The following is a 288358-nucleotide window of genomic DNA, read 5'->3' as shown; positions in this document are numbered from 1 at the left end:
ACATAGGTATTAAATATGGATTTTTGTCATAGAGAAGATTTTGTAAATTTCACCCCAAAGGCAAGGGAAATAAAGATAAAAATAAATAAATTAGACTATATCAAACTAAAAAGCTTCTGCATAGCAAAAGAAATAGTCAACAAAACAAAAAGGCAACCAACTGAATGGGAGAAGATATTTGTAAACAACAGCTCTGACAAGCAGTTAATATAAAAAATATAAAGAAATCATATGACTCAACACAAAACAAACAGTCCAATTTAAAAGAGGGCAGAGGATCTGAACAGACACTGCTTCCAAGAAGACATATAAATGGCCAACAGATATATGATAAGATACTAAACTTCAACAGATATTATAAAAATGCAAATCAAAAGGCAACTTATTTTTTATTAAATTGATTTGGGTGACAATGGTTAATAAAATCATATCAGTTTTACATACACATTTCTATGATTCAGGATCTGTTTATTGCATTGTGTGCTCACCACCAAAGTTGTTTCATCTTCCGTCACCATATATTTGACCCTCTTTACCCTTTATTACCTCCCACCCCCTACCTCTGTTAACCATCATACTGTTATCTGTGTCTATGACTTTGCATTTTATATCACACATATAAGTGAAATCATATGGTTCTTAACTATTTCTGATTGGCTGATTTCACTTAGCATAATATTTTCAAAGTCCATCCATGTTGTCACAAATGGCAGCATTTTATACATTTTTGTGTGTGAGTACTCTTCCATAGTATTTATGTACGACATCTTCTTTATTCAATACTCTATTGAAGGACATTTTGGTTGTTTCCATGTCTTGGCCACTGTGAATAATGCTGTAATGTACAGGGGGTGCATATATCTTTGCAAATAAATGTATTAGAGTTTTTTTGAGTAGATGTCCAGAAGAGGAATTGCTAGGTCAAATGTTAACTTTATTTTGAGGAACTGCCATACTGTTTTCCATAATGTAAGCTGTACCAGTTTACATTTTCACCAGCAGTGAATGAAGGTTCCTTTTTTTCCACAACCTCTCCAACACTTATTATGACCTGTCGTGTTGATAACTATTATGTCAAGTGTGGGGTGGTATCTCATTGTAATTTTTGATTTTCATTTCCCTAAAAGCTAGTAAAGTTGAGCATCTTTTCCTATATCTGTTTGCCATTTGTATGTATTTTTGGGAGAAGTGTCTGTTCAGGTCCTCTGCTTATTTTTTAATTGGATTGCTTGTTTGTTTTGTGTTCAGTTGTATAAGTTTTTATATGTTTTTGATATTAACCCCTTGGGGCAGTTGTTTGCAAGTATCATCTTCTATTCAGTTGGTTGTCTTTTTGTTTGGTTGGTGGTTTCTTTTACAGTAAAAAAGCTTTTTAGTTTGATATAGTCCTAGTCATTTATTTTTGCCTTTATTTCCCTTGCCTTTGGGGTCAAATACATAAATACGTTTTCTAAGACTAAGGTTCATAAGTTTAGTAACTATGTTTTCTTCTATGTAATTTGTTGTTTCAGATCATATATTTAGACATTTGGTTTATTTTGAATTAAATTTTGTACATGAAGATAAACTGTAAACTAGTTTTATTTATTTTTTTTTTTGCATGTGACTTTGCAGCACCACTTATTGACGAGGCTTTCTTTACTCTATGGTGTGCTTTTGGCACGTTTGTAAAAAAATATTTGGCCATATACACATGGGTTTATTTCTGGGCACTCAATTCTGTTACATTGGTCTGTGTGCATGTTTTTCTGCCAAACCATGCTATTTTGGTTATCATACTTCTGTAGTATAATTTTAAATCAGGTAGTGTGGATACCTTTGGCTTATTTCCTTTTTCTCAGGATTTCTTTGGCTATTCGGGGTCTCTTGTGGTTCCCTACAAACCTCATGATTTTGTTGTTCTATTTCTTTAAAAAATGTCTTATAATGAATCTTAAGAAAAAGAAAAAAATGAATTAACTTTTTTGTAATTGCAAGCAAAATAATAAAATACCTTGAAATAAACTTAACAGTTGATGTGAAAGACCTATATACTAAAAACTACAAAGGTGCCCAGTTGGTGTGGCTCAGTGGTTGAGCATCGACCTATGAACCAGGAAGTTATGTTTGATTCCCGGTCAGGGCACATACCCAGGTTACAGGCTCAATCCCCAGTGTGGGGTGTGCAGGAGGCAGCCGATCAATGATTCTCTCTCATCATTGATATTTCTCTCTTCCTCTCTGAAATCAATAAAAAAAAAAATCCAACACCGTTTCTTGATGAAAACTCTCAACAAGGTGGGAATAGATGGCTCATACCTCAACATAATAAAAGCTATATATGATAAACCCACAGCAAACATCATACTCAATGGACAAAAACTAAAAACATTTCCCCTAAGAACAGGAACAAGACAGGGATGCCCACTCTCACCACTCCTGTTTGACATAGTACTGGAAGTATTAGCCATTGCAATTAGACAAGAAGAAGAAATAAAAGGCATCCAAATTGGAAAAGAACAAGTAAAGCTGTCTTTATTTGCAGACGACATGATATTGTACATAAAAAATCCGAAAGACTCCGTCAAAAAACTAATAGACTTAATAAATGAATTCGGCAATGTAGCAGGATACAAAATTAACGCCAAGAAATCTATGGCCTTTCTATACACCAATAGTGAACTTATAGACAGAGAGACTAAAAAGGCAATCCCATTTACCATCGCACCAAAAAAATTAAGATACCTAGGAATAAACTTAACTAAGGAGGTAAAAGACCTATACACGGAAAACTACAGGACACTGAAAAAAGAGATAGAGGAAGACATAAACAGATGGAAGAACATACCATGTTCATGGATTGGTAGAATCAACATCATTAAAATGTCCATACTACCCAAAGCAATCTATAGATTCAATGCACTCCCCATTAAAATACCAACGGCATATTTCACAGACCTTGAAAGAACTCTCCAAAAATTTATCTGGAATAAAAAAAGACCCCGAATAGCCACAGCAATCCTGAGAAAGAAGAATAAAGTAGGAGGGATCTCAATACCAGATTTCAAGCTGTATTACAAAGCCACTGTTCTCAAAACAGCCTGGTACTGGCACAAGAACAGACATATAGATCAATGGAACAGAATAGAGAATCCAGATATTGACCCAAACCACTGTGCTCAATTAATATTTGACAAAGGAGGCATGAACATACAATGGAATAAAGACAGTCTCTTCAATAAATGGTGTTGGGAAAATTGGGCAGATACATGCAAAAAAATGAAGCTTGATCACCAACTTACGCCATACACAAAAAAAAACTCAAAATGGATACAGGACTTAAACATAAGACGGGAAACCATAAAAATACTAGAGCAATCCACAGGCAGCAAAATCTCAGACATATGCCAAAAGAAATTCTTCACTGACACTGCCCCTAGTGCAATGGAAGCTAAAGAGAAAATTAACAAATGGGACTACATCAAAATAAAAAGCTTTTTCACAGCAAAAGAAACCATCAACAAAACAACAAGAAGGCCCACTGCATGGGAGAACATATTTGCAAATGGCATCACTGATAAAGGTTTAATTTCCAACATCTACAGGCAGCTTATACAACTTAATAAAAGGAAGATAAATGATCCAATAAAAAAATGGGCAACAGACCTAAATAGAATCTTTTCAAAAGAAGACAGAAGAAAGGCCAAGAGACACATGAAAACATGCTCAACGTCACTAATTATCCGAGAGATGCAAATCAAAACAACAATGCGGTACCATCTCACACCTGTCAGAATGGCTATCATCAACAAATCAACAAACGACAAGTGTTGGTGAGGATGCGGAGAAAAAGGAACCCTCGTGCACTGCTGGTGGGAATGCAGACTGGTGCAGCCACTGTGGAGAACAGTATGTAGTTTCCTCAAAAAACTGAAAATGGAACTCCCATTTGACCCAGTAATCCCACTCCTGGGAATATATCCGAAGAAACTAGAAACACCAATCAGAAAGGATATATGCACCCCTATGTTCATAGCAGCACAATTCACCATAGCTAAGATTTGGAAACAGCCTAGGTGCCCGTCAGCAGATGACTGGATCAGAAAACTGTGGTACATCTACACAATGGAATACTATGCTGCCATAAAAAAGAAGGAATTCTCATCATTTGCAGCAACCTGGGAGGAATTGGAGAACATTATGTTAAGTGAAATAAGTCAGTCAATGAAAGAAAAATACCACATGATCTCACTCATTTATGGATAATAAAGAACATTATAAACTTGAACAAAAAGACAGATACAGAGACAGTAAACCATCAAACAGACTGTCAAATTACAAGGGGAAGGTTAGGGAGAGGTGGGGGAGATAAGAGATCAATCAAAGGACTTGTATGCATGCATATAAGCATAACCAATGGATGCAAAACTCTGGGGGGTGGGGGCATATATGGGAGTGGGGTGTGGGGGGGGGAATGGTACGATATGTACTCATATAATACCTTATTTAAAAAATTGGGGGAAAAAAAATAAAAATAAATAAATAAATAAATAAAAGGAGAAACCAAGATGGCGGCATAGGTTAAACACCTAACCTACAGCCGGGCACAACAATTTCAAAAACACAACTAAAAATCAAAACGGACATCATCCAGAACCACAGGAAAGCTGGCTGACTGAAATGCCCACAATTAGAAGGAAAGAGAGGACCACAAGGAAAATCAGGGAAGCCGTAAAAGCTTGAGGTATGGAGACACGGGCGGAGACACGAGCCCGCGCGCATGCGGGGAAGACGGAGCCGGAGAGGAAGGGGCGGCTGACGGCCTGGCTGGCGTTCTCTGGCGGGAAGGAGATAAAAGTGCCAGATTGTGCTGAACCACAGCTCCGACTGCACTGAACCCCAGTTCCAGACGAAACCCTGGGAAGCCGGGCTCATGCTGGGGGAGTCTGGGCTGTGGGGTGGAGACACGGAGGAGTTGCACCAGAGCCGCGCATGGGAATGTGCGCAGAGGAGGGACTGTTGTCTGTGCCGCTGGATTGCCCTAGCGGGAGGGAGACAAGGGCTCCGGACTGTGCTGAACCCCCAGTTCCAACTGCACTGAACCCCAGTTCCGGGAAAGACCCGGGGAAGCCAGGCTCATACTGGGGAAAGCTGGGCTGTGGGGCAGAGGTGCAGAGTGGTGGCGAAGAGCAGAGCACCGGAGGCGCGCAGGGGATTGTGCGCGGAGGATGGGCTGCTGACTGTGCCGCTGAGTCGCCCTGGAGGGAAGGAGACAAAAGCGCCAGACTGCGGTGAGCCCCAAATCTGACTACACGGAAACCCAGTTCCGGGCGAAAATCTGGGAATCCAGATTCATTGGGGGAGAGACTAGACTGTTTGGCAGCGCGCGAAACTCCAGGGCGCTTTTCTCTCAGAGGTGTTTGCTGGGAGTACAGAGAGACACAGGAACCTCATAGGGCGGGGCTGACGGGAAGCCAAGGCGGTAGGCTCCGCCCTGTAACTCCGCCCCATCCAAGCTGAACACAGAGGCTTTTACAATTTTGCAAGTCTAGTTGAATGGGGCTGTCTCCCGGCATAGACACAGCTGATCCTCACAGCCAATTGGGCCGGAGGTCACATCCTCCCAGTGTACCAACAACAATCAAGGCTTAACAACACCAAGACTTTGCACTCAGCCCACAAAGGGGGGTATCAAGAGCGACCACCTAGGGAGACTGGGGAAGCTGAGCGATAGGGAGGCAGCCAAAAGTGGAAGACACCGAAACAGGTCACGAATATAAGGGATGCTGTAATTCATGCTGAGGGGCCACAGGCAGTAGCTGACCTACACTCCATTGGAGACCCAGAAACGAAGGCATCTAGTGGTCGGTGTGAGATGACACCAGATTTCAACCACTCCCATAAGGGACACATTCAAGAGGCAGACGCAGTGAGCGCCAAAGCCTTACTGCACCAAGACCCGGCAAATAAACGTGTCTCCCGCACAGCAACTCTTCCTTTATAGACACAGAGGGTCCACACGACCAATTGGCCTGGAGGACAATTCCTCCCAGTGACACCAACAACAATCAAGACTTAACTATACAAACAAGGACCAAGATGGAGGCATAGGGCAGAAGCCTGATTGCTGCCTACCACAACAATCTTGAGACTACGACGGGAGAGCAGAGCAGACACCATCCAGAACCACTGGAGGGCTGACTGAGCAGATGCTCTACAACTATAATAAAAGAGAGGGGTACGCGGGATGAAGCTGATGCCGGTGACCCAAAGACCACACTTTAAAAACTACGGCTCAGGCGACACAATGGCGGCCTGGATCGTGCTCGGCGCAGTTCCCCCAGCGGTCTCCGGCTGAGGGGAAGGCTTCACTCGCTGCTGAGCACGGACAGACGAGCCCCTGGGAGACATGGGGTGGGAGACTACGCGCTTGCTGACCTCCGAGTCCTTCAAGAATCTCAACGCCCCGGAAGCGGCCAGGTGCGCACGCTCGGCGACCGGCCACCACTGCAGACCCAAGGGCCGACGCAGCCACCCCGGACCAGCCCGCCGCCGCGCACCGGGCACACCGGAGCTTCGCCGAGCCCGCCGCCCAACGAGTTCTGCGGTGGCTGCCCTGGAACTCTGAGAAAATGGCCGAAGGAAATGCTGAGAGGGAATTGACCAACAGGAATTGGGATCAAGAAGATGAAACCCCGCTGGGTCCCGGATCTGGGTGAAGCCGCGTGCCCCTGGGTCCGGGTGAGGCTGGGAACTGGGTCAGGGTGAGGCTGGGCCCCGGGTCCGGGTGAGGCCACGTGTCCCTGGGTCTGGGCGAGGCCATACGCCCCTGGGTCCAGGTGAGGCTGAATCCTGGGTCTGGGCGAGGCCGTGGGCCCCTGGATCCGTGTGAGCCTGGGTCCCGGGTCCGGGTGAGGCCGTGGGCCCCTGGATCCGGGTGAGCCTGGCCCCGGGTCCGGGTGAGGCCGTGGGCACCTGGATCCGGGTGAGCCTGGGCCCCGGGTCCGGGTGAGGCCGTGGGCCCCTGGATCCGGGTGAGCCTGGCCCCGGGTCCGGGTGAGGCCGTGGGCCCCTGGATCCGGGTGAGCCTGGCCCCGGGTCCGGGTGAGGCCGTGGGCCCCTGGATCCGGGTGAGCCTGGCTCCCGGGTCCGGGTGGGGCCGTGGGCCCCTGGATCCGGGTGAGCCTGGGTCCCGGGTCCGGGTGAGGCCGTGGGCCCCTGGATCCGGGTGAGCCTGGGTCCCAGGTCCGGGTGAGGCCGTGGGCCCCTGGATCCGGGTGAGGCCACGCGACCCTGGGTCTGGGAGAGGCCACGCGCCCCTGGGTCTGGGAGAGGCCACGCGCCCCTGGGTCCGGATGAAGCTGAATCCTGGGTCTGGGCGAGGCCGTGTGCCCCTAGATCCGGGTGAGGCTGGATCCCGGGTCCGGGTGAGGCCGTGGGCCCCTGGATCCGGGTGAAGCCGTGCCCCTGGATCCGGCCGAGACCAAACCAGAGGGAGTCGGACCTGCATTACCACCATTTGTCTACCATCCAGAGCTGAGGGGTCAGTGCCGACATGTACTCATAAGGAACTGGTGGACATTGATATTGGGTCTCAAAAGAACTGTTGGACCAGAAAGAAACTCACTACAGACTGATTCATTTGCCTGTCAGCATAACTATTATTGCTCATCTCACATTCAGTTCATATAAGTATATCTCTAGTGACACATGATTTCGCTCATCTAGGGGAAATGATGAACAACATAGACTGATGAACAAAAACAGAACCAGAAACAAGGAGGCATCGATCGGACTATCGGGCCTCAGAGGGAGGGTAGGGGAGGGTGGGGGGAGGGGGGAGAGATCAACCAAAGGTCTTGTGTGCATGCATATGAGCCTAACCAATGCTTAAGTTCAACAGAGGGTTGGGGCATCCATGGGGAGGGGTGTGGGATGGGAATGGGGGGATGAGGACAAATATGTGACACCTTAATCAATAAAGAAATTAAAAAAATAAATAAATAATAAATAAATAAATAAATAAATTAAAAAAAAAACCACTACAAAACATTTTTGAAAGAGGTTGAAAAAGACATAACATGGAAAGATATTTTGTGTGCATGGATTGAAAGAATAAGTACACTTAAAAATGGCCGCCAAAACCGGTTTGGCTCAGTGGATAGAGCGTCGGTCTGCGGACTGAAAGGTCCCAGGTTCGATTCCGGTCCAGGGCATGTACCTTGATTGTAGGCACATCCCCGGTGCGGGGTGTGCAGGAGGCAGCTGATGGATGTTTCTCTCTCATTGATGTTTCTAACTCTCTATCCTTCTCCCTTCCTCTCTGTAAAAAAAAAAAAAAAAAAAAAATGGCCACCTTCCGCCGAAACTGGTTTGGCTCAGTGGATAGAGCATCGGCCTGCGGACTGAAAGGTCCCAGGTTCGATTCCGGTCAAGGGCATGTACCTTGGATGTGGGCACATCCCCAGTAGGGGGTGTGCAAGAGGCAGCTGATCGATGTTTCTCTCTCATCGATGTTTCTAATTCTCTATCCCTCTCTCTTCCTCTCTGTAAAAAATCCAAAAAAAAAAAAGGCCATATTACCCAAAGCAATATACAGATTTAAGGCAATCCCCATCAAAATCCCAATGTCATTTTTACTAGTATACAATTTAATTTTGATGTCAATTCTGTGACTTTGTTGATCTCCCATATTCTTAGAATTTTTTTTGTATTCCTTAGGATTTTGTATGTAAAAAGTTATGTCAATTAAAGATAGGGACAGCTTTGTTTCTCCCTTTCTGATCTAGATGCCTTGCTATAGTGTACTCACTAGAATTTTTAGGGCTTTGTTGGGCAAGTAGTAAAGACAACTTTGCTTCGTTCCGTTTTTACAGGGTAAACTTTCAGTCCTTCACCATTTGGTATGAAATTACTGTAGATTTTTCCACGTGTTTTTTATTAAGCTGAGGAAGTTCACTTCTATTCATAGTTAAAATTTTGTGTTCATATCATAAAAGTGTTGAATTTTATCAATGTTTATGTATATTCTGTTAACATGGTAGATAGACTATCTTTATTCTTAAAATATTATTATTTTTTACATTTAATTTTATTGTTTAAAGTATTACAAATAGTAGTACATATATCTCCTTTTGTTCCCCCATTGACCTTCCCCCAGCCTCCCCTACCCCCTGTCACATGCCCTCATCCCACCCCCACCACCCCCCAGTGTCTTGTGTCCATGGTTGTGCTTATATGCATGCATACAAGTCCTTCGGTTGATCGCTTTCCCTCCCTCCCCAACACTCCCCAGCCTTCCCGCTGTAATTTGACAGTCCGTTCGGTGCTTTACTGCCTCTGTATCTATCTTTTTGTTCATCCGGTTATAATGTTCTTCATTTTTCATAAATGAGTGAGATCATGTGGTTTTTTTGTGTTTTTTTTCATTGCCTGGCTTATTTCATTTAGCATAATGCTCTCCAGGTCCATCCATGCTGCTGCAAATGGTAAGAATTCCTTCTTTTTTATAGCAGCGTAGTATTCCACTGTGTAGATGTACCATAGTTTTCTGATCCAGTCATCTGCTGACGGGCATTGAGGCTGTTTCCAAATCTTAGCTATGGTGAATTGTGCTGCTATGAACATAGGGGTGCATATATCCTTTCTGAGTGGCGTTTCTGTTTTCTTGCGATATATTCCTAGAAGTGGGATCACTGGGTCAAATGGGAGTTCCATTTTTAGTTTTTTGAGGAAACTCCATACTGTTCTCCACAGTGGCTGCACCAGTCTGCATTCCCACAGCAGCGCACGAGGGTTCCTTTTTCTCTGCATCCTCGCCAGCACTTGTCGTTTGTTGATTTGTTGATGATAGCCATTCTGACAGGTGTGAGATGGTACCTCATTGATGTTTTGATTTGCATCTATCAGATAATTAGTGACTTTGAGAATGTTTTCATATATCTCTTGGCCTTCCTTCTGTCTTCTTTTGAAAAGTATCTATTTAGGTCCGTTGCCCATTTTTTGATTGGATCATTTCTCTTCCTATTATTAAGTTGTATGAGTTCCCTGTAAATGTTGGAGATTAAACCTTTATCGGTGATAACATTTGCAAATATGTTCTCCCATACAGTGGGCTTTCTTGTTGTTTTGTTGATGGTTTCTTTTGCTGTGCAAAAGCTTTTTATTTTGATGTAGTCCCATTTGTTTATTTTCTCCTTAGTTTCCATTGCCCTAGGAGTGGTATTGGTGAAGAAATTGCTTCGGCATATGTCTGAGATTTTGCTGCCTGTGGATTCCTCTAGTATTTTTATGGTTTCCTGTCTTATGTTTAAGTCCTTTATCCATTTTGAGTTTATTTTTGTCTATGGTGTAAGTTGGTGGTCTAGTTTCATTTTTTTGCATGTATCTGTCCAATTTTCCCAACACCATTTATTGAAGAGACTGTCTTGACTCCATTGTATGTTCATGCCTCTTTTGTCAAATATATCTGGGTTCTCTATTCTATTCCATTGGTCAATATGTCTGTTCTTATGCCAGTACCAGGCTGTTTTGAGAACAGTGGCTTTGTAATACAGCTTGATATCTGGTATTGAGATCCCACCTACGTTGTTCTTCTTTCTCAGGATTGCTGCAGCTATTCGGGGTCTTTTTTTATTCCAGATGAATTTTTGGAAAGTTCGTTCTAGGTCTGTGAAATATGCCATTGGTATTTTAATGGGGAGTGCATTGAATCTATAGATTGCTTAGGGTAGTATGGACATTTTAATGATGTTGATTCTACCAATCCATGAACATGGTATGTTCTTCCATCTATTTATGTCTTCCTCTATCTCTTTTTTCAGTATCCTGTAGTTTTCTGTGTATAGGTCTTTTACCTCCTTAGTTAAGTTTATTCCTAGGTATCTTAATTTTTTTGGTGCGATGGTAAATGGGATTGCTTTTTTAGTCTCTCTTTCTTTAAGTTCACTGTTGGTGTATAGAAATGCCATAGATTTCTTGGCATTAATTTTGTATCCTGCTACATTGCCGAATTCATTTATTAAGTCTAATAATTTTTTGATGGAGTCTTTAGGGTTTTCTATATACAGTATCATGTCATCTGTGAATAAGGACAGTTTTACTTCTTCTTTTCTCATTTGGATGCCTTTTATTTCTTCTTTTGTCTGATCGTAATGGCTAATACTTCCAATACTATGTTGAACAGGAGTTCCTGTTCTTAGGGGAAATGGAGGAAATGGACATATTCCTAGAAAAATACAACCTTCCAAAACTCAATCAGGAAGATTCTAAAAATCTTAATATGCCAATAACTATGGAAGAAATTGAAGCAGTCATCAAAAATCTCCCAGCAAACAAAAGCCCAGGGCCAAAAGGCTTCACAGGGGAGTTTTACCAAACATTTAAGGAAGAACTAAACCTTATCCTCCTCAGACTAATCCAAAAAATTCAGGAAGGAACACTTCCAAGCTCATTCTATGAAGCCAGCATCACTCTAACACCAAAACCAGATAAAGACAACACATTGAAAGAGAATTACAGGCCAATATCCCTCATGAACAAAGATGCCAAAATCCTCAACAAAATTCTAGCAAATCAGATCCAGCAGTATATCAGAAAGATCATACACCATGACCAAGTAGGATTTATCCCGGGGCTGCAAGGATGGTAAAATATCCGCAAATCAATAAACGTGATACATCACATAAACAAATTGAGAGATTAAAATGACATAGTCATATCAATTGATGCAAAAAAAGCATTTGGCAAAATCCAACACCCTTTCTTGATAAAAACTCTCAGCAAAGTGGGAATAGAAGGATCATACCCCAACATAATAAATACCCCATATATGACAAACCCACAGGCAACATCATACTCAATGGGCAAAAATCTATTGGTAATTAAATATTCTGGGTTTTTTATGGAAATTTTAAATGTTTATGCTTTATACTTATTATTACCTTTAAACATATTTATTATTGCTTATTTAAGTACTTTCATAATGGAAACTTTAGAATCTTTGTCAGATAACCCTGATATCTCTGGTATTTTTTTTTACATTATTATATTTTTCATTTAGATTGAGGGCTTTCTGTTTCTTGGCATAATGAGCAATATTTATTTGAAACTTGGACATTTTTCCTCTTTCTCTTTTATTTGCAGGCAAAAAAAACCCCAAAAACAAACAACCAAAAACAAACAAACAAACAAACAAACAAACACCAGGCACCTGTCAGCCAGTTAAAGGCGAATAGCATGGCTGCCAGTCTTAAATCACAGGTGACAGGCTTTGGGGAATGGCTAATTCAATCCCTCCTCTTTGAGAATATTGGGCTGGTTCTGAACCCAATTTCTTCTTTCTCTATCAGTGTGCCGTCCTGCCAGAAATTGTGTAGAAGGTGGAAACAGAGTCCCTAGAGTCCTGACTTTGGTCAGCTGACCTGATGGCTATGGGAACCCCTTCCCAATTAAGCGTGAGTGGACAGCTTCCCCACGTGGCTGGTACCTCCACCCCCAGACCCTGCAGGCCTAGACTTCTTCATCTCTCTCTTTAGGAATTACTGGGGGGAAATATGGTGTCCAGATTTTACGCAGGCTGATAGGCACACCCTTCCCTCATTGCCCATGGTGTCCCATAAGTTTTGTTATTTCCACCCAGGAACAGAGAGAACTGGTCCATTGGTTTCCTGTCCCTCTGGGAGGCCATGGCCAGATGCATGCCAGCAGGCCCAGCCTATCTTGTTCAGGCCCTCCAACATTTTCTCTTTTGTTCCTCTTGGGCCATCCCTGGGGCTTATTTTAACTTCCTTCTGCAGTCTGACACCACTCTAACAGAATTTCAAATCTCCTTTTTAGCTTTCTTTGATACTGGAGGGAGAAGGTTCCTTATTATTGACTAGAGGCCCAGTGCACAAAATTCATGCACTAGTAGGGTCCTTAGCAGCTGCTGGCCGGGTACTCCCTTCCTTCCCCTGGCCGGCCCCGCCCCCTGGTTGAACTCCTGGACAACTCCCAGTTGAGGGGATAATTTGCATACTATGCTTTTATTATATAGGATGATTGTGCAAGTTCTCCCTCCAGTAGGCCTTATTGGAGAGGAGGGGGTACCTCATTACCACCTTGATTGGTTAAAAACCTGGCTCAGTTTTCTCTGGTACTATCCCAGCAGAGAGTTAGACTACTTTGTTATTACCTGTTGCAGTAGAACTATAATCTCCACGCGCCCTTTGCTGGCATGGCTGATATGGCTCACAGTTGTTTATGGTGTTTAGATGAAACAGAATAGATATTATTTAAAAGATTTCTGTCTTTGTAAGATACCACTTTCCTAGCTTTTTGGATAGAGAAAGCAGGATTTTTTTTTTCAAAGAGCATTTTTGTCTGTGCTTGTTTGTGTTTCTGAGTTACAAGCTTCTTCAGGACCAAATCCATAACAAAAAATGCAGAAAGAAAATTCAGGTATATACAAGCAAGAGGACACACTTCTATATAGACACATTTGCAAATAACTATAAAAGAAAATTCAAGTAACTCATCACCTTATCATTTTTTGGATTGGAAATTTCATTAATTTACTTATTCTCTCCCCCTTTCAGAGACGTTTTATGCTTGCTTTATATATACAATAGCCAAGGATTTTAGTTGCGTAACAGGGAATAAAAACTTCATACTACTCTGACTAACCATGAAATAGAATTAGAATAAAATGTATTAACGAACTTATACAAAGGACTTACATACTAATACCCTTATGAGCATACTATAGGCACCAGCAGTTTCAGTTTGTACAAGAAACGGCATTGACCACAAGATTTTGGCCTACACAGATTGCTTAACCACAGGAATGTGGCTAACTCTGACCAGTTCCCGTGTGCTGACATTAAAGATTCATATCAGGATCAACAAGGACACTGCAGCCCTGCCACCTGGTCTCTTTGTTCCTCTTTCTTTCTCCCTCCCTTTAAAACCCCTGCATGAACTGAGACATTAAGATGGTCTTTGGGACCAGAGTCCACTATCTTCTCAGGCTGCTGGCACTGGAATAAATCCTTTTTCCTTACAACAGCACCTGCCTCTTGAGTATGGGCTTTCAAAGTGGCAAGCAGCTGGATCTGGGTTTGGTATCAGAATTTGGCGTGCAATCCAGAAGCTCTCAGCTACTTGTGGCAGCCTGACACTGTGCCAGGGACTACACAGGGACTTCCCAGAAGCTGTGGAGAGTTTTTTTGTTTTTTTAATCTCAGGAACTCTTCCTGTTCTCGCTCTCACAGCATCAGCAACCTATAAGGGATTTGCTGGTGAAAGTAAATGGTCTTTGGGAGAGTCGATTAGCTCTAAGACGGAATAACTGGTATGCACCGAAAGTCCTCTGTCATCGCTGCCTGGGCTTTCATGCTATCTGGACTCAGTAATGAGTCAGTTCCAGTATTGTGTCAGGGGATAGAGCTCTAGGACTTTAATCCAGGTTTTTCCATGGGAGGATTTTGGTTTTGATTTGAGAGCTCCCGTCTGTCTGAAATGCATCTTTGGTTACAGTTGTTCTTTGCTTGCTTTCTTATATTTTGGGGACTTGGTTTGATTGTTGCTGTTTTGTGTTACCAGGAATCCGCTGCCTCTGTCGTTTTGGCTTTGTGGCATTTGGACCTTGTAAAGGTCATTCATGGTATCGACTGGTATTGAGGTAAGATTCTAAGGCTAGGATTCAGTCCCTCCTTCCAGCAGATTTGATTTGTGATTACTTGTTTCTTTGAACTTAGTTTTTGTATTTTGAACTTTGTTTCTGTTTTAAAAGGGGTGACTCAGTATCTGTTGCACCGGAGTGTCCATTAGGTCATATTCTAGCTGACTGTTCAACTTACAGCTATAAGCCAATTAGAATTGTTTTTGCCTAAGGTCTAGTAGATGGGATAAGATCTCTTACGTGCAAACTTTCATGTTGTTATATCATAAGTATTCTACTCAGAAAGGATATAAATTGATGATTTAAAATGGTGGAAAAGATCTCACTCCCCTCCCAGAAAGTAAAATTCAGAAAGAAAAAAGATGAGAAAACAAGTCTTTTAAAACACTCTAAACCCTCCTTTTGGGGGTCCAGCAGCTGCTACAGTTCTGAGAACAATGGGGGGATTAATGCCATAGCCAAACCCCGTACAGGCTGTGGGAGTATCAGGGGCAACTGTCCTCCACCCCAATGTGAAGGAAAGAAGCAGCATTTTAAAAAAAACACTCAAATGGCTACCCTGGCCTGGTGGCTCAGTTCATTGGAACATTGTCCTGTGCACCAAAAAGCTTGCAGGTTTGATTCCCAGTCAGGATCCGATCCCCCAGGAGGCAACGAATTAATGTTTCTCTCACATTGATGTTTCTCTGTCTTTCTCTCACCCTTCCTCTCTCTCTAAAATCAATGAACATATTTTTGGGTGAGTATAAAAAGAATTGACTGATATTGCCCAATCCTGATATCTCCCTCTCATTTTCTCCAGCCTTCTTAAAAGTTGACAAGGACACTAGGTAATTAAACAACTCAGTTTTGAGCACACTATAGGAATGCAATAATCACCAATAATCCAAATTGGTGATTGAAGTTTAATTGATGTATTTTATGTTTTAATATTTATTGTTGAGAGTATTACTAATGTCTCTCCCTGTTTCCCCCATTGTCCCATGCACCCGGGTCCCACCCCACCCTAGGTCTTCACCACCCTATGGTCTGTGTTCATGGGCAATGCATATACACATAAATTCTTTGGTTAATCTCTTCCTGCTGCCCCCCTTGAGTCCCTTCCACCCTGCCCTCTGAGATGCCTCAGTCCGTTCCATGTTTCCATGCCTCTGGTTCTATTTTATTCATCAGTTTATTGTGTTCATTAGATTCCACATATAAGTGAGATCATGTGATATTTGTTTTTCTCTAACTGGATTATTTCATTTAGCTTAATCATCTCCAGGTCTCTCCCTCCATGCTGTCCCAAAGGGTAATAGATCTTTCTTTTTCACAGCTGCATAGTATTCCATTGTGTAAATGTACCTCGAATATTTTACCCAATCATCTACTGATGGGCATTGGGCTGTTTCTAAATCTTAGCTATTGTAAATAATGCTGTTATTAACATATGGGGTACATTTATACTTTCTGATAGGTGTTTCAGGCTTCTTAGCATATATTCCTTAAAGTCAGATCACTGGGTCAAAAGGCAGTTTCATTTTTAATTTTTTGAGGAAACTGCACTATTTTCCATAGAGGCTGTACCAATCTGCATTCCCACCGACAGTATATTAGGGCTCCTTTTTCTCCACATCCACGCCAGCACTTGTTGTTCGTTGATTTATTGATAGTAGCCATTCTGGCAGCTGAGAGGTGGTACCTCATTATCATTTTAATTTGCATCTATCTGTTGATTAGTGACATTGAGCATTTTTTCATATGACTCTTGGCCATTTATTTGTCCTCTTTGGAGAAATTCTACTTGGATTCTCTGCCCATTTTTTAAAAAATATATATATTTTATTAATTTTTTTCAGAGAGGAAGGGAGAAGAATAGAGAGTTGGAAACATCAATGAGAGAGAAACATCGATCAGCTGCCTCCTGCACACTCCCTACTGGGTATGTGCCCGCAACCAAGGTACATGCCCTTGACCAGAGTTGAACCTGGGACCCTTGAGTCTGCAGGCCGACGATCTATCCATTGAGCCAAACTGGTAAGGGCATCTGCCCATTTTTTATTGGATTGTTTGTCTTCCTTTTGTTGAGTTGTATGAGTACTTTGTATATTTTGAATATTAACCCCTTATCAGATATATCATTGGCGAATATGTTCTCCCATACAGTGGGTTCCCTTTTCATTTGATGCTGTTTTCTTTTGCTGTGCAGAAATTTTTGGTTTAATGTAGTCTCAGTTGTTTATTTTTTTATTGTTTTTCTTGTCTGAGGAGATAAATGCAAAAAATATTGCTTTATTGCCTATGTTTTCTTTTAGGATTTTTATGGTTTTTGAGTCTTACATGTAAATCTTTAACTTATTTTGAGTTTATTCTTACATATGGTGTAATAAAGTGGTCTAGTTTTATTTTTTAAATATATGTCCAATTTCCCAACATCATTTATTGAATAGAACGTCTTTACACTATTGTATGTTCTTGCCTCCTTTGTCATATATTAATTGACAACATAGGCATGGGTTTATTTCTGTGCTCTCTATTCTGTTCCACTAATCTATGTGTCTGTTTTTATGCCAGTACCATGCTGTTTAAATTACTATAGCCTTGTAATATCCTATCTAATAAAGAGGGAATATGCTAATTGACCCTCATGCTGTCGCAAAGATGGTGGTGCCCACAGCCAATAAGAAGGGAATATGCTAATTGACTGTCCTGCCCTCAAAGATGGTGGCGCCCACAGCCACTAGATGGCGGCACCCAGTCCCCTCAGCCCCGTTTGGGAGTGGGCCCGGCCACTCCACACGCCTGCCTCTGGAGTCCCCCAGTCTCCTCAGCCCCCTAGCCACCAAGGGCCGGCCCAAGACTCAGGCAAGCTTTGGATGGTGGCTGCCCAGCCACCCAGGGCCAGTCCAAGGCACAGGCAAGCTTCAGATGGCTGCTGCCCAGCCACCCAGGGCCGCCTGAGGCTCAGGTAACCAGGGCCGGCCAAGGTTTGCTCTGCCGGCAGTGGCAGCAGCAGAGGTGTGACGGGGCATCGCCTTCCCCTGATCTCTGGGTCGCCTCCCGCCCCTGAGGGCTCCGGACTGTGAGAGGGGGCAGGCCGGGCTGAGAGACCCCGCTCCAGTGCATGAATTTTCATGCACCGGGCCTCTAGTAGTTTGATATAAGATAGCATGACCCTTCCTATTTTGTTCTTCTTTCTTAAGATTGCTGTGGCCATTTGGGGTCTTTTGTGGTTCCATAGTAATTTTTGGATTTTTTGTTATAGTACAATGAAAAATGTCATTGGTATTTTGATAGAAATGGCATTGAAACTATAGATTGCTTTGTAGTATGGACATTTTAATGATGGTAATTTGTCCTAACCATTAGCACTGCATAGGATTGCATTTATTTGTATCTTCTTTAATTTTTTCCTTCACTGTTTTATAATATTCTGAGTGCAGGTCTTTGACCTCCTTGGTTTAAATTTATTTGTGTGTGTGTGTGTGTGTGTGTGTGTGTGTGTGTGTGTTTGAAAAAATTGTAAATGGGAGGGTTTTTTTTATTTTGTTTTTGCCAAAACAAGTTTCCTTTTCTGACAGTTCATTATCGGTGTATAAAAATGCAACCAAATTTCTGAATATTTATTCAGTATCTTGCTACTTTACTGAATCTATTTATCAGTTTCAGTAGTTCTTTGGTGAAATCTTTAGAGTTCTTTATATTCAGTATTATGTCATCATAAAGACAATTTTACCTTTTCCTTTCCAATTTGGATGCCTTTTATTTCTTCTTCTTCTCTGATAACCGTGTCTAGGACTTCCAGTACTATGTTGGATAAGGGTAATAAGAGTAAACGTCCTTGTCTTAAGGGAAACACCTTTACTTTTTCCCCATTGATTATGATGTTAACTGTGTTTTTGTCATGTATGGCCTTTATTATGTTACTAGAGACCCAGTGCATGATTTAATCATGCACCTGGTGCACCAGCTGGCTGGCTGTCCGCTGGTGCACCAGGCCTTCCAAAAGCCTCCGGCGCGGCGGAGGCTTTCGAAATGCCTTGTGCCGGAGCAGACAGACAGCCAGCTCCCCCGCTTTGGCTTTTGATCGCGGGGGAGCTGGCTGTCTATCTGCTGGTGCACCAGGCCTTCCGAAAGCCTCCGGCGCGGCCATGGCACAGACGCTGGCCCAATCAGCTACCCCGGCCACCCTGAGTCCCACCCCCTGCGCCTCCTGCTGGCCCAATCGTGGGCGTAGCGGAGTGATGGTAATTTACATATTACCATTTTATTATGTAGGAAGGTATGTTTCCACTATTGCTTAAAGTTTTTATCATAAATGGATGCAGGGTTTTATCAAATGGTTTTTCTGCATCTATTTATATGATCATATGATTTTTGTTCTTCATTTTGTTTATGTGCTGTATTACATTAACTAATTTATGGATATTGGACCAACCTTGCATCCCAGAAATAAATCCCACTTAATCATGGTGTATAATTTTTAAAATTTATTGCTGGATTCAGTTTGCTAATATTTTGTTGAAAATTTTTCTTCTATATTTATCTGTGATATTGGCCTATAATATTATTTCTATATAGTGTATTTATGAGGTTTTGAAATCAGGATAATGTTTGCTTTACAAAATTAGCTTGGTAGCCTAGCCTTCTCTTGATATTTTTGGAAGTTTCAGAAGAATAGGTGTTAATTCTTCTTTGAATGTTTGCTATAATTTACCTGTGAAGCCATTCAGTTCAGGAACTTTGTATGTTGGGAGTTATTATTATTATTATTATTATTATTATTATTTTAATATATTTTATTGATTTTTTACAGAGAGGAAGAGAGAGGGATAGAGAGTTAGAAACATCGATGAGAGAGAAACATCCATCAGCTGCCTCTTGCACACCCCCTACTGGTATGTGCCCACAACCAAGGCACACGCCCTTGACCGGAATCGAACCCGGGACCCTTGAGTCCGCAGGCCGACGTTCTATCCACTGAGCCAAACCGGTTTCGGCTATTATTATTATTATTATTACTGCTTTGATTTTATCGGTTGTAATTGTTTGAACTGTTCAGATTTTGTTTCTTCTTGACTCAATCTTGGAAGATTATATATTTATAGGAATTTGTCTATTTCTTCCAGATTGTCCAATTAAAAAGCATATAGTTGTTAATAATAATTTCTTATAATCCTTTGTATTTCTGTAGTGTCAGTTGTTACTCTTCTTTTATTTCTGATTTTATTTATGTGGTCCCTTTTGTTTTCATTATAAATCTGGTTAAAGGTTTATAATCCTTGTTTTTCTTTTTAAAGAACCAGCTCTTGGTTTTATTGATAGTTTATATTTTTTAGTCTATTTTATTTGATTCCACTCCAATCTTTATTATTTCCTTCCTTCCACTCACTTTGGACTTTGTTGTTCATTTTTTAGTTCCTTTAGGTCTAAGTTTAGATTATTTATTGAGATTTTTCTTGTTTCTTGAGGTAGACCTATATAAGGGATCTCCCCTCCAACTTGCTGCCGGTGAGGTTCAACCCCAGTGCCACAGTGCCATCTGTTATACAAGTGCTTTGGGTCCACTATTTGTGGGGCTCACTGGATTTTGCTTTGATGTTGTTAAATCTAGTCCCTTGTCGTGTCTATCTTGGGCCTTCTGGGAGCTTCTCTAGTGCAGGTGAATGTAAGTCACTGTTCCTTTCTGGCCCTGAGCAACCTGATTGAAGTCCAAGAGGTTGAAGTCCCTAGTAGTGGTTGGGGACTTCTTAAACTAGAGGCTGGGTCTGCCTTGAGTCTCACATCTTGATTTTCCCTGTTCTTAGCTCTACTCCCTTCCCCCATGGAGCTGGTCCTGCCGGTGTCAGCTGCAGGCACTTGGGGTCCTGCTTGCTTTTGCCTTGCTGCGAGTTCTGGAGTAGTGCTTGTGGTGGGGGAGTGGGGGTACATATGAGGTCCCACTGGTGTTTGCCTCCCTGTGCAATCTGGGGCAATGTCTGTGGCGGGACCCTGATGCTGTTTCTAATTAGATCAGGCAAAGACTCAAAGCCTCTAGAACCCGCCTCTGCCTGCAGACTGATTGGATTCAGTCTTGAGTAGCCTCAAGCAATCGTCCACAGGTGGGGTGAGAGGTTTTCCAACAGGGTGGGGCTATTGCTTCTGCCTGGAGGCTAATTGTTAATCTGAGCCTCTTAATGGGCCTCAGAAACTCCTCACTGTGGTGCAAGTGGTTTTCCAATAGGGTGGGTCAACTGTTTTTCCTACAGGCAAAAACAGCCTGGATAGCAAAGGTCTGCCTGAGAGAGATGAGCTCTGCAGCATGAGGGAATGACTCAGCACAGAAAACCAGGGTGTCTGCCTTCTGAGTTCCAACCCCAGAGCCCCCAATCCTGGCTTCTGCTTACACAGCTCCAGTCCACTCTGCCTTCCTCTACTAAAGGCCAAGGTGAATGGCTGCACTTGAAATTTTGTGCTCTGGCCCTTTAAGTGGGTGCCTGCATTTCCAGATGTCTCTCCCTGGGGGTTCCAGCTTGGGAATTAGATCCCAGAGTTCTCAGTGGGAACTCCCTACAGCTGAGATTCGCTCCAGAACTTCAGCTGCTGTCTGTGGGAGCCCGGCCAGTCCTTTTGTGCCTCCACCCTCCCTATCAGTCTCTATTCGGTCTCCACTTTATTTCCTTAGGTATCAGGGTTCTCTGCAGCTAGTCTTCAGTTGATTATTCAAGATGGTTTTTTGTGTTTTAGTTGTAATTCCAATTTGGTCCTGGGAGCGTGTCTGTGTAGCATCCACTTCAAAAAGTTCATTCTTAATGTGTATCTAGGATACTTCTATAGTATGCATCTTAATTTACCATAACCTATTTCAGATTATTACTAATTTTATTTGGGTAAATTGTAGAAACTGTTCTATGATAGTTTCAATTTCCCCTCCTTTAAACTATTATTGTCCTCTTATATCTATATATGCAATAAACCCCTAAATATAGTGTTATAATTATTGTTTTATGCAATCATGTCTTTTAAATTAAGAGAAGGAAAAACATACTTATATAATTTTTCTATTTACCCACTTATTTTTATTTTTCAGTAATATTTCTTTATGTGGATTCCTTTTACCAACTGGTGTCGTTTCTTCTCAGCTCTAAGGACTTCCTTATTATATTGGATAAGACAAGTCACTACCAACAAATTTTACCAGAGAATATCTTTATTTTCCCTTCATTTTTGAAACATAGTTTTTGTTGGATATAGAATTCTCACCAATACATTTTTTTCAGCAGTTTGACAATATCATTACATTGTATTCTCGTGTCCTTTTTTCTGACAAGTATTTAGCATTAATCATGTTGTTGTTTCCCTACACATAAGTCATTTTCCTTGAGTTTCCAATATTTTATCATTGTTTATGTCTTTCAATTGCTTGATTTTAATGTGTCCAGGTGAATATCTCTTTATATTTATTCCACTTAGGATTCACTGAGCTTTCCTAGTTCAGGAAATTAATGTTTCCAGTTTTTATTTCTTCAAATATTCTTTTGTACTCCTTCCTCTTTCCACCCCCTTCTCAGACTTCCATTATGTGTACGTTGGTTTGCTTAACGATGTCCCACAGATCTTGAGGCTCTAATAATTTTTAAAAATTCAATCTCTGTTCTTCAGCCTGGATAATCTCTATTTTTTGGTTGTTTTTAGTCCTCATCCGAGGACACATCGAATAGTTGCCTCCTGAACCCACCCCGACTAGGGCCAGGGGTGTAACCTGCAAACCAGGTATGTGCCTGAGACTCTTCAGAGTGCAGGCCCACACTCTAACCACTGACCCACCCCAGCCAGGCCCTGGATAATCTGTATTGATTTATCTTCAAGTTCAGATTCTTTGTCAGCTAAATCTGCTGTTGTGCATCCCTTGTGAATTTTACATTTCAATTACTGTATTTTACAACTGCAGAATTTTTATTTAGCTCTTATTGAAAATATTTCTTTATTCAGATTGTTTATTTTTCAAACTAATTGTTGTAAACTTTCCTTAATGTTTTGAAATTATTTTCTTCCCTTTTTAAATAGCTGCTTTGAAGTCTTCATCTGCTAAGTCAACCAGCTAGACCCATTCAGATTCCGATTGCTTTATTTTCTTGAATAAAATTGTGAGAGCATGCAGCAGGAGCCCTACACGAGCTCTAGTGCTCTGAGTTGTTCTAAGTCCATGTATTCTTCTAAATTCTCCTATCTGACTACGCCAGGGCTGGTTCCTGCTTGAACCCTGCCCACTGTACTAACTTGGGAACTTAGTCCAAGTTCCTCCTTTATCCTCTGCTCACTAGTAACAGGTGTTGGGTCCAAGCCCCTCTGCCTGGGGATGGACCTCCTAGGACGCCGGGTCTTAGACGGAGAAGCCATGAGAGGTTGTGGGTGTATAAGAATGAGTCTTTATTGCTGAAGCCAGTGGCCATATAGCCATCAGATAAGAACATTCCTCACAGCAAAGTCCATACAGGCAGTCAGCCGGACAGCAGCTGGTGAGCATATATCTTTCCCATAAAGCATCAGTCTCTGTACCCACAGCTATTGTCTGAGCAGCCACTCGCTGCCTCCTAGACTCACCACCTCACATCGTAGCGGTACCTGAGCTGTCCAGCTCAGCAGCTTCTCCTGTCTCTCCTGCCCAGCTGCTCCCTCCAGCAGACTTCTTCACTCACTCCATCCTAGCTGCTCTCACTATACTCCAGCAGACTTCTCACTCCAGCCAACTAGCTGGTCAGTAACCTACTTTTATGCCATTTAGACAAAGAAGGCTTCATGCCAACAGTGACACCAATCATATTGGCTACTGAAGGGCACAGTGTACCGTGTGTCCTTGCACCCGCTCATGGTATCTTGGCCTGATTGGGATTCCCAGGCTCAGAGTCCTTGAACATCCCGTGTAGGCACATGCCCAGAGCGGCCTTTGACCATTCTGGTGTATTGATAACAAGGCCTCTGTGCTCCCACCGGCCTTGACTATCCGGGGACCTGGCATGGTTCCCACAACAATTTAAACTTTTCTTTGCATGTCTCCTAAGTTTTAGTAAAAAACTAGGCATTTAAAATACATTTCAGCAACTCTGGGTTCTTTTCTCCCCTCGGGTGGTGGTGATTTCATAATTTGCTTGCACTAAATCTGATTCTCATTAGTATATGACTACTACTGATAGCTCCAATGTTGTTTACATTTTTAAGCCTTGCTTTGCTGGGGTTACCCTTGTGTTTGCATCAGTCAGTGATCAGTCAATACTTGGTCAAAAGTTGTGTTTAAACAGCTTGAGCCAGTAAGCTTCCAGTCTTTAACAATGGACCTGTATGTGGGCAGCGTAGGGCATTCAAATCCTGCTCTTTTCCCTGCCACTGTACACCTCCTCTGCACATGCAGGCAATCACAAGTGATGTGTGAAGAACTTACCAAGCTCCTCTGTGGAAATCTCATTTCCTGTGTTTTCCTATTAAATTCTGACTAATCTGCTGGCCTGTTGCTTGCCCCATCTAGTACTGCAACTCCAGGCTCACTGAGCCTGCACTCAAGTAAGCAGAGCAACTGCTGAATTTTAGGACTTAGCTCCCTAGATGACTGACTGCACTGCAGTGGCAGGAATGACACTAACTTTTATTGTTCTAACCTGAGGTTCAGTAGATTATGACTAAATTCTTCTCTGTTTGCTGTATGCCTTTGGAAAATTTCCAATGGTTGCTTTTGAGAATTTTTTTCCAGTTTTATCATTGTTTTTTTGAGGAAAAAGTCTTCTTTCTTCTAGTCAACTACAAATGTTATTTCTGTGTTTGCTACTATTTGCAGGGGGTGGGGTGAGGTGGTGTGTGTGTGTCTATCCTTTGCTTTTACTTTTTTTCTTTTTCAGAAACATTTTGTGGATAAACTTTCAGGGTGCTTGCTGATACAAAGTCATCATTCTGTCTTTGCACTTGACTAGCAAATGAGTTATTTTTAGGATTATAAACTCAAATTCCTGAACTCACCCGACTATCACCACCACCATCACCACCAAAAACATTGCTTTCTTAAATCAAGAGTTGCAATAAGATTGATGCCCATCTGATTTAAAAAAAAACCAAAAAAACAAAAAAACAAAACAAAACAAAACTAAACTGTGACTCCCTCTAGAATCTTTTAAAACGTTCTCTTTCCAGAGACATAGAAGCATGGAACAGACTGTCGAATCTTAGAGGGGAGATGGGGGAGGGAAGAGATCAACCAAAGAATTTGTATGCATGTGTGTGTAACCCATGGAAATAGACAATGGGGTGAAGGCCTGTGGTGGGGGTGGGGGTAGGCTAGAAGAGGTCAATGGCGGGGGAGGGGAGGGGAGAAACATGTGTAATACTTTCAACACTAAAGATTTAAAAAACCTTTCTCTTTATCATTGTTCATATCTAGGTGTCCAGCTGGGGACTTTTATAAATCTTAATGAGCCCTCCTCTATGATTTTTTAATCTTAATTTGGACTTGTTGGTCTTATACATTGAGTTCTGCTTGACCTTCCACTTCACTAATTTGATCTTACCCTGGGACCATTATGTTACTTAACAACTTATAATATTAAATTGTACCAGTCATGTTTTTACTTTCCAGAAATTCTCACCAGTTTGTTTTATTTTCATGAATTATATAGTGTTCGTTAATGCTTTTATTAAATATACATGTAAGAGCATATATGTGTATACTGTTAAAAATACTACTCAATGTTTTACACCTATTCAGCTTAACAAATGAAATATTAACAATATTTTGTTTTCTGTGTACCACTTATCCCAGAAGTTATCACTATCCTAAATTCTATTTCATTTGTTTTTCCTCTTAATGTTTACTGCAAATATATTTGTAAATATTTTGTTTAGATTTGCGTATTTTTGAACATTATAAAATGGAATGATACTGTATATAATCTTCATTAGCTTTAACTCAGTATTGAGGAGTTTCAACCATGTTTATGTGTCTAGGTGTAGAAATATACTACAACTAATTGATGGGCATTTGTAGTTTCCTGTTTTGCTATTTAAACAATATAATTGCAAGCATATTGTTAACATGTCTTTTAAAAATATATGCAAGATATATAACTAGAATTATAATTGGTTAGTGGCATTTTCATTTGCCAGAATAATACTTTAATTTCCAAAATGGTTATACCAATGTATACCCAGCAACCATGCATGATTTCCAATTATTCTATTTCCATGCACACAGGTTATAGCCAGACTTATTGTTAATCTGATGTGTAATAGTATCACATGGAGGTTTTAATTTGCATTTCATTGTTTACTAGTGAATTTGAATATGTTCATAAATTTGATAATTTTTTAATAAAAAATTTCCTTGAATTTTAAGTGTTTTAATGTTCTTAATGCTAGCCTGGTGGCATTTTATATGTGTGGCATATATCATCTGCTGTCTGACTTGTCTTCTCACTCTCTTAATGGTGTCTTTTATTGATTAAAATTATTTTAAATTTTTTAAGTTTTCCATTTCTTCCCTTATGACTTGAATTTTTTGCCTTAAGTAATTATTTCCTACCCCTAGGTCATATAACTATTGTTTTGTCCTAAAATTTTTAAAATTTTGTTCATTTAAAAATTTTTAATCCATCAGGAATTTATTTTTTGCATGAGGCTAAGAATCTATTTCTTCCATATGATCAATGATACCAGCAACTTTGCTTAAAAGTCCAACCCTTCCCCAGTGATCTATACTGCCAAGTCTGTCAGACCAAGTTGCCATTTATGCATGAGCCTGTTCATAGTTGGTTGAGAGCTTTATTGAAATTGCATTTATGAATGTAATATTCTCTTCAAAGAACCAATATTCTCCATTGCTCTTTTGATTTCCATATTATACCTTTATTTTCTACTAGAGGCCCAGTGCATGAAATTTGTGCATTTGGTGGGGGGGGATTGTCCCTCAACCCAGCCTGCACCCTCTTGCAGTCTGGGAGCCCTCAGGGGATGTCCGACTGATGGCTTAGGCTCACTTCCCGTGGGGAGTGGGCCTAAACTGTCAGTTGGACATCCTTAGCTCTGCCACAGAGGCAGGAGAGGCTCCCACCACCAGTGCTGTGCTTGCTAGCCGTGAACCCAGCCTCTGGCTGAGCAGCGCTCTCCCCTGTGGGAGTACACTGACCACCAGGGGGCAGCTCCTGTGTTGAGCATCTGCCCCCGGTGGTCAGTGTGTGTCATAGTGATGGGTCATTCCACCGTCGGGCTATAAACCGGCTCTCCGACATCCCCCGAGGAGTCCTGGATTGCGAGAGGGTGCAGGCCAGGCCGAGGGACCACACTGGTGCATGATTGGGGCCAGCGAGGGACATAGGAGGTTGGCCAGCCGGGGAGAGACTGTAGGAGGGCACCAGTGCATGTCCAGCCTGTCTCGCTCAGTCCCGATCAGCTGGACCCCAGCAGCAAGCTTACCTACCGTTTGGAGCATCTGCCCACTGGTGGTCAGTGCACGTCATAGCGACTGGTCGACTGTCTGCCCCCTGGTGGTCAGTGCATGTCACAGCGAGCGGTTGAACAGCCTTAGAATATCTTAGCATATTACACTTTGATTGGTTAAACGGACGACTGGACACTTAGCATATTGGGCTCTTATTATATAGGACATGGTTGATTTCTGCTTATTCATTTTTTTATTTTTAGATTTACTTTGTTCTTTTTCTAACTTCTTCTGATGGATATTGAGATAATTGATTTTAAGCATTTATCATTTTATTATATTCATTTTGGCTGTAAATTTCCTATGAACATTAACTGCATTCCCCAAGTTTAGATACATATGTTCATAACGACTCAGTTAAAAATATTTCTAATTTCTTTTCTTTGACACATGGGTTATTTAATAGTATACTGTTTAATTTCCAAATACTTTAGGATGTTTCAGTTACCCATATCTTTTGTTACTGAGTTCTACCTTGGTTTTATTGTGTATCTTCTATCCATTGCTGAGATTTGATTTGTGGTTCAGCATATCAATTCTGGTAAACGTTCCAACTTACTTGAAATATATGTGTATCCTGTAGTTGTTGATAATGTTCTATATATGTCAATTATGTCAACTTTTTTTTTCAAATCTTCTATAACCTTATCTTTAAATTCTGTTTCTTCCCTCACTAGAGGAAGTCTGTTAAAATATCCAAATACAATATGATTAGGGATTTTTTCCTTTCTCCTCCTATGTATTTTTTTTTCCAATGACAGAATTTTATTTGTAAAAGCTCCATTTTTGGCACATAGATAGTTTTATGAATCATTTCATTTATAATATAGAGAAGAAATGTAGTAGAGTGATTATGAGCACTAGCTTTGTAACCAAATATTCTAAGATTTAGATTCTAGATCTGTAGGGAGCAGTTATAGGGTTAAGCCTTGGATTGACCGGCTGGCAAAGCCGCAAACAAGTCTCAGCTTAGAGGGCACAGCCCTCGTAGCATAATTAAGCTTGATCTTGTGATGCTCCCTAGATCTTTCCTGGGTAGCTAATGGGCTGTGGGAGGTGCAGCAAGTGTTGCCAAAACAAGTGAAACTTACAAGAACATTGTAAATTACCTTGTTTACCTCTGACTATAAAATAAAGGCTCAGCTTGCAGACAGGATCTGTTCTGTGGTCTCAGCCAGGCACAGAAGATCCACCTAGACCCAGCTTATTCTCTTTGTCTGTCTTTTCTTCATCCTTCGCCGGCCCTCCCTCAGGCTCGCCGAACCCTTGGCTGTGCTGGCAAGGGACATAGATCTACTACCCTTTAAGCTTTATAACCCTTGATAAACCATGGAAACTTATAGTTCCAGTTTCCTCAATTGCACAAGGTAATTAAAAATTCTGGGTCCATAGAGTTATAATGAAGATTTAATCAGATGATAGATGGAAAGCATTTAAACAATACTAGCAAATGCTGGCCACTATCATTAAAAAAGGCTTCTATTCTTATATATACACTGAGTGGCCAGATTATTATGATCTCTGAACGCATAATAATCTGGCCACTCAGTGTGTGTGTGTGTGTGTGTGTGTGTGTGTGTGTGTGTGTGTGTGTATGTATACTAGAGGCCTGGTGCATGAATTTGTGCATGGGTGGGGTCCAGCCAGCCTGGCCAGGGGGTGGGGACATGGTCGAACTCCTGGTCGAGGGGACAATTTGCATATTAGCCTTTTATTATATAGGATATAGACTGAGTGGCCAGATTATTATGCGCTCAGAGATCATAATAATCTGGCCACTCAGTGTATATCCTATATAATAAAAGGCTAATATGCAAATTGTCCCCTCAACTGGGAGCTCGACCGAGAGTTTGACCAGGGGGTGGGGCCGGTGGCGGCAGCAGGCGGCTGGGGAGAGGGAAGCACTTCCCCCAGTTGGTGGCAATGGTGGCGGCAGCCACTTGGGACCCTACCTGTGCACAAATTTCATGCACTGGGCCTCTAGTGTGTATGTATGTATGTGTATATATATACTAGAGGCCCGGTACATGAAATTCGTGCACGGGGGTGTGTGTCCCTCAGCCCAGCCTGCACCCTCTCCAATCTGGGACCCCTCGAGGGATGTCCGACAGCCTGTTTGATGCCTCTCACAATCCACAACTGTTGGCTCCCAACTGCTCGCCTGCCTGCCTTCCTGATTGCCCCTAACCGCTTCTGTCTGCCAGCCTGATCACACCCTAACCACTCCCCTGCCAGCCTGTTTGATGCCTAACTGCTCCCCTGCCAGCCTGATTGCCCCTAACTGCCCTCCCCTGCAGGCCTGGTCACCCCTAACTGCCCTCCCCTGCAGGCCTGGTCGCCCCCAACTGCCCTCCCCTGAAGGCTTGATCACCCTCAACTGCCCTCCCTTGCAGGCCTGGACCCTCCCCACTGCCCTCCCCTGCTGGCCATCTTGTGGTAGCCATCTTGTGTCCACATGGGGGCAGCCATCTTTGATCGTATGGGGGCAGCCATCTTGTGTGTTGGAGTGATGGTCAATTTGCATATTACGCTTTTATTAGATAGGATACACACACACATATATTGTGCAATAATATATATGTGTGTGTGTGTGTATATATATATATATATACACACACACACACATATATATATATATATATATATATATATATATATATACACACACACACACATATATATTATTGCACAATGGCTTTCTCTCACAGAATATTCACTTGTGGTTTTCTTATGTCGTTTTCTTTTTTTATACATTAACCCTTTGCACTCACTTGCTTTTTTCTCGATTCCTTTATTCTACTCGGGATTTAATTTTTTAAATACCCCAGATTTTACAAAGCGCAGCAGTAGAATAAAAAACTGGAGTTTCTTTTCATACAAACTTATTTATTTGGATTTTTTTATATTTCAAATTATTGATACATTTAAAGAGTAATTGTAATCTCGACATCCGAGTGCAAAAGGTTAAAGTTAGTAAAATGCATAAAACCTTAAGTCTTTCACACACATATACATATAGATACTAGTGGCCCGGTGCACGAATTAGTGCATGGGTAGGGTCCCTCCTGGCCAATCGGGGCCATCTCGCCAGTCCTGATCCAGGCCGATTGGGCCAGTCAGCCGGGGGGAGGGACTGTGAGAGGTTGGCCGGCCGCAGGAGGTTGGCTGTGGGAGTGCACTGACTACCAAGGGGCAGCTCCTGCATTGAGCGTCTGCCCCCTGGTGGTCATTGCGTGTCATAGTTACCAGCCGTCTGGTCATAATGGTCACTTAGGCTTTTATATATAGGTATCTGTGAAACCATTACTCAAATCAGCATGTAGAAGCATTCTATCACCCAGAAAATATCATATCCCTTTTCCGTTAACTAACATCCTGAAGTGTCACCATATTAGTTTTGCTTGTTGAACTTGATATAATGGAACCATACAGTATGCCTTCCTGCATTAGCTTATTTTCAACACACACACACACACACACATATATATACTTATAAATATCTGTAATAATGTTGAACACTTGTTCATATGATTGGCCATTTGGATATCTCATTTTGTGGTGTGCCTGTTAACTATATACACTGAGTGGCCAGATTATGATGATCTCTGAACACATAATAATCTGGCCACTCAGTGTGTGTGTGTGTGTGTGTGATGTGATATATATATATATTAGAGGCCTGGTGCATGAATTTGTGCATGGGTGGGGTCCAGCCAGCCTGGCCAGGGGGAGGGGACATGGGCAGTTGGCTGGCCTGCCTGCTGGTCGAACTCCTGGTCGAGGGGACAATTTGCATATTAGCCTTTTATTATATAGGATATATACTGAGTGGCCAGATTATTATGTGTTCAGAGATCATAATAATCTGGCCACTCAGTGTATTTTTCCTCTATTTAAAAGAAGTTTAGTTGAATTTTTCTTACTGGCTTGTGGGTTTTTTATTTTATTTTTATTTGGACCAGTTGTCAGTCACATGTATTGCAAATATATTTTCCCAGTCTGTGGCTTGCCTTTTCATTATTTTAAAATCAATTAAAAACAAAAACAAGACAAAACAAAACAAAAAAATCTGCAGGCTCAGGTTCTTTACCTTCTTATTTACAGTATTGCTGTTGTGGGATCTGATGTTAATCATACTTTTTCTTTCACAGGTGCCCTGCTCTTTTTCTCTGTTAGTTTTCAGAATTCATCTTTGCCTTTGTTTTAAATCTCACTAATAATGTGTCCAGGCTTGGAATTTTCCTTATCAATTCTGATACTCATTATTTCTTCAAAGGTTTCTATTTTTACTTTCCCCTTCCTTTGGGGACGTTAGTAGATATTGCTACTTCTATTTCCATTCTCTAAACTCAGGTGCTGTGTGTACCAGTTCCAGTGGCCTTAGGCAATGTCAAGTTTCTGGCCCACTGTAGACAGGAGGGGTTGGGCTGGATGACCTTTGGCAGGGTTCTGGAATGAAATGGCAGCTCCAGTATCCAAGAGTCAATATCTGCATGGGAGCCATGTCCCAGAGCTGAACACAAAAAGATAGATGGTGGTCAGGGGCCTTGTATAATGACTGGTGTCTCTTCCTTCAGAAAAATACTATAGGAGCCTACCAGGTTGGCAAGAAGTCTCCACAGTCTCCATGAAGGCGTTTAGAATTGATGCCCCGACCAAAGATGCTTTCTATAACTACAGTATTCAGATCCTGAATTGCACAGAGCTTGCCAAGAAGTGGCTGTATCAAGAGATGGCCAAGGTGAGTGAGAGGCTTGGAATGTGGGAAACAATCAAATGCTTATACTCCAGACAGGATAATGAGTTTACTTATCCCATGAACTCTGTCCTCTATGACCGTCTTGCCTGGAGGTAAGCAGGAGATCTCCGGTGGGTGGAGAGCCAACCAGCTAGGGGGACTAGACAAGGGATCAGGTGCTGGGAGAGGTATTCTGTTCCAAAGCTAAATGTTAATTCTCCACATGCACAGGTGAGCCAAGAGGTCCTCAGTGAATGTTCAGATGTTCACAGCTGCAAACCACTGCAGGTTCCTCACCTCCAGAGAGCACTTTGTTGCTCCTTATAAAAAGCATCTGTCACCCCAAAGGAAAAGCCTTGGCTTAGATTCCAGCACATGGTGACTTTACAAAAGAGCTTCTGTCAAAGGAGACAACAGTGTGGAACTTCCAGGGCTGCTGCACAGTTCAAGTCACTTCAATGCCCCCTTGTCAGGAACTATCACTATACCCTCAGCTTTTTCTGACACCTACGTAGAAACCTGAGGCTCAGTCAGCCCTATCCAAGTCTGCCACCACCCTTGCATCCCCATGTTTGCTCCTCATTTCCAGGATCCAAGAAGATTCATATATTCACAGAATTACCTCTCAGCCTTGGTGTAGTCTCAGGGTTCAAAAGAAGAAAAAAAGCCGAGAAGAAATCCCACTTGGCCTGGCTCAGAGCCAATGGATTCCGAGTGGCAGGCCTTCACAGCAGTACTGAAAGGAACAATCACTGAGCTGCTGCCCACTGGCACCACTGCAGAACTGACTGAAGTCCAGAGGGAGGAGCGGGGCTCAGATAGGAACTTCCCTGACTTACTGTTCCAGATTTAGGAGTGGAGGGAAAACATATTATTTGCTGATTTGCTGGAGCTTGTGCTGGATCAAGAGAGGCGGGACCAGCACCCCCGGGACTGATCTATACAAGAAGCCACTGCCTTTCCTCAGGCTGCGTGCTTCTCCAGCATTGAACCCAGCCATAACAGACAAGACCTTTGCAGAACCAAGCCTCCTGATGCTACTGGCGGCAGGAGCTCTGGGCTGCTTTCTCTCTTCAGCAGTATTCATTTTGTCTTAGATACCCATGATTTAGGAAATCAAGATTCAGAATGGGTCTGCTATAACAGACTGAATGCTGGGCTGGAACTCAGGAGTCCCAGGTTCTAGTTCCAGCTATGTGACTTTGGGCAAATCCCTTTATTGCATTGGGCCTGGTGCATTGGAAAAATTTAAAGGCTTGCTGAGCTTCAACACTCTGGTGCCCAAGACTGGCCTCTGGAGGCATAGCCAACAGCTGGAGGCAGAGAATCTGGGCTTCACTGGGACCTTCCAACTCCCTTCCAGCTCAAGACACTGCCATCTCCCTCTGTGGGGGAGTATGGGGTCTTGCTACCTTAATCCTTCTGCGGCTTCCTTTCTTTCTTTCCATCCTTCTGTTCATGAAGACCTCCAGGTCATTCATAGATTGGCAGAGAACCTAAATTGGTTGGTTTACAGAGCCAGAACCTTTGTCTGGAGAGAAATGGGTTTTCTGATAAAAATTTTTGCCGGAGAACCCTTGACCAGAAATCAGGATGGCGTTTCTACCCCCTCTGACTCCCAAGGGCACCAGAGACAGTTCCATGGATAAGAGGAAGTGCTGACAAGCTCCTGGAACCTCTCTCTCCTCACGTGTACCTTACTGCCTCCCTTCAGAAACGGCCTTGGGCTCTGGGCTGTGAAGATCTGCTTTCTGCTGGTGTGTCAGAAGCTAAGTCACTGCTGTGGCCCAGGCCAGGAAGCCATGCTTGCCTCACTGGCCAGAGTGCTCTGGTGGGTTGCACCACAGGCCTCCCCAGCACAGGTTCCCTGAGCATCTCAAGCCTGTGCATATTGCTGACAAATTATAACAAATACATGCCAGGGCCTTCCCTCCCCACAACAGGTTTAATAAAACTTAGAAACGGCCGGTGAAAGAGAGAGACTTGAACTAGTGACTCCAGCCTTTTAAACTCAGTTGGACAGAGTCCCTGTTGCTGGCAGAGGACTTCCATGCCACAGGCCTAGAGTGAAGCTCTTCCTAAGGACTGCCCAAGTGGGGTGGGGACTGCATGCTTCCCAAGTACCCCCTGCAAAGGAGCTCCGTGCACCTCCTTTCCCAGCACTGTGAGAAGGCATGTACTCTCCATTTTGTGCAAAATGCCTACTTGCCAACATTTAAGAACTTTGAGTTTATGCCCAATCGGTGTGGTTCAGTGGTTGAACATCAACCCATGAACCAGGAGGCCATGGTTCGATTCCTGGTCAGGGCACATGCCGGGTTATGAGCTCAATTTCCTGTGTGGGGCGTGCAGGAGGCAGCTGATCAATGATTCTCTTTCATCATTGATGTTTCTATCTCTCTATCCCTCTCTGAAATTAACAACAACAACAACAAAATATATATATATATATATATATATATATATATATATATATATATATATATATATATATCATACCTAATAAAATGGTAATATGCAAATTACCATCACTCCGCTACGCCCACGATTGGGCGGGCTGGAGGCGCGGGGGGGTGGGACTCGGGGTGGCTGGGGTGGTGATTGGGCCAGCAGGACGCTGAGCTCGGAGCTCAGCGTCTGCGCCAGGGCTGTGCTGCAGCACAGACAGGCCTCTGGGGCAGCGAGCCGGGCGTTTGTGGCGCAGGCGGGCGGCGTGGCTCCCAGGGGAGGAGTCTGGCGGCAGTTGGGCCGCAGGAGCGCGCAGCAGTGTCCCGGTGTCCGCAGAGGACGCGGGTTTCCAACAAGGCAGAGGAGGCAGGCGGCGGCCCCAGCATTCCTGGGTGGGAGGCGAAGGCAAGACCCCGGCCTGGGCTCCGGCCGCAGGAGGACCATGCCCCCGCCCCACCTCGCCCTAGGGGCCCAGGGACTTCGGAGCTGCCGGCCACACCGGGTCCCGACCAGCGGACAGACAGCCTACACGTGCATGATTAAATCATGCACTGGGCCTCTAATATATATATATAAAACTTTGCGTTTCATTGGAAACTTATTTCCAAAGTCACAATATTTGTGAACTTTTACCCTGTGAAGATTAGCTACCAAAACCCTGGCAGAATGTTCAGGCCAACCCTACTATGCCAGGTCAGGTCTCAGCATTCCCAATCTACTCCTTGCCTTTTCTTTCATCAAGCAGACTGCAACTTATACTTGGAGGAAAAGGAGTGAGCCTTCTCCTCCCATCTCGAGGCAACATCTACAGTGGTCTTTTTGGGGGGAACCCCAAGCCACCCTAGAACTAGACCAAAGCTTGAAACCTGCCAGTGTGTTGGGACCCAGTACATACAGCAAGTAACAGCAGAAGGAAGCCTGGAGAAATGCAAAGGCCTGTTAGTGCCACCTAAGGATACCTTTTGTCCCCACTTCAAAACTAGAGGGCAATCCTTGCAAAGAAAACAGAAGAAAAGCCCAGGTGGGAACAAGCATATGTTGTCATGTACCAAGCAATGCTGTTGTCCAGCCATCACCTGAGAGGGATCAACGACAGGGCTCATAACCCCACGGCCCTGCAGTGGGAGCCTGCTCCTCAGCTTTCAAGGCCTTCTCACAGGTTGAGGACAGGAGAGACGAGCCATCACTAAAGGGTGGTTCTTAGGTTCATGCTGTCATCCAGTAAAGGCTGGTTCTGAGGAAAAACATGACTAGAAGACTAAACACAAACTGTGCCATTTTATATTCTTTTTTGTTAAGTGGTTCCTGGTACATGTTTTAAGTATATTTTGCTTCTAGTCTGAATGAATGACACATACACAGCTTTCAAGCTATTTCTTGGGAAAGGTGTGGTCTAGTAGAAATGGCCGTCCATGCCCAAAACAGGTCCCCGCAGGCTCATGCCACAGAGGCAGCAGCACGAGCCCCAGTTTCCATTCTGAAGTCTCCTAATCTAATAGCGTATCCTCTAATTCCAGGTCTCAGCAACTCCATTCTCTCTCTATCCATCTCCATCTCCATCTCCATTTAGAACCTGGGATGATCATGTTAGGCAGCAGTGCTCACAGATCAAGCCTAGAAGAGGCTTCCCCAGGCTAAGAGAAAGACCTTCAGGTGAAGACTGGGAAGAAAGTTCGACTTAAAATAACCCCAAGTCCAACACCTTCTGGAAAAGGTGAGTTGTCCAGCAACAGGCTGTGGCCTGGGGGCTGGCGGCAACAGTGACCACCGTCCCTCCCTCTTCTTCAGGATGTCCGGTCCAAAGGGTGGGCACAGATGTATGCTCGCCTCTCTAGGACCTGCTGGGACACTTTCTTGATCTGTTCATCTAGATTTTCTGGAGAATCTGGAAGGGAAAGGAGACAGCGGTTGATCTTTCTGCATTGTGACAATAGGAATATTGCTGGAACAGTTTTCCTAACAGCTTGTGGGTATCCCCACTACTCCTCCAAACCCCCAGGAAGTGATTCTGGGCTGTACATATAGACTTTACTCTGAATAACAAAGGGCTCATCTTGTTAATCCCTAAAAACTCTAGATCCTGTGGGAGAAGGCACTTGCTCAATAAAAGACCCTTTGCGATGCAAGCCTATTATTGCAGGAGAAGCCATCTCCTCATCTTCACAGCACATTAACAGTCAGGTCAGCACTGAACAGCACCCCGAGCCAGAACCTACACAGAATTATGTGCCCCTCTCCACAATCTCTTAGCAACAGGGCTGGGCTCCGTTGGGACACATGATGTGAAGCCTTGAGGCCAGCAGGACTGTAACGGTCAGAGGAGAATTTAAGCTATACATTCTAAGGCATGGCCACAGGAGCATTCCAGACTGAGCCGACTGAGCAGATGGTCTAGGACAGCATCCCGGGACATCGGTGAGAGGGGGGGCTTCCTCTCCACTGCAGTGTTGGAATGAAAAGGCGGGGAACTGTCTCCTTCCTCTGTGAACCTTCACTGTGCAGGTGCTGCAGGGCCCGCACCAGGGCTCTGGCAGGGCTGGCACCTGCAGATCCGTGCTCCTGCCTCGCTGCCGGTGCAGGTCCTACTCAGCCCTCACTCACGGCAGAAGTTTGTGAGTAGCCGCAGGCCATGGGAGCCTGACAGGGTCCAGAAAAAGCTCACCATCAGCAGTTGCCTACAAGCAGACCCTTTCCTTCCTCCCCCAAGCAACCCTACTCACACTTGTCCAGCTGAGATAAGGTGAAGAGATTCTGGCAATAAGCTTCTGTGCAGAAGATGTTGGCCAACAGAACCTGCCAGAACCGAGGTCAGAGAGAACCTTGAGATCTCTGGGCCACAGGGCTCCCCCTCCCTGGTGAATGACCTCTAAACTTCAAAGAACCCTGGGCAGCTTGGCGGGGGTCAAGAAGCCTGGCTCAGAAGTCACACAACCTTAGGTACTAATTCCAGCCCAAAGCCAAACTAGCTCTGTCCCAAGAGCAAATTACTCAACATCTCTGAGCTTCAGTTTCCTCTGCTGTGAGAGACATCACAATTCCTGTGGCCACTGGCTATGTGAGTCTACGCACATGAAGACCAAACCCATAGCAGGCGCTCAGTGACCCTCCCGCAGGGTGAGGAGGACAGAAAGGTGAGGGCACTGGGTTTAGGACTCCATCACTCACCCACCCTTTCCTCTCAGGTGGGAAAATGAAAGGGAGTGGCCTTGTGTCCTGAGCAGACATGGAGCCTCCCTCCCACTGGAGCTTCAGTACTCACCACAGCCACACTCAGCAAACCCACCAGCCTCCAGGTCAACTGCTGCACGGACCCTGCACTTGACTCTCACTCTCTGGGACTACAACTGGGGTGCCAAGCCCCTTGACTTGCCCAGCCCTCCCACTTAAGACTGCTAAACTGGGCCATGCCACTCAATGATCCCATCCCCCAGCCACCGGCCGCAGTTACACGCAGCAGGACAAAACTACCTGTGTGTGGGCGAGCAGAGCAGGGCAGGGCAGGGCAGGCTCACCTCATGGTCATGGTTCCGGAGTCCTGCTCGCATGGAGCGGCTGGCCCGAGACAGCACAGCTGTCATGCCATACAGGTTGATGAGGATGTTGGCCACCCGCTTCAAGACCATCTGCTCCTCCACGATGGTCTGCGAACAGAGCCCGGGGTGGAGGCCTGTTACCTGCGATCCCATCGCCCACAGGTGCTCCCTGGGCACACTTCCCATCTCGGAACCGCATTTATGCCTCGGGATTGTGAGAAGTTGGCTCACGGTAGCTGCCTGTTTTCCTTTCCCTCTGTCTAGATTTGGGCAAGGGTAAAGGTAAGACCAAGTCCCAGGAACCTGGCTGAGACCAGAGCCAGGGCTTAATTAACACATCTTCAGCCGCAGAGCCTCCCAGATCAGGTCGTGAGATTGAGGCCCTGCTGAGGCTTCCCCCACAAATGCGGGAGCCTCTCTTCATCTGGAGGGGGCTCCCCAGCAAGGCACCCACCCCACACCCCTGCCTCCCCATCCCACCCCTCCATGGTGAGTAGATTTCCTCCTGGGCTTGGTTCTAAAGGTGGACACTTGGTAAAACATTATCTCATAGGTGCTGGCCCCATTTCCCTGACCCCAAAGTTGGAGGGCCTGCCACTCCCGGGTCTGGCAGCGGCCTGACTACCTTGCCAAAGCGGAGCAGCAACGTCTCCACAGTGCGCCCAAAGTAATACACGTTCTCCTCGAGCTTGTTGGCACTGTCCTGGAGGCCAGAGGAAAGGACTCGGCTCAGCACCTCCTCCCCGTGTGCCATCCTGTCCCACTGGCATGGCAGGGGCTCCAGGGCCCAGGCCTGGCTAACATGTGACAGGGTGGAGACGGGACATCAGCTGTCCCTCAGACTGGTCCTCCCCACCACCCCTGGCCACATCCCTTCTGGGAGAAAGGTATCGGACAGGCTATACCCGCTGGGCTCACTCACCGCAACACTGGGGTGCACAACTCCAAGATCCCCTGTCAGTCCCAGGTCCACGGTTCGGCCCAAGGAGTCCCGAAGCCTCCGGCCCACGGTCTCCAGGACAGTGGTCACATTGCCCCGTTTAAGCTCGCTGCAGAAAGCCCCTGCCCCATGACCTGAGGCCCTGCTGTTCTTCCCACTGCCCAGCAACAAAACCCCCACCAACAGGTACCCCAGAGCTCTAGGGCACCCATTCCTTCTCCCTGACTATGCAAAGCCATAAAGTGCCAACCCAGGCCCAATATGACCTTCCCCTAGTCTGGGCATGCTGGGCACCTGGCTGCAGGCTGAGCCCGGCCAGCCTGTCCGAGAGCAGCCAGTCTCCTCTGAGGTGGAGCCATTCTCGTGCTCCCGCCACAGGAGTTGAGCCACCCCAGCTTCCAGGTCATTCTTTTCCTGTAAGTATTCTGCAATATGCTTTGGGCAACCCGTTCTTGGGCCCCAGCCGTGATTTCTAATTGCCCTGGCCTCAGGATGGGGATTGAGAGGAGCAAGAGGGCGAGAACAAGGGAGGGAGAAAAGAAACAAATGTTCTTGTGTTGGCCTTGGAGCCTGGCATCTGTTTAAGGGGCACCTCTCATTCCCAGATCCTGAAAACAAAAGTCCCTGCAGCACGGGAAACAGGAACAGCCCAGGGAGTGAGCCCATGGGCAGGGCAGTGAGGGCTTCCCTGAGCAGCTGGCTCCTCCTGCCACCCTCAAACCATGGCCGAGCTCTGGTCTGGCTTCCAAGGCCAAACACTCACTGACCAAGGCTCCTGCCCACCTTCCCTCTCTCCAGGCAGCCAGTGAATGGGCTCAGCTCTTCAAGGCTATACTGCTCGTCCCCTCTTGTTTTCCCAGGTGGGACCCACGGAGCAGAGTGGGAATGGCACCTACTTGATCCTTGCTGTCAGGATGCGTCCAGCGTGCTGCAGGCCTGTCAGGGCGATGTACATCCGGAGAATCTCATTGGTTCCCTGTGGTCAGCAGTGTAGAGGTCAAAGCTGCCCATGGAAGTTAGCCCAGCATCCTGCATGTGCGACTAGGTGACTGTGCTACTGCCCGCTCGCTCACAGCGTGGAGGCTATTCAAGAAGGGCTATGAGCTTTGTAGTTTCCCCTGCCCTGAGTGAAGAACCGAGGTCCGGTATGACCTGGCTGCTTGTCTCCTTTCCATTCCCTCCTCACCTGCTCCATCACCTGCCCAGCCCACCAAGCAGGACTGGCAATACTCCCACAAAGGCTTACTTATTACTCCACTCACTTAGAGCGGGCAGGTAAGCTCCTGTCTGGGCCTACTCAGGATGCTCTACTCCCCTGTGGTTGGTCCACAGAGCCCTCCCCTATGCCTGGTCAAAGTCCTTTCTGCCCTCAAGTGCAACTGCTTCATAAGACTTCAGTCCCTCAGGAGAGACGCACCTCTTTCTCTCACTCCCTGGTATCCTGGTTTCCTCCTGGGTCAGTCAGTCCACACAATCAAGACCACTAGCACCCCAAAGATGGGGTGTGTCTGAGGTGTCTCTCTGTCCCCAACCCCCGATTTCTTCCCCACCCAGGACCCTCCCAGCACCTTTAGGCTTGTGAATTCATGGGGGACAGCAATTAGAGAGCAAGAACTGCCGGGCTGGAAAAGCCCTCAGAGATGACCCTCCTAAGCTCCCTCAATATACTGAGAAGAAAACCCAGACCCAGACAGAGCTTTCACGGCCTTCCTATGAGGAGATCTCTGCTTGTCCCACCACAGCTGGCAAAAGTGACTTGGAAAGACCTGCGGCGGTTTGCCAGGAGGTGGTAGGCTCAACAGAAGGCCCTTGGAAGTGAGACCTTGGGTGGAATGCTTGGCCTCTCAGTCTGCAGAACAGGGTCTAGACAGGGTTGTGAGGACGGTTAAATGAGAGAACGCAGAAGCCAGCCTGGGCCCAGAACCAGGAGGCTCAGGGGGTCCATGGCAGAATGAGGTGGATCTGGTATCAGGGCACGCACCTCAAAGATGAGCAGGATGCGGGTGTCACGCAGCATGCGCTCGTATGGGTAGTCCCTCATGTAGCCTGAGCCCCCGAGGATCTGCAGCGCCTCACTCACGCACTGCCAGGCACCCTCTGAGCTGAACACCTGCCACAGAGCCGGGAGAAGGTCAGTGCCAAATCCCTTGCAAAAGGAGGGCCTCAGAACAGGGGCAGAGTGGCTGGGGATGGACTGGGAGGCTCAACAGAGAACTGGGCTTTGAGATGAGACCGAGCGAGGCAGGAGCTCCGATTGCCACAGTCTCACTGGATGAACTCTGGCCAATCCTTTGTCTTCCTTGACCACACAGTAGCTAAGGAGCTTTCCTCAGCTCCCCTCAGGCTGTGCTGGGATTACCTTCACCATGGCAGCCTCGATGGAGCAGTCAGGAAACCCTGGTTGGTCCAGCATCCCTGCAGTGAGGTAGGCCATGCTTTCCATTACATAAGCCTTCTGAGCCATCAAGGCAAACTTTTCCTGGAGTGTTAAAAAAAAATCAAGAAGCATTTTACATGTGCTGAGAATCAAATCTGCCAACCAGCAGAGAAGGTAATTAAGTCCAAAGCCTCACACTATACAAGAGAACGGAGCCTGAGCATTCACAAAAGGGTGTCACATTCCTGGCCTGGTGTAAGACCTTTTCCCTGGCTCCTCCACCGACCATCAGCCTCCCTTCGCTCCACAGACTCAGGTCATTCACCTCACCTATCAAATACCCCGTCACTCAAGGCCCTTCACAAGACAGCCTTAACTTACCTCTCCAGCCACTTCTGCACATACTCTATGCCCCAGCAGGCAAAGCAGAGCTTCTTGCTTTTCCAAACACACCAGATACTCTCCCCGCTCTAGCACTATGGTCCTGGCCTAGCATCCCTCCTTTGGATTCTGCTTTGAAATCCTACTTGCCTTTCAGGGTCATTTTTATATACCAATTCCTCCGTAAAGTCCCTCCCACAGTAGTGGTCTCTAAAAGTGGATAAAATCGCCCTAGCTGGTTTTGTTCAGTGAATAGAGCGTTGGTCTGCGGACTGAAGGGTCCTGGTTTGATTCCAGTCAAAGGCACATGCCCGGGTTGCTGGCTCAATCCCCAGTAGGGGGCGTGCAGGAGGCAGCCGATCAATGATTCTCTCTCATCATTGATGCTTCTCTCTCTCCCTCTCTCTTCCTCTCTGAAATCAATAAAAATACCTATTTTTTAAAAAGTGTCACATTAAATAAAGCCTGTCCTCTTCCCCAGTCACTTACAGAAGTCACCAGTAAGACAGTGAAAGACACACTTAATGCTCACACAGTGAAATCCATACAGGGCCACTTGTACAACCTTTAGTACCTGAATTAATCCAAATTCACTGAGGCTCCTGTTGAACTGCTTCCTCGTGCAGGCATATTCTGCAGTCATTTCTGAAGGAGAACAGCGTGTTTAGAAGAACCATTTTCTGGGTGTCCTACGATAATTTCCTAAGGCTGTCGTCACCACCTTCCAGCCCTCCGGCAGAAGCTATGTGAAACCGTCTGCTGAGACCAAGCCCCTGGAAGACAGAGCCCTGCTTTCCAGCGCAGCCAGGCCGGAGGAGGGACGTCCATGCGCAGCGGTGCCCACAGCACACAGGACAGACGTGAAGCACGATGTGAAGTCAGACATAGGTCTGAGTCTGGTACTTTTTCTTACCAGCTGGTAGCCCAAGACAAGTGACTTCACCTCCCTGAACAATACCACCGCCCTCACAGAGTTGGGAAGGCTGCACGGTGCAGGGGGAAGGCGCCCGCACCAAGGCGTGCCCCCATAAACGCCCTCGGCAGAAGTAGGGCTGGCTCACACCTTCACAGCTGTTCATCCCCAAAGCAGGAAGGCTGTCTGTTTTGAAAACTTGGGCCTATGGCTTCAAAGTGCGCAGATGTGAACGCAAGCTGCGTCATGGTCCCAGCTGCGAAGGCACCCAACTGAAGAGGGAGCATCCCACCCAGTCAGCAGCCCCGCCCCTACAGTCGTATGATCCAATCACAACTGCTTCTCACGGTGGGCTCCGACGGTAAACAGGCACCCACATTCACACATTTCCGGGACTTAGGATATCATCGTTCTACATGCTTTGGGAAGAGGCTGGCTGTGAGCACCCCCACAAAGCTCTTGTACTGAAGGATTTCCAGATGGGAAAGAAATCCAGAGGGCTTCAGGGTCTTGGGAGCAGCTCAGCAGAGTGAGACAAGCCCTGAGCTTGGAGTTTGACAGGATCAGCTTTTAGGCCCAGGAACATGGCCTTGGGCAAAAGCCTTACCCTCTCTGAGCATCAGTCTCCTCATCTATAAAAGAAAGCTAAGAACCCAAAGCAAAGCCTTCCCATCCCACCTTGCCCTGAACTCTGAGGAACTTCATAAGCACTCAGTGTATGCAGCCCCTGGGTATCTCCCACCATCCGTAGCCGGTGCCCCCTGCATTTCCCACAAAACTAATATAGTAATTATGTTCCATGCCCAACAAAAACCCTATAGGGCTATTTTAAGTTTACTGGCAAAGGAAAATCCAGAATTCAGGCATCCTAACAGAAAAAAACAAAGGGAAGATAGAGAAGCTGAGAGATCTGGGTTCCAAACCTGATCCCACTCCACACCCACTGTGGAAAGAGTCACCTACAAAACGGGGATCTTGGGAGAATCAGGGCTAATGTTTAGTGTCTGGTTCGCACTTGGATGCTCACTAAGCAGCTCTGCTCCTAGTGGTCAGAGCAGTTACCCCGTTTCCTCTCCGACAAAATGCCCACTCCCTCCTCCTATCCTTTCTGAGCAGGTAAAACGGAGGCGTGCTGGAACATGGCCACTCACTCTTTGGGGACAGACCGAGTACATCCTTTGGTCTAAACCACAGCCCAGGTCCTAAGCCTGAGTGAGACCGTGTGCCCGGTGTTCTGGCTCAGCACGTCTGCTGTGAGCACAGCAGAGCTTCCAGGCTGGAGTGGAGGCAGCGGGGGCCAGGCGGTACCGCAAAGGTTCCTGTCCCTGACTTACCTACCGATTAATTTCTTGAGCATCCCGGCCACGGCGCTGCCCATGCTGAACCGCCCGCTGTTGAGGATGTTCATGGCCACCTGCAGAGAAAGCGTGGGCTCACTGTGGATCCCACTCCCTCAGAGCCCTGCTCGCCCACATTGTGCTGGGAACAGCCCAAGAGCTGGAGGACTGAAGGTGACAGACCACAACAGTGCTTGTCTATCTGTACCAGAAGGTTTGAAAACAAAGGTAAGTCCCTAAAGAACTCTGTGCCAGCACTTGGGCTGAGTTAACGATCTTGCCAATGCTCACTGAGCAGGGAGAGAGCACAGTCCCAACACTTCAAAACAAGGTCACACCATTACTGCTGTGGCTCTCACAAACAACCTGAGTCACCTCCTCAAAAAGGAACTGAATAACCTCATTCCCAAAGAACACGTGAATCCTTAGTCCCCGGGGAAAGGAGTGGTAACTAAGACTTACTGGGTACATGCTGCAAGCTACTTACACCTTACCAACACTACTTCAGCATCAGGGTTCTCACTGACAGACGAAGACCTTGAGGTTCAGAGAGGTGAGGTGCTTCTCCCAAGGCCACACAGCAAACATCTGCCTGCATGTAGGCCTATGCTCTCTCCACTGAACCAGCCCCTTCACTGCCACGACATGCTCCTCCCCCACCAAATTCCTACAATGATGACATACTTCTTAAGGAGCTTTGTCAGTTTCTCTCCTCTTTACCAATTTTAACTTCCTACCTGATGCAGATGATGAGTGGCTTGTGATGAGGGGCAGCCACACATTTGTGTGCACACACTGCTTCCTAAGTACTAGTCTATCTAGACTCATGGTGGTGTCCCCTTACCGACTAACAGGGCGCAGAGGCAAACAGCTGACTAGGCAACAGGTGGCCAGTGGTATAATGGAGTAAAGGGGGTACACAAGTCCAGTGGGAGTGGGTGGGTATGTTTCCTTTGGTGGAGGAAGAGGGTATGTTGGGTAGCAAATGTTCCCACCCAAGAGATTCCTCAGCTGGGTCTACCTGGCCATCCCAGGGAGAAAGGGCATCCCAAGTCCAGCATCGAAAGGCAGGGCTGGGGCCTGGGGGCAGAAAGGTATCTGTGAACTAACTCTATAGTTTTCCTAAAAGCTCAACTGAAAATGCAATACTGCTTTTTATTGATGGCTTTGCATTATAAAACAGGCAAATCAATTTGCATTTATGTTTACTTGTTAAATCAATGGTAGAATCCTGCAAAACAGATTCTGTGGGACCGGAGAGACTGGACACAACTGCTCCAGCTACTGGGAAGTACAAGTGTTGGTTCTAAACACAACCCAAGGCAGGTGGAAAATATGGAGGGCAAGGCCAAACCCTGCTCTGGATGGGGAAGGGAGCTGGCTTAAGTCACATCATAGTGTTACATTCAGGTCCTGCCCTGCCTCTTTGGGGGGGGGGGGGGCGGGTAGGGAGGAGAGGGGGGCGCCTCTAACTCTAACTTCAGACTTGATGTCTCAGAATGTGGGAGGACACTGACCAGGATAGGAAGAGGGAAGAGGAAATCCCATCTGTATTTCCTCTTCCCTCTTCTTAAGTGGGCTTTCAAAAGCTAGCTCATAGTTTTATGAACAAAATTTACTTCATAGCCCCTTCATGCTTAATTCTTAACTTCACTTAAAACAACAAAACAAAAATAAAAGGAGAAAATAATTTGACATTAGGTCTCATTTCCTGTGGATTAAAGACCTGATGGGTTTAGCCACATCTGAAAAGGGGCTCACGAACTCGAAGACTGATCTTCCTACTTAACCTCAGTCCTCTCCTCCTGCCTCAGCACTTGCACTTTATCACCTTCTCTACTGCAAAATAACTCCCTTCTATAATCCCCATAAGTACAGTCTAAATCTGTTTTCCCAGATGCAACCCATTCTTTCAACAGCCTCTGTCAGTTAACTGCCTCTGTGCCCTAAGCAGTCTGACTACTGATAAAACCTGAAGGCACTAGAAGAAGCTCTTACTTTTATCTCTCACTAGTAGCCCCTTGCAGGAAGATTCCTGCAATAGGGCTTCCTGCTGCGCTCTCCCCCGCCCCGCCTGCTTGCCTCCCTTCTCCGCCGGCCCTGTCTGCTTGCTTCTCCGCAGCTTCGCTCCCTTCTGCAGCACTGGGCTTCTTCCTACGCTGTCTTGATATGCAAATTAACTACCATCTTGGTTGGGTTCATTTGCATACTCGCCCTGATTGGCTGGTGGGCGTGGCTTAGGCGTAGTGAAGGTGCGGTCAATTTGCATATTACTCTTTTATTAGGTAGGATCAGCCACTCAACTGTCACCTGGCTTTTGGTCATTTTGTGATCTCTGGAATCACTGAGGTGTGTCACCCTTTTTAGTAATTAGGCTGACTGGAAAATAATCCCACTAAATTAATAAAGGGATTTATAAATCTATTTTTCTTTGCATATTAAAACAACAAAAACTTTTACCTAACACAGTGGGAAAAATGTAATGCAGTGTCAGGAATGTCTAGGGGCAGGGACAGCCTCCACGCTGAAGGGTAGACATTGGTCCAACTTCCCAGCAGGTAATTTGGCAACAAGGATCAAGAATTTAAAAACACTCACGCCTTCTGACCCAGTAACTTCACTAGTGGTGTTTAAACTCATGAAAGAACTAGAAAAGTATGCAAAGCCCTAGCTGGTTTGGCTCCGTGGATAGAGCGTTGGCCTGCGGACTGAAGGCTCCCGGGTTCAATTCCGGCCAAAGGCACATGCCTGGGTTGCGGGCTCGATCCCCAGTATGGGGCGTGCAGGAGGCAGCCAATCAATGATTCTCTCTCATCACTGATGTTTCTATCTCTCTCTCCCTCTCCCTTCCTCTCTGAAATCAATAAAAATAAATTTTAAAAAAGAATCCTTAAAAAGAAAGAAAGAAAAGTATGCAAAGATATATACAAAGATATATGCCACGCAATGTGGTTCTGAGTAGAAAAGAAGTGAAAACACTATTAAATTCCCATTCCTGAGAACCTGGTAACATTCAACTTGGCATCACTACATGAAGCAATACTATTCAGTGTTAAACACTTACAGCAATATACATTTACTGGCATAAAAAGATTATTATGTGGATCCCAAAGCAGAAAGATTCATTTGATGTGAACCCTAAGAAGGAATTTATCCACTGAAATGGATTCCCCATAGTTAACCAAGGGCCCACGTTTTATAAGTAAGAGCCTAGCAGGCATTTGCTGACAGGGGCTCATCCTGTACTCTATACCTCGAAGAACCTCAGACTGAACCCCTGCAGGGAAACCCTGGTTTGATCTTTACCAAGGGACTGAAGTCTGCCCTCTGCACATTCTACGCCTCCTGTATATGAAACAGACCTAATTTTACAGGTCTGAGAGCCTGGGTGACAACTTTTGCTATAACAGGGCCTCCCCTTCGTCTCAGTGGAACACAATTTAGGCTGCTCCTTGAATCTGTGTCTCCTGGGCTGCAGCTCAAGTAAATGCTTTTAATTCTTTTTTATAGTCTAAAATTAATTTTGGTTTACATTGGGATTATTGATAAATGAAAAAATGCAGACTACAGTTCACATTCACACCAGATTTAAGGGACGAAGGGTCTTTATAAAAATCTAGAAAGATAAGCACAAAAATGTGAACACTGAATGCCAATTCTCTTGGGGACAGGTTTCAGAATTCATTTTTCCTCTTTATCTATATTCTCTAATTTGCAGATCTTCTGGGTGACCAACAAGCCTATCACGGCACACAGACTGCTGCTCGACGTTTGTCTTTCCCCCTCCAGCACCCTCTGTTCCGCATTCACCGAGCAGCATCCTGTCAGGAGCACTGGCTGATGGCACTTATCTGATTCTCAAGACATGGGGAGGAAGGTATTGTTTTGTTCTCTGCTTCACAGCCAAGGGGGTAGGGGATCTCACCAGGGTAAAGATAGTTACCTAGGTGATTCAGTAAATTAGGACAGGGCAACCACCACAACAAAAAAGAACATTTAAAAGCAGGCAATGGATTTAAAAAGACGTTTTTCCAAAAATTGCAAATAAACACATGAAAAGATGCAGTATTAGTCATTAGGGAAATGCAAATCAAACCACAATGAGATATGATGTCACACACTAAGATGGCTATAATTTTAAAAATGGACAATAACCAGTGTTGATGAGGATGTGCAGAAATTAGAACCCTCATACATTGATGACAGGAATGTAAAGTGGTGCAGCCACTGTGGAAAATAGCTGGGTAGTTCCTCAAAAAGTTAAATGTACAGTCACCATATGACCCAGAAATTTCACTTTTAGGTAAATACCCAAAAGAACTGAAAACATATTGTTCACACAAAAACTTGTACACGAATGTTCATAGCAGCATTATTGATAATGGCCAAGAGGTGGAAACAATAAGAAGGTCCATCAGCTGATAAATGAATAAACAAAATGTGGTCTATCCACACATGGAATATTACCCAGCCTCTGAAAGGAATAACAAACGCTACCACTTGGGTAAACTTTGAAAACGTAATACTACATGAAAGAAGCCAAACACAAAAGGCCACATATTTATAACATTTATATGACATGTTCAAAATAGGCCAATCCATAAAAACAGAAATTAATAGTGATTGCCAAGGGACGGGGAACTGGAAATGGGAGGGATGGCATTTTTTTCTGGGGTGATGGAAACGTTCTGGAATTAAACCTTGGTGATGGTTGCACAAAACATAGTGAATATACTGAAAACAACCAATGTGTACCATAGAAAACAGTGAATATTAAGTTATATGAATTATCTGTCAATAAAAGTATATTAATAAATTTGACTCAAAAACAAAACCTCTTGGGGCTTCAGGCCCCAGGGCTGGTCACTGGAGAAGCACAGGTTCTGCTTTATCGTGCGAGCTGGAGCGGAGTCCTGTCCCTGCTCGAGGCAAACAACGCCTCACAGGTTAACGGAGAGACTTGGTTCTCACCACACCTCCTCTTCTGGGAGGCATTTCCCGCTCCCACTTCGCTGATTTCCCAAAGGAGAACCACACACGGTCACCCGGCCAGCACAGGCTGGCCTGCTCCACGCAGGGAGGGTACAGAGAGCGAGGGCCAACAACACCATGAACCGCACAGCAGTCACAGGAGCTGCTGCCGGCAACTCACCTTAAACCCACCTCCAACTTCTCCTAGAACGTTTTCAATGGGCACCTTGGTGTTTTCAAAATGGACTTCACAGGCTGAAACACACAAAATTAAAGACTTTAGATGGAAACTACTCTGCACTTACCCACAGGCGTGAAATTCATCCACTCATCCATTCATTCTACATCTAGGACGGGACAGGACAGAAAGACCAGGTTTCTGTCCGCGTGGAGCTCACACTTCCGTTAGGGAGATAAACTATAAACAATATATTACACCATTGTGTTAAGTGAGATAGAGAAACTACATACAGCATTGTAACAGAAATGAAGTTGGAGGGGCATGGGTATACCATTTTTACTAAGGGTTTATGTTAGACTTTTCTAAGGTGAAGTTTGAAGGATGAGAAAGACACAGAACAGAAAAGCTAGGCCCATTGCAAATGGGAGCATCGGTCCCATTCACTCTGCTTTAATGCAGCCAAACCCTGCACTGTGGCTCTGTGGAAGGAGCAGATTTGCCTTTCTCTACCCACAATGCCCGGTTTGGCCATGTGACTTGCTGTGGCCAGGGGCATGGAGCTAACCGACATGAGCAGAGAGGCCTTCAATGTGCTGATCCAGTCTGGCTTGACTGCTTGGGCTCTCACGACCTGCTGTGAGAACTCACTCCAGCGTGTTTAAGAGAACCAAGGGCACACCTGAACCCAGCCCACAGCCCCTGGTAACTGTGGGAGAAACAAACGCCAGTCCGGGTGGTTTCTCAGGCGGGTCACTGCAGGGATGGATGACTAGCAGACCTTACAGTGAACATGCACCTGGCGTTGGGAAGTGGAGGTCAAAGTGATGCAAACAATCAGGTAAGCATGGCAGGGGTGAGGGAAGAGGAGGGGAAAGAAGACACAGTCTTCTCCACTGTGTTCTCTGGAATAGTGTGCTTCTGAATGTTATGTTATAAAGAAATGGCTCCTGGCAACTAATGCCGGAGAAAAGGGAGGCTCAGGACAGGGAAGACCTGGCTCAAGTAGCCAAGCAGCAGCCAAACCAGTGTGGGCAACCAGGTCTGCTAGCCTATTCTATGATTACAGCTGTGTTCAAACAGCCTAGCTGTACAATACAATGGAATGCTCATCTCTCTGGCCACTGGTCTCATGTATGGCTTAAGCACATGGCCCTTCTCCTAAGAGCTCTCATTCCTTCACAGGCTGCTGGGTGTGGGGGGGACCCTTTTCCCCTCTCTGACATCATCTTGTGCCCCTCAACCCCCTCCCCTCACAGGCCACTGCATAATCCCAGTGGGCACTACCTACCCAGACCGCAGTACGGACAGGGCCCCCACAGCAGTGTATAGTGGCAGCCCTGCTCTTTCTTCCCACCCTGGTCCCTCTGGCCACTTTTCCCCACTAGCACACTGAGCTCTCTCTTAGCTCAGGGTCTCTGCGCCTGCTGCTTCCTCTGCTGCATCACCCAATAGGCGGCACCAGTCACAGTGGGTGATATCAGTACCAGCACTAACTAACAGTTTCAGCTTCCATGTGCACTCAGCATTGTACGTACATCATAATGCTCCTCATGTCACCTCCACAGGTAGGTTCTATTATCATCCTCCCCCCTTTTTAAAAAATATTATTGATTTCAAAGAGGAAGGGAGAGAGTGATAGAAACATCGATGAGAGAGAATCATTCATTGGCTGCCTCCTGCATGCCCTATTGGCAATCGAGCCCGCAACCTGGGCATGTGCCCTTGACCAGAATGGAACCCAGGACCCTTCCGTCTGCAGGCAGATGCTCTATTCATGGAGCCAAACCAGCTAGGGCACCCCTGTTTTTAGATGAGGAAACAGAAGAAAAGCAAACTAGCTTGTTCGAGGTCACACAGCTTCTGTGTTAGAGCTCGGGCCCTCTGACACCCCTCCTCCCCCGAGGCCAAGCAAATGTCATGGCAAATACCACCATTCAGAACACAGGGTTCCCAAGGACAGGGTGGCAAACAGAAGTGGGTCTGCAGGTGCCAGGGCGGTATGCACTCTCCGCAGCACAGACTCTCCGTGATCTGAAGTAGGAGTCCCACGACGTGGAGTCCTATGAGGACACCATTGCATCTCTGGGCAGCCCAAGGGCCACTCACAAGACCCAGCCTCAAGTAAATCGAGTGCTATCCAGGGGCTACACACAGGTGTGGGCAGGTAGAAAGGGAAGTGAGAGAAGGAGGGAAAATGGGGTTTCCTGTAATGGAGTATTAACCTAGGATACCACTGCCCTTCTCTGTATCCACTGCGCCTCCCTCCCAGGCTGAGAGCTCCACAGGCTGTGCCTGTTCACTAGCCTTAGCATCGCCGATGCTCAGTGCATGGGAAGGCGCAGTCACTGTGGCATGCTTTTTTATATAAATACTAGTTGCCCGTTTGCACGAAGATTCGTGCAATAGACCTTCATTCACCTGGCTGCCTGCACCAGTTTTCTGCCGGCACCACGGACCCAGGCCTTGGCTGTGGCCACCGCCTTCTGCCTTTTTCAGGGTCGGGGCTTGGCCCCGGGCGGTGGCCTTGGGCTCTGCGGCACCCAGCGTCCCTGCTACCGATCACAGGAGCCGACCCCCAGTGGTTTCCTGCGATCGGTGCAGGCTCCCCGCTGGTGCCCAAGGCCCGGAAAGCCTCGGCCCCTGGGACCCCCGGGAGGGGCGGGAGGGGCCCGGCCACGCCCCCCCGGGTGGCCGATCGCCCCCGGGGACCCCCGGGAGGGGCGGGAGGGGCAGGGCCACGCCCTCCCAGGTGGACGATCAACCCCGGGACCCCCGGGAGGGGCGGGAGGGGCCCGGACACGCCCCCCTAGGTGGCCGATCGCCCCAGGCACCCCCTGGGAGCTGTGGCATGGGCCCGGCCACGCCCCCCCCGGGGTGCCGATGGACCCGGTCACGACCCCCGGGGTGCCGATGGGCCCGGCCACGTCCCCCGGGGTGCCGATCGCCCCAGGCACCCCTGGGAGCAGCGGCATGGGCCCGGCCACGCCCCCCGGGTGCCGATGGGCCCGGCCACGCCCCCCGGGGTGCCAATCGCCCCAGGCACCCCGGCGAGTGGCGGCATGGGCCCGGCCACTTGGCACCGCCATCTTGAACTTCTCAACGGCAGATATGCCACCCGGAGTCCCGCCCCCAGCCTCCTGCCGGCCCAATCGTGGGCATAGTGGAGGTGCGGTCAATTTGCATGTTTCTCTATTATAAGGTAAGATAGTTGGTATCAGTATTATATAGACATTATTGTGATTCGACATTTTTTACATTACAATGTAATCACCACACTAATTCTTGTAATAATTTGTGCAAAATTATCACATTATTGACTATATTTCCTTTCCCCATTTCACTCATCCTCCCACCCTCTCCCTTCTGGTAACACACCTTTGGCCTCTGTTTCTATGAGTCTATTTTTGTTTTGTTTGTTCATTTGTTTTATTTTTTTAGATTTCACATATAAAGGAAATCATTTGGTATTTGTCTTTCTCTGCCTCACTTATTTCACTTAGCATAATACCTTCTAGATCAATCCATGTTGTTGCAAATGGCAATATTTCATTCTTTTTATTGCTGTGTAATTTTCCATACATATATATACACCATGTCTTTACCTATTCATCTATCGATGGACACTTAGGTTGCTTCCGTATTTTGGCTATTGTAAGTAATGCTGCAACACATATTGTAGTGCATATATAGTCATTCTTTTCAGAACAAGAACAAATATTCCTAAAATTTATATGGAACAACACAAAACCCCCAAAAATCAAAGCAATCTTGAGTAAGAAGAATGAAGTTGCTGGTATCACGCTCCCTGATCTCAAACTACACTGCAAAGCTGTAATAATCAAAACAGCACGGTTCTGGCAAAAAAAAGCAGACACATAGATCAGTGGAACAGAAATAAACGCTCACTTATATAGTCTATGACAAAAGAGGTAAAACATATACAATGGAGTAACAACTAATATAACCAATATAATATTGTATACCAACTATATTTATATTAAAAAGAATGCCACAGTGACTGTGCACCTTTCCATGCGTTGAGCATCAGTAATGTTAAGGCTAGTAAATAAGTGGTATTGGAAAAACTGGACACTCTCTCACACCATATACAACAATAAACTCAAGCCCTAGCCGGTGTTGCTCAGTGGATAGAACGTTGGCCTGCCCACCAGAAGACTGTGGGTTTGATCCCTGGTTAAGGGCATGACCTGGTTTGCAGTTTCAATCCCTGGTCCTGGTCAGGAGGCAATCAATTGATGTGTCTCCCTCACATCGATGTTTCTTGCACTCTTTCTCTTTCCCCCTCCCTCCATCCCTTCCATTCTCTCTAAAAATCAATGGGAAAAATATACTCAGGTGAGGATTAAACAAAAACAAACAAACTCAAAATGGTTAAAGACTAAATCTCCTATAATAAAGCATAGGAAACAAACTATTTGACATCAGTCTGAGTAGTATCTTTTTGGATACAACCTCTCAAGCAAAGGAAACAAAAGCAAAAGCAAACAAATGGGACTATATCAAACTAATAAGCTCCTGTACAGCAAAGGAGACCTTCAACAAAACAAAAAGACAATCTACTGAATGGGGAAATATAATTGCAAATGATAAGGGGTTGATATCCAAAATATGTAAGAAACTCATAAAAGTCAATCAAAAAATAAAAAATCTGATTGAAAAATAGGCAAAGAAAATAAAAAGTTATTTCTCTAATGAGAACATACAGAAAAAAGATGCTCAACGTCACTAATCACCAAAGAGATGCCAATCGAAGCCACAATGCGAAATCACCTCACACCAGTCAGAATGGCTATTATAAAAAGTCAACAAATAACAAGTGTCGGTGAGGATGTGGAGAACAGGAAACCCTTGAACTCTGTTGGTGGGGTGTAGCCCCTATGGAAAACAATACGGCGATTCCTCAAAACTAAAAATAGGTATACCATACAACCCCGCAATTATACTTCTGGATATTTGTTGGAAGAAAACAAGAGCACTAATTCGAACAGATATATGCACCCCTATGTTCACAGCAGCATTATTTACAACTAGAGGCCCAGTGCACGAAATTCGTGCACAGAGGGGGGGGTGTCCCTCAGCCCAGCCTGCACCCTCTCCAATCTGGGACATCCCTTTCACAATCCAGGACTGCTGGCTCCCAACTGCTTGCCTGCCTGCCTTCCTGATTGCCCCTAACCACTTCTGCCTGCTAGCCTGATCACCTGCTAACCACTCCGCTGCCAGCCTGATTGATGCCTAACTGCTCCCCTGCCAGCCTGTTTGCCCCCAACTTCCCTCCTCTGCCGGCCTGGTCACCCCTAACTGCCCTCCCCTGCAGGGTTGATCACCTCCAACTGCCCTCCCTTGCAGGCCTGGTCCCTCTCAACTGCCCTCCCTTGCAAGCCTGGTCCCTCCCAACTGCCCTCCCCTTGTGGTGGCCATCTTGTGTCCACATGGGGGCAGGATCTTTGACCACATGGGGGCAGCCATATTGTGTGTTGGAGTGATGGTCAATCTGCATATTACTCTTTTATTAGATAGGATAGCTATCATGGCATTCTTAATTTGATGTTGCTAAAATACTTAAGTACAATCAAAACTACTTAAATCTTATTTTATCTCGACACTTGGATGGAGACACACACACACACACGCGCGCGCGCGCGCACGCACACACACACACACACACACACACACACACACACACAACTTACTGTTTGAGCCACGGATGCCTAACTTATCCTCAGGCTTCCCATTAGTGACTCCACCAAAGTCTCTCTCTACTATAAATGCTGTCATTTTGTCTTTTACTGAGCCATTGGAATCAACAACATTGGTCTTAGCAAACACGGTAAAAATACTGGCAAGTCCTCCATTGGTGATCCAGACCTGAAGGAAAAAAGCAAAAGAACTTTGGAGAAAAACAAACTATCATGAGCCACCTGTAAGCCCCATCTTTGCCACAAGATACACCAGCTGCCATTGAACTTCAGGCTAGACTGTAAAGCCCTGGGGAACTCAGTCTCTCTAGAGCAAGGATTTTGCCAAGAGACACAAGTGGCCATGGGTGTGAGTGTGTGTGTTGGGCGGGAGGGTGTAGAAGAATGGTGCTAAGCCAATGGCACTAAAATAGTCCAAGCTCTAGCACTGAACAAATGGGTTTCCTCAAGAAAGGGGAATAGGGACAGAAAGGAGCAAGGAAACAGGGTGGAAGAAACAGGAGAGGAAGGGAGAGGTAAGTATAGAGACTTCTCAACACAATGTATGGAACCTATTTGGATCTTAATTCAAGCAAATGGTTTGAAAAATAAAAAGGTAATCACAGAAATAGTCATAGAAATTTTAATGATAACTAGATAGCACGAAATTATAAATTTTTAAAATTGTGATAATGGTATTATAATTAAAAAAAAAATTCCTGCCTTTTAGCTGAAACAGTATGGATGCAATCCAGAGGTGGCAATGCTGACAGAGAAACAGGACTGGCTAAGAAGAAATAATTGCTGAAGATGGTGAGGGTACATGAAGTTCACTGTACTGAACTTAAAAAACAGACAACCAACAGTAGACCAGGGAGTTAGTTGGTTCTATGGAAGCATGCAGACTGTGGAGCCAGACTCCTTGGCTCCGATCCTGGCTCTGCCACTAAGCACAGGATGTCTGATGAACCTCGTTGAGCCCCAGTTTCTTCTTCCAAAAAAAGAAAGTAGCATCCACCCAAGAAGTGATGGTCAAAAGATTATGTGAAGGCCCTTTGCAGTCCCTGGTGTGTGGAAAGTGGTGAGTGGCAGTGAAGGTTGTGACTGAGACCCCGGTGAAGCCATGGAGCTGTACCTTGGAGCCATTCAAGATATAGTGTTTCTGATCTTCACTTAGAGAGGCTCTAGTCCGGATGGAGGCGGCATCGCTCCCACTGTAGGGACAGAAACAGGCTGTTAAGGAAAGTAATGCTGGAAATCAGTAAGAATGGTTTGGAAGGCCCCAAAATAAAGGTTTTTACTTTAATACAGGAGTTGGCAAATTTTTAAAATACAGGGCCAGATTATAAATATATTTAGCTTTTCAGGCTACAGGATACCTGCCCCAACTCCTCAATTCTGCAACTGTGGCATAAAGGTAGCCACAGACAATTTGTAAACGAGCAGACATGTTCCAGTAACTCTTTGTTTACAAGGGCATGTACCTGGGTTGCAGGTTCGATACCCGGCCCTAGTCAGGAGGCAACCAATAGATGTGTCTGCCTCACATCAATGTTTCACTCTCTCTCTTATCCTCTCTCCTCCTCCCTCATTCCTTCCCCCTCTAAAATTCAATGGAAAAAATAGCCTTGGATGAGGCTTTACAAGAAAAACATGTGGCCAACTCCTATTTTATCACTTCAGATAAGAAAGTAGCAGTGAAAAATAGTGGGCTTAGGTTTAAACATGAAAATGTGTGCTAAAAAATAGACTCATCTAAACTCCTATGAAGATGAGTTCTGGGCACTCAGGTGGAGGGAAGCAAGATGAAGTTCAGTCCAAGTAGACCTGCCATCACAAGTCCTGGGTCCTATGCCAGCCTTGTTAGATCCTAGCTGTATGACCTTGGGCTTATCATAAACCTCACTGAACCTCAGTTCCTAATCTGTAAAACAGGGACATTACCACCCACCCTCCATACTCTGACAGTTGCTATGAAGCCTTGAACGCAGGTGTTGCAAACCACAAAATAATTATTTAATAGGTGCTGTTAGATATGTTAGCTCACTTATAACTCTCACTGGGAGAGAAAAATAAAGGCACGAGAACTGGCAAGAAAAGTTACTGCGTTGACTCTTGGAAAAATACAGAGAAAGAAGAATAAAAGTCACCATCTATTCAGCAAAAACTACAGCCCCCGTCCCAGTGCACCCTGGAAGATGCTGTTCCAGGGCAGCTCATGCCAAGCAGACCTGGCTGGCTCCGTCAGGCAGAAGGCGGCAATGTGTTCTCCTGATGCCAGTTTGGGCAGATATTTGGCCTTCTGCTCTTCACTACCGGCCAAGATGATCCCCTAAACAAGACACACAGGCTGATTTCAGCTTTGGAGAGAGAAGACTGAAATACGCTGTAGAATATGGCTTGGGGAGGTAATCCTTACTGCATGCAAAAGGAAACGCCGAGTCAGAGCTGGCAGCCTCAGGTAAAAAGTGGGAAACCAGACTGCAAAGGACCTCCCCTAAAGTGCACACTCCAGAGGGGCCTGGGCCTGGAGGCCCAGCGGAGCTTTGGGGTCAGATTCCGGGAATTTCATTATAGCCCTGGTGTCCTGGCTGGGTGATCTTGGGTAAGGGATGTCCCCTCTCTGAGCGCCCATCTCCTCACCCACACACAGGGGATAATTCTACCCACTGGAGGGGTGGTTTGGATAAAAGAATGTGAAGAGGTGGGAAGGCTAGAGCCGTACCTAAGAAGATGCTCAGTCACTGTCAGAACTGTCCCACCCCCTTCTGGAGCTGAGTGGGCATGTCCACTCTTCCCACCGAGAGACTGCACATAGCAACACGCTCGCAGAGTGAGGGAGCCAAACACGCTGTGCACTCAGCTCACTGTGGTGTCTACATTGAGCAAAACCACCCAAGTAATTGGATTGCTGATAGAGTGGTGTGACCCTGGACCTGCCATAAAATGTTCTGAGCCCAGTGGGGTGAGGAAGACCAACAGCAGGGAGGACCTGCCCAGGCCCCAAGTGAGTGCTCAAGAGCTCAGAGGGGGAGGCTCACATCCAGGCTGAGGTGAAGACAGGCTCCGCGGAGGTAGCAGCATCACAACTGGACCGCCAAAGGGCAGGACAAAGGCACTGGGACAGGAGGAAGATTCAAAGGAAAGGAACAGTACAAAGAGCCACTGCTTGTGCAGTACTGAGCACTATCCAGCAGGGCTGAGAGTGGGTGTGCACAATGAAGCACTGCAGGGCGAGGAAGCAGGTGCAGGCTGGGCCCTCCTCCCAGACCCTGAGACAGCAAGCACGATTCACTTCCTGAAGGTCTTCTAGAGTCACAGAAAGCATCCCCAGATACTTGACCTTGAGGCCGATGGCCTGGTGTGCTGCCAGGGTCACAGCGATTGACGCATCCAGGCTGACAATCTCCCCCAGCCTCGCATACATGGTGTTGGAGAGGCCCAGGCCACCTAGAGGAGAAACAGACCAGTTTTACTTATGGTCCCGCCCTAAATCCCTCCCATTAAAGGCAAATGGCTTTACTGGTCTTTTCTGATTATAAAAGAACTAGAGGCCCGGTGCATGAAAATTCATGCATTAGAGGGGGTCCCTCAGCCCCGCCTGGCCCCTCTCACAGTCCAGGAGCCCTCAGGGGCAGGAGGCGACCCGGCAATCAGGGAAAGGCGATACCACCCTCAGCTGGCCCTGGTTACCTGAGCCTCGGGCAGCCACTAGGCGGCTGGGCAGCCACCATCCAAGGCTCACCTGCACCTTGGGCGTCGGCTGGGCAGCCGCCATCTGAGGCTTGCCTGCGCCTCGGGCCAGCCCTGGGTGGCTGGGGGGCTGAGGGTGGGTCCGGCCACACCGTGCACCTGCTGCCCCCTGGCTGGGCTGAGGGGACTGGGTGCCACCATCTTTGTGATGGTGTGACAGTCAATTTGCATATTCCCTCTTTATTAGATAGGATGGCATATCACCATTTTTAAAAAAATCACAATACAGAAAGGTGCAAAGAAAACAAAAGTCACCCATAAACATCACTCAACATTTTTGTGTATAGACCTTTTCTAGGCATATGAGCATATATAGATTTATTTTTAACATAGAAGAATAATCTATAATACAAAAATATAAAAATACCAGAGGCCTGGTGCATAAAAATTCATGCACTGGCAGAGGGGACCCCTCAGCCCGGCCTGCCCCCTCTCACAGTCTGGGAGCCCTCAGGGGCGGGAGGCGACCTGGTGATCAGGGGAAGGCGACGCCCCATCACACCTCTGCTGCTGCCACTGCCGGCAGTGCAAGCCTCAGCCGGCCCTGGTTACCTGAGCCTCAGGTGGCCCTGGGTGGCTGGGCAGCCGCCATCTGAGGCTTTCCTGCACCCTGGGCCGGCTCTGGGCGGCTGGGGGGCTGAGGGGACTGGGGAACTCCGGAGGCAGGCACGCGGAACAGCTGGACCTGCCTGGGGGTGAGCCTGGCCATGCCATGTGCTTGCCACTCCGGCAGGGCTGAGGGGACTGGGCGCTGCCATCTTGGGGCTGTGGGCGCCGCCATCTTTGAGGGTGTGGCAGTCAATTAGCATATTCCCTCCTTAGTGGCTGTGGGCACTGCCATCTTTGTGAGGGTGTGGTGGTCAATTAGCATATTCCCTCTTTATTAGATAGGATCCTAACATTATGTCATTTAATATGTTGTGAATATCTCCTGTCAGATATAGATCTTTGTGAATGAAAGAGCTTTCCAGCACCTCATTCCAGGGTCCAGTGGACTCCAGGACAGAGATTATTCTGCGTGGTAACATTAACATTTTAGGATGAATCATTCTTTGTTGCGGAGACTGTCCTGTGCACTGTAGGATGTTTAGCAGCTTTCTTGGCCTCCACTCACTAGATGCCAGAAGTCCCCTCCCCACAGTTTTGACAACCAAAAATTCTCTAGACATTGTCCAGTGACTCCTGAGGGACAAAATCACCTAGTTGGGACTCATTATTCTGCAGTAAAAAGACAAAGATTAAAGAAACAAAAACAAAAACTTCACTGAACTTACATATTTTGCATTTCATCTTCAACTTCCACAGGTGGCTGGGTGACCATATGTGCATCTTACAAATGATGAACTGAGGCCTAAGGTCATGTGGCCAAAATGTAGGAGGGCTGGGGCGCTGTCACTGGAGCTACCATTCACATACGAAGGGAGGGCTGAGTCCCTGCAGAGATGTGGGCTGGCCCTGCCTGGTGTGTAGCCCATGGGTTCAATGGTGGCACCAGAAAGGCCAGGGCTCTGCAGTATCACTTTCCCCCTTTCCACTTGTTTCAATCAAAACACTTTTACTTACTTCATACTAGAGGCCCGGTGCACGAAATTCGTGCACGGGGGGAGGGGTCAGCAGGGGGCGGGGAGAGGGGTGTCCCTCAACCCGGCCTGCACCCTCTCCAATCTGGGACCCCTCGGGGGATGTCCAAACCAGCAGTCGGACATCCCTTTCACAATCCAGAACCACTGTCTCCTAACCACTCATCTGCCTGCCTGCCTGATTGCCCCTAACTGCTTCTGCCTGCCTACCTGATTGCCCCTAATGGCTTCTGCCTGCCAGCCTGATCGCCCCCTAACCGCTCCCCTGCCGGCCTGATTGACACCGCCTAATTGCTCCCCTGCTAGCCTGATTGCCCCCCACTGACCTCCCCTGCCGGCCTGATCGCCCCCAACTGCCTTCCCCTGCTGGCCCAATCACCACCAACTGACCTCCCCTGCCGGCCCGATCACCCCCAACTGCCCTCCCCTACAGGCCTGGTTACCCCCAACTGCCCTCCCCTGCCGGCCCGGTTGCCCCCCACTGCCCTACCCTGCCGGCCCAATCACCCCCAACTTCCCTCCCCTGCCAGCCCGATTGCCCCAACAGCCCTACCTGCCAGTTCGATCGCCCCCAACTGCTCTCCCCTGCTGGCCTGATCGCCCCCAACCGCCCTCCCCTGCAGGCCTGATTGCCCACAACTGCCCTCCTCTGCCGTGACCCGCTTCCTCCGCTGGGACCCGCCTCCTCCACGCGAGGTGGTGGAGATACTGGGACCAGCCTCCTCTGCGCCACAGAGAGCTGTGGGACCCCCAGGCCTCACTGCGCGGAGCAGCCACCGGGCCCCGCCTCCGCTGTGCATGCAGCCATCTTGTGATGGCCATCTTGTGGCAGCCTTTTTGTGATGATGTCGCACGAGGGCGTGACGCCACCTAGGCTTTTATTATATAGGATACTGAGGGAATTAGTTTTGTTAGTTAAAGAAATAAATTCCAATGCTCCTCCCACCCCCAGAAAGTTATCACTAAAGTAATGGGAATAGCAAGGAGGGGTGAGGGGGTGTCTCCTTTACTTACCATATTCTTCTGGGACTTGCATCCCAAAAAGCCCCAGGCTCTTCAGTTTCTCCAATGTTTCTGTTGGGATTTTTCCCTCCTGGTCAATTTTTCGAGAGTCCACTGCCAAGAAGAAATATCTTGATTAAACAAAATATAAGTGACATTTATAAAAATAAACAGAACAATTTTTTGTATAGTATACAACCCCAGTTTCAAAAACTTTAAAACTGGAAATTATCTAGTCATGGTCATTTAGCATGCTTTCAATTTTACCTAATTATAACAGAAAGAACTGTATTTTGAAAAATTACCAATACCAGGTTATATTGTTTCTTAATCTGGGTGCTATTCACATGGCAATGGCTGCACAACATTGTAAATATACTTAATACCACTGAATTGTATACTTAACAAGGATTAAAATGTAAGTTTTATGTTATGCATATTTTACCACAATAGAAAAAAAAGAATAGCAAGGTATTTAAGGTTTATGATGAATGCAGAAATAAAATGTATGAAACAGCACTTGGGCCGGGAAAGCGAAAATGTTGTAATGCTCTTACACAAGACATGAAGTGGTATACTGGTAATATTGGTAAGACATGTACTATAAACTCTAAAGCAACCACTGAAAAACAAAAGGTATTACTAATAAACCAACAAAAGAGATAAGGTGGAATAAAAAACACTCTATTAATACAAAAGAAGGCAGAAAAAAAAAAAAGAAAAAGGGGAACAAAGAAGAGATGGGACAAATAAAAGAATAGCTAGAAGATAGAGTTAAACCCAACTATATCAATAATAATCTATACTAATAAAAAGGTAATATGCTAATTAAACCGGACATCCTTCCGGACATCCTTCCACACAAAGCCACAGTGGCAGGGGTCAAGGCAGAGGCGGTTAGGGGCGATCAAGCCAGCAGGGGAGAGCAGTTAGGGGTGATCAGGCCAGCAGGGGAGAGCACGTAGGGGTGATCAGGCAGGCAGGCAGGCAGAGTGGTTAGGGGCGATCAGGCAGGCAGGCAGGCAGAGTGGTTAGGGGCGATCAGGCAGGCAGGCAGGTGAGGGGTTAGGAGCCGGGGTCCTGGATTGGAGAGGGTGCAGGCCTGCCTGAGGGACACCCCCCTCCATGCACAAATTTTGTGCACCAGGCTTCTAGTATTAAAGTAATCATATATCAAAGATCAATGAAAAGGCACAGATTGTCAGACTGGATTTTAAAAGACAACATTCAGCTATGTTGCCCTGTAACAGATCCACTTTATTATTTTTATTGTATACCTTTATTTCTAAATAATATCAAATTTAAAGAAAAGTTGCAAAAATAGTATAGTTTCTGTATACACTTGACCCAACTTCTCCTAACACAACCTTATAGAACCACAGTAAAATTACCAAAATTAGGACACTGACATTCATACACTATTATTTAGTAAATTACAGAATTAATTTAAGTTTCATCAGTTTTTCTATTAATGTCTTTTTCTGTTCCAGGATCCAATCCAGGATCCCACACTGTATTTAGTTGTTATGTCTCTTTAGAATCCTTTGGTCTGTGGTGGTTCTTCTTCAGTCTTTTCTTGTCTTTTATGACTTTGACATTTAAAGCACTATTCCTTTGTAGAAATTTGAGTTTGCCTGTTTTCCAATGATTAGATCAATGTTATGTGTTTTGGGGAAGAAGACCACAGAGGTGATGTGCCCTTCTCAGTGTATTGTATCAGAGGGTATGAGATATCACTAAGTCTTATAACTGGTGATACTAACTTGATCACCTGTTTAAGGTGGTGCCTGCCAAAATTCTCTACATATAAAGTTACTCTCCCATCCAGCCAGCATGGCTCAGTGGCTGAGCATTGACCTATGAACCAGGAGTCACAGTTCGATTCCCGGTAAAGGGCATATGCTGGGGTTGTGGGCTCAATCCCCAGTGTGGGGTGTGCAGGAGGGAGCCAATCAATGATTCTCTCTCATCACTAACTCTCCCGCTCCCTTGCTCTCTAAAATCATAAAAATATATATTAAAAAAATAAAGTTATTCTCCCTTTGTAATTAATAAGTATCACAGGGAGGCCAGCCATTTTGACTCAGTGGTTGAGCATCAACCTATGAACTAGGAGGTCACAATTCAATTCCCGGTCAGGGCACATACCCAGGTTGTGGGCTTCGTCCCCAGTGGGGGGCATTTAGGAGTCAGCCAATCAATGATTCTCATCATTGATGTTTCTATTTCTATCTCTCTCTCCCTCTCCCTTACCTTCTGAAATCAATAAAAGTATATTTAATTAATGTCACAGGGTAACTACTTTGCAATTATATAAATAAACTATCTCTCCTCAAACTTTCACCCATTCGTGTTTTACTAAAGTGTGTGCTTCATGGTAATTTTGTTGTTGTTGTTGTTGTTAATCCTCACCCAAGCATATTTTTCCATTGATTTACAGAGAGAGTAGAAGGGAGGGGGAGAGACAAAGAGAGAGAAACATCGATGTGAGAGAGACACCACTGACTGGTTGCCTCCTGCACAGACCTGAACTGAGGCATGTGCCCTTAACCATAATCAAACCCAGGACCCGTTAGTCCGAGGGCCAATACTCTAGCCACTGAGCCAAACCGGCTAGGGCATTATGGTAATTTTGTATTCCAAAATTCCAGCTATGTTTATTAAGTAAGGAAGAAACCCACTTTGCATATAAAAACACATTATCAGTCAAGAAGATGAAAAAAGACATATCATGCTAATACTAATCCAAAGACAGCTGTAGTTGCCATATTAACATCAGACAAAGCAGATTTTTAAGCAAAGACTATTACCAGAGATAAGGCAGGTCATAATTATAAAGTGATCAACTCATCATCCTATATAATAAAGAGCTAACATGCAAATGATCGTCACGCCCTCATGCCGTCACCTGTAATGGCTCAGACACTCAACACGGGGGAGAGAGGCCCTGCGGTCCTGGGTGCCAGTGGCTGCGCCTGCGCCTGTGGCCCGGCCCAGGAGAGGGACAATTCGCACGCCCCACGGTCCCCACGGTCCTGGGTGCCAGCGGCTGCGCCTGCAGCCCGGGATAGGGATAAGCCGCCCGCCCTGTGGTCCTGGGTGCCAGCGGCTGCACCTGCGCCTGCGGCCCAGGAGAGGGACAAGCTGCCCGCCCTGAAGTCCCAGATGCCAGCGCCTGCAGCCCGGCCCAGGAGAGGGACAAGCTGCATGCCCCGCAGTCCCGGGCACCAGCGGCTGGGTCTGCGGCCCGGGAGAGGGACAAGCCACCTGCCCCGCTGTCATGGGCGCCTGCGGCTGCGGCCTGAGTAAAGCCACCTGCCCACGGTCCCCTGCAGCTGTGGCTGGCCTGGGTTCTGGGTGCCTGCGGCCGGCCAGAGGAGGGAATCCTGGGTCCTGGGTATGGGGTGAGGCAGAGGCAGTTAGTGGCAATCAGGCCAGCAGGGGAGCAATTAGGGGCAATCAGGCAGGCAGGCAGGCAAGTGGTTAAAAGCCAGCAGTCCCAGATTGCGAGAGGCAGTCAGACATCCCCCGAGGGGTCCCGGATTAGAGAGAGTGCAGGCCGGGCTGAGGGATACCCACTCCCGTGCATGAATTTCATGTACTGGGCTTCTAGTAAGGATATAACAATCCTGACTCTGTACATACCTAAAAACAGAGCTTAAACATACATGAAGAAAAAACTGATAAAAATAAAAAAATAGACAATTGTACTTGGAAGTTTCAACATCCTTCTCTCAATAACTAATAGAAAAAGTAGATAAAAATGTGTAAGGATGCATTAGATTTGAATAAAACTATTAACCAATTTGTCCTAATTGACATTTATAGAATACTAGAAGCCTGGTGCATGAAATTCGTGAATGGGGGTGTGTGTCCCTCAGCCCAGCCTGCACCCTCTCCAATCTGGGACATCCCTCTCACAATCCAGGACTGCTGGCTCCCAACTGCTCGCCTGCCTGCCTTCCTGATTGCCCCTAACCGCTTCTGCCTACCAGCCTGATCACCCCCTAACCACTCCCCTGCCAGCCTGATTGATGTCTAACTGCTCCCCTGCCAGCCTGATTGCCCCCAACTGCCCTCCCCTGCAGGCCTGGACACCCTTAACTGCCCTTCCCTGCAGGCCCGGTCGCCCCCAACTTCCCTCTTCTGCCAGCCTGGTCACCCCTAACTGCCCTCCTCAGCAGGCTTGATCGCCCCCAACTGCCTTCCCTTGCAGGCCTGGTCCCTCCCAACTGCCCTCCCCTGCTGGCCATCTTGTGGCGGCCATCTTGTTTCCACATAGGGGCAGTCATCTTTGACTACATGGGGGCAGCCATCTTGTGTGTTGGAGTGATGGTCACTTTGCATATTACTTTTATTAGATAGGAGGATAGAGGCCTGGTGCACAGGTGGGGGCCAGCTGGTTTGCCCTGAAGGGTGTCCCGGATCAGGGTGGGGGTTCCCTTGGGGCATTGGGCGGCCTGGGCAAGGGGCCTGTGGTGGTTTGCAGGCTGGCCACGCCCCCCGGCGACCCAAGTGGAGGCCCTGGTATCTGGGATTAATATTTATCTTCTATAATTGAAACTTTGTAGCCTTCAGCGGAGGCCTGGGCCGCCCAGGAACTTGGCTTCCTCCATCGCTGGGAAAACCCAAGCCTCCTGTTTGCTTCGTGGCTGCAGCCATTTTTGTTGGGATTTATTTATCTTCTATAATTGAAACTTTGTAGCTGTGAGTGGAGGCCAAAGCAGGCCAGGAGGCCAAAGCAGGCCAAGCTTGGCTTCCTCCATTGCCGGGGGCAACCCTAGCCTCCTGCTCTCTCCAGCTCCGTGGATGCCACCATTTTTGTTGGGATTTATTTATCTTCTATAATTGAAACTTTGTATCCTTGAGTGGAGTCCACAGCCGGCCAAGGTGTGCTGGAAGCTTGGCTTCCTCCATTGCCGGGGAAACCCAAGCCTCCTGCTCGCTCTGTGGCTGCAGCCATCTTGGTTGGGTTAATTTGCATGCACGCTCCTGATTGGCTAGTGGTCATGGCTTGTGGGTGTAGCGGAGGTACAGTCAATTTGCATATTACTCTTTTATTAGATAGGTTAGCCAAACAACAGAATATTCATTGTTTTCAGGAACACATGGAAGAACATTTAAAAAATAGGCCATATTGTGAGCCATAAAACAACTCAAAAATTTTAAGAGGATTCAAATTATATAAAGTATGTTTCCTGATCACAATGGAATACTTTTTAGAAATTAAAAATGGGGATATTACTACAGATCCTACAGACTTTAAAAGGATAACAATGTAAGGGAAGTTATAAACACCAATAAAACCAACTTTGTTAAATGGATAAATTCCTTAAAAGACACAAACTATCAAAGTTCACAGAGGAAATCGATAACCTGAATAGTCCTGTATCTATCAAAGAAATTGAATTAGTTAAAACTTTCCCTCTAAGAAAATCCCAGGCTCAAATGGCTTCACTGTTGAATTCTGCCTAACAGTCAAGGAAAATAGAATACCAACTTTACAGAAAAGTCTTTAAAGAAACTTAAAGAGAAAGAAACACTTCCCAATTCATTCTATGAGGCCAGCATTAGCCTGACAAAAATATCAGAGAAAATTAAACTATGGACAAATATCCCTCAGAAAAACAAATACAAAAATTCTTAAAATTTCAGCAAACTGAATCCAACAAACAAAAAAAGATAATGTATCAAAACTAAGGGGGAACAATCTTAGGAATGTAAGAGTGGTTCAACAGTCAAAAACAATCAATGTAATTTGTCATGCCAACAAAATAAAGAAGAAAAAACACAAGTATCTCAAGAGATGCAGAAAAAGCAATGGGCAAAATTTGATATAATTTATGATGAAAACTCTCAGCAAACTAGATATAAAAGGAAACTACCTTAATCTAATAAACAGCATATACAAGAAAAGTACAGCTAACATCATAATTAAAGGTGAAAGACTGAATGTCTAAAATCAGGAACAAGGAAAGAAAGTCTGCTCTTACCACTCCCATTCAACATCATACTAGAGGTTTTAGGCACTGCAGTAAGACAGAGAAAGCAAAGGGAAACTGGATTGGAAAGCAGGAAATAAAACTGTCGCTATCACCAACAATACAACTGTCTATGTAGAAAATCTGGGACCTACCAAAAGAGCTCCTAGAACTAATAAATGAGTTTAATAAGGTTGCAGGATACAAGATCAATACACAAAAACCAACTGCATTCACTGAAGAGGGTATATAAAGAGAGCAACAAACACATGAAAAAATGTTCAACATAATTAGCCATTAGGGAAATGAAAATTTAAATCACATCTATCAAACACATGAAAAAATGTTCAACATAATTAGCCATTAGGGAAATGAAAATTTAAATCACATCTATCAGAATGGCTAAAATAAAATAAAAAATGTAAGTACAATGACAACACCAATTCTTGGCAACAGGCACAGAAACTAGATAACTTACATATACACTGTTGGTGGAAATATAAAGTAGTACAGTCATCTATACTAATAAAAGAGTATGATGCAAATTGACCATACCTTTGCGACACCCACCAGTCAATCAGGAGTGAGTATGCAAATTAACCCAACAAAGATGGTAAGTTAATTTGCATACACAGGCGCCGAGCAGCCAGGCGGAATGCCATGGCGACAACACAGGCGTTCTGCACCGCCCCAGCCGCTCCGGGCCTATGGGCAGCGTGGGAAGGCAGAAAGGTGGCTCCGGCTGGAGCGAAGGTGATGCCGGCAGCCAGGGGAAGGAAGGCCCATTCTTGCATGAATCTTCGTGCACCGGGCCTCTAGTTTTGAAAATAATTTGTCTCTCAAAGAAACTAAATACAAATACCTTAGGACCCAGCAATTGCACTATTGGGCATTTATTCCAGAGAAATAAAAACATGTCCACACAAAAAATTGCACACAAATATACATAGCAGGTGTTTTTTGTTGTGTTGATTTTTTAAATCCTCACCCGAGGATATTTTTTCCATTGATTTTCAGAGTTGGAAGGGAGGGCACAGAGGGAAGAAAGAGAGAGAAGCATCAACATGAGAGAGACACATTGACTGGTTGCCTCCCACATGCATCATGCAGAGACCGGGGATTGAGGCCATAACCGAGGTACATAACCTTGACCAGGAATTCAACCTGCAACCCTTCAGTGCATGGGCCTACACTCTAACCACTGAGCAAAACCGGCCAGGGCTACACAGCAGTTTTATTCATAAGAGCCCTCAAAGTGAAAACAACCTAGACATACTTCAACAGTAAGCAAAATGGTAATCCACAGGTAATCCACAGAGTATTATTGAGCAATGAAAAGGAATAAACCATTGGGGCAATTTGTAGGAGAATTATGCTGAGTAAAAAAAAAGCTAATTCCAAAAGTTTACATATTGTATGGGTCCATTAATATAACATTCTTAATGCCGAAACCGGTTTGGCTCAGTGGATAGAGCGTCAGCCTGCGGACTGAAAGGTCCTAGGTTCGATTCCGGTCAAGGGCATGTATCTTGGTTGCGGGCATATCCCCAGTAGGGGATGTGCAGGAGGCAGCTGATTGATGTTTCTCTATCATCGATGTTTCTAACTCTCTATCCCTCTCTCTTCCTCTCTGTAAAAAAATCAATAAAATATATATTTTTTAAAAATATATATAACACGCCGAAACCGGTTTGGCTCAGTGGATAGAGCCTTGGTCTGCGGACTGAAAGGTCCCAGGTTCGATTCTGGTCAAGGGCATGTACATTGGTTGCGGGCACATTCCCAGTAGGGGGTGTGCAGGAGGCAGCTGGTCAATGTTTCTCTCTTATCAATGTTTCTAGCTCTCTATCCCTCTCCCTTCCTCTCTGTAAAAAATCAATAAAATATATTTAAAAAATAAAAAAATATATAACATTCTTACAATAACAAAATTATAAAAATGAAGACAATATTAGTAATTGCCAGAGGGTGGGGGAAAGGAGGGCAAGAAAGCTATGGCTATAAAAGAACAGCATGAGGGATCCTTGTGATATAACTGCTTTCTGCACCATGACTGCGGTGGTAGTCACATGAATGTACATATGATAAAACTGGGTAAGTACACACACACACACACACACACACACACAAATATAAATTAGCACATTTAAAACTGGTAAAATCTGAATAAGATGGTATTATATAAATTTCCTGGTTGTGATACTGGTTATGTAAGATACATTAATATAAAGTTATGCATTAGGGAAACATATTGGGTGAAGGGTATAATTATTCTCTGAATTATTTCATACAATTCCATGTGAATCTATAATTATCTCAACATAAAGTTATTTTTAAAATATATTTGTATTGATTTCAAAGAAGGGAGAGGGAGAGATACAAACAACAATGATGAGAATCATTGATCAGCTGCCTCCTACATGTCCCCCGCTGGGGATCCAGCCTGCAACCCGGGCATGTGCCCTGACTGGGAATTGGACTGTGACCTCCTGGTTCATAGGTCGACATTCAACCACTGAGCAACTCTGGCCGGGCTCAACATAAAGTTTTTAAAAGCAAATAAATGTTAACATGTTACATATATTAAACTTAATGGGAATAACCCTGAAGTTACTAAGAAAGCCCCAACAAAACACCCACATTTGCTGAAGTCCAACTAAATTGATCTTCATCAAAAACTGTAACACAATGTGTGACATTTTTCTTTCATTTTATTTATACTTCTTAAAAGTCCTTTAATAAATGTGAATTTCTTTTTTTTTTTTTTTTGCTTAGTCTCTTCACCTTTTTCACCTAAAACACCAAGCCCCATCCCTCTGACAGCTGTCAGTCTGTTTTCTGTGTCTATGAATCTGTTTCTATTTTGTTTGTTAGCCAAAACAAGTAAAAAAACAAAAACTGGGGGCCAGTACGGGGGAAGGGAGATAAGAGAAGGCAATGGGGGGATACATGGCAATAGAAGAATACTTCACTTGGGGTAGTGAACACACAGTAAAATATACAGATACCTATGTAATTTTATAACCAATGTGGAAAAAAAGGCCACTAACATGGATAATGCCCAATTTTAGAAATGATAATATTCCTGGGGAGGATAAACACCTGAAGATCATCTATTTAATAAAAGTTATTTTAGCAATTGTGGTTTAGAAAATATTCCTAAGCCCATTTTCACCTGTCTTTATCAGTCTGTGGATATAAATGCAGTCAAAGAAATAAATGTGAATTTCCTTTGCTAATGAACAAATATAAATTCTTTTTTGTTGTTGTTAATTCTCACCTGATTTTTTACTACTGCTTTTCAGACAGAGTAGAAGAGAGAGAAGGAGGGGAAAAGAGAGAGAAACACTGATGTGAGAGAAACACATCAGCTGGTTGCTTCCCACACCCACCCTGACTGGGGGCGAGGAGCGAAACCAAAACGGAGGTGCTCAGGCCAAGGCTCTAACCACTGGAACACACGGGCCAGAGCAACAAAGGTAGATTCCAAAGAAAAATTCCAAAAGGGACTAAATGCTCCAATCAAAACACACAGGGTGCCCTAGCTGGTTTGGCTCAGTGGATAGAGCATCGGCCTGTGAACTGAAGGGTTGTGGGTTCGATTCCGGTCAAGGGCACATGCCTAGGTTGTGGGCTCAGTCCCCAGTAGGGGGCGTGCAGAAGGCTGCCAATCACCGATTCTTATCACTGATGTTTCTATCTCTCTCTCCCTCTCCCTTCCTCTCTGAAGTCAATAAAAACATATAAAACAAACAAACCCCCCCACAAACAAACCAACAAACAAAGGCTATCATAAGAAACAAAGCAGACACTACATAATGACACAGGGATGGATCCAACACAATGTAACCTTGTAAACATGTGGATTCAAGATAGGAGCACCTAACTATAAAACCCACACTTGGTGAAATGTCAGGGAGAGATCGACCACAACACTGTCCAACCACAGTAGAGGCTTACTGGCTTCACAGGACAGATCTTCCAGACAAAAATGTCGACAGGAACACAGCAGCCTCAAATGGTGCATGAGATTAGATGGATTTAGTAGATATTTACAGAACATTTCATCCAAAGCAGCACAATATACATTCTTCTCAAGTTGCACATGGGGTATTCTCAAAGATAAAGCATATGATAGGACAAAATAAATCGCTACAAGTTCAAGAAGACTGAAATCCTATCCAGCATCTTCTCAAATCACAATAGGACCAAACTGGAAATACAACTAAAATACAGAAAATCCGTGCTGAAATCAACTGGAGACTAGCTGGAGGTCCGGCTTCTCCGGGCGCCCCAGGAGCTGACCCGGCCGCAGACGTCCAGGCCGGCCGGCCCGCAGTCTGACCCGCAGTGTCCGCGGTGCGGCGCGAGCCCGGCCCTGGTCCCCTCCGCCGCCATGGGCTGCACGCTGAGCGCCGAGGACAAGGCGGCGTGGAGCGGAGCACGATGATGGCCCGCAACTTGCGTGAGGACGGCAGAAAGCGGCGAAAGGGAAGCCGCTGCCCCGCGGTGCCGGGGAATCTGGGGAAGCTCCACTGTGAACATGAAGTGGTTCATGAGGACGGCTATTGGGAGGGAGAGTGCAGGCACAACCCAGCCCGGTGCCGCCACCACACAGCCGCGGCCGGCTAAGGGGACGGGGAGCGGCCGAGCAGGTGCTGCCTCGCTGGCAGTGCGGGGGAAGGAGCCCCGACCCAGAGCCGCAGGAGCGGTCAGGCGGCTACGGGAGGTGGTGGGCGCAGGCTTGCTTCTGCAGATCCCGGGAGTACCAGCTCACGGACTCTGCCTCAGATCACCTAGATGATTTGGAAAGAATACCCAAACCAACCACAGTCCAACTCAGCAAGAGGCCCTGCGGACAAGAGTGAAGACCCAGGCACGGTGGAAAGCCTGTACTTCGGGATGTTTGATGCGGGCGGCCACAGCTCAGAGCGAAAAGAGGACTCCCTGTTCGGAAGGAGTGACGGCAACCCTCTGTGCGGCCCTCGGTGACTATGACCCGGGCCTGGCTGAGGACGAGGAGATGAACCGAATGCATGAAACTCTTTACAGCATTTGTGACAACAAATGGTTTACATCCTCTTCCTCAACAAGAAAGATCTTTTTGAGGAAAAAATAAAGAGGAGTCCGTTAACTCTCTGCTGCCCAGAATACACGGGTTCCACCACATACGCAGAGGCAGCTGTTACATCCAGGGCCGGTCTGACGACACCAGAGACCTACACCCACTTCACCTGCGCCACCGACACCGAGAACGTGCAGTTTGTGTTCGACGCCGTCACCGACGTCATCATCAAGCACAAGCTGAAGGAGTGTGGGCTTCACTGAAGCGAGGGGCCGTGAACAAAAGTTATCACATGTGGAGTGCTGAGACCAGACCTCTCCTGCTGTCTCACTGCGCAGCAGCGAGCATGACCGGGACCAGGGATGGCGGCAGCATGCAGAACTCCAGCGCTCTTGAGCACAACCTTCTGAATTCGGGACTCTTAACTGACACGAGATGCTCAAGTCACACATGGAATTGGACAGCCGTAAAGTAAGAATCAAGACATCACTTGGATTTCAAAATCTCAAATGTTAGGGCAGGTGTGAAGTCGAGGTGCTGCATTGCAGAACTTCAATATGTAGCTTCTTTTTTTCCTTGTTAACAGACCATCAGTAGTTTATTTTTTAAGGTGTATTTTATTTTTTCCCATCAAGAATACAAAATTTTATTTCATTATTTGCAAAAGAATCTTTATTAAAACACACACAGTCTTAACTATGCACAAGATATGAGCAGATCATCTTGGAAATATTCCTCTTAGTAGGAACTCTTTTTTAACTCTTGGTATGGTCAGAATATAATATTTCTGTACTTGTGTAATTCTTCAGTTATTGGGACTATAATTATGGCTTTTTTGGATGAAACGTGTGTTACTATTCTGTTGAAAGTACCATAATGATTTCTAAATGGTAATTACAGTGGAGAGTTCTGTCTAGCTCTCTTTTTTTTTAAAGCTTAGGGTTGAGGGTTAACCGGGTTTATGCTGATTACCAAATTACTAAATAAATGCTTCTGTAGTATGATAATGTTAACTTCTTGGATATAGACATACCCAGGGCAACTGCCAATCAAATGCAAATTGCTAAATTTTTAACAGAACCAGTGACTTTGCTGCTACGTCCCTACTAAATTGACCGTCTGATCCTTGCTTGTCTGTCTCAGTCAGAGGGAGTTTTGTAAACGATGCCCCTTGTTTTTCATCTCCTGTGGCCTTTTTTTCGGTTGGGAAACATCTAAAGTGTATTAACAGTGCATGCTTTTACTTTGTAAACGTGGTGCCAAAGCCATTTGCCATTGTTTTTATTGAAGCAATGTTAATTGTAAAAATCCTTAGTCAGGACGTTCTTTTGCTGAAACCATTGCATTTGGGGGCGTTTTCCACGTTGTGTGTACAGATTTTAATCCGTTATAGTGGCAGCAGTATTAAAATGATGAGTAAAGAGTAAAAAAAAAAAAAAAAAAAAAAAAAAAGACTAGCTGGAGAGAACCCTGATAACTAAGGATAGAGACCAGCAGGAAGTGTGAAGATGTGAAAGGGGTGGCTGGGCTCCCAAAGACAGCAGCTGAAGGTCCAGGGGGATATCTCAGCTGCAGAGTTCCCACTGAGAACTCTGGGGTCTAAACCCCAAGCTGGGCTCCCCAGTCCAGAGCACCAGAACTGAGAAAGGTGCCCACATTAACACCTGCTGTGAAAAGCAGCAGGGTTGCTGTCTGCCAGCCAGAGATGGATAGAAATGCAGGTGCCCTCTTAAAGGGCCAAGGCACAAAGTTTCAAGTGCAGCCACTCCCTTGGGCTCCAGCAGAGGGAGGGCAGAGTGGACTGGAGCTGTGAGGAGAGTCTAGGCTTGGGGACTGGGGGTGGAGCTCGGTGGGCAGCCACCATGGCTTCCTGGGCTGAGTGATTTCCTCATGCTGCAGAGCACATCCTTCTGCTATATACCTTTTACCCCGGCTGTTTTGACCTGGGGAAAAGGCAGTCGCCACACCCTGCTGGAAGAACTCTCGACCCACTCTGTGGTCCATATAGGCTAAGGCCAATCAAATTCAGGCAGTGGTGGATCTCTGGAGGCTTTGGGTCTTTGCCTGATCTCCTTCTGAACCTGGACTAGAAAAAGCAGATCCTAATGAATCTTGGCTTTTCCAAAGGCATCGAGCCCCAGCAGAGGGAGCCACAAGTTGTGAATTGCTGATAGCCCCAAACAGTATACTCAGAAACAGCGTCTGACATTATCCTATACTAAAGATTGGGAATTGTAGCAGATCTACCTAATCCATGAACACAAACACAAAAAGGCAGGCAAAATGGGGAGACAAGCAAACAACATCCCAAATGAAAGAACAAAAGAATTCTCCAGAAGAAGAGATAAATGAAATGAAGATAAAAAATTTATCTGATATAGAGTTCAGAGTAATGATGGTAAAGATGCTCGACGGCATGAGAAAAGACATGAAAAAAGAACAGTCGGAAATAAAGAATGACATAGCACAAATAAAGAAAACAGTGGAAAGGCCCTAGCCAGTTTGGCTCAGTGCATAAAGCACTGGCCTGTGGACTATAGGGTCCCGGGTTCGATTCTGGTCAAGGACACATGCCCAGGTTGCATGCTTAATCCCCAGTGGTGGTGGTGGGGGTGGGGGGTGGGGCGGCGTGCAGGAGGCAGCCAACCAAGGATTCTCTCTCATCATTGATGTTACTATCTCTCCCTCTCCCTCTCTGAAATCAATAAAAATTCATTAAAAAATACACATCAGATTAGGAGAAGCTGAGGATCAGATCAGTGAATTAGAAGACAGGTTAGAAAAAAATCACTCACTAAGAAAACCAAAAACAACAACAAAAACAATTAAAAAAACAGGAGGATAGTTTAAGGGAGGTGTGGGACAACATAAAATGTATAACAATCCTATAGGATAAAGAGGCAATATGCAAATTGACCATCACTCCAATACACAAATGGCCGCCCCCAGGTGGACACAAGATGGCCTCCACAAGATGGCCAGCAGGGTAGGGCAGTTGGGAGGGACCAGGCCTGCAAGGGAGGGCAGTTGTGGGCAATCACGCCAGCAGGGGAGGGCAGTTGGGAAGGACCAGGCCTGCAAGGGAGGGCAGTTAGGGGGCAACCAGGCCTGCAGGGGAGGGCAGTTGGGGGGGACCAGGCCAGCAGGGGGGGGGGGGCAGTTGGGGGAGACCAGGCCTGCAGGGGAGGGCAATTTGGGGCAACCAGGCCGGCAGCGGAGGGCAGTTGGGGGCAACCAGGCCTGCAGGGGAGGGCAGTTGGGGGTGACCAGGCCTGCAGGGAAGGACAGTTGGGGGTGACCAGACCAGCAGGGGAGGGTAGTTAGGGGTGACCAGGCTGGCAGGGGAGGGCAGTTAGGGGTGACCAGGCCGGCAGGGGAGGGAAGTTAGGGGTGATCAGGCTGGCAAGGGAGGGAAGTTAGGGGTGACAGGTCCAGCAGGAGAGGGCAGTTGGGGGTGACCAGGCCTGCAGGGGAGGGCAGTTGGGGGCAATCGGGCCAGCAGGGGAGCAGTTAGGCATCTATCAGGCTGGCAGGGGAGTGGTTAGGGGGTGATCAAGCTGGCAGGCAGGCAAGCAGTTGGGAGCCAGCAGTCCTAGATTGTGAGAGAGATGTCCGACTGCCCGTTTAGGCCCGACCATCGGGCCTAAACGGGCAGTTGGACATCCTTTGAGGGGTCCCAGATTGGAGAGGGTGCAGGCTGGGCTGAGGGACACCCCCCCCATGCACGAATTTTGTGCACCGGGCCTCTAGTATTCACATAATAGGTTTCCAAGAAGGGGAATCAAGTGAGCAAGGGATAGAGAACAAGTTTGAAGAAACAATGGCAATAAACTTCCCTAACCTGGTAAAGGAAAAAGTCACCCAAGTTCAGGAGGTACAGAGAGTCCCAAGCAAGAAGAACCCAAACAGGCGCACACCTAGACACATCATAATTAAAATTACAAAAATTAAAGACAAAGAATCTTAAAGGCAGCAAGAGAAAAGCAATGTGTTGCCTACAAAGGAGCTCCCATAAAGCTGTCATCTGATTTCTCATCAGAAACTCTTCAGGCCAGAAGGGAATGGCATGAAACACTCAAGGTAATGAAAAGCAAGGATCTGAAACCAAGATTACTATATCCAGCAAGGCTATCATTCAAAATAGACAGTCAAATAAAGAGCTTCCCAGACAAACAAAGGCTAAAGGAGTTTATCACAACCAAGCCATCATTACAAGAAATGCTAAAGGGAATGCTGTAATGAGAAGAAAAAATAGGGAAACATAGGCATATAGAATTAAAAGGGCATAAATAAGTATCCTATATAATAAAAAGCTAATGCCCTAACCGGTTTGGCTCAGTGGATAGAGCGTCAGCCTGCAGACTCAAGGGTCCCAGGTTCGATTCCGGTCAAGGGCATGTACCTTGGTTGTGGGTACATCCCCAGTAGGGGGTGTGCAAGAGGCAGCTGATCGATGTTTCTCTCTCATCGATGTTTCTAACTCTCTATCCCTCTCCCTTCCTCTCTGTAAAAAATCAATAAAATATTAAAATAATAATAATAATAATAATAATAATAATAATAATAAAAGGCTAATATGCAAATAGACCGAACTGCGGAACCGAAACAACTGAACAAACGGTCGCTATGACGTGCGCTGACCACCAGGGGGCGTGTGAGGAACATAGCAGGCATTGACCTTGGCGGGATGGTGGAGCAGGTGAGCAGGGTTGCCAGACCAAGGCGGGGCACTGGTCACTGTCACTGGGGCGAGCCTCTGGTGGTTACTAAAAATTCTTTGCTCCCACGCCCTGCAATCCTGCTTGGCACTTGCACCTGCTGCTGGTGCCAGCCCCACTCGCACCTGCAGCCGGTGCCAGAGCAGCCACTCGCACCCGCTGCCGGTGCCCAGCACCAGTCCTGATCACTTGGTGCCATCAGCAGGTGCAAGCAGCGGCTGCCGGCCCCAATCGCCCCTGAGGGCTTCTCCACCTCCCCCTGCTCCTGAGGGGCGATCGGGGCAGCAGCCGTCGCTCACACCTGCTGACAGCACTGGCTCTGCTTGCATCCGCTGCTGGCGCCAGCCTCAATCGCTCAGCGCTGCTCAGCAGGTGCAAGCGGGGCCAGCACTGTCAGTGTGTGGGAGAAGCGGCAGTGGGAACGGGGCTGCTAGCAGACAGGGGACCACAGCAGAAGGGGCCAGGTGGGGGCATGGAGGATGGGCCAAGACCTGCCCCTGTGCCTACCGCAGCCTCACGGCCCACAGTTCCTTTCAAGGTGCACGAATTTGTACACTGGGCCCCCAGTCTATCAATAATAACCTTAAATGTAAGTGGATTAAATGTTCCAATCAAAAGGCATAGGGTTAGCAGAATGGATACAAAACCATGACCCAATTATATGCTATCTACAACCCCCCCCCCCAACACACACACACAAATAAAACACCACATCTTCTATTCAATTCATATGTTGACAGGCACTTAAGTTGTTTCCACGTCTTAGTTATTATGCAATAAACACAGAGTGCACATACCTCTTTGATATCCTGCTTTCATTTCCTTTGGGTATAAATGCAAGAGTGGAATTGCTGGATCTTATGGTATTTCTTTTTTTTAAATATATTTTTATTGATTTCAGAGAGAAAGGCAGAGGAGGAGAGAAAGAGAGATAGAAACATCAATGATGAGAGAGAATCATTGATCAGCTGCATCCTGCATGCCCTCCACTGAGCCCACAACCCAGGCATATGCCCTGACTAAGAACTGAGCTACGACCTCCTGGTTCATAGGTCGATGCTAAACCATTGAGCCATGCCGGCTGGACAGTATTTCTATTAAAATTTTTTCAGGAACCTCCATACTGTTTTCCACAGTGGCTGCACCAATTATGTTCCCAACAATTGTGTACAAGGCTTCCTTTTTCTCCATATCCTTTCCAACACTTGTTATCTTCTGTCTTCTTGATGATACTCGCCATTCTAACAGATGTGTTGTTGTTTTATGTTTTATTTTTGTTTTTTTGTTTTTTGTTTTTGTTGTGGTGTTTTTTGTTGTTTTATTTTTTGCATTTTCCTGATTTATAATGAGTTCTTTATACATTTTGGATATTCACCCCTTACTGATATATTTTCACCCATTCTGTAACTTGCCATATCATTTTGCTAACTGTTTCCTTTGCTGTGCAGAAGCATTTATACAGAGCATTTAAGTTTGGTATAGCTCCATGTGCTGGGTTTTGTTTTCTTAAAGATTTTGGTTGTATTTTGTTGTTTTTAATTGTTGTGAGCTATGCCAAGGATCAACCTGAGGTATAAATTTAAAATTTTCTCATATCTTTTCTAAGACTGTGTCTTTCCCTGGGAATGTGAGCTGATCTCCTAATATCCCCCATATATGTGGTTGCTTTTGAATGTCCTAGTCTTCAATCTAGCTCCCAAAAGTGGCGGGGGGGGGGGGGGGGGGGAGGAGGGGAGAGACCTGGGATTGAACCCAAAACCTAGTTATGTGCCTGGGCCAGGAATCGAACCTGAAACCTTTTTTGTTTCAGGGACAATGCTCTGACCAACCTAACCACCCAGCCAGGGCACGAGGAGCATTCTCTTAAATACACTGGAAATTATTTCAGCTGTTGGGCATGGGCTCGCAACAATGGGGTGGGTGCAAAGACAATGGCCTCTGTCTATACCTCTGTAATCAGAAGTAGCAATCAGAGCACAGATGCCCAATATTTGATGGACAAGGTCCTTTCTGGTTACTCTGGCTCCCACAAGCTATGTAGAAGCTGTTGCAGGAATAAGTTCACAGCTGCCTGCCTCATGGCTGGTGCAGGGGTTGAGTAGCTGCTACTATGCTCAGAGCTAAAAATCTATCCAAGTTAATTGCAAGTTACTTTCCACACCTTCCCCTGAAGTTGAAAGCCTTCAATAAAATCCAGAGCTACAAAAATCTGTCTGTTACATCACACAGATTCTATCGGTGCAACTGTTGCCTAGGTGAAAAGACAGATTTCTGGTGCACCCTACTCCACTATCTTCCATGAACCCTCTGGTCAGTTGATTTCCTTTTTTTTTTTTAACTACAGAGGGCTTCTAGGAAAGCATTGTCCTCAGAGTGATCCAGGTTTGCTTTATTTATTTACTTATTTGTTTAATTACTAGAGGCCCAGTGCACAAATTCATGCACAGGTGGGGTCCGGCTGGCCCGGTCCCAATCAGGGCGGATCGGGGCTGGGCCAGTCGGGAGGAGGAGATGATGGGAGGTTGACCGGCCGGCCTACCAGGGTCAGAGCCCGATCAGTGCCTCTGATCAGGGCCAGGCTGGCTGGGGGAAGGGGCTGTAGGCAATTGGCCAGCAGGCCCTGCCCCCGATTGGGGTTGGGCGGCTGATTGGGGGCAGGGCCGGCCATGGGGAGGGGCTGTGGGCCGGCTGGCCCCGCCCTCAAATGGGGTAGGTGGGGGGTGCCGATTGGGGGCCAGTGGCTTGGGGGAGGGGCCATGGGTGGTTGGCTGGCCAGCTCTGCCCCTGATCAGGGGTGGGGCCAGCTAGGGGAGGGGCTTTGGGCTGGTCAGGATGATGGGGGCCCATCAGGGGCGTAGCCTGCTGGGGGAAGGGCTGCAGATTGGCCAGCCAGCCACAACCCCTATTGAGGTGGGGTAGTGATCAGGGGTGGGGCTGGCCAGGGGGAGGGGCTGCAGCCAATCAAGGTGCTGGGGCCCATCGGGGGCATGGCTGGCCAGGGGGAGGGGCTGCAAGAGGGTGGCCATCCAGCCACACCCCCTATTGAGGTGGGGTGGTGATCAGGGGCAGGCCTGGCCAGTGGGAGGGGTTGCGGCTGATCAGGGTGGTGGGGGCCCATCAGGAGTGTGGCCAGCCAGGGGGCGGGGCTTCAGGAGGTTTGCCAGGTAGCCCCGCCCCCTATTGGGGTGGGGGGGATGCGATCAGGGGTGGGCCGGCTGGGGGAGAAAGGGAGGTGGCATTTGGCTGGCAGACCCTGCTCTTGATCGGGGTGGGAGAGTCTGATCAGGGGCGGGCCGGCAGGGGGAAGGGGCCATCAGCCCCACACCCTGATTGGGCCGGTTCGCTGGTCACAGTGGGCATCATAGCGACTGGTTGTTAGGTCGTTATGGCTGTTACGGTAGCTGCCTTTTTATATATATAGACTAGTGGCCTGGTGCATGGATTCATGCACATCGAAAGGAAGTTAATTAGAAGAAATATTTTAATATCAGCCATTCGCCCTTTCTCAGAACTGTCAACCAAATTCACAATCAACGACAGATGGAAACACACGCATGCGATTGGTGCCAGCGAGAGCTTTATATGTATCACGCATGTGCAAGTCAACTTAGCCTTTTACAGAAATAGAATAAACTTGTTTAATTAGACCTGCTTTCTGATGCAGTTAAACTTTTTCCAGCCCAGTGAAGCACCCCAACTTCTCTTTAAGGTAATTGTCAGCAACACAGCAGGAAATATCAACATAAGCATATTATTATTGTACATCATGCAGCGAGAACAAAGGGTAAAACGTTTAACTGCAGCAGTGTTTGACAATATTCTGCGCAGTGAGAAAACCTGAAGTCATTTTCAAGGCCCACCATTTCTTATTTCTTTTCAGTTGGGTCAAGTATCTAAACTTTATAAATCTCCGTTTTCCAGCCAATGAAAAGAAAATAGGATTCCACAGAGTCTCCTATCTACCTACTGCAGGACTTCTGTGAGGATCAAGTGAGATGAGGCACGGGAAAATGCTTCACAGACGTTTGCACCTGGCTATAAAGCAAGTCATGTTCCTGAGCTGAAGAAACTCCAAGGAGGCTAGTCGCTAGGGAGAGGAAGCTGGGCCTTGCTATGTGACGTCATTACCTGGTGCCCACAGCGACTGTTGCTGGGCTGGGCGCCACATGGGGTCTCGGCAGCGTCAGCTGCGATTTGATGGGCTGTCGCTCTGGAGGCAGGGCCTGCATCCCACTTGGGGGAATCCGAGTGTTGGTTTGTGGGCGCCAGGTCCGTTGTGCAAATGGCCAGTGCATGTCACGGCAGCTCCTGCACTGAGAGTCTGCCTCATGGTGGTCAGTGCGCATCATAGTGACTGGTCAGAGTGACACTTAACATATTAGCCTTTTATATATAATCACTCTTCATTATTAAAAGTATTACATATGTCCCCTTTTCCCTGCCAATGACCACTTCCAACACGCCCCGCCCCTGGCCTTCAGTACTCCATTTCCTGTGTCCATGGTTATGCATATACGCATACAAGGCCTTTGGTTGATTACATCCCTCCAACGCCCCCTTGCTGCCTTCCCTCTGAGATTCCGCACTCTGTTCCATGCTTCCAAGTCTCTAGATCCATTCCGTTTATGTTTATTTTGTTACTTAGATTGCACATATGAGTGCGAACATGTGATACTTGTCTTTCTCTGACTGACTTAATTCACTTTAGCATGATACTTTTCAGGTCTCTCATACTGTCTCAAAGGGTAAGTGACTCTTCTTTTTTACTACTTGCATAGTATTGTATGGTATAAATGTACCACAGCTTTTTTATCCACTCATCTACTGATGGGCACTTGGGCTGTTTCCAGGTCTTCGCTATTGTAAATTGTGCTGGTCTGAACATAGGGGTGCATACATTCTTTCTGATTGGTGCTTCAGGTTTCTTAGGATATATTCCTAGAATGGGGATCACTGGGTCAAATGGCAGTTCCATTGTTAATTTTTGAGGAAACTCCATACTGTTTTCCATAATGGCTGCACCAGACTGCATTTCCATCAGCAGTGCACAAGGGTTCCCTTTGCTCAACATCCTCACCAGCACCTGTCTTTTGTTGGTTTGTTGATAGTAGCCATTCTGACAGGTATGAAGTGATACCTCATTGTTATTTTAATTTGCATTTCTCTGATGATCAGTGACTTTGAGCATTTTTTCATATGTCTCTTGGTCATCTGTATATCCTCTTTGGAAAAGTGTCTACTTAGGTCCTTTACCCATTTTTTAATTGGATTGTTTGTCTTCTTTTTAATTTGTATGCGATCCTTATACATTTTGGATATTAACCCCTTATCAGATGTATTATTGCCAAATAAATTCTCCCATACAGTGGGTTCCCTTCTCATTTTGTTGATGGATTCTTTTGCTATGCAGAAGCTTTTTATTTTCATACTAGAGGCCCAGTGCACGAAATTCGTGCATGGGTGTGTGTATGTCCCACAACCCAGCCTGCACCCTCTCCCATCTGGGACATCCCTCTCACAATCCAGGACTGCTGGCTCCCAACTGATCACCTGCCTGCCTGCCTGATTGCCCCTAACATCTTCTGCCGGCCAGCCTAATCATGCCCTAATCACTCCCCTGCCAGCCTGATCAACACCTAACCGCTTCCCTGCTGGTCCGATTGCCCCTAACTGCCCTGCTCTGCCGACCTGGTCGCCCCTAACTGCCCTCCCCTGCAGGCATGGACCCCCCAACTGCCCTCCCCTGCAGGCCTTGTCCCTGCCAACTGCCCTCCCCTGCAGGCCTGGTCACCCCCAACTGCCCTCCCCTGCAGGCCTGGTCGCCCCCAACTGCTCTCACCTGCTGGCCCAGTCACCCCTAACTGCCCTCCCCTGCTGGCCTGATCGCCCACAACTGCCCTCCCCTGTTGGCAATCTTGTGGCGGCCATTTTGTGTCCACATGGGGGCAGCTATCTTTGACCACATGGGGGCGGCCATCTTGTGTGTTGGCGAGATGGTCAATTTGCATATTACCTCTTTATTGTATAAGGTTAGAGGCCTGGTGCATGAAATCCGTTCACTGGGGTGGGGTCCATCAGCCTGTCCTGAGCCCTCTTGCAGTCTGAGATCTTTCGGGGATGTCTGCCTGTCAGTTTAGACCCAATCAATGGGTTGACAAAACCCAACACCCATTGACTTTTCTATGTCTATTGATAACATCATATGACTTTTGTCTTTCCATTTTTTTATGCGATGTGTCACATTTGTTAATTTAGGACTATTGTACCAGCCTTGCATCCCTGGAATAAATCCCACTTGGGGATGATATATGATCTAATATATTGCTGGATCTGACTTGCTAATATTTTGTTGAGGATTTTAGCATCTATGTTCATCAGGGACACTGGCCTGTATTTCTCTTTCTTTGTGGTTTCTTTACCTGGTTTTGGAATTGGGGTAATGCTGGCTTCATAGGAAGTGTTCCTTCCTCTTCGATTTTTTGGAATATTTTGAGGAGTATAGGTGTTAGCTCTTCTTTAAATGTTTGGTAAAACTCCCTTGTGAAGCCGTCTGGACATGGGCTTTTGTTTGCCAAGAGTTTTTTATTACTGCTTTTATTTCATCAGTTGTTATGGCTATATTCAAGTTTTCTGATTTTCCTGATTCAATTTGGGGAGATTGTATTTTTCTAGGAATTTGTCCATTTCATCCACATTGTCCACCTTCTTGGCATATAGTTGTTCATAGTATTCTCTTACAATCCTTTATATTTCTTTGGTGTCAGTGGTTACTTCACCACTTTTGTTTCTGATTTTATTTATGTGGGTCCTATTCTCTTTGTTTCTTGATGAGTCTGGCTAATGGCTCATCAATTTTGTTTATGCTTTCAAAGAACCAGCTCTTTGTTTCACTGATTTTATTTTTTTTTTAGTCTTTATGTTATTTATTTTTGCTCTAATCTCTATCATTTCCTTCCTTCTATTTACTCTGGGCTTTTCTTGTTGTTCTATTTCTAGTTCTTTAAGTTGTAGGGTTAAAAAGCTTATTGTTGTTTTTTGACGTATGCATATAGTCCTATGAAATTCCCTCTCAGGACTGCTTTTGCTGTGTCCCAGAGATTTGGGGTTGTTGTGTGTTCATTTTAATTTCTTTCCACAAAGTGTTTGATTTATTTCTTAATCTCAATGGAAACCCTTTCATTGTTTAATATGCTATTTAGCCTCCATGTGTGTGAATGTTTTTGGCATTTTTACTGTAGTTGATTTCTAATTTCATTCAACTGTGATTTGAAAAAAATGCTGATATAATTTCAACCTTTTTGAACTTGTAGAGACTTGTTTTGTGTCCTAACATGTGGTCTATCTTTGTGAACAATCCATGTGCACTTGAGAAGAATGTACATTCTGCTGCGTTGGGGTTAAATATTCTATAAATGTCAATTAAATCCATCTGATCCGGTGTGTCCTTTAAAGTCACGGTTTCCTTCTTATGCTTTTGTCAGGAAGCTCTATCCAGTGAAGTCAGGAGGGTGTTAAACTCCCTTACTATGACTGTATTGTTGTCAAATCTGTTAAAGTACTCTAGAAGTTGTTTTATATATTTAAGTGTTCCTATATTGGGTACCAAGGTTATATCCTCTTGTTGGATTGATCCCTTTAGTATTATGTAAAGGCCTTTGTTGTCTCTTGTAATGATCTGCATTTTTTAAAATTTTATTTTATTGATTTTTTACAGAGAGGAAGGGAGAGGGATAGAGAGCTAGAAACATCAATGAGAGAGAAACATCGATCAGCTGCCTCCTGCACACTCCCTACTGGGTATGTGCCCACAACCAAGGTACATGCCCTTGACCGGAATTGAACCTGGGACCCTTGAGTCTGCAGGCTGACGCTCTATCCACTGAGCCAAACTGGTTAGGGCATGATCTGCATTTTAAGGTCTATTTTTGTCAATATGAGTATTAATACTCCAACTTTTTCTTCTATTCCATTTGTATAGAAACTTTTTTTTTTCCCATCCCTTCACTCTCATCCTATGTGTGTCTTTAATTCTGAGGTGGGTCTCTTGTACACAGCATATAGTTGGGTCATGTTTTTCTATCCATTCAGCTACCCTATGCATTTTTTTTTTTACCCTATGCTTTTTCATGGGAGCATTTAATCCATTTACATTCAGCGTTGTTATTGATAGGTACTTATTTATTGCCATTTTAATTCTGTATTTCTAGGTTTCTCTCTCTGGTTGCAGTCCCTTTAGCATTTCTTATAAGGCAGGCTTGTTCGTGATGTACTCTTTAGTTTTTTTGTTTGTTTGTTTGTTTTTGTTTTTGCCCAGGAAGCTCTTTATTTGACTATTTTGAATGGCAGCCTTGCTGGATATAGTAATCTTGCTTTCAGATCCTTGCTTTCCAGTATTCCATGCCATTCCCTTCTGGGCTGTAGAGTTTCTAAAAAAAATCAGGTGTCAGCCTTATGGGAGGTCCTTTTTAGGTAACAGTTTGCTTTTCTCCTGCTGCCTTTAAGATTCTTTGTCTTTAACTTTAGACAATTTAATTATGATGTGTCTGGACGTGGGCCTGTTTCAGTTCTTCTTGCTTGGGACTCTCTGTGCCTCCTGAACTTGTGTGACTTTTTCCTTCACCAGGTTAGGAAAGCTTTCTGCCATTATTTCCTCAAACACATTCTGTATCATTTTCTCCCTTGCTGCCTTTTCTAGCACACCTGATTTGAATATTGTTGTTTCACGTTGTCCCACAGCTCCCTTAATCTGTCCCCCTGTTTTTTAATTGTTTTTTTCTTTTTGGATCTCTGATTGAGTGACTTTTTCCAACCCTGTCTTCTAATTCACTGATCTGATCCTCAGCTTTCCCCAATCTGCTATGTATTCCTTCGAATGTGTTCTTTATTTGTGCTATGTCATTCTTTACTTCTGTTTTCAGTTACTATATCTTTTCTCATGCTGCTGAGCATCTTTACCATCATTACTCTGAATTTTGTTTCAGGTACTTTCTTATCTCCACTTCATTTATGTCTTCTTTTGGAGAACTCTGTTGTTTTTACATTTGGGGGTTGTTTGTCCTCATCTTGGCTGCCTATTTGGGTTAGCGACTATGTATTAGGTAGATCTGCTATGCCTCTCAACCTCTAGTTCAGGACAATATCAAATACTGTTTCTGCGTTATTAGTTCTGGCAAAAACTCAAAGCCTCTAGAGTCCACCTTTGCCTAGAGACCAATAAGATTACCACTTGAATTTCCCTCAGGCAATCATCCACAGGTGTGGCAAGTTTTCTTCAACAGGGTGGGGCAGTTGCTTCTGCCCAGAGGCTAATTTTAAGTTTTAGTCTCTTAAATGGCCTCAGGAACTCCACACCCTGGGGCAAGGTGTTTTACAATAGGGTGGGCCCACTGTCTTCCCCCAGGCAAGGCCTCCTGTAGAGCAAATGTTTGTGTGGGAAAGATGTCCTCCACTGGGTGAGGGAATGACTCAGCACAGGAAACTGGGGGTGTCTACCTTCTGAGCTCTAACCCGAGTCCCCAGTCCTGGCTTCTGCTCACACAGCTCCAGTCCATTCTGCCCTCCCTCTGCTGGAACATAAGGTGGGTGGCTGCATAGGAAATTTTGTGCATTGGCCCTTTAAGAGGGTGCCTGAATTTTTAGCTGTCACTTCCTGGTAGACAGCAGTCCCGCTACTTTTCACACCCAGATGTTATGTGGGTACCCTTCTCAGTTCTGGTGCTCTCTGCTGGGGGGCCCAACTTGGGGATTTGATACCAGAGTTCTCAGTGGCAACCCCTGACAGCAGAGATATCTCTCTGGAACTTCAGCTGCTGACTGTGATCACCCGGCCAGCCCTTTCGTGCCTCTGCCCTTCCTATCAGTCTCTATGCGGTCTCCGCTTTTGGTCCACGGGTATTAGGCTTCTCTCCAGCAAGTCTTCTGTTGATTATTCAGAAAGTTTTTCTGTATTTTAGTTGTCATTCCTGTTTGTTCCTGGAAGAATGTCTATGCAGCATCCACTTACTCCACCATCATTTTTTTTAATGTATTTTTATTGATTTCAGAGAGGAAGGGAGAGGGAGAGAGAGAGAAACATCAATGAGAGAGAATCATTGATTGGCTGCCTCCTGCACGCCCCCTACTGGGGATCGAGCCCACAACCCAGGCATGTGCCCTTGGCTGGAATCAAACCTGGGACCCTTCAGTCTGCAGGGCAATGCTCTATCCACTGAGCCAAACCAGCTAGGGCATGCGCCATCATTTTTAATCTCTCTGGTCAGTTGATTTTTTATAAAAGTACCAAGTCAATTAAATAGGAAAAGGACAATCTTTTGAATAAATGTTCCTGAAACAACTGGCTAGTCATATGCAGAAAAATCATCCTCAAACTACCTCACAGGATACACAAAATTAACTGGGAATGGATCAAAAATCTAAAAGTTAAAAATAAAAAATTTAAACCTTCTAAAAGAAAATACAGACAAAAAATCATCAGGATGAAAAACTAAGATGTAATTAAAAAATGGTGGCCAAATAGGCAGATGTGTCCTTCACCTCTTCCCAGAGCCAAAGTGGTAAAGCAACTAAATCAGAGAATATCCACCTTGAATTAACAAATTAGACACAGCTGAGGAAACAATTTACAATAAGGAAGGACAGAGGAAGCCTGGAGAATGGTGAACGGGGATCAATGCTGGAGAAGGCCAACAGTCCAGTGGAAGAGGAAGCTGCTTTGCACCAAAGCCGAGTCCCTTGGCGAAAGGTGTATCATTCAACTGTGGAAAGGAAAAGCCACAGGGCTGTGCACGGCCAGGGAATCTGGGCCTAAGACCACAGCCACGAAAGGCTGAGGCAGCCTGAGCAGCGCGGTGTCAGGAGAGAAACCTGCATTTTTGTGGTTCTTTTCTTTTCTTTTGTCTTTGCTTTTATTCACTAAAACCAGAACAGAGAACTTTTCAATTGTAAACAATCACTCAAGGCTTCGGCACAGGATGAGAGGCACAGACTTGAGGTGCCTGAGGAAATGCTGGGGAGGGAAGCAGGGCAAGGAGGCTTGGCCAGGACTCAGGATTTGGGACATTTTTAAAGCTTCCAAACCTAAGTGGCCATTTTTCCCCTGAAAAGCTAGCCCCTCTCAGTAGTCTCAAGGCAGGTAATACAGCCTGCCACACCCTGCCTGCATTTAGAGCCCTACAGAGGAAACAAAGGCAGAGGCAAAGTTTATGGGTCTGAATAGGCCCGAAGAGCCCTGAGGGACTGGATTGGAAGAGGTCCACCCTGCTATTCTGGGAACAAGACTGATAAAAACTTCAGGTTGCCAGCCAACCCCACTGGTCTCCTCCATACAAGGATCTCTGAATAAACAAGACCAGAGAAATATTTTGGGACACTCACAGAGGAGTACCTCTGGGTCAGGGAAAAAACATCCATCTGATTCCCAGAAAGCCAAACAGAACCACATCCTCCTAAAGCCCTGTTAGTGATTAATATTGGCAGCTGGCAGACAGGCAAAGCGGGCAGATTGGTCTAGCCTGCTTGTAGCCAAAGCCTGTAATGACAGACACAAGCAGAGGAGCGGTGGATCACTTGGAACTTCCAACAGGGTGCGAAAAGCCAAAAGGCAGTGTCTGACAGTGGTCAGCACCTAACTACCTAACAGGAAGCCCAGAGTAGGCAGACAGAACAGAAGAATGGGGTCCTTCCATGGGACATTAAAATTCGCCTGAAGTGAATGACACTTCACTTTTTTAGTTTCATTTTATTTATATATTTATTTATTCAGGGTTTTTTTTACTTTTTTTCACCTTTTTCTTCCTCGCCTCTCCTTTTTCATCCTGTTTTTCTTCTCCTTTCCCCGTTTTAGTTATTCGCTTTCCTTTCTTTTCAATCATTTTTTACTAGTAAAATTTATCTTCTTTATCTATTTTATGGATGTGTTATTATTATAGTCTCTGTTGACTTATTCATATATCTAACTTCCTCTTCCCAGCTTTTACTCCATTTCTCCTTCTCTTTTCTTTCTTTTTCTTTGCTACTCAATTCTTTTTTCCTCTCCTCTCTTGCTCTTTTCTCCTCCTAATTTATAAATTCATTTCACTTCCTAAATTCAAGCCTATCTGTTCTCTCCTCTATTCTCCTTTTAAAAAAAAAACCACAATAATTTAAAAAATTAATATTTTTTCTTGTCCACTCATTCTCTTCCTCTCTCCTCTTTTCTAAACTGTGGACTTCCCCTATTCATCCAATTCCTTAACTTTATTTTCTCAATTTAAGCTCTGCCTCTTACAGATTCTGTCCCCTTCTGAGTGTCTTTTGTCTGTGCTTTTTGGTTTGTTTGTTGTGTTGTGTTTTCTCCCCATATTCTTTTTTCTTTTTCTTTTTTTTTTTTTTGGTTTTGTTCTGTTTGTTTTTGTTGTGTATTTTTTGTTTTTCTTCCATTTCTGAATATAATTTTTGCTCTCTTTTCTCTTTCCTAATTCTCTTTCTCTGGAGGTCACTTTTATTGGGATTATAGGTGTCTTGTGTACATTTGGATTCAGTTACATCTGTGTTGTTTTTTGTCGTGTTGTGTTTTGTGCTGTCCAGTCACCACCTCCACAATGGCTGGCACAAAGTAGTAGAAAGCAAGCCACATAATCAGATACCCTGAGAGGAGACTCCATCCACAGAAGGGACAATAACAATCAAAACCCAACTACATTGGAAGAAACCAAATATCTCAAGTAGGGGGCCTCCCTAAACACCCAGCCCAGGAGACCTGAGAAACTGCACCAATGGGCCCCACAAAACATCTACTACATAAGACCAATTCAAAAAATTGTGTGTATGTATTAGATCAGACAGGTATGCCTTCAAAAAAGGCATACCTGTCTGATCTAATACATACACACAATTACAAAGGAACAGCAAAAATGAGGAGACATAGAAACAACACGTTTATGAAAGTAAAGGAGGAATCAACAGAAAAATAAATGAAATTGAGGCAAGCAATTTGTCAAAGAAAAAATTCAGAGTAATAGTTACAAGGATGCTCAAACAGCTGGATGGGAAATTCACCAACATGTGTGAGAATCAAGCAAAGGAATAACAATCTGAAACAACTCACTAGATCAGATGGAATAAACTGACATACATCTTCAGAACATTTCAACCCAAAACTATGGAATATACATTCTTCTCAAGTGCACATGGAACATTTTCATAAATAGATCACATATTAAGACACAGTTTAAGTCTCTACAAATTCAAGAAGATTGAAATTATATCAAGCATCTTCTCAGATCATAATGGCATAATATTAGAAATAAACCATAATAAAAACAATCAAAAAAATCCAAACACTTGGAGGATAAAGAGCATACTATTAAACCATGAATGGGTTACCAAAGAGATCAAAGAAGAAATAAAAAACATTCTGGAAACAAAAGAAAATGAAAACACAACAATCCAAAAATCTATGGGACACAGTAAAAGCAGTCCTGAGAGGGAAGTTCATAGTACTACAGGCCTACCTCAAAAAAAAAACAAGAAAAACTGGTAATAAATTATCTAACCTTACAACTTAAAAAACTAGAAAAAGAGCAACAAGAAAAGCCCAGAGTAAGTAGAAGGAAGGAAATAATAAAGATCAGAGTGGAAATAAATGACCAAACCCCCCCCCCAAAAGATCAATAAAACCAAGAGCTGGTTCTTGGAAAGGATAAACAAGATTGATGAATGTCTAGCCAGGCTCACCAAGAAACAAAGCAAAAGAACGCAAATAAACAAAATTAGAAATGAAAGCGGTGAAGTAACAACTAACCCCACAGAAATACAAAGGATTGTAAAAAAAAAAAATACTACAAACAACTCTATTCCAACAAACTGGACAACCTAGATGAAATGGACATATTTTTAGAAAAATACAATCTTCAAAAACTCAATGAGGAAGAATCAGTAAAACTGAATAGACCAGTAGTTGGCAAACCGTGGCTCGCGAGCCACATGCGGCTCTTTGGCCCCTTGAGTGTGGCTCTTCCACAAAATACCACAGCCTGGGCGAGTCTATTTTGAAGAAGTGGCGTTAGAAGAAGATTAAGTTTTAAAAATTTGGCTCTCAAAAGAAATTTCAATTGTTGTACTGTTGATATTTGGCTCTGTTGACTAATGAGTTTGCCGACCACTGGAATAGACTAATAACTACCGATGAAATTGAAGCAGTAATCAAAAAACTTCCAATAAACAAAAGCCCTGGTCCAGACTGGTTCAGAGGGGATTTTCCCCCCATAGGTCCCCTCCACCTGGTTCCCACCCCACCCCAGGTCCTCGCCATCCTATTGTCTGTGTCCACAGGTAATGCATATATGCATATAAGATCTTTGTCTAATCTCTTCCTGCACCCCTCCACACTCCCTTCCCTCTGAGAATCATCAGTCTGTTCCATTTCCATACCCGTGATTCTATTCCATTCACCAGTTTATTCATCAGATTTTTTATTCATTTGATTTTTAGATTCAATTGATAGATATGTATTTGTTGTGATTTTGTTCTTCATATTTTTTTATCTTTACCTTTTTCTTCTTCCTCCTCTTCTTAAAGAATACCTTTCAGCATTTCATATAATACTGGTTTGGTGGTGATGAACTCCTTTAGCTTTTTCTTGTCTGTGAAGCTCTTTATCTGACCTTCAATTCTAAATGACAGCTTTGCTGGGTAATCTTGGTTGTAGATTCTTGCTATTCATCACTTTGAATATTTCTTGCCCTCCCCTCTGGTCTGCATAGTTTCTGTTGAGAAATCAGCTGACAGTCGTATGGGTACTCCCTTGTAGGAAACTGTTTTTCTCTTGCTGCTTTTAAGATTCTCTCTTTGTCTTTTGCCCTTGGCATTTGAATTATGATGTGTCTTGGTGTGGACCTCTTTGGATTCCTTGTTTGGGGTTCTCTGTGCTTCCTGTACTTGTAAGTCTATTTCTTTGACCAGGTAGGGGAAGTTTTATGTCATTATTTCTTCAAATAGGTTTTCAGTATCTTGCTCTCTCTCTACTTCTGGCACCCCCATTATTTGGATGTTGGTACTCTTGAAGTTGTCCCACAGGTTCCTTACACTATCTACATATTTTTGGATTCTTTTTTCTTTTTGCTCTTCTGGTTGGATGTTTTTTGCTTCCATGTATTTCAAATCATTGATTTGATTCTCAGGATCCTCTAGTCCAGTGATGGGCAACCTTTTGAGCTTGGTGTGTCAAACTTCGCCAAAAAACTGAGCATAACTCGGGTAGTGTGTCACTTTGAGGAAAAAACTAACTCCAAGATTCTAGTCGCAAATGTTTCATCCTCAAGAGCAGCAAATGTTTCATCCTCAGCATGCAGCCATGTGTCATCAGAAATGGCTACACGTGTCAGTGCTGACACGCGTGTCATAGGTTCGCCATCACTGCTCTAGTCTATCATTGAATCCCTGTATATTATTCTTTATTTCAGTCAGTTATATGCTTAATTTCTGACTGGTCCTTACCCATTTTTTTGGCATTCTCACTAAGATCCTTGAAGGTCTCACTAAGTTCCTTGGAGGTTTCTAGAAGATTCTTTTAAAAAAAAAAAAAAAAATATATATATATATATATATATATATATATATATATATATATATTATTGATTTTTAACAGAGAGGAAGGGAGAAGGGATAGAGAGCTAGAAACATCGATGAGAGAGAAACATCGACCAGCTGCCTCCTGCACACCCCCCACAGGGGATGTGCCCGCAACCAATGTACATGCCCTTGACCGGAATCGAACCTGGGACCCTTCAGTCCGCAGGCCGACGCTCTATCCACTGAGCCAAACCGGTTTCGGCTAGAAGATTCTTGAGTAACCTTTTAACTGTGGTTTTGAAATGTATATCCAGTAGTTTGCTTTCTTCCATTTCTTTCATTTGTGACATGTTTCTTTATCTCTGCATTTTGGCTGCTTTCCTGTGTTTGTTTCTATGTACTGGGTAGCTGCTAAGTCTTCTTCAGTTGATAGAGTGGCCTTGTGTAGCAGGTGTCCTACAGGGCCCAGTGGCTGAGCCTCCCCAGTTACCTGAGGTGGACACTCTTGGTGCACCTCTTTGTGGGCTGTGTGCACAGTTTTGTCGTAGTTGAGCCTTGATTGCTGTTGGTGTCACTGGGAGGAATTGACCTCCAGGCCATTTGGCTGTGGGGACCAGCTGCAACTATAGGGGGAGAGCTGCTGTGCAGGAGACACCCTTATGGGGCAGGACTTGCTTCAGTGGGGCTTTGGTGCTCACTGAGTCCTCCCCTTGAGCGTGTCACTTATGGATGTGAAGAGTTGTAATCTGGTACGGTCTCACACTGACCACTGGGTACACTGGCTCTTGGGTCTCCAGGGAGGTGCAGAGTCAGCCACTGCCTGGGGCCATCCAGCAGGAGCTACAGAGAGATCTGCAGATTCCTCCTCCTTGTATTGGGTTTGGAAGTGCCCAGATGAGGCCCAGCTGTGAAGCAAGGCAGGCTGGTGCTGGTGCCGGGTCTTGGACCTTTTATTGATAGCTTTGGGACTCCCTGTTCCAGCTGCAGCTTATTTGACAGATTTTTAGCCTGAGAAAGGACAGGCCATTCATATGCAAAAGCCGCTGCACACAGCTCTGGTGGGGTTGTAAATTGGGTGGGGTGGGGTCTCAGGGAATCACTAGAGTGGTATAAACAGAAATGGCTGCCAGTTAGCCCTCCACTGGGGAGGTCCCAGCACAGGAACAATGACCGCTGTGAGCACCTCCATCTGGAAGAAAGCCACTCCCGAGTTCCTGCCCAGATGCCAGACAGTCCAGTTTCTCCCCTTATGTGTCTGGGTCCCCCAGAACCTCACCTGGCACTGCAGGTCAGAGCAAGCAGGAGCTTGTAAGTTCAGTTCGTGGTGCTGGCCTTTTAAGAGGAGCAGCTGGGTCTCCAGCAGCCTGTGTGTCACTCAGCCCCAATCCGCACTGGTTTTTACAGTCCGTAGTTCTTACTGCCCCTAGGGACTTCTTTTTCCAGCTCTGGGAGCCTAGGCTGGGGGGCTGGTGTAGGGATGGGACCCCTCACTCCTCCAGGTGGCCTCCAAAGAGGCGATCTCCCTCCCAATTAAAAAAGTGGCACACCTGGCTGCTGGACCAGCCCGTTCAGTGCCTCCACACCTCCTACCAGTCTCAGTGTGCTTTCTTCTTTACTTCTCTAGCTGTAGTACTTCCACTCAGCCAGCTTTCTGGGGGTTCTGGATGATAGTTGTTCTGTATTTTAGTTGTACTTTTGATGTGGTTGTGGGACGCAGCGAGTACAGGCGTTTACCTATGCTGCCATCTTGGTTCTTCCTCAAACACCCTTTTTTGATAAAAACTCTCAGCAATGTGGGGATATAGAGATCATACCTCAAAATAATAAAATCCTTATATGACAAATCTATAGCCAACACCATACTCAATGGTCAAATACTAAAACCATTTCTCCTAAGAACAGGAACAAGACAGGGTAAAATATTCAAGAGATTCAAAAAACCAAAACATACCACTCTTCACTATTTTTTGTTTGGAAATATTATTTTTCATTAAAAATATTGTTGATGTAATATGTTGGTTATTTTTTTTAAGTAATAATTACGTTAAATTTCTCAGTTTTAATTTCTAATAGGGCACATATTGCTAAATAAAAGCCACATAAACAAGAACTTCTGGGGGTCCTCAGTTTGAGGAGCACTGCTGTCAATCTAGCATCACTGATCCTCAGGGAGCTCCTCAAGGTTGGCTGACCATACCCTAAGGAAGGGATCTTGCCATCTACACTGGTACCCTCAACCTGCAGTCTGCAGCCTACTGCTGGTCCACAAACTATTCCTGACTCATAATAAGCTAAGTACCGAAATCAAGAGCAAACTTTTAGAAACATTTGCAACAATTTTACATTGCTACTCAACCAACCACATATGGGCTTATATTTTATAAGTTCTTGGTTGTTGTTTTTTTCATTTCATTTTCTAGTTGTTCATTTTTATTGTATTTTACAAAAGTGTCAGTCTGCAACACTTTGGAAATATTTAAAAGTGGTCCTTCACAGATATATTGAGAAACATTGAAATATAATTAAACAGCCATTGGGATAATCCTTAAAGCAAAATACTGTCAATAGACACTATTTCCCTATGATTAATGATACTCCAGAGAACTTCCCCTCTGTAAATAACTTCTAATATAAATGTCAAAGTATCACCCTAAAATGGAAATTGGTAATGGTAAAGAAAATCATACATACCCTCTTCAGTGAAGAATTTTTCTATGGGTCCCACAAAGTGATTGATTTCATTAAGTTCATCTTGGCTAACTTCTGGAAATGGGAAAACCTCTTTCTAAAAATAAAAATTAGTAAAAATTAATTTTAGCAACTTTCCATAGTGGTAATATCAGTCAGAAAGGAAGGAAACAGCCCTGACTGGTTTGGCTCAGTGGATAGAGCATCGGGCCGTGGACTGAAAGGTCCCGGGTTCGATTTCGGTCAAGAGCATGTACCTTGGTTGCAGGCTCGATCCCCAGTAGGGGGTGTGCAGGAGGCAGCTGATGGATGTTTCTCTCTCATCGATGTTTCTAACTCTCTATCCCTCTCCCTTCCTCTCTGTAAAAAGTCAATAAAAGTATTTTAAAATTAAAAAAAAAAAAGGAAGGAAACAGATTGGCTAGGTCCCATATCTGGTAGCAGGACATTACCAATTAAAGGAATTAGAAAACAAACAAACACAGAAGGGCTTAAGATACAGGAATTGTATGTTAGTCTCCACCACCTAGATACATCCCCCTCCCCAACTCAAGCAACTTTACTACTAACTTTTATTGCTTTCTTATCAATAACAAGTTATGATGATTTCCCCATGAAACAGAGCCCTGAACTAACATTTCAAAGCCCTGGGTGCTATCTGCAGCTTACTAACTGTGTGGCCTTCACCAAATCTCTACCTCCCCATACTTCCATTTTCTCACCTGTAATATGCAGGTAATATTTACTCAATGTCATTGTGAGAATCATGGAAGATAACGAGTGTGAAAGCTCTTTACTAAAATGTAAAATTTTATATTAGTTATTTTGTGAGTTCAAAGATGCTGCAGCTGACAAAAGCAGTGTGTGGTTACAAGGTCTGACATCTTGTCAGGTTCCCATCCAGTTCATACTCCAGCCTCCATTCCTCCTGCTGGATAACAGCTGTTACTCTGAATGTGCAAGGTAACAGGGTCACTGAAGGAGGCACAGATGTTGAGCCAGATCAACCTTAATTCAGCCCTGGCTCTGCCACTTATTAGATGTGTGACTTGGATAAGTCACACAGCCTGTGTTAGTGTTAGTTGATATCAAACCAACCAGATAATGTGTCCTGGAAATAAAAGTAATTGTAATTATTTGTATCAGATACTGGCTCTTGCCTTGACCTCATACCTGAAAAACAAATTAGCTTCAAATCTCGGTTTCAAACAAATGAGTGGTCAATATTTCTAACTAGCCCAGGATTCCCCACTGGGCCATCACTATATATTACCTAAAATCATCCTGCTGTGTGCTTAGGTTCATTTGACTTTTTGGGCTCCAGATATTCCTGCCAGCATGACATGAGTATTTGGATTTGGAACTGCAGCTGCTGAGAACTGATGACCCAGATCACAAGCTGCCAGCCTCCAAAAGCCCTGCCTCTCTTCATGGCACCTCTCACCAAGTGTCTCCAGACAGATCTTCAAAGCAAAGGAATCTTCAATCTTTCCCCTCCAGGCCTTGAATATCTAATCAGCCACAAAACATTGCCCACTCTAGTAACATGCTCCCAAATCTGTTTTCTCCTCTTAGGCCCCATGACTACAGGCTTATATGTGAGGCCCTACCCAAAAGTGAAAGCTGATTTAAATGAATTCCTGCCTTCAAGCCCACTGTCCCTGCCCTCAAGACTGTCTAGAAAGAAAAAAAAAAAAAAAAATGCTGACTCTACTCACTTTGCAGCCTCTCAGAACAAATCCAGCCCCTTAGCTGATTTACAGAGGCTCAACTCACTGCACCTGCATTCACAGCCTCATGGTTTCACCTGGGCCTTGCACAGTGAGCTGTGTTAGAGGAAGATTATAAAATTACTAGAGGCCCGGTGCACGAAATTCGTGCATTGGGGGGGGGTGTCCCTCAGCCCAGCCTGCACCCTCTCCAATCTGGGACATCCCTCTCACAATCCAGGACTGCTGGCTCCCAACTGCTCGCCTGCCTGCCTTCCTGATTGCCCCTAACCGCTTCTGCCTGCCGGCCTGATCACCCCCTAACCACTCCCCTGCCAGCCTGATGGATGCCTAACTGCTCCCTGCCAGCCTGTTTGCCCCTAACTGCTCTCCCCTGCAGGCCTGGTCACCCCTAACTGCCCTCCCCTGCAGGCCTGGTCACCCCTAACTGCCCTCCCCTGCAGGCCTAGGTCCCTCCCAACTGCCCTTCCCTGCAGGCCTGGGTCCCTCCTAACTTCCCTCCCCTGCAGGCTTGACCACCCCCAACTGCCCGCCCTTGCAGGCCTGGTCCCTCCCAACTGCCCTCTCCTGCTGGTCATCTTGTGGCAGCCATCTTGTGTCCACATGGGGTCAGGATCTTTGACCACATGGGGGCAGCCATCTTGTGTGTTGGAGTGATGGTCAATCTGCATATTACTCTTTTATAAGATAGGATAGAGGCCTGGTGCATCGTGCACTCGAGGGAGGGGGGCGTCCCTCAGCCCAGCCTGTGCCCTTTCACACTCTGGGAACCCTCGGGGGATGTCCAACTACTGGCTGTCGGACATCCTTAGCGCTGCTGCAGAGGCGGGAGAGGCTCTTGCCACTGCCACTGCACTCGCCAACCATGAGCCCAGCTTCTGACTGAGTGGTGCTCCCCCTATGGGAGCGCACTGACCACCAGGGGGCAGCTCCTGCGTTGAGCGTCTGCCCCCTGGTGATCAGTGTGTGCCATAGTGACCAGTAGTTCCGCCATTCAGTCGATTTGCATATTAGCCTTTTATTATATAGGATTCTGGTACTAATGAGCACTCCAGATGAGAAGAGAACAGGTTGGGAACTAGTTGGCCCTCAAGCACAACCAAATAATAACTGCTACAAGAAGAGAGATCTCAAGTGTATGTAAAAGGAAATCTCTGATATCAATGTTTAAAAATTAAATGAAGTGCCTCATGGGCGCTGGGTTCAATTTCCATCAGCAGTTTTCAAATGTTTCAAAGCAGTAAAACATTTTTCAACTAAATTCAGTACAGAAACCAAACATGTAAGAGATAAAACTCAAGCTTTTTTGGTTGTAATGTAAAAGGGGAGAAAGGTCACCCAAATATCTCTCATTCAACTTCCCACTGGTCCCAGCAGTAGCCCCAGGGGAACTTCCATGAAAAGTGAGGGATCAACTGAGAGCAGTGTGACAACTACTGGTCTAGATGACCTTGAAGATCTCTTTCTATTCTCAAATTCTAAGCATCTCAGATGCCATGTTCTGCTCAAACCCCTATAGATGCTGTGAGAGATGATATTGGCCTGAATCAGGGCAATGGTAGTGAGGTGCTTAAAATCGGACAGATTCTAAATATTAACCTGAAGGTAGAGAATATAAGATTTGCTGTCAGATTAGTTGAGATTATGAGAATAAGAGGCATCAAAGGTGATTCCAGGAAACTGGCCTGAACAAGTTGAACAAATAAGAGTTGCCACCATCTATGATGAAGACTGGTGGCAGGAGCAGGATTGGACGGGGAGACCAGGAACTCAGTTTTGCATATACAAATTTGAGATGCCTATTAGACATCTAGTGAAGGTTTTAGTAAAAGGTAGACATAAAAGGAGTCTGAAGTTCAGAGGAGAAATCTGAGCTGGAGAAATAAACATGCGACATCAGGATATTGACAGTATTTAAAGCAACAATACCGAACTAGATCATCCAAGGTAGGATTGTAGATGAAAAGATCTACAGACCAAGTCTTAGAGAAAACCAGTTCTGGCAGCCACCATTCCTAGAAGAACAAAACCATAAATGCACAAACAAGCCTTTCCAGTCCACCCCACCACCACACATCAGAGAGGGGTCCAATGGAGACATCTGGGACAACTCAGATAGGACAACATTGCTGTCAGCATCTAGTTGCAGGAGAAAGTACTAGGTTCTCGAGGCACAGAACCCCCATTGTCCACCATACTCCCACAAAGGAATGGTGCCCTGAGACTGAGGCAACCTGATTACAGAGGGGACCCCCACATCACCAAGGAATATAGGGCATTTTCCATGGCCCAGCCAAAACCACCCCAACAGAGATCTCTGAGGCAATAGACATATAAATAAGAGAAAATAAAAACTTGCACTTCAAGTGTCTAGGCAGAGAAATAACCCATCAAATACCATGAATAACCAAGGTAACATAGTAGCTCAAAAAGATGAAAAGTTTCCAGAAAATAAATGTAAAGACATGGAAATATGTGATTTAAATGGCAGAGAAGTCAAGATTGCAGTTCTGGAAACAAAACAAACAACAAAAAAACCCACCTCAACAAGTTACACGAAAATTCAGAAGGGCAGTTTTATGACCTGAGAAATAAAATCTATTAAAAAAGGACTACTGCCCTGACCAGTTTGGCTCAGTGGATAGAGCATCGGGCCACTGACTGCAAGGTCCTGGGTTCAATTCTGGTCAAGGGCATGTACCTTGGTTGCGGGCTTGATCCCCGGTAGGGGGCGTGCAGGAGGCAGCTGATAGATTTTTCTCTCTCACTGATGTTTCTCTGTCTTTCCCTCTCTCTCTCATTCTCTAAAAATCAATGGGAAAATATCCTCCGGTGAGGATTTAAAAAAAAAAAGGAGATGAAGAATAAAAAAGAATAGCCCACCCAGCATGGCTCATGGTTGAGCATTGACCTATGAACCAGAAGGTCACGATTCAATTCCCTCTCCTCTCCTTTCTGTAAAAAAAATCAATAAAACTATATTTAAAGAAAAATTTTTTAAGAAAAGGACTGTTTTACCAATAAGATTGAAACGACAGAAAGGAACTAAATAGAAGAACTCAATAAAAGAGATGAAGAATAGCCCTAGCCGGTTTGGCTCAGTGAATAGAGCATCAGCTTGCAGACTGAAGGGTCCCAGGTTTGATTCCAGTCAAGGGCATGTTCCTTGGTTGCAGGGCCCGGGCCCTAGTCAGGGCCCGTGCAGGAGACAACCAATCGATGTGTTTCTCTCACATCGATATTTTTCTCTTTGTCTCTCTCTTCCACTCTCTCTAAAAATCAATGAAAAAATATCTTCCAGTGAGGATTTTAAAAAAAAAGAGAGAATGAAGAATAAAAAAGAACAGCCCAGCCAGTGTGGCTCAGTGGTTGAACACCAACCTATGAACCAGAAGGTCACAGTTCAATTCCTGGTCGGGGCATATGCCCAGGTTGCAGGCTCCATCCCCAGTGTGGAGTGTGAAGAAGGCAGTGGATCAACGATTCTCGCTTATCGTTCATTAGAGGCCTGGTGCACAAAATTCATGCACTGGGGGGGAGGGTGCAGGGGGAGTCCCTCAGTCCAGCCTGCGCCCTCTTGCAGTCCGGGTCCCCTCGCTCCTTACTGCTCGCCTGCTCGCTGCTCCTTAACGCCGCCGCAGAAGCAGGAGAGGCTCCGCCACTGCCGCTGTGCTCGCCAGCCGTGAGCCCGGCTTCTGGCTGACCGGCGCTCCCCCTGTGGAAGCGCACTGACCACCAAGGGACAGCTCCTGTGTTGAGCGTCTGCCCCCTGGTTGCACATCATAGCGACTGGTTGTTCTGAAGTAATTGTCGCTTAGGCTTTTATTATATAGAAGATGTTTCTATCTCTCTCTCTCTCTCCCTTCCTCTCTGAAATCAGTAAAAAACACACATATATATATATGAAAAAAAGAAAAAGAAGTGAAAAAAGAGAGATGAAGAATACATAAACTAGCAAGCTAGGAAATAAAACAGACCAGGTGGAGAAAAAATTAAATATCAAAGATAGAAATATATAAGTGATTCAGATGAAAGAAGAGAGAGATTTGAGAGCAAAAAATAAAAGTAGAAGAACCCTACCAGAACTACCTGACTCCATCAGAAAGAACAATCCTATCTAATGAAAGAGTAATATGCAAATTGACCATCACTCCAACACACAAGATGGCTGCCCCCATGTGGTCAAAGATGGCTGCCCCCATGTGGACATAAGATGGCCACCACAAGATGGCCAACAGGGTAGGGCAGTTGGGAGGGACCAGGTCTGCAAGGGAGGGCAGTTGTGGGCGATCAGGCCAGCAGGGGAGGGCAGTAGGGAGGAACCAGGCCTGCAATGGAGGGCAGTTGGGGGGATCCAGGCCTGCAGGGGAGAGCAGTTAGGGGCAATCAGGCTGGCAGGGAGCAGTTAGGCATCAATCAGGCTGGCAGGGGAGTGGTTAGGGGGTGATCAGGCTGGCAGGCAGAAGCGGTTAGGGGCAATCAGGAAGGCAGGCAGGCGAGCAGTTGGGAGCCAGCAGTCCTGGATTGTGAGAGGGATTTCCGACTGCCCGTTTAGGCCCGATCCTACCTGGATCGGGCCTAAACGGGCAGTCGGACATCCCTTGAGGGGTCCCAGATTGGAGAGGGTGCAGGCTGGACTGAGGGACACACACCCCCGTGCACGAATTTCGTGCACCGGGCCTCTAGTATAAAAATAATTGGTATAATGAAAGAAAGAAGGGAACAATGACCTCAGTGTGATTCCAGGTGTGTGATGAAATTTCTATGTCCTGTCCTTCCCATGCACAAGCCCAGCAGTGGCAGCCACAAACTGTGCATCACTTGTAGCTTGAAACAGGTTGCCAAGGGACGCTGTCTAACACTGGCCTACACCAGAGTCCCTCCCAAGAGGCCCAGAACCAATACACCAAATGACCAGCTTCAGACAACATTGGAGCAGGCTCCATCAAACTTGATCAACAGCATACCCAAAGGAAGATCACAGCAGCACCTGCACAGCAGCTCATATGCCATGTCGGGGTTGAGCTTCACAGTCAGCCAGTCTGAGAATCAATCCCATGTACAATCTGGCCACCACGAATCACGACTCAATTACAACAGAAGGCCCACAAAAGCCATACAAAGGACACTGCTAGAGCACGCAGCTCAGATCAAGGCGACTGCACCACTGGGTTTCACAGGACACCTACTACATAAGGCCATCCCAGGAAGACTTGGAGTCATAGCAGATCTATTTTATACATAGAGACAAACACAAAGAGGCAACCCAAATGGGGAGACAAAGAAACAGGCCCCAAATGAAAGGAGAAATCTCCAGAAAAAAGAGCTAAATGAAATGGAGGCAAGCAACCTCTCAGATATCCTACCTAATAAAAGAGTAATATGCAAATTGACCCTAACTCTGCTATACCCACAAGCCATGCCCACCAGCCAATCAGAGCGAGTATGCAAATAAACCCAACCAAGATGGCTACAGCCACAGAGAGCAAGGTTTCCCAGGCAACGGAGGAAGCCAAGCTTTCCGCCTGCCTAAGCCTCCACTCAAGCTACAAAGTTTCAATTATAGAAGGTAAACAAATCCAAACAGAAATGGCGGCAGCCACGGAGCTGGAGAGAGCAGGCCAGGGTTGCCCCTGGCAATGGAGGAAGCCAAGCTTTCCACCTGCCCTGGCCGGCCTAGGACTCCACTCCAGGCTACAAAGTTTCAATTATAGAAGGTAAATAAATTCCAGATACCAGGGCCTCTGCTTGGGTCGCCAGGGTGCATGGCTGGCCTGCAAACCACCACAGGCCCCTTGCTCAGGCTGCCCCAAGCCCCAAGGGACCCCCCCATCCTGATCCGGACACCCTTCAGGGCAAACCAGCTGGCCCCCACCTGTGCACCAGGCCTCTATCCTAGCTAATAAAAGAGTAATATGCAGATTGACCATCACTCCAACACACAATATGGCTGCCCCCATGTGGTCAAAGATCCTGCCCCCATGTGGACACAAGATGGCCACCACAAGATGGCCAGCAGAGGAGGGCAGTTGGGAGGGACCAGGCCTGCAAGGGAGGGCAGTTGGAGGCGATCAACCCTGCAGGGGAGGGCAGTTAGGGGTTACCAGGCTGGCAGAGGAGGGAAGTTGGGGGCAAAGAGGCTGGCAGGGGAGCAGTTAGGCATCAATCAGGCTGGCAGTGGAGTGGTTAGGGGGTGATCAGGCTGGCAGGCAGAAGCGGTTACGGGCAATCAGGAAGGCAGGCAGGTGAGCAGTTGGGAGCCAGCAGTCCTGGATTGTGAGAGGGATCCCAGATTGGAGAGCGTGCAGGCTGGGCTGAGGGACACCCCTCTCCGTGCACGAATTTCGTGCACCGGGCCTCTAGTAGAGTTATAAAGATGCTCAAGGAATTTAGAGATAACTACACCAGCATGAAAAAGGACATACAGACCACCAAAAAAAAATTTTCTCAGGAAAAAAATTCCATATCTGACATCAAGAATAAACTGAAAGGAATAAAGAGTAGGTTGAATGAAGCAGAGGATCAAATCAACAATTTGGAAGAAAAGGTAGAAGAAAAAAAATAATCAGAGCAGCAAAAAGAAAAAAAGAATTTAAAAAATGAGGATCATTTAAGGGAACTTTGGACAACATGAAGCTAACAACATTTGCATTATAGGGGTATCAGAAGGAGAAGTGAGAGAGCAAGGATCAAGAACTTATTTGAAGAAACAACAACAGAGAAAATTTCTAACCTGGTGAAGAAAAAAGACACACAAGTCCATAAATCACAGAGTCCCAAATAAGATAAACCCAAAGAGGCTCACACCAAGATACATCCTAATTAAAATGCCAAAGGTTAAAGAGAAAAGAGAGAATCTTAAAAGCAGCAAGAGAAAAACAGTTAATTCCATAAAACTGTTAGCAAGTCTCTCAAAAGAAACATTCAGGCCAATAGGTATTGGCATGAAATAGTCAAAGTAATGAAAAGAACCTAAAACTGAGACCACTTTAACCAGCAAGGCTATCATTTAAAAATGGAGAGCCTGGCTGCCGTGGCTCAGTGGTTGAGCATCAACCTATGAACCAGGAGGTCATGATTCAATTCCCGGTCAGGGCACATGCTAGGATTGTGAGCTCGAACCCCAGCGTGGGGTATGCAGGAGGCAGCTGGACAATGATTCTCTCTTATCAATGATGTTTCTATCTCTCTCCCCCTCTCCCTTCCTCTGAAATCAGTAAGAATATATTTTTAAAAAATAGTAAAATAAAAATAAATAAGTAAATAAATAAAAATGAAGGAGAGCCCAGCTGGTGTGGCTCAGTGGTTGAGCACCGACCCATGAACCAAGTGGTAACCACTTCAATTCCTAGGCTGTGGGCTTGATCCACAGTGGGGGCTGTGCAGGAGGCAGCTGATCAATGTTCTCCCATTGATGTTTCTATCTCTATCCCTCTCCCTTCCTCTCTGCCTAAAAAAATCAATAAAAACGTATTTTTTAAAAAATAAAAAATATAAAAATGAAGGAGAAATAGCTTCCATACAAGAAAATGCTAAAGGAGTTTGTTACCACAAAACCAGTATTACAAGAAATGTTAAAGGGCCGGCTTTAAAAAGTAGAAGAAGTGGGGGTGGGGGGAAATCAGAGACACAAAAGAATAAAATGGCAATAAATACTTACCTATCAATAATTAGTTTAAATGTAAATGGCTTAAATACTCCAATCAAAAGATATAGGGTAGCTGAACTTGATAAGAAAACAAGACCCATATCTACAAGATAAACACAGACAGCCGAAACGGGTTTGGCTCAGTGGATAGAGCGTCTGTCTGTGGACTGGAAGGTCCCGGGTTCGATTCCGGTCGAGGGCATGTACATTGGTTGCAGGCACATCCCCAGTAGGGGGCATGCAGGAGGCAGCTGCTCGATGTTTCTAGCTCTCTATCCCTCTCCCTTCCTCTCTGTGAAAAATCAATAAAATGTTAAAAAAAAAAAGATAAACACAGACAAAAAGGGATGAAAAAAATATTTCATGCAAATGGAAAAAAAAAACACTTGGTGTAGCAATACTTATATTTAACAAAATAGAGTTTAAAACAAATGCTATAGTAAGAGACAAAGAAGGACAGTACACAGTGATAAAAGAAGCAATCCAACAAGAGAATATAACCCTTATAAACATTTATGCACCCAATATAAGAGCACCTAAATATGTAAAGCAAATCTTGATGGACAGAAAGGGAGAGATCCACAGTAATATAGTCATAGTAGGGTGTGTTTTTTAAATCCTTACCTGAGGTTATGTTTTCATTCACTTTAAAGAGAGAGGGAGAGGGAGCGGGAGTGGGAGAAACAGATGTGAAAGAGATCAGCCCCCACCCACCGTCCCCGTCTCAACTGGAGATCAAACCCGTAACCAAGTTATGCACCCTGAGAATAGAACCCGCAATCTTTTGGTGTACGGGACCATACTCCAATCAACCAAGACACCTGGCCAGGGCCATAGCAGGGGATTTTAACACCACATTGACATCAATGAATAGATCTACACCCAGAAAATCAACAAGAAAACAGTGGCCTATAATATCACAGTAAATTAGATGGAGTTAATTGATATATTCAGAGCATTTCACCCCAAAGCAGCAGAATATACATTCTTTTCAAGCACACATGGAACGTTTCCTAGGATAGATCACATGTTAGGACACAAAACAGATCTCAATAAGAAAACTGAAATCATATCAAACATCTTCTCTGACCATAATGCTATGAAACTTGAAATCAACCACAAGAAAAAAACTGAAAAACAGATAAAGACATAGAGATGAAATAAGATGTTAGTAAACAATGAATGGGTCAACAATGAGATCAAGGAAGAAATCAAAAGATACCTTGAAGCAAATGAAAATGATAACACAACAATCCAAAATCTATGGCACACAACAAAAGCAGTCCTAAAAGGGAAATTAATAGCATTACAGGCTATCTCAAGAAACAAGGAAAAGCTTAAATAAACAATCTAACTTTAAAATTAAAGAAACTTGAGAAAGAACAACAAAGCCCAGAGTGAGTAGAAGGAAATAAAAAAGATCAGAGCAGAAATAAAAGAAATAAAGTTTAAAAACACAATAAAAAAGATCAATGAAACCAAGAAATGATTCTTTGAAAAGATACTGGTAAACATGATTGACAAACCTTTTACCAGACTCATCAAGAAAAAAAAAAAGAGAGAGGACAAAAATAAATAAAAGAGGAGAAGTAACAACTGACACCAAAGAAATACAAAGGATTGTAAGAAAATATTAGGAAAAACTACATGCCAACAAATTGAACATTCTGGAAGAAATGAATAAATTCCTAGAAACATAGTACAATCTTCCAAAACTGAATCAGGAACAATCAGAGAATCTGAATAGACATATTATAATTAATGAAATCAAAGGAGTAATTGAAAAAAAAACACAAACAAACAAACAAAAAACCTCCCAACAAATAAAAGTCCTAGACTGGATGGCTTCACAGATGAATTTTAACAATATTCAAAGAAAAACTAACACCTATGCTTCTTAAACTATTCCAAACAATTCAAGAGAAGGGAAAGCCCTCAAGCCCATTACACAAGGCCAGAATTATTCTAATTCTAAAACCTGATAAAAACATTACAAAGAAAGAAAATTATAGGTCAATATCCCTGATGAATATAGATGCTAAAATCCTCAACAAAATATTAGCAAACCAGGTCCAGCAATACATTAAAAAGATCATACACCATGATCAAATGGGACTTATTACTAGAATGCAAAAATGTTCAACATCCGCAAATCAATAAACATGATATGCCACATAAAGAAAATGAAGGATAAAAGCCACATGACCAGATGCAGAAAAAGCATCTGATAAAACCCAACTACCGTTTATGATAAAAACTCTCCGCAAAGTGGGAAGTGGGAATAGAGGAAACATAACCCAATGTAATAAAATCCATATATGACAAACCCACAGCCAATATAATACTCAATGGGCAAAAATTAAAAGTGTTTCCCTTAAGATCAGGAACAAGACAGGGATGTTCACTTTCACCACTCTTATTCAACAAAGTACTGGAAGTCCTAGCCACAGCAATCAGACAAGAAGAAAAAATAAAAGGAATCCAAATAGTAAAGAAGGAAGTAAAACTATTATTTGCAGATGACATGATATTGTACATAGAAAACCCTAAAGACTCCACCAAAAAAACTACATTTAATAAATTCAGCAAAGTAGCAGGATACAAAATTAATATTCAGAAATCAGTGGCATTTCTATACACCAATAATGAATTGACAAACTGAAAAAAAAAATCCCATTTACTATTGCAACAAGAATAAATAAAGTACCTAGAAATAAATTTAACAAAGGAGGTAAAAGACCTATACTCGGAAAACAATAGGATACTAAAGAAATAAAATTGAGGAAGATACAAATATGGAAGCATATATTGTATTCATGGACTGGAAGAATTAACATCATTAAAATATCCATACTACCCAAAGCAATCTATAGATTAAACACAATTCCTATTAAAATACCAACGGCATACTTCACAGATCTAAAACAGACATTCCAGCCCTTGCTGGTTTGATTCAGTGGATAGATCATCGGCCTTCGGACTGAAGCATCCCAGGCTCAATTCCAGTCAAGGACACATGACTGGGTTGCAGGCTTGATCCCCATTAAGGGACATACAGGAGGCAGCAAATCAATGATTCACTCTCATCATTGATGTTTCTATCTCTCTCTCCCTCTCCCTTCCTCTCTGAAATCAATAAGAATATATTTTAAAAAAATAAAAATAAAACAGACATTCCAAAAATTTATATGGAACCCCTCAAAAAAACCACAAAAACCCCTTTATAGCCTCAGCAATCTTGTGAAAGAAGAACCAAGTTGGCAGTATTACAATAACTGATATCAAACTATACTACAAAAACACTGTAATCAAAACAGCTTGGTATTGGCATAAGAAAAGGCATCAAGGAGAGAGAACCAAGATGGTGGCATAGGTAAATGCTGTTACTAGCCACCTCCCACAGTCACATCAAAATTACAACTAAAATACAGAACAACCATTATTCAGAACAGTGTGAAAGCTGGCTACACAGAAGCCCTAAAATAGAGAAGTAAAGAGGAAAACACGTTGAGACTGGTAGGAGAGGTGGAAGTGCAGAACAGGCTGGTCCGAAACCCACGTGAGCCGTTTTTTTAATCAGAGGGATATCCTTCCCTGCAGAGGCCACCATGAGGAACAAGGGGTCCCAGCCCCACACCAGACATCATTGAAAACCTATTTGAAGAAATAATTACAGAAAACTCCCCCTACCTGGTGAAATAAACAAACTTACAAGTCCAGGAAGCACAGAGAGTCCCAATCGAGAGGAACCCAAAGAGGCCCACACCAAGATACATCATAATTAAAATGCCAAGGGCTAAAGAAAGAGAGAATCTTAAAAGCAGCAAGAGAAAAGCAGTTAGTTACATACAAGGGAGTGCCCATAAGACTGACAGCTGATTTCTCAACAGAAACTATGCAGGCCAGAAGGGAGTGACAAGAAATATTCAAAGAAAAAAAAAAAGAAATATTCCAAGTGATGAATAGCAAGGACCTACAACCAAGATTACTCTACCCAGCAAAGCTATCATTTAGAATTGAAGGTCAGATAAAGAGCTTCACAGAGAAGAAAAAGCTAAAGAAATTAATCACCACCAAACCAGTATTACATGAAATGTTGACGGGTATTCTTAAGAAGAGGAAGAAGAAGGAGAAAAAGATAAAAAATATAAATAATAAAATGGCAATAAATACATATCTATCACCAATTGAATCTAAAAATAAACAAATAGCCGAAACCGGTTTGGCTCAGTGGATAGAGCATCAGTCTGCGGACTGAAAGGTCCCGAGTTTGATTCCAGTCAAGGGCACGTACCTTGGCTGCGGGCACATCCCCAGTAGGAGGTGTGCGGGAGGCAGCTGATCAATGTTTTTCTCTCATCGATGTTTCTAACTCTCTATCCCTCTCCCTTCCTCTCTGTGAAAAATCAATAAAAAATATATATTTTTTTAAAAAATAAATATAAAAATAAACAAATAAGGAATCTAATAATAGAATAAACTGGTGAATAAAATAGAATCCAAGGCATGGAAATGGAACAGACTAATGATTCTTAGAGTGAAGGGAGCTGGGGGGGGGGGGGGGGAGGAGGGGGCAGAAAGAGATTAAACAAAGATCTTATAATGCATATATGCATTACCTATGAATGCAGAAAATAGGGTGGTGAAGGCCTGGGCAGAGTGAGAACCAGGTGGAGGGAGCCTATGGGAGGGTGGAGGGGAGAGGGACATCTGTAATACTCTCAACAATAAAGATTTTTAAAAATATATATTTTAAAAAAGACAAAAAGGCATCAAGAATGGAAGGGTGTGGGGAGTGGATAAAAGAGGTGAAGGGATTAGCCAAAGAACATCTATGCATAACCCACAGACAAAGACAACAGTGTGGTGATGGACAGAAGGGGGGAGTAGAGGTAGGGTGGAGGGGGACAAAGGGGGAGAATATGGGCACATCTGTAATAATGTTAACAATAAAAATAAAAAAAAAGAAGGGAACAGAGAGACCTCCTTCACACAAATAATCAATGAGAACTTCCCAAACCTGTGCAAAGAACTGGATCCTCAAATCCAACAAGCATATAGAACATCTATTATCTCAATCCAAAAAGACCTTCTGGGAAGAAACCAAGATGGCGGCATAGGTAAACACCTAAACTGCTGCCTTGCACAACAATTTCAAAACTACAACTAAAAGACAGAACAGACATCATCCAGAACCACAGGAAAGCTGGCTGAGTGGAAATTCTACAACCAGAAGGAAGAGAAAAGCACACTGAGACTCAGAGGAGCTGCAGAAGGCAGAGAGGTATGGAGGTGCGCACGCAGAGAGGGCTGGCAACTGAGTATGTCTGGCTTTCTCAATCAGGAGGGAGACAAAAGATCCCAACTGCTCTGAACTCCAGTTTCGGGCGAGACTCTGGGGACCCAGACTCATTCGGGGAGAAACTGGACTGTCTGGTAGCGGGCGGAACTCGAGGGCGGCTTTCTCTCAGAGGTGCTTGCAATGATTACCGTGGGACACTGAGACCCAGGGGCCTCATAGGGCAGGGCTGACGGGAAGCCAAGGCCGTCTGCTCCGCTCTGAGACTCTGCCCCACCCAAGCTGAGCACAGAGGCTTTTGCAAGTCTTCTCTCATAAGGGTGTCTCCAGCACAGAAGTTCTCCCAGCGTAGACACCGCTGATCCTCACAGCCAATTGGCCTGGAGGTCAATTCCTCCCAGTGATACCAACAACAATCAAGGCTTAACTACAACAAGGCTGTGCACACAGCCCACAAAGGGGTGCACCAAGAGTGTCCACCTCAAGTAACTGGGGTGGCTGAGCCACTGGGCCCTATAGGACACCTAGCACACAAAGCCACTCTATCAACACAGGGAAGCCACCAAAATGCGGAGACAAAGAAACAGGTCACAAATGAAAGAAATGGATGAAAGCAAATGATTGGATATAGAGTTCAAAACCACGGTTATAAGGTTTTTCAAGAATTTTCTAGAAAAGGACGATAAATTTAGCGAGATCCTCGAGGATATGAAAAAGGACCAACTAGAAATTAAGCATACACTGACTGAAATAAAGAATAATATACAGAGATCCAACAGCACACTAGAGGATCGCAAGAATCAAGTCAAAGATTTGAAATACAAAGAAGCAAAACACACCCAACCGGAAAAGCAACAAGAAAAAAGAATCCAAAAATATGAAGATAGTGTAAGGAGCCTCTAGGATAACTTTAAGCGTACCAACATCCGAATTATGGGGGTGCCAGAAGAAGAGAGAGAGCAAGATACTGAAAACCTATTTGAAGAAATAATGACAGAAAACTTCCCCCACCTGGTGAAAGAAATAGACTTACAAGTCCAGGAAGCGCAGAGAACCCCAAACAAAAGTAATGCAAAGAGGCCCACACCAAGACACATCGTAATTAAAATGCCAAGAGCAAAAGACAAAGAGAGAATATTAAAAGAAGCAAGAGAAAAACAGTTAGTTACCTACAAGGGAGCACCCATACGATTGTCAGCTGATTTCTCAACAGAAACTATGCAGGTCAGAAGGGAGTGGCAAGAAATATTCAAAGTGATGAATAGCAAGAACCTACAACCAAGATTACTCTAGCCAGCAAAGCTATCATTCAGAATTGAAGGTCAGATAAAGAGCTTCACAGACAAGAAAAAACTAAAGGAGTTCATCACCACCAAACCAGTATTATATGAAATGCTGAAAAGTATTCTTTAAGAAGAGGAAGAAGAAAAAGGTAAAGATAAAAATTATGAACAACAAATACATATCTATCAACAAGTGAATCTAAAAATCAAGTGAATTAAAAATCTGATGAACAGAATAAACTGGTGAATATAATAGAATCAGGGGCATAGAAAGGGAGTGGACTGACAATTCTCGGGGGGAAAGGGGTGTGGGGGGTGCGGGAAGAGACTGGACAAAAATCGTACACCTATGGATGAGGACAGTGGGGGGGTGTAAGGGCAGAGGGTGGGGTGGGAACTGGGTGGAGGGGAGCTATGGGAGGAAAAAAGAGGAACTATTGTAATAATCTGAACAATAAAGATTTATTTAAAAAAAAAAAAAGACCTTCTGCAAGGCACATGATATTAAAACTGTCAAAAATTCATGACAAAAACAAATTCTCAAGGCAGCCAGAAAAAAGAATCCAGTAACCTATTCAGGAAATGCCATTAGATTATCATCAAGTTTTCAGCATAAATCCTACCAGCTAAGAGAGAGTGGAACCAAATATTCAAATTACCAAGGGCGACATCATCAGCCAAGATTAATATATCCAGCTAAATTATCCTTTATATATGAAGGAAAAAATAAAGACTTTACAAGATATTCAGAATCTGAGGGAATGTACCACCACAAGACTTGCATTACGCAAAATACTCAACAGTGTTCTTCTACCTGAAACAAAAAGACAAAAAGATACACAACTATGAGTAAGATGACTAACAGACAGAAGCAGAAAATTGCAACCATTGTTCAGAATAGGGTACTATACACTTAAATGTAACATAAAAGTTAAAGGAGTAAAAACATTTTTTAAAAAGAAAAGCGCTACTGCAGTTTGGAAATTAACAGCATAAAAAGGGATAATTTGTGACAACAAAACATAAAAGAGGGTAAAGGTCTGAATTCGCACATGGAAATGGAGATAAGATGCAATCAGAAATAAAAAGAACTACTATATATATTAAACTTTCTTTTACATAAACCTAATGGTAGCTACAAAAGAAATCTATAACTGAGACATGTAACAATATAACATAAAAAAAGAGGAAACAAGGAAAAAAATCATAGAATACCACCAAAATGAAATAAAAAACAGAACATAAGGGAAAATTAACAATGGAGACACAGAGCTACAAGAAAACAAAAAATAAAATTATTATATATCAACTAGAGGCCTGGTGCACAAATTCGTGCATGGGTGGGGTCCCTAGACCTAACTGACCGTCGCCGGGTCCCGCGCAGAAGGAACAGATGCCGGACGTCGACATAGGCGCCTCGCCACCACACAGTTCCCCACCTCCTCCCCGCCTCCTTCCCTCACTCCCACGCCGCCACCGTGGCAGGCGGGCAGCAGGCCGATTGGGGCCTGCTGGCCGGATGGAGGGACCATGGGAGGTTGGCCAGTTGTGGGAGGTTGACTGTGGGAGTGCACTGACCACCAAGGGGAAGCTCCTGCGTTGAGCTTCTGCCCCCGGTAGTCAGTGCACGTCATAGTGACTGGTCGACTGGTCATTCCGTCTTAACGGTCGCTTACGCTTTTATATATATAGATAGTCACACTGAATGTAAATAGCCTGAACTCCAATAAAAAGACACAGAGTAGTAGGTTGGATCAAAAAGGAAACCCAATACACAGTCTTCAAAAGACCTATTTCAGCTGCAAAGACAAACATAGGGGTGAAATCTGATACCCCAAGCAAACGGTATCCAGAAAAAAGCAGGTTATAGCCCTGACAAAATGGTTTCAAGATAAAAAGGGTAAGAGACAAAAATGGACATTTTATAGAGATAAAGGGGACAATAAATCAAGAAGACATAACACATTAATATATACACACCCAATCTGGGAGCACCAAAATATATAGAGCAACTACTAACAGAACTACAGGGAGAAACTGGTAAAAACATAATGATAGTAAGGGACTTAAATACTCCACTAATCACTATGAACAGATCATCCAAACAGAAAATCAATAGGGAAATATCAGCCTTAAGTGATACATTTGACCGAATGGACGTAATCAATATTTACGGAGACTTTTATCCCAGAACGCATTATATATTCTTCTTTTAGTGCATATGGATCATTCTCAAGGATAGACCATATGTTGGGACTCCAAACTAGCCTCAACAATTTAAGAAGACTGAAATCATACTAAGCATATTCTCCAACCACATGCTTTGAAATTGGAAATCAACTGAAAAAAGCAAACATGCGGATATTAAACAATAACTACTAAACAATAACTGGGTCAAAGAAGAGATAAAAAGGTTCAGAGCCAGCTCAGTCAGTGTGGTCAAAGGCTGAATATGACCCATGCACCTTGAGGTCACTGGTTCCATTACAGGTCAGGGCACATGCCCAGTTTGCAGGCTTGGTCCCAGTGTGGGCATGTAGGAGACAGCTGATGCATGTTTCTCTCTCATCACTGCTGTTTATCTCTCTCTCTCTACCTTCCTCTCTGAAATCAATTAAAACATTTTTTTAAAAATTAGCTGGAACACTTGTCAGATGCAGATCCTCGGCCCCAGCCATGGAAAGACCCTTCCTTTTTCCAGGAAAAATTGTATGGCCTAGAGGGCCTCGGGAATCTGGGATTTTAGCACCCCCGTCCCTTTGGTGTACTTGTCAAGCTGGTGCAAGGTCCAGGACAAAACTTGATCCCAGTCTTTCCTGATAAGGGCCAAAAGCGGGAGGCCGAGACGAACGCTTCCGCCGGGCTCTGCGTTACCTTCTCGATCCGGCCCAGGAAGAGCTCCTTGGCGAAAGCGTGGGAGCGCGGACTGGAGCGCAGCGCTCGCCTGCTAACAGCGAAGGACCGGAGAGCCCAGCAGGTGCGCGCGCGGAGCCCGAAGACCATCATGCCGTCCAGAGTGCACACCCTCGCGGGCTTGTCCTGGACTCCCGCCCCGGCGCCCCGATGACGTCACAACAGCGCGCCGCGCCGCAAGCCATAGCGCATGCGCGGTACCCAATGACATCACTTCCTTGCGCCTGCCACCAGGTGGTGCGCATGCGCTATTTATGATGTGAGTGTTCTGCGCCTTCCGCTGGCCAGTGCGCATGCGTGGCCGGGAAGCAGGCCGGGTGCCACCGTCTTAGTGGTCTCAGTTCCCAAGGATGGGGAGCCTGAAGGACTTTGTTTTAAAGTACAAATGGTTGCCCGGCTGGTGGTGTTCATTGGTAGAGCTTCGTTTTAAAGTACAAATGGTTGCCCGGCTGGTGGTGTTCATTGGTAGAGCTTCGTTTTAAAGTACAAATGGTTGCCGGGCTGGTGGTGTTCATTGGTAGAGCTTCCTCCATGCACCGAAAGGTGGTGGGTTCTATTCCGGTCAAGGACCCGTCCCTGGGTTGCAGGTTCAATCCCCAGCCCGGGTTGGGGCACCAATCGATTCCAGATCTCTCTGTCTCTGTCTCTGTCTCTGTCCCCCCCCCCCCCCCCCCCGCTCCCACTCCGCCTTCCCTTCCACTCTAAAAAGCAATGGAAAAATATATTTGAGCCCAGTTGGCATGGTTCAGTGGTTGAGCGTGGATCGATGTCCAGTCAGGGCACATACCTGTGTAGTGGGCGCGATCCCCAGTAGGGGGTGTGCAGGAGGCAGCCATTTAATGATTCTCTCTTATCATTGATGTTTCTATCTCTCCCTCTCCTTTCTTCTCTGAAAGCAATAAAAAGTATATTTTAAAAAAGGAAAGAAAAATACCCTTGAGTGAGGATTAACAAAAATAAGTTTGTGTTATTTCTATTTTGTCTGAACATATAACATTGCATAGTATTCTTCCATCCTTATCCCCACTTATGTTTTAGTCCTAGACCTTTATAATTTATGTACCCAGTGCTCATCAGTCCTTTTGACAAAATTTCTCAAATCTCTTGGTTGAATGGTTTGTCCTGTAATAGATTCCTCAGAAAGGACTCATAAGAAGTGTATGCACCAAATTCTTGTATGTTTAAAACCTGTGCAAAGCTACTTTCCTATGTTTTTAAACCAGAGGTCCAGAGAATTTATCTTCTAAGTTAATTAATTGTACTTGGATATGTCTCTCAGTGTTGATAATTGTGGGCTAGTTATTTTTCTCCCAAGAACTTAGTTAGAACTTTCAGGATGCAGGTTCAACTCTTCTTTTTTTAAAAAAAAAAAATTTTTTTTTTATTGATTTCAGAGAAAGGAGAGGGAGAGATAGACACATCAATGATGAGAATCATTGATAGGCTGCCTCCTGCATACCCCTGACTGGGGATTAAGCCCACAACCCAGGCATGTGCCCTGACCAGGAATCCAACTGTGACCTCCTGGTTCATAGGTCGATGCTCAACCACTGAGCCACATCAGCGGGGCATCAGCTCTTCTTTATTATAGACAATTTTCTTTAATTACAGTCTTACATTGTAGTATTATTACATGTACTTATATGTTCTTTTTTTAAAATATATTTTTATTGATTTCAGAGAGGAAGGGAGAGAGAGGTAGAAACATCAATGATGATAGAGAATCATTGATTGGCTGCCTCCTGCACGCCCCCTACTGGGAATCAAGCCCACAACCTGGGCATGTGCCCTTGACTGGAATCGAACCTGGAACCTTTCAGTCCAATGGTCGACGCTCTATCTATTGAGTCAAACCAGCTAGGGCTATATGTTCTATTTTCATCTGCTACATCTCTACTTTCTCTCTGTCCTCTAATACCTCCTTATATTTTATTTTCTTGGATCCTTTTATTTCCATCCTCAATGTCCATTTCTGTACTTTCAGTTATATATTTTCTCCTTTAGGCAGCTGAGATAATTTTGTCTTTTTCTTCATTTTTTTTCTTGAGTTTAGTGAGCTTCCATTGCACATCTTATTTGTCCACATTTTTTGTTGTTAATCCTCACCTGAGGATTGCTTCTTCAGAGAGAGTGGAAGGGAGGATCAGGGAGAGAGAGAGAGAGAGAGAGAGAGAGAGAGAGAGAGAGAGAGAGAGAGAAACATGGATGTGAGAGAGCCACATCAACTGGTTGCCTTCTGCATGCACCTTGACCAAGGGCAGGGAGGGAACCCACAACACAGGTACATGCCCTTGACTGGGAATTGAACCCAAGACACTTCAGTCCACAGGGTGGTACTCTAACCACTTAGCACACCAGCCAGGACTTATTTGTCCAATTGTACAGTCAAACCTCAGTTCTCTAATGTCTCCCACTTCGAACAATTTAGTTCTCAACCAACTTGTTCACAGGAAAAAAAGAGTCTGGGTTGTGGAACAAAACTTCAATTTTGTGACCTGACAACCCTTTTATGATGATACCTCAGCACGACGAAAAGCTTCTCTCAGGCCACTTACAAAGGAAAGAAGAGAATGTATATACAAAGGAGAGAATGATTAGCACAATTTTAAAATATAAAGACACAACCAAAAGTGCTAATGTTGCTAAGGATGTGAAAGAAACAATGACTACAGGGAATTAAAGAAGTAAAAAAAAAAACTGTTTTGGATAAACAAGAAGCAGTTAGCTGGGTGACAGCATTTTGGAGGCAGTGATATGAACCAGCAAAGACACTGCATAGTGACCTGAAAGACATCCCGGGACCCAGTGCTGAAAGTGATTCCTTTAAGGCTTGTCGGGGATGGTACGATAAATTTAAGAAAAAAAAGTGTTTATTTATAAAACTACATTAGGCATGTACTATACATAGAAAGGTTAAAGTGGAATCATTTGTGGGTCTGGAACAAATTAAATTTACATTATTTCTAATGGGGAAAAATGATTCAGTTTTCGAACAAATCACTTCTCAAACAGCATTCGTAATGAATTAAATTCAAGAACCAAGGTAGACTGTGGTGTTCTTTCATATCTTACTAGAGGCCCGATGCACGAAATTCGTGCACTGGGGAGGGTGTCCCTCAGCCCAGCTTACACCCTCTCTAATATGGGACCCCTCGGGGGATGTCCAAATGCAGGTTTAGGCCCGATCCCTGTGGAATCAGGCCTAAACGTGCAGTTGGACATCCCTCTCACAATCTGGGACCGCTGGCTCCTAACCGCTCACCTACCTGCCTGATTGCCCCCTAACTGCTCCCTTGCTGGCCTGATTGACACCTAACTGCTCCTCTGCGGGCCTGATTGCCCCCAAATACCCTCCCCTGCTGGCCTGATCACCCCCAAGGCTTTTATTAGTATAGATATGACCCTGCACAGAAAATTTTACTAACCCTGCTTTACAATAAGGGCTTGACAATTGAATCATGGGGACCAGACACCAAGATTTCCTTTCTTTGAATAGTGGAGGGAATACTTATCTTGTCTTTAAGTTGCCCGGAAATTAAAATGAGATAATGTCTTAGAAAAGTATAAAAGCACCATATAAAGATAACTGTCTTTTTAATGAAGTGGTAAAATGAAAAACACTTTTTATTCTCCCCTTCCTTCCTTTACAGCTTTTAATAAACTTTGAAATTTATAAAAATTTCACTCCAATTTTCATTTCTTTACATTCAACATTATTTTGTATTGGTTTCAGGTTTTATATTAGTTACAGAATGGTGGTTAGACAATCATATACTTTACAAAGTGTTCCCCGATATTTCTAGTACCCACCTGGCATCATACCATCATTACAACACTATTGACTATATTCCCTATTTAAGTGACAATGGGTTTACAGGTTCCTTTCAGTCTTTCTTTTGTGTTGCTCGTCCTTCCTTTTCTTTCTCACTTCTTCCCTCATTTTCTTTATATAGTATCTCAATTGGCCATCAAAGCTCAGTGAAGGCACTGGGACACGCTTCATCCATTTTACAGACCAGGAAACTGAGGCCAATTCCAGTTGGCTGTGGAACTTGACTCAGCACACAGGAAGCCCTCAGAGCCATGCTCTTTGCGCTTCCTAAGGGGCAGCCGCCCAGCAAACAGAACAAACCTTCCAGTCAGGCTTCCAAGCCTCTTTCTCAAGCACCTCTTCATTGCGGATGCTCCACATTCTTTCCTCTCCCCCCATTCTTTACTGCCCCCCCTTCTCCGAAGCAGGTGGAAGGCTTCCCACTCACTGCCTAGGCATGCTCTGCTATGGGGCAGGGTGTCGCGGGCTTGCTTTTGGGTCAAGGCAGGAGCAGGAGTCACTGCCTCTGAAGTGTGAAGGCCGCCTGAGTGTGGCCGGTTAACACTGGGAGCTTCTCTGAATCACATCAGTCAGTCCAGTACCCTGCAGTGCAGCACCTCCCCACTGAGGTGGCACCACCCCTCAACCCCCGCCTCAAGGGTGAGGGTCCTTGCCCCTCTGCCAGGAGTCCTTCCATGCCCCTTGATCCCTGGCTGGGCCCACCCATGTCTTGGGGGCACTGCAGAACCTCTGTCTCGCTGCAGATGAGGCAGCTCCCTGCCCTAGGTCTCCGCAAAGCTATGAATCTGTGGCCAGAGGCCTGGTCTGGGTCTCAGCAACCACATGCCTGCAATGTTCCCAGGGACTCCGGGAGCGGCTGGGCGAGTCCCGCCTCACTTCCCCGGGGTGCCGATCTCCCCAGGGACCCCCGGGAGAGGCTGGGTGGGCCTGGCCACGCCCCCACAGGTTGGGGATCTCTCCAGGGACCCCCTGGAGCGGCTGGGCAGCCAGGTCTCGCCTCCCCGGGGCGCGATCTTCCCAGTGACCCCCGGAACTAAGAGGACTGGGCGCCGCCATCTTGATCTTCTCAACGGCCGAATAGGCCACCCGGAGTCCCGCCCCCAGGCTCCCGCCGGCCCAATCGTGGGTGTAGCGGAGGTGCGGTCAATTTGCATGTTTCTCTATTATAAGGTAGGATTGGTTGTTTAATTATGTGTAATTAATGATATATTGTGTTACAATTTCCCCCTGCTTTGAATTTTTATCCTATGTGCATTTATGTGTGCTCTTATTTGCTAAAAAGTTTTCTCATTTTCCTCCTTAAAGTATTTTTGTATGAAGACTTTGTGTTTATTTGCTTTGGATTTTCCAAGGCCAACAATAGCAGTGTGCTGCAACCTTCGTGGCGGGGTTCAGGATCTGAAGGAGGGGCCGAAGCACAAATGAAAAGGCTATACAAGAAATACGAATTTAGAAGGCATGGGGGGCAGGTGGAGACCTCTTTCTTGAAGAGGCACCCCCAAGACTGGGTCCCATCTGCTTTTTATTCAGTTTTAGATACACATCTTTCCCTCTAGCAATGCATACAGGCATATCAAAGGTAAAGTTTGGTAAACAGTAAAAGGATTATAATGTTAGGGAATTGCCTTGAGCCATTGAGCCCACAGCAGGGCAATATTATGCTGATTTTCAGCCCTGCTGAATATCAAAGTCCATTGGCCTTCCAATGATTCTTTTTGCATTAATATGCTAACTGCTGTTGGCTTTTAGCCCCTGGCAGTAGTGGTATATGGGGAAGGCCCAGGTCTTACATGGTTTACTTGATTTTTTAGTCCAAAAATGTTCCATTTTTCTTATATAGTTGTGGACAAAAAAGGGCCACATGCTAACCTAACTCAAGGAAGGCCTGTGTGGCGGCCTTGCAAATTCAAGAGACCTAAAATAACAACAAAGGATGTTCTGAAATTAAAACCTTTAATTAAAAAGCAGTTAATAGTGAGTAGTCATGTTCTAGGCCAGTATCTTCTCTGACAAACATCAACTTCGATCTTTACTGAGCCTATTGTGTTTTTGCATCTAAGATAACATATCTGTGGAATGTCAGGGTAACTTGTGACTTCCCTTTTTCTGGACCCCTCAGGGCACAACAAATGCTGCCAGGGCACCAACCACAAACTCCTTTATTGTTATTATTATCTGTTAATTGCTGACTGTTAACTATCCTGTACCCACCTATGTAAAAGAGGTATGTATGTATCATTTTACTTTTTATCCAATCCAGAGGTTTCCCCACTTTGCTTTCTCCCACCTCCCTAATCTATCACCAGTGGATTTAATGTTCCCACTTATGTCTCCTCCTTTGATGGTAATTTATAAAAATAGGTGAAAACCACCATTCTCCAGAGCATTATCTTAATTTGTTGAGATTCTGCTTCCCGGCAATTGTTGACAGTTTGGCTCAAATAAACTCACAAAAATTCTCAGATTAACACAGTGAACTGCAGTTCCTTTAATAAAAGACACTTTATTTCTTTTATGTCTGTCTTCTGATTCTGTGATAGCATCTTGTTTTAATATTTTTACTGATTTCAGAGAGGGAGATAGAAACATCAATGATGAGAGAGAATCATTGATTGGCTGCCTCTTGCATGCCCTCTACTCAGTCGTCCCCCCGCCCCCCCCCCCCAAGCCTTCCAGGGAAACCTCGCTTTCCCAGGCGCCTCCCTCTTCTCGGAAGCAGTGCCTTCAGCCACTTCTGGTCCCATGAACTTTCCAAGTCTTCCCCTTCTGATTCATTAGGTCTTACTTCTCTCCTCACATGTCCACTCTGGGTTGGTCTCTGTCTTTACAGACATGAAATCTAGTTGATGTTATCTTTGTTCTACCACCATTAGGACCATGCCATCTCCCCTTTTCCATGCAGCAGTCCCCCCACCCCCAGATCTGTGTTCTAGTATGAGATCTGATTTCAACTCTGCCAGCCTAAGATGTTGATTTTCCCATTGATCTTTCACTAAAATTTGTGGGATTTTGCTCTATCCTGGTTACACTCTAGTTCTGAGCAATAGGTAATTTTAAAAATTGTGAGAGTGAACCAGTGATCTTTCCTGTCAAAGGAAGGAGCTCGCAGTCATCTTAGGTCCCACCATTTTGATATGACCTTCAGATTCTTCAGGGGCCGCCATCTTAGGTTCTGCAATCTTGGTATGACCTTAAGGCTCTCAGGGGGGCTACCATCTTAGGTTCTGCCTTACCTTCCTCTTCCTCTCAATTAGCCAACTGAGAAATAATGGGACTCCGAGCTCTGAACCCTGGCCAATCAGGTCAAAGTTCAGAGTGAGGGGCAGGGCAGACCCCGAGTCAGGAAATAAAACCCCCGAACGGATTTCCCACTCCGTGTGCTTTTGCCCATGATTTCCAGCTGGCAGGAGCACCCTTCTGCGCAGAAGTAAATTTGCCTTGCTGATCCAGTTTCGAGTGTTTGTCTCATTCTTTTGACATCGTTGAGAGCATTTCTAACAAAAATGTTTTTATTGATTTTTAGAGAGAGGGGGGTAGATAGAAACATTGATGGGAAACATCATCAGCCAGCTGCCTCCCTCACGCTCCCTACTAGGGATTGAGCCTGCAACCCGGGCAGGTGCCCTGACCAGGAATTGAACCAGTGACCTCTTGGTTCCTGTGTTGACGCTCAACCACTGAGCCACATGGCCAGGTGAGCAATAGGTAATTTTATTTGTCCTTTTTCTGAACTGCTCTTGAAGGATGTGAGAAGAGATTCAATTTAGATGGTATCAATAATACTCTGGTATTTTTATGTTTGAATGCTTTCTTCCCTATTTACTCCATGAAAGATGAATGAAGTGCGTTAGTTCCTACCATTCAGATTTAATTGGAATTTTTTTTATAGGTCACATTGTGGAGGTGGGCTGGAGTGCAGCTAGAATAGAAAGGAAAGGAAAGATTACCTAAAATTGTCTTAAAAGTCATGAAGCTACATATTAGAGATAGGGGCCCTAGCTGTTTTGGCTCAATGGATAGAGCGTCAGCCTGGGTACCAAAGGGTCCCAGGTTTGATTCCAGTTAAGGGTACTTACCTTGGTTGCAGTCTCCTCTTGGCCCAGGCCCTGGTCTGGGCTCGGGCAGGAGGCAACCAATCAATGTTTCTCTCACATCAATGTTTCTCTCTGTCTTTCCCTCTCTCTTCCATTCTCCCTAAAAATCAATGGAAAAATATCCTCAGGTGAGGATTAACATAAATAAATAAATAAATAAACAAACAAACAAATAAATAAATAAATAAATTTATAAAAAAAGAAATAGGGGTAAGTAGCCTTCACAGACCAACCAATAAGTCTTTATGACAAGTCCACTCTGTGATGAAGGTGAGCTAGGCTCCCTTGGAAAGTGATTGCTGAATTGAACACATTGTACAGAAAGGCATCTCAGGTGACACATGGCTTCCCAGAGCTGCCAAAATAGTGTCAATGTGTACCCCAGGAACTCAGCACTAAGGTTAGATTCAGTGGTGTTCATCTCTTTAAATCCCAAACTCTCACCAGAATTACCAAATACACTCAGTAACTCTATTATTTCCTGTTCCTTGTTCACCAAAAGAACACTATCTGAATGGCCAGCATATCATAGGATGTCCATTTGATTGGCCATTAGGCAGATGTTAGAAATACTGAGTCTTACATAACATCAGAATACACTAAGGAAAAAAATAAAAATTTACACATATAAACTTTTACTAAACTGTATGCTATAGAATTCAACAGCGTTCCAAAGCTAAATATGTTTGGAAAACAGACTATCTTTCCGAGATTCACAATACACATCATCTTTTTAAAAGGCTCTGAGAAGTCCTGCAGTAAAGAAACTAGTTTAGCTTGGCCGGTGTGGCCCAGTGGTTGAGCATTGACCCAGGAACCAAGAGGTCACCAGTTCGGTTCCCGGTCAGGGCACATGCCTGAGGTTCCAGGTGTTATGGGGCGACCCACAAGAGACGACCACCAGACAGAGATCAAAATTTATGAGCCTTTAATAAACTGGCCAGTGACTGTAGTTGCAGCACTCTACCGCTGTAAAGGCCGAACTGCAGTGCAGATCACAGGTGTTACAGCAAATTTATACTCAGAAACCACAAGAGGGAGTTAGGACAGTTACAATGACAACCCAAAGGTTACAAAAGCTATTTCAGCCGTTTCCGAGAAACTCAGGGCACAGGTACAACGCCTGGGCAGCTTGGCCGGAGCTTGAACCTCTAACTCCCTCTAAACCCCAACCAACCCATTGTTCAGTGACCTACTCCACCTCCCTCTGTCCTAAGGCATCCTGCCTCCAGGCAGCGGAGGAGCTGTGCAGTGTTTGCAGCCCAGAACACAGGCTCAGTCCCCTGTAGGGGGCATGCAGGAAGCAGCCCATTTCTCTCCCCCTCTCCCTTCCTCTCTCTCTAATATCAATAAAAACATCATTTAAAAAAACACACAACACTAGTTTAACTTTAATTCAGCATTTCCTACATGTTTTTGTGAAAATTCTTTCTTTTTATGAGGAGCACCAAATAATACTTACACACCTTTTGGGACACACACAAAAGATATGAACTAGGTAACTGAGAAATATGTATGAAGAAAAGATGGAATGAAAATAGACCAAATATTTAAATATAACTGTTTTAGGGTTGGTGGGGTTGTGGGTAATTTTCCCCCTTGCTTTTTATAAATCTAGTCATTCCAAATGGTCTAAATATTAAAACACATTTGATGAAAGATAAAACACAATGATTAAAACCCTCTGACCACTACCCAAACTATTCCTTGACCTAAGAAGAAATGTCAGTAGGATCCAATTTCTTCCTAGCACTCTGGTCCACATTGCTTTCCTAGGTCTTGGATCTCATTTTGAACATCCAAATGCCATCATGCATTTCAGCACTGAATTTCCTTTTGGGGCTCTGTGGTCTTCATATACTCATTCAACAGACATTTATGAAAGTCCTACTTTGTGCCACGTGTTGAGGTTACAGCAGTGTATAAGGACAGCCACTGTCCTGACCTTGTGACATTTACTGTAACAAAATTATCACACTACTGAATATATAATTATTATAGGTAACACATTTCAGAGGGGATAATGGCCAAGCTAAGATCTGAATGATGAAGGAGCTAACTGAACACAGATGCAAGAGGGCACACCTGCACAGGCCCAGTGGCAGGAGAAAACTCAGCTTGTCTGGGAGCCTCATGTGGCTGGAGAGCGAGGGGCAAGTGAAGGTGAACCAGTCCATGCAGAGCCACCCATGCAGGCCTCATGAAGGCCATGTTAAGGATTTTGTTTTTTCAATCATAAGGGCAATAGGAAGCCCTTGACATGACTTTACACAGGTGGCACCTTAGAAATTCCTCTGGTGCTACGTGGGAAACGGGTTTGAGGGACCACGATGGTGCAGGCCAGTTAGGGAGCTCTCATCCAGGTGAGAGACAGGTGATGGCCTGAAGCAGTGACAGAGGTGAAGAAATGGATTCAAGAACATGTAGGAGGAGGAAGTCAAAAGGGCTTCGTGATAGATGGATTTGGAGTAGAAGAAAGGACAGGTGTCAAGGACAATCCCCAAGTTCTCATTTATGCAACTCAGTGGTGACACCATTTGTCAAAGTAGGGAACACAGCACTTGGTGTGTGTCTGTGTGTGATCATCAATTTGGTCATGGAGAGAAAGAAAGATCCAAGGGAACATGGGTGCTCAGAGTGGAGGTCTGGGCTGCAGATTCACATTTGGAAGCTACATTGAAACTGTGGATCTGCATGAAATGGCCTAGAAAAAAGTAAAGAAAGGAAGAGAGCTTGGACTTGATCCTCAAACCAACACTTACCAGCTCTACAAAGGAGACAGTGAAGATACCCCAAAGAGGAAGACCAGAGTGTGGGAACAGAGGTGATAAGGAAATACTGTTGTGGGAACAAACTTGAATGATCTCAAAAGCTGCTGTGAGGTCAAGTAAAATGAGGGCTAAAAATGTGTTGTGAGTGGGGGAAGGAAACAGTGAGCAGGAACTACGTTTGTAGAAGTTTGACAGCATCATGTGTGTCCCACCTAGACTCCTCAATGCCAAGGGTAGCAAAGGGCTGAGCAAACAAGTTTCCATAAAATTGTGATGATGATTTACACACACTAAGATCAACCAGTGGTTTTGCTGTGACCCCGCTTCCCCATGCCAACCATCACTTTCAGATGCATTTTGGCAAGACCAGTCCTGTGCTGGTCACTGGACACAGAGAAGTGGGTCAAGTGCACTCTGTGCCCCCAAGGAGCGCACAAGCTGGTGGAGGAGACAAGCACACGTTGGTGTGCAGTTCAATGTCATAAACCCAAATGCTGAAGTAGAGCTAAGTATTTTAGGGGCTTTAGTAACCAGCTTTACTCTGTTGAAGAACCCTTGAATGGCCTGGAAAAGGAATGGTTTTCTGAGAACATCTTTGGATCAAAATTCACTTCTTAATGAGGGGTAAGCCATGGTAAATTTTGGTCACTAAACCTTTTTGTTTTCCACAAATTCGATCTACCAGTTTTACTTCATGTTATGATATGCAGTGAAACTTGAAGGCAGTATTCTCTGGAACTGGATTTGGTTCCAGGGAAGAAGAAGAAGAAGAAGCACAAGTCAGTCATGTTCTCACAGAACTTTTCCAGTAAAATCAGAATTCACCTTCCGGGATCCTGCACATCACGTTAATTGGGAAAAACAGACAACTTTGACCTCATTAAATAAACTCCCTTCAAGCATTTGGGAACTGGACCATTAGAGTTTTTCCCTCCATAAGCCATTTCCGGTCCACCTCAGCTCTTCATATGGGCCACCTCCTCTCTCTAACCTGATAAAAGCACTAAAATTTGAAAGTTGCTAGAAATTATAAAAACCTTTGACATATTTTATTGGAGTTGAAGTTGGGATACGCACCTTTATCTTAAACATTCTCAAATTAAAGTCAGGCCAGGGTCTTCCAGGAGACCCAGTGCCCGCAGTCACGACAAAGATGGGCATACCTGTCAGCTGGAAATCTCTCTGGGCCAATAGGGAAATATCTGGACTTTTCAAAAAAAGTGAGAGTCCGAGAATTTTAAAGAATTTATTTGATTTCTCCACATGATCACAGCTATGGTTTTACATCAATAGAGTCTGTTACTACTCACAAACAAATGCATATTAAAACAAAGCACTCCTTTCCTCCCCAAAGTTACAGAGTGGGCATCAGGCTTCTTGTGAGCAAGGCATCCCTTAAAGTCTTTGAACAGTCTTTACTCAAGACCTGATTCTAGTAATTTAAAACAGCTTGAAGGTGAATGACAGTTCTCGAGAGGAGACGGACACTGCATGCGGCCTCAGCAAGACCGCAGACAGAACAGCAACACCAACACCAACACACATGCACATGAGGTACAGGCTCTTCCTGCTTGTCCCTTGTCACCACCCCCACTTCACACTGATGCACTGTGCAATGTTTCTTTTATTATTGTTATTTAAAATATGTACAAAATTACTCGTTTCAGACAGGAAGGGTGATGGTATTTTTACAACAAAACTGTAAGATGCATGCTTAACCTGTGGACATAGCTTCATATGGAATGCTGAGTCAACACCTAGGGTCATGTGTAAGCGCCGCTGTCTTTCTAGGTCATTTTAAAGATGAAGAAGAGGCCTCTGCTGCATGCAGCGCAGGGTGGGAAGTCTCGCTCCATGGAGACTGGAGACATTGTTGACAAGATGTGCACATCATATTAGGATGAACTTTATTTTTACAGTGTTGTATAATTCATTAATAAACTTAAAAAAGTACAAATATATGATTTCACTGTTGTCCCAGAAAAGATTTTTGTGATACTACCAGATGATTCCTCTGAGGGTCTCCTGCTCCTGTCAGAAATTACGTAACTGAAATAATTTGTGTGACTTGAGAAGCTGTCCCAAGTATATTGACAAACCAGATGGCACAAGCAATGTGGTGGCACTCAGCCTCCTGAGGGGACAAGGCCTCTGTGAACAATAGGTCCCTACAGCTATGACTCTGTCAGGCTGGGATCCAGAGAGCACAGCCCCGTGAAAGCAACATGGGGGACATGTTTATCTGAAGCTTTTGCTGCCCAGACAAGATCGGGGCAGCTGCCTCCAGCCTCTCCAATGGAACAGTGTGCTTCTGGAGACGCCTCCAGGACAGGTCTACAGATAAAACACGGAGGACGATCACACCTCCCAGTTCTGAACCCAATAACCTGCATGAAGCTGGGAACACCTCCGGGACAGGTTTACAGATAAAACACGGAGGACGATCACACCTCACAGTTCTGAACCCAATACCCTGCATGAAGCTGGGAACACAGGGAGAAACTGAGTTTGTTCAAGAAGCCCCATTTCACTAGACCTGGCCCTGTGGCACTTGACAAAACTTCAGGGCACGTCAATAACAGTTTGGAGGAGAGTGCTGAATGGCCCTTGGAGCACGGAGGATGCAATGGAGAGAGGGCCCCTCTCACTGGCCCCATCAATGAATGTACTGTTGGTTCTTTTTGTTTTGTTTTCCTTGGTTATCGCCCCTTCAGAAAGAGCAACCTTGTACTAACAGCCTGGATCTTTTCTGGAACAACCTAGAATTTACAGTTGAACTCTACCATTGGTACACAGGGATTAAAAAAAAAAAAAAGCCGGCATATTTAATATGTTATCACTTTACCTCAACTATTTGTCAACAGTAACACTGATATATTTTGTGAATATACAATATATAAATGTGGCTTCACACAATCAACACTGATGACACGCAGTACAATTTGACTTTCCCTTGTCAGAACATCCTTTAAACTGCATAATAGAGAATGCCTTGGGAGCCTGGCTTTGAAAGAAAAAGAATTCAGGAGTCAATGGGCTGGGGCGCCTCCCACCGGCTGGGCCTGGACCAGATCAGGCACACCTGTGCTTTTTACTCCTCTCTGAGCAGATGTCCAAGACAGAAAAGTTGTACCAATGGGAAGGTAAAGGCGGGCAGGTTAAAGTCACACTTCCTTTTTTAAAAGGCGTAACTCTAGATTGCTGTATTTGCTCTCTGTGGAGATTAACAAAGTGCTCGGTTGCAGATTTGCTGGTATGATTGCCTCAATGACATGGCAAAGGAGGAAAATGGACAGATGCCCAGCCAGCTGGCTAGGGTGGGCTCCCTCTGTCGTCTGCCGTCTGGCCACAGCTCGCCACACCTTCCACGGAGCACGGAGCTCCGCAGCCCAGTCCTGTCAGCTTCGCCCTTTCTGAAAGGGCTCTCCACCTGGGCAGGTGCCATGGACAGTCCTCGGTCCCACGGCTTAGGAACACGGCACTGGTGGCTGCAGTGTCGCGAAAGGCTGAAACTACAAAGTATGGCCCATGTGACTCAGGCACAGAACCGGACGCGTGCAGCGCCCGGCCCCAGGGGAGCAGATGGTGTCACAAGACGGAAGCAACAAGAGCACAGCTGAGAGTCATGTGATGCCCTGGCAGCTAACTGGACCATGACAAGGCAACGGGGGCTTCGCCAGTGAGGGCTGGGCACTTGTCAGCTGGGTCAGAGGGGCCACAGTGATGACACAGGGTTATGCTAGCACATGGCTACATGAAGTACAATGATCATGGCCACCACTCAGAAAATAAAGCAGGAACACACACACCGCCCTGGGTAGCTAAATGCTAACATCAGCCTGCAGGTTTGAAAGAGGCTCCTGCTGCTGTTGGAAACGGGATGAGGACGTTATGGCGCTGAGGGAGGCAAGGATGAGAGCTGGTCTTTTTCATGTTGGAGATGATACGTCTGCAGTGTATGATGCCCCTCTCAGAGGACTCTGAATGAGTGTGCATCAAATCATGTGCATGTAAAAGAACCATGGGTCATGGAAATTCACAGTTATCACAGCTATTCAAGTGTCATGAATGTGTGTGACCAATACTCTAAGACAGCCAGTTCTTGACCAGCCATCCTGAGTTGCTCTGTAGTTTACTGCATTTTATCTATTTGCTTACCTGAAATAACAGAGCAGTTATAATACTGATTACCTATGATAGTATTCTGTTAATAAAATAAGGATTTATATAAAGCGATATTAGACTTTTTAAATAGTTAGATGCTATGTTACTTGGCACAGTTAGTAATGACTGAATAAGTAATGAATAGTCAGTCCTAGAGGGACTTCTCTGCTTTTATGAAAATATGGAAGTATCTGAGTTTGTTCCTAGCATTTAGGTGTTTGGTCTCCTCTCACATGTATCTAAGGTACTGTCTTCCTATCAGGTATGGGGAGCTCCTTGTAAAGTCTATATTGCTAATTTTGTGGACTGAAATGTTTGCCTTTCACACACAAATACTACCTATACAGTATGTGTATATATATATATATTTATTTATTTATTTATTTATATATATTTATATTATATAAAGTTTACTTACGTATTTTCATCAACCATATCAGGTCTACTTAATTTTGCCCATTGTCAATAAAAGAGCAATAATGCAGCAAGTTTTGGGTTTTCTGTTTTGTTCTGTCTCTGTTTTTTGTGTGTCTTGTTTCTTCTTTTTCTAGGCTTTTCATATTTGTGTACAGTTAGGGAGGAGAGAGCTGAGGGCTGCAGCTGGAGAAGACGGGGGGGGGGGGGGGGGGGGCGGGCAACATCTCCTGGGCTGGAGGTACTGTTTCAAGGCTGATAGTGCCTGCGGCCCACCCCTGGGGCTGAGGTGGATGGAGCCCAGGGCACCAATGCTAAATTAAATCAGGAGCTTTGCTCCCTATAACACAAGCCCATGTGCTCAAGAGTTCCGATGGGGCTGTGGGAAATGGGAGGACGGAAACAGAAGTGCCCTGGGTCTGGTCTGAGGCGGGCTGCCCCAGGCGTGCCTCTTGTGGTGTGCACTTGTTCCGGGGAGTCTGGGACCCTGGCCCAAGCTGTCTATACAATTGTGCTGATGCCACTGGGTTTGGCCTTGTTGCTGGCGGGGGGCGGGGGGGCAGGGGAATGCCCGTGGTGGTGTGCTGCGTGGCCCGGATGGCTGGCATGGGCCAAGGGCAGTGGCGGGTGGCTGTGCGTGTGGGTCCCATAGGGCAAGTGCCCCCCATGGGGGCTGTGGTGGTACTGGTGTGCATGCTGGATGTGCTGGGGGGGGTGGTAGTGGTGGTGGTGGTGGTAGGGGGGTGGGTTCTGCTGCACGTGGCAGTACTGGCTGTGGTGCCCATGCGTCGGGACCTGCGGAGGGCCCTCTGCAGGCCCCTGGTGATGGCCCACCACGGAGTGCTGCAGGTGGGGCAGGCCCAAAGGGTGTGGGGGTGGCTGGGGAGGGGCTGAAGGTGGGTGAGCCTGAGGAGGGGGCTTCCCTCTCTTACTCCCAAATAAGGAGCCCAGGAGGGAGGATGAATTAGGCATAGTCTGGTGTGGGCGAGATGGACACTCGCGTGTTGATGTAGCTCTCCGGCGCATGTGAGGACTGCTAATGATGGACCCCTAAAAAGGAAATTCATAGAAATCAAAATTAAAAGATCTTAAAGCACTTATGTCAGAATGAATTTTTTTTTAATGTAAAAAGTTCACCCACTGACTGCTAATCTTTAGTTCAACTCACTGCCGCAGAGGGTGGGGCTGGGCGAGGCTGGACTCGGGCACTTCTCACACTGCTGTGGCAGTCAGCTGGGGCGGGGTGGGGGGACCCTGAGAAGGGCGTCCCAGGGAGGACAGGGGGCACTGGGCAGGAGAGGAGGGCCCTCCTTTCTAGTCAGAGCAGCAGCAGCAGCAGCAGCAGCAGCAGCAGCACACGTTTGGGCTCTCTCCTGACAAGCACCTGAGCTTTCAGATCAGACGTCTGTCTGGGGGTGTTGTGAGCAGTGTGTGCCAAGGGGAGTGGGGCAGGCTAGTGTGCGTGAGGAGCCCTGTTCCTGCCGAGATCGCAGCCTCAGCTTTCCTGGTTCCTCTCAAGGGTCTGAGGGCATTTGCTCTGCCTGTGTGGAACCCCAGGTTTCTGGGAAGGTGGTGAAGGGCTCGGGAACCCTTGTCCTGAGCGTGGGGACTGCCTAGGCATTTCACTGCAGCTACCTACTGCAAACCAAACAAGGAGGAAGAAACAAAAATATCTGCAAGCTGAGGTTAAGATGTGAACAGTAATACAGAGATGGCTGGAGGATGAATGAAATCTCATGAAATCCACACTGTTTTGTTTTCTTATGGTTTTCCTCCTCCCCCGAGCTAGTTAAGCAATTCCATCGTGCCCTATCTGCAGACACACAACAACTGAAACTCCGGGAAGAATGCAATGGGGACTTCGGAGCATGGAAGTCAGGCCGATGGGGAGGTTGCCTGGTGCTCAGCAGCTGCTGCTTCTGGCCTAGGAGCAGTGCTGGTGGGCGGGGTGGGGGTGCCCAGGAGCTGGGGTGTTAGTGAACCATGCTGGGGCCACAGGGCACAGGGGTGAAGTGGGAACTAAAACACACAATCCAGAACCAGCCCTCCCCTCACCCACTCCAGCCCAAACAAGCGGTGAGATTCTAGCAGAGGGGAAGCTGGCATGCACTGGGCTGAAGCAGGCAGCGGGGAGGGGTGTCTGTGCCTCTGTGCAGTAGTGAAAGCGCAAAAAATAAAAATAAAAAGACAACAGGTATAAACCAAGGATCAGGGAGGCAACACACAACAGCCAGCTGAACGTAGGTGCTTCCTACTTACTTCCACATTGCTCTCTAGCGATCCCGCACTGCTGCGACGCCCTCGCTTCCCTGCCCAGAACATGCAATACCAGAGGTTAGACTCAGACACAGGCCAGGGCACTGTGCTGCCACCACCACCAGGCTCAGGTATGGGGCCCACCTGCTGGGTGTGAGGTAGGAGAAGGGGCTCAGTGGGGAAGCTGGTTGCAGGACAGTAGATAGTTATTAAAAAAACACAGGATTAAAAAACATAAAAAATCTTTCAACCAGCTCCTTCTCCTGGCCTGGCCCTCTGTGGAGAGGGGCCTCTGGAAGAGCTGAGGTGGGTACACAGGTAGGCCCCAAGTCCCATGCTCAAGTGGGCCTCAGCCACCTGCCGACGGGACAGGGTGAAGAAAGCTTCTGCAATGCCTAAAAACAAAATGTGGTCCTGCACCGGCCGGATTTTTAGTGAATTTCATATATGTATGGTATGTATTTGCACATACATATACATCTCACCCTCCAGGCTGGGTGGGAATCGTGGTTAAAACAAAATGAAACTTCCCATCCTTTTTCTCCCGGTGCCTTGGGCTGAGTGTTTGGTTTGTGCAGGGCCCTGGCCAGGGACAGGCGGATGAGTCAGGGGTTGCTGGGAGGGGCCTGGAGTCCTGCTCCCCTCTGTGGGCACCCCCCCCCCCCCCCAGGATGCCACAAGCATTCTCTCAGCGCTCACTGCCAATGCCTTTTTATGTCCCCAGAGCATGGCACATGTGGGCACTCAACATATGTTAGCCATATTAGAGGAAGGCTGAGTTTTCCTCTTGGTGCTGGATGCCCAGTGCCCATCCTGGCCTCCACGGTCCCTCCGGAGGGCTTCTTCTATGGGTTCCAGCAGGACATTCCGGCCAGCGGGAACAATGGTGCCCAAGCTTAGGGGTCCAGCCTCCGTCAGGTCTCTGGGAATGCAGATGGTAGTGGAGACAGAGATGGGCCATGCTGCGTTCCCGGTCAGGCCCAGGAGCCTGGAGGATGGTATTGCCATGTACCTCCCTGTGGCCCACACCTCTGTGGAGAGGGCGTGCTTGTGGGTCCTTTGGGCCTCAGGGCAGCACCTGAGCATGCTGGGCCATGCCCCCGGTAAGACCTCACTCCTGGGCAGAGAGCAGCCGTCTCAGGGAAGATGTAGTCCCTTTGCCTGCCTGCTGACACCCCAGCCTGAGGTCCACAGAAGGCCTTGCTGGCCTTTGGCACGTATGAGAAGGTCTGTCCACTCAGGACCGGGCCACACAGTGAATGAGGCAAAAGGGTTTTCCACCAGTTCCTGAGGACCAGGGAAAACTCTCAATCCCAGACAGAAGTAAGATGAGGGTCACATTTCCTCATCTTCCAGCTGGAGTGAGGAGTGCGCTTCTCAAGGCCCTCCTCCTGCCCAGCATGGGCCAAGACTCAGGAGAGCTTTAGCTTAGATGTCTCTGAGTAATGTTCAGCTTCTCAGCGGTCACCTTTTCCGCTTCTCAGACCAGCATGAGATGTGGGGTCCCTACAGGAGCTCGGCACTCGTCCCAAAGCTCCCACTCACAGACATGCCCACAGACGCCTGCCCGCGGCACCCCCGTGCCCAGGTGTGTGCACACAGGCACACACACTGTCTATGCACCAAGGCAAAGCATGCCGAGCAGTGGCTCACACCCACGCACCCACACTGCCCTCCTTTGCGCTGTTGCCAGGTAATCGTCCCCTTTTCTCCGGACCCTGCACTAGCTTCAAGTGAGCCCGTCCCAGCCGCACTTCTCCTCGGGCTTGATCGGAAACCACGTCTGGAAGGGGCTCCCAGCACGGCTCTTCAGAGCCTCCCCTGCCGGTAGAGTCGGGCCAGAATGCAGGCAGGGCTCTCTACCCAGAGGCTGCCCTGTGGCCCTTGGCAATGCTGGCAGCCACGCAGGTACACTTCCTCAATGACCACATCCACACACACGGCCAGGCTGCGCTCTACGGTTTGGCCGTGTTTGTGTCAGTGGCACCAGAGCCCTGCTGGCCTATGAGCAGAGGACTGGCAAGGACCTGGATGCAGTGTGACTTGGCACGTGCTGACTCTCACAGAGATCCTTGGAGAGAAGTGCTAGTCCCCACCTTGCAGCCGGGGAGACTGAAGCCCAGCACCGTAACTTGGCCACGGCCTGATAGCTAATGAGCAGCAGGAAGAGGGGAGAGAGGATCTTATCAGTGTGAGTCTGAAATCAGTGCGCTGAGTGTCCTCTGCGGGGCTCTGTTTGGGTGGCCATCCCGAGGGCAGCCCTGAGTACGGCCCTGTCCCAGGGAAGGCTGCCACAGGTCGTTTGTGTGTGGAGGGCCTGTCTTGGGGCCCCAAGAGCTCCCGAGTCTTCCCAGACAGGAGGCAGCAGGTCTCAGCTCTGCGCCTGGAGCGGTGATGGGTGCAGGCAGGTCCCCCATCCCCGGGGCTGGTGTGGAGCAGTAAGGCTGGGAGGGCAGAAGGCCCCCAGGGCCTACAGACAGTGCTGACCATGACTTGGCTAATCTGGGGCAGGGCGGAGGCTCAGTCACACTGCATCCAGGTCCTTGCCAGTCCTCGATCATAGGCCAGCAGGGCTCTGGTGCCACTGACACAAACACGGCCAAACCGAAGGAAGACCAAGTGGAGGGACGTGGAGTGAGGCCTTGCAGCTCAGTGGGAGCTTGGACTGGAGCCCAGGCCCCTTCCGCTACCACTCAGAATGTTGGGGGTTCCTGGAGGCTTCTTCTGCCAGTCATGGGCATCCAAGCATGACTGCCTCTTGGTACTCAAGGTTCATGAAGGGCTGAGGTACACGCAGGTACATTGCTGGTGTGTTGTCTCCTGGATAGAAGTGTGAGTGCAGGATTGGGCAGCTTCTCTGGGAGTGATGACTTGCCAACCACTGAGCGCTGGCTTTCCTGAGGAAACAGGCTGCCCCGGGCCTTGCCCCTCCTTGACAAGGCCATCTTGGTGCAGGCCATGATGAGTGGGAGTGACACGAACTCTGAGAGCTTCGCCCCTCCTAGTCCAGAGCATATAACACCACGTCTCCGACGGCCAGGCCCAGCATCTTCTGGAAGGCTGCTGACACTGGCCTGTCTCCCCTGGAAGTCACACGTGGCCTGTCCCTAGTCTGGGGCCTTGGCGACTGCCAGGACTCAAACACCCACCTTACCTCATCCTCCAACCTTCCTGGGGTCAGGGGGCCTTTCTTTCCTGGGAACTTGTTTCATTGTAGCTTCATTCCTGAGAGGACACAATCCTAGAGCCCTTCTCAGCTCAGAATCCCTAAATGACAGCGCCAATAGTAACAACAGATGGAAGTTGGCCAAATCTTGGTTCCTTCCTTCACATGGCCGTGTGCCTGTCATGGGGCTCTGACTCCTAAGCTCCAAGCTGCGGCAGAGCGGGCACATGCTGAGAGCCTCAGTTCCAGCAGAGCCGCTGCCGCCTGAGAAGGCCTCCAGGGAACGGAGCGGCCAGAGCCTGCTCCACGGCACAAACTCAAACGCAGGCCCCGGGCCCCAAACCTGCAGATGCCCACGGTAGTCCAGATACGTGCTGCTGGGCAACCACCAGTGGTTCTCAGCCAAGGGTGATTTTGCATCCCAGAGGACACCGGGCAATTTCTGGAGACATTACTAATTGTCATTACTGGGAGGTGAAGCCAGGGATGCAGCTGAACCTCTTGCACAGAACTGTCCCCACAGCAAGAAATTATCAGACATAAAATGTCAACAGGGCTAGGGTTAGGAAGCCCTGGATTAACCCTCATGCTGGCAATGGATTTCTGATTTTCACTATGGAAGGGGGGAAAAATGACAAGACAAAAGCAAAGGAAAAGTCCAACTCAAAAAAGGAAAATAAAAAAGAAAGAAAACATTTCTGGGAAATAAATAAGCCAAACAAAGGGAGGCAGCTGCTGGCTGGACAGGCACCAGGTGGGTCATGAGCCGGCTCTCTTAGGGGCCGTGAGCCGGCCACTTGGCGATGCCTGAGGCAGGGTGGGGTGGGCAAGCCTCTAGGAGGGGAGGGGCTGCTGGGCCCCTAGAAGAGGGCACTGATCTCATCCTGAGAAGGTCTTTCCCAACAAAGTAGGGGCTCCTGGGACAAGGTTACCTGGGGCGTCAGGGCAGGGAGAGCCCAGGGTCCCAGGAGCCTACAGTGCTGGGCACAGCCCTGTGCCCTCTGTGCAATGCCCTGCCACCCCCACTCCACTGCAAACCCTGAGCCTCCTCCCAGGAGAAGCTGACATGACTAGTAGGTGGCCGAGGAGACTGCCAGAGTGCACCCCTCACTCCACAGCTTGTCTGACAGCGCAGCAGGCAAAGACGGCGGGAGCAGCACTCACAGGCAACTAGCTGGGTCTGCACCCACACCTCCCTGCTTCCCCTGCCCTGCCACGGCAGCCCTACCATGTGAGGGCTGCCAGCAGAAGCGCCCTGCTCCTGATACCCAGGTACAACTTCTCCCCCATCTGTGCCCCAGGAAAGCTGGGAGGCCTGAGGGGTGCTGCTTGCTTGCGGGTTAAGAGGCTGGCAGCAAATTAAACACACACAGAAACAAAGAACAAAATTCAGTTTCCACCAGGGCTTTCCCCTGACTCCCAGGGCCTCCTGTGGCTGCCGCTTCTGGCTGGACAGAGGCCCAGAAGAGAGACCGCTGGGGAGAAAGCAAGACCAGGGACAGTGGGAGAGGGGGTTTCAGACACAGCTTAGAAAGCTCTACTCCATTTCATTCATCAGCCTAAAGCACAGGGCGTGGCCACAGAGTGCACGGAACACAGCCACCAGCGAGTCTGGCTCACTCTTGTAAGAGCCATTTTCAGAAAATAAATAAAATAAATAAAACTCCTAGAAGAAGAAAGGGAGAATGGGGTAACTTCCTTGCTGTTCTGCCTTAAAAATTTAGTCCTGTTTTCTTTTGCCTTTTGGTGCCATCCCCTCTGCCTGGTCACATTTGGGGATGGTCAGGGGAAACCCAGCAGCGTCTGTCTAAGCCCTCCACTGCCAGCCACACTGTAGTACCGTCCCGGCGCACAATGCATGCCCGACCACCAGTGTGCCCGTCTTGAGTCCTAGGCTCAGCTCTTACCAGCTTCTGAGAGGTCCCTCAGGGAGCTGCTGAGGGCACTGCGCTTGAGGCCCTCGCTGCTGGCGTAGCTGTCGTCCAGGCAGGCTCGGTTCAGTGTCCCAGTGCCAGACTCCTTTTTGAGGCTGGAGCACTGGGACATGCTGGGCCGCACAACACCCTTCTGTTTCTCAAGCTCCGCTGAAATAGAGGAGCAAGGGCGCAGTGAGAGGAGCACAGCCAGGGGAGGGTGGGGTGGGGGTGGGGGGCCGGGATAGGAACCCCCACCAGGAGGAAATGAAGAGGTCCACTGCCCTCTGTTCAGGGTTGGCACTGTACCGAGTCTCCATCTGCCTGAATGAGGAGAAAGGAAGGGCGAGCATTGTCTGGGAAAGAAGTGATGGCTACCTTGAACAAAAGGGAGGGAGGCTGGAGAGGCTAGAGTGCCCTGTGTCTGCAGGAACGATAGTCTCTTTCCAGGCCTGAGGTCAAGGAGACAGATGTTCGGTCTGGATGAACAAGTGTTAATTGGCCTTTCATGGAAGGGCCAGAGGTAGGCACACCTGAGCCTGCACATCTGGAGCCAGGAGAAGCAGGGGTTATCATCAGCTCCAACAAACCCAGGGGATGGGCGTGGCTGTGACTTTTTCAGTCTGCTGGGCCCTGATGCAGAAGATGAATAGAATAACCACATAGAACTCTGGGTGCTCCTGTCCCAGGAGGAGACCAGGAACCAGGGGCCTCCCCAGTCAAACAGGCCTGGGCTTCTGAAGCCTGGCTCTCACCAAGAGGCCCCTGCCACATTCTGTGGCCTGGGCATGTGGTCTGCCAGTCACATAGACATGGGAAGGCCAGAAAAGACCAGGACAGCTCATTTCTGTGGGCTCACAGAGTCGCTGCCACCATATAGGAGCCAACACCTGTGTCCAGCGAATCCTAAAAGATGTCAGGGCAGCCTGGCCTGGTGGTGCTCAGTGGCTGAGGTCATGGCTCGATTCCCAGTCAGGGCACAGGCCTGGGTTGCAGGCTTGATCCCCAGTAGGGGGCGTGCAGGAGGCAGCCAATTGATGATTCTCATCATTGATGTTTCTATCTCTTTCTCCCTCTCCCTTCATCTCTCTGAAAAAAATAAAAATAAAAAAAGATGCCAAGGTTGCTGGCTCTTCCTCCTCAAGAGGTCTGTAACTCACACTCTATCCTGTGCTTCTCCATCTCCTGCACCTCCGCAATGGACTCCCTCAGGTCATCGCTGAATTTCTTCCGGTCTTGAGGATTGGGAGCATTGAAGTTTATTAACACTTTTATGTCTGCTCCAGGGACTGCAGACGTGAGCCGGATGCCATTGGGGTAGTCTGCAAAGGAAAAAGAGAGGAGAACCAATAGGCCCCTGCATTCTCTGTCATCTCCACGCCTGATCAAGAAAATACCAGTCTGAATTCAGGATGGGCGTGAGGAAAGTGGTCAGAATGCAGGTCTCAGCAGGCACGTCTGACAGGGAGAAAATGCTTCCATAGTGCAGACTGGAGGGACCACCAGACGACCTCCATCTGCCAACTCAGGTCCGTGCTCCTTCCTATGTGAGTCAGGGAAGATCTGGCTGATCTGAGGGAAGCCAGGCCCTCTTCTTCTCCTCCATTCTGAAGGTCATGGCGCCCAGATCCTCATTGAGACAGCAGCCCAAGAAAGGTGCTGAGTCCAAGAGAGGGGCAGCCCCCTGCGCTCGGTGGAGGGTCTTACCCATCATCTCAGGCCCGAATGGCCTCCAGACCTCAAGCAGCCCTGGATGCTCTGTGGGTCCCCACACCCAACACACACTCTGCTGCGTGCAGTGTCTTTCTGCTCAGACCTGCCTGTGCCCCTTCCAAGCACAACGGGTCTCTGGGACTCTGGTCTCCTGGAAGCACCTCTCTCCTCAGTGGGCATCAAGCTTCAGCCATGGGGAGTTTGCAAGATCTTGACTCAAACATGAATCCCACTTTTGATCCATGTCAAGGCTGGAAACACAAATGCTTAGAAGCCATGTGACTCTCCCAAGTGCAGGTGGGACTATGAGCACCGAGAGTGCTGGGATGGAGTGTGCAGCCAGGAGCCAGCAGGCAGGAATGTGGGCTTAGCGGTACCAAACGTTTCTCATTTCTCAAGAGAAGCCAAAAGTATTAATGCGAGGATTTAAATATCAGCTCAACAAATTTTTAAAAGTATACAAACTAAATATAACATTGAGCCAGACTGACCCGAGGCTGGCAGTGTGCAGCCCCTGGTGTGAAGGCATGGCCTGGGGAAGGTAAGGTCAGCTCTTACTAGCATCTGTGCCCAGGACCATGGGCTGAGCCCTCAGAATTTGAAAATGATTCAGATACAGCCTCTGTCTAGGGATTCAGTCTAGTCTGGCTGCTGGGGACAGTGTGGGGTAGCACCAGTCCCATGGTGCTGCCTGATGAAAACCCAGGCAAGGCAGGCCTTCTGACCTTGGGTAGGGCAGATGGGGCAGGAAGTGGGGAGATGGCAGGGTGGGCATGCTGGGCCTCTCCTGAACATGAGAGAAAGGAGAGGGCATAGCAGGTGCTAGTCCCATTTAGGACAAAGAAGAGGCAAAGAGCCCCAAATCCAGGCCTGAACTTTCCACTTGTGGATGGAAGGCCGATCACATGGCACCACAGCCACCTGTTTGAGAGGACGGGGGCGGCCCTGCGTGGAGGCCCTACAGCCCTCCCCTTGGGCACTCCAGCAGGACTGCCCCCCACTCATCCTAGGAAGACTGGGTCAGCCTGCCGCTCGGGGCCTCCAACGGGAGAGAGGAAAAGGAGAACAGGGACATGTGAAGGAGCAAGGTCAAAAGATAAGGTCAGTGGGGGTGTCTTGGTTAGGAGCCAACTACCTTCCCAAACCCCCAGACCCACCACCCACTCACACTCAGAGAAGGGCTCCAGTGGCACTTGACTTCCACATGCACCTAACCCTGTGGCGTAGCACCACCCACGTCACAGATAAAGCACACGCAGCCCGGAGAGGTTAAGCAGCCAGGCCACACAGCCAGTTTGAACCCCGTGGTCCATTCCAGGGCTCAGTCCTGTATTACCTTCACCTGTTTGTTTGCCCACATTTGCATATCATTTATGCCACTTACTTCGTGCTTTCTTATCAACATTTATTTAAATAAATTTACTCTGCCCAATAGTATCTTATCACCTGCAAGAAGTAACAATAAAAGTAAACCATTGAACACCATATATAATGTTATTAAATTCTTCCCAATTATTGCTGCCTTTCAGAGCACTGAAGCTACCCTGGGCTCTATCCTTGATGGCACAGGAGGAAGGAGAGAATAAGGCGGGGTGCAGGTCTTGGCCTCGTGAGCACAGTGCTCCAGCACACGCACAGCAGGCCCGGGAAGCTGCACAGACTTACACTGGCTCTCGAAGAGCAGGACCTGCATGCCGTACAGGGAGAAAGACTGCCGGAAGTTGTATGTCACCGAGTTCTTCTTCTTCTGGAAGATCTTGGTGACCTGGGGGCAACCAGAGACAGAGTCTGAGCCACACCATTGGCCCTGCCCTGGAGCAGCTCTGGGAGCTGGAGACCGCATGCTTCTGTAAGAATGACTGTGGTTCAGAAGTCAGGAGGCCCTGCGGGAGGAAGGACCTGACACGGGGAGGAACACACGCCTACTCTCTCCTTGGTGTGGACAGCTTTCTGTTCTTTCCAGACCCTAGTGCCATCCCAGCTGGCTACAAAGCCCCTCAACACAGCAGAGAGCTGGCAGTCACATTCCCGCATGTGGCACTGAAGATGTCGTGCAAGGGTCTCATGTCCAGAACCCTGTCTGATCACTGTGCCTTCGGAGATTAATTTCACAAAGGAAACAGATTCAGAGGTGTAAAGTGGCTTGCTCAAGGTCAGGATGCTTAACAAATAACTGAACCCACACATCTGATTCCCACCTCAGGAATCACAGAAGTGTAGCTGATCCTTAAGCAGGTGGGGACTAGGGAAAGGGCCCTTCAGCAAGAAAGTCTGTAGCACGCAGGGGGACAAAGATCTAAGAACAAGTTTCCCCTGTTCTTTGCAGAGGCATCTTCATCCCCACTGGCTCACATCCGTGCTGCCTTTTTTTTTGGGGGGGGGGGGGAGCACTCCTCAATCTCCCTTTGGGGAACCCCCGTCTGCCACCCTCAATCCATTAGTCCTGGGGACCGTGATCCAGGCTTAGGCACTTAGACAGCACCACACCTGCCTGGCCCCATGACTAGCTGTGGCTCAGGCACTGGAAACAACAAGACCGTTGCTGGGATTTTTAAGAAGAGAATCCTACTGGTGGCCGAGGAGACAAAACTAAGCCTGGAGCTTCCAAGGCCGACTTTCCCTCCTAGGCTGAAGCCTGCCCAAGAAGGGAGCCCACCCAGAGGAGGGGCCTGCACAGCTGAGCCATGGAGACGATCAAAAGGAGTTCTGCTCTCATGTTTGAGCCTCTGGAGTAGCCAAGGCTGAGGCTCCAAATCCCCTTCTGGACGTTTACAGAAGCCAACGAAGCCCCATTTCCAATGGTAGCGGTCTGTGTTAGATCCTGCTCCTGGCAGCCCAAAGGCCTGGGCTAACTCCACCCCATCACCTCCACCCCACACCTGTGAGGGCATTTCCCCACATGCAGGCACATAGCCAGGTCTCCCTGCATAACAACTGTCAGCCATGAATCCGTGGGGAACCACGTACCACCAGGAGGTCGTTAAACAGGAAGATTTCTCGCTGATGCAGTCCGAGTTTCTGGGGCTTATTTGGGTCTGGAACCTCGAAGAGTCGGCAGTAGCAGACCAGCCGCCGGTGAGGCAGAGAGAGGACCTGTGGGGGGGAGGGAAGTGTGTCCTCAGCAGCCTGCCCCGCCTCTGGAGCACAGAGTCTAGCCTGAATGTGAGGAGCCCAGCCCTTGGGCCTGTGTTCCAAACACCTTTTCTCACAGACTATGCAGCATGAACCATGTTTCTGGCTTGCAGCTGTTTTCCCGCCTGCCCTGCAGAGCCAGGGTAAGGGTGCCGCTTCTGTGAGACCTCTGCTCCATTCTTTCAGGCAGGTACCAGACTCCTTAGAGAACCATGCTCACATGTGAGCCCCCAGCTAGAGAGGAATGTTTGTTTTCCAAGTCCCCAAAGTGCCCATTAGTCTCCTGCAAATATTTTTCTAGAGAGAATCTACCCTAGATGAGGAAACCGAGGCACAGAGAAGCTGAACAACTTGCCTCAGCCACACATGAGGAGCTGCAGAGCCTCAGCGTTGTCCCATTCTCCAGACCCCTCCTAAATGATTTCAACATTTCTGAAGCCTGAAAGACCCTATCCAAACTTGAGCCAGCAGTCACTGCTCTGCGGGGCCTGGTCTGAACCTCTGCTCTGAACACCTGCCTCTGAACACACCTGTCACAGATTCAAAGAGCCTCCGACCTTGCCGCAGTCCAAGCTGCTATCAAGGCCTGGTATGGCAAACCATCATGCAGGCCCTCTTGTTGCTCTGGGAGTACCCTAAACCCCACAGGAGACAGATGGGTCAGTAAGGAGACAGTACGTGCCCAGTTAAGACCCCCAGAGGGTAAGCACAGTAGTAGCCAAGGAGCATTAACTCTGCAAGGGTGCCCTGGTAGAAGGATGCCCGAGTTCAGGACATGAGGAAGACAAGATAAGGGGAGGGAAATGCATGGCCCAGCCTGGCACATCCAGGGAATAATGTTGTCTGGAGCAAAAGTACAAAGTAAGAGGATGATGGCTTTTGGGGCTCGAGAGGTGGACAAGGGCAGGTCACAGAAGCCCATTTGGGGGGCAGAGCTTGGGCTGGGTGGGGAAAGAGAAGGCCCTCCAATAAACATCAGTGTCTCAGTGTCTGGGGACCAACCTGGGTCTGAGCTCAACTGGGCCCAGAGGGAGGGAAGGAGACTATCTGCTTTCAGCCTGACAGCACAGCCCGCCCCGGGAGGCTGTAATCTCTGGGCCTGCAGAGATTTGAGTCTGGGTTAATTATGAAAATAAAATTTCTTATTGCTGCAAAATTAACTCAAGCAGCCAGAACTGTGGATCTGGGAGCAGGAAGATGTGGGCACATGGGCCACCCCCAGGGTGGGACATTAGCCAGAACATGAAAGCAGAGGGATACTCACACAGCCAAGCCCATGATGCAGGGATCCAATCTAAACGGGGAAACAGCAAACAAAGGAAAAAAGATCAATGTTTCAAAAGTTGCACCTGGGTGCCTGAGAGGCAATACTCTCCCAAGGCATCTTTCCTTAGCTCTATCCAGCCACACCCAAGGGAGTGGACAGGGAAGGCCCTCTCATTGGCAGGCTGAGGGCATTCCCAAGTCACCAAGGAACTGTGCAACCTGCCCATTGGTTTGTTCAAGTCCCCAGCTTCTCCAACTTTAACCCAGAGCAAATGATTGTTATTCCCAAATATTAGAAGTCTCTTAAAGAAACCCAAATCCTGAAAGAATTCACCAGCCCTGCCGGGAAGGTGGATGTGAGCACCTCATGCCCCCAGCAACTCCCCTGGGACATAGGGCCACCACATACCGGCTTCTTCCCCACGATAAGCTTCTCCACCTTCTGCACCTGGGACACGTGGTCCTCATTGGTTTTCAGCTCCCGCTTGCGAATCCGTTCATAGATACCAACCAGTGTTTCTCGGGGAATGTCTTCACCATCGTCCACGCCTAGGCAGGAGACAGGGGCCAGGCATTAGTCAGGCTGGGGGCTGGGTGGTCCCTTCAGCCTCAAGCCCCAGGCTTACTCCGATTTACCAGTTTCTAACCCAAATCAGAACAGTGATCCCTTTCACCAGTCCCAGCAGAACCACAGACTTTCCAGACCCACAGCTACTGAACATCCTCAGTCAACCACAAATTCCTCAGAATCCTTCCACCAGGGAAAAGGCCAGCACAGCCACTTGGACAAGCGCGGGAGGGCTGATAGAGGGCTTTATAAATATGACCTTGCTGATCCCGACCACAGCCCCGTGGGGTGGGCGTACCATCCCCATTCCATAGATGAGAATGCTAAGGCCTGGGGAAGAGGTTGGGTTTGAGGTGAGGAGAGGGTTTGTAAGTTCAGGTTCCAACACTGGGCCCATCCTCACTTCGCCCCTTGTTAGCCTGTGACTCAATCTTCCTGAGCTGAGCATCTGTGAAAAAGGCCACCAAGAGCATGGGTGGCTCCTCAGAGCTGTGGTGAGAAGTGTGAGCAGCTCTCGGCATGCCCCTCAGAGTGAGATCTTGGTGCATTTGCCAGCTGTCGTCCCACATCTCATGGGCAGAATCCAGGGGCAAGACTCAAACCTGGATTGCCCTGACAACAAGTGCATACCTTCTGCTACACCACTATGGAAATTGCTGTGAGAAAAGAAACTCAGCCCTACTCACAGGAGAAACACAAACCCACATCCATCCTCAGACCACAGACTAGCTCAGCCACAGGATTAGTAAAACTGTTGACGAGGCTATGGGGAGGGGCTTGCCAAGCCCTTTGACCTAGCAGAGGGCCTCACACAGTGAGTGCTCCAAGCAGGAATGACCATCTGAGTGCTCGGAAGTGAGCTTCCCTGCCCTCAGGGGCCAGCCAAACGGGGGAAGGGCGGAAGTGCTCCTCCCTAGGTCCTGGTGGCCTCTGCTCTCTCTAGCCTTCGTGTTATGGCAGTGCCACCACCAGGGGGCGCACCAGGGAGGACCTAAAGATCTGAGGGAGAATTATCTGACCCAGGAGAGGGATTGACAGAGCAGCTTTTACCACAAAAATAAAGGAGAAGAGTAGAAATTTTAAACAGCTCAACAAGCTCACAGTTGGACTTGGACTTGATTTAGACCAACTTTTGTTTCTTTTTAAAAAATATGCTACCTCCTCCTGGCTGCTTGAAGATTGGCCGCCATCATGAACGACACAGTAACTATCTGGACCAGGAAGTTCATTGCCAACAGACTACTTCGGCGGAAACAAATGATCACTGATGTCCTTCATCCTGGGAAGGCATCAGTACCCAAGACAGAAATTCAGGGAAAACTAGCCAAATTATATAAGACCACACCAGATGTCATCTTTGTATTTGGATTCAGAACCCATTTTGTTGGTGGCCAGACAGCTGGCTGTGGCATGATTTATGACTACTTGGAATTCACAAAGAAAAATGAACCCAAACATAGACTTGCAAGACATGACCTGTATGAGAAGAAGACCTCAAGAAAACAGAAGGAACACAGAACAGGATGAAGAGAGCCAGGGGCTGCAGAGGCCAGCATGGGTGCTGCAGAGAGTGAGCTGGAGGTGGGACTGCAGAAGGAGTCAAGATTCTTCAGGGACTTGATCTGTGGTGACTGTGCAGATTTCCATGAGAGGATTAATAAATTAAGAACTTTTAGGAGAAAAAAAATTAAAATATGATGCCATTTAAAGGGGACCTCAGCCTGCGCAGCTGGTATTTCCCAAGGTGAGGGCCCAGCTCCTGCTCCCTTCCTTCCAGGAACTCCAGGTACACAAGGCCCATGCCATCAGCCAACATGGAGTCAGCTGGAAGACAGCTGTTCCCTTTTTGATTCCTTCCCTATCGGATGCCAAGAAGGCCTCCCTTCTTGCTGCCTACCTCATCAGTACCTGACATGGGCCCACCTGCCAGGAAGAGAGGGCAGCCTCAGCCTCAGGGCCCAGCCAGAAACAGCTCCTGCTGGAATAAACAGTGGTACTTTCTTTTCATTGTATTCATTTTCATAATGACTGCCTATTGTGATAAGTGCTACTGGTTTCCCATTTACAGTGGTGATATAAGGTTCCTTTAAAAACATATTTTAATAAATAGACAAAAACAAAAAGGCAAGACAGTTTCAAGAGGAACATGAAGTGTACAGGATGAGTGGCCGGGCAGATGCTGTGAGGGATGCAGCAGTGATGGGTTGGGATGTGCTGGCCCATCTGTCCAGCTCCTGCCTGCTGGAGGTCTCAGGGCTCCCAGCACCTAGGCTCCATTCTGTGCTCCTACACATACTTCCAACCAGGCCTTGGTCAACCTGTGCCTGGCCCGGCGTTCTTGTGCTGTGATGATCTGGTTTCTCTGGTCTCTGTCCCCTTGCGACTAATTCCCCTCCACCTGGGCCTGCCAAACCCCTGTCCATCTTATCTAATAAAAGAGTAATATGCAAATTGACCATACCTCTGCTACACCCACCAGCCACACCCACAAGCCAATCAGGAGCAAATATGCAAATAAACCCAACCAAGATGGCTTTGGCTACAGAGAGCAGGAGGGAGGCTTGGGTTTCCCCAGCAATGGAGGAAGCCAAGCTTTCCACCTGCCCTTGCCGGCCTAGGCCTCCACTCAATGCTACAAAGTTTCAATTATAGAAGGTAAATAAATTCCAGTAGAAATGGCGGCAGCCACGGATCGGGAAGAGCAGGAGGCTAGGGTTGCCCCGGCGATGGAGGAAGCCAAGCTTCTGCAGCTCTGGCTGGCCTAGGCCTCTGCTCCAGGCTACAAAGTTTCAATTATAGAAGATACATAAATCCCAGATACCAGGGCCTCCACTTGGGTCGCCAGGGGGCGTGGCTGGCCTGCAAACCACCACAGGCCCTTCGCCCAGGCTGCCCCACGCCCCAAGGGAACCCCCACCCTGATCTGGGACACCCTTCAGGGAAAACCAGCTGGCCCCCACCCATGCACCAGGCCTCTAGCCTATCTAATAAAAGAGTAATATGCAGATTGACCATCACTGCAACACACAAGATGGCTGCCCCCAAGTGGTCAAAGATCCTGCCCCCATGTGGACACAAGATGGCCACCACAAGATGGCCAGCAGGGGAGGGCAGTTGGGAGGGACCAGGCCTGCAAGGGAGGGCAGTTGGGGGCAATCAAGCCCGCAGGGAACGGCAGTTAGGGGTGACCAGGCTGGCAGAGGAGAGAAGTTGGGGGTGACCGGGCCTGCAGAGAAGGGCAGTTGGGCGGGACCCAGGCCTGCAGGGGAGGGCAGTTAGGGGTGACCAGGCCTGAAGGGGAGAGTAGTTAGGGGCAAACAGGCAGGGGAGCAGTTAGGCATGAATCAGGCTGGCAACAGAGTAGTTAGGGGGTAATCAGGCTGGCAGGCAGAAGCGGTTAGGGGCAATCAGGAAGGCAGGCAGGTGAGCAGTTGGGAGCCAGCAGTCCTGGATTGTGAGAGGGATGTCCCAGATTGGAGAGGGTGCAGGCTGGGCTGAGGGACACCCCCCCTCCGTGCACAAATTTCACGCACCGGGCCTCTAGTCCTTTAATAACAGGCTAAAAACATCAACTTCTCCAGGAGTTAGGTTTCCTGCATCCCAAGACCCAGGCAGCACTTGCTCTTTATGATAATTTGTACTTTGTACATGCATTGTTGAGACCAACACTGCTTGAAAGCCCATCTTAGCAAGAACTGGGTGTGCTGCAGCCGGGCCTCCTACCTCTCCCCTGCATCCAGCAGGAGGTAATGTCAAATTTGCCTCTCAGACCCACACATGGTGGGGCTCGTGCTCAGAGGTGTCTGTGGAGGTGTGTATCTCAGCCTGGGGCCAGGACAGCTCACCTCGGAGGTTCTTGACGAAGTCCTCCAGCTTCATCTTGCGCTCAGGCTTGACGTTGGGGCTGTACATGTCTGTGTTGAGCAGGATGATGGCGAAGGCCAGGATGAAGATGGTGTCTGGGTTCCGGAACTGCCGCACCACCCCAGGGTTGCAGATGCAGTACCGCTGGCTGGGGGCCGGGGAAAGGGAGGCGGGTCAGGGCTCCCTCAGTTGGGGCAGGGAGTGGATCTGCCTGTCACTCATGCGTAGCTGCCATAGCTCCACCTGGCACTGAACAGCTGAGGCTCAGCTCCTGCACCTGGTAAGCAAGGACAACGCCTGCCTGGCAGAGCTGCCCTGAGTACACGCTCTCCCTCTCACCTGCACTACAGCTGGCAATGGCTCTTGGGGGAAGACAATGTTCCCCAGGCTCCCTAGGAGCTGGTACAACCACGTGACCAAGTTCTGGCCAATGGGATAAAGGCACTTTCAAGACTGTGCCTTCAACGGCAGGGGTGTGCCCTCCAGTCTCTTGCCCTGCCTGGAACCGGGGTGTGATGGTGAGTCCTGGACTTGAGATGAAAAGAGCCTGGCCTCTGCACCAGCTAAGAGGGAGATACAATTCCGTCTTGTTTCAGTTGTCACTCTGGGCAGCTTCTTAAGACACCTGAACCAACAGCCTCACTGAGTCATCTGTGCACTGTCCTCACTGCCTCAAGTGCACCCTCGCCCCCACCTCTAAGAGGCCTCTCACTGGTAACCTCATGGAGGCATGGTGAGAGTGGCAGGAACGGAGAAGAGGAGCCAGGTGGGGCATTGCTACTGAAGCAGTAGCCATCAGTGCTCAGGCAACGTGGGCTTCAATTCTGTCTTCCTTGTGACACCCCCTCCAGGAAACCCTCCTGGAAGGAAGTGGCTGAACATCCCTCTTCTAGGCCCTGGGACTGCCCTCCTCCTGTGTCCTCATTCCTCCTTGACCCACCGCTGGTGCTGAGCCCAGAGTGCTGGAGCAGCAGTTGACTTGTGTCTGTCACATCCAGCAAGGAACACAGAGACACCTACACAGTGTACACACAGTCCCAGGATAGAAGACTGTGCAGTGACCTTGAATGCAGGCTCTCTGTCATGCCAGATGCTGGGCTGTGTGCCCACACATCCTCAGTGGGTTAAGCCTTCAACCCTGTCTAGGGTAGGTACTCGTTATCCCCACTCTATAGGCAAGGACTCAAGGCACAGAGAGGTTAATAAGCACAAGGTCACACAGCTGGTACGTGGTGGAGTGGGTATTAGAACCAGGTCATCTGGCTCTGCAGCTCATGCTCTGAGTCACTGTGAGAGAGCAGCTGCCCCATAAAAGGGCAGATGAAGGAAAACACAGATGGACTCATGAATGGTGAGGCGCATGAGGACTTGGAGGAAGACAAAGACTGTTAAAAACCCTGGCTCTAGCACTAACCAGCCAAGTTCCTGGTACCCAGGAGGGGCTTCTGGCTCACCTCTTAGGCGAGCTCAGAGCCACCCAATGCTGTGAAGGGGCTACGGGTATTCAACCCTTTGCTAGGAACCTTCCTCTTCCTGATGCCTTCCCCCTGCCCCGCCGCAGCCCCAACCTGAAGGCCTCGATGAGCCGCTCCACCTTCTGTGCCTCCCCCTGGACCCGGATATGCGCCTGGAACTTTCTGAGGGCTTCATCCAGCTCCATGGCAGAGAAGTCCATCTCATCCACCACGCAGCTGAAACAAGAAAGGCCATGTCAGTGTCCGCTGCCCACAGCCTCTGCTGCCTTCCCACTAGGCTAGGTGAGCACGTGCTTGCAGAGAGTGGAGCAGAGGGGTTGATGAAAGGGCCGTCGAGGCCAGGCTGCCACTTGTCTGGGAGGGCATCTGCTTAGCTTCCTCCAATCAGCCAACAATTCAGATTATGGCCACAGATCCCTGTGCTTCTGGGGAGTCCATAAAGCCCTAAAACTGAAGGAAAATGTTAATATTTACATCTGTGTGTGCAATTTTCTGGACATACAGGGAGCCAGAGCATACAACTATTCTTAATAAGGACCCTTTGTGCAGAAACTAATGCTACACAGACATAATGCAGACGTAACGTAGGAGTCTTCTGGCGTTCTGAGGGAGGCAGGGGCACACGCCCATCCGCACAAGAAGGAAGTGGAGGCTGGGCACTAACTCTCCATGCAGTAATCACACAGAGCCTGTGCTGTACGCCACGGCCATGGGAAGAGGTGGCTGGGTTTGGCTGGGTGTTTCTGGAACCATCCTCATGTGCCAATCAGAAGGATGAAGGGCAGAGCTTGGGGAAGCCTCTGGTTCTTATCACAGCCAAGCTTCCGCATTACAGCCTGCTCGGTGCTCTGACCAGGACCCTTACACAGAGAACGTGGGGTCCACACTAAGGACCCAAGCAGCATAAACTGGTGTCTGGTTTATAACAAAGCCATAGCCACCCTTGGGGCTGTGGAGGCCTCAGCCATGGGGGACCTAATTCCACACCCAGAGCCTACTCCACTGGGGGTGATGGGCTTATGATAAGCTGTTGTGCCCCCAATCTTCTCTGAGCACAGAGGGCCTTTTGTGGTGAAAGTTAGGAGTGGCGGGGGGGGGGGGGGGGGGCGGGCACCTGGGATGAGCTGCTGACCAGCTCCTGAGTAGGATGCTGATGTGGAGGGTAGAGGTGGGAGGAACCTCACTACTTTCTGAGGTCACTGCTATTTTCTGATCCAAGGAGAACAATGCACGGATTTCCTTCAGACCAGAAGCCAGGGCACAGAGGGAGTGCAGAAACAGCTTTAGGGGAGGGGGCTGCACTGCAAAGATTTTAGGCCCAATTCACTAAGGAGCTAATCTGTGTTCCCCTGAACCATATCCTCACACCAATTTAAAAGGAAGGGGGGTGGGGTGGGGAGGAGATTAACCATACTAACAACCCAGCAGGCTTTCCGGAATGAGGCCAGAACAGAAACACTGAGCTGAGCAGGAAGAAAGCAGCCCAGATGGGCACACCTGGCCAACAAAGGACATAGGCTTCGTTCTGCTGGGTACTGGACACATACCAGCCATACTCCTGTGTGTGTGTCTGCGTGTGACTGCATGAGTATGTATGTGCATATATGAGGCCATGTATGTGTGTGGGGGGAGGGTGCACCCAGGCCAGGCCCTCTCCCTTTGATCCTGGGTTTCCTCACCTGTGGTCCACAGAGGCCACAGCACCCACCTCCCTCCCCCAGGGAGCCCCGGAGGCAGCAGGTAGACCTGTGGCCAGGCCCTTCCTCATTGCAGAGAGGGCCTGGCTTCGGGGCCACCCCTTGCTTGTCCTTTGCCCAGATGAGGCAGGGCCTGGACAGATGGAAGCCACTGTTACCGATGGTTAGCTCTTTACTCTGCTTTTATTTCTGTTTCTGGACTATCTGCCCAGGGTCGGCATATCAGCTCATAACTGCTTGGATCAGAAAAATCCTCAACAACAGGCCTGGGGAAAATCCTCCAGGTCTCGGCAAAGGGTGAGCAGAACACATGTAATGAGCCATCCCATTCCGCTGACTTTGGCTTCTCATCTGTGACAGGGGGTCATCAACCCCTGACATCCACCCCATGGGTGAGGTGAGAACACAGGGCCTGAGCATAGTAAACACAAGGGCCAACACAGGTGCCTTCTACTCAGGAGTCTCAAAGGAGTGGAGAGTTTAGGGTACATGCTGGGCAGACTTCTCAAAACTGCCAGCAGCTCCCAGGGAACTAGAAACCCATTTTTCTGCAGGGTTCCAAGCAGCTGAGTGCTCTGGCTGCCAGTCTCTGGGCTGGTGAAATGTGGAGTGAGGAGATGCGGGTTGGACTTTTACCCCCTGATCTCCCATCCAGGAGAGGCAAGAGAGAGAAGCAGAGGCAGTGATCTGGGTGTGGTGCTGCCCATCTTGGTGGCGCTGGAGTCTCTCCTGGCCAGCTCCCCTCCTTCATCAAAGGGCATCTGTCAAGGCCCTGACTTTGCACACCCCTTCCTCACTGAGTGCTCAGTGGCTCAGCCTGCCTGAAGAGGAGGGGAGGTCACAAGGGTGTGTGAAGGGGGGCGCCCAAGGGTAGATGCCCACATGTATGCCTGGCAAGGTATGTGTGATAGGTATGGGTGTCTAGGAGCTAGAAAGAGGTAAGGGGAGGGTTCGGTGTATGTCCCAGCAGCAGGGCAGGCCTGAGGGCCATGGAGTCTCACAGGAACATGTCCATGCTGGCCCAACCCCCAGCCCCAGAACTCACTCCAGCACATCGCGGTTGAATTGCTTCTGCCTGTTGCCCAGGAACTCGCCAATCATCTGCCGGCTCAGGCCCTTGCGTTGCAACAGGAAGTGGGCTACTCCCACTGGTGTGTCTGGCACAAAGCCACGCTCAATGAGGTACTGGATGCCCTTCTCAGGCTTCCTGGGGGGTAGGATAAAAGACAGGCTCAGCCCTGGCAGCTCTGGCCCCTCCAGGCTTACTCTTCACCTCTGTGGGCACTCAAGGCACCCAAGCTGAGACCCTGGCTCAGGCACCCTGTCCCAACCCCCACCTGCAACATGGGAGAACCTAGAACTTACCAGACACTGAGCCAAGAATGGACAAGACTGGGTCAGCCACAGGAGCATAGCCATGGGTGCTAGAGCAGGGACCCTCCCCAGCTGCCCTGCAATACCCCAAACCCTGGCCCCATAACCAGCCCCTGCCCACCCAGCTTTATGCTCCCCACTGAGTAGAAGCTGGTGCCCCGTGCTGCACCTCAGGCAGACTTGAACCCCTTGCCCAACACATGCTAGTCTGCCTTCTACTGTCCTCCTACAGAGAATAAACAATCTCTAACACCTGCTGAGCACTTATTCTGTGCATCACTGTCTAAGCACTCTACACCCACTAACTTACTTAATTCTTACACTCCTCCTTGGGGTCAGCACTCTTGTTACCTGTGCTGTTTAGGGGCCCAACAACCTTGTTACCTTGCCTTGTTGTAAGAACTTGCTAACAGTCAGTACCTAGAATGATGCCACAGTAAGCACTGTGAGAGGTTTAGGATTAGCCTCAACTTATGAGAGGAAATGGAGGCATGGCACAAGCCCTGCCTGGGCAGTGGATGAGGGCTTCACAGAGGGACTGGGTGTGTCCACCTGCAAAGGGAGCTGTGGGGCAGAGAAGCGCCCCGGGGCTCGGCAGTGAGCCCAGGCAGGTCCCTGCTCCCTTTGGGCCTCCACCTCCTGTTGGTTGTGTAGTATGCCATGAGCTTGGCTGACCTCACAAGGAGGTACTGGTGGTCCAATGAGACAGGCTGAGGAGAGAGGGCCACCAATGGGATTCTTGGAGGGCAGGTGCCCTCCTCTGACACCAAAACCTGGAGAGGTGGAGGACTTAGGGTACATCTGGCACCCATGCCAGCATGAGATAAATCGAACCACACACTAACTGGGGGCTGGCCATCCCCCATGTCCCAGTGGTCAGTATTCTGTTGCCTGGGGGCATGGAGGTGGCCAGTGTCAACCTGCCTCCTCACTGCTGCAGCTCCTGGCTGACAGCAGTGTCTCGCAGATACTGGATTTCCACACACAAGCAAAAGTGAACCTCCTGCTGCAAGGTGACCCTGCTATTTTTATCCTGGATGACCACACACCCTGACCTCACCCTCAGTAGCTTGGTGGGGAGCAGCTGCCAGCCAGATGGCTCCTGGCACTAAAGTGGTGACAGTGGCCCTGCTCCCTCACCCCTGCCAGCCCCCCCACCCACCCCACATAACTCATTCTTCCCCATGACTCTGGGGTCTCTGACCAAGAAACCCCCATACTCCAGGCCTCTCCAACCACTCGGCAGATGATAGGAGGGCCAGAGCGGGAGTTTCTTCACCAACCCACTCCACACTGGCCTCCACAGGACCCCAGCCCACGCCTCCCTCCCTCCCTCAATTTCGAGATGAGGGGTCACCCCGGGTCTGTGTTCCTGCATGGCAATGACTGGAGGGCTGTGCTAGGCCTCCCTGAATCCACCCACCCACACCTGGCCTGCCTGGCCCCTTGATGGCCCCAATACAGTGCTCAGGTCTAAGCCCAGCCAGCTGCTGCTCCCCGGGGGTGGGGGCTGCTCTCCCTTTTCTGCCCTCACCCAGCCCTTCCTGTGTTCATGTGAAATGTCATGCAGCATCATGGATTTCCGGGAGACGGCATCTTCTACCCTGGAGAAGCTCAAAGTGCAATGGGAGAGGACACGCTGCAGGAAGGAGCAGCTGGGCAAGGGGCCCTGGAAATGCAGATCCTTCCCAGGTCAAGCACCATGTCTCCCCTCTGTGCCAGACACCACTTGGGACAACAGCAGGGAGCAGGGCCAGCCACGACTGCCCAGCCACGACTGCCCAGCACAATGGCAGGCTGCAGCCCACACTCTGAAGAGCAAAGCAACTGAGTGATGGCCAGAGGATGTGGGGAGGGGCTCCTGCAAGTGAACTAGAGGCCTTCTCTGAGCAGGTGACACTCAGTGACCAAGGTGATTAAGGAGCTTTCTGGTGGAGGCAATAGCAAACGTAAAGGCCCTGGGGTGGGAATGGGTTCTGCAGGATTGAGGACCAAGAGGCTGATCCAGGGCAGCTGAGAGTAGGGGCTCTGAGGGCCAGGGAGAGGAGGGCAGTGTAGGGGTGAGAGGGACAGGGAGAGGAGGGCAGTGTAGGGGTGAGAGGGACAGGGAGAGGAGGGCAGTGTAGGGGCTCTGAGGGACAGGGAGAGGAGGGCAGAGTAGGGGTGAGAGGGACAGGGAGAGGAGGGCAGTGTAGGGGTGAGAGGGACAGGGAGAGGAGGGCAGTGTAGGGGTGAGAGGGACAGGGAGAGGAGGGCAGAGTAGGGGTGAGAGGGACAGGGAGAGGAGGGCAGTGTAGGGGCTCTGAGGGACAGGGAGAGGAGGGCAGTGTAGGGGCTCTGAGGGACAGGGAGAGGAGGGCAGAGTAGGGGTGAGAGGGACAGGGAGAGGAGGGCAGTGTAGGGGTGAGAGGGACAGGGAGAGGAGGGCAGAGTAGGGGTGAGAGGGACAGGGAGAGGAGGGCAGTGTAGGGGTGAGAGGGACAGGGAGAGGAGGGCAGTGTAGGGGTGAGAGGGACAGGGAGAGGAGGGCAGAGTAGGGGTGAGAGGGACAGGGAGAGGAGGGCAGTGTAGGGGTGAGAGGGACAGGGAGAGGAGGGCAGTGTAGGGGTGAGAGGGACAGGGAGAGGAGGGCAGAGTAGGGGTGAGAGGGACAGGGAGAGGAGGGCAGTGTAGGGGCTCTGAGGGACAGGGAGAGGAGGGCAGTGTAGGGGTGAGAGGGACAGGGAGAGGAGGGCAGTGTAGGGGCTCTGAGGGACAGGGAGAGGAGGGCAGTGTAGGGGTGAGAGGGACAGGGAGAGGAGGGCAGTGTAGGGGCTCTGAGGGACAGGGAGAGGAGGGCAGTGTAGGGGTGAGAGGGACAGGGAGAGGAGGGCAGTGTAGGGGTGAGAGGGACAGGGAGAGGAGGGCAGAGTAGGGGTGAGAGGGACAGGGAGAGGAGGGCAGTGTAGGGGCTCTGAGGGACAGGGAGAGGAGGGCAGTGTAGGGGCTCTGAGGGACAGGGAGAGGAGGGCAGTGTAGGGGTGAGAGGGACAGGGAGAGGAGGGCAGTGTAGGGGCTCTGAGGGACAGGGAGAGGAGGGCAGTGTAGGGGTGAGAGGGACAGGGAGAGGAGGGCAGTGTAGGGGTGAGAGGGACAGGGAGAGGAGGGCAGTGTAGGGGTGAGAGGGACAGGGAGAGGAGGGCAGTGTAGGGGTGAGAGGGACAGGGAGAGGAGGGCAGTGTAGGGGTGAGAGGGACAGGGAGAGGAGGGCAGTGTAGGGGTGAGAGGGACAGGGAGAGGAGGGCAGTGTAGGGGTGAGAGGGACAGGGAGAGGAGGGCAGTGTAGGGGTGAGAGGGACAGGGAGAGGAGGGCAGTGTAGGGGTGAGAGGGACAGGGAGAGGAGGGCAGTGTAGGGGTGAGAGGGACAGGGAGAGGAGGGCAGTGTAGGGGTGAGAGGGACAGGGAGAGGAGGGCAGTGTAGGGGTGAGAAGGACAGGGAGAGGAGGGCAGTGTAGGGGTGAGAGGGACAGGGAGAGGAGGGCAGTGTAGGGGTGAGAGGGACAGGGAGAGGAGGGCAGTGTAGGGGTGAGAGGGACAGGGAGAGGAGGGCAGTGTAGGGGTGAGAGGGACAGGGAGAGGAGGGCAGTGTAGGGGTGAGAGGGACAGGGAGAGGAGGGCAGTGTAGGGGTGAGAGGGACAGGGAGAGGAGGGCAGTGTAGGGGTGAGAGGGACAGGGAGAGGAGGGCAGTGTAGGGGTGAGAGGGACAGGGAGAGGAGGGCAGTGTAGGGGTGAGAAGGACAGGGAGAGGAGGGCAGAGTAGGGGTGAGAGGGACAGGGAGAGGAGGGCAGTGTAGGGGTGAGAGGGACAGGGAGAGGAGGGCAGAGTAGGGGTGAGAGGGACAGGGAGAGGAGGGCAGTGTAGGGGTGAGAGGGACAGGGAGAGGAGGGCAGTGTAGGGGTGAGAGGGACAGGGAGAGGAGGGCAGTGTAGGGGTGAGAGGGACAGGGAGAGGAGGGCAGTGTAGGGGTGAGAGGGACAGGGAGAGGAGGGCAGTGTAGGGGTGAGAGGGACAGGGAGAGGAGGGCAGAGTAGGGGTGAGAGGGACAGGGAGAGGAGGGCAGTGTAGGGGTGAGAGGGACAGGGAGAGGAGGGCAGTGTAGGGGTGAGAGGGACAGGGAGAGGAGGGCAGTGTAGGGGTGAGAGGGACAGGGAGAGGAGGGCAGTGTAGGGGTGAGAGGGACAGGGAGAGGAGGGCAGTGTAGGGGTGAGAGGGACAGGGAGAGGAGGGCAGTGTAGGGGTGAGAGGGACAGGGAGAGGAGGGCAGTGTAGGGGTGAGGGTAGACCACACAATGCTGTGTAGACCACATGGTAATCTGGTTTTCTTCAGGGTGGGATGAGCTTGGCAGTGACAGGACCTGATGTCCATATTTAAGAATCTCCCTCTGGCTGCTCTGTAGGGAGCAAGGCCAGGCCCAAGCTAGGAGACTCCCGCAGGCCTCCAGGCAGTGGTGCACAAGGTGGGGAGACACAGATGATTTAGGACACAGTTTAAGGGCAGAAATGACAATATTTGCTAGTGGATCCATATGTGAACCCGATGGCCCCAGCTTTTAGCCTGAACCACACGTGGGAGGGACTGGCTCCACCCGGAAGGTCTCACAGTGACAATGCAGGAGCGGGCTCGGGACTGACTGCACCTTGACCGCGACAGGAGCTCACCGAACAACAGAGAGGAAAGGCTGGTGGCAGAAGGGACAGGTAAGGAGCTGGGTGGGGTGGGAGGCCACGCCAAGCTGAGGGGTTTCAAGGTCAGGATGAACGTGGCTGGCAAAGGGAGCCTCTGACGGGTCTTGGAGTGACCTCTCTGGCAGCATACAGCCGATGCGCTGCCTATCTGCCGGTGGTGAGTCTCCTGCGGGGACCTTGCTGGCCCTGGGCCACACTGGGCAGTGTAGGAAGGCCCTTCCCGCTTCCGTGTTCCTCGCACCCGCTGTGGGCCAACAGCCTGGACCGACTCTCCAAATCAGCCGTGCTCTCCCCCCAGGAGCATGCCTGCACCTCTCCCCACCTTCTTCCCTCACAGCCACGCATCTCCTGAACTCTAGGGGACCCCATGAGGCTTGCGACCAGGGTAGCAATAGGCAGTGGCAGTTCATCCTGGCAAACCCCCTGACCCTCTTCCCAAGGCCCCTTTTCTCTGACTTGTTAGTGAGCCAAAGCAGACTGGCCTAGGCTCATTCCCCAGCCCCTCCTTGTGAGATGTCCCCGGCTTTAATAAACACCCTCTAAAATTCACCTGGACAGAAGTCAAGAAACCACACGCTAATGGCTGGCCCTACTAGGTAGACCTGCCAAGGGCCAGGTCCCCTTTCCGGTAACAATGCCACACCAATAAATTCAAGTTAAAAAAAAAAAAGACTAACAGAGTGAGAAACAATCTACTGGGTGGTTGAGGGAGACTTTTTCTGGCCTCTGCCTGTCCACTCGGTTGGGAGTTCCCACATAAGAGCACGGTCTCTTCCAGGAACCAGGAACCCCCCGGGCAGTCTCAGCCTCCCCAGGAGGGCACAGGCCTGGGTCTAGTTGATCCAGGAGCTGGCTGTATCCTGGAGCAGGTGGGCAGACTTTTAGGACAGAGCTCAGGACAGGCTCTGACATGACCTTCCCTGCTCTTTAGCCACAACTCGCACAGTGGCAGGGCTGGTCCTTACACGCAGCAGACCACAGGCAGGAAACAGCACCCAAGGCAGATGTCAGGTGTCCAAGACTCTTAGTTTTGAGCTGAGTGATGACCAGTGACCCCCAGACCACTGACCGACCCCACAGGAATGCAACATTCCCTATCCCTGCGCTCTGGACAGGCCTCTCTGAGTCCCCCAGAGAGCACTTCTACTTGCACCTGAGATGGCTCAAAAGTGCCCACAAGACTTCCCTACTCTAGGAGATGAGGAAGCAGGAAAGTGTGGTAAATGTGTGTTAGTAACCACCAGGCAGGCTGGCCGTGTCCTCAACCCTGGAGGGCTCAGAACCAGGCGCGTGTCTGGTAACACCAAATCCTGGAGGTCCTGTGAAAGGAAATGATGTGAAATCTGAGGTTCCATAACCAGAGCTTTCCAACATCTCCTTCAAGGGAGTGTCTAGCTCCTTCCCCTTCAGGTTGCTACTTTTGGCAGTGCTTTGAATGGCTACCATCAACAAATCCACAAATGACAAGTGCTAGCAAGGATATAGAGAAAAAGGAACCTTAGTACACTGCTGGTGGGAATGCAGACTGGTGTAGCCATTATGGAAAACAGTATGGAGTTCCCTCAAAAACTTAAATATTGAAGTGCCATTTGACCCAGTGATCCCATTTCTAGGAATATATCCTAACTAGTGGACCGGTGCATGAAATTTGTGCATGGGGGGTGAGGGGGAGTGCCCAGCCTGCACTCTCTCCAATCAGGGACATCCATCTCACAATCTGAGACCGCTGGCTCCTCACTGCTCACCTGCCTGATCACCCCTAACTGCCTCTGCCTGCCTGATCGCCCCTAACTGCCTCTGCCTGCCTGCCTGCCTGATTGCCCCTAACCTCTCTGCCTGCCTGTCTGATCGCCCCTAACTGCCTCTGCCTGCCTGCCTGATCACCCCTAACTGCCCTCCCCTGATGGCTTGATCTCGCCCCCAACTGCCCCCCCCCCCGCCAACCTGATCTCGCCCCCATGGCCCTCCCCTGCCGGCCAGATCTCGTCCCCATCTGCCCTCTCTGCCTTGGCCCCCACCACCATGGCTTTGTCCAGAAGGAAGTCGGACATCTGGAAGGTGGCCGGTCGACCGGTCTAATTAGCATATTACCCTTTTATTAGTATAGATAGATTATATAGGATAGGATTGCTTAAATTGGGGGGGGGGGGGCTTCTTCAGCAGGAGGAGATGCTCTTCACAGACAAAAATACATAATCCCTATATCTGGACTGATAGCCAGCCATATGCACTATATTGCCAAACCAGTCATTAAAAAATTGAACCGCTTTCTAACACCTTACACCAAACAGCTATTGCCCTTAAAACCCCTCCTCAGCCCCCACCTTAGGTTCTGCCTTCGCAGTTCATCCAGATTAGGTTCTGATTGGTTGGTTTCTATGACAGTCAGAGTCAAAAGCTCCACCTCCTAGACAGCCATTGGCTCCTTGCACTTCAACCAGATTTGGTTCTGATTGGTGGGTTTCTATGCCAGTCAGCGTCAAAAGCTCCGCCTCCTAGACAGCCATTGGCTCCTCACAGTTCACCCAGATTTGGTTCTGATTGGTCGGTTTCTATGCCAGTGTCTCCGGGCCTATCTCCAGGCCTGATCAGAGAGGCAGGGCTGATCAGCAGCCCCCACGGAGGCCCAGAAAGAAAGAGAGGTGTGGCTGCTGGCCAGGCCCAGAGAGAAAGAGAGAGGCAAGGGCTGATCAACAGCTGCCACTGAGGCTACGGATCAGACCCTGCTTCTCTCTCCAGGCCTCTCTCTGGGCCTGATCCACAGCCCCCTCGGCAGTCAGTGCTGGGTCGCCATGGTAACCCAGCACTGACTGCAGGACTGACTTCCGGTCAGTCAAGCCTTCGGTCATTATGGACCCTGGGTTTTTATATATTAGGATAACCTTGAAACACTAATCAGAAAGAATGTATGCACCCCTATGTTCATAGCAGCACAATTTACAATAGCTAAGATCTGGAAACAGCTCAAGTGCCCATCAGTAGATGAGTGGATAAGAAAGCTGTGGTACATTTACACCGTGGAATACTATGCAGCAGTAAAACAGGAGAATCTCTTACTCCTTGAAACAGCATGGAGAGATCTGGAGAGTATCATGCTAAGTGAAATAAGTCAGCCAGAGAAAGACAAGTATCACATGATTGCACTCATATGTGGAATCTAAGTAACAAAATAAACTGATGAATGGAGTGGATCCAGAGGCATGGAAGCATGAAGCAAAGTGGGGAATCTCAGAGGGAAGGCGAGGGAGGTAATCAACCAAAAACCTTGTATACATATATGCATAACCCATGGTCACAGACGATAGGGTGCTGAAGGCCTGGGGTGGGGAGTGGGGGCAGGCTGGAAGGCATCAATGGGGAAAAAAGGGAGACATATGTAATACTTTAAACAGTAAAGATTAAAAAATAAAAAATAAATGTAAGAAGTAAAAACAAAGAAAAATAATAGCCTGCTTTAAATGCCAGTCTCTGTCCTTTGATCTTCTCTCACGATTGCCCCTATACCACCTTTCCAGAACCCATGGCCGGTGGCAACCCCTCAATAGACCCTGCTCACACACCTCGCAAAGGGCTTCACGCTGGCTGAGACCTCTGCCAGCACAGGTTTATCTGTGTCCTCCTTTCCCCCACACGTGCCTCCAAGTCCAGGCTGCACACAGACTGCATCACGCCCTGGCTCAGATAACCCAGAGAAAAATATCCAAACCCTGGAGCCTGATGCTCACAGCTAGGCATGGCATTACACATTGCATCAACCTTTGCACAAGTTTCCTGAGCATCTGCTGTGCACTGGTCACTGTTCTATGTGTTGACAGGGCTCCAAACTCTTTAGAGAAGGCCCTTGTTCTTCCCTGCTCAGCCTGTTAGTGTCTGCTCTCCCCACAAACCTGTTCACCGGGCTCCCATCTCCCCACCCAACAGCACTGGCTCTCCCAGGCACTGTTACAGAGCCACCCCACTGGTGCCCAAGGAGATACTTGGGCATGAGAGGAAGGCCCTGGCCAAGGTCCCTTGGGCGTTACTGCCCCACCCTCCTCTTCCCTGCAGGGCCAGCAGGCACTCACTTGTTGAAGAGGTTGAGGCCAATGCGATAGTGCCTCTTGCGGATGACATCGTTGCTGAAGGCAGGTGAATCCCAGCTGTTGCGGGTCTCCTTGTGGTAGGTCTGCTTGCTGAGCGTCTGTTCCCGCAGGCTGTCGCGGGATGACGACTCAGAGCTGCAGTTGATGGTGTCATTGGAATTGGAAGTGCTGTTGATGCTGTCGTTGTCCCCATCTGAGTAGTCTGACTCGGACTTGCTTTGCCGGTTGGCTGAGCCATTGATGGCCAGGTGGCCATCGAGGGGCCTGGAAGGCCGGGCTCGCAACTCTGGCTCCTCCCGGGGCAGGACCTTAGGGGGGCCGCAGTGGGGGCCGGGCTTGGGGCTGCCCTGCTGCCCACTGAGACTGCGCTCATAGGCACTCTGCCTCTTGAGTGAGCCACGTTCTGAGCGGTCGCTGAGGTCCACTGAGCTGTCGCTGGGAGGCTCGATGGTGAGCAGCGGGAGGTGTTCCACCCGCAGCCGCTGCTCCTGCTGCTCAAGCGACGGTGTGCTCTGGCAGCTCGTGTCTGTGTCCCCCTTATCGTCCTTGTGAGCCAAGGCCCAGTAGTCCTGGGCGGCACCCCCAGCCCGCAGGTGCAGGTCTAACTCAGCACTGGATGACCGGTGCCCCACCTGGGAGAGGGGCAGAGGCGGTGACAGCTCCTCCTCGTCGATATACAGGGTGACGTCGCTGTACGAGGCTGTCATCTCATCCAGTTTGTGGTGGTCCACAGTGTGCAGGGCTGCCTGGGGCTCGGTGTCCCGGGCTCGCCCTGAGTCAGGGACTGGCGTTTCCTCAGCATGAAGGCTGCGGCAGTTGAGGGCGTCGTCGATGGATTCGGCCAGGGATTTCACTTGCCGGGAGAAGGCATCCTCCAGCTCAGTGATGGCATCTGCGAAATCACTGGACGGGGCTGAAGACTTGAGGGATGGTGGCTCACCGAAGTCACTGCCCTCAGATGGCACCAGGGCCCCCAGCTGAGAGCTGTCATCGGTCACTGAGACCTGCTTCCCTTCAAAGTAGGAGCTGTGCACCTTCTCAGGCCCCTCAAAGGAGAACTGCATCCTCATGTTGGACAGCACAATGCGGCGGGACATACGGTTCTCCGACATGGAGCTGCGCAGGCGCTCAAAGTTCTTGTTCATCTGGTACTGGCGGAAGGCTGTCTGGATGGTGCGGGCTGCATGGCGGGTCACGAGGCGTCCCCCATACTTCCGTTCTAGCATCTCCACCTGGAGGGAGAAGCAGAGGAGAGTGGAAACATTCCCAAGTCCTGGAGTAGCACATTCCTTACCAGCAGTCATTCCCTCCCCAGCCCATAGCGGCCCCATCTAGGAAGACTTTAGCACACCCCAAAGCTGCTTAAAAGAACCACTGGTGCCCTGACCGGTTTGGCTCAGTGGATAGAGCGTCGGCCTGAAGACTGAGGGGTCCCAGGTTCGATTCCAGTCAAGGGCATGTACCTTGGTTGCAGGCACATCCCTAGTAGGAGGTATGCAGGAGGCAGCTGATCGATGTTTCTCTCTCATCAATGTTTCTAACTCTCTATCCCTCTCCCTTCCTCTCTGTAAAAAAAAAAATCAATAAAATGTATTAAAAAAGAACCACTGGTGCATGCTGATGTGCGAAATCTGGATTCTAAGGTTAAATAAGATGGAGAAACACCATGTTAAAGTTAAAGCAAGTATGTTCCCTAGAGGACTTCTCAGAACGTTTAAAAAGTGGTGATTTCCCACACTTCTTTAGCCACAGAAGCCTTGGCCCTTGCGCATCTTTTGATACGCAGTTTAACACAACTTTGGAAATGTTGGAAGAGAGAAAGGCAGCACCTCCAGAGAGAAGGAACCAGAGGCATGTGCAAATTAAAAGACCTGCCAGCCCTGGCCAGTGTTTCTCAGTGGTTAGAGCGTCGGCCTGCACACTGAAGGTTTGCGGGTTCAATTCCTGGTCAAGGGCAGGTTTGATTCCCCACCCCAGTTGGGGTACATGTGGGGGGCAACCGATCGATGTGCCTCTCACACTGATGCTTCTCTCTCCCCCTCCCTCCCTTCTACTATTCTAAAAATCAGTGGAAAAAAATATCCTCAGGTGAGGATTAACAAACAAACAATCTGCCAAAGATCTTGGCGAGGTTCTGGACCCTGAGCATAGGCTTAGGCTTCCAGTCTTGCTTCCTTTCTGTGGCCCTGACAGAGCCCTCTTGCTGGCCTGGAGGAGTCACTAAATTTTAGGGAGGCCTGAGAGAAGTGCCAAGCTTAGGAGGTTTCAAGGCCAGACGCCTGGGTTCTAACCCTGGCCCTCCTCAGAAATGTGCTGATCACTCTATGAAACTGAGGCAAGTGTCCAGCACATGCCAAGCTCAGGGACACTTGGGGCTAAAGACACTGAAGTATATTCCTGGAAGGTGTTGACAAACTAAGAGGTTCCCAAGTCCCTTCACTATACGGACAAGGAAACGGAGGCCCAGAGAAGAGCAGCTCTCGCTCTTTGGAACCACAGTACTTCTCTCTGGGCTCCCCAGCAGAGAGCACCAGAATGGAGAAGAGTACCCACATAATATCTGGATGTGAAAAGCAGCAGGGTTGCTGTTAGGAGAGGGGGCAGCACTGCAGGCAGGTGAGAAGGACTGGGACTTCCTGAAGTCCTGAAACTCATGCCACCAGCCACTTGTGACCTAGGACAGCTCTGAGGGCCACTCCCCGTGCCTCGATCCTGAGTGAGATGTATACCTGGAGCTAAAGCCTGCTCAGTGGGAATGCAAGAGAAGGAACTGGCTTCTCTCAGGGAGCCAGGAAAAGTGGCATCTGCTGTGGGGCCAAGAGAGCTCTCAAATCCTCGAGAACAAGTCACACTGCTCAGGGAGGCAAAGCAGTGCACCCTGCTCACCTAGGTTCCACCTGCCTACTCCATGTGGGCACTACGCCAAAGCTGGTAACACAGAGAGACAGGTCCCTACTCTCAAGAAGCGAAGCGTTGACTAGGATTAAAAATGGCAGCAGAGTAAGTAGATACTGCATGGACCTGCTCCCAGGAACAAACTGGAATTAAAACTAAAATACAGAAAAACTTCCTGAACAATCATCAGAAGACTCCCAGGAGAGAACCCTGATACCCGAGGACCGAAAGGGGAGACCGCATAGAGGCTGCTAGGAGGGGCGGAGGCATGAAAGGGCTGGCCGGGCTCCCACAGACAGCAACTGAAGTTCTGGAGAGATATCTCAGCTGGGGGGCGGTTACCACTGAGACCTCTGGGATTGAGTCCCCAAGCTGGGCTCCCCAGCAGAGAGCACCAGAATGGAGAAGAGTACCCACATAATATCTGAATGTGAAAAGCAGCAGGGTTGCTGTCTGCTAGGGAGTGACAGCTAAAAATTCAGGCACCCTCTTAAAGGGTCAATGCACAAAATTCCCTGTGGAGCCACCCACCTTGTGTTCTGATGGAGAGAGGGCAGAGTGGTCTGGGGCTATGTGAGCAGAAGCCAGGACTCAGGGGATAGAGCTAAGAAGGCAGACACCCCAAGTTTCCTGTGCTAAGTCATTCCCTCACCCAGTAGAGGACATCTTTCCCACACAGACATTTGCCTTGCCTGGGAGGAAGACAGTTGACCACCCTACAGGAAAACACTTTGCCCTGAGGCCACCTAAGGGACGAAAATAACAATTAGGGTCCAGGCAGAAGTAACTGTCCCACCCTATTGAAAAAACAAACAAACTGCTGTCACACCTGAGGACGATTGCCTGAGGGCAATTCAAGTCGGAATCCTAATAGTCTAGGCCAGTGGTTGGCAAAATCATTAGTCAACAGAGCCAAATATCAACAGTACAACGATTGAAATTTCTTTTGAGAGCCAAATTTTTTAAACTTAAACTGTATAGGTAGGTACATTGTTATTAACTTAATTAGCGTACTCCTAAGCTGGCCTTTGCTAAAAACTCAAGGGGCCAAAGAGCCACATGTGGCTCGCGAGCTGCAGTTTGCCGACCACTGGTCTAGGCAGAGGTGATCTCTGGAGGCATTGAGTCTTTGCCTGATCTAATTATTCAGAAACAGTGTTTGACACTGTCCTGCACTAGAGATTGAGAGGTGTAGAGGATTTACCTAATACATGGTCACAAACCCAAACAGCCAAATGAGGGAATAAAGAAACAACCCCCAAATGAAAGAACAAGAGAATTCTCCAGAAGAAGAGATAAATGAAGCAGAGATAAGAAATTTATTTGAAATGGAGTTCAGAGCACCGTATTTTCTGGCGTATAAGATGACTTTTTAACCCAAGAAAATCTTCTATACTCCCAGTCGTCTTATACACTGGAAAATATGGTAATGATGGTAAAGATGCTCAACAGCATGAAAAAAGATAGGGTAACTATGGCAAAAGGACAGTCTGAAATAAAGAATGACATAACACAGATAAAGAACGCATTGGAAGGAATACACCGCAGATTAGGCAAAGCTGAAGATTGAATCAGTGTATTAGAAGGCAAGAGTTGAAAAAAATCACTCAATCAGAAAACCAAAAAGAAAAAACAATTAAAAAACAGGAGGACAGCTTAAGGGAGCTGTGAGATAATGTGAAACGTAACCATATTCAACTAGTAGCTGTGCCAGAAGAGGCAGGAAGAGAGAAAGAGATAGAGAACATGTTGAAGAAATAATGGCAGAAAACTTCCCTAATCTGGTGAAGGGAAAAATCACACAAGTTCAGGAGGAACAGAGAGTGCCAAGCAAGAAGAGCTCAAACAGGCCTATGCTCAGACACACCATAATTAAAATGCCAAAAATTAAAGATAAAAAGAGAATCTTAAAGGCAGCAAGAGAAAAGCAAATTGTTACCTACAAAGGAGCTCCCATAAGGCTGTCAGCTGATTTCTCATCAGAAACTCTACAGGCCAGAAGGGAATGGCATGAAGTACTCAAGGTAATGGAAAGCAAGGATCTGAAACCAAGATTACTATATCCAGCAAGGCTATCATTCAAAATAGACGGTCAAATAAAGAGCTTCCCAGACAAAAGAAAAAAAAAGCCTAAAGGAGTACATCGACACCAATCCAGCATTACAAGAAATGCTAAAGGGACTGCTGTAATGAGAAGAAACAGAGAGAGAAACCTAGGCATACAGAATTAAAGTGGCAATAAATAAGTACCTAATCAATAATAACCTTAAATGTAAATGGATTAAATGTTCCGATAAAAGGTGTAGGGTAGCTGAATGGATACAAAAACATGACCCACCATATAGACAACTATATGCTGTCTATAGGACCCACCTCAGAACAAAAGACACACATACAATGAGAGTAAAGGGATGGAAAAAAATTTTTTCATGTAAATGGAAAAGAAAAAAATACTCATATCTGACAAAATAGACTTTAAAATGAAGGCTATCACAAGAGACAACAAAGGTCACTATATAATACTAAAGAGATCGATCCAACAAGAGGATATAACCCTGGTAAACATATATGCACCAAATATAGGAGCACCTAAATATAAAAAAAAAAAAAACTTCTAGAGGACTTTAACAGAGAGATTAACAACAATAGAATCATAGTAGGGGACTTTAACACCCTCTGACTTCACTGGACAGATCTTCCAGACAAGAACTTAACAAGGAAACAGTGACTCCAAAGGACACACTGGATCAGATGGATTTAATTGACATTTATGGAACATTTCACCCCAAAGCAGCAGAATATACATTCTTCTCAAAGTGCACATGGATCATTCACAAAGACAGACTACATGTTAGGACACAAAACAAGTCTCTACAAGTTCAAGAAGATTGAAATCATAGCAAGCATCTTCTCAGATCACAGTGGGGTGAAATTAGAAATCAACTATAGTAAAAACACTCCAAAACATTCAAACACATGGAGGCTAAATAGCATTTTATTAAACAATGAATGGGTTACCAACGAGATCAAGAAAGAAATCAAAAACTTCCTGGAAACAAATGAAAATGAACTCACAACAACCCAAAATCTCTGGGACACAGCAAAAGCAGTCTTGAGAGGGAAGTTTATGGCACTATAGGCCTACCTAAAAAAAAACAAGAAAAATCAGCAATACACTATTTAACCCTACAACTTAGAGAACTAGAAAGAGAATGTTGGGAAGCATGAGACGGGGCTGACTAGCAAGAGAACAACAAGAAAAGGCCAGACTAAGTAGAAGGAAGATTGGAGCAGAAATAAATAACATAGAGACTAAAAAAAACAATACCAAAACAATCAATGAAACCAAGAGCTGGCTCTTTGAAAGGATAAACAAAATTGATAAAAAAAATTTTTTAAAAAGGTGTATCCTCTGCAGCTCATGCAGCCCCTGGGTTGTGTCCACTGGGCTAGGGGCGTGTCCCTGCCACCCGGTGGTGGCTGCCGGGGTCTCCGCACACCCCAGAAGCCAGCAGCCATCCTCCTGTGGAGGGCGCTAGGCTTGGGGCATGGACACAATCTGCCACTTGGTGCTGGAGCTTGGAAAGCCTCTGGGGCGGGGCGGGAACATCCCCGTCTCCAAACGCCCCAAGGCCAGCAGCCAGCCCTACCATGGGCCTCAGGCTCGAGGCCTGCAGGGACCCTGGGCAGCATGCAGCGGTGGCCGCCAGGGTCTCGGCAAACCCAGGAGGCCAGCAGCAGCCCCTGGTCCTGGGCGCCTGGCTGGGGGCGTGGCCCCAAACCGCCGCTTTGTGCAGGAGCCTTTGCAAGCGGCTTGGGAAGGCCAGCAGCCAACCTTGACCATGGGCCTCAGGCTTGGGGCTTGCAGGGACCCCGGGCAGCACACAGCAGTGGCCGCCAGGGTCTCGGTACACCCCAGAGGCCAGCGGCAGCCCCTGGTCCTGGGCGCCTGGCTGGGGGCGTGGCCCCAAACTGCTGCTTTGTGCAGGAGCCTTTGCAAGCCGCTGGGGCGGGATGTTCCGCCCGCCAGGTTGCTTGGCGCCTACACCCATAGGCTCTGAGTGGTCAGGGGGCGTTCTGGGACCCCTGCCACTCAGGACCTAAGCACAGGCCTACAGGCTAGGAGCGGCCTGGGTCTGGAGGATGTTTCCTGGACCCAGGCCGCTCAGCGCCCGCATATGCAAATTAACCGCCATATTGTTCACTCTGATTGGCTGTGGGCATAGCGGAGGTGCGGTCAATTTGCATGTTTCTCTATTATAAGGTAGGATGATACATAACATAAACAAATTGAAAGACAAAAATCACATGATCATATCAATAGATGCAGAAAAAGATTCGACAAAATTCAACTCCCATTTTTGATAAAAACTCTCAGCAAAGTGGGAATAGAGGGAGCATATCTCAACATGATAAAGGCCACATATGACAAACCTACAGTCAACATCATACTCAATGGGCAAAAACTAAAACCATTTCCCCTAAGAACAGGAATGTCTGCTTTCACCACTCTTATTCAACATAGTACTAGAAGTCTTAGCCACAGTGATCAGACAAGAAGAAAGAAAAGGCATCAAAATTGGAAAGGAGGAAGTAAAACTCTCATTATTCGCAGATGACATGATACTGTACATAGAAAACCCTAAAGACTCCACCAAAAACTATTAGATTTAATAAATGAATCTGGCAATGTAGCAGGATACAAAATCAACATTCAAAAATCTATGGCTTTTTTATACACCAATAATAAATTCTCAGAGAGAGAAACTAAACAAACAATCTCATTTACCATTGCACCAAAAAAATTACGATACTTAGGAATAAACTTAACCAAGGAGGCAAAAGACCTGTACTCAGAAACTACAGGACATTGAAAAAAGAGATAGAAGAAGATATAAAAAAGTGGAAGAATATATGTATTCATAGATTGGTAGAATCAACATCATTAAAATGTCCATACTACCCAAAACAACCTATAGATTCAATGCCATTCCTATTAAAATACCAACAGCATATTTCACAGAAGTAGAACAAATACTCCAAAAATTTATATGGGATCAAAAAATAGCTGTAGCAATTTTGAGAAAGAAAAACAAAGTTGGAGGAATCGCAATCCCAGATTTCAAGTTATACTACAAAGCCACTGTGATCAAAACAGCCTGGTACTGACACAAGAACAGGCATATAGATCAATGGAACAGAACAGAGAACCCAGAAATTGACCCATGCCGTTACGCTCAATTAATATTTGACAATGGAGGCAAGAGCATACAATGGAGTTAAGAGAGTCTCTTCAATAAATGGTGTTGGGAAAATTGGACAGATACATGCAAAAAAAAGAAAAAAGCAAGAAAGAAAAGAAAAAGAAACGAGACCACGAACTTGCACTATACACAAGAATAAACTCAAAATGGATAAAAGACTTAAATGTAAATGGTGAAACCATAAAAATCCTAGAAAAACCCACAGGCTGCAAAATTTCAGACATCTCTCGTAGCAATATGTTTACAGATACATCTCCTAGGGCAAAGGAAACTAAGGAGAAAATAAACAAATGGGGCTACAGCAAAATTAAAAGCTTCGGCAGAACAAAAGAAACCATCAACAAAACAAAAAGAGAGCCCAAATATGGGAAAACATATTTGACAATAATACATCTGACAAAGGGTTAATATCCAAAATATATAAGGAACTCATACAGCTTAACAAAAGGAAGACAAACAATGGGCAAAGAACCTAAATAGACACTTATCCAAAGATGACATACAGATGTCCAAGAGACATATGAAAAAATGCTCAAAGTCACTAATCATCAGAGAGATGGAAATCAAAATGACAATGAGGTACCATCTCACACCTGTCAGAATGGCTACTATCAACAAATCAACAAATGACAAGTGCTGGAGAGGATGTGGAGAAAAGGGAACCCTAGCACACTGCTGGTGGGAATGCAGACTGGTGCAGCCGTTATGGAAAACACTATGGAGTTTCCTCAAAAAATTAAACATGGAACTGCCATTTGACCCCACTTCTAGGAATATATACTAAGAAACCCGAAGCACCAATCAGAAAGAATGTATGCACCCCTATGTTCACAGCAGCACAATTTACAATAGCTAAGATCTGGAAACAGCCCAAGTGCCCATCAGTAGATGAGTGGATAAAAAAACTGTGGTACATTTATACCATGGAATACTATGCAAGAGTAAAAAAGGAGAATCTCTTACCCCTTGAAACAGCATGGGGCGACCTGGAGAGTATCATACTAAGTGAAATAAGCCAGTCAGTGAAAGACAAGTATCACATGATCGCACTCATATGTGGAATCTAAGTAACAAAATAAACTGATGAAAGGAGTGGATTCAGAGGTGTGGAAGCATGGAACAAAATGGGGAATTTCAGAGAGAAGGTGGGGGAGGGTGAGTGGGTGGGGAGGTAATCAACCAAAAACCTTGTATAGATATATGCATAACCCATGGTCACAGACGATAGGGTGCTGAAGGCGTGGGGTGGGGAGGGGGAGGGGGCGGGCTAGAGAGGGTCAGTGCGGGGAAAAAGCGGGACATATATATTACTTCCAATAATAAAGAATTATTAAATTGTATATCGTCATTCAACAGTGACTGACACGGCCTGAACGAAAAGTATACTGTCAGTCACCGGTGACTGACGAGGTCCAGACAGAAAGTATAGTGTCAGTCACCGGTGATTGACATGGTGCTTAACATGTTAAGTAAAAAAAGAAAAAGCAAAGAGTTAGCCTGGCTGGTGTGGCTCAGTTGGTTGGGCATCGTCCCATATACCAAAAGATTGCAGGTTCGTTCCCCAGTTGGGGGCATGCAGGAGGCAGCCGATGGATGTTATGCTCTCACATCAATGTTTCTATTTCTCTCTCCCTCTCCTTTCCTCTCTCTTTAAAAATCAATAAAAATTAAAAAAAAAAAAAAGAAGAATCAAAGAGTCTGTCATGGAGAATAGACAGAGAGGCATAGAGGTCACTAAAATAAAGCCAAATAGATGCTGGTGTCAGGGGAGAGGGTTGCTCAGAGCCACTGTGGGGGCTGGGGGAAATGGCTCATAGCCTCACACAGCCAAGTATGGGTACTGGTCCCCCACTTGCCAGTTGGTAGTCTGTTCACCTCTCTGGAAAGTAAGAGCCTGCCCAGCTCCATGAGCCGCCCTCCTCAGGGATGCCAGCTCCCCCAAACACGGGACACACTAGTTCTCTGGGGTCCATAGTAGAGGGAGCAGCAGGCTGAGCAGAGCGGCTATCTTAGCAGAAGAAGGGAGGGGAACGGGTGGGTGGGTAGGGGGTGTGTATGGCTCAAACTGACTTTTCAAAGCCTGGCCAGACCCAGAGTCAGCCAGGGTAGGTCTGTTTCCCCCTCACCTGAAGGTGGCTTCACTCCCACAGTCTGTATGCAGAGGTTACTTTCTGAGAACAGCCCTGTAAGCCCACCGGCCAATAAAGGGCAAGTCCTCTCTTCTCCCTCTCAAGCCTGAGATCCTGGGCCCCTTATGTTAGCCTTCAGGGGTGGGGGGAGGGGCCATGATGCCAGGGCCATCAGCTCAGGCCCAGAGCTGATGCCAGGGCCTATTTTCTCCTGCCGACTTTGGATCTCACAAACCAAGCAGCAACCCTGTTTGCCTGAGACAGGCTCCCCAAATCTGGAGTTGCAGGGGAGGGTGTAAAGAGGGACTTCAGGAAGGCAGGCATGGGCTCTGTGTTTTGTCATCAAAGCCCCTCTCAGTCCCTCCTACCTGGCCTCCCCCAGAACACACACATTAACCCAGGCCTGCTCTTACTCGTCCCTCAGACTCACCGTGGCCATTCTAAAATCCCTCTCAGCCAGAACCCACCCAACGCCTGGTCTGGACGTTCACTGGGACACAGGGAGGAGATCCAGTCAATGTGTGCTCACCTGACATTCACAATGACGCCCAGTCCACAGATACTCACAAGGACACACACTTCTCAGAGGAGGCTCAAAGACGTAGCGACAAGAAGCCAACCCCAGCTGGGTCTCTCCCATCAAGCCTGCTGCCCGTTCCCAAGTGGCCAAGAGACAGGCCCCACCTACCTGCTTGTCCTGCAGGTCCGAGGAGAGCTCATAGCTCTCAGAGAGGGAACGTGAGCGCTTGATGGCCTCCTCCTCGGCCTGCTTGCGCAGGATGGAGGTTGAGTGCTGCAGCTTGGGCCTCCGTGTGCGCTGGCCCAGTGGCCCTGAGTACAGCCCATAGGCGCCCACAGACGTGTGTTCGTAATGGTCCGGGCTCAGGCTGGAGCCAGGTGCTAAGGGGTCCGGATGATAGGCCGAGGGACTGTCCAATGATGTGCAGGTCTCACTGCTGGGGGCCTCGCCCTCCACACTGCAGAAGAGAGAGGAGAGAGGCCTCCAGTGAGCAGGAAACCAGAATCCAGGGCATTTGGGGGCACCAGGAGGCAGGAGTGGGTAATGTCCAAGAGGCAGCCTACCACATTGCAGTGGAACTCCACACCCCTAGTCTTCCTACTTCCCCTCACCCTCCTGCAGTTGACCACTCTGTATAGCCAGAAGGACCCTGCCAAGACTCTCTGCTCCACATCTTCCTGAGGCTCACCTCCCTCAGGATTCATTTTCTCTGTAAAACTTGTCACCTTCTAACATCTAACACTTTACTGATTTTGCTTACACAAAAATGTCAATTTGTGAGGACAGATGTTTAGCTCATTGAGACACTGATGATACCAATGCCTAAAGCAGGGCCTATACACAATAGGTGCTCAGTAAGATTTACTCACTGACTGAATGGACCCTGTCATTTCCTCTCCCTCACTCCTACCATCTGCATTAAGTAAACCACTGATTCTGTAGGTTTTTGTTTTTTTTTAAAAAAAAACAGTAATTAACAAAAGTGACTCTTTACTGCACCTACTCAGGGATCATGAAGTACCCCCAATACTTCAGAATATGCCTTTATTTGAAGGTAGGGTCTATAAGAGATAATTAAGTTAAAATGTCACTACAGTCCTAATCCAATATGACTGGAATCCTTATGAGAGAGACTAGGACACAGACACACACACGGGGATGACCATGTAAGGATGTGGCGAGAAAGTAGCCCTCTACATGCCAAGGAGAGGCCTGAGAAAGCAGCCCTGTGACACTGTGATCTCAGCCTCGCAGCCTCAGGCCTGGGAGGAACAGATGTCTGCTGTTAGAGCCTGTGGCCCTCGTTCTGGTATGGGACCTGCCCGAGGTTGCACAGATAGTGAGTAGGATTAAAGCCCAAGTTGGTAGGACTCCAAGACCAGGTGCCCCCTTCCACCGCACTGCCCCTCATCCCCAGGACGCGTACATATCCTCCCAAAGTTCCAAGCACCAGGGCTGACGAGGGGAGTGGTTGACTTCATCCTGAACTCATGAACTCAGCTGACGGACACTGGTTACCAATGCAGACTGCTCTTCAGCATAGGACACAGAGCAAAGGGAGAAATTTATACAAGATATTAATAACAGCTTCTGGTACCCCTCTAGGCATGCCTTTCCATACGCCTGTCCCTGTAGACTATCACTCAACCTTTACAAAACCCTGGGGCTGGGGCAGGGTCTCTCTGGGGCCCAGGACTTCAGAGAAGTGATGCAGGCCCTACCCAGGCTACAGTCCTTCCTTAATACTCCCATCTGCAGACTAATGGGAAAGCCTTGCATTCAAGAGCCTCGGGGTCAACTGGTCTACCCCCCTTCCATTGCCTCTACTTGTCACAGGGATTGGCAGGGCCACACTGCCAAGTGTAGAATGTGAGACTGTTCACTAACTCCTAGGTGAGACGCGAAGTAGGGGTTAGGGAAGGAGACCCTACAGCAGAGAGGGCCAGGACAAAGGCAGCAGACCCATGCAGTCTATTCCAGTTCTGCCCTGAGCCAGTTCTGGTGGCCAACTCATAATACAGAAGACTTCCACTCACCAACTGGCCCTGCTTCCCGGAGCATGCAGTGGCTGCCCTGTGACAAAGGACCTCCCAGTCTGCTCCCCAGCGGCTGAAGTGTGACTAGAGGCCCTTCTCTGGGGAAGGGGCTGGGCTAGGAGTTAAAAGACTAGGTGCTTTGCCTTGATCTGGCTGTGAACCAGGTGGGTCAGTTCTCATTTCAGGGCTAGATGCCTTTGAGGGGTCAGAGGAATACCAGCCTGCACAACGCTCCTGACATCAGTCAACCAACAGCAGCTTCCTTTGGGCCTCATGTGTATGTGCTGAGTAGGGAAAGGGACGGGGACACACGGAACTTAAAATGCTAGTATTGTTTTGTGGACGGAAAAGGGGCTCTGTAATAAATCTAACCCAAAGTAACCTCACAGGGTGATCTGATCGTAAATCCCTAACGGGGAAGGCCATGGTGGGTAGTCATGCCCCAGACCTATAAAAGACGTACCTTTCCTTAAGCAAGCCCTGTCCAAACGCCTTTTTCAGAGCCCGCAGAAGTAATCATTCTCAAGGAAGCACAGAATCTTAACTATCCTGTACCTTGTTTTCTCTTGACTTCATGTTAGCTTCCTTCTATTCCCTCCTTAATTCCAAATGTATAAAAGACACTGCAAAACTGTTCTTCTCTGAGCATCTGAGATCTTACTTGCCAGCATGTCTTTAATTTGGCTCAAATAAACACAAAAATTCTCTACAGGTTTGGACATTTCTTACATCAACATTTATTTGGTGTAGTATTGCAGGATTCTGAAGAAGCCCACCAGGACCACCCTGCAGACACGTACGGGGTACCCAGTGCTAGGTACCAGCAGGGGCCCATGGTGCCCCACTGGCTCCCTGCTTCACATTGGGTACACTTGGATGAGTTTTCTCTTGAAATCCTGGACCTCCCTGTTTTAGGAAGCAGATCCTGAATTTATCTGAGCTGTTCTTAGAAAATTCTTGAGGTAGAAAAGGGCTGAGATAATCCAGGAAAAGAAGGGTAAAATGGGTTGCTGCTTTTAAGTTTAGGTGTGGTGTTTTTTTTTTTTTTTTAATTTGATTGCTTACTGAGAACCTGAACAAAACCTTTCCTGGTTAATGAGAGACTGAACTCTAGTTAGCTCCAAAAAGAGAAAGGACATTCCTTCCCCACCCTGAATCTCAGGTATTCTCAGGTGACTAAGAAGCTTTGTGGAGTTGCCTGAGGAAATCCTTTCCCCAGGGTGTAAAGCAGTCTATAGAGAGATTCATCATTTCTGGCTCATCCAAAGAAGGGCACACATAAAGGCTGACTTTCCCTAGAAGTTTGTTTAGACTCTAAAGATCTCAAAGGAAAACTAAAATTAACTGGGAAATTGTGCCTCAGAAGCCAACAAGTCCCACAACTGTCAGCCTACCATTAATACTCCTGCAGGGTCCTTTGTTACTTCAAATCATTTTCAGGCACAATTAGAAAAAGCTGGCTGTAAAATTAAGCAGAATGAATGGAAAACATTTAATTGGTCTCTCAAAGATTCAAAAAGAAGATTTAGATAAATGGATGGGGACACACAGAACTAATGTTGTACTTTAGGTGGCAATCCAATTCTTTGAGGTATTAAAAATGCCTGTCCAACCTATGAACCAGGAGGTCACAGTTCAGTTCTGGGTCAGGGCACATGCCTGAGTTGTGGGCTCGATCCCCTGTGTGGGGCAAGCAGGAGGCAGCCAATTAATGATTCTCTTTCATCATTGATGTTTCTATCTCCCTCTCCCTTCCTCTCTGAAATATAAAATATACATATATGTATTATAAATAAATAGATAAATAAATATGCCTATCCTTATTTTAAAAGGGGGAAGGTCATTGGAACTTGACTTGTCAAGGACAGATACAAATTTTAAGTGTCTTCTTATCCCAACTGCCAAAACAAAATATGGATCCAACTGTTCTTTTATAAGCTAGTTTTTCTCATGGCTAGAAAGTCTCTTTGTCTATGTGTTTCTATATATCTATGTTGTAAATGTGGGGCAACTTTTTACCTCTGGATGATATTGTTAAAATTAAGCATATTGATGTTAATTGATTTTGAAGGCAAGTGTTTGTAATGATTGGGTATTCTAAAATTCTCAGAAATATAGAAACTAACCCAAAATCTTTTCAAGTTCATGTGTTCTAAAATTATTCTTTAGTAAATAAACTTTGTTGGTTTAAGTAGAACAGAAATGTCTTTCAGGTTGTTGACATTAAAGACTTGTTCTTTTGTTGTTGTTTTTTTAATGTTAAAATTGCATTAATGTAAATAAGTGGGGGGAAATGAATAACCAGGCCTGGCCTGTGTGGCTCAGAGGTTGAGCGTCGACCTATGAACCGAGAGGTCACAGTTCGATTTCTGGTCGGGTCATATGCCCTGGCTGCAGGCTCAATCCCCAGCGTGGATCATGCGTGAAGAAGGCAGCTGATCAATGATTCTCTCTCATCATTGATGTTTCTATCTCTCTCTCCCTCTACCTTCCTCTCTGAAATCATAAAAATATGTTTTTAAAAAAAGAAAGAAAGGCCCTGGCCGGTTTGGCTCAGTGGATAGAGTGTCGGCCTGCGGACTGGGGGGTCCCAGGTTCGGTTCCGGTCAAGGGCATGTACCTTGGTTGCGGGCACATCCCCAGTAGGGGGTGTGCAGGAGGCAGCTGATCGATGTTTCTCTCTCATTGATGTTTCTGGCTCTCTATCCCTTTCCCTTCCTTTCTGTAAAAAATCAATAAAATATATTTTTTTAAAAAAAGAAAGAAAAATAATGCCAAGTAGGTGACCACTTCTCCCAGGGAACTCCCAGGAGACAGTGACTTTAAAGATCACTAACTGCCACCTGGAGATTTTGTTTATTGGAAAGAACATCAAATAAAAGACACTTTCCAATCTCATTGGAAGGGGACCCTATCAAGCACCTCACCAGGAAGGGACATGGACCCCTTGTCTCTGACACTTGCCTCCACCTATAAGGGACACCAAAGACTCCTCTAGGTTGAAAAGCCCCTGACTTCAGAGGTGGACAGCTATCCAAAGACATCTACAAGGTCTGTATACCAACCAAGTGACGTTGAACTCAGAATCCATTTCCATTGTTTTTGTCTGCTAATAATAGTCATCATAATAGTATACTTATTCTTTGGATTTTTTTCTATATAGTCCAACTCCTTATGATTACTGAACATGTATAAAACAACTATTAATACTCTTTTCATGGCTTATGTGAATGTTATACTAGATGCAAAATACAAAAAGTGAGACAGAGGCAAAACTCGAATCATGCTAGCTCATAGGACAGAAATGACCCAGAGTTTTTCACAATGAAGCCCCAAAAGGCCTCACTGCCTTCCATTTACCTACCCTTCCCTTTTGGAAAATTTGGCCTCAACTCACATCCTATGGTTACAGTACTGCCTCTTCCCCAGTGGCCCCCCTTTTCAACAAAACAACGTCGATATTGAGATTCCTAAGAGAAAACCTTCCTCACATTGTGAGATCATACGATCCGACCAAAAAGTTGGTCATCAATACAACCTTTGGATTGTTTTATGACCAAAAGGGGGAACTGTGGAAAAAAAAAGGGGGGGTGTTCTATGGAAAGTAACCTCACAGGGTGATCTGATCATAAATTCCTAACTGGGCAGATCATGGTGGGTAGTCACGTCCCAGGCATATAACTTTTTCAGTAAAAGGTTTATTTTTGCCATAAGCAAGCCTCATCCATGGTTTCTGTGTATCTAGGTTAACATACCTTTGAAATAAGTGGTAACACCTTAAGAGAGCATATAATCTTCACTACTCTGTAATTCAATCCCCACTTTGCTTTCTCCCACTTCCATTTAATCTTCCTTTGTTCCCTCATTTAACTTCAAATGTATAAAAGAAACTTCAAAATTGTCATTCTCCAGAGCATTTGAAATCTTGCTTTTCGGCATGTCATCAGTTTGGCTCAAATAAACTTTTACAAAAATTCTCTTCAGGCTTGGATATTTCTTATGTTCACAGTTCGGATAAAACTTCAAACAGTGCCTCACGATAAACAGTGTGTGGAAGAGTGAAGGTGTCCCCATGTCAGACCCACAGGTGGTTAATGCCAACTTACAGATGAGCAGACAGTCTCCATTGGAAAAGCCCACCTGGCTGTGTGGCCGAAAGCCGCATACTCCTCCCACTATCCCGCCTTCTGAGAGCAGCCTGTGAACACCTCACCGGGATTTCCCCATGCTGGCAATGCTTGGTCAGGGCTCTGCTCACGTGGATTTAAAATATTCTGGCCACCCTGAGTTTGCAGACACAGGAGAGAGGGAGGTTTCTGTGCATCCCCAGAGGCAGATGCCCCATGCGCCATCTCAGGCTCTCTGAGCTGTCGGTGGCTGTCAGGGAGTGAGGCAGGCCTGGGCCTTCGCTACTCTGCCTGCTGCTCTGGGAGAAGGAGCAGAGCTCATCTCTCACGTAGGTGATGGATTTGATCCTTTCCCTAGCCCCGTGGTCGGCAAACTGCGGCTCGCGAGCCACATGCGGTTCTTTGGCCCCTTGAGTATGGCTCTTCCACAAAATATCTGTGCGACTGAAACGTACAGTGCGATTGAAACTTTGTGGCCCATGTGCAGAAGTCAGTTTTGGGCTCTCAAAAGAAATTTCAATCGTTGTACTGTTGATATTTGGCTCTGTTGACTAATGAGTTTGCCGACCACTGCCCTAGCCCTTGCTGACCAGGCCTTAAAACGAGTGTGAGCAGGCAAAACAAGGTATTCTCCCTAACACCAGGGAGGGGAGTGTCTGTGGGCCCGTCTGTGGTTTGGGGCACAGGGGTTAAGAAAAGAGAAACAGTTGCCTTGTAGTGATCAAGGGCATGGCTGCCCACATGGCAACCCGGATTCCTAGGCAGGACATCAGCAGGTGTGCCACCCTGGAGAGAGGACTGGGTCCAGCAGGAGGGGCACTCTTTAGGTCTGATAGGAATGGAGTTGGCTGGGGAGTGAAGAACTTTCTGGAGCTACGACAGCCCAGGATTCCTGCTCTGTGCATTACCAGCCCTCCTAAATGCCTAGGCCAGCAGGTTCCCGAACATGCTAGGGAGAAGGGGCCGAGCCTCCATTCCAGGCCAAGAGAAGGGGTCTGACAGTCACCCACAGCCTTTCCCTTCATGATGGCAACTCCAGCTTCCTCTCCTCTATCAGCCCTACCTTCCAAACATACCCAGGCTCTCCCCATTCCTCAGGAGGTGGTGCAGGCCGCCAGCAAGTTTTCCTAGATTATCACACAGCCTCCTTACTGGTCTCCCTGCCTCTCTTCTCCCCACAGAAGTCAGAGCAATGTTGATAAAACATAAACCAGATCAAGTGCCTCCTATGCTCCCCATCACACTCAGAAGACACTGTCCTTGACCTGTCCTTCAAGGCCAGGCCTCAGTTGAGTTCATCTTGGCTCCTCTTCTCCTTGTTCATCTACTCCAGCCTCACTGACTTTCTCTCTTCTCAAAAGAGTGAGGCATACTCTTGCCTCAGGGCCTTACATGGGCTACTCCCTTTGCTTGGAGCACTCTTCCTGCACCTCTGCGGGGACCTCACCTCGCCTCTTTTAGGTCCTGATTCAATGCCACCTTCTGAAGGAGGCCCACCCTATTCACCTAGTTTAAAGCCACACCTCCCTCCCCTCAGCACTTCCAATCCTTACTCGCCTTTTCTATTCTCCATGACGATCATCACCTTGGAACACGTTGTATAATGTATTCATCCTATTTTTTTGGTTTGTTGTCTGTCTCCTACATTGGTCCATAAGCTCTATAAGGGCAAGGGTAAGTCTGTTTGTTTTGCTTACTGATATTCCCCAAGTGCCAACACATGGGGTCAGTAAACGCTTGCTGAGGGAGAGAAGGCACTGTCCCATGCCTGCTGTGTACTGGGTCCTGAAACATTTTTCTTACATCATCCCCACTCAACATACATGTGCTGTAAACCCACCTTGTGATCTGTCCCCATCACCGCACAGTGACACAGTGACCTGAGCCAGAATCCTGGATGCCATCACTTCAGTCCCTCCCTACAGCCAACCTCCCCCCCCCCCCCGCCCCATTCAATCTATCGCCAATTCCTGCAGCATCTATGTGAGTGGTATTTCCTTGAGTTGTGCAATATGGCAGCCCTTCCATGTCCTGAAAATCAAAACCAACCTCAAACTATCCAGATAAGAAAAGAAATGGTGACCAACACTGTCCTCCAATAAAACGAGTGGACAAAAGTGCGCACATCATGGGTGGAGATATGAAGCTTAAGAGCTTGTCTTGAGCCAGAGAACATCACTTCTTATTTGTCCCAATCAGAAGCTACTCAATATTAAACGTTAGAAGAGTCTTTTCTTAATCTGGCTAACAGAAAGATAAAATTTTTAAGTGAAAATGTCCAGTGTTAACAAGTATGTGCAACAACAGGCACTCTCAGAAGTAGGTAGAACTTTTTCATAGTAGCTAGAAATAATTATCAAATTAAATCATGTGGATGCTTGACTGGCTGAACCAATAAAGATATTTTCTAAAATTCAAGGATCTAAGCCCCTGTCCTGATTAGTACTCAACTCTAATCCCAGTTCTTTCCTGGGTGAGGAGAAAGTCAAATGTCAGCAGAACAGTCATCTTCTCCCTTCCCACAGCAAGATCCCCACAGCAGATTGCCCAGGGACAAAGCTCTTTGCTTTTGAAACCTGAGTTCACAGGTGAGACTTTGGGGTCAGGGAACTGCCAGGCCCACCTCCACCCTCACCCCCACTCCCACCCCTCTGCTCCCCCTACTGCCTCCTCCCTCCTGAGCCTCCAGGCCCATGGAACCATGCCTTGAACACCACTTCTATGCCAGTTATTCCCAGGTGGAGTTCAGGGTCTCAGCACCCAGGTCACCTCCCTTGGGGAGGCTTTTCCCACAAGCAGGACTAAAGACTCTGGAGTCAGTCCTCAGCTCCACACTGGGACTAAACTGCTGGACCACATGCAAATCAAAGAACAGGGTGGGTACCTGTTCCAAGTCTCTGGCATTCCCTGTCAATTTAGTCACTGGAATATTGTATGACAATTAGGTGGCTGCTGCCTGAAATCTTTTGATGCTCCTAGTTCAGAAATCCCTTTTCTAGAAATTCAGGCTAAGAAAAGATTAATGCAGAAAGAAGTAAATATCAGGAATTTCACTGCAGTATTGTTTCTAATTATAAAAATTTAGAAATAACCTAAATGTCTGTCAACAAGAAATTGATTCAAATTAATTATATATCCATATAATGGAAACAATGTTAAGATGGGGAAAGATCTGGTTTAATGGATGTTCTTATTAAAAAGACTGGGGAATATTTTTAGCTGACCATAAGTTAATATGAACTGATACTATGATGCAGCGAAGCCAGTCACTCATTAGAAGACAGGAGCTAACACAGCCCTGCGATCCACCTTCAGGGTCAGATCCCGGCAGAAGACTGTGGACGCTGCTGCCCTGAACAGCCATCCAGAGCCCCAAAGTGGAAATCGCAAATCTGGGCATGTGCTCACCCCTTGCCTGCATGAGGCAGACACTGCTAACTGGTCACAGGCTCCCGCCCACACATATTCCAACACAGCACTCCACAAATCTGACCCCCGCTGGCATGTGAGGTCAACTCTATTTGATGACCCCAAATCACAGTATGCCAGGAGCAAACCTTGGGGTCTAGAAATCACCTCCCACTGAGCTGGGACTGCTTGGCCAAGAGAAAAGCAGCAAGGAAAGATAAGATGCCTGTCAGCAATCCTAGAATGAGCTGACCAGTAAAGGAGGAGCAGATTTTTCCTTGCACGGAACTATGATCAACGGTGCCTGCCTGAGAAAAAATGCTCTCCGTGGCCAGGGCTGCTTAGGAGGTAGTGAGCTCTGTCACTAGAAATGCTCAGGTCAGATCCCAGGCAGAGATGTGGCAGAAGGACTCCTATCCTGGCTGGAAGCTTCTACCAACTGTCTGAACCTGCACCCCAACCTGTGTCTCCCCACTGCCCTTTACTTGTATTTCTTGGCCTCTGGGGGGACCACACCCAGGACTCAGCTTAAATCCTACTTCCTCCGTGGGGCCACCCTGCCTACTGCAACCCCACTTTCACATTCCTCGTCACTGTGTGGACTACCTGGAGAAAAAGAGAAGTCTACCCATCCCACTGGGAGTCCCTGAAAGCCCTGGTCTCCAGCAAAGACAGGGGCCCGGGACCTGTTCCTTCCCAAAATACAAGCCCCACTTGTGCACAATGGACCCGGAGGTGGGACCAGCACGGAAGGGCTGGAGAGCAGACAAGAGCTGGAGGTACACATGGCTGTGTCCACACGTGGCTCCCGCGGCCCAGGGACTCCAAGCTCTGAGCCAGTGGATGGTTACCCTAAGCTGCTCCCCTCCTCTACGGTTTTCCAAACACACCTTCCTCCACTGGAAGCTGGTCTGTTATTTTTACGTGGGGAAATGTCTGGATTATTACAGAATGGCATCCAGAGTTTCCAACTACCCTAGGACGTGGAAAGCATCAGCACAGAGAACACATTTTGAAATGCCCTCCCACCACGCCCTGCCTCCTTTCTGCCACGGTGGGGACTCTGTGGGCACCTTGCTGTGGCTTCTGAGCCAGATGTCTAGGCTGGAATTCTGGTTACACCACTTACCAGCTGTGAGGCCAAAGACAGGAAGACTTCTGTGTCTCAGTTTCCTTTTCTGTTAAATGGGGGCAATTAGAGTACTGACTTCACATGACTATTGGGAGGCTTAACAGAGTTGATACAGGTAAAGTCCCTAAAAGGCTGTTTTGCTCATAAAAAATGCTTTCTAATTTCTGTCTGGGAATTTTCTGAGGGCCCAACCCAACCCACATGTCCCAGCAGTTAGAAAAGGGAGGGGCAGAGAGGCCCAGTGCGGGAGCCAGGGTTATCTGCCCCCCACTTCTGCAGGGTCTCTCTGAGAACACCCATCCCAGCCCTGAGCCATAGACACTGGTGATGAGGGAGCACAGCAGAGTCCTAGAAAGGGACCCAGACTCTAGCTGGGGAGTGAGTCAGGGTGGGGGGCCCTTGGTCTCTAGGTCACAGATGTCTCCAATTATGACCTGTGAAGTTGTAAGTGACTTTTCTCAAGAAAAATGTTAGTTAGAGGTGGCTCTGGGCACAGGCAAGAGGGCACGGCAGAAGCGGAGACCCACTGTTAGGGTGCCAGTGGTTCCTCTCTAACAGCAATGATGGTAACAGCTAATGCCTACATAGCTAGGAGTGCTGTAAGCTTCACATGTCATTCACTTGATCCTCTCAGCCCTGGAGAGGGCCAGCCCACCCCAAAGTCACACAGCTAGTGAGAGAAATGAGAACCCAGGCAGTGTGTGCGTGTAGACTTGGTCACACAGCTTGGGATTATGTGGTAGCAACTCTCTTCCCCAAACCTGCCAGGTACAGGTTCTGTGTTGGGTATTTAAATTACATGGCCAGTAACCCAAACACTATCCTGGGAGCAAGGAGGCAGCCAGGTCACTGTTCCTTCTGAAGATGAATCTGAGTGACTGGGCTGAGGTCACCCATGTAGGGAAGAATGGGGATGGGACTGGACACCAAGCGGGTATATCTACCACCTGGCTGCTCAGAGGAAGAGCAAGCAGTTGACACGTTGGGCAGAGTTGGGGTTGAGAGCCTGGGGGTCTTGGGTGTAGCACGGTCATGAGATAAATAAGCCTGGGCTGGGTGTGGCCAGCTAAAGTCCTATCATGTGGGGAAGCACACTCTTCAGAATGGGCTGGGCTGGAGGAAGTGGCAATCTGAAAGCCCGTCCGTGGTTAAATGTCCACAGTAGGAGCCTCATTCCAGATTCCTGGCAGTCTTCACAGGCCAGAGAGCAACAGCCCCTGAAATGCGCATGGCCCTCATGCCTCCAGGCCTGTGGCTTTCCCCATGCTCTGCTCTGGTTTCTGATGTCCAGAAAGGGAGTCCAGCAACTCGAGCCTTCCAGCTGCTCAGGCCAATAATCTGAGAGTCACTCTTGGCAGGACCTACGAATTCCCAGCCCTGACAAGCTCCCTTGTGGGGCTTTCTGCCGCTCTTCGCCGCCTAGGCTATATTGACCCTGGTTTATCACCCCGTATGAGAAAGGGGATGATCTTGTTCTGCTCCAGTTCCTGGGGGAGGGACTCAGACAGACCAGGGCAAGGTCTAGGGAGGAGGTAAGGGTGGGAAAAAACTGGAGGTCTTGTCCTCTGTACAAGAGCAGGGATAGCTCAGCTGGAGAAGAGCAGCCTCAGGACCAGTTGCCACCCCAGGTCTTTGTGGGGCCATCCTGGGGCAAAGGAAGCAGGCAGGCAGTGGGACCAGAAGCAAGGTGAAGGCAGCCTGGGGGCTTCAGAGAAGTTTTTAGCAGTTCGGCTACTGGAGAAGGGCTGCCTTGTGTAGGCGTTTCAGCAGGGTCTGGAGACCTCCGTCATCTCCCAGCATCTCCAAGGATGCCTTGAGCCTTACAGTTTGGCCCACAGCTGGTAAGTGGTTCTTGGAGAAGACACATGCCCATGTGGCAACTGAAGGGACTTATGGGCCCCCAGGAACACCTGAAGCTCAGTCCCTCTTAGGGAGGAGGAGCTGAGGACCTCCCCAGACTGGGCCTGGTGATGCTGGAAGCCCCCCAAGTAGGCAGAGCTGGGATAAATGTGAACTAGAAGGAAGGATCCTCAGGAAAGGTGATGAGCAGGAGGGAACACAGGCCAGCCTGCAGGGCTAGGGCAGGTGGACAGAGAGGCAGCGAGGGTAAGTCCACAGGCAGCACATACTTAGGCACACATGTTGAACCCTCCACTCAAAGCCTCCAGACACGGCCAAGACCTGGGCAGTGGGATGCCACTCGCGGGAAAACTGAAAATATTTAAGGCATGAGTCTATGTGAGGCACAGACTCAATGTGACATCCACCTAAACATCCAAAGTGACTTTTGGCTAGTTAACCAGGAGCATCATATCCAAAAGTGGAAGGTGACAAGCTTTCTGGACAATCAAGAACGTACCCCTATAGGGCTTGGTAGGGGTCAGAGGGAGTCCGGAGGGTTTCTGCTTTTACCCAATTCCCAAATTTACTTTACTGGGGACATACAGTAATCACAAAGGAATCAAACCAACGTTCAACTGCCCAGGCACTTACCCTTTGATGACTAGTAGGCATCTGAAACAGGCTCAAAAGTGGGCTCCTGCGCTCCCCGACCCAGTGGCCTACACCATCTCTGCTGACAGCAACTTGAGACTTCCAGCTGCTCAGGCCAATAATCTGAGAGTCACTCTTGGCAACTCTCTTTTCCTTACACCCTACTTCCTATCTGTCAACAAATTGGGCTGTTCCACCTTCAAAATAGAGCCAGCATCTGGCCACTTGGCCTGTCCAACCCCTCGCACAGCCTGGTCTGCATCACCTTCACCCCTTCCTGTATTACTGTCAAGGAACTCTTTTGCACTGCTGGTGGGAATGCAGACTGGTGCAGCCACTGTGGAAAACAGTATGGAGTTTCCTCAAAAAACTAAAAATGGAACTCCCATTTGACCCAGTAATCCCACTCCTAGGAATATATCCCAAGAAACTAGAAACATGAACCAGAAAGGATATATGTATCCCTATGTTCATAGCAGCACAATTCACCATAGCTAAGATTTGGAAACAGCCCAAATGCCCATCAGCACATGAATGGATCAGAAAACTGTGGTACATCTACACAATGGAATACTACGCTGCGGTAAAAAAGGAGGAGCTCCTACCATTTGCAACAACATGGATGGAGATGGAGAGCATTATGCTAAGTGAAATAAGCCAGGCAGAGAAACATGAATATCACATGATCTCACTCATTTGTGGAATATAATGAACGGTATAGACTGATGAACAAGAACAGATCCAGAGACTGAGAAACATCGATCAGAACCTCAAACCTCAGGGAAGGAGGGGGTTGGTAGGAAAAAAGGGGAAGAGATCAACCAAGGGACTTGTGTACATGCAATGAGCCTAATCAATGGACACAGACAACAGGGGGGTGGGGCACGAATTGAGGATGGGGGGTTAATGGGGGAATAAGGACACATATAAAAAATAATAATCATCATAATAAAAATAAAAAATTTAAAAAAATTTAAAAATAATTTGTGAGGTAACCAGAACCCCAAGGATGCCTGAGAACGTCTTTCTTGCCATGCTAGCAGTCAACAGCTGTACAGTAAGATTACCTGGGGCAAATGGGGAAGTATTTTGGACTTATGTTCCTGACCCTTCATGGGTAAGAGCCCTTACGTGGGCTGATCCCCCGCCTAATGTAGTCACCAATAATACCAAACACCTTGGTCATCCAGGAGGACCATGGGTGGGACAAGAGAGTATAATTATACAGGAGTCTCCACCCAGCTTCCCTTTTGTATGACACAAAATCAAACCATTGCTCCTTTGTATGTAAAATTAAAGAGAGGTTTTTGGCTTGTGTGGACACCAAAGAAAGGGACTATCACTACTTGCTCCTGGGAGAGATGTAGAAAATGTAACAAAGACCTTGTCTATACAAAAAGAAATTGACAGCCAGTTTGAAATTGAATTGCCATGGCCTAGAGCAAAGTATATCCTTACATGATATTATTCTACAATGTCATTATAATTTTTCCCAGATTTGTGTTATCCCCATTACCTATAATAGTACCTCGCACCCTTGGGTATCAATACAAAATCATCTTTTTGGTGCTTGGAGACAAAGGTAACACATCTCTAGATATTTTAGAATTACAACAGCATAATGTACAATTATCCCAAACAAACTTACAAACTAATTCTTTGAATGTCTGGCAGCAATTTAAAAAGGACATGAAAGGATTTAATCCCTTCCACTGTGTACAGGGCCCCCTGGGAAAGCACATGAGCATTCTATATTGGACCCTCTTGCCCTTTTGGCCAAGAGGGACCCTCTTCTCACATTCAATTGTCCACAGCTGTTGCCTGAGCTTTCTGTTCATGCCGAGGTTGAAGCCTCGTGATGGCTGGTACCATGGATCTGTCTCTTGCCCAGTGGGGTGAGCTGGGCCCTCCCTGGAGAAGAAACCTGGGTTTCACAAGATATATGATCAGTGCTGGGGCCCTTCCAGCAGGCGAGGGGATCCCAAGGCAGGTGCTGGGCGTGGAGGCCACAGGGGCGTAGGCTACCAAGGAGACAGAACTGAACCTCACATCACCCTGCTTGGCCCCGGAGGATGGCTGGTTAGCCAGAGACGGGTAAGATTCCTCAGGGAAGGAACAACCTAAGACAGGCATAGTCGCAGAGGGGCCATCAGGAGAGAACTTGGGGGTTAACAGAGGTGGGGCACAGACCCTCACACCCCAACTTTGCAGGGGCCTGAACCCTCACCCCTTCTGAGGGAAGTCTCCTGCCCCATGGCTGCTTAGCTTCCCATGCCCAGCTCAAATCGGGACCCGGGTAACAGACAGAGACTTGGCCGACAGCAGCTGCCCTCTCACTGCAACAAGACTTGTTTGAGTTGTCTTGTACCCATGATGTGGGGAACTGGGGTTTTTGATATCTAAACCCAGCCTAGCACCAGGAATGCTCAGGGCCTTCTCAAGAAGGCAAATAATCCTTTCCACTAATATTTACAGGGTAAAATAAGATGTTTGTTAGAGTATTAAATTTGACAGTAAAATAGTAGTCAAGTTTTCAGGCTAATTTAAATTGGCTAATTGAAATAAGCGAATATTCTAGAAAAATCAATTGTACTGGACAAAAAAAACTGTTCCTAAAGTGTTAACTAAAATTTTTATTGGTAGTTCATCTCATGGTAAAATTGCGTAACATGTAATGAACCTAAAGCAGTCATATTTTAGTACAAAAAATTAAAATTTAAAAGCTATCAAGATTACATTATAAAATTTCCAAAAGCCTCCTAATATTTAAATTTTAAAAAGGGGTGATAGTAGAAGAATATCGTGTAAGGAAAAATATCCTGTAAGTAAATTACATCTAGAAAATTTTTACTTTAGAAAATTAACTTTCATTTGTAATGCTAACAGCAAGACACCCATGTAAAACATACATGGTGTCAAAATAAGCCAAAGGAAAATCGTTTCAGCAAAAAATGAAAAAGGATCACAAGTCAAATTTATAGAAAAGATTCCTTTATTAACTTTTGGTCGAGAATATGTTTGTATATTTTCAGAAAACAACTCTGATCAATCCATGTGGATTCCTGCAACAGAGAGGAATTGACAGGACTGCTCCAGCCATGAAGACAGAAAAGAAGCAGTCCAGAGATGGAAGTCGCTGACGTCGCCTTGCCATACTAGCAGTCAGCAGCTGTGCGTCGCTGCAGGTTGCCCAGGACCAAACCAGAGAGGGTCGGACCTGCATTACCACCATTTGTCCACCATCCAGAACTGAAATATCATTGCTGACATCTACACATAAGGAACTGTTTGACATAGAAATTGGGACTCAAAAGAGCTGTTGGCCCAGAAAGAAACTCACTATAGACTGATTCATTTGCCTCTCAGCATAACCATTATTGCTTGTCTCATTTTCGGTTCTTATAAGTGTATTTCTAGTATCACATGAGCTCACTCATCTAGGAGAAATGATGAACAACATAGACTGAAGAACAAGAACAGCATTGATCAGACTGTCAGACCTCAGAGGGAAGGTAGGGGAGAGTGGGGATAAGGGAGATAGATCAACCAAAGGACTTGTGTGCTGCATATGAGCCTAACCAGTGGTCAGGGACAACAGGGGGGTGGGGGCATGCGTGGGGATGGGTTTGGGATGGGAATGGGGGGGATGAGGACAAATATGTGATACCTTAATCAATAAAATAATAAATAAATAAATAAAGAGTCAACTCTGGAAGGGCAGAGAGGTGGCTGCCAATGTATCCTGTTCCTCGCTCAGGGTTTGGCATAGCAGGTGCTCAGTTAGTATTTGTTGAATGAATGAACAAATGAATGAGTGATACTACCAGTAACTAAGGAAACACCATCACTCATTTGTTCATTCATTCAACAAACACAGAGAGGGAAACAATGCTGCCCAAAGAATAATCAGGCTCTGAAGCTGCAGAGCTGTGCCGAGTGCATCCTCCCCGACGGCACCTCATGCTTCAGCTTCTCAGGGCCCTCTCTTCTTCCTCTAAGGCCTATGGGTAGTGCCACCCTCATGTCAGCTTCCCCTGGCATTTCACTGGGCCATCTCATTTACTCCCCACAAGCCAATGGCAAGGGCTCACCCTCTCCTATTTAGAAGAAAGAGCACTAGATGGGAGAGAGACTTAACCAGGTCACCAAGTGATCCTTGGAGCACAGGTGAGATGGGACCTGTGTCCATACTCACTTCTTCGGCCTACAGCTGGGTCTTGGGAATTCTAAACAGTTGTAGAAGCTGGCAAGATTCTCCAAGGTACAGACACACATTCTGCACCCAGAACACTATTGCTCAGGCCTCCAGTCACAGAGGAACAGAGGACACATGCAGCCCCACACTCAGGGATGCCCTGGGTCAGCTTCCTGGCCTACCCTGCTCCATGCCCACCTCCCAAAACACAGGGAAGCCAGCTGGGCTGGGCCAGCACTGATGAAGCCTCAGAGAGGAACCAGGAACAGAGATGCACCCCACAGGCTGGCAAACATGCACTTTTACTTGGGCTCAAAGCCAGCTGCAATGAGGCCCTAGGGAGGGATGGGGGGGGGGGGGCATGCAAACACCCTACAATCCAGCCCAACCAGGGCCTCTGCTTGAGGAAGTGCTGCTCATTGCGGTGTCTCTATTGGAGGCCTCCAACCTGCCTAAGGATCATCCTGGGGACTGAAGTCAGGGGACAGGCCTAACCCAAGAGAAAAATCAAGCCTCTAATACAAGTCCTGCAGCCTTTCCTGGGAAGCTGTGAAAAATCCCTGTATTCCCCCTGAGCCATTTGAGCCAGGACTGAGGCAGAGGTCAGGCCCATCCCTCCAGGACCCTGGGCCTCAACCCTGGGACAGCTGGCTGAAAGGCCTGGAGCCACTGGAGAGTCAGGCCCCGTGCCCACCCTGGCACTCTTTATTTATGGGCACTTGAGACAGCCCAGAGCTCTCCAGGAGATAGAGCCTCTGTGCAAGGAGCTCAACAGGTCTCAATACAGAGCTCCAGATTGGCTGGCCCTTGCTCAAACAGCATTTGGAAAAACAAAACAAAACAAAACAAAAACACAACAAAAAACCCTCAGATGAATCACCAACATTTTACCATCTAGAGATTTTTACATGGAAATCTGGGCTTCTGTCTTCTCCTGGGGGCGGGGAGGCAGTAGGGTTCTGGCCACACTGAGTCCACACTCCTGCTTGCTAACAGTCAGAGGCAGTGGCAGCAGCCATACCCATCAGACCCACACGTTTTCCCATCACCACAGTCCCGGCCACACCTGGCCTGCTCCTCTCCCTCGGTCACCTTTGTGCCTAGTGAGGGCATTCTGCATTTGCTTATGATACTTGCAAAAAAGAAAAAAAAAATTTAAGACCCAACTCAAAGAGAAGAAGTCAGATCTGTAGCTCTGGGATCAGTTTATTTCCAAGGAACCTGATTTGGAACACCAAGTCCCAAGGGACAGGGCTCAGTAATTCCCACAGCTCTGCACAGCTGGTGGGAATGACAAGGACTTCTGCTTTGCTGCATCCTCTGAGTATCTGATTTTCACAAGACTATCAAAGTGAGGCCACCACGATCCTCAGTCATATGGCTGGCTGAGCCACCAAGCTTCAATGCACCAGCAGTCCTCACTCCTCAGTTTCACAGGGTCAAGATATTCCAAAACTAGGCTTTCAGGTGATGTCCAGGGGTTTGAACCTGAGCTCTGCCCACCTTCGACAGACCCTTTGCCCATTTATGTTCAGAATGGTGCCCCTATGGCTGCAGATGCACCCACAGGGTAGGGAAATTCTGCCAAAAGCCCCTTTCCTTTCATTCTACCTACAGCTTCCTGGTCTTGTGCAACAATGTTTACCAAACTGCCTCCCTCGCCATGGCCTCCTCTGCGACTGGCATCACCTCTGCCCTTTCTGTGTTTTATCGGCCGTTTTCTGTAGCCTGCCCTCTGCCAGACCCTCATCCCAGCTGAGCCACGGCAGTGCCTGTTGGTTCTGACTGCATAAAAATGACCAGAGCTGCCAACCCCTGGGCTCACTCAGAAAGATTTTCAACATGTGTGCACAGAGCCAAAAATCTTCTCAGCTGAGCCAGATTAAATACAGAGGCCTCTAGTTATTTCCATATGCACAACACGGACTTAAATAAAGCAGTTCTCTGTGGAAGGCTCCAGCAGACAGGGCTGGGCCGGGCCCCAGGGACACCCTGGGGGTGCTAAAAATGAGGCACAGGCCAGCAGGCGGGCTCCAGGAAAGAGTATGGGCAGCGGAGGAGAAAAATGCCCCTCTTACAGGCCTCTGCCTCAGACCTACCCTGTTGGCCAGAGCCAGGCATGTGGCCCTCTCAGAGCCCAGGACAATCTTGACCCCAGCTCTTCAGTCTCATCCAGGACTGCCACCACCAAGCTGCCCTGAGAGGTCCCTCCTGCACTTGCCCACCCTTGGCTGCCAGAAAGCACCTAAAATGCAAATCCTCCAAGTCCTTGCTGGCTTAAAGTTTTTGTCATGGTCCAGACCCCTCAGTGTGGCACCAACACCCACCCTGCCCCCCTCCCAGGTGGCTGAATGTCTTCCTGACCCCATCTCACTCTGGAGTTCCGTCTGAGTGGTGCTGTCTGCAGCGATGTGCTGTGGGGCCAGTTCCCTGATGCTGTTTCCCTCCTAGGATACTTGTGCCCACAGCACCCACAAGACTCCTGGGCCCAACGGGTAAGCTGGTACCAGGAGGAGTGTTCTACATGTCTGTGTCCTCAGCGCCAGGACAGGGGTCAGAAAGCATGTTTAGAATGAATGGATGAATGACCTGAGGATGGTGGAGAGAAGAACACAGACACCAGTGCTGTGTCAGGCACTGCTCTGAGCACTTCACAGGGGATTAACTCATGTCATCCTATGACAACTGTTTAAAAATACATTTTTGTTTTTTAAAGTCATTTTAGGTTCTCTGCAAAAATGAACAGAAAAGCCGAAACCGGTTTGGCTCAGTGGATAGAGCGTCGGCCTGCGGACTCAAGGGTCCCAGGTTCGATTCCGGTCAAGGGCATGTACCTTGGTTGCGGGCACATCCCCAGTGGGGGGTGTGCAGGAGGCAGCTGATCGATGTTTCTCTACCATCGATGTTTCTAACTCTCTATCTCTCTCTCTTCCTCTCTGTAAAAAATCAATAAAATATATTAAAAAAAAAAAAAAAAAATGAACAGAAAGTACAGCGTTTCCACATAGCCCTGTCCCATGTGCACAGCCTCCCCCACCCCAACCTCCTGACAGTTGATGAACTTATGGACATGTCACAATCACTGAGTCTACAGTTTACAGGAGGGCTCATTCTGTCACATAAATCAACCCTTCGAGATAGGTGCTGTATCACTTTCCCATTTTGTAGATTGAGAAACTGAGGCACAGAGAGGCACACAGAGGGTAAGGAGGGCAGAGGCTGACTGAGGCACTGGTCTACCAGCAGATGAAACAAGCTACTTCACACCCCCCACCTTCGTCATACTCCTCCCTCTGTGGGGAAAGCCCACCTGCTTTGTCTGCCCACTGAACTCCTCCAGCCCTTTTAGGACCTGGGCCTGTAGCCACAGGTTCCATTGCATGTCAACATCTGATTGGACCCCCATGGTACCCAAGGCATCAGGACCAACATCTGCCCATGGTACCCAAGGCAAATGTGCAAACAGGGTCTAGGGGGAAGAATGAAAGGTCAAGGTAGGGAAAACTTCTCCCCCTTAATCTCCTGCAACTGCAACACTAACATAGAGCCCTTCTCTGGTGACTGTCTGGTAGCTGGCAGGGAGGAGCTGTGTGACCTGGGGCAAGTGACTTGGCCTCTCTATGCCTCAGTTTCCAATCATATAATGAGGGTACTGTTTACCCCCAGCCAAATAACACACACACACAAATCCTCAGCCTAGGGTGTGTCACCAGGAAGCGAATGGGGTCATGCTGTCAATATCACAACACAGGATTGTTAGTGCTTCCTCACGTCGCAGGGGCATCAGGAGGAGCCAGTGGGGGCTGTCAGGCAGTGAGCATGCAACAGTGGGAAGAGGCCTCCAGCAACATCCTTAGTCAGAAATAGGCGCCAGACCATCTGAGAGCAAGGGGTGAACTGACCAGGGGTGGTCAATGGTACAGAGAAGGACTCGGGCCCACTGTTGGTTTATTACCTAAACTTGGTTGATTTTGAGGGCCTTCTATGTGAGAATCCCTGTGTTAGACACTAGGGATATTAGTAATAATACCAGGGGCCCAGTGCACGAATTCGTGCACCTTGAAAGGAGATGTGAGCCACGAGGCCCGGCCCCTCCTGCCGTGGCCCCCGGTCCCCTGTCTGCCGGCAGCCCCGCTCCCGCTCCCCCGCTCCCACATGCTGATGGCGTCGGCTCCGCTTGCACCCACTAGCAGCGTGGAGCGATTGGGGCTGGCGCCAGCAGCGGGTGCAAGCGGCGGCTGCTGGCCTCAATCGCCCCTCAGCAGCAGGAGGAGGTAGAGAAGGCCTGAGGAGCGACTGGGGCCAGTAGCCGCACCAGCAGCAGGTGTGAGCGCTGGGCGGGACCACGGCCCATGGGAGCAAAGAATTTTCAGTAACCAATGCCCCGCCTTGGTCACTCCGCAGAGAGCCCCCATCTTGGGCATCCCTTTCCCCAGGAAAGCCCTGTCTGATGGGCTGGCTTCCCTCGTTCACTTCTAGACATAGGGCCTCCCACACAGTTTTCTCCAAAGGGGGCAGGCATCACCTGGTCTTCTAGGCTGGGAAACTGGCCCACGTGGCCAACACAGCCCAGGGCTATTGAGGGAGGCTCTGCTCCAGAGGCCCCGCAGCATGACACCTGCAGGCCCAGAAACCGCAGTGCAGCAGGTCCCTGATGCAAACTCAACAAGATTTCTGGTATTTGCTTCAAAATAATCAGGGGCAATAAAACAAAATTGCCCATGGGGGTCATTATGCCATTCTTTCTACTTCTATGTATGTTTAAAATTGTCTGTAAGAAAAAGTTCAAAATTGTGCTAAGAATTTGCTACCCACATCAAAGCCTGTTATCTTCCTGAGCCTTTGTGCCATTTTTACTAAGCAGGAAAACAAAACAAAACAAAACAAAAAACCCTGGACATTTAGATTATGACTCTGAGAAAGGTCAAGGGCCCCAGAGGGAACAGAGAATTCATGTTTGCTTGCCTGCACCTCCCCTCCACTAACAGCAGAGAAAAAAGCTACTTCCCAAACACTTCCTCTCCAACTCACGCCTGGGACTAACTGCACTTCAGGGTCCTTTCCAGAGCCTGCATAGGGAGATAACAGCAATAAGAATAAATAACTTGGTAGATACACCAGTTAGTAAGAATCATAGAGTCTCACGTTTACTGAGCACATACTATGAACCTGCACTCCTCTAGCCCCTTCTCTCCCGTCGTCTCCAGTTCAGTCATGCCAATACCAACAAGGAAATCTGCAGGACAGTTCTTACACCCAGCTAACCTCCTCGGGCTAGCAAACATGTTTTTGAGATTCAAGGCTACTATTCTGAACTTCCAAGGGCAAAGTGAAATGTTCATTTACGAGTGCCCAGCCCCAGGGAGGAACTGCAGGTTCCTGACTCCCCACTGCCCCCTGCTCTCTGCCTCTGCCTCATCCTCCACTCAGGAAAGCCCAAGGGCCACAACGTCAGAAAGACAAAAGCTCCACATTAACCAGAAGACCAATTTATGTTCTCCAGGAGGGATCACAACACCAGATATCAAACTGTACTACAAAACCACTGTAACCAAAAAAGCTCCACATTAACCAGAAGACCAATTTATGTTCTCCATGGAGGGATCATAAACCAGATATCAAACTGTACTACAAAACCACTGTAATCAAAACAGCGTGGTATTGGCAAACAGACCAATGGAACAGAACAGAGACCCCAGAAATCGACGCACACCATTATGTCCAATTAATATTTCACAAGAGCATACAATGGAGTAAAGACAGTCTCTTCAATCAATGGTGCTGGTAAAATTGGACAGGTACATGAAAAAAAATAATAAAACTAGACCATCAACTTACACTATACACAAGAATAAACTAAAAATGGATAAAAGACTTAAATGTAAGTTGTGAAACCATAAAAATCCTCGAAGAAAATATAGACATCTCACGTAGCAGAATTTTCACTGATACATCTCCTAGGGCAAGAGAAACAAAGGAAAAAAATAAACAAATGGTACTACAACAAAATAAAAAGTTTCTGCACAGCCAAACAAGTCACCATCAAAATGAAAAGGGAACCCACTGTATGGGAGAACATATCTGATAAGGGGTTAATATCCAAAATATATAAAGAATTCATAGAACTCAACAAAACACAAACAATCCAATTTTTAAAAATGGGCAAAGAACCTGAATAGATACTTCTCCAAACTAGATCACCAAAGAGGACATACAGATGTCCAAGAGACATATGAAAAAATGTTCACCGTCACTAATTATCAAAAAATGCAAATTAAAACAACAATGAGGTACCACCTTACACCTTCCAGAATGGCCATCATCAATCCTATTTAATAAAAGAGTAATATGAAAACTGACTATACCTCTGCTACACCCATAAGCCACGCCCACCAGCCAATCCAGAGCGAGTATGCAAATTAACCCAACCAAGATGGCTGCGGCCACAGAGAGAGCAGGAGGCTTGGCTTTCCCCGGCAATGGAGGAAGCCAAGCTTTCCGCACACCCTGGTGGTCCCAGCCCTCCACTCAAGGCTACAAAGTTTCAATTATAGAAGATAAATAAATCCCAACAAAAATGGCGGCTGCCACGGAGCGAGAAGGAGGCTTGGCTCCGCTCAAGGCTACAAAGTTTCAATTATAGAAGGTAAGTAAATCCCAGATACCAGGGCCTCCACTTGGGTCGCCGGGGGGCGTGGCTGGCCTGCAAACCACCACAGGCCCCTCACCCAGGCCACCCCATGCCCCAAGGGAACCCCCACCCTGATCCGGGACACCCTTCAGGGCAAACCAGCCGGCCCCCACCCGTGCACCAGGCCTCTATCCTATCTAATAAAAGAATAATATGCAAATTGACCATCACTCCAACAAACAAGATGGCTGCCCCCATGTGGTCAAAGATGACTGCCCCCATGTGGACACAAGATGGCCGCCACAAGATGGCCAGCAGGGGAGGGCAGTTGGGAGGGACCAGGTCTGCAAGGGAGGGCAGTTGTGGGCGATCAGGTCAGCAGGGAAGGGCAGTTGGGAGGGACCAGGCCTGCAAGGGAGGGCAGTTGGGGGCGATTGAGCCTGCAGGGGAGGGCAGTTAGGGGTGACCAGGCCGGCAGAGGAGGGAAGTTGGGGGCGACCGGGCCTGCAGGGGAGAGCAGTTAGGGGTGACCAGGCCTGCAAGGGAGGGTAGTTAGGGGCAAACAGGCTGGCAGGTGAGCAGTTAGGTATCAATCAGGCTGGCAGGGGAGTGGTTAGGGGTGATCAGGCTGGCAGGCAGAAGCGATTAGGGGCAATCAGGAAGGCAGGCAGGCAAGCAGTTGGGAGTCAGCAGTCCTGGATTGTGAGAGGGATGTCCGATTGTCCGTTTAGGATCGGGCCTAAACGGGCAGTCGGACATTCCTCGAGGGGTCCCAGATTGGAGAGGGTGCAGGCTGGGCTGAGGGACACACCCTCCCCCATGCACAAATTTCGTGGACCGGGCCTCTAGTAAATAAAAAAAAAAAAAAACAGAGCTGGTGAGGATGTGGAAAAAAGAGAAACCTAGTACACTGCTAGTGGGAATGCATACTGGTACAGCCACTATGGAAAACAGTATGGAGGTTACTCAAAAAATAAAAATGGCCCTCGCTGGTTTGGCTCAGTGGATAGAGCATCAGCCTGCAGACTGAAGGGTCCTGGGTTCAATTCTGGTCAAGGGCATATGCCCAGGTTGGCCAGCTTGATCCCCATTGTGGGACGTGCAGAAGGCACCTGATCAATGATTCTCTCTCATCAATGATGTTTCTATCTCTCTATCCCTCTCCCTTCCTCTCTGAAATATATATATATATATATATATATACATATATATATATATATATATATATATATGTGTATATATATATATATATATATATATATATATATATATATATATTTTTTTTTTTTTTTTTAATGGAACTGCTGTTTGACCCAGTAACTCCACATCTAGGAATATATCCTAAAAACCCCAAAACACCAGTCAGAAAGAATATATAAGAATATATGCAGCCCAAAGAATATATGCAGCCCTATGTTCATAGCAGAACTATTTACAATAGCTAAAAACAGCCCAAGTGCCCATCAGTAGATGAGTGGATAAAAAAGCTGTGGTACAGCTCAACCAATGTGGCTCAGTGGTTGAGCTTCGACCCATGAACCAGGAGGTCCTTGTTGGATTCCCAGTCAGGGCACATATCCGGATTGCAGGCTTAATCTCCAGTGGGGAGTGTGCAGGAGGTAGCCAATCTACCTCACACACCCATCACACCTCTGCTGCTGCCACTGCTGGCAGCGCAAGCCTCAGCCGGCCCTGGTTACCTGAGCCTTGGGTGGCCCTGGACGGCTGGGCAGCCGCCATCTGAGGCTTCCCTGCACCCCGGGCCGGCCCTGGGCAGCTAAGGGGCTGAGGGGACTGGGGGACTCCGGAGGTAGGCGCGCGGAGCGGCCAGATCCGCCTGGGGGCGGGCCCAGCCGTGCCGCACAGCTGCCGTCCCCGGTGGGGCTGAGGGGACTGGGCACCGCCATCTTTGAGGGCGTGGCAGTCAATTAGCATATTCCCTCTTTATTAGATGGGATGGCCTCATACTTTGTTGCAGAGCTTGGTATATAGTAGGTGTTGAATAAATAAATGGAGGAATAAATGAATGTACTAAATTTTTAAGAAATCTATGTTCTGCAAAATTTGAATATGTTATTTTCTTTTTTTTCTCACTTCAGTTTTCTTATCTCTAAAATGGGAACAATACCAGCTACTTCACAAGATTCTTGGGAGGTTGAAATAAAATAAGTATATTAACACTCTTAACTGTCCACTCTTAGTGGGCTGTTTAAATCTGGGTTAATCTAGGGAAAGTGGGCTATAAGCACACACAGCCTATGGGCTTTAGTCCCTTCTCACCAAGTCTGCAATCTGTCTCACCCCCAGTTGCTGCCATCACTGCCTCACACCATGAACATCCCTGGCCCTTCAACTGCTTCCCTCACCACCATTCTCTCTGCCTTACTCTCTCTTACCCCTGGCCTTGTCCATAGCTAAAAAGAGATACCCACTCCCATCTAGCAACATAGCTGCCCTAAACAAGTAACACCCTCTGTGCTATTTGTGCACTCTGTGTATTAACCCAATCTTCACAACTCCACAAGCTGCTATACCAGCACCTCATGCTACAAATGGAGGAACCGAGGCACAAAAAGTCTAAGGAACATGCCCAAGATCACAGAGCGTGTGAGGATCATAGAGCATGTGAGGATCAGAGCTGGGATCAGGGTGGTAGGCAGCCCGGCTACAGAATCTGCCCCCTTAACCATCCTCCCTCACCAAATGACGACAAGGGTCATGAAGCTCATCTACCTTCATAGATGTGGAAACTGAGGCCCAGAAAGAGGATATTAGGAGGTGACTGATGCTAGCACTTCTGGGGAGGCCACATGTAGACAGTTAACTGTAGCCAGTCCTGCCCACGCCTCTCCAGGAGGTTTCCTGTCTCTGGAGACAAAGACCCTTCGAAGCTTAGTAATAATCAGGATAAATAAGAACAATTACAATGATTATAACTAACGTTTATTGAGTGCTTGCTATAATATACTAGAGCAACATTTTAAATGGTTCACGTGCATTAACATATTTAATCCTTACACCGTCTAACCTCCTGGCCAGAAACAGAGAAACAAACACCATTTAGAGAGAAAGCATTCACACTGGCAGACAGATTCCAATCCAGCCTGGAACCCAAATGAGGAGGCCACTCACCAACTAGCTGGTGACTTCCAGGTTATTAATGCTCCTCCCCTCCCATGGGATCGAGTTCAGCAGCCCATACGCATGCATGTCCCCTAAAGACATCAAAGGCCCTGGCCTGGGGTTTCCTTACCAGGGTCTTGTAATGAGTCAGCTTTTGTTCCCAAGACTCTGCTCCACACTGAGGCTGGCCCGTGGCAAGCGTGCTACCTCAGAATGCTGCAAGTGCTCAGAGCCAAAGGGCACTGTCTCAGAATCTCACTGCAGTGTTTCAGGAAGCAACTATTGGGGGGTCTGTGGGGTCTTGCAAGACACCAGGTGAGGTCAGAGAGCTCAGGGGATACCAAGTTTGGGAGATATTTTGGGAATCCTAACACCATGGGATACCAAACACCTGTTCTGTGGCTTGGAAAAGGTGCAAAAGGCTCCATTTATAATGGTGACATATTTTTCTAAAGATTATTTAACCTCAGAGGGAGCAGAGCCTGGTTATGAAAAGCACAGACCCCAAAGCCAGGCTGACTGAATTCCAGCTCTAGCACTTACTGGTTGGTGACCCTGGGCAAGTCATGTAACCTTCCCCCAACTGAAAAAAATAAGGACAGCAGAAAATTGCTTTGAAAATTAAGTACTTCACACAGAGTTTACTAAATGGCAACCATTACTATTATTATCATTACTAGAAGCCTGGTGCACGAATTCATGCACGGGTGGGGTCCCTCGGCCTGGACAGCGATGGGGGGGGGGGGGGCGGGGGGAGGAGGGGGGGCGATTGGGGCTGCAGGAGGTTGGCCAGTAGGGGGAGGGGCTGTAGGAGGTTGGCTGGCCAATTGGGGCCATCCGGCTAGGGCGAGGGGCTGTGGGAGGTTAGCTGGCTGGCCCCGGAAGGCAGGGGCCACAGGAGGTTGGCCACCCTGATTGGGATCATCAGCCGGCCAGCTGGGTGAGGGGAGGGGCCGCGGGAGGTGGCTGTGGGAGCGCACTAACCACCAGCGGGCAGCTCCTGCATTGAGCGTCTGTCCCCTGGTGGTCAGTACGTGTCATAGCGATCGGTCGATCAGTCGCTTAGTCTTTTATATACATAGATTGCTCCAACCTTTGAACAAAGAGGAAAAACAATACTACCATAGTTTCCCACATATATACACAAGGAAGGAACTCTGTTATGTTTCCACATCTGGGCCTTAGGTTAAATTTTAAACTGTCACCATGTTAGGAAGCCTTAAACCAAGAAAATAAAGTGGAAAGAATGATCCTTTCCATCAAGGAGCACAGAAGCTACAGCCACATATGAATAAAGCATAAAAAGATATTAAACTTGGATCAACTAGGACCAGGCCTCGGTCCCTTAAGGAGAGATCTCGTAAAGATCCACAAAGGCTCCAGTAAACCAGAAACTAGCAAAATGGAAAGCAGAGAGGAACCACTTTTATTCAGCAATAATTTCACAGCTGGGAAAAGGTGGTGTAATAGTGATGGTGGTGACAACAGCTGCCCTTCTGGGTGCATCTAATATGTGCCAGACACCAGGCAAAGCAGCACATCCTCCTAAGAAATAATTTTGGCCCCATTTCATGGATGACAAAATCAAGGCTCAGACAGGGGAGGCAACATACCTGAAGCCGCTGGGAAGAGGCAGAATTGGGGTTTTATGGGACCTCAAAGCCTGTGCTCTGTGATGCACAATATCACATCATTAACCTTGGATCCTCTACATCTAGCTCAGTGTCTAGCACAAAGTACGCTCGCTCTCAGTAACTGCGGAGTGAATAAGAAAACAAAACAAACACGAAAGTGCAACATTGGGTACCCTTGGGTCACACACATCTCCCCAGGGAACAAAGCAACCAACCCTCCAAGCTCAGGAGGGCATGTCTGACCCATGGGCTCATTCACTTGCTCACTCAGGTGGTGCCTGTCACGGGCCTAGGGCCTGGAGGGCATTCACCCAGCCGGGGTCAGCTACGCAGCTAGAAGAGCAGCAGGGCCAGGGGAACCATGCCATGTTTTCCACCACAATCACCGTAACTTTTCTCTCAGCAGCAGCTCCTGCAGTGGGAGCACCCAGATTCGGTAAGGCCACAACAATGAATTCTTCAAGAGCCTTAAGGGCCTTTAAACCCATTATGATTTGCTTTTGAGGACAAAAAAATCACACTCAACAGCCTCTGAGCATCCTCCCCCACCACACAAACACACATTTACACAAGGGAGCTGGGCCACCTCTGCAGAACTCTCCCTCACCCATGGTGGGATCTCAGCCCATCAGACCTTGCCACTGTGCTTAGTGGGTGGACATTCCATCATAATTAAAGGAAATTTACAAAAGAGGAAGGAAGAAAATCCAAGGGGTTAGTGGCAGAATACTGACTTGAATGATCGAGCCATCTGACTAAAGGCCTGGGGCTGGCCAGCTGGGCCAGGGCTTTTGGACACCCATTTTCTCAGGTGCTTCTGTGAAGCAGTATTATTCTTCCTTCCCACAGAGGGGGAGACTGAGGCTAAGAGGGTGTGGTAGCTTGTACTTGAGTTTGAGCTGGGATTTGAAACAAAGTCTCTTTGCTTGCCTCTCGGAGCTGCCCTTGACTCAGATTCTCCTAGCAAACCATGACCCCATGTTCCACTGAGTCCAGCCAGTTAACACACACAGGCACACTAAGCTCCCACAATCCAGGGAACCCTGTCCAATCCCTTCCAGAAACACCTATTTGAGCAGTCATCTCACTGTTTGTGCAGATGTCAGTCCTGTCCTGGTTTTTGAACTGAAGCTGTGTAAATATTAGTACAAGTAGTTCAGAGTCAGACTTCTTTGAGCAAAAGCATGAAAATCCTGGCAGGGCTGGCAAGGGCCTGTGAGAGGCCCAACATCAAAACATCTGGATTTCACTCCAGGCTCCCCTTGTAATATTCTGCCCGTCACTGGATTCCCTACCCAACGTGCCTGTTTAGAAAGGGAGAGACCAGGGCTCTTTAAGGCTCAAACAGCAGAGCATCAGGTGCTGCACACAGGGCTACCAGAAAGCTTGCAGGGGGTGCACTATACCATGAGAGGCTGTCTGGGAGTGTTACAGACTGGGGTTCTCCCGAGGTCTCTGCAGCACGCTGCATCCTTTCGGGGTTAAGAGATGGGGAGGTGGCCAGCTGAAAGGACTCTGGGTAGGGGCAAGCTGGCCAGTGCAAGGAGCTCCTGACTGAGCCTCTGCAGGCCAGAAGTTGGGCTGATTCTCTCTGGCCCTCCCCAGGCTTCCTTCAAAACCACATCCCAGGCACTGAGGAGCAAATGTGACCTAACTGTGGCGAGGCTGAGGGTGAACTAATGTGTCCCCAGCACCTAGAGCAATGACTATACACAGCAGGCACTCAGGAACCCAAGAGCCTTGGTGCTGACAAGACCGAACACTCGAACTCCGTGTTCTGTCTTACAATGTGGGGATGCCGGTCCCGCAAGGACAAGAATGCAATGCCAGGTGGGACAGATGCTTACGGCAGCGGCACCTGTGGGCTATGAATATCAGGACCCCATTCTCAGACTGACCCCCTGATTCCGGACAGCTGGTGCTGCAGCTGCAGCTTGTTTGGCCTCCACCCCAGATGCAAGGAGCAATGGTCCTTGGGAACTGTACCCACACCACCTCACATGAAGCCTCGGGCCCATAGTCTCAGGCCCCTGGGGTGAGGGAGACAGAGGGGAACATATGCATGTTCTCAGTGCAACTGCCAGCTGGTTGCCGGTGGACATCCCCCAGGGGGCCCAACACAAGCCAAATTAGCTTGTCAACGACCCCCCCTCCCCCACCCCGCCCACAGCCCGTGCTCCTAGGAGGAACCTGCAGACAGCTCAGGGGGCAGCTGTGCTGGCGAGGGGAGCAAGGAAATCGATATTCCTCGCACATGCACACACTCTATCGCCATAAATATGGGCCCTTGGATGTTCAGACAGCCACCCACAGACTGTGGAGCAGAAAAGGGTTGGTCTCCGGGACACTGCTCCCCTCCTACCCCCGCCTTCTCCAATCCTGATCATACCAAGCATATATAAACAAACACCCCAATCCCACCAGCAGCCCCCTTCAGCCACAACAGGAGCCACACAGAACTCAACCTCCCTCAGTTCCAGGTGTCCCAGCGCACTCCCAGATGGCCCTGCCTGGAGCACACGAGAACCACCTGTGCACGCCCTCAGCCTTGCACACACTCCCTGACAAGGTGGACACATAACCCAAGCACCGGCCTCGGGTCTCACAAAAACAGGCCTGCAGGAGGGCCTGTCCGCCTGGGCCCATCTGCAGCCAGGCACGAGAGCAGACACCGCCGGCCACGCTTCCTCTCCCAAGCGCCCTGCCACTTGCTCTCCCGCTTCCACCGGTACCAACTCCCATCAGTGTCTCCCACGTGCGCATCAAGTCGCTCCTGAGCACGAACACACGCCTCCCGTCCGGGCAGCATGTGTCTGACACGCACAAGACGGGGTCCCGGGCCGGCTCACCGCGCTCCCAGACAGGCTCCACCCGGTCTCCCCGGCGTCCGGCCGGCCGGGCCGCGCTCTCGCACACCATGCCCCAAGCCGGTCTGGCACACCGCACGCCCGGCGGTCTCTACGGGCCTTGGCGCCGCAGGGCACAGCGCCCGGCGCAGGAGCCCACCCGCCGCGGCGCCCCGCCCGCCGGCGCCCTCCCCCGCCCGCCCCGCCGCCCTCCTCCCCGCTCCCGCCCCTCAGCCCGCCCAGCCGCGGCCGCCGGCCCTCACCCGCCGGCCCTCACCCGCTGTCCAGCTCCAGCTCCAGCAGAGACTGGGTCCGCTCCGAATGGCAGTGCAGGCACCACATGGCGGCTGCGGCGGGAGCTGGCCCCCGGCGCCCGGGCCGGGCCGGGCCGAGGACCGCCCACTCCTGCCAGGGGCGGCCGGATCCCAGGGCCTAGGCCCGACGACCAGGGGCTGGTCACCCGCCACGCGATCGCCTTGGGCGACCACCAGTGCCTGCCAGGTCCCACCACCCCGGCCCCAAGCCCGGTACCAGGCCACCGAGCCCGGCCCGCCTCCGCCTCCCTCTCCTCCTCGGCCGCCGCCGCCCCGCCCGCCGGGCGCCACGCGAGGCCGGGCCGCAGGAATGTGGCCCCGGAGGGGGCGGGACAAAGGCGGGGCCGGGAGGCGGGGTCGCTGGAGGGAGCGTGGGGACGAGGCCCGAAGGGGCGGGGCTGCATAAGGGGGCGGGGCTGCACGAAGGGGCGGGGCTGCGCGAGGGGGCGGGGCTGCAGAGCCGGAGCTGGGGGTGACGGGCGCTAGGGCAGGATTCTCAGCCCCAGCCTCCCCCGTGCCAGCGAGCTCGGTCCTTTGGGGGCGGGCAGGCTGTGTACGGCTCCAACACCGATACCCTCCAAGTGCGAGCACAGCGGACACAAAGCCCAACCAGCTAACTAGCCCGCTCTGCGGACGGCGCCGCGGTCTGCCAATCCCGCCTTGGCCTCGGTCTATAAAACTGGGCCTTTCCTGTCCCAGATGGTGTGATTCTGGGGCTCTGATGCCCTGCGCCTGAGAAAGGAGCAGGTCCCATCCTGAGGCTGGGGCGCCCTTTGGGTACTTTTTGGTGCGGATCTAACGGAAGCAGCTTCTTTCTCCATAACCCTATCTAACCCCTGCCCTCCTTCACTCAGAGACAATGTCCAGACCCCACAGCAGGCTTAATATAACACTAGTTAGTATTTTAGAGCTCTTCACTGATATTTGGTCCTCAAGACAATATTGTAATGCAGGTGGAGTTGTTATAGGTCCCATTTTCCAGAAGAGGAAACTGAGGCTCAGCTTAAATGGGTTAACTAAGGGACTTTTCCACACCTTCTCCTCTCACAGGCTTGCTCAGCTTACCCTACTGTAGGCAACCATGGCTTGCTGTTCTCAATTGGCATATTTACTTGTTTATTATCTATTCTTGGGCTTCATGAAGGCATGCATAGTGCCCAGCACCCACACTTGTGGAATACCCAAATATGGTTGGGAGATATCAAGCAGATATAGATACAATCAAAGCCCCACTTGTCTTGGGCCACCCCACTTACCCTAGGCCACCCCACCCACACGTCCATCACCTGGAGGGCCAGGCAGCTGGCAGTTCTGTGGGGTTCAGGATGTGCAGACCCACTAAAGTAGGGACATCATCTTGAGTCCTTTTAAATTTGTTTTTATTGACTTTTTTAGAGATAGGAAGGGCTAGGGAAAGAGAGAAACATAGATCAGCTGCCTCCTGCACACTCCCTACCAGGGATGTAGCCTGAAACCTGGGTATGTGCCCTGACTGGGAATAGAAACAGTGATCTCTCCGTGCATGGGCCGACCCTCAACCAACTGAGCCACACTGTTAAAAGACCATAATCCTGTCCTGCATCCCTGTTGGGCGAGGTGGGAAGAGTGGGGGGGAGGGGGGGCACTCCACCCCAGCTTGAACTGCCCTCTAAAAATAGGCTTCAGTAAACAGCTAAGAGAATTCCCCAGCCCAGCTGCTAGAGCACTCCAGACAGGTCCAACAGCCTCAAGACCCAATTCTTTAAGAATTCCAGGCACTTCTTCAGGGCCAGGGCCTCACCACTCACCAGACATTGTTCCAGCTGGGACTTAGAAGAAGGGTTAAATTTCACTGTTAGCGTTTGGTGGAGTGTCTGAAAACCAGATGCCTCCTAATTCTCTTGTCTTGTTTTATCTTCCTGCTAAATGTGCCTCTTGCTTCTGCTCAGTTAACTGCCTCACAGATTAATAATTTAGCAAATTATGAGGTGAGCAAGAAAAGTTCCAGCCTGGAGAGACAGAGAAAGTTAATTTTTCTGCTGAAATGACTAAACTGGGAAGAATTTGTACGTGTATCATTTGGGCAAATTGCTTAGCCTTCTGAGTCTCAGTTTCCTCAACTGTAAAATGTGGCTCATCAGCCACCTCTATCCTGGCTAATCACCTTGCCATTTAATTTAACTTATCAAGCATTTATTAGTGCTTATTCTGTGTGTGTCTTCTGAGACCTCAATGAGGAGATACTGCAGTGACAAGTGTCCCCCAGGATGATGTCATGATAGTCTGGAGGGAGGAGCCTATAACTCTTCCCCATGAGAAGCTCCAAAGATAAAGGGACATTTGGACTTGACCTTGAGGGATGAGTCGGAGCCCATGTAGAGGGGTTGTAGGATACAAGAAAATCATAAAAATGTTACTTCCACTGTATTTTCCTGGGTTTCAGTCCTGAGCTGCTTGTCTTGGCCCATTTTACATGCCATAACCAAACTTTGTTCCCTCGCCCTGGCTTCTAAAAGCCTCCCACTTTCTTTCTTTTTTAAAATATGTTTTTATTTATTTCAGAGAGTAATGGAGAGAGTGAGAGAGATAGAAACATCAATGATGAGAGACAATCATTGATTAGGTGCCTCCTGCACACGCCCAAGTGGGGATTGAGCCTGCAACCGGGCATGTGCCCTTGACCGGAATTGAATCCGGTACCCTTCAGTCCACAGGCCGACACTCTATCCACTGAGCCAGACCAGCGAGGGCAAGCCTTCCATTTTCCACGGCCTTCCTGCTCTCCGTGGACCGGACAGGTGGCACCCCGCCAAGGTAACATTAGCAGTCCCTCCCCTAGAGCTGTCAGGATGAAGTCCCACCTCTCCATGGCTGGCTTCGGGGCCTGTGGTCTGCTTCTGGTTCATCTTTCAGCTCTCTCCTTCATCACATCCCCGCTATGCACACCCACCTCCAGGAATACTGAACTGCTTTGAGACCCCTAAATTCACCACTGTGCCTGGCTCATGGTTAGGACATGGGTTTCAGCTTTTGATGTCACTTCTCCCAGAAAACCACCTCCGTCTGGCCCCTACTCCAAGTTACAAACTCCTCTGGTAAAGTACACTCTCATGTTACTCTGCAGCTGCTCTTTCTTCACACCCTTGAGCTGTACTACCATTGCCAGGGTTGGGCCTGTGTCCTTCTCTGTAGCATCCCTTATGCCTACTATGAGGCCAGGGACACAAAAGTGCCCAGCAGCTGAATAAGTCAAAGGTTGGTAAACTAAAGCTTGAGAGCCAAATTTAGTCCACTGCCTGCTTTTTTAAAATAATGTCTTTTACCCACTCATTTACATATTGTTTGTGGATATTTTTGTGCTATAACAGAGGTGAACAGTTGCAACAGAGATGTATGGCTTGCAAAGCTTACAATATTTATAGCTCTCCACAGAAAAGTTTTGTCAACCCTGAGATAAATGAAGCTCCCCTGAAGAAGTTTCACATTGGTTCCAGCTACCCCAGTGAATGCCTTGCCATTTCAGCCAGACCACCAGTGTCCTGGCTCAGGCCCCGTGGACAAAACCTGGAAGAGAAGAATCCAGACATCCTGGGGGAAGATGATGATTAAAACAATAGTGTCAGGAGAGAGAACCATGATGGCAGTGTAGGTAAACGTGGGTACTCACCACCTCCCACAACCACAGATTACAACTAAAATACAGAACAACCATCATTCAGAACCACCTGAAAGCTGGCTGAATTAGAGAAGTAAAAAAGAAAGCACATTAAGACTGGTAGGAGGGGCAAAGGCATGGAATGTGCTGGTCTGACACCCACATGTGCTGTTTTTTAATCGGGAAGAAATCATCCCTGCAGAGGATGCCTGCAAGGGGTCCTAGCCCCACACCAGACTCCCAACCCATGGTCTCAGAACTGGGAAGAGAAGACCCCATAACTTTGGATTGTGAAAACCAGCATGGATTGAGGCTGCCAGACACCCAGGTGTCCCTCTTAAAGGGCCAGTGCACAAACTTACTTGGACCCATACAAGCTCCAGCACCAGGAGGCATTGGGGGACCCAGACACATATGGGGAGGAACTGGATTGTCTGGCATCAGGGCAGGAACTCTTGGGCTGCTTTCTCCCAGACAGCAGTGCTTACAGGGGGCAGTGTTCCTGTGCTGGGACCTCCCCTGTCACAGGCTGACTGGCAGCCATATCTGAATCTCCATCAGCCTGGAGCACACAGTTTGCTCTGCCCTGGGGATTCCCTGAGAACCTGACCCATCCAATTTGCTGCCCCACCCAAGCTGTTTGCAGCAGCTTTTCCATCTGAATGGCCTGTCCTGGCTCAGACTTCAGACTTTGCTAAAATCTCTCAAACAAGCTGCAGCTCATGACAGCAAGCCCCAAACCTATCAATAAAAGGCCCAAGACCCAGCACTAGCACCAGCCTGCCTTGCTTCACAGTTGGGCCTTGTCTGGGTAATTCCAAACGCAATACAAAGAGAAGGCATTTGTAGATTTCTCTGTAGCTCCTGCCAGGGGGCCCCAGGCAGTGGCTGACTTTGCACCTCCATGGAGATCCTAGAGCCAGGGCACCCAGTGGACAGCTTCAGACCATAGCAGACTACAATTCTACACATCCACAAGCAACACACTCAAGGGGCAGACTCAGTGAGCACCAAAACCCCACTGAAGCAAGTCCTGCTCCATAGGATGTCTCCTGCACAGCAGCTCTCCCACTATAGTCACAGTGGTCCTCACAGCTAATTGGCCTGGAGGTCAATTTCTCCCAGTGACACCAACAGGCTCAACTACAACAAGACTGTGCACACAGCCAACACAAGGGTGCACCTAGACTACCCAACTCAGTTGACTGGAAAGGCTGAGCCACTGGGCCCTACAGGACACCTACTACACAAGGCTACTCTACCAATTCCAGGAAACATAGCAGCTTTACCTAATACATAGAAACAAACACAGGGAAGCAGACAAAATGCAGAGACAAAGGAACATGTTACAAATGAAAGAAATGGAAGAAAGCAAACTACTAGATACAGAGTTCAAAACAATCATTATAAGGTTACTCAAGGATCTTCATGAGAGCTTCAAGGGACTTAGTGAGACTTTCAAGGATCTTAGTGAGAATGTCAAAGACATGAAAAAGGACCAGTCAGAAATTAAGCATACTCTAACTGAAATAAAGAATAATTTACAGGGATTCAACAGTAGAGTAGAGGATTCTGAGAATCAAATCAATAATTTGAAATATGAGGAAACAAAAAACACCCAATCAGAAGAGCAAAAAGAAAAAAGAATCTATATTTACGAAGAGCCAGGGTCATAACATCCAAAACGATCGAAGGCTCGACCAAACGCCAGGCTGCGTGTGCAGCAGGTGAGCGGGCTGAACTGCTGACCTCTCAGAGAGAGAAAGAGAGAGAGAGAGAGAGAGAGAGAGAGAGAGAGAGAGAGAGAGGCGATCAGCAGTTCCAGCAGCCAAGCCTCTCTCTGTCTCCCAGAGGTCAGCAGTTTAGCCTGCTCGCCAGCAGCCTGGGGTGGCTGCTGATCAGCCCCAACTCTATGATCAGGCCTGAAGATAGGCCCGGAGATGCTGACTGGCATAGAAACCGACCAATCAGAACCAAATCTGGGTGAATTGCGAGGAGCCAATGGCTGCCTAGGAGGTGGAGCTTTTGACACTGACTGGCATAGAAACCGACCCATCAGAACCTAATCTGGGTGAACTGCAAAGGCAGAACATAAGGTGGGGGCTGAGGAGGGGTTTTAAGGGCAACAGCTGTTTGGTGTAAGGTGTAAGAAAGTGGTTCAATTTTTTAATGACCGGTTTGGCAGTATAGTGTATATGGCTGGCTATTAGTCCAGATATAGGGATTATGTGTTTTTGTCTGCAAAGAGCATCTCCTCCTGTTGAAAAAGGCCCCCCCCCCCGCCATTTAAGCAATCCTATCCTATATAATCTATCTATACTAATAAAAGGGTAATATGCTAATTAGACCGGGTCGACCGGCCATCTTCCAGATGCCTGACTTCCTTCCGAACAAAGCCATGGTGGTGGGGGCTGAGGCAGAGAGGACAGTTGGGGGCAACCAGGACAGCAGGGGAGGGCAGTTGAGGGCAACCAGACCGGCAGGGAAGGGCAGTTGGGGGCAAGATCAGGCCGGCAGGGGAGGGCAGTTAGGGGTGATCAGGCAGGCAGAGGCAGTTAGGGGCAATCAGGCCGGCAGGGAAGAGCAGTTAGGGGCGAGATCAGGCCAGCAGTGGATGGGAGTTAGGGGCGATCAGGCAGGCAGTGGGGGCAAGGTAGGGGAGATCAGGCAGGCAGGCAGAGGGGTTAGAGGTGATCAGGCAGGCACGCAGAGGGGTTGGGGCGATCAGTCAGGCAGGCAGGTGAGTGGTTAGAAGTCAGTCATCCCAGATTGTGAGAGGGATGTCCAACTGCCCGTGTAGGCCCGATCCCACAGGGATTGGCAGTCAGACATCCCCCGAGGGATCCCAGATTAAAGAGGGTGCAGGCCGGGCTGAGGAACCCCCTCTGTGCACAAATTTCATGCACCGGGCCTCTAGTAAGAAAATATCAGGATAGTGTAAGAAGCCTTTGAGATAACTTCAAGCGTACCAACATTCACATTATGGGGGTGCCAGAAGGAGCAGAGAGAGCATGAAAGGTATTGAAAACCTATTTGAAGAAATAATGACAAAAAACTTCCCCTACCTGGTGAAAGAAATAAACTGACAAGCTCAAGAAGTGCAGAGTCCCAAACAAGAGGAACCCAAAGAGGCCCACACCAAGACACATCATAATTAAAAATGCCAAGAGTTAAAGACAAAGACAGAATCTTAAAAGCAGTAAGAGAATAGCAGTTAATTACCTACAAGGGAGTGCCATACAGTATCAGCCTATTTCTCAACAGAAACTTTGCAGGAAGGAAGGGAGTGGCAAGAAATATTCAAAGTGTTGAAAAGCAAGGACCTACAACCAAGATTACTCTACCCAGCAGAGCTATCATTTGGAATTGAAGGTCAGATAAAGAGCTTCACAGATGGCCTGCTGGCATGGCACAGTGGTTGAATGTCAACCTATGAACCAGGAGGTCATGGTTCAATTTCTGGTCAAGCCATATGCCCTTGTAGCAGGCTCAATCCCCAGTGTGGGGCATGCAGGAGGCAGCCAATGAGTGATTCTCTCTCATCATTGATCTATTTCTTTCTTTCTTCTTTCTTTCTTTCTTTCTTTCTTTCTTTCTTTCTTTCTTTCTTTCTTTCTTTCTTTCTTTTTTCTTTAGAGAGAGTGGAAGAGAGAGGGTAAGACAGAGAGAAACATTGATGTGAAAGAAACATCAATTGGTTGCCTCCTGCACGAGCCCCAACCAGGGCCAGGGAGGAATCTGCAACCAAGGTACGTGCCCTTGACCAGAATCAAACCTGGGACCCTTGGGTCCACAGGCCGACGCTCTACCCATTGAGCCAAACTGGCTAGGGCTCATCATTTATGTTTCTATCTCTCTCTCCCTCTCCCTTCCTTTCTGAAATCAATGAAAACATATATTTTTAAAAAAGAACTTTACAGACAAGCAAAAGCTCAAAGGCCCTGGCCAGTTAGGCTCAGTGGATAGAGTGTAGGCCTGCAGACTGAAGGGTCCCGGGTTCAATTCTGACCGGGGGCACATGCCTGGGTTGCGGGCTTGGTCCCCGGGGTGTGTGTGTGTGTGTGTGTGTGTGTGTGTGTGTGTGTGTGCAGGAGGCAGCCAATCACAGATTCTCTGTCATCATTGATGTTTCTATCTCTCTCTCTCCCTTACTCTCTGAAATCAACAAAGAAATATATTTAAAAAAAAAAAAAGCTAAAGGAGTTCATCATAAAGCAAAGCAGTATTACATGAAATGTTGAAAGGTATTCTTTAAGAAGAGGAAGAAGAAGAAGAGGAGGAGGAGGAAGAGGAAGAAGGAGAAGAAAGAACAATAAAATGGCAATAAATACATATCTATAAACTATTGAATATAAAAATAAACTAACAAGCAGAAGGAGAAAATGGCGGCAGAGTAGGCAGACGTGTTCCCAGCCTGGTCCTGGAGCAGAAAGAGAGAACAGCTGAGGGTCGCACTGGGAGTATTTGTTAGCAAGCTGAGGGACAGCTGAACACCAGGAGAAGGTGGGGGACTGCTGGACGGGATTCCCCTGACAGGGCAGCCCCCACGGCGGCTGGGTCCCCTCCTGGAGCTACGGGCTCGGACGGCGAAATCTCGCCATCTTGAAAGGGAAGGTGGACTTTGTCCAAGGCCTGAAAATCAACAACTGCGGCAACCGCCCAACAACTGTTTGCCCCAGAGCACCGATCCCAGGAGGCGCAAACGCTTGGACTCAAAGGTGCTCTTCACTCCACCATGGAAAGGTCAGATTTCTCCAGGGATAGGGTGAGGTTCTAGTCCCTGCCGGAGAGAGAAACGCCCGCGTGAGCACACGGTGGGAGCTGGATGACCAGGGAGGTCTGAGCCGGGAGAGGCCCGTGGCTGTTGGGGCCCGTGTGATCCGTGATTGTGGAAGGGGGCTCAGAGCTGCTAACAGGGGGGAATCTCTGAAGAGCAACCGGTTTTGATCTGACTCGGAGGGATAGACTGGGAGATTCAGGGGTGTGCAGTCGGCTTGAACTTGCCCACCAGCCTCTGCAAACCAGTATTGAGTGCCATAGAGGTAAAAAGGCTAGAGAGGCCTTAGAGTCCTGGAAGTCAATCCAAAAACACTGCCACCCAGAGGCTGAATCACAAATTGACTCTGGTCTAATAAAAAATAAAGGAACACCAGAAATTAAGACACCCCCTGCTTAAAAGTCAAGACTGAATTACAACACTGAGGAGCAGTGAAATGCAGGGAACTGCAACACTGTCCAGACTGGGAAACAGGCATGCCAAACAGAACACTAGAGGAAGTGAATGACCTTCACTACTGCACATTTTTATTTAATTTTAATAAATTTTTAATTTTTTTATTTTAATTTTTTGCATCATTTACTTAAGAAACTATTTTTTTCTTTTTTCCTCACTTAATTTTACCTTTTAAATTCTTACATTTTTATTTGCAATCAACATTATTACTACTACTATTTTACCTTTTTTATTATATTTATTTTTGGGTCTTTATTATTATTATTTTTTTTAAGTGTCATTTTATTTTCTCTTTATTTTACTTTGGGATTAGTGTTCTACAGTCTATTTTCGCCTTTCCTTCACCATCGTTTTATTCTACTTCAACTCTACCTTTATGCCATCAATCTCTGCCTAACCTTTCCCCTTTTGGTGTCCTGTTTATCTTAACCCTTTCCTGCTCTAGATTTTCCCTATTCTTTCTGTTTACCCCCAGCTAAAATTTCACCCTACCTATATATCTAATCTCCAATTCCCTGCTTCAAGTCCATACACACCTCTCACTTCACTGTCTTAACTAAAAAAAAATAAATAAATAAAATGTTTTTCTCTCTGTCCTTTAGTTGTTGTTTGCTTGAATGTTGATTATATCGAATTTTTATGCTTTTTTGTGAAATTGTTTTGCTTATTCTTTTTTTTTGTTTCCTGTGTTTTTGTTTGTTTTTTACTTGTTATCCCTTACCTTGCTTGATATTAGTTGGTATTGTAGGTTGTATTAATCACCAGGTACTTCTTGCTGGCATTTGCTATGACCAGTGGTTTTTCTATTGGAGTTTTCTCCCCATATATATATATTTGTTCCTCTTTTCTCTCTTAGTCTCGTTCTAGTCTCTCTTATTCTTTTTTCTCATTTCCCCAATTTCATTTTCGACACTCCTTTTTTTTCCCCCTTACTTTCTTTTTACTCTTCTTTTTCTCCTATCCCCTAATTTACCTTTCTCTGGTGGTCACCTTTATTGGAGATTAATAATATCGTGAATACATCGCTGTTCAGTGCCTTGTGTGTTGTACCTGGTTGTGTTGTATTTTGTGCCTTTAAATCAATGCAGGAGAGAGAGAACTACATAACCAGACATCTGGAGAAGAGAGACCATGGGGAGACAAAGAAACAGCCTGCATATGAAAGAAAAGCAGGCATCACCAGAAAAGGAAGTAAACAAATTAGAGGCCAGCAACCTATCAGAGAAAGAATTCAAAGAAATGGTCATAAGGTGGCTGAAAAGAATGGAAGACAAATTCGACAATATGAGTAAGAACCAAGAGGAAATTAAGAAGAACCAAGAAGAAATGAAAAATGACATTGCTGCTGTAAAAAACTCAATAGAAAGCATCAAGAGTAGACTAGAAGAAGCAGAGGACCGCATCAGTGAGCTAGAAGACAAGATGGAAAAAAATACCCAAGTAGAGCAGCTTCTAGAAAAGAAAATGAAAAAGCAGGAGGAGAACCTAAGGGAACTTTGGGACAACACAAAACAAAATAATATCCGCATAATAGGGGTTCCAGAAGGAAAGGAAACTGAGCAAGGAATAGAAAACCTGTTTGAAGAAATAATAACAGAAAACTTTCCTGATATAGGAAAGAAAAAACCCACACAAATCCAAGAAACTCACAGAGTCCCAAGCAAAATAAACCCCAAAAGACCGATGCCAAGGCACATTATAATTAAATTGGCAAACACCAACGACAAAGTAAGAATCTTAAAAGCGGCCAGAGAGAGACGAAAGTTACATAAAAAGGAACCCCCATCAGACTAACAACTGATTTCTAAACAGAAACTCGTCAGGCCAGAAGGGAATGGAATGAAATATACAAAGTCATGCAAGGGAAGGGTCTCAATCCAAGAATACTGTACCCTGCAAGGCTATCAATCAAAATTGAAGGTGAAATCAGAAGCTTCACAGACAAAAAAGGGCTAAGGGAATTTATCACCACCAAACCAGCAATGCAAGAAATGCTAAAGGGTCTGCGGAAAAAAAACACACAAAAAAACAGTACTAGAAAGCGAGGAAGAAACACTGGAGTATAGAATAAAAATGGCGACAAATAAGTACCTATTAATAATAACTTTAAATGCAAATTGATCAAATGCCCCAATCAAAAGACATAGGGTAACAGATTGGATAAGAAAACAAGACCCATATATCTGCTGTTTGGAAGACACCCACCTCAGAAAAAAAGACACACACAAGCTGAGGGTGAAAGGATGGAAAAAGGTTTTCCAGGAGAATGGAAATGAAAAAAAAACCTGGGGTAGCAATACTTGTATCTGACAAATTAGATCTCAAAGTGAAGGATATAAAAAGAGATAAGGAAGGCCACTTCATAATACTAAAGGGAGCAATCCAACAGGAAAAAATAACTCTGGTAAACATATACGCACCCAATACAGGAGCACCCAAATACATAAAAAAAACTCCTGGAGGATATCAAGGGAGAGATTGACAGCAATACAATCATAGTAGGAGACTTTAATACACCATTATCACCACTGGACAAATCCTCTAAACAAAAAATCAGCAAAGAAACATCGATCCTAAATGACTCACTAGACCAGATGGAATTAATTGACATCTTCAGAACATTTCATCCCAAAGCCACAGAATATACATTCTTCTCAAGTGCTCATGGGTCATTTTCAAAGATAGACCATATGTTAGGACATAGGCAAAGTCTCTCCAAATTCAAGAAGATAGAGATCATATCAAGCATCTTCTCAGATCACTGTGGCATAAAACTGGAAATCAACTACAATAAAAACAACCCAAAGAAATCAAACACATGGAGACTAAACAGCATGCTATTTAACAATGACTGGGTTACCAGGGACATCAAGGAAGAAATAAAAAACTTCATGGCAACAAATGACAATGAAAACACAACAATCCAAAATCTATGGGACACAGCGAAAGCAGTCTTGAGAGGGAAGTTCATAGCTGTGCAAGCCTACTGCAAAAAACAAGAAACAATGGTAATAAATTACCTAACCCAACAACTCAAAGAGTTAGAGAGAGAGCAACAAGAAAAGCCCAGTGTAAGCAGAAGGAAAGAAATAATAAAGATCAGAGCGGAGATAAACGACATAGAGACCAAAGAAACAATACAAAAGATCAACAAAACCAAGAGCTGGTTCTTTGAAAGGATAAACAAGATTGATGAACCTCTAGCCAGGCTCACCAAGAAGCAAAGAGAGAGGACCCAAATAAACAAAATCAGAAATGAAAGAGGCGAAATAACAACAGACCCCGCTGAAATACAAAGGATTGTTTCAAAATACTATAAACAACTCTATTCCAACAAACTGGACAACCTGGAGGAAATGGACATATTCCTAGAAAAATATAACCTTCCAAAACTCAATCAGGAAGAATCTAAACAACTCAATAGCCCAGTAACTATGGAAGAAATTGAAGCAGTCATCAAAAAGCTTCCGGCAAACAAAAGCCCGGGGCCAGACGGCTTCACAGGGTAGTTTTACCAAACATTCAAGGAAGAACTAAAACCTGTCCTCCTCAGACTATTCCAAAAAATTCAAGAGGAAGGAACACTTCCAGGCTCCTTCTATGAAGCCAGCATCACCCTAATCCCAAAACCAGATAAAGACAACACAATGAAAGAGAATTACAGGCCAATATCCCTAATGAACATAGATGCCAAAATCCTCAACAAAATTCTAGCAAATCGGCTCCAGCAGTACATCAGAAAGATCATACACCATGACCAAGTAGGATTTATCCCAGGGATGCAAGGATGGTACAATATCCGTAAATCAATAAACGTGATACATCACATAAATAAACTGAGAGACAAAAATCACATAGTCATATCAATTGATGCAGAAAAAGCATTTGACAAAATCCAACACTCTTTCTTGATAAAAACTCTCAACAAGGTGGGAATAGAAGGATCATACCTCAACATAATAAAAGCTATATATGATAAACCCACAGCAAACATCATACTCAATGGACAAAAACTAAAACCATTTCCCCTAAGAACAGGAACAAGACAGGGATGCCCACTCTCACCACTCCTGTTTGACATGGTACAGGAAATATTAGCCATTGCAATCAGACAAGAAGAAGAAATAAAAGGCATCCAAATTGGAAAAGAAGAAGTAAAGCTATCCTTATTTGCAGATGACATGATACTGTACATAAAAAACCCGAAAGACTCCATCAAAAAATTAATAGACTTAATAAATGAATTCGGCAATGTAGCAGGATACAAAATTAACGCAAAGAAATCTATGGCCTTTCTATACACCAATAGTGAACTTATAGAAAGAGAGACTAAAAAAGCAATCCCATTTACCATCGCACCAAAAAAATTAAGATACCTAGGAATAAACTTAACTAAGAAGGTAAAAGACCTATACACGGAAAACTACAGGACACTGAAAAAAGAGATAGAGGAAGACGTAAACAGATGGAAAGAACATACCATGTTCATGGATTGGTAGAATCAACATCATTAAAATGTCCATACTACCCATACCAACGGCATATTTCACAGATTTAGAAAAAACTCTCCAAAAATTCATCTGGAATAAAAAAAGACCCTGAATAGCCACAGCAATCCTGAGAAAGAAGAATAAAGTAGGAGGGATCTCAATTCCAGACCTCAAGCTGTATTACAAAGCCACTGTTCTCAAAACAGGCTGGTACTGGCACAAGAAGAGACATATAGATCAATGGGACAGAATAGAGAATCCAGATATTGACCCAAACCACTATGCTCAATTAATATTTGACAAAGGAGGCATGAACATACAATGGAGTCAAGACAGTCTCTTCAATAAATGGTGTTGGGAAAATTGGACAGATACATGCAAAAAAAAAAAATGAAACTAGATCACCACACACAAAAATAAACTCAAAATGGATACAGGACTTAAGCATAAGACGGGAAACCATAAAAATACTAGAGGAATCCACAGGCAGCAAAATCTCAGACTTATGCCGAACGAACTTCTTCACTGATACTGCCCCTAGGGCAATGGAAGCTAAAGAGAAAATAAACAAATGGGACTACATCAAAATAAAAAGCTTTTTTACAGCAAAAGAAACTATCAACAAAACAACAAGAAATCCCACTGTATGGGAGAACATATTTGTACATATTATCACTGATAAAGGTTTAATCTCCAACATCTACAGGCAGCTTATACAACTTAATAAAAGAAAATAAATGATCCAATAAAAAAATGGGCAACGGACCTAAATAGAATCTTTTCCAAAGAAGACAGAAGAAAGTCCAAGAGACACATGAAAACATGCTCAAAGTCACTAATTATCCGAGAGATACAAATCAAAACGACAATGCGGTACCGTCTCACACCTGTCAGAATGGCTATCATCAACAAATCAACAAACGACAAGTGTTGGCGAGGATGCGGAGAAAAAGGAACACTTGTGCACTGCTCGTGGGAATGCAGACTGGTGCAGCCACTGTGGAAAACAGTATGGAGTTTCCTCAAAAAACTGAAAATGGAACTCCCATTTGACCCAGTAATCCCACTCCTAGGAATATATCCCAAGAAACTAGAAACACCAATCAGAAAGGATATATGCACCCCTATGTTCATAGCAGCACAATTTACAATAGCTGAGATTTGGAAACAGCCTAGGTGCCCGTCAGCAGATGACTGGATCAGAAAACTGTGGTACATCTACACAATGGAATACTACGCTGCTATAAAAAATAAGGAATTCTGACCATTTGCAGCAACCTGGATAGAATTGGAGAACATCATGCTAAGTGAAATAAGCCAGTCAATGAAAGAAAAATACCACATGATCTCACTCATCTATGGATAATAAAGAAAATTATAAGCTGTTGAACAAAAAGATAGATACAGAGACAGTAAAGCATCAAACAGAAGGTCAAATTACAGTGGGAAGGTTAGGGAGAGGTGAGGGAGATAAGAGATCAACCGAAGGACTTGTATGCAAGCATATAAGCATAACCAATGGATACAAAACTCTGGGGGGTGAGGGCATGTATGGGAGTGGGTTGGGGGGGCAATTGTAAGATATATACACATATAATTCCTTAATAAAAAAATGAAAAAATAAAAAAATAAAAAAATCCAAATAAAATGAAAATAAACTAACAAGGTAGCTAATAAACAAAATAAACTAGTGAATAAAATAGAATCAGAGGTATGGAAACATGGAACAGACTGATGAATCTCAGAGAGAAGCGGGGAGAGGGGTTGGAAGAGATTAACCAAAGATCTTATATGCATATATGCATTACCTATGGACACAGACAATAGGGTGCTAAGGCCTGGGGTAGGGTGGGAACCAGGTGGAGGGGGACAATAGGGGAAAAAAAGAGGGATATATGTAATACTCTCAACAATAAAGATTTTAATAATAATAATAATAAGTAGTAGTAGTAGTTGGTAGCTACATCAGGATGAACTAAAAATAAAATAAAACAACAGGGTCAGGCCAGGTGACCTTCAGACAAGATGGACACAAGATAGTACAATTCACTATTAAGAACAAATCCTAGCCCTAGCTGGTTTGGCTCAGTGGATAGAGTATCGGCCTGCGAACCACAGGGTCCCGGGTTCGATTCTGGTCAAGGGCACATGCCCGGGTTGCGGGCTCGATCCCCAGTAGGGGGTGTGCAGGAGGCAGCTGATCAATGATTCTCTCATCATTGATGTTTCTGTCTCTCTCTCCCTCTCCCTTCCTTTCTGAAATCAATAAAATATATTAAAAATAAATAAAGTTTCTTAAAAAAAAAAAAAGAACAAATCCTACAATCTACCCATGTACACAAAGAGTTAGGTCCAAGGATTTAGTTGTTTGTAACAGCAGGACACAGAGGAGGAAACACACAATTTCCCTCAATGGGGACTGATTAAGTAAACTGTGGTACTTAAATGGTACCACAGTTTACTTAATGGTAGCATCATACACACTTATAGGAAAAGATCTGAGACATAATATTGACATTGAAAGTTCAGAAAATGTGAAATGTATTTACAATAAGATATATAGAACACCAGTGCATATATAGAGCAATGTAAGTGTAGACTGTTTCTTAAAGGGGACCCAAGAAACAGGTACAAGGCTTGCCTTTGGGAAGAGAAGCTGGGGGTTCCAGAGATTCCTGGAGACAGGCCCCTGCCCTCTAAATTGGAGGTCTAGGTGGGACAGAGTGGGAAGGAGGAAGGAAGATTTTTCATTTTATGCCCTTGCTTAGTCTTCAAATTTTTAAATAAGTGTTTATTACCATAAGAAAAAAGGCCAGTGATATAAATCTACCTAATAAAAGAGTAACATGATATTTGACCGTACCTTTGCGACACCCACCAGCCAATCAGGAGTGAGTATGAAAATTAACCCAACAAAGATGGTGGGTTAATTTGCATACACAGGTGCTGAGTGACCAGGGACGGGGCGGGATGCTTGCGTTGTCGCCATGGAGACGATGCAGGCCTTCCACACCAACCCAGCCGCTCTGGGCCTCTGGGCAGCGTGGGAAGGCAGAAAGGCTGCTCTGGCCAGAGTGAAGGTGGTGCCGGCAGCCAGGGGAACGAAGGCCCATTCTTGCATGAATCTTCATTCGTGCATCGGGCCTCTAAGTAAATAAATAAAAGACATAGTAATCCAAGGGATTAGAAGTCTTCTGACATCTTATAGCATTTTCTAGGAAATTTTAAAGCCTGCCGGAGCCAGTTCACAAATACCTAAATTCCAGACTATACCTAAACTGCCTATGGGTACTACAATTTCCTTGTCTTTTGAGCAGGCTGTGTCTTACTGGCAGCTGTAAAAATCAATTACATCTGCATTATAATCCATTCCAGCGTCCCTCTCTGTGTCTCTGGGTCATTAATATGTTATTCTTCACAGCAATGAAACAAAATCCCTGTATCACAGCCAGAATGCTGGGTCTAGGAGGGAGGTCTGTGATACCCCTTATTTGTCAGACAGGGAACGTGAGACCCAGAGAGGTGAAGGGATGAACGCTGACAATGACTGGCCCAGGCGACCTGCCTCCCAGGCTCCAGTGGCCCCTGCTGGGATGGCACCACAGGAACATGGACAGTCCAGCATACAACCTGGGTCTGGGTTCCACACAGAACGGAACTTATTCGTATGAATGTCGGATGCTGTAAAAAACATGGAACTCTCTAGCGTGACATCTCAGGAAAGCTAGTCAGTCCTCAGAAGAGAAATTATCCAGATACATAAAGCTGACCTCATTAAGTGCCAAGTTACTTTTTCAATTTCAATCATTTTTAATAGAAACCACTTGCAAATCATGGACTTCTCTGATCATACTAAACAAAGTAAACTAAATGACATTGGCATAACTTACTTTGGAGGTTGAGGGTTGTTTACCTGAAGTGGACAATATGGCCTTTTACCTGCACAAGCATCACCTGGGTTGTCATCCAGCGCCTCACCCTCTTTCTAGCCTCATTCCCAGATACCATCACTAGAATATAGGTCCTCCCAAAATGCACCAGGCACTTTCCCACCCCAGTGCCTTTGCATATGCTGTTTCTAATTCCTGGGTTGCTTTCTTCATCTGCTCAGCAACCTCCTACTCAACCTTCAAGACCAGCTCAAATATCACCTTCTCTGATGCCTCCCCTAGTGTCTCCACCCCCCCAGCCAGAGTGAGAACCCTTTACCCAGACTGTGGGCACCTCAAGGGCAGGGACAATGACTCTCTATCTACTCTCCACCCACTCATCCAAGTGGGGCTCTGACTCTGCCACTGCTTCATGTAACTGGCCTGGTTGCAGACATCTGTCACACAGCACCTGGGGGATTGAGTCCCCACCACAAAAAACTCAATAGCGTTTGGGTTGGCCAAGTCCTGGACCATGGCAGTGAGGTGAAAGGGGCCTTAATGTCAGCGTATCCCAGAGCTTCAGATCCAGGAGTCACCATGACACAGTGCCGCCCTCCCATTATTCAAATGAGGAACCTGAGGCAGAGAATGGGGACCCCTTCCCCAAGTCATGCTGAGGCACAGCCAAGAACTGGTCACCAGATTTCCTTTCCACAGCGCCTTCACAACGGCTCCGACAAAGGAGCCGTGGAGCCAGGCAACCAGCATGGTTTGAGATGCAAGGAGGCTATTTTCCGCTGGAATTTAAATGAACAATGAAAATTAGGTGCAGTTGTTATTATTCCAACAATTGACAAATGGATTAATATAGCCTGTGAGGGCATGGGAAAGACCCTCAGAGAAAGGCTGCAATAACAGGATCACAGTTAGGACACAGGGTCCAATGCTAGGAGAAACAAAACCCCACACTGGATAGGGATAGGGGGGCTCTGAAAAACCTAGCATGTGACTGACCACGTGAACATAAGAGCCAGGAATGATACCTCCTCAAGAAGCCCTCCGAGCCTGGATCCCCAGAGCTCTCCATGTTCCAGGAACCCATTGCCCATGGCAACCCCTGCCACATAGAGGGTTTTGGTTTGTTATAAGAGTGAAGGAAGAGGGTGATGGTGGCCACAGGTCAGAATGTGCTCATGGAATCCCTCCCCAGTCTGGCCCTCACTGTAGGTACAGCCCATCCCCCTGCTGGGCCCAGCTGAGTGAGCTGGACTGCTTGTCCAGTAGTCCAGGGGGCAGGGCCAACGGAGAACAGAACTGTGGCTTCTACTTGAGCTATGAGTCTATTAAAGTAAATGGGAAATGCTCATTTGTAGTTCTTATAGGATTCAAGGGGCTTGACAACATCAGAAGGAAATGTAGAAGCAAAAAACTGAGCTGCTGCCTTCACCCTGATCCCCACCCTCCCCAAATCACACCGTCATCAACTTCCCATCAGGGTGCCCTGCCATCCCCAAGATAAAATCAAAAGTGCTCCCTCTTGAGCCTCTCATACTCAACCCTCCTTTCCCTGGCTGGCGGCACAAGAAAGTCCCTGCCAGATCCTCAGGAAGGAAAGGGTAAGATCCACAATGCTTACTCTGAGTGGTCAGCTCCCCCGCAGGGACAGTTCCCAGAAAATGGCTCCAGGCTGTCCCAGAGCTGCTCCTCGGTGCCATTCTCTCGGCAGGACATGGGGCCAGGCTGCCCCAGTTCGCTGCCCCAAACAGAAGAGGAAGGCCGGTGCCCAGCAGTGCTGGACAGACATCCTTCTCCACCCCCAGGTGACCACAGGCAAGTTACTCAGCTTCCCGGGGCCTCCATGCCTTTACCCACAAAGTGGGGACAGACCTTCCTTGTAGGAGTGGTGTGAGGTTTGGCAATGACACTTGTAACTGCCTAGCCAGGGCTGGGCACCTAGGAGCCTGCAGAGCCAGGCAGTCTCTTCTATTCCACGGTGGCCCTGTGCCTCACACCAGAGCTGATGCACAACCAAGTGCCTCTGCAAACAGATGCTGTGTCCTAGGGTGGGGCCCGGCCAAGACAGCATTGAAGGCCAGCTCCCTTCACCCGGCGTGTGAACTTCCATCTTGGCAAAATGCACGCGTCTTTCTGAGCCTCCTTTCTCACCTCCCTGCCTCTTCCTTAACTCCAGGGGTTGTTACCTGTCTCAGAGTCATGATCCTCTCACACAGAGCACATACTCTGAATCAGGCACTTTACAGAACTGATTGAATTAAATCCTCAAAACCCCTCCCTTTTATAGATAAACTGAGGCTCAGAGTTTAGTAACTTAGCTCAGGACATCAGGCAGTGCCTGGATGATAGGGATTTGAGCGCAGCCCATTGGCCCCAACCATGAGTGTGTTATGTTCGTAACACGGCTCTGCCTCTTCTTCCCTGCACAGGTGCTTCTTGAATGCAGGCTCTGTGATGGATGCTTCGCACGTGCCACTTCACGTGAGCCTCCCGGTGACCCTCTGAGGTCAGTGCTACCCCTGCCACCCTCATCCTATCATCCAGAAAGAGAAAAGGGGTCCTTCAGCATGCTTTGACCCCCGCTGTTCACACTCAGTCAGCTCCTAGGACCCGGGTCACAAACCCTGATTCCCTTTCTAGGGAATGCCCTACTTCCCCTCTGGCATGGAGTACAGCTGGGAGAAGCGGGAGGGGAATAGCAGCAACCACCGGGGTGGACTTGAGGCTTCTGCCAGCTCTGCTGAGGCTGCCTTAGAGGCCCAGGTGGGGTCAAATCAGGGAGGCAGCCCTTGCCTTGGCCCCTTCTCTTCCCCAGCTGCCTGTGCCTGCTTCTCCATTCCCTCCTCAACAAACCAGTCCCAGGGCTGAACCCACTCTCAGAGTGTCCCTTGTTATGAAACCCTTTGGGAGCTTGGGACCAGGGATGAACTGAGTTCGGTGGTTCCAAGCCTCAACTCCCAGGCCTAAAGTCTCCACACTCCAGAGCTCTAAGACAGCACACACTCGCTGTCACTTCCTTCAAGGGACCTCCCTGGACCTCCCCAGGTGAGGCACACCCCTGTCAGAAGCCGCCCATTGTCCTCTGATTGAGACATTGGTAGCTGAAGCAACTTCCACCTGTCAATCTTATGTAAATCCTTGCTGATTGGCTATTACTGGCTGTGGGTGGATCCCAAACCTTAATAAAAGGGATTGCAAGGCCAGAGCGAGGAGTAGTCCTCCCCCTAGAGGTGGGCTGCCGCCTGGACCCCAATATTGCCAAATTAATATTTTTCTAGTCTCTTTCATTTGTGTGCGGCCTCCTCCAGAACCCGAACCCTGAACCTGAACCCTGAACCACGCGGGATGTGAAAGGGGTTCCTGCAACTGGCACCCAAATGTGGGACATCTGGCGGAGATGATATTTTTCGCCTAGAGCGAAGGAGGAAAAATACACTGAGAAAAGGTGTGGAAAATTCACCGAAAAGAGGTGAGGGAAATTCACCACACCCAAAGCCCACAGCCAGCTACAGAAACCGGATCTGTAAGTAGGGTGGGAACATTTTTTTCAGTCAGGCTAATGGGGAAGAATTAGTTGATAAAATAATGTGGTTTCTTGTTCAAATTAAAATCTTAGTTTGTATTTGGAATTTAAAATCTGTAATAAGAAATGAAACTCCACTGCTGAAGCCGTCTCTGGTGCGGAGAAATTAAAAGGTGGCAGGAGAGGGCAGGGCTATCTGCTCTCCCGCAATAAGATTACTCAATGCTTTGTTTAAAAATTATAGAAGAACTCAAAGGGAAATGCAAATCTTGGCCAAATTGGGTGTTAGTTATTACTTCAGAAAGTGAAAAAGAAAGAAAAAATTTGAGATCTGTCTTTATCTATTAAGCATGAAAAGAAATTCGGCCAGATGTGTTACTGAAACTTCCCCCGAAGTAAGCAGGATGTGGGGGAAGGGAGAGACATGTGGCGAGCCAATATGGACTTCCACTCTCCCAGTAATTTAAAGTTTCCTTTCTGGCCATGAAAAAGTCTTCTCGCCTTAAAAATTTAGAAATGTGTCTGGAATTTCTGTGCTCGTGGGGAGAGAAGCCCGGCTTAAAAACAAATGCACGCAACTGTCCATTTTTTGGACATATTAGATAGGGTTTTAAGCTGGAGTCTCTCTGCAAAAGCTACAGAAAAAGAAAAGCCCAGAACTGTTTTTTTTCCTAAGAAAAAGGGCGAAAAAGTCTTCTCGAAAGAAATTCAAGCTAGTTCCAGCAACAGGATTCGCATTTCCATAATAAAGAGTAGTTTTTAAAATGCTAATGAACCTTGTTAAAAAGTTAACTTTTAAGGCCTTCAAGAAAATAAGTAAATTTGTCTCTGTTATAGAATTTATCCAAAGTAAATGCTTTAAAATAATTATAATTGACTCTAGAATCTCAAAGAAATTGTTGAAATATAGATAAATAATGTATTAATTATAAAAAATCTAAACAGGCCAGGTGAGGGCTGGCTATGCCCTTTGTTAATGGAGGAAGGGGTAGGGTAGATGCCCTTCCCCCAGCAGACAGGTAATCCAGTTTCCTGCCAGGAGCCATCTTTGAAGAATGTGTTAATTTGCATTTGAACTTCAGCTACAGGTTTGCTTCCCCCAGTAGAACAAGCAGACAGGTAGACCAGTTTCCCGACGGGAGCCATCTTTGAAAATGTGGTAATTTACATTCGAATAGACCAAACCTGGTTTTCCAGAGCCACTGGCAAATAAAAATTAAAATTTAAATTGGCTAATAAAAAACCTAGAGGACAGAATTGAATCTATTAATTGATTAAGAATATAAAAGTGTTATTAATCTAGAAACTGCTAAATGTTTGACTTGCCAGCTTTGAAAGTTCAAAGTGCAAGTTAAATTGGGAGAAATTATATAGTTGTGGTAATTAAATGCCTAAAGTATAAAAATTGTTGAAGAAATGTTGTGTTTTCTCTGAAAATAATTAGGAATTCAAAATAAGTTGCTTATTGGTCTAATTTAAAAAGAGGATTAATTCTGTGATCCCAACCAAAATTTTTCTATGCAAAAACTAGTTTAAAATCTAATTGATATCTTAAGATAATTATAAAAAAATTATAATCTTTAAATCATATATGGATATATATATATACACACACACATATATATATATATATATATATATATATATATATATATACACACATATATATATACATTTGATGGTTTTTTCCATGTTAAAATTTCAGGGCTGTAATAGAGAGATGATTCTTGGAAAGCTCCAAGGGTGTCCGGAGTAATACAAGAAATTTATTCTCTCTTCTTAAAGGAAATATTTTAAATTTAACAGATCTAATATACTTGAAATTGCATGGAAAGCTTTATCAAATAAAAATTAATAACTATATTTTAAATACTATGAAGGTTTTGGCCTCTAAGAAGGGCAAAATGAAGTAATTAAATATTTCTTAAAATCCAACAGCAGAATTTAAAATGACAAAAAGCCCGTAGCCGCCTGCATTCTTAATTAAGCTAGAAGCGGGGCAACATTTGCAGCTTGTGAATCAGATGTAAACATTTATTAAATTTGCTTTGCTTTTTAAATGAAGATAGCTACTTTAATTACTTAAATAAATTAGCTTTTAAAATTATAATCAAGGTTTTCAGCTAAATGAAAAGCCAATGTTTTTATAAACAATTCTAATAAAGACCAGAAACAGCTAGTGAGATTTCTGTTTGTCTGCAATGTGATTTTGACTGTCTGACTTTTGAAGGAACAGATTGGACAGCTGCCATGATGGCCACAAGGCTTGCCGGTCCCCTGGGGGCCACCATCTTGAAGCCATAGGGTCCAACCCCTCCCTTTGAATAAGCCAATGTCTTTGTAAGAAATTTGATTAAGTATTCTAAGAAAGTTACTAAGACCTCCCATGGTCCCTCTGTGGATGCAAATAAGCCTAAGGGGATACTCTTTAAAAATAAAATTCTAGCTTAATAAAAAGGAGAAATTTGAAATCTCTTTCACTGGTATTTACAGGATAAACTGAGGATTATTATTAAAATACTAAATCTAATCCATACTAATGGTCACCATAACCTTAAGAGAAATTGTTTCATGTGACAAAGATTTTTAAATGAAACTCTCTGTAGCCTGAAAATTATTTTAGAAGGAAATAAAGAGAGGTTTCCTTCAAATGTCTTAAGGATTGTAATTGAAAACCAATGCATTAGGCCTCAGAAGATGGAGATAAGAAAAGATTGTCTTAAAACTTTAAATGACTTTCAGAAATTATTAGGGGACATTAACTGGTTAAGACCTTATCTGAAGATCTCTACAGGAGAAATGACAAATTTATTTAATTTACTTAGAGGTGACTCTAATCTTTCCTCTCCCCGAACATTAACAGATGAAGCTAGGAATGAGTTGCTAAGAATTGAGCAGGCAATTTCCTCAGCCCAAGTAGCACGGGTACAGCCCGAATTACCTTTATTGGGACAAATTAACCCGACTGCAAATAGTCCCACTGGAGTCATCTTTCAAAATAAAAACTCTCCTACCATTATTGAATGGGTCCACCTAAGGCATCAATCCTCTAAAACTGCGGTTACATATGTAGAACTATTGGCCCAGTTAATATTTCAAATTAGAAAACGTTGTAAACAGCTTAGAGGGGAAGAGCCCCAGTGTATCTACTTCCCCCTCACTAGGAAGCAATTAGAAATGTTATTTCAGACTGATATAAATTGGCAAATTGGGTTAAGTGGATATTCAGGGGAACTTAGCTGTCACCTATTAAAAGATAAATTACTACAATTTTTTATATAATACCTCCATCATTATACCAAAAAATACTAGGCAGGAACCTATTCCTGGAGCTTTAACTGTTTTTACTGATGGATCATCTAACGGGAAAGCTGCCTATCACACAGTAAATTCAGACCGAGTCATACTGATCAGTATGACTTCTAGTCCAATTCTTCTGTACAAAGAATTGAACTAGAAGCTATTAATGCTGCATTGCAGGATTTCCAAGAGCCTCTTAACAATGTCTCTGATTCCTTTTACATTGCGAACTTAGTGAATAGGATTGAAACTGCCCGGTTGAAATGGCTTAGTGACCAAAGTTTATTTTTACTATTTAAACAAGTTCAGCAGGTTGCACAACAGAGACAATATCCTTTTTATATCACTCACATCAGGGCTCATAGTGTCTTACCTGGTCCTTTAACAAAAGGAAATGCACATGCTGATCAATTGGTTGCTTTATTAAAAGAAGCCTTAGAATCTCATCAGCTTTTACATCAGTCTGCCAAAATGCTGTCTAAACAATTCTCAATCACTCGACAACAGGCAAAACAGATTATTAAGGAATGTCCCACTTGCATGTTACATCTACCTCAAGGGCATAACACAGGAGACAACCCTAGAGGTTTGCTAAGAGACCATATCTGGCAAATGATGTAACGCGTTATACTTTCTTTAGACGCCTTGGGGCATTACATGTCTCTGTAGACACCTTTTCAATAGTAATATGGGCTACTGCATCTACAGGAGAAACGGCAAAACAGGTTATTAATCATTGCCTAGCCGCTTTTGCCATCATGAGAGTTCCAAAAATTATTAAAACTGTTAATGGGCCTGCTTACACAAGCTGTCATCTCTAGGAATTTTGTAAAAGGTGGAAAATTCAGCACATTACAGGAATACCATATAATTCCCAAGGAGAGTCCATTATTGAACGACAGCATCAGCGGCTAAAATCCCAACTTGAAAAACAAAAAGGGGGGATTATGGAGAAATCACCTGCGGGTAGGCTGCACCAAGCCTTAATTACTTTAAATTTTTTTCACTTGTGATGCTGATGGAAAGACACCTATGGAGCTACATTGGTGTCAGAATAAAACAAAAGAAAATGGTCTAGTTAAATGCAAAGATCCCGAATCTGGTTTATGGACGGGACCCAATCCATTATTAACCTTTGGCAGAGGGTATGCTTGTATATTTCCAAAGAATTTTTCCAAACATGTGTGGATTCCTGCTAGAAATATTAAACTGCAACAGGGATCCAAGAGAGAAACTAGCCAGACTAATGAGGACCTTGCGCCTGGAGCCACACCATGCAGCTGCAGACAATCAACTACCTCAGCCACAAAGAGCAGCAACTCCAAGCCATCCACTGAAGATGAGGAGCAGGAGGAGGACGAGCCAGACAACAAACAGCCCAGAGGCCACCTGGGGCATGGTAAAGAAGATGGTACAGAAAGGTGAGTGAATTTGTGAGGTAACCAGAACCCCAAGAACGCCTAAGAACGTTTTCCTTGCCATGCTAGCAGTAATCAGCTGTACGGTAATATTACCTGGGGCAAATGGGGAAGTATTTTGGACTTATGTTCCTGACCCTTCATGGGTAAGACCCCTTACATGGGCTGATCCCACGCCTAATGTAGTCACCAATAATACCAAACACCTAGGTCATCCAGGAGAAACATGGGTGGGGCAAGGAAATATAATTACACAGGTGTCGCCACCCAGCTTCCCCTTTGTATGACACAAATTCAAAACACTGCCCCTTTGTGTGTAAAATTAAAGAGAGGTTTCTGGCTTGCGTGGATACCAAAGGAGGGGACTATCACTATTTGCTCCTGGGAGAGGTGCAGAAAATGTAACTAAGACCTTGTCTATACAAAAAGAAATTGACAGCCAGTTTGAAATTGAATCGCCATGGCCTAGAGCAAAGAATATCCTTACATATTATTCTACAATGTCATTATAATTTTTGATATTTTACAGCATATTGCACAATTATCCCAAACAAACTTACAAACTAATTCCTTGAATGTCTGGCAGCAATTTAAAAAGGACATGAAAGGATTTAATCCCTTCCACTGTGTAGAGGGCCCCCTGGGAAGGCACCTGAGCATTCTATATTGGACCCTCTTGCCCTTTTGGCCAAGAGGGACCCTCTTCTCACAATCCAATTGCCCACAGCTGTTGCCTGAGCTTTCTGTTCATGCTGAGGTTGAAGCCTCGTGATGGCTGGTACCATGGATCTGTCTCTCGCCCAATGGTGTGAGCTGGGCCCTCCCTGGATAAGAAACCTGGGTTCCCCAAGATATGTGATCAGTGCCAGGGCCCCGCCAGCAGGCGAGGGGATCCCAAGGCAGGTGCTGGGTGTGGAGGCCACGGGGGCATAGGCTACCAAGGAGACAGAACTGAACCTCACATCACCCTGCTTGGCCCTGAAGGATGGCTGGTTAGCCAGAGATGGTTAAGATTCCTCAGGGAAAGAACAACCTAAGACAGGCACAGTCGCAGAGGGGCCATCAGGAGAGAACTTGGGGGTCAACAGAGGTGGGGCACAGACCCTCACCCCCCCAACCTTGCTGAGGCCTGAAACCTCACCCCTTCTGAGGGAGGTCTCCTGACCCGATGGCTGCTTAGCTTCCCATGCCCAGCTCAGATCGGGACCCAGGTAACAGACAGAGACTTGGCTGACAGCAGCTGCCCTATATCTAAATCCAGGCTAGCACCAGGAATGCTCAGGGCCTACTCAAGAATGCAAATAATCCTTTCCACTAATATTTACAGGGTAAACTAAGATTGTTGTTAGAGTATTAAATTTGACAGTAAAATAGTAGTCAAGTTTTCAGATTAATTTAAATTGGCTAATTGAAATAAGTGAATATTCAAGAAAATTTAATTGTACTGGACAAAAAGCTGTTCCTAAAGTATTAACTAAAATTTCTATTGATAGTTCATCTCATGGTAAAATTGCTTAACATGCAATGAACCTAAAGCAGTCATGTTTTTGTGCAAAAAATTAAAATTTAAAGTTATTAAGACTGCATTATAAAATTTCTAAAAGCCTCCATTAATCAAAAAAGGGGGGGTAGTGGAGTAATATCATGTAAGAAAAAATATCCTGTAAATAAATTACATCTAGAAAATTTTTACTTTAGAAAATTAATTTTCATTTGTAATGCTAACAACAAGACACCCATGAAAAACACACATGGTGTCAAAATAAGCCAAAGGAAAATCGTTTTGGCAAAAATAAAAAGGATCCCAAGTCAAATTTATAGAAATAATTCCTTTATTAACTTTTGGTAGAGAATATGTTTGTATATTTTCAGAAAACAACTCCTAGACCACATGGATTCCTGCAACAGAGAGAAATTGACAGGACTGCTCCAGCCATGAAGACAAGAGGAGAAACAGTCCAGAGATGGAAGATGCTGACGATGCTTGCCATACTAGCAGTCAGCAGCTGTGCATCACTGCAGGTTGCCCAGGACCAAACCAGAGAGGGTCGGACCTGCATTGCCACCATTTGTCCACCATCCAGAATTGAGATATCATTGCTGACATGTACACATAAGGAACTGTTTGACATTGAAACTGGGACTCAAAACTGTTGGACATTGAAATTGGGACTCAAAAAACTGTTGGCCCAGAAAGAAACTTACTACAGACTGATTCATTTGCCTCTCAGCATAACCATTATTGCTTGTCTCATTTTTTGTTCTTATATGTTTATTTCTAGTCTGCAGATGAAAGATTTTTTTAAAGAAAAGAAACGGGGGAGATGTCGGAAGCCGCCCATTGTCCTCTGATTGAGACATTGGTAGATGAAGCAACTTCCACCTGTCAATCTTATGTAAATCCTTGCTGATTGGCTATTACTGGCTATGGGTGGATCCCAAACCTTAATAAAAGGGATTGCAAGGCCAGAGCGAGGGGTAGTCTTCCCCCTAGAGGTGGGCTGCCGCCTGGCCCCCAATATTGCCAAATTAATATTTTTCTAGTCTCTTTCATTTGTGTGTGGCCTCCTCCAGAACCCGAACCCTGAACCTGAACCTGAACCCTGAACCACGCGGGATATGAAAGGGGTTCCCGCACACCCCATTCTCTTGATCTCATTTTACTCCCTTTCAAGCCCATCTCACAGCCTATATTTTTATCTTGCTTAATTACTTGGTAACTTATTTACTATCTGTCTCTTCTATCAGAATGAAGCTCTGTGAAGGAGGGGACTTTGTTCACTACTGTAGCCCAGTACCCAGGTGGTGCTGGTGTGCAGTAGGTGCTCAATAAATGTCAAATAAATGAATGAATCCTGTTGAACCAGATTCATTCTGGCTCAGGGACAAACACAGGGGTGGTGCAAGACTTGTGAGCCAGGAAGGGAAAAGCCCCCATTCCTGATCCCCATTCTCACCCTTGTCTTATTCCATCTGAGCCAACACCCTTCTTCATATGCCATATATTCTGAAAGGGCCAGGTGAAAATGTTTTTCAAAAACACTGATTCTTATCTCTAGTACTTACAGGAACCTGTCAGCTAATGATTTTATTTAAAAAATAACACTGACACCCTTTGGCAAAGCAAATAAACATCCTTCATATATTTGGTTTCTTTCCTAGTAGCTTTGCTTAAACTGGAGCCAGTCTGCATTAAAGGGAGTGGGGAAACTGAGGAAACCTAGAAAAAACAGAGAGAGAGAAAGCTGCGAGGGCTTGCCCTGGTACAGAGACCCCATATGGCTGTGGCGGATTCAGTCGCCTGGCAGGGCTTGATCCACATTCTAAGGGCTGTTAGGGAAGTGGCTTGCTGACTCTTAAGAAGTGCCTTCATATTGCAGAACAGCTGCCATGGGGTGCCAAGCCACGGCCCCAGTGGGCCTCTACTTGAATGAGTAGTTGTGTTCATTTATAATAAGTGCTGGGGATGCCTGTTTTGCAAATGGATGCCACTACGTGCTCCTAAAGCAACAGTTTCTCTTAAATGGCTTAAATATCCTCGTGCAGGCTTCTTTATGTGACTGATTTAAACAACACTCTCCCAGTGGGAGGACGGCTTCAACCAGCCTGACCTGACTCCCCTGATTTGGAACTAACGGAGGCGGGGTACATGTGACATCTTATTCATTATTTAAACAAATCTATAACTGAGAACATGTGCATCCCTAAATGTGTTCAACGACTCCCCCCCTCCCCATTTATTACCACCCACTATGTGTCAGGCCTTGACTAGGTGTCTCAGAGGATGCAGAGAGAAATCAGATGTGGGACTCATGCTCTGGAAGCTCCGTGGGTCAGGGGACGGGACAACTCACAGTTGATGGTGCCAGCCCTGTGGCCACCCAAGTTCACATAACCCTACAGCAGCTCTATGAGGTGGGTTTGCATCTCACTTCATCATGAGGCCCTGAAGCCCAGAGAGGGCATGTAATTTGCACAGACACAACCCATTAGTGTTGGAGCCGAGATTAGAACCCAGGTACACGACACTCAGCCTATGATCTTTCCACTCCATCAGTGTTTCTTAGAGTGTGGCTTCAGGAGCAGCAGCAGCCACAGTCCCAGCTGGGAGTCATTAGAAATGCAAATTCTGATGCCTGGTATGCTTTGATAATCGCTGCAATCCTGGGAGCAACCTGGGTCAGATGCAGGAATGACTGAGAGGTGGTGGAGTAGCTGTCAGGGAAGGGAAGAGTTGACAGCTGTCCTGGTATTTGTGGCATGAATGAGAATTCTCTGGGTGGCCTAGGAGAAGGGCCCTGCAGATATAGGGAATGGCATGGGCAAAGGCTTCGGTGGCTTGGAAAAATACAATTATAATTCTGCAGATATGTGGAACCTGAAGTGTGAGGCCAGAGGATGAAGTAGTGGCTTCATCCTGTGGGTGTGTATGTAGTGGGTGACAGCTGGCAGAGTGGCCTGGACTTATCCCCAGGCTAGTTTTCCCGAGGATTACATAGCACTGTATACCAATTCCTTAATGGGAAAATTTGTATCTGCCACATCAATGAAATGCCAGCCTCATTGAGCATAAATTGAATTTCCCCCAAAATATATTCATGAAAACACTGTTATGAAATACTGCTTGGATTCTGTTCTCAGCAGAAGGTCTGTGCGTGAGGACCTGTCGATTTAAAACAGAGATTACAAGTATGGAGAATTGATGTTACAGAGGCAGCATAAAACAGAATAGGGATGCTTTCCAGGGAACGAGATATAAGATGCATTGCTAAGTGAAAAAAGTAAGGTGAAGAATGCTGTATTTGGGTAAAAATAAAGATGGGGAAGAGTACACACACAATAATAATACTGTATTGCATAAAATACCTCTGGGGGAACTGGGACAGGACTAGGAGGGTGGCTCACTGTTCGCTGTGTAGATTATTGAACCATGTGATTATATTACTGTCTATAAAATAATGAAATATAATTAAGCCTTTTTTGAGTGATAAAGAGGCGTTAAAGACATGTGAGACCAGAACTTCATAATCTGCGTTTCACTGACTGGAGGCTGCAGAGGGGAGATCTGGACCCAAGCACTCCCCTGCAAAGACTGGTTTCACCCAGCTGTCCCTGGTCAAGCTTAGCGGCAAATTTAGATAGGCTTAAAAAGACAGCTCAGGGCACAGCTGATGGAGTAGTCCTTGGAGGGGATGAAAGACGGGATGGTGGCAACTGCAGGCTGGAGCCACCAAACCAGCAGTCTGGTTGCTGGCTCAGGCTGTAGGTGAAGAACAGGGGAAAGCTTAGCTCGTCCTGGGCCTGACCAGAGCAGTCCCCAAGCCCACCTCTCAAAGGGCTGGTCCCTGCTATTCTGTCCCATCTGCCATTGCTGGGGAGGCTGGCGCCACCTGTGGCCCCACTGGAGAACTGCAGTCTGGCCTTTCCAGGCCCAAGACAGCCAGCAGACTAGGGGGTGCCCCAGCCTGGGGGCAGGTGCCCAGAGGGTGGTGGCTGTGCCAGCCTCTGTATCCTACACTAAGTTTCTTCATTCAAGCTTCCTTCTTCCTGCCTGCACAGCCTAAGACACACTCCTCCTCAACCCTCACTGTTGTACAGAGGGAGGGCAGCTGGGTCAGGAATCAAACCCAATTTCACAGACATTTCAATAACAACATGCCACTGCCCTGCTTCAAACCCCGGCTCCTCACTGCTTAAGAAACAAGCACCTGCCCTAGCTGGTGTGGCTCAGTGGATAGAGCATCGGCCTGCAGACTGAAGGGTCCCAGGTTCGATTCAGGTCAAGGGCACATGCCCGGGTTGTGGGCTCGATCCCCAGTGGGGGGCGTGCAGGAAGCAGCCGATCAATGATTCTCTGTCATCATTGATGTTTCTATCTCTCTCTCTCTCTCCCTTCCTCTCTGAAATCAATAAAAAATATACTTAAAAATATAAAAGAAAAAAAGAAACAAGCACCAAACTCCTTGCCATTCCCACAAGCCCCTGTGGATTTGGCCTCTGCCTGCCTCTGCTCTTCCCACTCTGCTGCAGCCTCACAGTCAGCAAATTGGCTCCTGCCCCTGGGCTTTCACATTTACCGTTTCCTCTGCCTGGCACACCCACCTCTCTTTTCACCTACTTAACCCTACTTTACCTTCACACCTCAGGTCCTCCAGGAAAGCCTTGCCTCACCTTCTCAGGCACACTGAGCAAAGCCTGCCAGCACATGGTCAACACTGCTCACGAGAGCTTTCCCTCTCTTTCCCCGGACTGCTCCATGACGATAAGGTTCCTGTCTGCTGTACGCACCATTTATTTCCCGCCCCCGTGCAGTGCCTGGCCCATACTAGGAGTTCAAGAAATAGTTGTGGGTGAAATTAATGATGTTGCAGTTCATGGGAGTCTCTGCCCTTAAATCAACATGCCTTCATAAATACAGTGCTCACTTCCCAAGGGGGCAGGCTCTAAGGTAAGGACCCTTCATACTTGAGCTCTGGGGGCTATTAACAGATGATAAGGTGCAGAGGTATTCTGACCAGGAGGAGACATTCAGGAAGAGCTAGAGATGAGATGTGGATCTAGATATAATTTGAGCCAAGCCATTCCTAGGCCCTAAGGCCAGGCATACAGCCTAATTCCGTCTGAGGATTCACCTGGCTGGGTCTACTTAAGTTGCGCACACAGATGGAGGAGAGGGGTGGGGTTCTCTTTTCCCTTAGATTACCAGCAGGAGCCTGGAGGGAGATTCTGGAAAACTGGGTACAGGAAGACCACATAAGTGGAAAGGAGACCCCCATGCCCAGGCACCTCTCCTTTGCCAGTGAGCACTCAAGGCTGGTTCCACCACCAGTATTCAGGACCCCTGCTTGTGAATCTGTAAAGGGCGCCCTCTTCTGGTGAACACAGCCTTTCAGGCCCACAGATTGGCAAGAGTGCATTCTTCCTTGCTCACTGCTCTTAGCATGTACCTGAACAATTGTTCGATTGAAGCACCTGGGGCTCTGCCCCACTGGGCACTGGTGACTGTGACCCTGGGTCCCAGCCATTCTCCCAACATCAAGGGGGCAGGGAGCCCTTCTGGTGAGGCCTCATATTCATGCATACAGGACATGTGGCCACATATAGCCACCTGCCACTTTCTTTTCTCAGACCCTGGAAGAGATTTTTGTGGCACAGATAAGACACCAGCAGGTCCAGGAGTCACAGGCCTACCAAGAAAATGTCAACATAACTTAACACTGACAAGTTGCCTCATGGGAACCATCAAAGCTTAACAGGAAGGCGGCAAAAACCCCAGCTCACGTCATGGGTTTTAGCCCAGGTGGGATGGGTGATGTGTGGCTTGCTTGGGTCCTCAAGGAGACAGACCGTCAGTCCTCTCACTGAGGCCACCACATGCCCTGGGATTCTGCACTGAGTCAGGAGATAGGAAGAGCCCAGGGCTGGCTCACGGTCACCCAATGGCCAGCTGGCAGCCAGACTGGGCCTGAGCTGGGTCCCCAGGCTCCACCCTCAATCCAGAACCAGATCTGCTGGAGTGGGGAGGAGGAGCTGGTCTCCAACTTAGGCTTTTACTGGGCACAGAGGGACCATTCTTTGCTGCTCAACAGTCCCTCTATTTGCCCCGTGCCAGGCTGCAGCCTCCCTCAAGTCCTGCTCATGAGAAAAGTCTGGTGCCAGCATCCACAAATATGTGTGCCTTCTGGAAGGAAGCAGCAGCTCAGGCTCTGGCCCAGTGAATGGATTTAAAGGTCCAGAGGAAGTCACAGGATGGGGGCAGAGCAAGCTAATGGGTGTTTTATTTAAAACTAGAGGCCCGGTGCATGAACTTTGTGCACTTGGGTAGGAGGGTCCCTCAGCCCAGCCTGCACTCTCTTGAAATCCTGGACATCCCTCTCGCAATCTGGGATGCTGGCCCCTCACTGCTTGCCTGCCTGCCTGATCACCCCTAACTGCTTCTGCCTGCCTGATTGCCCTAACCCAGTGGTCAGCAAACTGCGGCTTGTGAGCCACATGTGGCCCTTTGGCCCCTTGAGTTTTTAGCAAAGGCCAGCTTAGGAGTACCCTAATTAAGTTAATAACAATGTACCTACCTATATAGTTTAAGTTTAAAAATTTTGGCTCTCAAAAGAAATTTCAATCGTTGTACTGTTGATATTTGGCTCTGTTGACTAATGAGTTTGCTGACCACTGCCCTAACCACCTCTGCCTGCCTGCTCGCCCCTAAGCACTCTGCCTCCCTGATTGCCCTTAACTGCTCGCCTGCCTGCCTGATCGCCCCTAACCGCTCACTGGGGGGCTGCCGGCTGGGGTGAGGGGCTGTGGTCATTCTGGTCTCTGGTCATTCCACTGTTTCAGTTGCTGGGCTTTTATTATATAAAATACAATGCGGGGCGGGGGGGGCTTCATCTGGAAGGTCATCCAGAAGGACATCTGGCCTAATTAGCATATTACACACACACACACACCCTATCTAAAAAAAAAGAGCAATATGCAAATTGACCATACATCCACCACACCCACAAACCACGCCCACCAGCCAATCAGGAGTGAGTATGCAAATTAACCCAACCAAGATGGCTGCGCCCACAGAGAGAGCAGGAGGCTTGGCTTTCCCCGGCAATGGAGGAAGCCAAGCTTTCCGCACACCCTGGCAGGCCCAGCCCTCCACTCAAGGCTACAAAGTTTCAATTATAGAAGATAAATAAATCCCAACAAAAATGGCGGCTGCCACGGAGCGAGCAGGAGGCTTGGCTCCGCTCAAAGATACAAAGTTTCAATTACAGAAGATAAATAAATCCCAGATACCAGGGCCTCTGCTTGGGTTGCCAGGGGGCGTGGCCAGCCTGCAAACCACCACAGGCCCCTCACCCAGGCCACCCCACGCCCCAAGGGAACCCCCACCCTGATCCAGGACACCCTTCAGGGCAAACCAGCCGGCCCCCACCTGTGCACCAGGCCTCTATCCTATCTAATCCTCCTATCTAATAGAATAACAATATGCAAATTGACCATCACTCCAACACACAAGATGGCTGCCCCCATGTGGTCAAAGATGTCTGACCCCATGTGGACACAAGATGGCCGCCACAAGATGGCCAGCAGGGGAGGGCAGTTGGGATGGACCAGGCCTGCAAGGGAGGGCAGTTGGGGGCGATCAAGCCTGCAGGGGAGGGCAGTTAGGGGTGACTAGTCCGGCAGAAGAGGGAAGTTGGGGGCGAGCGGGCCTTCAGGGAAAGGCAGTTGGGGGGGACCCAGGCCTGCAGGGGAGAGCAGTTAGGGGGGCCCAGGCCTGCAGTGGAGGGTAGTTAGGGGTGACCAGGCCTGCAGGGGAGTGCAGTTAGCGGCAAACAGGCTGGCAGGGAGCAGTTAGGCATCAATCAGGCTGGCAGGGGAGTGGTTAGGGGTGATCAGGCTGGCAGGCAGAAGCGGTTAGGGGCAATCAGGAAGGCAGGCAGGTGAGCAGTTGGGAGCCAGCAGTCCTGGATTGTGAGAGGGATGTCCGATTGCCCGTTTAGGCCCGATCCTACGGGAGTTGGACATCCCTCGAGGGGTCCCAGATTGGAGAGGGTGCAGGCTGGGCTGAGGGACAACCCCCCATGCACGAATTTTGTGCACTGGGCCTCTAGTGTGTATGTATGTATATGTATGTGTGTGTGTGTGTGTGTGTGTGTGTGTGTGTGTAAATAAATAAATGTATACATAACTTTGAATAATTATAAAGGCAGTGTTTATTAAAATACATTTCATTTTCAAAATTGAGCTATCAGCTGTTAAAGTGTGTATACATTTTTTGGGGGGACACCCTGAATATCCTTTGAATATTTCTGACCTGCTATACAAAAAAATGCTTTTCATGTTTGCTCTTGGGAGGAGTGGGAGGGGTGGGACAGATGTAGTTTTCATTGTATCCTCTTATAACCTCTTTACCATGTGCCTGTATTTCCTAAGCAAATATTGAACTCATAGAAATAAACACATAAATGGAGAGCTCAGGAAAAAGGAAACAGACAGGAGCTTGGAATTTCAGAGGAGGAAGGGCACTTGGGTATTGGCCTTCTCTATAAAAACAAAAGCTAAGGTTTCCTGGGAGCTGGCCATGTTTGAAGCCCCTTTGGGCAGGTTACATTTCAGCCTCAGAGGGACCTGAAGAGGTGGGTACAATGATTGTCACCTCCCACTGCACAAATGAGGAGACAAAGCCCAAGTCCTAAGCACTAGTCTAAGTTGAGCTGGGCCCAGAAGCACTGGTTCTTGCTCCTGGAACTTCCTGGGCCAGAGTTCCCAGAAAGCCCCAGGCAATAGCAACTCTACTCTGAAAGTAACTGGGTAGGAGTGTGTCATAGCCTGAAACTTCCCGGGTCATATAGGCAAGCCACTGAGATCTTCGGGGTCCATCCTACCCTCCTGGGCCAGGCCCAGCTGGACCACAGCCCCACTCTGGGCCTCAGTTTCCTCATCTATTAAATGGGTGAATCTTCCTTACCTTGCAAGGCAGGAGTGAAGATTCCCCCACACCATTCCCTCCCCCCTCTTCCCGGCCCTGCCGACTCCAGGAGCAGGAAGGCCCAGTTTTGCTGGGCCAGGCACTGCGCTAGGGAAAGGCACCAGGGTCTGGAAGGCGATTGGAGGGAGGCAGTGGCCCTTCCCTATCCAGTGGGCAGGCCCTGGACACTGAAATGAATAAAAAGCCCCTCGGGAGACTGGTGGGCTGAGTGCCAGTGCGCGTGTGTGAGCTCCCATGGGGTTGCATGGGGGCCAAGGACCTGGCAGGTCCGTGCTACAGCCTGTGGCCTTGTCACAGGGCCACCTCTTGTCTCTGGGCTGCCCCAAACAGATCCAGATGGAAAAAAGGACTTTTTATTTTCCAGACAGAGTTGGTTAGGGAAGACTCCGCTGCGACCATTTTTTGCCCTCCCTTACCTGGGTCCAGTGCCCTGGGTGGGGGCCTCTGTCTTGCTGGCCTCCGGGGCCTCCTGTGGCTCCCGTAGATGAGCTCCTTCTGCACTCCTCCCTCCTCCACCACCTGTGCAGTGGTCAGTTCAGGTCATAAACCTTGAGCCCCTGCTTAATCCACCAGAACCCAAGTCAGCACCAGCCAGATATGCGACAGACCACAGCCCCACAGACCTGTTTGGCAAGAGCAGCAGCTGGTCCAGTGGGGGAGGGCTGTCCGCCCTGCCCTCAGGTGTTAGCACTGATTACCAGCTCCTGCTAGGCCAGAGCCTTCAGTCCTGGGCTCCTGCCTGCCCCTGAAAAGCATGGCTACATGGAATGATGGGGGGGGTGTGGGGGTGGGCAGATAAGGGACAGGGACACACTTCTCAACAAACAGTGCTGGGCTGCCTGGATAATGGTGTGTGTGTGTGTGTGTGTGTGTGTGTGTGTGTGTGAGAGAGAGAGCTGCCTGGGTAATGGTGTGTGTGTGTGTGTGTGTGTGTGTGTGTGTGTGTGAGAGAGAGAGAGAGAGAGAGAGAGAGAGAGAGAGAGAAATGGGTCCCTTACCTCACACCATAAAAGAGTATCAATTCCAGGTAGATTAAAGACCTTATGAAAAAGATAAATACAGGAGATTCTTCATGATCACAAAGCAGAAAAAAAGTTCTTAAAACACACAAAACATTAAAAATAAAATGAAAGACAGATTTGTCTACTTAATTAGGAACTCTGAAATTATGACATTCATCTCATAAGTGAAAAAGGCAAGATATTTATAACACATGCAACTGACAAAGGATTAAAATTTGGAACACCTAAAGTATCCTCCAAGTCAACAAGAAAAAAACAAAACACAACAGCCCAAGGTGGGCAAACATTTAAAGAGGCATTTCACCAAAAAGGAAATCCCAGTGGTTGTAAATGCACAAAAATACCCAACCTCATCAGTAGTGAGGGGAATGCAAATTAAAATGGCAGTGAAAAAGCATTCACATCCACCAGGTGAGCATATATGACAAGGGCTGACAATAGGGAGCGCCACTGAGCAGGGGAGAGGTGGGAGGGAATGACTCCCAGTGCGGCACTGTGTATGTGTTACCACCCGGTTCAAGGTATACGCCTAGAGAAGTTGATGCCACGTGTGCGTGGACTCAGGCTCAAGAACAGTCCATCACAGTAGACTGGATACAGAAACTGTGGCCTTGTGACACAGTGAAATACTATACAGCACTGACAAGGACAAACCATAGCTATTCATAACTGGATGAGTCACACACCACAACTTTGAGCAAAAGTAGCCCGACCCAAACAAATATCTACAGCCTACATCTATTTATAGAGAGCTCAAAAAAATAAGATAATATATGCCTGGATGGTGTGGCTCAGTGGTTGAGCGTTGACCCACAAACCAGGAGGTCATGGTTCAATTCCCAGTCATGCCCAGGTTCACATGCCCAGGTTGGGGCTCAAATCCCAATAGGGGGCGTGCAGGAGGCAGCTGATGGATCAACAATTCTCTCTCATTGATGTTTCTATCCCTCACTTCCTCTCCCTCTCTCTGAAATAAATAAAAACATATTTAAAAAAATAGTAACATAAAATTATATTATAAAAAGTTGTTCAGATAGGTGGTAAGACAGTGAGAACAAGTGATATGTAACCTGTCCATCTTTGTGTGTGACGGGTTACATATCACATTTAGCTATGTGTATGGGTGGTATGTGTGGAAGGGGAAAGACAAGCAGGGACAAACTATGACTGTAGCACCACCAGGTGGTGAAGCCTCGACATGATAGCCACCCAGCCACCCAGGGCTTCTGAGCCGAGTGGGCTCCTCCCACTCTCATTTCACAGACAAGAAAAGAGGATCAGAGACAGAAAGGAACTTGCCCAAAGTTGAACAGCAAGTCAGAAGCCAGCAGGGACATGACTGGAATTTAGATCGCACAGAGCCCAAACCAAGGTTCTCTCCTCTTGCATGTGGAAGAATTCTTCCATTGCATATCACTTTTAAAAAAATATATATATTTTATTGATTTTTTTACAGAGAGGAAGAGAGAGGGATAGAGAGTTAGAAACATCGATGAGAGAGAAACATAGATCAGCTGCCTCTTGCACAACCCCCACTGGGGATGTGCCCGCAACCAAGGTACATGCCCTTGACCGGAATCGAACCTGGGACCCCTCAGTCCGCAGGCCGACACTCTATCCACTGAGCCAAACCGGTTTCAGCTGCATACCACTTTTAACACCAACTAGAGCAACCTTCTTTTTAGCACTTAACTCTCTCTGAGGTTCTTTTATTTGTTCTCTTATTTGTTGTGGGTCCTGCTGCTAGAATAAAAGCTCCTGAAGAGAAGGGTTTTTGTCTGCTTTGCTCCTGTGGTATTGCAGTTGGCACTCCATAAGTATTTGTTGAATGAGTAAATGAATGAAGCTGACATTTCCATTTAGACTTTGAAATCCTTGAAATACTTAGTGGCTTCTATGAGATCCCCAGAGGAGAAAATAAAAACTGACTATGACATTCACACACTTTCACAGAATTCTCTTTATAATTGGCACTACCATCAACCTCATTTTAAAAAGGAGAAAATGAGGCTCAGGGAAGTCTGGTGACTTGTCCAAGGTCACAAAGCTAGGGAGCTGAGAGCCAGGATTGAACCTCGTCCCAGAGACAGGCTGGCTCTCAGCCAATGCACTCCCCTGGGACACTTCCTGTCCCCACATACACCCCAGCCCTTTTGGGTGCTGCTTGCAATCTCCAAAGTATGTTATGGTCTCTTCCAAACTTTTTCAGCTCTGTGACAGAAAGAGATTTGCTGAAGTAATATGAAGTTCAGCTCTCAGACCTCCAAGCTTCCCAAGTTGGTGTGTGTGACAGTCACCACAGCAGATGCACATGGATTTGTTATTGGACACTAACCTTCCTTCTTCTTTGCTCCATACCAAATCCTCAAGACCCTTGGCTAAGTCCAATGCTTGGTCCTAGTGCAGCATCTGTATGAGCTGAATAATGAAATGTTCCCACAATACTCTCAATTTGCTTTATTAAAAATGTGGACACTTAGCGTTTTAAAGACAGTATATTATCATCCTATAAATCAGACCGAGAAAGACAAATACCATGAGTTCACCTATATGTGGACTCTAAATAGAGAAAAGACTAATGTTGACAGAGCGGAGGGTGGTTGGGGGGATGGGTGAAAAAGTGAAGGGATTAAGAAGTACAAATTGGGCCCTTGCTGGTTTGGCTCAGTGGGTAGAGCATCAGCCCATGGACCGAAAGGTCCTGGGTTCAATTCCAGTCAAGGGCATGTACTTTGGTGATCCCTGGCCCTGGTTAGGGCTCGTGTGGGAGGCAACCAATTGATGTGTCTCTCTCACATCGATGTTTCTCTCTGTCTCCCCTGCTTCCTTCCACTCTCTCTAAAAATAAATGGAAAAATATCCTCGGGTAAGAATTAAAAAAAAAAAAAGTACAAAATGGTAGTCACAGAATAATCAGTGGGATGTAAAATACAACTTAGGGAAGTATATGATTGTCTAACCACTATGCTGTACACCTGAAATTAGTACAGAATATTAAACGTGAACTGTAATTGAAAAATTAAAAAAGAACCTATATTACAATCCTGATAGCTTTCACCAAGTTCTCAGATAATATTTAGAAATTAATTTAGCTCTGGGAGTCTTGGAGCTTAAATGACCCTCCAGGGCATGTAAGCTAACATACATAAATCTGCTCTCTGGCCTCAGTTTGGCTATCTCCAGTGAGAGGGAGCTTCTTTTTGGTTTGGATTCAGCTAAGCTGAGCACAACTAAAACTCAGTAGCCCCTGAGGCACCTCAGCCACCTCTCTACCCTCAGGGAGTTCACTGTTCTGCGGAGGAGACTTGTTCCAACAGGCTGGGGCACAGTGCAGGCTGGGATTGCCGCCTAAAGGGGCAGTGTGCGCACCCGCGCTCCCGCACAGGATTCCAGTCCCACTGCAGGCACCGTCGATTTATATTTATGTGGGTTAGCCTGGACTCTGCTCACTTGAGTCAGAGCACTCTTCCCAGAGGAATCCCCCCCCTCCCCCCAAGATGTCTGGGCACACTAATACAAACTCAAAACTTCTGGGGCCCTAGGGCATCCGAGTAGTTCTGAAAAGACTATCAACAGTGGTGGGTGGGAGGACGCACTGCTGCCTTGCGGGGTTGATTTAATTGTTTTAATATTATGCTTCTAGAACCTTCATACACGTTAATAGGTGGGTTTGTGGTTTTGCAGATGAAGTGGGATAATGTATGTGAGAGCCATCCATGACAGGGTCTGGCAAAGAGAAGCCCATGTTTTAAAAAGGTTTGTTGGATTTGAGCTGCAAACGTGCTAGATCAGAAGAGTCACTGAGAACCTGGCTGCCTGCATCCTGCCTTGACAGCTCGGCGTTTGCTGTGGTAGTTCCACTGCGTATCCAGGGAGGAGGGGGGTCTTGAAGGCTGGTGCCTTACCAGGGTCTAAAGTCAGTCCCACCTGAGTTCCTGCACACCGCTCTTCTGTTCAGGACAGTGGTACCCCAAGAGAATGATGTCGGGAGGAGAGGGTAAGAATGAACAGAGGTTTCCAGGTGGTGGGGTGTGCAGGAGCCAACACAGGGCAAAGCTGGGTCCAGTGGGAAGGCGGTGGGCACTCGGAGATGCTGCCCCCAGAAGCAAGTGTGAGCCACACTTCATGGTGGCAGTGAACACCACGGCTAAGCAATGGCAGTGTATGGGACCCAGTACACACAGACCTTACGAACAGAAGAGGCCTTCACCCAACCTCTTTCATGTAAGAAATACAGTGCCTCCTTATAAGAGCAAACAACCCCATCCCTGCCCCCTAATTATAAGGACCATTGGGGAGTGATGAGACATCTGGTCAACCTTCCATATTCATAGCCTCCAGACCAGTGAGTTTTCACTCCAACTTGCATACCCCAGTGACAGGAAGATTACCACAGGAACAAAGGATGGCTGTCCTCTTCTTGGCTAGGGATACTAAGATGCTTAGCTTACTCTCACCTCAATAATTAGGACGCTGATGTAGAGGAAAGCTGAGGATACAATGGGTCCCAGTTCCGGCTTGGTCTTGGCACTCCCATCTGCACAATGGGGAAGGGGCATGACTAAAACCATGGGGGTTGTGGGGCCAGCAAGAATAAGGCGGACAGGGCAGGGTAGGTTGGTCAGCGCAGTGGCTGGCAACCATGACCCCCGGTTAAGCAGCCTTGAGAGAGGGTGGCGACTCTGGTCATGAGATCCAAATTACTTAACGGTTGTAAACTAGAGTCCCCACAAAGGAACTCTTCCTTGTCCCTCCATGGCAGGGACCTCTGTGGGGAACACTGAGTCCTCTGAGTGTTCCCAGGCAGTAACTCCCCAAGGATGGCTGGATTGCTGGAGAGCTGAAAACAGTATGATGCTGTGTGACCTTGGACTTGTCCCTGCCTCTCTCAGGCCTCGGTGCTGATGCTCAATGGCTGGGCTGGGGCATTTTGGCACTCTAAGCAACTCTTAGCTCGTCTTTTCCTGCTTCCTGGGGGGGGGGGGGGGGGGTCTGGGGTTGTTTCTCTTCTCTCCTTTTGAACCCAACTGTTGGGCTCTGGCCACACATGGGTTCAGAGGCTTGGCCATCTTCCAGCTCAAGTGAAAAACCAGGCATAAAACTGGGTGCCAGGGCGGGTGACCTGAAGGGCATTCCTGTGTCCCCCAGTTCAGCGTTGCTCTGAGGGGGTGTACAGGCCAGCACGTGCACTCTGGTGGGGAATGACCACAGAGTAGTGGCTCATCAAAGGGCACAACCAGACTCTGGCTCCTAGTGCAAAACAAGTGTCCCCCACCAAGTACGGAGCGTGCCCAGAGCAAATGCACAGCTGGCCAGGCAGAGCGGGCTGCTTTCCGGTGAACCTCATCCTGTGGACAGACCTGGGAGAGGGGACACTGTTCTCTGTGCTCTGTTTGCCTCAGGAACAGACCCGCTGTGATCATGGAGAGCTTGGCAGTTAAAGTGGCAACTGAAACACAGGAGGGGCCTTTCCCCATGACGGGGTGGGGGAGAGCCTTGACTCACCTCTGCCAACTACCCCTGCCCCATCCGAGCCCAAGAACAGCCAGTGCTGGGCAGGCTAGGGGCTTCCCACGCGCTAAGCCCCTGGCCCAGGAGGGTCCCCATCCAGGCTGGCAGGCAGGACAGTCCTGACAGCTGGAACAGCTTACCCGTCTCGGACCCAGTGCAGCCGGCCCCCCTAGGGACAGGGTCCGGAGATTGCCAGGCGGGTTCTGCCCAGCGCTATTTCCTAATCCGATTCCTTGCCTCCTAGGGGTCAGACCTAGAGGGCCCCCCAAGACTAAGAACCAGCCTGTGGCCCACTTGACGGCAGGAATAGGGCTACCCAAGGTCACAGGTTCTGACCTGGACCCTCCAGCCCAGACGCAGCTCCCGGCCCTCCCGCAGCGTCTGTCCGGCTCGGGGATCCAGGAGGCGCCTCCCAGATCGGTCCGCAGGCCCGGGCCGCGGCGGGATTGCTCCGCGGGAGGCGGCGCGGGGGAGGGGGGCGCCGGGGGGAGTGCCCAGCGGGAGGGCGGCCTCCCCGGCGACCCCCGGGCCGGGCTCGCGTCTCCCCGCCCGGCGGCACCCTCTGCGGAGACGGAGACGCGGAGAGCGCGCACCGCGACCGCCCCTTCCCCGCGATCGCGCTTTCGGCGTCGGCCAGGCTTCGCGGAGCCGTGGGGACGGGCCGCCGCCTCTCCCCGCAGAGCGACCCCCGCAGGCCCCTCGGAAAGGCGGGCCGCACGGCCAGGCCCCACGCCCGCCCCGAGCCGCCCGGCCCAGGCCCGCCCCCGCGGAGCCGCCGGGTCCCCCCCCCCCCCCCCCCCCCCCGGGAGGCCGAGACCCGCCCGCGCCACCCTGCAGCGGAGCCGCCGCCCACCTCTCCGGAGGGGCCCCGGGCCGCACCCCCCCGCCCGCCCGCCCGCCCGCCTCCTACCTCGCGGGCCCGTCCGCGGCCGCCGAGGTCGCGCAGTCCCGGGCGGCGGGCCAGGGGGGAGGGGGCCGGGCGCTCGGGAGCCGCAGCTGGCGCGGGCCCTCCTGCCGGCTGCACACCGCCTGCGGGCCCGGACCTCGGCTGTGGCCTCCCGGGCCCCTGGCTCAGTTTACCCCCTTCGAAAGGTGTGTGTGTGTGTGTGTGTGTGGGGGGGGGGGGGGGGGCGGAGAAGTCGGTACCGACCCAGGTGCGGACGTCACCCGAGTCCCTGTGAGCTGAGAGCGCGGGGATCCCCGGAGCCGCTGCGGAGGATGGGCCGGGAGCCCTGGAGGTGAGAGGTGGCCCAGCATTTCCCTCCGGACCCTCCCCGCCCCCAATAAACACCTGGTAGCGCAGCCTCAAGCCCAGTCCCCTGGACCCTCCTACCGAGATCGCCAGTTCCGGCTGGCAAGGCTCCCCCCCTGCCCAGGCCCTCCCGGTTCACGGATGAGAAGACGGAGGCCCAGGGGGTAGCCGGGGGCCCAGAGTCAAACAGCGGGTGCGGGCTGCGCGTCCACCGGCACCGCGGCCCCCCGAGTCCTCTCCGGAATGCGCGCGCCTTACAGTTTGGGGAGGAGAAGCCGAAAGCACCCCTCACCCCTCACCCCGCAGCACCCTCACCCCGCAGCACCCCTCAACCCGCGGCACCCTCATCCCTCAGCACCCTCACCCCGCGGCACCCTCATCCCTCAGCACCCCTCACCCCTCAGCACCCCTCACCCCGCGGCACCCTCACCCCTCAGCACCCCTCACCCCGCAGCACCCCTCATCCCGCAGCACCCTCACCCCTCAGCACCCCTCACCCCTCAGCACCCTCACCCCGCAGCACCCCTCATCCCGCAGCACCCCTCACCCCGCAGCACCCCTCACCCCCAGCACCCCTCACCCCTCAGCACCCCTCACCCCTCAGCACCCCTCACCCCGCAGCACCCCTCACCCCTCAGCACCCCTCACCCCGCAGCACCCCTCATCCCGCAGCACCCCTCACCCCGCGGCACCCCTCACCCCCAGCACCCCTCACCCCGCAGCACCCCTCACCCCGCGGCACCCCTCACCCCTCAGCACCCCTCACCCCGCAGCACCCCTCATCCCGCAGCACCCCTCACCCCTCAGCACCCCTCACCCCGCAGCACCCCTCATCCCGCAGCACCCCTCACCCCGCAGCACCCCTCACCCCCAGCACCCCTCACCCCGCAGCACCCCTCACCCCGCAGCACCCCTCACCCCCAGCACCCCTCACCCCGCAGCACCCCTCACCCCTCAGCACCCCTCACCCCTCATCCCGCAGCACCCCTCAGCCCTCAGCAGACACGGACTCAGCGCCCACTGAGTGCGGGGGTGGCCTCCCGGCCGGCAGCTCCCCGGGAGAACGCGGTGGCCCCGTCTTTGGGACCCAACTGCGGGGAAGCAGTGGCGGAGCTCGGAGTGGGGAGAGGCTGGGCCTGGAAGGGGAGGAGGGGGTTCCCAGAGGAGTGGACCCGAGGGAAAAGCCGGAGGGGGATGCGCACGGCCGGTGTGCAGGGGAGGGGATGGGGTCTGAGGGCCTTGCCGCCCCCAGGCCGGCCCGGAGCTTCCGCAGCGGGCTGTGTCCGATGGGCCCCTGGCGGCCAGGGGAGCAGAAGGCCACCGGAGGGAGGGCTGCCGTGGCCCTGCTGCGAGGAACCGGGCAGTGTGGTGAGTCAACAGCCTGGCGCGTCTGGGCCGGCACGGACGGGCTGTGTGACCTTGGGCAAGGCACTGCTCCCTCTGAGCGGGGGCTTGACTTTCCAGCTCTCTGTCTCATGACCCCGGAGATCGGGCCAGATGGGAGTGGACAGCGGATCCAGGAAGAAACCTTATGAGGCTTGTTTAATTCACTTGAGGTAGAAACTATTATCCAATCTTACAGACAAGGTCACTGCAGCACATAGAGCGTAAGTCACCGTTCACGTTCACACAGCTGGGACTGAACACAGGCCTGCGAGGCACCAGAGTCTGAGTGTCTCCTGTCTCAAAGCATTTATCAAGCACCCAAAGTATTCCTGGAACATACACAGCTCTGGGAGACGCACACGGGATGTCCAGCTCCTGGCAGGTCTTCCTAATCCGGCAAGATTGAGCCCATGGCACTTTATTGGTGCTCACAGCAAATCTTACCGTCGTCCCCTGATGGGCTTTGGGGGCAAGGCGAGCCCCACCCCAAACGCTGTGTTTCATTCCTCTGTATTGTTGGAGCTTTTGCTTTTGAAAACTATAAATTTTATAATTTCAGAATATTTTTTAAAAGAGCACTTAGAGGAAGAAAAGATGCTTCTAGTTTGCTAAAAAACATGTTCTACTAGAGAAGCTACCTTCTTTTGCTAGCAGTGCCAGAAATGAGCCGCTCGGCTGGTGGGAGGAAGGAGAGGGAAGTGAGAACCACAAGCTTTTAGAATCTCTTCAGCCTGAGCAAGTCCCACTGTCCCTCGGCCTCGCAGCATCCGTCTGTGAAACAGAACGGATGGGAAAACCCTGCCTTGCCTCCGTCACAGGCTGCTGTGAAGATCAACTGGAAAGTGTAAAACGGTCATGTAAAATGCACTGTGTAAATACTTTTATTCCCAGGGGCCATGAAGGGAAATATTGATTAATTTAACTATATAAAAGTTAAAACTTGTAAGTGGAATAGAAAATAACACAAAAAATTTAAGAAGACAAATGTTAAAGGATATCTGCAGCACATAAGAGAAGTTAATTGAGGAAAATAAGCTGAAAGTTAATTTCTCTGATATATAAGGAGCTCTTTAAAATCGATAGGAAAAATATGATTAACCAATTAGAAAAAAAGATCAAAATATATGAACAAGCAGTTCATAGAAAGACATTCAATCTCACTTGTAATTAAATGCATATTAAAGAAATAAAAATCAAAGTACAACATGCTTGCCATTAAAAAAAAAAATCTTCCGCCCTAACTGGTTTGGCTCAGTGGATAGAGCATCGGGCTGCGGACTGGAAGGTCCCAGGTTCGATTCCGGTCATGGGCATGTGCCTTGGTTGCGGGCACATCCCCAGTAGGAGGTGTGCAAGAGGCAGCTGATCGATGTTTCTCTTTCATCGATGTTTCTAACTCTCTATCCCTCTCCCTTCCTCTCTGTAAAAAATCAATAAAAAATTAAAAAAAAATCTTCCAAGCTGGCAAAAATGAACAAGTTTCATAATACTTTTGCTGTTGAAGGTGAGAAGAAATAAGTGCACTCAAAAACAGCATCAGGTGAGGTGCAAGATGGTACAACCTTTTCTTAAGGGTGATCTGGTAAAACTATACAGCATGTTAATACATATAAAAATCAAGCACAGTCAACACAGCATTCTGTGTGAGAGTAAAGCAGACAAAGAAAATGCCTCTGGTGTCCAACAATAGGAGAGGAGGGGCTGCATGAAGACATACCCATATGCTGGAACTTTGTCCGGGGACAGAAAGGTGCCTGAAATGCATTTGTAGTGGAAAATGCAAGGGACAGAAGACCTTGTATGTTATGATCCTTTTTGTGTACATTTTAAATGTTTTACATACATGGGACTTCCTGATTCCCGCTCCCCAGAGTGTACACACATACCAAACAAACTGCTATTGGTGGCACCTTTTGGGAAGATGGTGGAGAGTGTGGAATGCGTATGTGAGGAGATCTCACTTTTCATTTTATATTTTTCTGAGGATTAGTTCATTTTTAAAAAGACACCAGGTTATTTCTCACTATAGGTATAGGCTTGTAGGTCAATTAAATGTGCTTCTGTATATGCATTTAAAAAAAATAAGTAATGTATATGCACCCTTATGTTCGTAGCAGTGGAACTTAAAAGAGCTAAGATTTGTAAATAGTTTAAGTGCCCATCAGCAGATGAATGGATAAAAGAACTGTGGTACATTTACACAATGGAATACTATGTGGCAATAAAAAAGAAAGAACTCTTGCCATTTGCAACAGCTAGGATGGACCTGGGGAGTATTATGCTAAGCGAAATAAGCCAGTCAGAGAAAGATAATCTTCACATGATCACACTCACATGTGGAAACTAATCAACCAAATAAACTGATGAAAAACAAAACAAAACTCAGAGCATGAACAGACTGTTGAACCACAGAGGGAAGGCAGGGGAGGGTAGGTGGGAAGAGATCAACCAATGAACTTGTATGCATATATGCATAACCCGTGGACACAGACAATTGGATGGTGAGGGCCTGGGGAACAAGAGCGGCTGGGAGAGGTGAATGGGGGAAAGAGAAGGATCTATGTAATACTTTCCACAATAAAGATTAAAAAAATAAAATCAGGTTTAGCAAGAAAAAAAATTAAGTAACTGTTATTAACTTGTATTAAAAAGTTAAGTAATTGCCCAGCCAGTGTGGCTCAGTGGTTGAGCGTTGACCTTTGAACCAACAGGTCAAGATTCGATTCTGGTCAAGACACATGCCCGGGTTGTGGGCTCAATCCCCAGTAGGGGGTATGCAGGAGGTAGCTGATCAATGATTCTCTCTCATCATTGATGTTTCTATCTTTCTCTCTCCCTCTCCCTTCCTCTCTGAAATCAATAAAAAAATATATATTTTTTAAAAATTAACTGACTATTTTTAAAGTGAATACAAATTGTTGAAACATTTTTACTTAAAGCACACAAATTAGGGACTGGTCCACCAGGTTATATTATGATCATCCACTTAAAAAAAAGTGCCTTCTGCTCATGGACTGGTAAGGAACAATCTCCAAGACATTTTGGTAACTAGAAAGAGGAAGGCACAGGGTGTTTGGTATGTTATGTTTTATGTTTAAAAAAAGAGGGTATAGACAGTGCCATCAAGAGATCACAGGTTAGAGATAAAAAATGGTGGCAGAGTAAGTGGATGCTGCACAGACAAGCTCCCAGGACCAAACTGGAATTACAACTAAAATACAGAAAAACGTCCTGAATAATCAACGAAAGAGTTGTTGGAGAGAACCCTGATAACTGAGGACCAAAAGTGGAGACTGCATAGAAACTGGTAAGAGGGGCGGAGGTGTGAAAGGGCTGGGCTCCCACAGACAGCAACTGAGGTTCTGGAGAGATACCTGAGCTGTGCAGGGTTGCAAATGAGAACTCTGGGGTCTAATCCCCAAGATGGCCCCCCAGAAGAGAGCACCATAATATTTGGGTGTGAAAAGCAGTGGGTTGCTGTCTGCCAGGGAGAGATGGCTGGAAATTCAGACATTCTTCTAAAGGGCCAGCACACCAAACTCCCTGTGGAGCCAACATTGTGTTCCTGCAGAGGGAGGGCAGAGTGTACTGGAGCTATGTGAGCAGAAGCCAGGATTGGGGGCTCTGGGTTTAAAGCTCAAATGGCAGATACCCCGGTTTCCTGTGCTGTGTCATTCCTTCACGTTGTGGAGGTTATATATATATATATATATACATTTTTTACAGAGAGGAAGGGAGAAGGATAGAGACGAAACAACAATGAGAGAGAAACGTCTATCAGCTGCCTCCTGCACACCCCCTAACTGGGGATGTGCCCGCAACCAGGTTACACGCCCTTGATCAGAATCAAACCTAGGACCCTTCATTCTGCAGGCCGACACTCTATCCACTGAGCCAAACCAGTTAGGTCCAGGTTATCTTTCTCACTCAGACATTTGCTATATTGGAGGCCTTGCCTGAGGGGAAGACAGTTGACCCATCCTATTGGAAAACACAATGCCCTGGGAGGTGGAGTTGCTGAGGCTCAATAAGAGACTGAGGATAACAATTAGCCTCCAGGCAGAAGAAATTGCCCCACCCTGTTGAAAAAAACCTCTTGCTACAACTCTGGATGATTGCCTGAGGGCATTTCCAGACAGAATCCAATCAGTTGGTAGGCAGAGGTGGGTCTTTGGAGGCTTTGAGTCTTTGCCTGATCTAATTAGTCAGAAACAGCATTTGACACTGTTCTGCACTAGAGATTGAGAGGTATAGCAGATCTACCTAATACATAGTCACAAACCCAAACAGGAAGCCAAAGTGAGGGGACAAAGGAACAACCCCCAAATGAAAGACCAAGAGAATTCTCCAAAGAAGAGATAAATGAAGTAGAGATAAGAAGTTTATCTGATATAGAGTTCAGAATAATGATGGTAAAGATGTTCAACAGCATGAGAAAAGATATAGTAACTATGAAAACAGAAATAAAAATTGACATAGAACAAATAAAGAACACATTGGAAGGAATACACAGCTGATTAGGGGAAGCTGAGGATCGAATCAGTGAATTAGAAGACAGGGTTTAAAAATTCACTCAATTACAGAACCAAAAAGAAAAAAACAATTAAAAAATAGGAGGATAGCTTAAGGGAGCTGTGGGACAATGTGAAACGTAACAATATTTGACTAGCAGCTGTGCCAGAAGAGGCAGGAAGGGAGAAAGAGATAGAGAACGTGTTTGAAGAAATAATGGCAGAAAACTTCCCTAAGCTTGTGAAGGAAAAAGTCACACAAGTTCAGGAGGCACAGAGAACCCCAAGCAAGAAGAACCCAAACAGGCCCATGCTCAGATACATAATAATTAAAATGCCAAAAATTAAAGAAAAAGAGAGAATCTTTTTTTTAAAAATATATTTTATTGATTTTTTACAGAGGAAGAGAGAGGGACAGAGAGTTAGAAACATCGATGAGAGAGAAACATCGATCAGCTGCCTCCTGCACAACCCCCACTGGGGATGTGCCCGCAACCAAGGTACATGCCCTTGACCAGAATCGAACCTGGGACCCTTGAGTACACAGGCCGACGCTCTATCCACTGAGCCAAACCGGTTTCGGCAGAAAAAGAGAGAATCTTAAAGGCAGTAAGAGAAAAGCAAACAGTTACCTACCAAGGAGCTCCCATAAGGCTGACACCAGATTTCCAATCTGAAACTCTACAGGCCATAGGGAATGGCATGAAGTACTCAAGAAATGAAACCAAGATTACTATATCCAGCAAGGCTATCATTCAAAATAGACGGTCAAATAAAGAGCTTCCCGGAGAAAAAAGGCTAAAGGAGTACATTACCACCGAGCCAGCATTACAAGAAATGCAAAAGGGACTGCTGTAATGAGAAGAAGAAATAGAGAGAGAAATCTAGGTGTACAGAATTAAAATGGCAATAAATAAGTACCTCTCAATAATAACCCTAAATGTAAATGGATTAAATGTTCCAATAAAAAAGCATAGGGTAGCTGAATGGATACAAAAATGACCCAACTATATACTGTCTATAGGACCCACCTCAGAACAAAAGACATACACATGATGAGAGTGAAGGGATGGAAAAAAAGTTTTCATGCAAATGGAAAAGAAAAAAAAGCTGGAGTAGCAATACTCATATCTGACAAAATAGACTTTAAAATGAAGGCCATCACAAAAGACAACAAAGGTCACTATATAATACTAAAGGGATTGATTCAACAAGAGGATAATACCCTGGTAAACATATATGCACCCAATAAAGGAGCACCTAAATATATATATACATAAAACTCGTAGAGGACTTTAACAGAGAGATTGATAACAATAGAGTCATTGTAGAGGACTTTAACACCCTGCTGACTTCACTGGATAGATCTTCCAGACAAGGAAACAGTGACCCTAAAGGATGCACTGGATCAGATGGATTTAATTGACATTTATATAACATTTCACCCCAATGCAGCAGAATATAAATTCTTCTCAAGTGCACATTGATCATTCACAAAGATAGACCACATTTTAGGACATAAAACAAGTCTCTACACATTCAAAAAGATTGAATTCATAGCAAGCATCTTCTCAGATCACAGTGGAATGAAATTAGAAATCAACTACAATAAAAATACCCAAAAACATTCAAACACATTGAGACTAAGTAGCATGTTATTAAACAATGAATGGTTTACCAATGAGATTAATAAAGAAATAAAAAACTTCCTGGAAACAAATGAAAATGAACACACAACAACCCAAAATCTCTGGGAAACAGCAAAGCAGTTCTGAGAGGGAAGTTCATAGCACTACAGGCATACCTCAAAAAAATAAGAAAAATCAACAATAAACTATTTAACCCTACAACTTAAAAAAAATTAGAAAGAGAACAACAAGAAAACCCTAGAGTAAGTAGAAGGAAGGAAATAATAAAGATTAGAGCAGAAATAAATGGTATAGAGACTAAAAAACAATACAAAAATATCAATGAAACCAAGAGCTGGTTCTTTGAAAGGATAAACAAATTTAATAAATCATTAGCCAGACTCATCAAGAGACAAATAGAGAGGATCCAAATAAATAAAATCAGAAATGAAAGTGGAAAGTAACCACTGACATCACAGAAATACAAAGGATTGTAAGAAAATACTATGAACAACTATATGCCAACAAGCTGGACAATGTGGATGAAATAGAAAAATTCCTTGAAAAATACAAACTCCCCAAACTGAAATCAGGAAGAATCAGAAAACCTGACTAGGTCAATAACAACTGATGAAATAGAAGCAGTAATAAAAAAAACTCCTAGCCATTAAAAGCCCTGGTCCAGACAGCTTCACAGGGGAGTTTTACCAAACATTCAAAGAAGAACTAACCCCTACTCCTCAAACTATTCAAAAAAATCCAAGAGGAAGGAACACTTTCAAGCTCTTTTTATGAGGTTAGCATTATCCTAATTCCAAAACAGAAAAAGATATTATGAAGAAAGATAATTATAGGCCAATATCTCTGATGAACATACATGCTAAAATCCTCAACAAAATATTAGCCAATTGCATCCAGCAATATATTGAAAAGATCATACACCATGACCAAGTGGGATTTATTCCAGGGATGCAAGGCTGGCACAATAATTGCAAATCAATAAATGCAATACATCACATAAACAAATTGAAAGACAAAAATCACATGATCACATCAATAGACGCAGAAAAAAATCCAACACCCATCTATATAAATAAAAATGTAAATGTTCGTTTGTTCAAAATCTTAAATCTCCGAAAGTTCTTCACCGATTGCTTTGAAATTTTTACACAACATTGCATTCGAATACGCGCGTGTTTTTATATACCTTATACCTACTATTATATAGATGTCACACCTGTGACAGGTAAAAACATGCTTTTTTGAAAAACAGCGCCATCTGTTGGACGTAAAAGCAGCACACGCTATACTAAATATTTTACGATTCCATTTCAATGTTTCCGATTTACGATCCATTTACGATTTACAAATTTCCAATTTTATGATTCCATTTCAGTGTTGATAATGATTGAAGATTTGTGCTTAGAAATCGCGAACAAAGTTCTCAATCAATTGGGGATGCCATCACCGAATCGATCTGCTGCTGCTTCGTTCGATGTAGAATTGCATCGTGAACAAAATTACAACACGGGTGATCTTTTGTCGTATGTGCAATCAAATATTCCTAAGCTAACGCTTGAGCAAAAAGGCAGTTATGATCAAATAATGCAAACTGTCAATAACGGGATTGGAGAAATCTTCTTCTTAGATGCGCCAGGAGAAACTGGTAAAACGTTCCTAATTAGATTGATTCTGGCAGCAATTTGATCCCAAAATGACATAGCCTTGTGTCACCCGGAATAGCTGCGACATTACTACCAGGTGGAAGAACTGCTCATTCCGCTTTGAAATTGCCATTGAACATGCAATTCATTGAAACTTCCACGTGCAACATTTCCAAAGCATCCGGCATGGCAAAAGTATTACAGAAATGCAAACTTATTGTTTGGGATGAATGCACAATGTCGCACAAAAAATCGCTCGAGGCCCTTGATTGATCATTGCAAGATTTGCGTGGAAACATCAGACCATTTGGAAATGCATTAATATTGCTTGCAGGAGATTTCAGGCAAACATTACCTGCAATTCCTCGATCGACACCAGCGGATGAAATAAATGCTTGCCTGAAATACTCTACTTTGTGGCAACACGTAAAGACGTTAAAATTAACTACAAATATGCGTGTCCAGCTGCAAAACGATCGATCAGCTGAGATATTTTCACATCAATTGCTGGAAATTGGGAAACGGAAAGGTGCCAGCTGATCTGACCTCAGGACGAATTTCATTGCCTCATAACATCTGCAATTTAGTGACGTCAAAAGAAGAATTGGTTGAAAAAGTATTTCCCAATATTCAAACCAATTATAAGAATCACGATTGGCTGAGTGAACGAGCTATTCTTGCAGCCAAGAACAAAGACGTCTACGAACTTAACAATATTATTCAGTCTAACATTCAAAGCGAGGCAGTCACATACAAGTCCGTCGACACTGTTGTGGAAGCAGATGAAGGGGTTACTTATATCCAACAGAATTTTTGAATTCACTCGATCTGCCAGGGATGCCACCGCACGTACTGCAATTGAAAATCAGCGTGCCAATTATCATGTTGCGAAATATCAACCAGCCAAAGCTTTGCAACGGCACGTGGCTTGCAGTAAAAAAATTAATGAGCAACGTCGTAGAAGCAACAATCTTGACAGGACCTTTCAAAGGTGAAGATGTCCTCATTCCTCGCATTCCTATGATTCCAACGGATATGCCATTTCAATTTAAGACATTGCAATTACCAATTCGATTGGCGTTTGCAATCACCATCAACAAAGCTCAGGGCCAATCTTTAGAATTGTGCAGTTTAGATCTAGACACAGATTGCTTCTCACATGGACAATTATATGTTGCTTGTTCTAGAGTCGGCAAACCAGACAATCTCTATATCTGTACAGACAATGGAACAACAAAAAATATTGTATACCCACAAGCATTGTGAAATTAAACATATTAGAAATGTGTGCTTTCTCTTTTCTTTCTTTTCCATTTAACCAGACTGAGCCACAGCAACGCGTGGCCGGGTGCAGCTAGTTTTTAATAAAAATTCTCAGCCAAGTGGGAATAGAGGGAGCATATCTCAACCTGATAAAGGCCATATATGACAAACCTACAGTCAATATCATACTCAATGGGCAAACACTAAAACCATTTCCCCTAAGAACAGGAACAAGACAGGACGACCGCTTTCACCACTCTTATTCAACATAGTACAGGAAGTCCTAGCCACAGTGATCAGACAAGAAGAAAGAAAAGGCATCCAAACTGGAAAGGAGGAAGTAGAATTCTCATTATCCAAAGATGACATGATATTGTACATAGAAAACACTTAAAGACCACCAAAAAACTACTAGATTTAAAAAATGAATTTTGCAATGTAGCAGGATACAAAATCAATACCACAAATTGATGGCTTTTTTATACACCAACAATGAATTCTCAGAAAGAGAAACTAAACAAACAATCCCATTTACCATTGCAACAACAAAAAAAAATTAAAATACTTAGGAATAAAGTTAACCAAGGAGGCAAAATACCTGTACTCGGAAAACTACAGGAAGATAGTATAAACAAGTGGAAGAATATACTGAGTTCATGGATTGGTAGAATCACCATCATTAAAATGTTTACACTATCCAAGGCAATCTACAGATTCAGTGCAATCCCTATTAAAATACCAAGAGCATATTTCACAGAGGTAGAACAAATACTCCAAAAATTTATATGGAATCAAAAAAGACCCCGAATAGCTGCAGCAATCTTGGGAGAGAAAAACAATGTTGGAGGAATCACAATACCAGATCTCAAGTTATACTACAAAGCCACTATAATCAAAACAGCCTAGTACTGGCACAAGAACAGGCATATAGATCAATAGAACAAAACAGAGACCCCAGAAATCGAACCAAGCCATTATGTTCAATTAATATTTTACAAAGGAGGCAAGAGAATGCAATGGAGTCAAGAGAGTCTCTTCAATAAATGGTGTTGGGCTCTGCCTGCATGGCTCAGTGGTTGAGTGTTGACCTATAAGTCAGGAGGTCATGGTTCTATTCCTGGTTTGGGCATATGCCTGGGTTGCAGGCTCAATCCCCAGGGTAAGGTGTGCAGAAGGCAACAGATCAATGATTCTCTCTCATCATTGATGTTTCTCTCCCTGCTTCTTTTAAATCAATAAAAATATTTTTAAAAAAGATAAATAAATGGTGTTGGGAAAATTGGACAGGTACATTCTAAAAACCCAAGACTATACACAAGAATAAACTCAAAAAGATAAAATGGATAAAAAGAATAAACTCAAAATGGATAAAAGTCTTAAATGTAAAAACGTGAAAATCCTAGAAGAAACCATAGGCAGCAAAATCTCAGACATCTCTCTTAGCAATATGTTTGCGGATACATCTCCTAAGGCAGTGGTCGGCAAACTCATTAGTCAACAGAGCCAAATATCACCAGTACAATGATTGAAATTTCTTTTGAGAGCCCAAATTTTTAAACCTAAACTATATAGGTAGGTACATTGTTATTAACTTAATTAGGGTACTCCTAAGCTGGCCTTTGCTAAAAACTCAAGGGGCCAAAGAGCCGCATGTGGCTCGTGAGCCGCAGTTTGCCGACCACTGTCTAGGGCAAAAGAAAGTAAGGAGAAAATAAACAAATGGGACTACAACAAAATAAAAAGCTTCTGTACAGCAAAAGAAACCATCAACAAAATGAAAAGGAAGCCCACTGTATGGGAGAACATATTTAGCAATGATACTTCAGATAAAGGGTTAATATCCAAAATATATAAGGAACTCATACAGCTTAACAAAAGGAAGATAAACAATTCAATTAAAAAATGGGCAAAGGACTCAAGTAGATACTTCTCCAAAGTGGACATACAGATGGCCAAGAGACATACGAAAAAAAAAAATGCTCAAAGTCATTGATCATCAGAGAGATGCAAGTTAAAATGACAATGAGGTATCACCTCATACTTGTCATAATGGCTACCATCACCAAATCAACAAATGACAAGTGCTGGGGAGGATGTGGAGAAAAGAAAACCCTAATACACTGCTGGTGGGAATGCAGACTGGTACAGCCATTATGGAAAACACTATGGAGTTTCCTCAAAAAATTAACAATGGAACTGCCATTTGACCCAGTGATCCCACTTCCAGGAATATGTCCTAAGAAACCTGAAACACCAATCAGAAAGAATGTAAGCATCCCTATATTCATAGCAGCATAATTTACGATAGCTAAGATCTGGAAACAGCTCAAGTGCCCATCAGTAGATGAGTGAATAAAAAAGCTGTGGTACATTTACACCATGGAATACTATGCAGCAGTAAGAAAGAAGCATCTCTTACTCTTTGAGACAGCATGGATGGACCTGGAAAGTATTATGCTAAGCAAAATAAAACATTCAGAGAAAGACAAGTTTCACATGATCTCACTCATATGTGAAATCTAATGAACAAAAAAACCTCTTGAACAAAATAAACAAAATAGATCCAGAGACATAGAAGCATGGAATATACTGTGGAATCTCATAGGGAAGGCAGGGGTGGGTGGGTGAGTGGGTGGGAAGAGATCAACCAAAGAAGTTGTATGCATGTATGCATAACCCACGGGCACAGACAGTAGGTGGTGAAGGCCTGGGGCGGAGGCTGGCTATAAGGGGTCAATGGGAGAAAACGGGGCATTTGTAATACTTTCAACAATAAAGATTTAAAAAAAACCTACTTCATACTCAATGGGAAAAAAATAAAAGCATTTCCTTTAAGATCAGGAACAAGATTTCCACTTTCACTACTTTTATTCAATATAGTATTGGAAGTCCTAGCCATAGCAATCAGCCAACAAGAAGAAATAAAATGTATCAAATTGGAAAGAAAGAGATAAAACTGTCCTTATTTGCAAGTGACATGATACTGTATATAGAAAACCCTGAGTATTCCATAAAAAAAACTATTAGAACTGATAAATGAATTCAGAAAGTAGCAAGATACAAAATAAATATTCAGAAATTGGTTGCATTTTTATACATCAATCATGAAATATCACAAAGAAAAACTGAGAAAACAATCTCATTTGCAATTGCATAAAAATCCCACCTAGAAATAAATTTAACCAAGGAGGTAAAAGATCTATACTCAGAATATAAGACATTGAAGAAAAAGTCTTCAATGAGGAAAATACAAATCAGTGGAAGCATATACTGTGCTCATGGATAGGAAAAATTAACACTATTAAAATGTCTGTAATACCCAACGCAAACTATAGATTCAATGCCATTCTTATCAAAATACCAATGGAGTATTTCACAGAACTAGAACAAATAATCCAAAAAATTTGTTTGGAAACACAAAAGACCCTGAATGGTGACAGCAATCTTAAAAAAGAATAACAAAGTGGGAGGTATTACATTACCTGATATCAAACAATACTTCAAGGCCATAATAATAAAAACAGTCTGGTACTGGCATAGATCAATGGAACTGAGTAGAGAGCCCAGAGATAAACCCACACCTAGATAGCCAATTAATCTATGACAAAGGAAGCAAGAACATACAATGGGGTAAAAATTTAGTAAGTGGTATTGGAAAAGATGGACAAATACATTAAAAAAATAAAACTAGATCACCTTCTTACACCATATACAAGAATAAACACAAAATGAATTAAAGACATAAATGGAAGACCTAAAACCATAAAATTCGTAGAAGAAAGCATAGGCAGTAACTCTTTAACATAGCTCTTAGCAATATTTTTTTCTCACATATCTCCTTGGTCAAGGTAAACAAAATAAAAAAAATTTAAGAAATGGGACTACATTAAACTAAAAAGTTTTTGCACAGCAAAGAAAAAACTAACATCATCAACAAAAAGATAACAGACTGAATGGAATAAGATATTCACCAATGATACATTCAATATGGGGTTAATATTAAAAATTTATAAAGAACTCAGACAACTCAACACCAAAAACCCAAATAATCCAATTAAAAAAATGGGCAGGGGACCTGAATAGACACTTCTCCAAAAAGGATTTACGTATGGCCAATAGACATATGAAATGATGCTCAACATCACTAATCATCAGGAAAATGCAAATTAAAAGCATAATGAGATATCACCTCACACTTGTCAGAATAGATATCATCCTATATATAAAGAGCTAATATGCAAATGGTCATCGTGCCTTCGTGCCCTCGTACCAGAATATAAGACATTGGGGACCTGAGGCCATGCCCCCCGAAAGGCAGGGCTTGACGGGGGACCTGAGGCTGCACCCCCACCCCAGCTCTGGGGCCCGGGGACCTGAGGCCACCCCCCTGCCCAGTGGGGCTTGATGGGGGACCTGAGGCTACACCCCCCGCCCTGCGAGGCTTGATGGGGGTGGGGCTGGCTGGGGCTGGGTCTCACACGATTTGAGGTGCGCGGGTGGGCAGGGACTTGATTCTGGGTCCCGCAGTGTGCCCCAGACTCTGACAGGAGGGAGATTTTCATATACATTTTACTAATTTTCTTCCATCTTTGACACTTCTATTATAGAGAAAGGGCAAATAACAATATTAAACATTTCCTCTAATTAATTTCCATTTAATGTGCATGAATTTTGTGCACCGGGCCACTAGTCAATAAATAAATGGAGAAAAGGGAACCCTTGTACACTGTTGGTGGGAATGCAGATTGGTGCAACCACTCTGGATAACAGTGTGGAGGTTCCTCAAAAAATTAAAAATGGATCTGCCACTTGATCCAGTGATTCCACTTCTGAGTATATATCCAAAGAAACCCAAAAGACTAATTCAAAATAATATATGCACCCCTATATATATATTCACTGCATTATTTACAATAGCCAAGATATGGAAGCAACTCAATGACCATCAAAAGATGAGTGGATAAAAGCCAGAGTGTACGTACAGCCCTGGCCAGTTAGAGCACTGGCCCACACATCAAAGGGCTGTGAGTTTGATTCCTGGTCAAGGGTATATACCTGAGTTGCAGCTTTGATTCCTGACCCAATCGGGGTGCAGCAGAAGGCAACCAGTCAATATGTGTCCCTCTCACATCAATGTTTCTCTCCCTCTCCCTCCCTCCCTCCCTCCATCCCTCCCTCCCTCGCTCCCTCCCTTACACTCTTTCTAAAAATCAATAGAAAAAACATTCTCAGGTGAGGATTAACTAACAACAAAAGGAAACAAATAAACAAAAACCCAGCAGTACATATATACAATGGAATATTACTCAGCCATAAAAAAGAATGAAACATTATTATTTGCAATAGCATGGATAGACCTAGAGGGTATTATGCTAAGTGAAATAAGCATGACAGAGAAAGACATACTATATGACTTCACTTATATGTGGAATCTAAAGAACAAAATAAATGAACAAATATAATAGAAACAGACTTACAGACACAGAGAACAAACTGATAGAGGGGAGGGGTATGGGGAGTGGGGTGAAAAAGGGTGATGGGATTCCGAAGTACTAATTAGTAGTTATAGACTAGGCATGGGGATATAAGGTAAAGCATAGGAAATATAGTTAACATTGTAATAACTATCTATGATGCCAGGTGGGCACTTAATTTATCAGAGGAAACACTTTGTAACCTATATAAATGTCTATCCACTGTACAGCTGAAACTGTAATAAAAAATAAAATAAAATTAAGGATAAATAAATAATATTGGGGTAATATACCAGTAATCATGAAACTATATACAGTATTTAAAATTAGTGAATCTTATGGAAAGTTATCTATCCTCTCTAATAAAATGGTAATATGCAAATTAACCATCACTCCGCTACATAAGCCACGCCCACCAGCCAATCAGGGAGAGTATGCAAATTAACCCCAATCCAAGATGGCTACAGCCACAGAGAGCAAAGTTTCCCAGGTAACAGAGTAAGCCAAGCTTTCCATAGCCATTGCAGGCCTAAGCCTCCACTCAAGCTACAAAGTTTCAATTATAGAAGGTAAACAAATTCAAACAAATGGCGGCAGAATGGAGCTTGAGAGAGCAGGCCAGGGTTGCCGACGGCAACAGGGGAAGCAAAGCTTTCCGCACACCCTGGCCGGGCTCACCCGCTTAAGGCTACAAAGTTTCAATTGTAGAAGGTGAATTAACTGCCACAGAAATGGCTGCCGGAGCCCCAGGCTTGGCTCCGCTCCAGGCTACAAAGTTTCAATTGTAGAAGGAAAATAAATTCCAGATACCAGGGCCTCCCTTTGGGTTGCCAGGGGGCGTGGCCGGCCTGCAAACCACCACAGGCCCCTCGCTCAGGCCGCCCCACACCCTAAGGGAACCCCCACCCTGATCCGGGACGCCCTTCAGGGCAAACCAGCTGGCCCCCACCCATGCACCAGGCCTCTATCCTATCTAATAAAAGAGTAATATGCAGATTGATTATCACTGCAACACACAATATAGCTGCCCCCATGTGGTCAAAGATCCTGCCCCCATGTGGACACAAGATGGCCAGCAGGAGAGGGCAGTTGGGAGGCACCCGGCCTGCAAGGGAGGGCAGTTGTGAGGGACCAGGCCTGCAAGGGAGGGCAGTTGAGAGGGACCAGGCTTGCAAGGGAGGGCAGTTGGAGGTGATCAACCCTGCAGGAGAAGGCAGTTAGGGGTGACCAGGCTGAGAGAGGAGGGAAGTTGGGGGCAAACAGGCTGGCAGGGGAGCAGTTAAGCATCAACCAGGCTGGCAGCAGAGTGGTTAGGGGGTGATCAGGCTGGCAGGCAGAAGTGGTTAGGGGCAATCAGGAAGGCAAGCAGGCAAGCAGTTGGGAGCCAGCAGTCCTGGATTGTGAGAGGGATGTCCGACTGCCTGGACTCCAGACATCCCTCCAGGAGTCCCAGATTGGAGAGGGTACAGGCTGGGCTGAGAGACAACCCCCTGCCGTGCACGAATTTCGTGCACCGGGCTTCTAGTCTATATATAAAAGGCTAATATGCTAAATGTCCGACCATCTGATTGGTTGCTATGATGTGCACTGACCACCAGGGGTCAGATGCTCAATGCAGGAGCTGCTGTGGAGTGCACAGAGAAACGGCACTGTGGACCTGGTGTCCAGAAAGCAACATTTGGCTTCCCCCAAGTGGGACACAGGCCCTGCCACCACCCCGGAGCGACAGCCCACCAAATCACAGCTGACGCTGCCAAGACTCTATGGCGCAAAATGCGGCTCACAGCCCAGCCCAGCCCAGAAACGGTCACTGTGGGCGCTGGGTAATGATGTCATGTAGCAATGCCGGCTTCCTCTCTCTAGAGATGACTAGCCTCCTCGCAGTTTCTTCAGCCCAGGAACATGACTTGCTTTATAGCCAGGTGGAAACATTTCACACTGTAACCAAATGTCTATGAAGCGTTTTCCCGTGCCTCATCTCATTGATCCTCACAGAAGTCCTGGAGTAGGTAGATAGGAAACTTGGTGGAATCCTATTTTCTTTTCATTAGCCAGAAAATGGAAACTTAGAAAGCTTAGAAACTTGACCCGACTGAAAAGAAGTAAGAAATGGTGGCCCTTGAAAATGACTTCAGGTTTTCTCACCGCACAGAATATAGTCAAACACTGCTGCAGTTAAATATTTTACCCTTTGTTCTCCCTGTGTGACCTACAGTAATAATCTGCTTGATATTTACTGCTATGTTGCTGACAATTACCTGCGAGAGAAGTTGGGGTGCTTCACTGGGCTGAAAAAAGTTTAGCTACATCAGAAAGCAGGTCTAATTAAGCAAGTTTATTCTATGTATATAAAAGGCTAAGCTGACTTGCACATACGTGATACTTATAAAGCTCTCGCTGGTGCCAATCGCACGCGTGTGTTTCCATCTGTCATTGTTGATCATGAATTTGGTTGGCACTTCTATTATAGAGAAAGGGTGAATAGCGATATTAAAATATTTTTTCTAATTAATTTCCTTTCAATGTGCATGAATTTGTGCACCAGGCCACTAGTACCTTAATAAAGGTTTAAGAAAACACATGATGACTAAATGCAATGCAAGATCTTAGATTGGGGTAAAAACGTGACATAAAGAACATTATTGGGATAACTGGTAAAATTTGACTATTAATTGTATATAAATTCTAGTATAGTGTCAATGTTAAGCTCCCTGAATTTGGCTATTGGATCATGGTTATATAACAGAATATCCTTACTCAGCAGTAAAAGCCATCACTGTTGTGCTTGCAGCCACCTCTCAAATAGCTCCAGGAGAAGAAGAGAGAGTGAAATTTGGTGAAACTTTACTGATGATGAATTTTGAGTGAAGGGTACATGGTAGATTTGTTCTGTATTATTCTTGCAAGTCTTATTGAAGATTGAAATTATGATAAAATAACTCTTAAAGAATCCACACATAAAAACCCAGGGACCCCAAAAGGAGAGGAAGCACTGATTTAATTGTGAGCAAAACTCCAAGAGGCGGTGCTCCTTCTCATCACTGTGTGTGGGACTCACAGAAGCCAGAGGGCAGGGTTGGGACCAGGCCCTTTGTGCCCATTCATTCATTCATTCACCCGGTAAATGCTGACTTGAATGTCTATTATGCGCAAGGGCTCAGCCACGAGTCAGAAGCACAAGAGCAGAGGGAAGGGCAACCCCTAAACTATGCCTGGTCTCCAGCTCCCACCAGACACAGTGCCCTGGAGGGCAAGAATTGGTGTCTGCATCATCTCTCTTCCCCTAGATTACAAAAATATCAACTTTTGTTCCCACACAGCAAAGAGGGTCACAACTTTCAACTCTGAGGCTGACAGCTAGAGGGAACAGGCAAATACCGTGGGCACCTCAGCAGCTGAGCTCAGAACATAAACAGCAAGAGAGTGTTAGGGAGGGGAGCTGTGGGCTGTGTGTGGGAGGGAGGGGGCCTCTCCCTCCCACACACAGCCCACAGCTCCCCTCCCTAACACTCTCCCTCCCACCTCAGAAACCAGTGTGAAACTATCCAGAGGGCCGGCACAGGGAGACCCTCTGAGGGAACCCTCCCCACCCCACACTCCATCCTACTCCGGACCCGTCACGCTCAGAGATTTCTGCACCTGGAGGTTTTAGAGATTCCCAAGTTCGGAGCCTTGAATTATTTTAGGGATCTTGCATTCCATATGCACATACAACATGACTGACAGACTAAACAATTACTATATTTCACGCATTAACATCTTTCAAACCAAAATAAATGCTGCAATGACTAAAATTCATTCATTTCAAGTTCATCTGAAATGGGTTCTTCATGGCTTATATATTTCGGTTATGGATACTAACACTCAGGTGTGTGTGTGTGTGGGGGGGGGGTGCTGAGGAAGTTTCTCATAATTTTTGGTGATGACAAGGCACCCTCCCATTACGGGGGAGTGTACATGGAGCCCTTCACTAGAGGTGGGGAGAACAGGGTTGGACTGAAGGTCTCCAGAAGGTGAGACCCTAGGGCCCCACCTCAGCACATACCCCTGGTCCGGTCTGTACCGAGGCAGGGTGGGTCAGAGCCAGGCTCTTGGGAGGGGTGCCCAGCCCCACTGGCCCTGTTTACATGCTGGCACCATGTTACCAGCCCACCTGCCCCCAGCAAGGGCATGGCTGAGATGAGGCTGAGCACTCCTATGTCCCAAGCAGCCTGCTCAGCGCCCGGGAACCTTGAAGGTGGGTGGCTGCACCAAGGGGGCTGGGCTGGGCTCAGGCCAGTTGACCCTTGACTCTCCACTTCTTAGCTATGAGGCCACTGAGCACTAAGAATATAGTTAGTGCAAATGGGGAACTGAGTTTTTAAATTAAATATTGTTATTTAATTTTAACTGGTTAAAATCTAACTAGCCGTGTGGACCGTGGCTTCTGCCTGGGCAGCGCTGCGCCGGAGGCTCAGTGGGAATAGGGATGGCAGCGACAGGAAGGGGACCTGCTGGCTTAGATCCCCTTCTACTTTGTTAATATACATCTTTATTGATTTCAGAGAGGAAGCGGTTGAGAGACAGAAACAACAATGATGAGAGAGAATCATTCATCGGCTGCCTCCTGCAGACCCCACATTGGGGATGGAGCCCACAACCTGGGCATGTGCCCTGACCGGGAATCAAACCCTTACTTCCTGGTTCATAGGTCAATGCTCAACCACTGAGCTATGCCAGCCAGGCTAGACCCCCTTCTATTCACAGCTGGGACTTACCGACCGTGTGTAAAGGGCCTGACAGTGTCCGGCACCCACAGGTGCTCCAATAACAACAGCTGTTACTACTATTTGTGTGAGGAGGCCAGAGCCCAGTGTCCATGTGGGCACATGGAGCAGGGCAGTGCCGGGCCTTGCAGATGAAGTGTACACCACATTCATCCTAGTGAGGCTGCCTGGGTCCACAGCTCCTGCCTGTGTGGTTGCTTATGGGGTCCTTAGTGGTTCTGAGGTTCGGGGCTGAGCCCCGCTTCCTCTCCCTGAAGTGCTCTTCCACCACCACCCTCGGCACCCTCAGTCGGGGATTCCAAGGCCACCAGGACAGATGGCTGTGGCCACCAGGGCTGGGCATTTCCCCTCCCCATCACGGCTCAGAGGTGGGCCTCAGCGGGCCCTGCCTCCAGCGAATGTTTGATGAATGAGATGGAACATCTCCCCACAGGGACCCTCCCCCTCCCATGACTGGTGGGAGCAGGGCCCAGCCTACTCAAATGCCCTCCTCTGGGAATGGGAGCTGGAAGCCCCTGGCCCCTCTCTTCTCTGAGCCTGAATTCCTGGGTAGCTGTTTACCTGCTCCTCCCTCCACAACAGCGGTTCTCAACCTGGGGGTCGAACGACCCTTTCACAGGGGTCGCCTAAGACCATCGGAAAACACAGATATTTACATTACGATTCATAACAGTAGCAAAATTGCAGTTATGAAATAGCAACGAAAATAATTTTATGGTTGGGGGTCACCACAGCAGGAGGAGCTGTATTAAAGGGTCGAGGCATTAGGAAGGTTGAGAACCACTGCTCTACAACCAGGCCATCTCCACCTTTTCCACGCTTCTCTTAATTTGCTGGCCTCCAGCTGAAGTAGCCTCCACCAAGTCATTCCCCACCCTATTCACCATTTCATCTTCCTCACTGCATGTCTAAGAGCATCTCGTTCTATTGTTTGCTTATTTCCTGTCTGTCTCCCCATCCCCTAATGTCAGCTCTGATAAGGAAGGATCTTGGTTTGACTTCTTCACTACTCTGAGAAGTGCCTGGCACATAGTAGGTGCTCACTAGATATTAGCTGAATGGTTAAATAGAATAACTCGATGTACTCCCAGGGAGGAAAGGGGTTGTCCAACTGTCTAGTGGGAACATGACATGCCAGACAATCCCATCACATGTGCTGGGCATTCCATTAATTCTCTCAGTGACCCAGAGGTGATGCTCAGTAAACCGTTTCCCAGATAAGGTAACTGAGGCCCAGAGAAGTGAAGTGACCTGCCCAAGACCACACAGCTCACACAAAAGGTCTAGATTTGGGGCCCAGCTTTCTTAACCTTTATAGCCAGTCATGCCTTCTGAGAGTTCACCACACAGAGGAAAGAATCGTAACAGCCAGCATTCTCTGACACCTGCAAGGTGCCAGGCATTGGGTCAGGGACTTTCCAAGGTTTATCCATTTGTCCACTCTGTGAGTGAGGGAATTATAGGTTCATTCTGCAGATGTAAAACCAAGACCCAAGTTATCCCTGTGACTTGTCTAGCTCATACAACAAAGCAGCAGCCTGTCTAGGACTGGACTCACATGAGGTGACAGCAAGGTTAAGGGTGCTACACGCTCACTGCCTCAGATTCCCTTTTTTGCAATGCTGACATTACACCATCTGACATGGTGTGATGTCATCAGGGAGGTGGGACTCTTGCTTGGAAAGTTTTAGGGCTGAAAAGGAAGTGAGGAGCAGCTGTTTCCCCATCCAGCCCACTCCCACCCTGGTCCTGTCGAGTGGGTAGTCACCTCCCTTTGAGCACTTTCCCAGAAATTCCCTAGGAAATGTCCCTGTGCCTGAGTAAAAGTCCAGCCTATAGGCCCAGGAGCCTCACTGCATATCCTTCTGCTAAGGATCATCCCAAGCAGAAACCAGTAGGCACAATAATTAGTATGCCTATACACTGAGTGGCCAGATTATTATGATCTCTGAACGCACAATAATCTGGCCACTCAGTGTGTGTGTGTGTGTGTGTGTGTGTGTGTGTGTGTGTGTGTGTGTGTATTCAGGCCCAGTGCATGAATTCATGCATGGATGGAGTCCGGCCAGCCTGGCCAGGGGGAAGGGACATGGGCGGTTGGCCAGCCTGCCTGCTGGTCGAACTCCTGGTCAAGGGGACAATTTGCATATTAGCCTCTTATTATATAGGATATACACTGAATGGCCAGATTATTATGCGTTCAGAGATCATAATAATCTGGCCACTCAGTGTATATTTGTGTGTGCATGGGTGTGTATTATTGCTGATTAGATAAAAAAATATATTGATCTACATAAGAAGATGACAACAACAAAAGCTAAGCTGACAGGGCGCTGAGAACAAGGGGCTGCAGTGTACCACAGCTGCATCTCTTAGGCTCCTCCTCTCTCCAGGCGGGGTACCAGTCTCCACCCTGCAGTCAGTCCTCCATTCAAGCTCCAGAGGCATCCTTTCCAAACTCAGATCTGCTTACTGAAAGGCTGTGGGGCAGATGGTTAAGAGCCTGGGCTTTGGGGTCAAGCAGATTTGGAGTTTGAGGCCATTTGCTAATGGTATGACCTTGGACAAGTGACTGCATCTCCTTAAGTCTCAGTTTTCTTATCTGCAAAATTGGGATCATGAGACAGGAAAGGAGAGCCCCGTCTGGAAAGACAGTTTAACCCCCGAATCAAAGTGTATCTGAAGCCGTGTCTATTGTAGAAATAGAAGGCAATAAATTCAGTCTTTGGCTTAGACCAGTCTGGGTTTTCTTATTTTTTAATTTTTACCAAAAAGGTACTGGTTAATACAACTCCCCTGCTCAAAGCCCCTGATGGCTCCTCTGTGTCCATAGACAGACTCTAGCACTTGATTCTGGAGTTCAACTGCCTTCCTTTTTGGCCTCAACTCTGGCTGGCCCATGCCACCCAAAAATCTGATAGCTGTTCCTTAAACAGACCATGACACAACGTACAGGTTCTACCCAAAGTCTCCTCCACTCTCTATACTTGGTCAGTTTCTACTCACATTCCAGACCCGGCTCAAATGTTGCCTCCCCTGGAGACACCCCTAAACATCCCTCCACTACTATGAAGTACCAATGATATCTACCTCAGGCCTCCCACAACTCTCTAATTATATCCCTGGGATAACATTCACTAGATTTTTCTTTTCCTCTTCAACAATCAATGTCTCACTGTATCATTGAAGATGTAAATATCTTGGATTGACTTGGGATTTGACCAATTCAAAATTTGGTTTTAACTCACCAAGTTCATTTCCTGAACCCCAGATCGGGCTGGTGCACACAGGCTAAAAGACCTAGCACCTGCCTTTGGGGGTTTATAGTCTGAACCAAACAATTTCCCTGTTGGAAGCCGCCCATTGCCTTCACTAGCAGAGAGGGGTGGACAAGGAACCCGGAAGGCTGGTCAACCTTGAGGCTCTGGCAAGGGTCAGAGCCATACACCCACTGTTTAGTGGATACAAAGGTAGCTGAAGCAACTTCCACCTTTTAGTCTGATGTAAATCCTTGCTGATGGGATATCATCCAGCTATTACTGGAATTGCCTGCCTAAGGGCTATGGGTGTACCCCAGACCTGAATAAAAGGGATGGCTAGGCCAGAGCAAAGCGCAGTCCTCTCTTGGGCTTCCGCCTGGCCCCCAATTCCCAAATTATTATTTCTTGTCTCTTTCATTTGTATGCGGCCTCCTGTAGAACCCGAACCCTGAACCTGAACCCTGAACCACGCGGGACGTGGGAGGGACATTCGCAACTGGCAGCCCAACGTGGGGCACTCGCATTTCCCATTTGGCTCAAGTACAGGATTGCAAAGATGACAATTTTAAAAATGTTATAATCAAACAAAAAAAATTAATTTTACTTAGGGTTAATAATCACTGACATTTATCAAGCAATTGCTTCATCATTGCATACGGGCATGCTCATGCATGTTATTTAATCGTCACCCTGTGAAATATTATCCTCGCTTTACCGATGAGGAAACTGAGTCTCAGGGAGGTATCCCCAAGGGGTTAAGCACCAAATGGGGAGCTGGGATCTGACCTCCATCGTCCTGCTTTCACCCTTTGCTGTTTTTCCCTGGTGATCTCAGCCATTCATGAACACACTGTTTGGGGGCAGCTTGGAGGTGGTTTAAAAATATACCAAATTAAAGCTCAGAACCGAGCTGGTTGCCTCTGGTGGCTCACAAGCAGGTGATATGCACACCCCCTTTTGCAGGGACTCTTTGGCTTCCCAGTGCATGCTCAGCCTGTGGCTTTGATATGCCCTGTTTCGCAGGCACCAGGTTTCAGATTTACTGTTTGTTCCCAGCTGCCAGTGTGATCAGAGTGGTTAGTCTGCTGGGAAGGTATTTCAACACACAACTGTTTTGAATATAGTGACTTCCTCATAGGTCTCTGCCACAACCTGCATCCCAGCAGCCTTTCTTAAAAAAAATTTTTTTTTAAAAAATTTATTTCACGGAGGAAGGGAGAGGGAGAGAGAGATAGAAACATCAATGATGAGACAGAATCATTGGTCGGCTGCCTCTTGCACGCCCCACATCGGGGATCGAGCCTGCAGCCCGGGCATGTGCCCTGACCAGGAATTGAACCAGTGACCTCTTGGTTCATAGGTCAATGCTCAACCACTGAGTCATGCGGACCAGGCCCAGGAGCCTCTCGATGGCAGATGAGAAGCCACTGAATCTGGCCAATTGATGAGTCCCAGGTTCTAAGTTTATGGGGAAGCATGCTTGGTTAACTTATTTAGGAAAGACCTGTTCCAGCAACACCTGTTTCTTTCTCTGCAAAGTGGAGATGTAGAACCTCCAGAGGCTGTTGTAGGGCTGCAGGGAGGCATCATAGGGAAAGGGACAGGCATACAGTAGGTGCTCACTATGTGCTTTCTTTCTTGTCCTCCCAGCCTTGAAGCTGGGGCCAGCTTTCACTCTCATGCAACCTTGGCTCGCTGGAGTCATGAGGGGCTCTATAGAAAGGTGAGCCTTTGCCGGCCAAGCTCCGGGAGCAGCCTGGAGCTGTCATCCTGCAGCTGAACGTCCCCCCAGCCCACCTGAGTTTTGGGGTCCAGTGGGGCAGACAGACCCTTTTTCAGCACCGGAGTCCAGCCCACTACTGATGGAAAAACTGAGACCCAGTGATAGGGAAGTCATAAGTTCACTCACCCCTGCTCCTGCCCCCAAGACAGAGACCACATGATGCACTGAGGGGCACAGAATCACTCTGGGTTTGAACCCCAGCTCCCCAATTTACACCCACCGTGGGACACTGCACAGACATCCTAACATCGCAGGGCCTGGGTTTCCACATAACCAACAGTGGTAGTCATTCTCCTTTCTAGGTTGTTGTGAGGGTTAGATGGAGAAGCAGGACTCAGTGGAAACCCCCTGAAGGACAGGTGGCCCCAGGCCTCCATCTCATCAAAGGGGGCTTCCTAAGGGATGGTGCCAAAGAGCCTCCGTGTGTCCAAAGCTTCCCACCAACCTGGGGACACCCACCAAGTCCCTCCCAGCCTTGGGGATCTGCGTGCCCTCAAGGTTCTACTCTGGATCATTTCGGAAAGAGCGGGTCATGGGGCTCCTGAGTACACTGCACGGATGGGGAAATGGCCCTGGGGAGCACCGAGGGAGAGACCTGTCCAAGGCAGTGTCCTCTCAGCACAAAGTCAGGCCCAATGGACTGACGAATGGCAGGAACCACAGGTCCTGGAGCCCGGGAAGCCTTCTGTTCCCTCTGCCTGAACCCCGTGTGCTCAAAGCTTATGCTCCAGGGCGTGAGGGGCAGTAGTTGAGGAAGGAAACAGCACCAGCCACACTGCAGGGGCTCTGGGCAACTGTGTGACCTCAGAAGGATTCAGCTTACTCAGCTGCAGAGACTAGTCTGTCTTCCTTAGAGTGGTGCTGAGGTCCCCAGGCAAAGAACCAGCCAGGGCCTGGGGCTGGTCTCGTGCCCAGGGCTGTGAAAGAACCTCTTTCTTGCAGCTAAGGCTGCATTCCAAGCAGCTGCGGGGAAATAACTGGGGTTCCTGAGCTGGAGGGCCATCATGTAGTGAGAAGAGGTCACAGAAAACAGTTCCAAGAAGTAGCATAAACCCTGACAGGAGCCTGAAGACCCTAAGCACAGAAGGCTGCCCTGACAGTCAGCAGCCCTCACAAGCTCCTCAGGCAGCCGAGACCCCCTCCCTGCCCTGGGCCGGGCAGCAGGTACTCACAGTGTCTCAGGGGATGGGGTGGAGGTCTTCCTGGAGCCCCAGCACCCTGCCTGCCTCCAATGGCCCCTGGGGACAAGCTGTGGGCCCTGCCCACTGCCGGCCTGACGTCTGACTTCCTCCCTGCTCAGCCAGCCAGCGTCCAGGAAACCACACCCTGGGGGAGGGTGTCAGGCACCCTGGGGCCCCCACCTGCCCTTCTGCCGGGTCCCAGACACTGCCTGGGGGCTCCTTCAAGGTCTGGCCAGTGCAAACGGCCCCTCTGCTTCTCTGTCACCAGGCCGGCCCAGAGGCTCTGGTCAATAAATAATACAGCTCCCTCCCTGGCCAGTCTCTCGTGGCCTATCGCGTTTCGGGGCCACTCTGGTTTCCTGAGGCTGCTTTGTGCAGAGCACCAGGCCACACTGGGTCACCAGCCACGCTGGCGCTAACACTCTCACCGAGGCCAGCCGAGCACGCAGGACAAGGCAGGCCCAGAGAAAGACTGCCCTACTTATTCTGAAAGCAGCGTGGGCCCAAATGGACCCAGGTGGCAGCCAGCCTGGTCTTTCAAGGCCAGACTGGGCTCAGGGGCCTCCAGACACTCAGCTCCCCACCCTGGTGGTCCCACCTGCAGAGCCCTTTCATCCCTGCCCCTCTGCCTGGCCATCCCTCACTTCTGGAGGCCTTACCCACCCTTCCTCCTGGGAGCCTCCTCCCTATGTGCATCCCCACTGCCAGCTTAGGGAGCCATCATCCTCTCTGGAAGTGCTGCTGCCTCCGGACTAGTCTCTCCACCGCCCATCCCCAGTCCCTGCCCCTCTCTCTCCATAGCCGTATTTCCTCACAGCAATCTGAGTGATTGTTTTAAATCAGAAAGCACATCATGTGTTTATGCTGCTTAAAACCCTACCCTGTCTCTCCCCTCACCCCAGTACATTCTCAAGACCCTGCCAAGTGCACATTCCTTCCCAACCCCTACTCAGCCTTCCCAATGTTCGTCAGGCTCCCTCTGCCGCAGGGCCTTTGCATCTACAGCTCGCTTTGCTTGGAACACCTTTCTCCAAGTCTTTTCAAGATCACTCCTTCCTGCTACTCATCTCAAGGCCACCTTCTCAGACGAGCTTTTTTTATTTTTATTTTTAAAAAGGCTGTTTTATCAAGATATAATTCACACTCCATAAAATTCACCCCATTTAACATGTACAATTCAATGATTTCAGCATATTCACCGAGTTGTGCGAACATCACGATTTAGAACATTTTCATCATCCCCCAAAGCAACCCCAAACCAATTAAGCAGTCACTCTCATTTCCCCGAGCTCAGCCCTAGGCAGCTGCTCACCCGTCTCCATGGACCTGACTGCTGTGGACACTCACTCTGTAGTCTTTCACTCAGCACAATGTTTTCAAGGTTCATCCATGTCACATCACGTCAACACGGCATTCATTTTATGACTCCATAACATTCCATTGTATGAACAGCCCACATTCCGTTTATTCACTCCTCAGTTATGAGAGTTGACCACTCCAGGTCACATGGCCCGTTCTGCTGTTCTGTCACCCCTCCCAGTTTTAGCCTCTGGCTTCTAATCCCTTTCTGGACATCTTCATCTATTTGTTTTGTTTATGGTTTCTCTCTTGCCTGAATGTCAGCCCCATGAGGCCCAGGCCGTTCACCTTACACTGGGCTGTCCCCCAGGGCCCAGCACAGGCCTGGCACACAGTAGGTGCTAAGCCTTTTCTACCGCCTGCTGCAGTTGCCTGTGCCCATGAAACTTCCCTGCCAGCTCCAAGCTTTCTGAGGGCAAGTGCCTTACCCACCAAGAAGGGCCTCACCAATAACCATGACAGGAAACTAATAATGCAAGGCACTCGAGCCCTAGGTTCCTTGTCTGGTGGGGTGGTACTCCTCACAGGTGGATGTTACTATGTATATTGAGCACCTGACACAGTGCCAGGCACAGAGTTAGGTCCTCAACCCTGCACAAAGACTCCTATGGGGGCAGGCATTGGAGCAGCTTGGAGGGGGTGGAGAGGGCAGGCAGGCCTGCTGTGCTGACACAGCCATGAATCCATAGATGCAGAGGTAGAGCAGCCACAGGAAGGACCCGTGTGTGATTTGGGCAGTGCCCAGAGCAAGGGGGTGCAGGTCAAATGCTGCTGGGTGCTATACTCAGCTCTGAGCCCTGCCAGAAGGACAGGGATAGTCTAGCAGGAAAAGGAGATGAGGAGGGGACTGAAGACATCCTCAGCCTCAGGGAGTCCTGGCCACTGCAAGTTGTGCCAGGACAGGGGAGTAGATGGGTAGGAGGCCTGGAGCACAGGCCCCAGTGTGGTTGTGTGGGGAGGCATCATGGGAAGAGAGGTGCCAGCTCCAAGTAGGAAGGAATTTCTGTGCATCAGAGCTGCCCAGGCATGGCCCAGGCTAGGGCGCTGGAAGCCCCTGTCCCAGGAGGTGCATGCGCAAGGCCTCCACTGGGGGCAGCAAGAGGTTAATTGTTGAGGAAGCTCCCTGGAACTCCAAGACCCTGGCTGCCAGCTGCTCCCCAGGTCTCCCCAGATGCACTACAGAGTGGGAGGGACTAGGGAGCAGGGTCTGCTCAGCCAAGGCCCCACCTTATCCCTACCCAGCATCACAGGCAGCTCAAATGTCCCACTGGCCCTCAAGGCACAAAAATAATCCTTTGTTCCTGAAATAAGGCCAGATGCAAAAGTGATTTTCCTGTCTGACCCCAGAGGCTAAGGGTTGATGGTACCACAGGCTAAAGTCTGTGACAGACAGGCTGGAGGTGTGTACACAAAGACAGGGCCACAATGCAGCACCCCCCCACCCTGGCATCAGCTCATTTAATCTCAGAACAACCCCGAAAGGCTTTTATGCAGTAGAAAGGGGCTGAGACAAGTTTCCAACTCAGCTAGGCCTCACTGCCAAGTCCCTGCTCTCCCCACGTCATCGCTCTGCCTCCCTCCACGCCGAGACTCAGAGGGAAGGAGGGGACAGGAATCCCAGGGATGCCGTCTACTGGGTGCTGAGTCAACAGAACCCATTTGGAATCTTCTCCAAAAGCCCACTCAGTGAGCGCCGTTCCCACTTTACAGCAAGGAAGCAGGCCCAGAGACGTTAAACAACTTGCCCAGAACTGCATAGCTTACAGCCGGCCGTTGCTGCCTTTGGACCTGGTGTGCCCAACTGCTAAGTGTTCTGTCTCGGAGACGGGCCGGAGCCAGAGGAGCCCTCTCAGGGACCTCAGGCCGCAGTCCCAGAGACCCTGCCCCTGCCTTCTTGGCTGCAGTCACCAAACCCCTGGGCAGTGGGACAGGGCTGGCTGGCGGCAGCCTGCTCCCCACTCACACCTCACGCTTTCCCAGATGTGAGTAGGACCCAGCCAGGGGTGATAGGCTCATGTGGTGGTGGTGGCGGGCGGGTGGGGGATGAAGGGGGGGAATCTGAAGACGTAAGTGGAAAACTACGTGCTGTCTGATCACACCCTCCAATTTGTCCCTGTGGCTGCCGCCAGCCCTGCCTGGGCCACAGACCTGTGACTCAGGTCTCCCTCAACAGCTGCAGGGCTGAGGATCCCCACAAAGGCCAGCTCTCTCTGTCTGACTCAGGGACTGGTTTTAGCCCTCTTGGGGTCCCCAACAAGATGGGGTAGGGGTCTGAAGAGCAGAGTGTGTTTCCTGGAGCCCCTCAAGGCCCATCCTCTCTAACTAACCTTGGAGGTGCCCTGTACGTATAGGTGCTAAGTGAGGGTTTGGGGCAAACCCAGTGCCAATTATGGTCCCCACACCCACCCAACTGATGGTGAGCAGCCACCCTGCCAGTGCTCACAGCAGCCCTTTGGTGCAGGCCTGCCCATCACCACTGTCTGGTTCCCAGTGGCCACAACACGCAGTCAGCATTTGCCGTGAGCCACACAAGGCTCTGCCCCACAGCCCTGCTGAGTAGCTCTGCAATGATGCCCACTCTGGTGATGAGGAAACTGAGGCACGGAGAGGCCAGTCTGTGGGCTCCGTGAGCCAGTCTGTGCTACTCCTTGTCAGAGCGGGTGAGACCCTGGTGCCAGGCCCATGCATCTTGTAAACAACCCCTGAGGTTTCCAGAGCACCAATCCCCAGAAACCATGGAAAGAATGAACCACAGGAAAATCCGGCATGGTTACAAGGAAAGACACAGGGCACACTCACCCCTGCCCAAGGACCCCTCCCCTGTCTTTCCAAGGGTCTAAGGAGGAACAGGTTGCCTCTGACTCTCCAGGGTGAGCTTTCTTGTCTTCATTCCAACAGTTAGCTGGCACCCCCATCCAGAGAACCCCTCAGCACTCACTGTCTGCCCTGTTCCCCTAAAGTATGCTCAGCCTGAGGCCTATCCCTGCAGTGTCTCTGGTCCTCACCCACCCACCCACCCATCCAGTTACAGGTCAGGGTCCCAGACACTCTCACCCAGAGGCAGAGACAACTATAGCCATTGTAGCAATGGCTTCTTGTTACAGTGAGAGGGAATGCGTAGCTGGGTTTCTCCTTTTCCTTTGGCTGCCAGGAAGCTCAGCAATTTTCACCTCAGAATGCTACATATATCTATTCTGCTCTATTTTACTCCCTAGGTCATGACACCCTATTCTAAATTGTAATCTTCCTGGTCCTGGTGTCTTATTATTTAATTTTATTATAGGTATTTTCTATAAACTGTCACAAATATTTTGGGAAGGAAGGATGGAAGGATGGAAAGATGGGAGGAAGGAAGGAAAAAAGGCTTATATCATTAATATAGACCAGGGGTCCTCAAACTTTTTAAACAGGGGGCCAGTTCACTGTCCCTCAGACCGTTGGAGGGCCGGACTATAGTTTAAAAAAGAACTATGAACAAATTCCTATGCACACTGCACATACCTTATTTTGAAGTAAAAAAACAAAACGGCAAAAACACCCGCATGTGGCCCGCGGGCCGTAGTTTGAGGACGCCTGATATAGACCAAGTAATGAGAGTAGGAAGAAAGAGGGATAATCTTCTAATCCCTTACCCTTTGTAAAACTCCCCTTTAAGTAAAGAATATGCTCTTAGGTGGCATCCAGGGAGATGCTTTCCAAATAGGTGGCTATGTCTTTAAGCCCCTCCCAAATGTAAATCCTGGCATCACCCCAAGCTCCTTTACAGATGAGACTGAGATCCCAGGGTTGCCTGAGCTCACACAGGATCCAGCTTCCTGCTGCCTGGTCTGGGTCCTCTCAGCTGCCTGGTCTGGGTCCGCCCATCTCCTCTCCAAGTGCAAGAACCGCCCCCCCGCCCCCCCCCATCATACCTCCCATCTGACCAACTTAGAGGGAAGCACACCACCAACAGCAGTGGTAAGCACTTACCCCAAGCCTGAGGTGTGCCAGGCCCTGTTCTTTGTATATTATCTCATTTAATCCTCACTAATCCTATAAGGAACTGCAGGTGGGAAACTTTGGCCACAGAGGTGAAGCCACATCACAATGCCGATAATGCCAATGCCAGTTTTAAACTCAGGCAGCCAGGTGCCGAGTCTGCCACTGACGGTCACATAAAGCCATTGTACACTGTGCTCTGAAGGAAAGAGTAGGAGCCTCATTCTGAGGGCGGGTAAGGCTCAGAGAGGGTAAAAAACAGGGCCAAAGTCACACAGCTGTGCTCAATGCCCCTGTTATGTAACAAATGCCAATTCCCATCACACTGGGGAGTTTGCCAACCACACTGTATTTGCCACTGGCATCCTCCAGTGGGCACTCCAGGTCCCAGCCAAGTGCCTGCACATTCCCGGCCCATCCTTCCATTCCCCTCCCTCCTCATTGGAGACTCTGAGTCTCTCCAGAGAGCGCAGGGCCTTTCCTGCCCTCTATCCCTGCTCCCCCTATATTGGGGCTGTCCTGGACCGCCGAGTCAGGCAAACTAGCCAGCCTGGTGCCCCCCCTCTGTCACCCCCACAGGAGGGGCCCGGCAGAGCTGTGTCCACCCATGCCCCTGGTACCTGAGGGTCCGCACGGAGATGCAGTACTTCCACATCAGGCTCCACACGGCGCTGCCACCACCCTTCATGCCTGGCTAGGTGGGGGGTGAGTGGCCCAGGGGCCCATGGCCACTGCCCTCCAAACCTGGTCTTCTCCCAACCAGAGGCTGGCTGGAAGGAGTCACCTACTTCTTCGTGGTGGGAAGAAGAAAGCAAAGACCCAAAAGCCAGGGGAGAGGGTGAGGCACTGCTCCCACAGGTCCTGCAGCTCCTACCACTGGCCTTGCTGTCCCTGGGCCAGCCGCTGTGTGCTGACCCCGTCCACTGCTCAGACCCTCCTGGCCAGGAGGCCCTTGCACACTGTGGCTTCTGTATAACCCAATGCCCGCCTCCTGCCAGGAGACGGCAGTGGCTAGGGGCCAGGGTAACAGTGAGTCACTGACGGGGGGTGGTGGGGGGGGTGGTGGTGGTGGGGGACAGGCAAGGGGTGTCCGCCAGTGAGGGGAAGCACACAGCTGGGCTGCCGGGAGCCCCGGGGCCTGTCCTGTGTCCGGAGGCTGGTCTGGGAGGGGAGAGGCTGAGCCTGAGAGGGAGGCAGGTGGGCGGGGGCGAGGGCGGGCCCACATCCTCCCCCATCTCCCCAGAGGCCTAAACCCAACCCCGTCGTCTGCCGGCCCATGGCCCAGCCCACCGGGAGCATTTGCCAGGACAGAGAGAGGCTGTCCGCCTGCTCAGCTCCTGGGGGAAGCCTGGGTAGACAGAAAAATAAAGACAAAACCAGGGCTGCTTCCTGGGAGAGTGGCCAGCCCCTGAGGGTCTCTCTCTGCTGAGAGATGCCACTTCTAGCCCTGGCCAGGTCACCTCCCACTGTGTGAGGTGCTGGTGAGGGAGGTGGACTCCTCTTTAGCGTCACCACCTCGGGCTCGCAGAGCCCTGGACACAGGTCCAGACCACTCATCTAATGATCCCAACAGCCTCCTGAAGTGGATTTTATTACCAGCCCATTTACACACGGGAGAACTGAGGCAGATAAACAAGGGGAATCACAGGCCTAGTGATGGAGATGGGATCTGAACCATGGCAGTCTGGCTGCAAGCCAGCTCCTGTGTGTAGAGATGGGAAGTAGAGCGGGCTGAGGGCTGGGGCCCCTCTGTGCAGCCCTGGGTCTAGACCTGAGCTGAGTTTTGACATTTCCAGATTGGGGCCCCAGATGGAGTTTCCACCCTCAACCCCACCAGCTGCTCCCAGCCCTGCCCAGGGCAGGCAGCTGGGCTGCCCAGCAGAGCCCCCAGGGAGAATGACTCACAGATCAAGATCTGTGCTCACAGAACCTGCCCTAGGAGGTCCCCAGAGGGCACTCTGCGGGGCTCTGGACGTCATGTACCGCTGTCAATGCCATCACGTCCCATTTTACCCACGAGGAAACCAAGACTCAGAGAGGGGCATCCCCTGTCCACAGAGGGGTCTCCAGGTCAAAGCCTTGTTCTGTCCCAGGCACCCTGCCGTGGCCTGTGCAGGCTGGGAATTCCATCTCAGATTCCAGCCCAATTCCCACAGCAAGGGACAGCAATTGCATGCTCATCTGTCCCCAAACCAGGAAATAACATTTTATCTGAAAGCAAGATGGGTTTCTACAAAGGCTGTGGCTTCCCTGGGGACCTGGGAACCCCAAGTTCTCTCTCCTCCTCATCAAAAGCCACCACAGTGGGTCTCCCACTGCCACAGGCACTTCTCCACCCCACCCCACCCCACCCCAGCCCACCCGGTGGCTGGACCTTCACACCTATCAAGGCTGCCCATCCATCACAGGTCTCTCCTGACTCAAGGGAACTCTCTCTGGACAGAGCCTCTCTGTCACTTTCGTATTGGCCGCACTTCCTGTGCCACAGAGTAAGATATCCATTCACGTTTCTCTGGTCTGTCCTACAGACATCTGTTGTGGGTGGAGACAGCCCACTCACTCTTACATTCACATATCCATCCTCCTCCCGCCTCTCCAACCAACCATCCAGGATCGCATTCATTCACATATACATACACATTCACCTCTCTCCCTCTCTGCCTCCCTCCCCCCTTCTTTCCATCATCCATCTATTTATCCCTCATCAATCTTTCCATCCATCTAACCATCTACCCATCCACCCATCCCCTCACTCACTCCCCTCTGGCCTGGGCTGGTCCCTTGTCGATTCAGGGTCAAGAAAGAAGTTGTAACAACCTCTTTCTCTTCCCAAGACATCTTCCTGAGCCCTCCTCCCAGCATCCCCGTCAGTCCTTTGCCTCTCTCTTGGAACCCTGGGTTTTCATACACTGGCCTGTCACATCCCTGGCAAATTTGAAGCTTCTCTCTCTCTTTACCCAAGCCCTTGTGTTGCCCACTAGGTTCTGACTTCCCATGTCTCCTGGGCCCTACAGCCTCAGAGACACCCATCACTGTGCTTGCTCTGTGCCCAAGTCAGTCATGCCTGGCACCTGATAGAGAGAGGCAGGTGGCACTTTGGCCCTGGAGGTGATCTCAGAGACAGGTGTCATTTTTAGGACCAGAGGACCAAGATGCTTGTGGGGGCTCCTTCCAAGTTCCTCTCCTGGAACATGCCCCTGTCACCAAAGCCTCTCCAAGGGCTTGGAACCTCACTTCTTTGTTCCTCTTCTCGGCTGCATCCATCTGTGTTTGTCTCCTTTCTAACAGCATCACATTAGGACTTCCCTCTTCCCACTTTACAGGTGGGGAAACCAAGGCACAGAAATGGGTGTGGTTTTCCCCAGCTCCCATAGGGCATTGCTTACTTCTCAGAAAACTGCTTTCCTGGTTTGGATGGGTAGGGGACTGTCTGAGGAGTTAGGAAAGCCTTGGGGTGGGTCTGAGCATACAGAGGAGCTCAGCAAGCCTACCCAACAGGAGCCGATCTGTGAGCCATCATTCATGCTGATTCACATGGGAGCCCTTGAAGATCCACTGTTAGAAGACCTGGCACCCCCACCCCAGAGCCATCACTCTGGTCCAGCCTCACACCTGAGCAGCACATGTGCTCCCCCACCCCCAGCTCACCGCTCTGTCCCAGGGTGCTGATGGCAGCAAAGACTGTTACACAGCAGAGTGCCTGGTGGGGATTGCCTGGGGTGTGCCCCCCCCCACACACTGTTTTTAATATATATATAATCAATATATATATATTGATTTCAGAGAGGAAGGGAGAGGGAGAGAGAGGTAGAAACATCAATGGTGAGAGAGAATCATTGAACGGCTGCCTCCTACACACCCCACACTGGGGATCGAGCCTGCAACCCAGGCATGTGCCCTGACTGGGAATCAAACTGTGACCTCCTGGTTCATAGGTTGATGCTCAACTACACCGCACTGGCCAGGCTCCCCCCAATGTTTTCACAACTGCTCTCATTATGTCCTCTCTCAGCTTTGCCACAGTCCTAGGGGGCTTCATTATCCCCATTTTATGGATGAGGAGACGGGCTACCAGTGCTCTGAGGTCTCCTGGATGTCAACTGTCACACTCCATCTGTCCACAGCACTGACAGTGGCTTATCCTCCTTGTTCATCCTGGACTGTCCTGTCCCCACACAAGGCATCTCATCTAGCTGAGCCTCAGTTTATCCCTAGCCTCCCGCTGTGCTGAGGAGTACGTGGTGGCAGGCCTGCAGCACGCCGTGACCCTGGATGCAGGACATCACCTCTCATTTCAAAAGCACCTGGCACTGCTGGGTGCTGAGTGACTGGTTGTCCCTCTTCCTGCAGGGGGGACCCACAGCAGGAGGGCCACAGTGGGTCAGCTGAAGGAGGCGAGTCTGCATGGAAACATTCACCCCTCAGCTGCTCCCTCTCTCCACACAGCCACAGCCAGGCTCTACAGAGAGCTGGCCAGCACTCCACTCTCAGCCTGGTGACTCACACAGCCCACTGGGGATGAAGTCACTGCCGCTCAGGCAAGAAAAAGATACATTTGTTCCCTGGGAAACGCCAACACTGTGGTGAACTTGACCAGCTCAGGGCTCGTGGTTACCTGAGGAAGGTAACAACTCCAGGCTGGGTGGCTATGGGTGAGGACTCCATTTAGGAGAATGTGTCCCTCTGGGGCCCAAGTGATGAGCTTTGGACCAGCCTCCAGGCCTAGCTGAGTTTGTCCCCTTGACTTACCTGTGAAGTGTGTCTGCGGTCCTTAGGGCTTTGAAACCTCCCAACTCTGCTTTATGTCTGCCTGTCTCATCCACAAAAATGGGGGCACTCTACTCCATTCTGGGCCTGTGAGCTGGAGGGGATGGTGGATTTTCGAGGCCATCTAGGTCTCTGTGTGCCCTCTCCAGTAGTCTCTCTACCTCTGACCCATGTTCCACTGCCCACCATAGAGTCATTCTAACACCCACCACCCTTCCTCTCCATGGCAGACCTTCACCTACAAAAGAAAGGCCAAGCCTTGGCCAGGCATCCAAGGCCATTTGCCACATGCCATCTGCATTGAGCTTCTGGACACCTGCAAGCTGCCCTCTGTAGCCACACACCGAGCACTCCTGAGCCTCCTGGCCTACCTGCCTGGAACCAGGGATTCTGCAATTCTGGACCAGATTCTCTCCACGTGCCCTGCAGACTGATTCTCCACTCTGTTCAGCATAACCAGGCTCCAGTGCCCCGAGTCTGCTGTTGGGTGTGGCCAGTGGGAAGCTTCGGCATGACAGCAGGAGGCAGAGGACTGAGTGGTCAGTCGGTGTTCATTGCCCCAGTCCTCCTCTCCTCGGCGCCTCTGAGCCACAGAGCCTGGTGGGCAGCCCTTTGCACATAGCTCTCTCTCCTTCTGGGTTTACATAACTGTTCCCTCCCCAGCCCAGGTGCTACGCCTTCCTCTGCAAGCTCCCTTCACCCCCACCCGCCCACCTCCATGATGAAGCCCCAAACAGCCAACGTTGCATACAAACTCTTTTAGTGAACTTGATGTATCCTGCCATGGCCCAATATACTGTCCTTGAAGGTGCAACTCAAAGGTCATCATATCTACGATGCCAAAGATTCATTTGTTGTTCCTTTATCCATTCAACATACATTGATGGGCTCACTGTGTGTCAGATACCAACCGAGGACTTGAAGAAGGCAATGGACCTAGGAGGGCTGACATTCTGGTGGGAGCAACAATCAGCACCAAGTGAGCAAATATGTAAAAACTAGAGGCCCGTACAGGAAATTCGTGCCCAGGTAGGGTCCCTAGGCCTGGCTGGTGATCAGGGCTGATCTGCGGGGCGACCGGCGGGGCGATCCAGGGGCCACCATGGCACCTGCCTTGGCTGGCCTGAGGACTGTGGGCTGGGGCAGCTCCTGCATTGAGCGTCGGCCCCCTGGTGGTCAGTGTGCATCATAGCGACCAGTCATGTGACTGGTCGTTCTATGGGTGGTTCTGCTGTTCGGTCCATTTGAATATTAGGCTTTTATTATATAGGGCGACTTTCAGTAGTAATCTGTGCCATGAAGAAGACAGATAAAGCAGATAATTTATTTTGGTGACATGCTTCCCCTGACTCCTTTCCACCCACATTCTCTCCAATCCCTGAGCCTGGGCTATAACATTTCGCCCCCCTGCATGCACATTACCTGTGTCTGGTTCCCTCGCCTTCACTGAGAGCCCGTGGAAGGTGGGGAAATTTTCCATGCAGCTTAGGTCTTGGCACACATTACTCAAATGAGCCTCCACAGTAACCCTAGGTAGTTGTGGTTTTCATCATCTCCTTTTACAAATTAACAAGCCAAGGTTCAGACACCTTGCCCAGGGTGATTTCTAAACCAGGCTCTGCCTATCTGACTCCAAACCCTGAGCTCTTTCTCCTGCTTCAGACTGAGAACAAAATGGATCACAGTCATTTACATTTGCAGACTTCCAGAGGTGCCAGAGTAGGGCCAGGAAAAAGGTGGACACTAGAAACACACACCAAGTGGCCTGAACATGAAAACCCTTAATCTTCCTTCTGAAGTAGCATTTGCCTTGTGAGAAGTGGGTGCTTGGATGTCCCTGTCTTCCAGATGGGAAAGTGAAGGTGCACGGCTAAGAGCTTTGGGTCTTCTGGGACCACTGGGGGGCTCCGGGGCTCCTAGCCTCCTGGGCGGCTGAGTTCTGCCACCTTGTCTCAGGCTAGGAGGCCACTAACACTTGTCTCAGGCCACTAGGAAGCTCAGGGAGCAGGCAGGGCTGGCTACTGACTCACACTGGGTGTTTGGGAAGAAGCCAGCGAAATCATCTTGGGGAGCCTAGGAGCCAGCGTCCATGTCCTGACTGGCTATGCAGAGCCTCGCTTTGCTCACTATGCAGAGAGGAGGCCGTCGGGGGAAGGTAGAAGCAAGGACCAGGGGCAGCTGATGTTTGCTTGGCTTCGGGTAGTAGCCCTGGAGGTGGGGACAAGAGATTGTATTCTATTTTTTAATTTAATTATTAGGTTGACATTGGTTTAAAAATTATATAGGTTTGAAGTATACAATGCTATAATAACTCATCAGTATACTGTATTGTGTGTGTGTTCACCACCCCAAGTCAAGTCTCCTTCCATCACATTTATCTCCCTTTATCCTTTCCTGCCTCCCTCCAGCCCCTTTCCCTTTGGTAATCACCTTACTGTTACCTATGAATGGTTTGTTTTTTTCTTAATCCCTTCACCTTTTTCACCCAGCTTCCCAACCCCTCCCTTCAGATTGTATTCTAGAAACATTCCCGAAGCATAGCTAGTGGGAGTTGCTGATGGATAAACGAGCAGGGCAGAGGAAGGGAGGAGGAGAAGACAGTGCCTGGGTTTATGGGCTGAGCAACTGGAAGAACGGAGGCTCCATGGATAGTTATGGGGACAGCGAGTGTGGAGCAAGTGTGGAGGGGTGATCAGGTGGGACAGAGTGGTGGAGACTATGCCTGGTCTAAAGGGAGAGTCGTTGCTATAGGAATGCAACCTCTGGTTTTTCAGAAGTCAGAAATCCCAATTTTTTTTGCATAATAGCCCTTGATTTTTAGATATTTGCAATAAATTCAAATTTAAAATGTCATGTGGGCTAATCCCATCAGGCCAAATAAAGCGCATCTGTGAGTGTCTGTGTTTCCCCTCACCCTATAAGATTCATTGAACTCCCACTTTCTTCAGAAAGCTGCCCATGCTGGGTCCAGCTCAGGAGATTCTTGTAGTGCCCGCAGCCCCTGTAGGACTGAACAACAACAAAAACAGGCTGGGAGTGATCTGGGAATTAACGTGGGTTTGCTCATCAGTTTCTTGTGCCCCCAGCAAAGGATTTGGCCCAGAGGAGTTAATGAATGACTATCTGCTGAATGAATGAATAAGTCTCCTACGTGATCCCCCCCGCCCCGCCTTTCATTTTGCAACTGAGGAAACTGAGGCCCAGAGAAGAGACATGACCTGCCCAGGGTGGGATTTAGGGTAAGGGCCTGCTCACTGTTGAGCCTCTGTTTCTGAGCTGCCTCTGAGATCAGGAATACAGAAGGAATGAAGATAACTCTACATGGAGGGAAAACAGGACCCTGAGCAGCTCCTGAGTGTCCAGGGGGAGACTGCTCTGATATCTGTCTCTAGGAACCTGCTATGGTGGCTGTCAACTGGGGTGAGGGCAGAGCCAGACCCTAAGAGAGGACATCACTGCAGGTGGCCTGCCTGTGGGACTGAGGGAGGCCCAGAGGGCAGGGTTTGATATCAGCCATCAGTCAAAACAACAGGGATTATGCTTAGATCTGTCACATAGGGAAACCAGACAATGGAAGCAAAGCCCAATTCCTAATGTGGAGGCGGAGAAATGGAGTCTCAGAGGTGTGCAGTGATGTATCTAAGGTCACACAGCCAGGGAGTAGCAGGTCTAGGACTCTGAACAGGGGCCCAACTTTAAGACCTGCCTCTATCCTTTCTATAAGGCTGTGCTCACAAAAGCATGCAATCCTTACAAGCCATTTTACACACCTCCATCCCTCATCCCCCAAATGGGTAGAGAAATAGAGTCTGCCTCCAGTGGGCTTCATGAAGACCAAACACATGGAAGGAGCTGATGCTGGGTGAAGCCACGTGGAGGATTATGAATATAAAGCAATACTTTTCTTAGCCTCTAGTTTCTAAATTTTTTGGGGTGTGTGACAATCTTTAAAACTTCCAGGGAGAGATGTTTCACTATCATCCAATACTAATAATACCTAATGGTTACTGAGTACTTTCTGTAGTCAGTACATTTGATTAACTCATCTAATCATTGGGCCCATCCTATGAGGTAGGTACTAATGTTATCTCATCTGTAGGGTGAGGTACTAAGGCACACAGGGTTTACAAACATGCCAAGAACTATACAAATAGAAAATGGCAGGGCTAGGATTTGAACCCAAGCAATTTTGCTCCAAAATCTACACTATAACCACTATGCATACAACTTCCCTAGTCTGGCATTGAAGTTCTTCTCAATTGATGTCTAACCTAAATCTCTTTTGCTGCAGGTTGTGCCATTCCCTAGCTCCTTCTTAGTGCCTCCCCTCCCCAAGTAAATCTGTTTTCTTTGAACCTCATCCTTTGCTGAAAGGTCTAAATTCTTTGGACCCTGGAACCCAGCTAACTGGGTTCTAGTATGCAGGTCAAAATACCTCAAACAGTAACTTTCTCCTTGGCCCTGTGTGTGTGTGTGATGTGTATGCACACACATGAACCTCCTTCAAAGAGGACTGGTA

The 288358-nt window shown here is 47.4% G+C and overlaps 2 protein-coding genes and 1 long non-coding RNA gene across 6 annotated transcripts; 1 reads left to right on the top strand and 2 right to left on the bottom strand.

Moving 5' to 3' along the window:
* Nucleotides 1-35538: 35538 nt before the first annotated feature.
* Nucleotides 35539-113944, bottom strand: ACAD9 (acyl-CoA dehydrogenase family member 9). Of its 2 annotated transcripts, XM_079777911.1 has the most exons (18): nucleotides 113769-113944; nucleotides 94938-95031; nucleotides 60946-61047; nucleotides 57942-58048; nucleotides 56830-56930; nucleotides 55734-55812; nucleotides 54614-54788; nucleotides 48900-48973; nucleotides 43749-43824; nucleotides 42072-42142; nucleotides 41099-41218; nucleotides 40721-40849; nucleotides 39636-39715; nucleotides 38722-38848; nucleotides 38425-38502; nucleotides 37779-37907; nucleotides 36987-37059; nucleotides 35539-36151 (listed from the first exon to the last, which is right to left on the bottom strand). In XM_079777911.1, the coding sequence occupies exons 1-18, from the start codon at nucleotides 113898-113900 to the stop codon at nucleotides 36051-36053; spliced, it is 1848 nt and encodes a 615-aa protein (XP_079634037.1). In that variant the 5' UTR covers nucleotides 113901-113944; the 3' UTR covers nucleotides 35539-36050. The 2 variants fall into 2 exon arrangements, with proteins under 2 accessions (XP_079634037.1, XP_079634038.1); XM_079777912.1 differs by lacking the exons at nucleotides 94938-95031; nucleotides 113769-113944 and adding an exon at nucleotides 77495-77512.
* A 15494-nt stretch (nucleotides 113945-129438) lies between these two features.
* On the bottom strand, nucleotides 129439-279883 carry IQSEC1 (IQ motif and Sec7 domain ArfGEF 1). 3 transcript variants are annotated; one of them, XM_079777567.1, is made up of 14 exons: nucleotides 279693-279883; nucleotides 171293-171581; nucleotides 160299-161548; nucleotides 151178-151339; nucleotides 148529-148651; nucleotides 146942-147108; nucleotides 142938-143077; nucleotides 142527-142556; nucleotides 141098-141223; nucleotides 139796-139895; nucleotides 137578-137739; nucleotides 136412-136588; nucleotides 131342-131391; nucleotides 129439-130132 (listed from the first exon to the last, which is right to left on the bottom strand). In XM_079777567.1, the coding sequence occupies exons 1-14, from the start codon at nucleotides 279758-279760 to the stop codon at nucleotides 129584-129586; spliced, it is 3393 nt and encodes a 1130-aa protein (XP_079633693.1). In that variant the 5' UTR covers nucleotides 279761-279883; the 3' UTR covers nucleotides 129439-129583. The 3 variants fall into 3 exon arrangements, with proteins under 3 accessions (XP_079633693.1, XP_079633694.1, XP_079633695.1); XM_079777568.1 differs by lacking the exon at nucleotides 279693-279883 and adding an exon at nucleotides 203027-203240; XM_079777569.1 differs by lacking the exon at nucleotides 131342-131391 and having other exon boundaries at nucleotides 129981-130132; nucleotides 279693-279881.
* On the top strand, nucleotides 223564-231388 carry LOC307103321. Its single transcript, XR_013813806.1, has 3 exons — nucleotides 223564-223830; nucleotides 228349-228551; nucleotides 230421-231388. It is a non-coding gene; the product is annotated as an uncharacterized lncRNA (long non-coding RNA).
* Nucleotides 279884-288358: the final 8475 nt, after the last annotated feature.

The sequence above is a fragment of the Cnephaeus nilssonii genome (genome assembly GCF_951640355.1).
Source record: "Cnephaeus nilssonii genome assembly, chromosome: 7".
Classification (NCBI taxonomy): domain Eukaryota; kingdom Metazoa; phylum Chordata; class Mammalia; order Chiroptera; family Vespertilionidae; genus Cnephaeus; species Cnephaeus nilssonii.
The sequence above is the reverse complement of the archived record's forward strand: the minus strand, read 5'-3'. Positions and strand labels throughout refer to the sequence as shown.

What these genes read in the sequence shown, in the direction of transcription:
- ACAD9 (XM_079777911.1), bottom strand. Translation starts at nt 113,900, where the DNA reads ATGATGGTCTTCGGGCTCCGCGCGCGCACCTGCTGGGCTCTCCGGTCC. An exon ending in TCCTGGGCCGGATCGAGAAG is followed by an intron (nt 95,032 to 113,768) that starts GTAACGCAGAGC and finishes TTTTATTTTTAG; the next exon opens with AAAGAGGTTTTCCCATTTCC. An exon ending in AGGCATCCGTGGCTCAAACA is followed by an intron (nt 48,974 to 54,613) that starts GTAAGTTGTGTG and finishes TGTGTGTTTCAG; the next exon opens with CCTGTGAAGTCCATTTTGAA.
- IQSEC1 (XM_079777567.1), bottom strand. Translation starts at nt 279,760, where the DNA reads ATGAAGGGTGGTGGCAGCGCCGTGTGGAGCCTGATGTGGAAGTACTGC. An exon ending in ATCTCCGTGCGGACCCTCAG is followed by an intron (nt 171,582 to 279,692) that starts GTACCAGGGGCA and finishes TCTCTTCTGCAG; the next exon opens with TGTGGAGGGCGAGGCCCCCA. An exon ending in CCTGCTCTTCGAGAGCCAGT is followed by an intron (nt 137,740 to 139,795) that starts GTAAGTCTGTGC and finishes TTTCCTTTGCAG; the next exon opens with ACTACCCCAATGGCATCCGG.